General features: G+C 39.9%; 12 protein-coding genes and 1 non-coding gene across 19 annotated transcripts; 7 read left to right on the top strand and 6 right to left on the bottom strand.

Moving 5' to 3' along the window:
• Window positions 1-9898: 9898 nt before the first annotated feature.
• Window positions 9899-13004, top strand: rpl19 (ribosomal protein L19). Its single transcript, XM_063470809.1, has 6 exons — window positions 9899-9989; window positions 10376-10482; window positions 11334-11456; window positions 11581-11701; window positions 11940-12050; window positions 12812-13004. Exons 1-6 carry the CDS (start codon window positions 9985-9987, stop codon window positions 12933-12935), a joined length of 591 nt encoding a protein of 196 aa, XP_063326879.1. The 5' UTR covers window positions 9899-9984; the 3' UTR covers window positions 12936-13004.
• Window positions 13005-22854: 9850 nt separating this feature from the next.
• LOC134625562 (alpha-2,8-sialyltransferase 8F-like) lies at window positions 22855-32596 on the top strand. Its single transcript, XM_063470808.1, has 7 exons — window positions 22855-23578; window positions 27513-27587; window positions 27717-27791; window positions 29525-29669; window positions 30617-30729; window positions 30813-30905; window positions 30989-32596. Exons 1-7 carry the CDS (start codon window positions 23478-23480, stop codon window positions 31464-31466), a joined length of 1080 nt encoding a protein of 359 aa, XP_063326878.1. The 5' UTR covers window positions 22855-23477; the 3' UTR covers window positions 31467-32596.
• A 7477-nt stretch (window positions 32597-40073) lies between these two features.
• LOC134625561 (alpha-2,8-sialyltransferase 8F-like) lies at window positions 40074-49337 on the top strand. Its single transcript, XM_063470806.1, has 7 exons — window positions 40074-40174; window positions 42313-42387; window positions 42525-42599; window positions 43566-43710; window positions 46433-46545; window positions 46629-46721; window positions 48860-49337. Exons 1-7 carry the CDS (start codon window positions 40074-40076, stop codon window positions 49335-49337), a joined length of 1080 nt encoding a protein of 359 aa, XP_063326876.1.
• Window positions 49338-65996: 16659 nt separating this feature from the next.
• Window positions 65997-78271, top strand: LOC134626778 (alpha-2,8-sialyltransferase 8E-like). Its single transcript, XM_063472703.2, has 6 exons — window positions 65997-66112; window positions 70829-70903; window positions 71769-71910; window positions 77423-77535; window positions 77624-77716; window positions 77794-78271. The coding sequence occupies exons 1-6, from the start codon at window positions 65997-65999 to the stop codon at window positions 78269-78271; spliced, it is 1017 nt and encodes a 338-aa protein (XP_063328773.2).
• Window positions 78272-84026: 5755 nt separating this feature from the next.
• gjc1 (gap junction protein gamma 1) lies at window positions 84027-131402 on the bottom strand. 3 transcript variants are annotated; one of them, XM_063472289.1, is made up of 3 exons: window positions 130657-131402; window positions 103850-103947; window positions 84027-88508 (listed from the first exon to the last, which is right to left on the bottom strand). In XM_063472289.1, exon 3 carries the CDS (start codon window positions 88452-88454, stop codon window positions 86997-86999), a length of 1458 nt encoding a protein of 485 aa, XP_063328359.1. In that variant the 5' UTR covers window positions 88455-88508; window positions 103850-103947; window positions 130657-131402; the 3' UTR covers window positions 84027-86996. The 3 variants fall into 3 exon arrangements, with proteins under 3 accessions (XP_063328359.1, XP_063328360.1, XP_063328358.1); XM_063472290.1 differs by lacking the exons at window positions 103850-103947; window positions 130657-131402 and adding an exon at window positions 94931-95041; XM_063472288.1 differs by lacking the exon at window positions 103850-103947 and having other exon boundaries at window positions 84028-88508.
• On the top strand, window positions 100641-100712 carry trnac-gca (transfer RNA cysteine (anticodon GCA)). The gene has a single exon. It is a non-coding gene; the product is annotated as a tRNA-Cys (tRNA).
• A 5386-nt stretch (window positions 131403-136788) lies between the features above and the next one.
• Window positions 136789-150179, bottom strand: eftud2 (elongation factor Tu GTP binding domain containing 2). Its single transcript, XM_063472287.1, has 28 exons — window positions 150062-150179; window positions 149295-149410; window positions 149035-149197; window positions 148340-148418; window positions 148112-148187; window positions 147829-147894; window positions 147694-147729; window positions 147444-147534; window positions 147234-147316; window positions 146947-147113; window positions 146485-146609; window positions 145791-145854; window positions 145599-145689; window positions 145320-145455; window positions 144936-145063; window positions 144497-144690; window positions 144302-144413; window positions 144059-144199; window positions 143757-143858; window positions 143318-143400; window positions 142945-143031; window positions 141318-141444; window positions 140386-140473; window positions 140080-140198; window positions 139674-139768; window positions 139406-139559; window positions 137268-137375; window positions 136789-137162 (listed from the first exon to the last, which is right to left on the bottom strand). Exons 2-28 carry the CDS (start codon window positions 149397-149399, stop codon window positions 137067-137069), a joined length of 2916 nt encoding a protein of 971 aa, XP_063328357.1. The 5' UTR covers window positions 149400-149410; window positions 150062-150179; the 3' UTR covers window positions 136789-137066.
• Window positions 150180-151052: 873 nt separating this feature from the next.
• Window positions 151053-153672, bottom strand: phospho1 (phosphoethanolamine/phosphocholine phosphatase 1). 4 transcript variants are annotated; one of them, XM_063472283.1, is made up of 3 exons: window positions 153516-153672; window positions 153080-153153; window positions 151053-152791 (listed from the first exon to the last, which is right to left on the bottom strand). In XM_063472283.1, exon 3 carries the CDS (start codon window positions 152676-152678, stop codon window positions 151824-151826), a length of 855 nt encoding a protein of 284 aa, XP_063328353.1. In that variant the 5' UTR covers window positions 152679-152791; window positions 153080-153153; window positions 153516-153672; the 3' UTR covers window positions 151053-151823. The 4 variants fall into 4 exon arrangements, with proteins under 4 accessions (XP_063328353.1, XP_063328355.1, XP_063328352.1 ...); XM_063472285.1 differs by having other exon boundaries at window positions 151053-152629; XM_063472282.1 differs by having other exon boundaries at window positions 153527-153672.
• A 514-nt stretch (window positions 153673-154186) lies between these two features.
• Window positions 154187-173198, bottom strand: znf652 (zinc finger protein 652). Its single transcript, XM_063472281.1, has 6 exons — window positions 172895-173198; window positions 167288-168793; window positions 164093-164240; window positions 163678-163793; window positions 161144-161288; window positions 154187-159243 (listed from the first exon to the last, which is right to left on the bottom strand). The coding sequence occupies exons 2-6, from the start codon at window positions 168314-168316 to the stop codon at window positions 158621-158623; spliced, it is 2061 nt and encodes a 686-aa protein (XP_063328351.1). The 5' UTR covers window positions 168317-168793; window positions 172895-173198; the 3' UTR covers window positions 154187-158620.
• Window positions 173199-174178: 980 nt separating this feature from the next.
• On the bottom strand, window positions 174179-178738 carry phb (prohibitin). The gene is made up of 7 exons (XM_063470805.1): window positions 178659-178738; window positions 178020-178113; window positions 177384-177545; window positions 175324-175466; window positions 175118-175234; window positions 174928-175023; window positions 174179-174838 (listed from the first exon to the last, which is right to left on the bottom strand). The coding sequence occupies exons 2-7, from the start codon at window positions 178102-178104 to the stop codon at window positions 174626-174628; spliced, it is 816 nt and encodes a 271-aa protein (XP_063326875.1). The 5' UTR covers window positions 178105-178113; window positions 178659-178738; the 3' UTR covers window positions 174179-174625.
• Window positions 178739-180824: 2086 nt separating this feature from the next.
• si:busm1-163l24.3 (uncharacterized) lies at window positions 180825-192383 on the top strand. 2 transcript variants are annotated; one of them, XM_063472279.1, is made up of 6 exons: window positions 180825-180902; window positions 181843-182029; window positions 182378-182481; window positions 182579-185311; window positions 185864-186072; window positions 186173-192383. In XM_063472279.1, the coding sequence occupies exons 2-6, from the start codon at window positions 181846-181848 to the stop codon at window positions 186264-186266; spliced, it is 3324 nt and encodes a 1107-aa protein (XP_063328349.1). In that variant the 5' UTR covers window positions 180825-180902; window positions 181843-181845; the 3' UTR covers window positions 186267-192383. The 2 variants fall into 2 exon arrangements, with proteins under 2 accessions (XP_063328349.1, XP_063328348.1); XM_063472278.1 differs by having other exon boundaries at window positions 180831-180902; window positions 181846-182029.
• Window positions 192384-192588: 205 nt separating this feature from the next.
• vat1 (vesicle amine transport 1) lies at window positions 192589-219885 on the bottom strand. The gene is made up of 6 exons (XM_063472280.1): window positions 219202-219885; window positions 212671-212878; window positions 201256-201426; window positions 200044-200133; window positions 198031-198272; window positions 192589-192960 (listed from the first exon to the last, which is right to left on the bottom strand). Exons 1-6 carry the CDS (start codon window positions 219625-219627, stop codon window positions 192688-192690), a joined length of 1410 nt encoding a protein of 469 aa, XP_063328350.1. The 5' UTR covers window positions 219628-219885; the 3' UTR covers window positions 192589-192687.
• A 7206-nt stretch (window positions 219886-227091) lies between these two features.
• rnd2 (Rho family GTPase 2) lies at window positions 227092-258465 on the top strand. Its single transcript, XM_063472277.1, has 5 exons — window positions 227092-227422; window positions 227904-227991; window positions 251656-251765; window positions 254994-255128; window positions 257306-258465. Exons 1-5 carry the CDS (start codon window positions 227321-227323, stop codon window positions 257573-257575), a joined length of 705 nt encoding a protein of 234 aa, XP_063328347.1. The 5' UTR covers window positions 227092-227320; the 3' UTR covers window positions 257576-258465.
• Window positions 258466-260136: the final 1671 nt, after the last annotated feature.

The following is a 260136-nucleotide window of genomic DNA, read 5'->3' as shown; positions in this document are numbered from 1 at the left end:
TATAATAAGGTAAAGGTTGTAGAATATTAGAGAGAAATAAATTTGGCAGTGGTGGGGAGACAGAACTCCCTTTTCACAGTAAGAGACCTCTGGCAGAACCAGCTTTTGCAAACAGCCCACCAACAGCCTGAACACACAGCAGAGCAACTAAGGGATGCTTTGGGGACATCTGATCCAGCACGACCTATGAACTTTGACCCCTGTGGTCCTTATGCGCTTTCAGGGTTAGCAATAGGCCCAAACATACAACCAGTCATAAGCCGTGTTCGGCGTAGTGTGTTACTTGGGCTTTTTCTTTTTAAAAGTATGTAATTAACATGTAATATGTCACATTTTTGGAGTAATAACCCCAATGCTGGCCATAAGGAATTACACTCAGCTGAAAAAAAAAAAAGAACGATGAGTCCTGAAACAGATGAAGAACTGTTCCCTGAGACTTGAAACAACCTACCTATCAACATCAAGGTTATGTACAATATGTTTTTTTCACTGTTTGGACTGTGTAAACAATGCAAAACACTGGGTTTCACTAGTAGAGTGTTAGGCTAAAACTAATACATGGTGGCAGTTTTGTTAAATTTATATTTGTGAAAGATGTAACAGTAGAAACTAATGGCTACAAAATCAGTCGACCTAGCGCAGGCAGGCTTTTATTTTGAAGGCAGTATCTTCTAACTACTCTCGGGTTTCTGTGTTTCTCTTTCTGTCTTGACGTCGATTCTTTTCCTTGTGTGCGCTCAACTCAACAGACTCCAGCTGGAAGCCGAGATCCACGCCCCACTGAACAGACCCCACCCTCATTTATCGATTGATGGAGAGAAGCGAGCCGCAGCGATGGATGCTGTGGGTGTGGATAGGCTGTCAAGCTGAGCCACCGGTCCCCGCACCGAGATCCAGGAATCAAAGGTCCTGCGGGGCTGTAATGGGGGTGAGAATAGTTCAATTTGACAGCTAGTTTGTTGAAGCAGCAGGGAGGCTCAATGCCTGACGTCTCTATGATTTGAAGAAGAGGAGAATGATGTTGATGTGGCCTTAGGTAAAAAAAATAAATAAATAAAATAAAATAAATAAACTTTGAGCTATAATGCTGACCCAGGAGCAGGTAAGACTGTCTGATTTGCTAGGAAAGAGCCCAAATTTAGCATTACCTAGCTAAATACAGAAATATTTTTTAAAAAACGAATCACTATCATCTCACAGTTTTAATGTATCTAGTAAAAAAGTTATAAATGATTAACTTAAAGCTTTCAAAATCATCAAACTAAACATAATTTTGGTCCCTTGGAGTTGGAACAACAACAGAAAAGACATAAATGAGTGGACAGCTAAATGCAAATTATCACTTGTGGGCAGATGCATAGGCAAACCATCCCATGAGTACACATCCAGTAAACAATACCTTTTATCTTTGCTGTCCTCTAACTTAAAAACATCCATGCCTTAACCAGCTCTTCAGCTAGCTATTTCCCGATTTGTCATTTGATGCTGAGCAAGTAGCTTGCACCTGGTTTATTAAGGCGCATTGTTTTAGACCGAAAGTGAAAGCAAAGTTTTTGCCACCTATCAATTGCTCAGATTTGACTTTTTGATGGCTTTATTTAAGGCTAAAATAAAGCCAAATAAAGATATTAAATGTATCTGTTTGACAGACATTAGATGGAAGCCAGTAACAGAAGCATGACACATGAGTTGAGGGGAAACTTTTGCAGTCTCATGATTTGATTTGATTTAACTGGATTTACTGTAATAAGTGCATGCTCCACAGTAGGAACTCAGTGTAACAGTACAACTTTAATTACTTAAATCTTTTATTTTTTCATTAATTTGCATCCTGTTCTGCCTTTGCTTTTGATGACAGATTAAATTGTCTTTGACATGCAGGACAGTACAGATCTATGAAGAACTGTTGCTGTTCTGCTGTTCAAACAATTTTTTAAACCCTCTTTGCTGAAGGGTTCGGTTGGTTTGTCTTTCTCTTTAAAATGCTGCAAAAGTGTTCTGCTGAACTCGACTCAGGCAGCAGGTCACAGTTCTTAGTTTCTTCTTTTTTAGAAATTCTTTTTTTGGCAATGTGCTTTGGATGCTGGAATATTCCTCCTCTGCTACTCTCTTGTCCGCTAGTATTTTGATATATTAAAAAAACAAAAACAACGTTACTGTATAGTACTCCCACCTCAGTAATAAAGAATTATTAGCATGCATTTACTGATGAAATCATGGACACGATCACACCAAATATGCCACCAAACAAGGACTACAAAGAAAACCACAGACACCTCTATACATCAATACAGAGACCATGAAAAGAGCCCTCCGCTTCTGGTTTCTGGGGGGTTCACATCACTGAGCATCTTTTCTGGGATGATGACACCTTTATTTATTAAAAAAGTCAAAGAGAGCCAACTCCCCCTCCCCCCACAATTGCTTGCCAAATTTTACAGACTGCGCTCACAAGCTGCATGACAGCCTGGTAGGGTAGCAGCACCAAAGCTGACAAAAAGCCACTCCAGTGTGTTTTGAAAACAGCACAAAACATTGCATGTTGCCAGCCATCTCTGGAACATCTCTGCATCATTCACTGCTTGAAGAGTGCTGAGCAACTTCACAAAGACACGACACATGCTGGACACCATTTGTTCAAGTTCCTTGCAGCAGGCAGGTGCCTTAGTGCTATAAAAGCATCCACAAACAGATTGAAACTCAAATTCTTCACAACAGCTGCGACACCACTGAACTGTACTTCATGTACAGTCCCGATGTGCAATATTCTTATGTTCAATTTTACTGGTGTGTGACAAAAACTGTGCACCAGAAGCTACTTAGCCATGGACACCCATGCCATGAAGCACCTGGTGCACAGTTTTTCTGCTGATGTTAAAGACAGAGGACATTTGGAACTCTGTCAGCAGATGGTTGGCCACTTTTGCACACTATGCACCACAGCAGTTAGGGACCCACTAACTTGATTTGATCTCCCACTTTGTGTCTGAGTTGCTGTGGTTCCTAAAAATATCCACTTTGCTTTGCTTTAATTGAAAGATTAAGTGGTGTAGTCCAACACTTCTGTTCCTATACATTATGTGACGTTGCTTCCACACTGACAATAAAGGTCTCGTATACTGAATCTGACCAAAAAATATATTTATACTATTCAAGACCTTTAGAAAAGTTTAATCTCAAAATGTTTTTTTCATGCTGTCTTATAGTCTCTGTGCCAAATCTAAAGAAATAAAGCATCTGTTTTTCAGGACTTGTTGTTCAAGCAGTGCATTGTTGGGGACATCATTTTAAGAGGACAGTCAGTGTGGCTATAAAGGCACTATGGCTGATTTTATAGCTCCTGAGTGGACCATTTTTAAAAACTTAGCTACTGATCTTCCTTTAGAATTTTTACATCTTCATGAAGTCTTACAATAAGAATTTTCACTTCTTCTGCCAAATTTTCGATGGAGCCACGATGAAGATATGTTAAGTTAGCTGGAAATCAAATATCTGAAATCCTGAAAGATGCCTTTCTTTTTAATCTATTTGTTCACCTTGTGCTACTACTCTAAAACTCTTTAGTGGCTTTTGTGAATCAGCTTAGAATAAAAAAAGAGAAGAACTGTGAACCTTTTTTTCACCTATCCCCACCAAGAGTGCATGTGCTTGTTTTCTGCTGAACCTTTGACTGACGTCAAAACTCACCAGAAAGTCTTACTGCTCTGGTTTTTTAGCTGTTCGCTGAAGTTCATCATGCAGTTTTAACTCACATCTATTGATGCAAACTTCCACATTTCTGTGATACTTCATGGAGATTGTAAAGTCAAAGAGTATCCCCTAAAAAAGGAACTGAAACACCTTAAAAGGCTGTAAAAAGTCAAGTGCAAGTGCAAGTTTCTGAGGGTCCATTTGGTATTTGATTCCTGCATATTATTCAGTGTGGCATGTTCAGATGTTTACACAGCTAACTGTTATAGTGAATTATTCCCACCTCAAGTGCATGGCTGAAATCGAAATGAGCAGCCGGTTCCCAAAATTATCGTTAGGTTTGGGTGTTGATGAGTTTTAGATGACGACAGTCACGGAAATGCAATAAACACTGAGTTCACAGAGCATTGATGATATCCGTGTAAATCTGAATAAACAAAGGGATGATTCATCCACCTCCTCCTCTCGTATCAACCAGTCATAAAGGAAAATGAACCCCACACCTGCAGCAGTCTTTGATAAAGCCCTTCTGGGGGGAAATCAGTGTGACGTCCTGATTTGAGTTGATGCCATCGGACTGAACACCCACAAGATCGTCCTCTGCGGCTGCAGCTCATACTTCCGCTGAGCTCAGTTTTGCATGGGAGGAAGAAGCAAAAAAAGGATCACATTTTACTTTTGAAATTATGGTAGTCATGTCTCTGAACAGTCCCTTTAACTCTCCTGCAGGAACTGGCTGACATCCTCCTCCAAGAAGAACATAATGTGCAGCAGGAGAGCAGGACTTTCAAGCTAGCTTCTCGTGTTTTTTATTTTTTTTTTTTATCTCTCTACTGCTGCCCAAGGTAGCTCAAGGTAGTCAGCTCTAGTATCCATTTACTTTTCCACAAGGATCAACACTATAATAAATGTGCAGCCATGACATTTTAATTCAGTACATGGTGATTTTCTTGGCTCTTTGGTTTCTGCCTGCTGTGTTTTTGTGTCCTTTTATGTGAGTGATGATTTCATGAACAATATGAATGAAATCTCACATATAAGAGTTCAAACTCACTATGATCGACATCCTGATGATTTCAACATTAAAAATATCACTCACTGTAGCATCCTGGTGCTCATAGGAGGATTCAGTAGATTCCCTACTGGCTCAGTACAGTAACAGTGAAGAGAGACTTTCAGTGATGTTGATACTACAGAAGACAAATCAATACTTTTTGACCCATTAAATCAGCGGTCACCAACCTTTTTTGCGCCACGGACCGGTTTGTGCCCGACAATATTTTCACGGACCGGCCTTTAAGGAGTCGCGGATAAATACAACAAAATAAAACTAGTACCGGTACCGAAAAAAGAAGATTTATTCATAACACACGTGAAAAGACCCAGGAAAACTGAGTTAACGAAAAAAACGATAACAAAATAACGCTAAAAACCGATAAAAACCCTGAAAACCATACATTTCAGAGTCTCAACTCTCGCGGCCTGGTACCAAATCTGTCCAGTCTGTCTTCCTATACTCCTGCCAGTCTGGTGTTTCTGCTGGCTGGGAGCCGGGAGGGGAGAGAGTTCAGCAGTCTCACAGCCTGGTGGATGAAGCTGTTGGTGAGCCTGGTAGTGCGGGAGCGGAGACTTCTGTATCTTTTTCCAGAGGGCAGGAGGCTGAACAGACAGTGCGCGGGGTGGGTTGCATCGTTGACAATTGTGATGGCTTTGTGGGTAAGGCGGGTGGTGTAGATGTCTTGCAGGGAGGGTAGTGGTACACCAACTATCCTCTCAGCTGTTCTCACAATGCGTTGTAGAGCTTTCCTGTTATAGTCAGTGCAGCTACCGCCCCACACAGTGATGCAGCTGGAAAGGATGCTTTCAATGGTTCCTCTGTAGAATGTGGTCAGGATGGGTGGTGGAGCACTTGCCCGCTTGAGTTTGCGTAGGAAGTAGAGGCGCTGTTGTGCTTTCTTGGCCAGTGATGCTGTGTTGGTGGTCCAGGAGAGGTCCTCACTGATGTGCACCCCCAGGAACTTGGTGCTGCTCACCCTCTCCACCGCAGCGCCGTCGATGGTCAATGGGGGGTGACAGGTGGGGTCTCTCTGGAAGTTGACAATAACCTCCTTGGTCTTGCTAACATTTAGCAGGAGGTTGTTGTCTCTGCACCACGTGGTCAGGAGCTCAACCTCTTTCCTGTAGTGGGTCTCATCGCCCTTGGTGATGAGCCCCACCAGCGTTGTGTCGTCCGCAAACTTCACAATGTGGTTGGAGCTGTAGGTTGGTGTGCAGTCATGTGTCAGCAGGGTGAAGAGCAGAGGACTGAGCACACAGCCTTGTGGAGCCCCCGTGCTCAGGGTGATGCTGTTTGAGACCTTGTTTCCCACACGCACCGCTTGAGGCCTCTGGCTGAGGAAATCCAGCAGCCAGTTGCAGAGGGAGGTGCTGAGGCCCAGTCTGTCCAGTTTACAGATGAGTTTTTGTGGTATTATGGTGTTGAACGCTGAGCTGAAGTCTATGAACAGCATTCTCACATATGAGTCTTTCTTGTCCAGGTGAGTTAGGGCTGGGTGGAGGGCAGAGCAGATTGCATCTTCTGTGGATCGTTTCGCTCTGTATGCGAACTGGTATGGGTCCAGGGTGGGAGGCAGGGTGGATTTGATGTGTGACATGACTAGTCGTTCAAAGCACTTCATAATAATGGGTGTCAGTGCCACGGGGCGGTAGTCGTTGAAACAGGCTGGGGATGGTTTCTTTGGCACAGGTATGATGGTGGCAGTCTTGAAGCATGATGGGACAGTGGCTTGCCTCAGGGAGATGTTAAAGATGTCTGTGAAGACATCCTTCAGCTCCTCTGCGCAGTCTTTCAGCACACTACCAGGGATGTTATCTGGACCCGCTGCTTTCCGGGCGTTGATGGTGATGAGTGTCCTCTTCACGCTGGCAGCAGACAGGCACAGAGGCTGGTCGTGTGGAGGTGGTGGTGTTTTCTGTGGGCGTGTGTTGTTCTGTGCTTCAAATCGTGCAAAGAAGCTGTTCAGGTTGTTGAGCAGAGTGGTGTCGCTCTCACAGCTACGCGCTGCAGGTTTGTAGTCTGTAATAGCCTGGATGCCTTGCCATAGGCTTCGTGCGTCCTTGCTATCATTGAAGTGGGAGGTTATCTTGTGTGTGTAGTCCTGTTTCGCTTTCTTGATAGAATCAAGATTGGCATTATTATAATTTGTTTGAAGCATTAGGTTCCAATAATGCTAATTAGATACAAGATTGCATTGCAAATGAGCAGCCTTTTGTTCGATATTTGTTAAGGGAAGGCATTTTTGTTTCCCCTGCAAAGCAAAAACGTAACCCAAACTGGGGTGTTATTTGCACCAGAGGACATTAGAGACTAGGCACCGAGGCCTCCAAAAGCCATGGCAGTTCAGAGAAGCTATATTGCCTCTCTTCCTGGGCAGACAGTGGCCCAACACAAAGTTCATGGAGTTTATAGATTGTTTTCTCTCTTGCTGGATGACACATTCCTCTGCAGTGAGGAGGAGAGTTGATGATCTAGTACTTTGTGTTGAACTTCCCCCTCAGATGGTGATTTTCACTCATATTACCTGAGGTGAAGAAGTCACACAAGTGGTCCTCATTCACCCACACAACAAGTTTGCAGTGTTGCCATAGTGATGGGCTGCTGCTCCTGGTGTGGATGAAAAGCAGAGGATACTATAACAGCATTCTTACTAAGTGGCCGGTCAAATGGTAATGTATCAGATGGCTATTTTTTGTAAGTCTATTCACAAGAATCCCACTCACTAACCAACTTTATTTTTAAAGATATATAAGTTGATATATAAGTGTTAAAAGATCAGCAAGGTAATATTAATCCGTTAAGGGGTTTAAAAACATACAATAAATTCTTAAAGACACAAAGGAAGCCAGTGAAGGGAGGCCAGAACAGGGGAGATATGCTTCAGCTTATGGGTTCTGGTAAGAAGGCGAGCAGCTGCATTTTGGACTTAGTGAAGGCGAGAAAGGGAGTCCTGATTTCTACCATTAGAGTAAACAACATGAAAGCATGAATCAATTCTGATGCATATCAAAGGTTCAGGTTGCTGGCGGTGATGTGATGGTATGGGGGATACTTTGTGGCACATTTTGTGCCCATTAGACATTATTTAAATACCACCCTACTTGAGTATTGTTGCTGACCATGTTCATCCCTTTATGAGCACAGTGTACCCATCTTCCAAAGACTGCTTCTAGTAGAATAACAAAGCTCAAACTATATGTTTTCGAGTAGCTGAAAATGATCTTTATTTGTCATTCTTGACACTCCTGATTCTCAATCACACTTTCGCTATTTTTCTCAGCAGGTTAATTATTTACTCAGCAGCTTTTACACCTTTACATGGTGAATTTCACACTACATCACTCACAGTTCAGACAGTGTGAAGATAATTATATTTTGTGCAATATTATGGGAAACGTTTCTCCTTGCAATTTCTTTTTGTTGGAAATAGCAATTATTTTTCTACACTGGTTATGGAACGAAAGGAGACCACATTGTTTGATGTAAGTGAAAATGATCAACCTACAGAGGGCTAAATTCAAAGATAACCAAAAAAAAAAAAAAAATCAAAGTGAACAGTGATACCTCAGGCTAGTCTGTTTTGTCAAAATTTTATTGCAGCAACTCAAAATGGTACTCAGTAGTTTGTATGGTTCCTACGTGTTTGTGTGCATGCCTGACAATGTTGTGAGAAAAGCTAAACTAATAAATGAAGGATGCATTCTGGTTGGATATTCTCCCATATCTGAACCAAGCCATCACTGAGATCTTGGACTGTCTCAGTGCAACTTGGTGGTTTTAGATGGACAGAAAGATAATGACCCAGATGTGTTCAACTGGATTTAAGTCAGGTGAGAGTGCATACTGTTTCCACATGGTTGGGCTTTGTTATGCACCAAGAGGAACCCAGGACCTACTGCACCAGCACTGTGTGTTCTTCTATGGATATGCCTCTCCACAACATCACTGACCACCACCAAATCAGTCATGCAGAATGATGTAACAGGCAGCATAACGTTCTCCACAGCTTCTCCAGACACTTCCAGATCTATCACGTGTGCTCAGTGTGAATCTACTCTGATATGTGAGAGGCACAGGGCTCATCAGAGGATGCCATTGCCAGAAGGTTTGCAGTCTCTCCCAACATAGTCTCAAGAGCATGGAGGAGATTCCAGGAGACAGGCAGTTGCTCTCTGAAGAGCTAGACAGAACTGAAGAAGGTCCTTAAACCATCTGAATGACCAGTGACCTCTTTTGTTAAAGGAATAGAATGAGCACTGCGAGAGCCCTAAAAAATGACCTTCAGCACGCCACTGGTGTTAATGCCTCTGCCTAAGCAATCACAAATACTCCTCATGATGGTGGCCTGAGGACTTGACGTCAAAACCTGGACCATACCTGTGCAACTTCGGTATGGTCCAGGTTTTGCCTTTGTCTTACCACTTGTGACACTGACCCTAGTCAAATGCGAGATTACTGAAAAAAAGAGTCAAACGATAAGATGAGGAGTGAAAAAATGTCAATGACCTGTAACACCATTCCTGTTCAGGGGTTATGTCTCATTGCTCCTCGTCTAGTGCACCTGTTGGTTTGATTATCACCAAAGCAGCTGAAACTGATTAACAACTGCTAATATGACCAGATCATAATTCCAGACGTTTCATGACTTGATGATATACTACTATATGCCATATTAATTTTTTAATATAAAAAGAAAATTGTCATTGTCATTTTAGTTACGTTGTGCTTTCATTGACTCGAACGCAACGCCACATGCAGGATGATAAAAGGGGGCTGTCCTGTAATTTTTTAAAGGAAAAGCAAACCTTTAGGATTCAAAGTGAAACTAAGAATAGAAAAATTTATTTAAATATTTTTTTAACGTTCATGGTTTGTTCGAGATTTTGTGTCTCAACATCGCCATCATGTGGTGTAACGTCAGAAAACACCCAATTACCTCTCCACCCATAATGCAGTGCGGCAATCCTGGGCAGTGCCATTATTTGGCAAAAGGGGATGTCACCGATATAAACTTTTAAAATGCGATAAAGACTTCCTTTCTCTCTGTCACTTTCCTATGTATTTATTGCTCCAATATGGATATATAGTAACATTATGTAAAAATTAAAGTGATAATAATGTCCATTATTGTATGGGTCGGCATCGAGCTGTTTCACAGATCAGAGATGGACTCTCCTCAGAAATGGTAGCTTCCGGTCCGTCTCTGAAGCCTTCCTTTTCCTACTGAAGTAGCAGCCATGAGGTAGGAGCTGAGGCGATTCCATAGTAAAAGTCAAACTTTAAGCGTTAAAATGCGCAGCTTTCAGTTTCGTACCATTTTATTAAGACACACAAAGTCCCTTTTTATCAATATATAAAGTTTCTAGATCGGTCCAAAGTTAGCATCCTGTGTTTTTACGATGCTTTGTGTAACACGATGTAGCAGACGGAGAGGCCATGTTGTCAGCCCGGCTGATAGTTAGCCGTACAGCTAGCCTTTAACTAATCCTCTCGTAATTCTTTGGCGTGTTAACAAACAACACTTTTACAGCCGTAAAAAGACATTGCACTTTTAAGACTACAGAGACAGATTTTGGGGGTGTAATCGCAGCTGTAATTCTGACCGGTGGTTGTTTGTGCCTCCCGCAGCATGCTCAGGCTCCAGAAGAGGCTGGCCTCCAGCGTACTACGCTGCGGCAAGAAGAAGGTCTGGCTGGACCCCAATGAGACCAACGAGATCGCCAACGCTAACTCCCGTAAGCAGAACAAAAAGTCGTTTTGTAGTTTGTCCTTTAAGCCTTGTTAGCGGCTCAGTTTAAAAGTTCACCGGCTCATGCAAAGTTATCTACACGTGTGTGACCAAAACTGAGCCAGAGGGTCAGCTCAGCTAAATAAAGTGGCCTGCACACTCGACAGTGAATTTATTACATCAGTCTTACAGGTGAACTCCAGTGTTAATGTGTATTAACACTGAAAACTAAGACAGCAGGCCTCCTCAGTTTGATTTGGCAGAGTTTTTACGTCAGACGTCTATCCGAAGGGATTTATGTGAAGCTGCTAAATATTTGTATATACACTTCACTAATTGTGTATATATTATTTAAAAAAAATTAGTGTTTGAACTTTGCCAGTGTCTTCAGGTCTTGCTGCTGTCACATGTTATGCAGAAATTAAGACAGTGTGTACTCTTAATACTGATGCTGAGAGAACCGTGGGATTTTAGTCTTAGTTTCATTTTTTAAAATTTCAATAATTTAGTAGTTAAGTAATTAATTACAGTGTTGACCAAAATAATTGTGATAAATTTTTTGCTTTACTGGATCAGCTTTAATTTATATTAAACCAGTATGAGTCAGTGACATGAGTATGAAGTGATGTACATAATCTAGTATTTAACTGCAGCATAAGCGCTCTGGAGCAGTTCTACTTTCTAGTTTGGTTTTTTTGGGGTGGAAATTTTTAATATTAGTTAACACTCTTCTGTACTTGGTGAATGAATTGTGGATATCCGAGGATCATACTCAGCACTGCTTTGACAGTTTTGATAAACCACACAGGTAGTATTCATTGCATCCCATCGTCTCACTTTATTTCCTTCCATTTTCAGGCCAGCAGATCCGTAAACTGGTAAAGGATGGTCTTATCATCCGCAAACCTGTTACGGTCCACTCCAGGGCCCGCTGCCGCAAGAACACACTGGCGCGTCGCAAGGGAAGACACACAGGCTATGGTAGGTTAAAACTTGCAAAGCAGAAAGTGATTACATTTTTAAGATGATATTGAACGACAAAGCTAATTTAAATTTTGTTTGCGTTATCATTGGTACTTGATGTGTCTTTTTATTGCGTGTCCAGGTAAGAGAAAGGGTACTGCCAACGCCCGTATGCCCGAGAAGCTCACCTGGATGCGCCGCATGAGGATCTTGCGTCGTCTGCTGCGTCGCTACAGGGAGTCCAAGAAGATTGACAGGCACATGTAGGTTCTGCAGTGGTTTATTAAAGACTCTCTGGACACTCTGAAATCTAGTTGGTTTTTAGTTAATAAAGTCAGCTCAGTGAAACTTGCTGATATTTATAGAATTATTCTTGGGCTAAAGAATTTGCTTTTAAATCCTTTGCCCTCACTTTGTGTGGGTGGGCGTTGTTCTTGTTTTTTGTTTTGTTTTTATTTAATTGTGATGCCCTTCATTTATTTTCCACATGATCCATTTCAGGTACCACAGCCTCTACTTGAGGGCTAAGGGTAATGTGTTCAAGAACAAGCGCATCCTTATGGAGCACATTCACAAGCTGAAGGCAGACAAGGCCCGCAAGAAGCTCCTGGCGTAAGTATTTTTACATCTTTATTTGGCACAGTGACACCTATTTGTGGCATCTGGATTGTTTTGAAAGCCCAGGTTAAAACATGTGCCCTGACCACGAAAAGTCTACAAAGACAAAACAAAACATTTCAGTAAAGTGAAAAGAAAAGCTAAAATGGAAATGAATAAGCTCAGCAAATTAAAATCTAAATCAACTGTTGGGCAAGACCTGAAGTAAAATGGCTCGATAAATACAGAAGCACAAGTAGCTGTGGAGGGTTGAAATAAAGCTCTTCAGACAAGAGCAGAGATTTATCTGCTACACAGATGTGCTCTGTGGAGAGTTACTGCTTGAGATCTGAAAGATTTCCGGTGTCTGTTCTTGTGACAAACAAACTGAATCAGTCTGTTAGAGAAAGTGCTCTGCCGCCTGTGCAGTTTAAGTGCAGAGGGTTGGTTACGATAGATTGGTTTGTTAGAAAAACTCCATAGCGACTGTGAAGGAGTTTTGTTTGTTGGGTGTTAGCAACACTAATGATCTGTGGATTGTGTTGATTATACCTGCATCTTTATATAATTTAGCAGTTGTGAGGGAAGAACTAAAAGATCAGTGTTTTTGTTCCGCCCTCACATAACGGATGTTTTCAGTCTTTAGTCTGTCAGTTTTAACGATTTAGTCAACTAAAAAGAAAACACACTGATGTTAAACATCTGTGGTAAAATAGCTGTGGTGGCTGTGATTATGCACTGTATGAACACGCGTGTCTCTCCTGTTTGTCCTGCAGCGATCAGGCCGAGGCTCGTCGTTCCAAGACAAGAGAGGCCCGCAAGCGCCGAGAGGAGCGTCTCCAGGCCAAGAAGGAGGAGATCATCAAGAACTTGTCCAAGGAGGAGGAAACAAAGAAGTAATCTGGCTTTTTATGTCCTGCCTGACTGCCACCTGTCAAGTGCTGATAATAAAAGTGTACATAAACACAACAGTAGTCTTGTGTGTTTACTTCCATCATGATGACACTAATGCATTAGCAATATCTTTTAACTGAGAAAACCTGAAGGCTTAACACACGGTGACATGTTTTATTACATGCGACCAAATATCCATCTGTCTGTGCACGTGCACTCAATAAATGGGCAATAAAAACCAAACGCATATACTTGATAACAGGCATTATTAGGTATGTGTGCCATGTCTAAAAAGCAACTGCCCCAGTTGCAAGTAATGCAAATAATTCTATGAGCATTAAAAACACTTCATAGATGTGAGATGTATTCCCTTCTGTTCTACAAAGTAACATTTTTAGTGTGTGGTTACAATCTTTTGCTGAAAGTTCATGTTTAGCATTTCTCCACTTAATTTAGAGCTGGTTCAATGTATATAAAAATACATTGGATCTGGTGATTTAAAAACAAAAAAAACAACCCAGCAGGGTGGCACAACATTGCTGGTCCCAAAGTTAACCACTGCTATCAGTAGTTACCAGAGGGGCAATGAGAGAAATTCTTGTATGATTTACAGATTAAAGTTACTCTAGCTTACACAAAGTGATAATGGACTCCCAAAGCTGTAACAATATGGCCTTATTCCTAATTTACTCTGCAACAGAGTTACACCAGTGATAAAACAGTATAGGTGGAGTTTACATTAGAAGCAAAACGAACTGCATGCCGATAAAAGGTTTACCATATAAACATATTTAAGTGATTAATCCTCACATGTAATTCTGTTTTGGCAAGTTCACCAGAGGACACTGGAAAGAGGGAGTGGGGGGCCTCTGTTACACCACAGAAAGTTGATGGATGGCCTTGTTTTCCTAAATCTCTTGAGTCACTCTTTGAGTTGCATGACTAAATAACTTAGTACTCTATGTAATAAAAATACATTTTTTAAAGTTTATACATTTCCTAAAACCCGCAATGCCTAATTATCACAGAAAAGCTTGAACAAACCATTTCTTTTGTTTAACCACCATTTGGTTATTGGACCCCCTGACCCACACTTTTTTTTCTAATAAATTTATGTGGTTATAAAGATGAACTCTGCAGTGACAAAGTACTGCTTTTTAAACTCTTGGCCTGGTTCACAAAGTAAAAATAGTAACAAAACTGTTGATTTACTGGCTGATCTACAGTCCTACACATGAATTGTGGATAAAACATGAAAAAATAAGAAAGCATCTGTATTCTCTTGTCTCCGGGGGACATTTTTAAAAACAAGGGAGTATAAAGTGTCGAATGAAATCAGAAATTAATTTCAGAAACACAGAGCTAAAAATTTGCTTAGAGGTAGTAGGCACTCAGTAGACTGCTGTGAGACGTGAGTGGGAAGGATACAGTGTTATAAAAATAAACAACATAGTGGTGAACATGTTTAAGCAGCATGTTTGCTTGTTGCTTGTAATGCAAATTAAATTGTTTAACATTATCAATTTGTATACACAGCCATACACTGTGAAAGACAGCTCTGCATTTTTTACCAGAAATAGAAATATTACTGAAAGGACAACACAATTTTGGGAGGGTACACTTGGCGGGCAAAGAAAGGCCCCTGCGTGTTAGTCAACCTTTGAGTTTGTCCATATTGCAATTTGTTGGTGGAGGACGATGCAGCTCGGGACCTGGATGGATAAAGTTAACTGTGAGGTGGTCTTTGCAGTTTATATAAGGCTTGTGTGTTTGTAATAATTGTATAGGGAATTTAATAACAATATTTTATACCCAGTTATTTTACAAAAGTAGTATATTAAGTAGTGAAATAAGAATCTACTACTGCTCTTTTTCTTTCTATCAGCCAGTGCTTACTGTTTTTGTATTATTCTAGATTGTACTTGAAAGTTGCACCGTGCTATACATTGGAAGTTATATATGACTGTGCTGACTACAAAATGTAGAGGGGAGTCCACAGAAGAGCAAGAAGTTCTCTCAACGACTGTCGCACACTTATTATCCACTGAATTTTCACCTCCTTTATCATCCTGGGTAACTTTGGTAGAACAGAATTAAATCAAAATCAGCTAATCATTTTAATGATTAAAAGAAAATGCTATTAAGATTAAAAAAAGTATGTCCTTAAATTGATTGTTTTGTCAAACTGATGTTTCCAAAGTAAACATGCATTTATTTTCATGGCCAGTGGGGGGAGGCAGTGCATTCTGTCTAATGATTGAAAGCAATATTCATCTTACTTGTAGCTGTCCTGTCAGTCGCTCATGTACACACACAAGTACGTTCATACATATACACTGATATGCATACACAGGGCAAATATCTATCTTGTGAGCAAGGACATGACTCGGATAGACTCTTATGCGACAGCCAATCAGAACACCCCCTGATGCCCCGAGGAGAGCGCTGGTGGTTGGTGTAAAATGGGAGTGGGAAAGGTCATCGTGGCAGGGCTGTAGTGTTCTTTATTACCCAGAGTTCCTTGTCATGGGTGTCGTCATGCCTTTTGTCAAGAATGAGCAGAAAACCAGTGATTCAATTCTTGCTGTTAATTTCTTCACTGCTTATATTGTGTTTGTGTAGTTTGTGCCAACTTTCCAACGTGGTCGCTATCGTTTGTAATTGCGTCATCACACGGTTCATTACTTCGTAAAAACTGACATTTGGACAAGTTCTTATGACTTACATGTTTTTTTTTTGCACTCTGTAGATTTATAGCAGGCCAGGGCTATATTTTAGAGACGTATGGTACTGAGTCCTCATTGTTTCTTTAGATTATTTGTTTATTTTAAGTATTGATTTTGTGGCATTATGTTTAAGAAATTAGCAATTGAAGTTAATGTCCAAATATATGTTACATTGTATGTTTATACAGCAGATGACCATCTTTTTTATTATGATATTTGTTATTTGTTCTAATTACAGAACCTCACCACTCTACATAGAAACAAGACCAGAAGTAGTTATTTTAATTACATTTTAAATGATTTCCTCTGGTGGCCACATTTTTCAGTGAACCAGCAAATTACCCCTTAAATTCAATTCAACATATCTATCCATCTATCTATCTGAACTAACTCTGAAGAGAAGTTTTATTTATTCGGTATAGAAAATGCATTCTACAAAGATATATGTTTTTTTCAATTTTTACAGTTGTTTGTGGTAGAAAAATTAAAATGAGAAAAATCACAAAGGTAAATAAAATTTGTAATACTTCTAAGTCATAAGAAGCAGAAAATTGTCACTGACTGAATGTGTATAAATGTGCTTGTTTTTTGTGGATCCATGTTTGGATCATGGGTCTCACATCCTTTGTAACTTGCTTAGTCATGTTTCTCTCTAAATTAGTTTTCCATGTGGCTATACAATTTAACTTCATCCCCTACGACTTGTCCCCCGTGACTAATCCTGTTGTGATTAATTTTATTTCCTGCTTTCTGAAGAACAGTAATCCTTCAGTGAACTCTCTTGGGCCACTGTTATGACTTCTACTGACCCACAACCCAAACCAGCTCATAGATCTTCAAACTGATGAAAATCCCATGTGTTTTCAATGAACCTGTTAAATGTGTACATAATTTTGATCCATAAATGGGCAAATAAACTTAATTTATTTAAGTTAATTTTCAAGGTTTGTTGCCATCTAGTGGTTGCAGCATGGGATTTCTCAAAAGTTTGATTTGAACCACCTGTCAGAGATGTTTCACTTTTGCAACTTTTAACCACAGTTAAATGAACAGCATCTGCAGGTGCACTGCGCTGCACAGTGAACTACTGTTTCTCGGAATCTGTGTTTGTAGATTGATTTCAATATTTTGATTTGCCATTATATGTTCTTATGCTTAAGGTTTTTGTTTAACACACATAAACATATATCTGTTATCTACTTTATTTAATAAATTAATGATGAACTCCTAATACTCTGGAACAGAGACTCATGTCTCTCATGTTGGGGGAAGTGTAAATTATGCACTTCCATTTCCTGTCGCTTATAGGTTCCTCCTCAAGATGTGCTTGCCTGTTGATATCATTTGACTATTTTGTGTTTTGGTTGTGATTTTTCTGAGCTGTACAGGGAGGCAATAGATCACTGAGGCATAAAAGTACCAGCCACTAAACAGCCTTGGAATGCACAAAGATCAGCTGTTCCAAACCACACGACCCCAATATTCCCTCCCTAAGGCCCATTTCTTCCGCAACACTCCCATGTGGAGACATTCGATAGTCACAGCCGTGGAAGTTGACAATTTAAAATTAAAGGATTGCAGCTTGAGAAAATTCACCAAATATTCCATAAAGCGACCAAGAAGTCCCAAAGGTCATAATGACATCCAAGAGAAAGATTTGAGCCAAGCCTCGGCAGATGGAACCAATTAGGGAGAAAAAAAAAAGCATAATCAAAACAATAAATAAGGTTTAGTTGTTCCAAACCTAAATTAATTATGAATGTTGTGGTTCTGGGTATTGGACAGAGGGTTTTTCAAGAGGGCTTGAATTCTTTTTTATTATTTAACATTCCTTTTGGCTTTTAGTTTGATAATTATTATTTATTCTAAGTATCCAGAGTCTTTTTTGTCAGTTTTCTGCCTCAGATTTATTTTGTACAGTCTCTTATTGTTTTCTTAGCTTTCCCCTTTCTGCACTTCTGTGCCAAGTTTGCATGTTAGTGTCTGTTGTCTCTGTGTCCCCTTATCCTTTGTTGAGTCATCCCTCTCTTTTGCGTGTTTCCTCATGCTTGCTGTTTGTTTCCAGCTTTGTGTTTCCAATGTCTGGTTTTCTAGTCTTGCCTGGGTGTTTACATTCATTCTGTCTTCCTGAGTCAGTATTCCTAGAGTTTCCTGGATTCCTGCTGGACTTTGTATCATTAGCATTAAAAGCTTGCCTTAGGTTAATTGTGTTATCAACATCCTGCGTTTATGTCTTCAATAAATAGAATTTAATAAACAGAAAAAGTAACAACAAGCATGAATGGCCTGAAGTTGTAAACAACAACCCATGTAAATACTGCTTATAACAAAGATGGAAAAATCTTTACATACAAGAAGCTGGAACCAGAACATCTAATAACTAATTTGGCTACTACTACTACTACTGCACGCTTATCACCAACACCAGAATCACTGGAACTTCCATGTGTTGATAAGATAAGTAATATTTCATGTATGTCGTGTAATTGTTGATAAGTAAGATGCTTTGATTGGACATAAAGATTATTTCTTTGTTTTGTTTATTTTGGTGTTTTGGTTGTGTTTCTGAAACTCTGAAAATATATTGTGTCCCCATTTGATGTATACAGTAGTGTGAAAAAGTGTTTGCCCCCTTTCTGATTTCCTAGAGTTTTGGATATTTGTCACATTTACATGTTTCAGATCATTAAACAAATTGTAAATATTAGACAATGATAGCCTGAGTAAATACAAAGTGAACCAGGCCAAAAGAGTTTAAAAAGCAACACATCACACCACGATCTAAAGAAACACCAGAGAAACAAAGTCACTGACATTTATCAGCCTGGAAAGAGTTACAAAGTTAATTCTAAGGCTCCAGTGAACCACAGTGAGAGACATTATCCACAAATGGAGAAAACTTGGAACAGTGGTGAACCTTCCCAGGAGTGATCAGCCTACTAAAGTTACTTCAAGAACACATCGACAACTCATCCAGGAGGACATAAAAGAACCCAGAACAACATTAAAGAACCGCAGGCTTCACATATCTCAGTTAAGGTCAGAGTTCGTGATTCAACAATAAGAAACAGACTGAGCAAAAACGGCATCCATGGGAGATTTCAAGGAGAAAACCACTGCTGACCAAAAAGAACAAAGGCTCATCTCACATTTGAAACTCGAAACTTTTGGGAAAATATTTTGTGAACTGATGAGAAAATAGCTGAACTCTATGGAAAGTTTGAGTCCTGTTACATCTGGTGTAAAAGTAACACAGCATTTCAGAAAAGGAACATCATAGCAACAGTAAAATATGGTGGTGGACATGTGATGGTCTGGGGCTGTGTAGATGCCTTGGGACCTGACAGACTTGCTGTGTTAAATGGAGCCATGAGTTCTGCTGTCTACTAAAGCATCGTGAAGGAGAATGGAAGACTTTACTGTTGCATTGAAAGAATAACGAGCAAGCTGACAGGAAACATGCAGATTGGTGATGTTTGCAGCATGCCGCCTCTTGACCTTAAAAGCCTGAAAGGAAGCTCACTGCACTTTCAGCAAAAGTCCCACCTTGTATAGACATAGAGGAACAGGCTTACATTTGGTCTTTTATTACACCATTAATGACACAGTTTTACAGCGGAATCAGATAACCAGCAAGATATTTGTTATTAAAAGGTGACTTGTTGCACAACAAAGAATCTTTCATTTAGATATTCGTCTCTCTGTCTTGTTACATTTGCATATAGCATGACTTTATGGAGGAAGCACCCCTTCCACCCTTTGCTTCCTCCAACCCATCACTCATCCACTGTCACCCTCCCTGCTGCAATAAACTGTAATAGATTTACTTTTGTCCTCTCACATGCACATTTTAACTGTGTTTAACATTTTTTAAGAGCATACAGACCTTCACAGCTGATCCTGTGTAAGCCAATTTAGACATGCGAAAAAATTTGCACAGAACTTTAAATTTATTTATTTATTTTTGCCAATTTTTCCTTCTACTCCTGCCAGGTGTATAATTAAAAGTTAATAACACGATCTTATATAAGATGTCATTAGAGAGCCTGAGGGCTTCACACAGGCACAGGGTTACACGATGGTGAGGAACTCTGTTGTTTTACAAGATTATGAATGTTATTATGAAAAGTTACTTCTTTGCCTTTAATGTGGTTAAATAGCTAATGGAGTCTTTGGATGGAAATGGCATTGTCTGTAACAAGCTAATGACTGCTGTGGGAGGCAGCAGGGCAGCCTGTAATGATGGAAAACCAGACGTCTGGGTTATTGAATAATCAGACAGCCACTGAAGCAACGTGTTTGTCTGACTGCCCTATGATACACTAGTGACACTGGTTTCCCCTTTTCTAGTCGTGGCCTAGTCCTTATTGTGGTTATTCCATGCAAATGGAAAACAACAACATTTTACTAATGTTTCTGCTAGTGTCTCATGATGTATGCCAAGTGTAAATGCACATTATCTTCCCAGGACTTCAGCTATCTGCAAAACACTTGACACTTGGAAGTTTTACATACTGCAACAAACACATTACAGCTGCTTACTGGAGTCTGGAGTCACATGATCTGTCCATCAGTGAAGAAATCACTGTATATTTGATGTACAAATTGTGTTGCTTTTACTTCCCTATCATGGGTTTGGAGTGTGTGCAGGAAGAACCAAATGCAGGACAAAAAAGAGAACTAAACTAAATAAAAATCAAGTCTCATTCACCCAGTGACACATGCCTTATCACTTTTACACACACTCACATAGACGTATAGATGAAAGCAAATCAGGGTTTACTCAAGGACACTTTGTCATGATAAAGGGATCCAGGAACGATCCATTGGCCTTCCAATTGGTAGAGGACCTGCTCTACCCCCTGAACCCCAGCTGCCCCTAAGTATAAGCATAGGAAGACAAGACAGACTAAAGAAAGTAAACACAAATAAACTCTAAGTAAGAGCTGAAAAACAGCAATGCTGAACTAAAAGTTAAACAGAAACCTATTTATCAGGCATCTCAAATGCCATAAAACCTGACAGGAAACAAAACTGGAGTGCTGGGGTCATCTTACTACGATAACTGTGAAAACATGACTGGGAAACAACATTTTAGTCGCAAGAAATCAAACTCATTCTTAGAATAAAGAAATCAAACAAATCATGAAGCTCATAAAGCTGAATGACTTGAAGAGTTCTTTAGTTTTATTAAGCCCTGTTGTGTAAATAAAAAACAAAAATTCAAACAATCATTAAAAAGATAAGATGATACACTCATGTTATTAGGTACTGTTCTTTAAAGCAAACAAAACAGCACCACGAACCATGCATGAACTATGCTTTGGCCTCAGGCAGTGGAATTCAAAGAAATATAACAGGAATAGCTGTATTAGTTCATAAAGAACTCAGTGGTTTGCTCTCAGAGTGCATCTCTGACTGTTTAGTGTTTATAACCGTTAGACCCTCAGGTCATCAGGTGCAAAACTCTTCTCAGAATTAGATTTGATGGTGCTGAGGGTGCTTTCAGTTACTGTTTCTTAAAAACAATCTGCCCACTGACTTAGAACTTTATCTACATTAAAAAAAAAACATATTCAAATGCTTTTTTATTCTCACACGTTGGGGCTACTGTCAAAAATTATGTGTATCTGCGCGTGTATGTGAACATTAAATTGTATTTTATCTGTGTAAAGTTTTATTTTGTTGTTATTTTATTGCCTTAAGCCATTGTAGACCTGATTTTCATGCTTTTATCTTTATGTCTGCATACAATGAAATGTGCTATAGAAATACAATTGAGGTTAACGCTGACATCGCCATTGACTACTCAGACTTGGAGCCTCCAGCTGTTTGCATCAGTGTCTGCAGCTGAGTATAATCATGGCCAAAGAATGTAAAACTGCAGCTACTATTCACACAGGAACAGTAAAATTGGACAAGAAGATTGGAAAAATCTTGATCTCTACTGTGACATTAAGATGGTAGAGTCAGAATTTGTGTAAACAACATGAAAAATATGGATTCATCCTGTCTTGTATCAACGGTATAACAGTTCAGACTGCTGCTGTTGGCGGTGTAATAATGTGAGGGATATTTTCTTGGCACACTTTGGCTCCTTTAGAGCAAAGTCTCAAATCCCCACTCTGTTGTTGCTAACCATGTTCATACCTTTATCCCAGTATACATTATCTGCTGATATGTTCAGTAGGATAACATGCCATTTCACAAATAGTTTCTCGAACATGACAATGAGCTCACTGTACTCAAATGGCCTCCAGAATTATCAGATTTTAATCCAACAGAGCAGCTTTGGGAACATATAGACATTCACAGCTACAACCCTGTTCATTACTACTCATGACAGGTGTACAATAAAAATTTAACAACACAATCCTCCATCATTAGAAAGACTCGAGGCTTCTTACACGCACAGGACTGCATAACGCTGAGGAAAACTCCTCTGTTACAACATTATGAATGTTTAATGTGCTTAAATAGCTAATGGGGTGTTTGAGTGGAAATGACATCATCTCCAATGAGCTGCAGCTGAAACCAAACAGAAAACGCCTTATAATAAACATGGATGCAAAACTCCAAAGAACTTAAAAAACTTAAAGTGAGGTTGCTGTGACACAACTGGTATCCCATAGCAAGTAGGAATTATGCCTTTATTGCAAAGAGAAAAAAAAGAAGAAATTTACCACTGACAACTGGAATTAGTGTGGGAGTAACCATCTGTTTATGGTTATTCATTGTGAAAAAAAAATCCCATAAATGCAACTAGTTTAACATAATCCTCATTATGAATTACTCAAAGAATTTAATTCCACTTCCACCACACAATTGGCAACATAGAAAAAGTTAGAAATTATGGCTTCCTCTTTCTCTCATTTTTTCCAGCTGTTAGTTACAAAGAGAAACACCAGCTGTAAGCTTGCAAAGTTTGACACGCGAATCAAAGAAGCTTTTGTGTGCGTTAGTAAGAGTTTGGTAGGTTTTAAGAGTCCCTCTGATTGGAGGGGAGGTCATAGGCTCCTGACTCTCATTGATTTTGAACGTGTTTCTTATCACACACACACGAAGCAGTCGAGTCAAGAGACAAACTGTGAGCTAATTCAGTACAGGGCACTCATGTTACTACGTGCTTTTAGTGCGGAGGGGAGAGGGGTTTAGCCAATGTGGGCAGAGGGAGGGGAAAGTAGACACAGAAGCCCGAGAGCACCCGAGAGAATGGGGCTAAAACAGAGCTGTAGTTGCGAAGAAATGGCGGACTTTCCTCGTGTGAGCAAATGACAAAAAATGTGCGAGACAACATAAAGTAGACGGACGAGCAAAGCAGAAGTGGCGAGAATCAAAGAAGGATGTGGAGGAACGTTCTATCGGTTTTATCTCGGCTGACGGCCACCAAAGTGTAACGAGAGGAAACAAAGTGACAGAAGTGCGCACAGGGCCTCAAACTTGTCTCAACCAGTCAGGCGGAAAAGAAATCATATTGGACAGACAGGAATGACTGAATTTCTGGTGCTTAATTTATCGAGGAGGGATTTGAACCACAGAGGCAAATGAGACAGGAAGAGAGTAAGCGAGGGAGGCGGGAGCGATGAGTGCGTAAAACAGCAGACAGACATGAGGAAAAAGATTAACAGCCTTCACTGAGCCGGCGTGTGTGCTTGTGAAGTACTTCGTGGCAGTGTGAACCGAGTTTGGAAATATGAGAACATGGGCAGCGGGACAGGGTAGATAAAACAAGCGCGTGTTGTGCAAGGTAAAAGCAGGACAAGGAGGAAGAGAGACAAAAGGTGGGCCGTCTAAAGGGAAAGACTAACAGGAGGGGAGAGGTATGAGGGGACAGCTCTCGAAGTCTTTCTTGTCTCTCATGATCACTCTCCTCTGTCTGGGGAGCCTGATGACCACTCTCATCTGGTACAAGTCGGACGGCAAGTGAGTGCATAACTACATTTGTGACTAGAGAGCAAAAACTAAAGAGGCTGTGGAAGAATGATTGTGCTCATTTTGTAAAAGTAGCAACAACAATGTGAAACTAGAAAGCGAAAATTTCTGAAGAAATTTTAATTGTGCCTATGCTAAACCATCCTACTTTGGCAAAACGTCCTACCGTAAGTAGTTTATGCATATTTCTGCTGTCACAGAGTAATTCCAGCATAAATTTAAGTAGGGTATGACGGTTTGCCACTTAACTTTGCCCATCAGAGTATGCTTGTAGCTCATATTCATAAAGCCAGGACGGTTTGCCACTTCATTTTGCTGTTAAAGTATGCTTGTAGGTCACATTCACAAAGGTAGCATGGTTTGGAACTTAATTTTAACTGTCAGAATGTGTTTCTAGCTCTTATTAACAAAGGTAGGACGGTTTGCCACTGAATTTCGTGTTGTGCGCATGCGTAGAAACAACGTGTAGGATGGTTTGTCAGGTAGAATGGATTCCCAAAACTGGTCAGTTGTCAGAAGACATCAGGATGTATGTGGTTGGAGCAAAAAACTGTTGAGTTTTAAACAGTCATCAGTTCACAGCTGTTAAGGCCGGTTGCTATAGTAACTCCTGTGAGTGGCAGGAGGGGCTGGGACACACACACTGCATTTGGGGTCAAACAGAGAACGGCAAACAGGAATTAAGCTCTGAAATAAATGGTTCCCAAGAGAAAACTGTAAGTCCGATCGCAAAGATTCTTTCACCGTGAGTGGTAGGAACTTCCAGACTACAACATATTAAATTTCCATGCCTGTAGAGTGTCAGTATACGTCAGTACGTCAGTATAATACACTCTGTATTATACTGACGTGGTGACAGTGTAAAGACACCTTCTGATGTTAAATTTGAACCAAAAATTGAGAGCAGGTTTAGAATGGTCGTCTATGGTGGACAGAGAGGGAGGAGGCTGCGCTTTGATGGCATTTGTGAGGAAACCATAAATCGGATCTCAATGAGAAAAACACTGGATGAAAGTAGACAACAATAGCTACGTTTTGATGTATAAATTATACATGTAGGGCAAACGGTTTGGGTGGAAAAGGAAGAGAAAGACCTTTTTTTTCTTCAAATTATTCTCCAAACTCACAACATGGATTTGGTCAATAAAAGTCCAAAGTCTTGTGACCTGTATAAAGTTTAAATGATGTTTCTACGACAAAGTATGGCCGAGCGGTGGACCTTCAAAGTGGCCTGGGTTGGGACCTTTTTTCAGGCCCTTTCCCATTGAAATGAATGGGGAAAAATGGGGTGGTTTTTGGGGAATTTTGGGAAAACCGTGTGATGAATCCCTACCAAAAGGCATAGCACACCATTCCTGATCGAGCTGCACGAAATTGTGTAACAAACATGGGGGTTGTCTCAAAGCTGTGGGGCGTGATCAAAATTTTAGGCGGAATAATAATAATAATAATAAGAAGAAGAAGAAGAAGAATAAATCTGCCGAATAGTAATAAGTGTGCCATTACACAGGCACACTTAAGTACATTTCCTTAAAGCGAAGCTAAAGTGTCAAAAGTAAAGGGCTTTTTCAATATTTCTGTTATGATGTTTTCTGATAAATAATGCGACTGCCAGCATCTTGGGGTCAAGGTTTGGGGACATATGGACCTGTAGCCTAGATATTTAAATAATATAATCAGTCTTTTGAAACTGTTTAAATCAATAATTTTCATTGGAGCTGAAGAAATATACCTCAAACTTCCATCCATCCATCCATTCGCTTCCGCTTATCCTTTTCAGGGTCTCGGGGGGCACTGGAGCCTATCCCAGCTATCATAGGGCGAGAGGCAGGGTACGCCCTGGACAGGTCGCCAGTCTGTCGCAGGGCTAACATACAGGGACAGACAACCATTCGCACTCACATTCACTCGCACATTTACACCTAGTGGCAATTTGGGTTATCCAATTAACCTATCCCCACAAGCTGCATGTCTTTGGACAGTGGGAGGAAGCCGGAGTACCCGGAGAGAACCCACGCAAACACGGGGAGAACATGCAAACTCCACACAGAAAGACCCCGGCCTGATGTTGGAATTGAACTCAGGACCTTCTTGCTGTGCGGCAACAGTGCTAACCACCGTGCCATATACCTCAAACTTGAAATATGAAAATGTAATAACCTTTTGTGTTAAGTGTTGAAAAAGACATGATAAAATTCTTGTATTTTAGCTACATTTAGATATTAGGCTGTTGAGTGAGTCAGCGTAAGGGTTAAGGGCCTCGGGAGTCCAGGCTCGCCCAGGAAAGTTACCCTTTAGCTGAATTCTGCTGATACACTTTAACTGTAAGTTACACTAATTCATACAGTTTTGTATTCATTGCTCAGTTTAATTCATTTCACTGTAGTTCAGTGCTCCTGCACCAGTTGTAACCCCCGGACTGAGACGTACACTGAGCTTAAGCAGGACAGATTTTGAGAAACACACCCCAAAAGATATTCATTCATCAGCTTGCAAAACAAATACAAGTATGTTGAGGATATTCTGCGCTCACCTGTCTGTGGTGAGTTCATTGAGCCACAAATATATCTGTTCTGTTTGGCTCCTGCTTTTATTGTGCAATCTAAGACAGATAATTCTATAGTTTTATAACTGTGGCTAAATTTCTCAAGGAGTGTATTGTGCGTATATGGTTGTAAATATGCATTGTTTTATTTATTTATTAATTGAATAGCAAACCTTATTTAGACCACCGCCCCCCTGTCAAAGATTGACAGCTTATATGGTGTGCTGTATATGATGGCTGTTGCATTATTGTATATAATGCATTTTACCACTTAGGTAGGACTGAATTAGTTTGGAATCATTAAACTAAATATTTTAAACCCTATCGAAGGAGTTTGCAAAGAAAAGCGTCTGGACTTCTTTAAGTTGCTTGAAGACGTTTCACCTCTCATCCGAGAAGCTTCTTCAGTTCTAAGGTCAAATGGCCGAGAGTCCCAGATTTAAACCAAGTGGGAGTGTCCCCCCAAAGAGGGACAAAGGACCCCCTGGTGATCCTCTAATCACATGAGCCCGGCTCATCTCTTCTTCAAGCAACTTAAAGAAGTCCAGACGCTTTTCTTTGCAAACTCCTTTGACTACGATGACCTGGATGACTGAGAACCTTCACAGACATTTAAACCCTATCCAAACATAAGTCTTGACATATTATCAAATAGCTACTATTAATAACAATAAAATGTTTATTTTTATTATTATTTAACAACAACAACAACAATAAAAACTAGAAAAAGGTGCATTTCCATCAAAAATGCAGTGTGAATGCCGTTTAGCGGAAATTATCTGCCAAAAAAAGCAGAAGAAGTAGAACTATCTTCTGAAAAGAGGTGTAGAAGCTGAAGTGTTTGCTAAAGACGGCTTTATTTTTTAACGGTACCCTGAAGAATGTCAAGAAAGCAGAATGAGCGTGAGTGGGGAAGATGTGCGGCAACAGCCACGGGTAGGATTCAAACCTGTGCCGCCCAGCTTCTTATTAGTGCAGTCAGCCAGTTGCATTGCATCAATTCACCAAATGCAGGTATGTGGACTTTGTTAAATAATGACTTATTATTGCCAAGATATCCAGAAAAGCATATTGGAAATTACAACATGTTGAACCTTGAAGCAGGTGGGCTACAGCAGCAGGTGACCACACACTGTCACTGCTGCCAGCTAGGAACAGGAAACTGAGGCTATCATTTTCATGAAGAACCTCACGTTATGAACACCAATTGCATAAAGGATTATTTAATCTTTATGCAGGTTGGAAGGACCCAGGATAGCGTTCTCATTCAGTCCAACTGTCCTTTGTAAATTATTAAATTTTTTCTGAATTTTCCATTTTCCTGATCTATATTACTTAATCTTACCATTTTTTTCTTTGTTTGTTTGTGTTTTTTTGCAGAAATTTGGAACCTCACCGACCAGCTTCTCAAAAGAAACATGCCCCAAAGCCCTCAGAAATTTGCAAAGGCTGCAAGTGAGAGAAAACATGACAGTCTCAGAATTTCCCAGAGAAACCTCTTCGTTTATGCCATCATCAAAAATGAAGTCATGTCAGCTGTGCAGATATGATTCTGTTCACTGACTGTTTTTGTGTGTGTCACAGGGAAATCATTAGCAAGGTACAAGAGCGTTACAATCAAACCTGGAAGAAGCAGGAGGAGAATTACTTAAAATTCAGGTAAGAACCAATTCGCAAACACTTTCAATTTTTTTCTATAGAAATTACAAAATCAAAGTAAAAACTTTTTACTAAATAGGAGTGTGTGTGTGTCACGGTCTGTGTGGCAGACCGTGGGGTTGAGGGGAAGGAAGCCCAAATGCTGGACTCTTCGATGCTACAGTGCGTTTATTTACAGTGCAGGAAAATAACAATAAATCCCCAGTGCGTTCCCGACTCCCGTGACATGCCCTCTTCCCAGTGTTAGTATTCTTTGTCTCCGCTCCTCAGTGTCTGAGCACCCCGCGCTCGCTGCCCCCTTGTCTCCACACTCCTCCTGGGGAATAACAAAGAGGCAGCCGTCAGAAACACCACAATGCAGCAGACTAACCTTAACTAACTTGCCAAGAGACTAACATGAAGTCACGCAATGATCCCGCATCAGAGAGAGCTCCACCACGCTCTTAAGTAGCTCCTCCGACGAGGCTTGATCAGCTGCAGGTGTGTGATTGTCTTCAGGTGTGGCCAACCACCTGGCAGGGCCACACCCACACAAACACACACACCTGCCTATACACACACACACAAGCGCGTGGACAACAGGGACAGCATCGCATAGCAGCAAAAACTCATATAATATAATACAAGTCCATAACTCCTGGGTTGCGCAGACCCAGGGTCCCTGACAGTGTGTCTGCTCGAGTAAATTTCAAATTAAAAATAAAATACAATTAAAGTGACTGATGAGCTCTGCAAGCATAATATGATCCCCACTGTAATATATCCAAATAGTGTATCAATAACAGGATTTTTTTATGCAAAGATTTTATGGAGGCATCAGACTATCAGGTATCAGTCATCATCAGCCTCTATCATGTGGGAGTCAGTGAGCCACTAGCTTAAACCAAAGGAGCCCTGCAATGAGGGACGATGACTTTGACATAATGTCTCTGTAGGCACAACAAAGAATACTTAAGATATTTGCCATGTGGGTGAATATTTCTTTAACACTAACTAAAAATAACTGAGACTTTCTAATAGCTTGAGCTACATAAAACATTAACAGGAGTTGTTGTATTTGTTACCTACAGCTGAAAGAAAGATTTCTTTTGTACCGATTACTGAAGCTAACTGTGTTGTAATACATTGCTCTTTTATTTTATTTTTAACCTTTTCTTGTTTAACTTTATATTGATCAATGTTTGTTCCTTCCCTCACTCACCTGTTGTTTGCTCTCCTGCCCTGTGGGTGTACTGATGTCTCATCTCTCTCTGTCTGTTTACTCACACTGAACTGTTTCACTGAGCACATCAATGAACATGAAGAGAATCAAAAGCACTAAAGAAATGGTATTCCTTGGCATGACGTTAAGGGACTGATGGCAGTGGTTTCCTTTAGATTGCCAATGACTGTTAGTATAAATTAAACAAGCATCAACAGCAAATATTGACAGTTTTCTTAGATGTCACACAGGCTTTCAGACACATGGCCAATATGCATTTCTAATAATGGCATTTAAAATGATTAACAATTAAAACATTTTATTCAGGATCCCACCATTGTCATGTTTTTAATGGACTAATGTTATTTCATAAAAAAAGTCTTCTAATTTACTGCATAATATGAAATTATATGCCAATCGTGATAGCTTGTATTTTGAAAAAAGCAATAATTCTGTTCCCAGTTAACAGCTGTGAACCAGTTTGTCTGGTAAATAGCTAGCCTGTGTCAACAAAGTGTTTTATGTTCCCCAGAACTGATCTGAGTGTTAAATGCAACGGCTTTGACAAAGCCATCATTACCAAGAATAACACTCCAGTGGGGTCGAAGCTTGTTTATGATGGGGAGAAGAAGAGGACTCTACAGGTGAACAAAGAGTTGTTCAGCATTTTTACAAAGGTAGGGTTTTTTTGTTTTTGTTTGTGTGTGTGTGTGTGTGTGTGGCGGGAGGGGCTGGGGGTTGCTTATGTAAATACATACACAGCCATATGTAAGTAATGCACCATCACTTTTAAAAATATGTTTTTAGAAGTATTACAAACAGGAACTTAAATGCTACACCCCCTCAAACCGGATACAAACTAAGTATAAAGTATACACCAGTATAAAAGGAGAAGCAGAAAGCTGCATAGTAATGACAGACATGCAGTCATTTCATCCATTTCAAATTCTTTTATTTGTTTTTAAGTGTCTTAATGGTTTTGCCCCTTCTTATTTGTCTGAGCTGCTTCACCTTTACATGCCGTCACGTGCTCTTACATCAGATAACCAGATGCTTTTGATTGTCCCGTAGACATTTTATAAATCCAGAGGAGGCACAGCCTTTGCAGTTTTGCCTCCTAAAATGTGGAATGAGCTGCCAGGCAGGCTCCATCTCTTGCTGTTTTTGAAAATCATTTAAGAACACAGCTTTTCTCCTTGGCTTTTAACCCAGTGTGAGTTGTCATCTGTGTTTAACTTCTTGCTCTTTGTTTGTACCTGTACTGATTTATTCTTCTATTCTTGTTATCTTATTTTTTTTTTTAATTTTTAATTACTCTGTTTGTACTGCAATTCGGTCAGCTGTTGTTTTGAAGTGTTTCAGAAATAAAGTCAAAGCCAGAATGAAAGATATAAAAATATGTAAGCTACCAAACCACAAAAGCTAAGGAGATATAGTAGCAACTCAATCAGCAAAGCAATAAATGCTGATTTTGTTCAGTATCAGTTTAAATTGCCAGAAAACACGTGTGAATTGAAGAGGAAACATCAAAGCAATGAAATAAATCTTTTTTGCTTCAACATTTAACATCAGCAACAATGTAAATGTTTTTTTATAATGCCTTATTTGTCACTGTCTATTCCAGGAGAATCCTTTCTCAAATAAAAAATGGGACACTTGTTCAGTAGTTGGGAATGGTGGGATCCTGTCTGAGAGCAGCTGTGGAAAAATGATTGATTCAGCTGACTTTGTTATCAGGTGAGAAAAGTGTCCAATGTAGACCAAATTCAGAGTGGAAATTCCACATAACCATTCCTGTGTCTCATTTTTTGTTTGTTCAGGTGCAACTTACCTCCTTTGGAAAATGGATATGAGAAAGATGTTGGCATCAAAACTAGCCTTGTGACAGCAAACCCAAGCATCTTCACACAGAGGTAAGCAAGAAAATAAATCGCTGTCACCTCACATTACTTACTGTATGTGTTGTTGCTCAAAGTCAGCTGTTTCTTTTGCACAGGTATGGCTCCCTGGTGGGACGTCGCCTTCCATTCGTGGAGAGTCTTCGCAAGTACGGCAACTCTCTGCTGCTCCTTCCTGCCTTCTCCTTTGGTATAAATACTGCTGTGTGTCAGCGAGTTGCTTATACAATAGAGGACTTTAAAAGCCCTATTCGACCTGTTTTCTTCAACCCTCAGTACCTTGACAGTCTGGCTCAATTCTGGCGCTCTGAAGGCCTGAAAGAAAGGCGGCTCAGCACTGGATTAATTATGGCTAGCATGGCTCTGGAACTGTGTGAAAATGTGCATCTGTATGGATTCTGGCCCTTTAGTAATCACCCATATGGCCTCTATACCCTGACTAACCACTACTATGATGACAAACCAGCTAAAGCGAGTTTTCACGCAATGCCAGCTGAATTTAACCGCTTGTTGCAGCTGCACACTGAAGGGGTACTCAGGCTTCACCTGGGAGACTGTAAATCAGATGAAAAATAGTTCCCAGGGATAGACAACAGCACAGAAGCAAAGTGCAGAATCAAGTGCCTTCTTTATAGCCTCAGGATGAAGTTAGACACTTTATTCATTTCATATGTGTTTGAGAAAGTTTACACATTATTTTTGGTTAGTGGAAAGATGGAAAATGGCCACATAAGACACCTTCCTTACCTTCCAGCAACCAAGACATTTGCACTGATGAGTGCCTCTTTAACCCTATTTATTAAACAAATGTTCCATTTGGAGTCTGAAATGATTTTAATGTAGTTTGATGCCTCTCTAAGGCAGTTGCTCTCAGTCTAGTGCCTTATGAAAGATTGATCTCACCTTATATTGTGAAATACCTCCCTTACATGAAGACGTTCGTGCTGAAAAGCTTTTTAGAAAGAAAACGAATACACTGAATGTAAGGACTATTTTGACATTTTTTAAACTATTAACCACTTTGTATTTTAGTACCAGCTGGTAATGAATGTGTAGTGCCTGATAAAATCACACAAATGTGTGTTATGCTTTGTCACCGCAGTGACCAGACAGTGATAAAAAAACTTACTGCCACAAAGTGGCAACATACATTTATTGGTAAAATGTTAGTTGTGTAAGTGCTTTTTATCTCAGTGTTGATTGTAAATGTAAAAATGTAATTGTAAAATTTGCACTTAGAGTGAAAACTTCTGCTCAGAACAATTTCTTATGCAATATTTGTAACAGTATTTAGGTGGACCTGATGTAGCTGGGAATGTTGCCTTAGGCTGGTATTTTTAAAGTATTAGCATTGATTTTTGTCATGCAGAAATGCCCCTAATCAGCCACAATGTTAAAATGACATGCCTCCTACCATTTAGGTCCCTCTTTTGCTTCCACAAGAGACATTGGACCTTTGTGGGTATCCTCTGGTGTAACTACACATTGGCCCTGATGTGTAGTTACATATTTTGTGAGGTGCATGCCAAGTTACGTGGAATATTATGCAAGGTTTCTCAGCATAACACTGCATTGTAAAGCTGTGAATTATCACACCTGACATCTCTTGTTGTAGCAACGGTAACATATTGTGAACATTTGTATATTTTGTTTTTAACAGTATGTTATAAAAAGGAAAATGAAATTCAAATGAAAAAATAAATATCAAAAAGTGTGGTGCCATTCACTTCTCTAACCAGGTGGGGAAAGATTTCTCTGGACGTCTCAGTTGGAAGATTTAGTATCTCAAGTGCTTAAAAACTTGCTGTCTTTTGGGTATTTTTGTGGTTAGTGTATATATACATATATTTATATGCATTGTTTCCCTTTTATTATTTTTATAATCCTGTTTGTTTTTTATAAAGACAGTTTTCAATAAGAAGCACAGCTAATATTAGAAAGTCCTATGACCAGTGATTGTAATTACTGTAGCAACGATGAGCATTTCATTTCTTGATAGATTTCTTGGCCTCTTCTTGGTAGATTTGAAATATACCAAAAGAAGACAACAGTTTTGCAATGTCCAGATAAAAAAAAAAGCTCTCAAGTGGCATATAAAATAGTGTAAACATATACATGACAGATTTATTCTTTATATAAATGGTAAATAATAGAGCTCTTACAATATATCTCTGTGGAACTCCTATCAATATACTGACCACTAGGGCACTAAGACACTTGACTTAAAACCATTGGAGATAATTCCTAATAGATAGAAGATTTCATGATAGATGGCTATACATTCAGCCTTTAGGTTGCCAATGAAACATACGCAGAAATGAAAATGGTCTAATTTGCCTAGGGACACCCTACCAGAGAAAAGTAACATACAACCTTCTCTTCTAACCATAAGGTTAGGGGAGCTTAGTCACTTAAACCTTGGTGCAGAGAGCTGGAGACACCATGGCTGAGTAGCTGTTCCTGTCATACTTATCTGAAGTTTGCCATTTGGGGTGAATGTGCAATTAGTGACAAAAAACTGGCAGGCCCATGATGCCATGCACACACCCTCATAGCTACCGTCTGTTCCTGAAGTTAAGTCACTGACTCAAGTAGGGTCCAGCAGACCTGCGGAAGTGGAATTTATAACCAAGGCCTTAGTTATTGTATTTACTAAATGGTTGTTAAACATGTTTCACACTAAATGAAAGCATGGGTTCACAACTATTTAATTTTCTTATGTGTTGATTTCAAATAAAATCATAAGGGAAGAATTTCAGAAAGTTTTCCAGCAATTCCAGAGCAAGCAAGGATAAACAGAAATAAGACTGGGTTTTATATAAGTCTGAGGCAGTCATTTCATTGGTGCTTAAAGCTGTTAGTGATGCAGACAGATAATCGATGGTTTTATGCTTTTAAAGTTTAGTGCACTTTATTTACATCGTTTTCACCAGAATGTGCTATAAATAACAGTGCAGGTGGAAAAATGGGGCTCCAGGGGTCCAAGGCGAAACAGGCATCCAAAAACATCCAATTGTCTCTCCAGTACAACACTCTCTCAAAATAGGCACTCTCACCACACTCCAGGAAGGGGAATCCAGGGAAGGTCTGTGCAGAGGGAGAAGACAATGTCGGATCCTTTGAGGCAAACACACACGAGCAAAATACAAGCTAGGAGCCAGTGCTTAACTAACAAGGTAGTTCAACAATCCAGTAATGAATGACTACCTTAAGTAATGGCTGATGATGAGATCAGAGGCCAGAGGGGGTTGATTATCTTCAGGTGTGTAGACTCAAGGGCAGGAACACGAATGAGTACTGCCTCAGAGCACAGACAACAACAAACAATAACAGACAGAAGAGAGGAGAGAGAAACGGAAGCCTAGAGAGAGACAAAACAAACCCTGATATGTCAGCCAGGTAGGACTGAGGGACCATGACAATGTATGATTCTCTCAGAGAGGTGCATTTTTGATTACCTTAAAGAACTGCATGTCTAATAAATTGAGCTGATAGTAGATTTCTTAAATAATATTGGTCAAATATTTTAGAAAATACAACTTCCCACCTCATGCATGAAATCACAATCATTATTCAACCCCATCACGGACACTTTGAAACCTGTGGGATCTTATTTTGAAAATTTTATTGCATTCTATTGTACAGTATCGTACTTCCACCCTTATGAGATACTGGTGTTCAGGTTGGCGTAGTCTGTAATGGAGCTACTGTCTGAGGCGCTGTCAGAGTGTACTGAGTGCTTTGGCATGCCAAGTTGTAGCCTGTAATGAGGGGAAACCACACACTAGGCCTGGATATTTAATTAGACAGACTGCTAGGAAAGCAAATTATTTGTTGCTCTAAATCTCACATGGCACACTCCACTTTTTTGTTCAGAAACAATAATATTAACAAGACATATTTTCCCTGTTATTGCACTTGTGTTTTTTTTAAATAAAGTGTACAAATTATTAATGGAAAAAAAATGTTTTCTTGTACTTCTTTTCTAGCTCACTAACTTTGTCTTTGAGAAAATCCTAACTGAAGGTACAGATGATGTAATAAATTCCAGAAGTTTCTTGGCAAGCTTGCTTAGAGAAGGGAATGTTGGCTCATTTTTGCAAGACAAAAACCTGAAGTAGAACAGTCATCTTTAACTCTGGGAATGTGACCTTTTTATTTATTTATATTTTTCTTTTTTAGATTTCCACCTGAATATGTATGTTACGCTAAAATCATCTTGACAATTCTGGAAAACAAAACCAGCGTGGGTTAGCTGCCAGTAAAATTATGCCATGATGTCAATTTTTGTAAAATGATAAAACTGATGTGCATGATATTGTTATGAAGGAAGTCTGTTTAACATTAAATTAATTAGCTTAATAAAGATCAGGTTATTAAAATGCTCGTCTCCTGTTGATGTGTCATGTTGTGGTGTCCTGCATGGTGTCTATAGGAAGATCTGCAGAATCTGCTGATGTGCAATTGAATTACCTGCTATTGAAGGTGGAAAACAAATCATCCTACACTGTGACTTTGTTTGGTCTTATGTGAAACCTACAAATATTTAATCAAATCCAACATGTGACATCCTGTCACAGAGTTATTCTGATAGATCAGGGGTGGGGGAACTCCAGGCCTCGAGGGCCGGTGTCCTGCAGGTTCGAGATATCACCCTGGGTCAGCACACCTGAATTAAATGAGTAGTTCATTACAAGGCCTCTGGAAAACTTCAAGACATGTTCAGGGGGTCATTTATCTATTTAAATCAGCTGTGTTGGATCAAAGACACATCTAAAACCTGCAGGACACCGGCCCTTGAGGCCTGGTTTTCCCCACCCCTGTGATAGATGAATTCAACATCTGCATTTTGCCCACTATAGTCTAATAAGTTTGGAATAATGCTGTCTTTTTTTCCCTTAAAACAAGGGTTTATATTGTCTAGCAATTCCTTTAGGTCAAGATTTTCCTCCTTGTTTTCTGTTTCAGACTCTTTTCTTGTTTCAGGCTCTTTGGGAAGAGTAAGAGTTCTTTCTCTTGCTAAGCTTCTATTTATTTTTATTATTTTTGAAGATAAGCCTTTCAACATGCCTTTAAAGTATATTATCTTTCTGCTCTTCCAAAAGTCTCTTAATGGCATCTCTAAAGTAATTCAAGAATCTTTGTTGTTTGTAATACAGTTAATTTATTCAATCAACATTTTAATAATAGTTAGCTACCAAAATATGGAATAAAACCCTGCAACTATCTTGTTATGTGCTTTAAACTCCTCTGGGACTCCTCTTGGAACCCCCATGGTGTCTACATATGTATACAGGTGCCATTCAAATGTGGGTAGGTCTCTTTTAGAGAATTTGTGAGAAAGTTTACTTTGTGATGCCAAAGTGTTTGCCTTTAGGCCTAAAACCACAGTAAAAGATATAACCACATAAACTAGGGCACAGGTACAGGTTCCATTGCGTAGATAGTTTTAATGTGCATTTGAAAGTGTTGGTTTACCTCAGCTTTATTTGTTGTCTTTGTGGTTGACGTTTTCACTGCTCTTAATGACTTTAAGGAACACCCAGTCTCTTGGCTTCACCCTGGTTCCTGCTGTGGAACAGAATTTGAGGAATTCACAGTGTTGTTATTCAACATTTTTTTTCATGTGTTTCATTCCCTTAAATCAGCGGTCCCCAACCCCTGGGCCTCGGACCGGTACCGGTCCGTGAGTCGTTTGGTACCGGGCCGCGAGAGTTGAGGCTCAGGTCTGAAATGTATGGTTTTCAGGGTTTTTATCGGTTTTCAGCGTTATTTTGTTATTGTTTTTATCGTTAACTCGGTTTTCCTGGGTCTTTTCGCGTGTGTTATGAATAAATCTTCTTTTTTTCGGTACCGGTACTAGTCTTATTTTGTTGTATTTATCCGCGACACCTAAAGGCCGGTCCGTGAAAATATTGTCGGGCATAAACCGGTCCGTGGCGCAAAAATGGTTGGGGACCGCTGCCTTAAATGACATATCTTGATGCATGCTCAATCATCCAGGTGAGTAAATCCCAAAAGATTGATTCTGTTCGTCTGGATGTAACGTTTTCAACCCATCCAAGTGACTTCTTCAGTCTCAGCTGACTGCAGGTGACTGTGAGGTCAGTTCCTTGATCATTAATATGCAAATCTCAGGACATACCACAATTTACAGATCACATTAACTCGGTGGACCAACAGATCAAATTCACCAGGGAGGATATGAAAAGTGGCAGGTTAGCCTTCTTAGACTGTGAGATTTCCATCAGTAAAGGGGGACATTTAAAAGCTGATGTGTACCATAAACCTACGCATACAGATAAATATTTAAGGTTTGACTCTCATCATCCACTGGAGCACAAACTGGGTGTCATCAGGACACTACAACACAGAGCGAACACCATCCCCACAGCCACAGCAGCCAGGGAAGCAGAAGAACATCACATCAAGAAGCCCCCTAGTAAATGTGGTTATCCCAGCTGGACATTTGTCAAAACTGGGAAGGCACCTAAAGAAAGCTCCAGCTGATCCAGGAGAGAAGGACAACCGCTGCCTAAGTGAAAACCCTTAGTGATCCCGTACGTGTCAGGAGTACCGGAACAGCTGAGATGCATTTTTTCTAAACACCAGGTCTCTGTGGCTTTTAAACCCCAAAACACGCTGCACCAAAAACTGGTCCACCCCAAGGATCGGGTCACCTGATACAAACAGAGTAATATGATGTACACTGTTTAGTGCCAGGAGGATTGCCAAGATTTATAGATCGGGGAAACCAAACAACCTTGGGTGAAGCAGATGGCACAACACAGAAGAGCTAACTCATCAGGCTAGGAGTCCGCAGTGTATTTACATCTACAGGCCAGTGGACACTCTTTCAACGATGAGGATGTACACACCCTGGACAGGGAGGAACGCTGGTTTGAGTGCAGAGTCAAGGAGGCTATTTATGTGAAAAGGGAAAGACCATCTCTGAATCGAGGAGGGGGCCTAAGGGTACATCTTTCGCCATCTTACAATGCTGTGATTGCAGCCATTCCCCAACTCTCTGTGAATGGTACTCATGGCCATTGATCAGTGGTGTTTGATCAGTGGGCTTTGATCACACCCTTTTAAATGACTAGTCTCTCTTAGAAAAGTCTAGAAAAGTCAGAGTCCCGGATTCTAGTAGCAGGCCTATCTTATTTTCCATGTGAGGTTTCCTTTTCGCGGTCCCAGGCCACTTGCTCCCAATTCTAGTTGCTCCTCTGGTTTATGATTCTCGTCACTCTTTCAGTTGCCTCTAGCTCCCACCCTCTACATTCTGAAACAGCACTTCTAACAATACTCGGGTGGAGCCCCAGACTCCCCTATGCACGGTCTCGGTCATGTTCCCGAGGTGAGTGGGGGAAATGTTGAGATCCAGCTTGAAAGACCAAGCTGTCAGAATAAAAATGAACAAAAATAAACAACAGTCAAGAACTGGGGCGTTAGTTCTTGGTAGGGAGCAAAAGCATAATACACAAGGTTTCATGCTTCATGCAAGTGCTTGAAGGGGGAAGTCCCCAGTGAGTTTTTTTAAAAAAAATTACATTTGGACAATCCCACCTTTGTCTTAAAACTGTCTCACAATAACACAGTTGAAATCTTGGCCTATCCCAGCATGGTGTGCAGAGACACCTTAAAAATTTTAAGGAAAAAACAAGAAAGGACAAAAGAAGAAGTGGCAGGCCTAAAATATTATCTACAGCAGATACACTAACACAGGACCTGAGAAATTTATCTGGTCTTTCAGTTGATCCATCCACTGTTTACTGAAGCATTAACAGAAATGGTCTCAGTGGAATGGTTGCTATCGAGATGCCATTCTTAAGGAAAGCAGAGAGAAAAGGCTAAGGTAAGCCAGAATACACAAACACCTGGATGGACTGAATATCTGTGGCAATTTGAGCAAGTAGTTGATGAAAAATATTTGTTTTGGGAGGAATCTGTTTCAAGAGTTTATGTCCAAGATCCAGATTACAAAGAGCAGTGACAATGTGCAGGTATAATACATACAGTGGCTTGCAAAAGTTTTCGGCCCCCTTGAACTTTCCCACATTTTGTCACATTACAGCCACAAACATGAATCAATTTTATTGGAATTCCACGTGAAAGACCAATACAAAGTGGTGTACACGTGAGAAGTGGAATGAAAATCATACATGATTCCAAACATTTTTTACAAATAAATAACTGCAAAGTGGGGTGTGCGTAATTATTCAGCCCCCTGAGTCAATACTTTGTAGAACCACCTTTTGCTGCAATTACAGCTGCCAGTCTTTTAGGGTATGTCTCTACCAGCTTTGCACATCTAGAGACTGAAATTCTTGCCGAATACTTTTGCATTCACTGTATGCAACAGTGACAACATAGTGATGAAGAAATGCTGCCACAAAGTGGACACATGCATGTACTAATATGTGATATGCTTGTATAATTTAGTTTTAAGTAAAATATAAGATTAAATATAAGTTTAAAATATTAATACATAATCAGATGCGTTTTTAAAGGCATGCTTTTTTTTTAAGTTAATTTTGAAAAAAGTGTTTTGCCAGTATTAATCTAATCACTGCAAGAATTTAATTCTGCTAACATTACTCATTTGGCAACAGAGAGCAAGTAAATCATCAGTTCCCAGCAAGTAAATCATCAGTTCTAATTTTTCCAGCTGTTCGTTACTTAGTTAGAGAAGCACCAGCTGAAAGCTTTTATGTGTTCATAAGCGTTTGGTTGGTATTAAGAGTTCCTCTGATTGAAAGCATGACCTTACCCTCTTGACTTTCCTCTGCACACAATAGGTCTTGAAAGTATATCCTAGCACACCCTCACACAGATTCATGCTTTGTAGCGATCGTCAATGAGGAAAAAAGAAAACACAAAGTGAAACCAAACAGAAAGAGAATGAACGAGGGAGGAGGGAGTGACGAGTGCTTAAAACAGCAGGTGGACATGAGGCAAAGGATTCATAGTCTTCATTGAGCTGGCATGTAATACGTGTATGAGTTTATGAGTGTGTGTGTCTGAAGTACTGTGAGGTAGAGCAATCTGAGTAGGAGTGGGAAAAAACTGAAAACCTAAGCAACTGGGATAGGGCAGATAAAAAAGTGAGTTTTGTGAAAGGTAAAAGCGGGAGAGAGACAATTTGGACAGACTGAAGTGTAAGACTAACAGGAGGGGAGAGATATGAGAGGACATCGTATGAAGTCTTTCTTGTTTTTCATGATCACTCTCCTCAGTTTGGGGATCCTGATAACCACTCTTATCTGGTACAAGTTGGACAGCAAGTAAGTACATAACTACCTTTGTCCCCAGAGAGCAAAAACTAAAGAGGCTGTTGAAGAAGTATTATAATAAACATAGTATCAATAAATTAATTAAAGTTCCTGAAAGTGAAACTAAAGTGTCAAAAGTAAAGCGCTTCTTCAGTGTTTCTGTTGTGATGTTTCTGGATAAAATCAAACTTTTTACAAGCCTGGAAAATCTACCCCAAGAAATAATAAATTTATCAGCATAGTATTTGTTGTTAAAGTGTATACACCTTCAGAAGAATTTATCACTCATATTCCTCAAATATAGTCTACAAATTCAATCTCATTACATCCAAATTTGGAGGTACATTGTTTTCATTCTATAACAAGACCAGGTTACTCATACCTGAAGCTATCAAAAATGCAGGATTCTGTGCTAGGAAATAACCCAAATACTATCGGATTAATATTGAATTAATTCAGATTAATTAAACTAAATATATTAAACTTTCTCAGAAAAAATACGAACTCTAAATACCAATCAATATATATATTATTGCAGTTGGCCAACATGACAAATATGAATTAAGTGTGTATTTAGTGACAGCTTCTGCATACATGGCTAGACAAATAACATGTTGGTGGGGAGGTGTCTTATTTGTGTACTCAGTGTTTCGTGTGGTCAGTGTTATGTGATCACACCATCTTGCCAATGTTAAAAGCTATTGCCCAGTGGGTTTTGCATATCCCATCTCTCTTTCTCTTTGAGTTTGACTGATGTTATATATGGTTTTTTTTTTCAGACAAAAAAATTATATATTAGCACATCTATATGTTTTCACAGTCACTTCAAGCATTCATAATATATTAAACACAATGAGAATCAAAATAAATAAGATAAACACTACTTTATGGTTCTTTTTTTGTATTGAAGGACATTTTTCCATTTCTTCATTTTCTCACTCTTGCCATTAAATAGCAGTAAACCAGCTTGTCATCTTTATTAACTGCTTCTTTAAATTTAATGTGCAGATGAAATATCTGCAGCAACTGTGCGATGCAATCATGAAAATATGGATCAAACGTTGTGAGGAAGGCTTTGCAGACCTTGTTGAATCTGAGACATAAAGAATTAAGGTAGTTTTGAAGGCAAGGTGTACCTAATTAAATATTCTAGGTAAAAACAGGATACAGTTAACAAGGTGATGATTATGGAAGCATTCCCAATGCCAATGTATATCCTTGGCAAAAGATGTATTATTCAAGATTCAAAGTGTTTATTGTCACGTGTACGGAAGAAATAGCATTTCTCTGTTCAATGAAATTCTTCCTTTGCTGTCCATACACAAATGCCAAGTTAGGTAGGGTTGAAGGAACAAGATAAATAAGGATAAAATAAGACAAGATATTAAGATAAATAAGGTAAAATAAGGATAAAAAATAGTAAAAGATAAATAAATAAGTAAAAAAATAAGTAAATGAAGACAAGTGAGGCATGCAGTTGTCAGTGTAAATGGATGTACAAAGGAGCTTAATATGCAAAATGAACTTAGTGTGCAAATTGTCCTGATGTGCAAATTGCAGCTGAATTATGTATTATGTACTGCTCGCAGTTTTTTGTTGTTGTAAACTTTAGGTCCAGAAAGTTTGTCTTTGAAAGAGATTTCCAGACTAGAGTTTTTATCTTTCATCTACTGAAGACTTGCAAGCCGGGATTTGAGAATTAAGAATCAAATTGTGAATTCAAACTGCATATCAGGTTGGATGGTCCCAGAATGACACGTTTCTTCCACAGCCGAACTCTCTTTTCTAAATTATCCTAAAGTTTTCAGACCAGTTTAGCTGGGAAAAGGTAGAATATTTCCCTCTCTGAAAAGTGTAATATAATTATGAAGACATGCAAAACAAAAAATGAAAAAATGAAGAAAAGCACAACAATGTTGAATTTCAAACAGCACTTTGACATCATGCTCAACCGACAACAATAAAGAAATGCTGTTGTAATATGTAATCTTACCTGTTGTGCCTGTTGTGAATTGGTGTTGCTGAAGTGGTCTTCAATCTTCCTCTTATGTGCTGCCTTGGCCACTCTAATACCTCTTTTCAGATCAGATCTAGCTGCACTATCTGCATTTTTCAACTGTCTGATCTGTCAAAAATATTTTCTTTTGCAGTCATGTGGAACCTTACCGACCACCTCCTCAAAAGAAACATGCCCCAAAGCTGTCAGAAATTTGCAAAGGCTGCAAGTGAGAGAAAACATAATTTGTCACACCGTTTCCCTGAGAAACCTCTTTGTTTATGCCATCATCAAAAATGAAGTCATGTCAGCTGTACAGGTATGATTAGCTGACTGTGTTTGGACGTGTGTGTGTGTGTGTCACAGGGAAATCATTGACAAAGTACATCAGCGTTACAATCAAACCTGGAAGAAGAACGAGAAAAATTACTTAAAATTCAGGTAAGGATCACGTTTCAAATGCTTAATATTTCTCCTATGAAGAATACAAAATAGAAGTAAAAAGATTACCAAATATAGCAAACAGAAGCCTCATCATGCATATGAGATATATAGCTATGATGGGAAATGATAATAATGGGCTGGTATATATATATATAATTTTTTATTTTTTATTTTTTATTTTTTTCACAATAGATGAAACTGACATGTAGAAAAATAACTGCTGTGAAATTGCTGTGTGATTTGTTTGCTTTTATATGAACTGAATCAACTACAGACAAAAAAGAAAGAGTAAAGACGCAAAAGGAGTTTAGGACAGAGAAACTGTAAGAAAACTGATGGCACAACAAAGAGCAGAGAGATATTTGCCATATGGACAAATGATGCTATAAGCATATAGTGGAGAGGTTTTGAGCTGGATAAAACATTATCAGGAGTTGCGTTTGTCTTTATTGCTTACAGCTTTTGGAGTCAACACTCGCAGTGGTGGTAGGAACTAACCTAAACCCTAAAAAATAAAATGAGAAAAAATTCCAGTAACATATGGGGTTCACTTTTTTATGTTATTATTTTTTCTGGAGCTAACTGTTTTGTTGATTGCTCCTTTTTTCACCTTCCCTTGTTTAACTGTGGATCTTAACTATCTTAACAAGATAGTGTTGGATAGTTAAGATCAAACAACAGGTGAGCAAATAACCTTTTGTTTGATTACCCTTCCCTTTAGGTGTCCTTACATGTTATCTCTCTGTGTCGAGTGTTAGTCACATTCAAATCTTTCCATTGAACATGATAAACAGAAAAAAATATTGTTCCTTGCCATGACACTCAGAAACAAATTACTGACATTTCCTTTTGTTGGCAATAACTACTAACATAAGTTAAACATGCAGCAACATCAGAAATGTATGAACCTACTCATCTGGTAAATAGTCAGTCAATGTTAACTGAGTGTTTGTTGTTTTTCAGAGATAATCTGAGAGTTACATGCAATGGCTTCGACAATGCCATTATTACACAGAACAATACTCCTCTAGGATTGAATATTGTTTACAGTGGGGAAAAGAAGAGGACTCTTCAGGTGAACAAGGACTTTTTCACCTTGTTTTCGAAGGTAGGTTCATTTTCATTCATGGAAACTCTGTATGGGCTGCTTCTTTGATATCTTCATTGGTTCTCTTATGTTTTATATTGATTGACACAGTGATTATTTTGCAACTTTTCTATTTTTTTTGTATCTTCAACTGAACTCTATCTTTTGCTTTTGAAATGAGCTTTTGGAGATAATTTTGTTTGTGCTGTTCTAACCTGAAAAAGTGTGAACAGTATTTTTGTCTCATTTGATTTTCTTGGGTTCTACATGTGTATATGGTATATAGTATTCATAACTAAATACATAGCACAGAATCTGTGTTATTAAGGGTTTTTAATGACATCCTACTGGCATTTGATTCTGGTAACCACAATGTTCTGGTCTTGCTTGACCTAACTGCTGCCTTTGACACAGTAGACCACAATATTCTAATTTCTCGATTAAATGATGTAGTGGGTATTGGTGGCACTGCACTTAATTGGTTTCAGTCTTATTTGGCAAAGAGAGCTTTCTCTGTCAGCCTTCTCGGTTCTGAATCATCTTCTGCTCCGGCGTCCCACAGGGCTCAATTTTAGGGCCACTGCTGTTTTCATTATATTTATTGCCTCTGGGTTCCATCCTTAGAAGGCATGGAATTGCTTTTCATTGTTATGCCGATGACTGACAAATTTATTTGCCACTAAAGCAGAAGGATGGCATCGCAATAAAACCTCTCTTAACTTGCCTAGATGACATTAAAGCTTGGTTGGCTTTAAACTTTTTATATTTTAATTAAATGAAAACAGAAATGTTGGTGTTTGGACCCAGTGGTCCCTGTGAGTCCTCCTCTGTTGATTTGGGACCCTTGGAAGTTTATTTTAAACCTGTTATTACTGACCTTGGATTTAAGTTGGACAGGTCAGGTTTCAGAGCCCATCACAGTACAAAAACTGCTTTAGTGAAGGTAGCAAAAGATCCTCTTATGGCCTCTGACAGTGGACTCACCTCTGTTCTTGTCCTGCTAGACCTCAGTGCACCGTGCGACCAGAGTTGACCACAATAATTTATTAGAGCATTAATATAGCAGGAATTAAAGGTACTATGATTTAGTGCTATATAGATAACACTGAATTGAAAATTGATTAGTATATAATTACATCTTCCAACAAATTGACCCATTCTTGTAAATGTATTCAAATTTGTTGGGGGAAGGTGGTGGGTTCCATAAACCAGCACCTACTTCTATGTAATTTTAGTAGATTAATCATAGAGTTCCCAGAAGGACATCTCCCTTCCAACTATTTGCTTTTCCATTATGTGACTAGAGACTGCTCACATATGTAGTGCAAAAACAGATGGTGAAGGGAAACTGTAGGTGTTTGCGTGTCATAGAGAGGCATTTAAATTTGTCTTTGTTGTTGTTGCTGTCATTCACTGACATCTGCAGAAGCAAGCTTCATTGACTCATTTTCTTGTCTTGAACTCCTTTTGCAAATTTTATAGCCTCTTCCAAAGTAAATGCTCCTTCGACATTGATGGTTAAGGTAAACAGTGATCTGATAAACTACATAATAGGGAAAAACTCAGGAGCACATCTGGTCCAGAGTCATTTTGCTATCTGAGTATACTCACTACAGATGAACAGTGGCTAGAAATTTTTAGAAGACTGGGGGGCAAAAACATAAAGTGCTGCAAAATATTTACTTGACTTCATATGTTTTGTATTTTCCTGATTTATTAAGTGTTTATATATTATTCAAATAGGTTAAAATATACATAGATTTTTACACAAACAGCAGAAGAAATATGCCACCTGAACATTATGGGGTGCAGGCTGATTTTAATGTTTGTGATATCACTTGGCTGACTAAAACATGTTTGTTGTATAGCAGCCGTTATAGCAAGGATTATGCATTCGAACTAGGAGGGATAAGAAAACAGAATTGAAGTGACTGCAATCTGCAATTTACTGACATCTAGCATTGAATTTTTTTCAACCTCAAAAATAAAATGGTTATGAAAATGAAAAGCAACATTGTACAGGCTCAATGACAACATACATTTTTATGATGAACCATTTTCTGTATCAATTTATAGCTGCGCAGAAAGAAAGTCAAGTATAATTAATCATTTGTGATTATACACATATAAATATACACATTTTGTAGTCTGGTCTGCCTCAAGCCTCAAACTTGACCGGTCTGCAGAGCCATACAAGAGAGAAACTGACTGAAAATCTGTACCGTTAACATATTTAAGCAAAATTGTTATTAAGAGCCTGGAGCGTTTTGCATCTCTGCTAAAAAGGCCAAACAGCTTAAATATGATCTTATTTGGATATGCCTAATATCGGAGCATATCCCAATTGATACACTGTCCATTAGAGGAGCTATTGCATTTATAAGACGCTGTATTTATATAGTCTGTCTCAGCTCTGTTTACTTTTGTGTGCAATTCATTTTCCAAAAGAGAAAAAAAAACCACACAATAAACAAAGTTATTTGTCATTTTTTAAAATCATTTCTAATAATTATGACTATATTTATATACACTTTTGTGATCATTGTTCTTTTGGATATAATATTCCCATGGTTGTAATCTATAATAACGACAGACCTATCATTAGCAATAACAAGAATAAAAAGCATCAGAGTATAAAACTAGAATAAAATGTCTTTTTAAAATCCTTTTTCCTTCAACATGTGACATCAGCAACAATGTAAATGTGTTTTCATAATGCCTTATTTTTCGCTGTCTATTCCAGGAGAATCCTTTCTCAAATAAAAAATTGGACACTTGTTCGGTAGTTGGGAATGGTGGGATCCTGTTTGATAGTGGCTGTGGAAAAATGATTGATTCAGCTGACTTTGTCATCAGGTGAGAAAAGTGTCCAATGTAGACCAAATCCAGAGTGGAAATTCCATGTAACCATTTCTGTGTCTATGTTTTTGTTTGTTCAGGTGCAACTTACCTCCTTTGGAAAATGGATATGTGAAAGATGTTGGCATCAAAACTAGCCTTGTGACAGCAAACCCAACCATCTTTTTCAATAAGTGAGCAAAAAGAAAAAATAAATCCTTGTCATTAGGGAAGGGAACTGATAAGAATTTAACGATTCTGATTCTATTATCAGAATCACTTTCCAATTTGATTCCTTATCAACTCTCTTATTGAGGCTCATTGGGTTCTCATTGTTTTCGCATTGGGTCACCATCACCGCTAAGCAGCATATCAAAGACATTACATTCTGCAACTTAATTGCATGCTGTTGTTAAAATTTTTGTATATGTTTGAGGTATTTCCCAATAAAATAAAATAAAATAAAATAAAAAATAATTAAATGTCTAAATCCACACTGTAGGCCACACCGCTATTTTTTCTCCTCTGGCACATGAACTTAAAACAGCTGATAGCACAAGTACAACAAACGTGACTGATAGGCAAGCACTGGGAACTACAGTGGCTTGCAAAAGTATTCGGCCCCCTTGAACTTTCCCACATTTTGTCACATTACAGCCACAAACATGAATCAATTTTATTGGAATTCCACGTGAAAGACCAATACAAAGTGGTGTACACGTGAGAAGTGGAACGAAAATCATACATGATTCCAAACATTTTTTACAAATAAATAACTGAAAAGTGTGGTGTGCGTAATGATTCAGCCCCCTGAGCCAATACTTTGTAGAACCACCTTTTGCTGCAATTACAGCTGCCAGTCTTTTAGGGTATGTCTCTACCAGCTTTGCACATCTAGAGACTGAAATCCTTGCCCATTCTGCTTTGCAAAACAGCTCCACAACTGCCCTGTGACGGCCTCAGAGGTTGTCTAAGAGAATATTGGGAGCAACAACACCATGAAGTCCAAAGAACACACCAGACAGGTCAGGGATAAAGTTATTGAGAAATTTAAAGCAGGCTTAGGCTACAAAAAGATTTCCCAAGCCTTGAACATCCCATGGAGCACTGTTCAAGCGATCATTCAGAAATGGAAGGAGTATGGCACAACTGTAAACCTACCAAGACAAGGTCGTCCACCTAAACTCACAGGCCGAACAAGGAGAGCGCTGATCAGAAATACAGCCAAGAGGCCCATGGTGACTCTGGACGAGCTGCAGAGATCTACAGCTCAGGTGGGGGAATCTGTCCATAGGACAACTATTAGTCGTGCACTGCACAAAGTTGGCCTTTATGGAAGAGTGGCAAGAAGAAAGCCATTGTTAACAGAAAACCATAAGAAGTCCCGTTTGCAGTTTGCCACAAGCCATGTAGGGGACACAGAAAACATGTGGAAGAAGGTGCTCTGGTCAGATGAGACCAAAATGGAACTTTTTGGCCAAAATGCAAAACGCTATGTGTGGCGGAAAACTAACACTGCACATCACTCTGAACACACCATCCCCACTGTCAAATATGGTGGTGGCAGCATCATGCTCTGGGGGTGCTTCTCTTCAGCAGGGACAGGGAAGCTGGTCAGAGTTGATGGGAAGATGGATGGAGCCAAATACAGGGCAATCTTGGGAGAAAACCTCTTGGAGTCTGCAAAAGACCTGAGACTGGGGCAGAGGTTCACCTTCCAGCAGGACAACGACCCTAAACATAAAGCCAGGGCAACAATGGAATGGTTTAAAACAAAACATATCCATGTGTTAGAATGGCCCAGTCAAAGTCCAGATCTAAATCCAATCAAGAATCTGTGGCAAGATCTGAAAACTGCTGTTCACAAACGCTGTCCATCTAATCTGACTGAGCTGGAGCTGTTTTGCAAAGAAGAATGGGCAAGAATTTCAGTCTCTAGATGTGCAAAGCTGGTAGAGACATACCCTAAAAGACTGGCAGCTGTAATTGCAGCAAAAGGTGGTTCTACAAAGTATTGACTCAGGGGGCTGAATAATTACGCACACCCCACTTTTCAGTTATTTATTTGTAAAAAATGTTTGGAATCATGTATGATTTTCATTCCACTTCTCACGTGTACACCACTTTGTATTGGTCTTAATGTGGAATTCCAATAAAAGTGATTCATGTTTGTGGCTGTAATGTGACAAAATGTGGAAAAGTTCAAGGGGGCCGAATACTTTTGCAAGCCACTGTAGTTCTTTTAGAGAACCAGCTCTCGATTCCCATCCCTACTTGTCACCTCACATTATGTATGTGTTCTTGCTCAAAGTCAGCTGTTTCTTTTGCACAGGTATGGTGCGCTGACTGGACGTCGCCTTCTATTTGTGGAGAGTCTTCGCAAGTACGGCAACTCTCTGCTGCTCCTTCCTGCCTTCTCCTTTGGCATGAATACTGCTGTGTGTCAGCGGGCTGCATATACAATAGAGGACTTTAAAAGCCCTATTCGACCTGTTTTCTTCAACCCTCAGTACCTTGACAGTCTGGCTCAATTCTGGCGCTCTGAAGGCCTGAAAGAAGTGCGGCTCAGCACTGGATTAATTATGGTTAGCATGGCCCTGGAACTGTGTGAAAATGTGCATCTGTATGGATTCTGGCCCTTTAGTAATCACCCATATGGCCTCTATACCCTGACTAACCACTACTATGATGACGTACTGCCTAAAACGTTTTTCCACTCAATGCCGGCTGAGTTTGAACACTTGCTGCAGCTGCACACTGAAGGGGTACTCAGGCTTCACCTGGGAGACTGTAAATCAGATGAAAAATAGTTCCCAGGGATAGACAACAGCACAGAAGCAAAGTACAGAATGAAGTGCCTCCTCCATACCCTCAGGATGAATCCAGTAACTTTTTTGCCTTTATAAGGCCATTGCTCTGTACATTTTAGTGCTTTATTACAAATATCTCTCACCCTGTATTCTGAAATACCTCAATCACATTCTCTTGATTTTTAGAAAAAAAACTCTAATATAAGGACTATTTTGACAATATCTTAAAAAATGTAACCATGAAAAGTACTTTGGTACCAGCAGAAGATAAATGTATAGTGCCTGATAAAAGTGCAAAAATCATATCACAGAACTACCACATTTGTCTGATTTTAAGTGAGATTCATGCTTCTGTGTTAAATCTGCACCACAGGTAATGCACAGCATAACTTCAAACCTCCCTGAAACCCACTGCCATAATTCAGTAACTGGGCCTGCACTTCCATTGAAATTAAATTAAACACTGAGTGGATGCAGTCTACAATGACTGTGATTGGCCCCATCAGTACTGTCATTTCCTAGGCATTTCCAGCTACTTCTTTTACTGCTGCCATTTTCTAAATTGACTGCAAGGGAATGGATGAACTTGAATAGAGAACTTTGCTGGCCGCTTTTATAAGCTACACCATAGTCTCTGTATAGATTCAGTGCACAAGTACAAATTACACATTGTTTCCACTAACATTTCTACATGTGATGCAGGCAAGAGGCAATGGTTTGTGTCCATTTATCTTTTTCTTGGTCCTTTGCAAAACAATTTTTAAAATCCCAGTGCCGCTGAATTTGTGACCACTACTGCTCGCTCCCGTTTCAGTCACTTTTGCCCAGTCCCACAGTATTTCTGTCCAACCCCACTCTAAGTTTATTCAAATTCAGCAAAAATCTCAAAGTTTTGGCATTGATTTGTCTGTTGCAATGTTGATCCTAGACCAACATTTTTCTGTTGATCCAGGAACAACACGGGAATGTGGATATCAGATACACGTGTTGGCAGGGCACTGCGGGTTAGGTGTATTCTGGTCATACTGGAACTGTTCATGGCTGTTGTTGTTTCATAAACAGTATGAAATGAGAGGGAAAATTAAGTGAACGTGAATAAATACTTATCAAAAGTTTTTGGAATAGTGGATGTGTTGACATTCACTTGTGGGTAGTTATTTCAGAGTCCAAGGTATTTAGAGCAATCAACCATTTAAATGTTATGGTGTAGTCAATACCAAGTATTCAGTTTGTCTAAACACATGTCTAAAGGTGAGAGAATTCACATATTTTAAAAGAAGTACCTGCGATGTTCAGATCAAAAGAAAAGCCATCATGCCATCACATCATAAAATTTCAGGGTATTCAGATTAATAAACAAAATGTTACATAGAACCAACTAACATTTTATTTATTAATCTGAATACCCTGAAATTTTATGATTTAGTTGAATATTAAATGGCACAGATAATGTATAAAGCACAAAATAACTTGCTTTGCCGCAGTACTCAGAAGCTGTTTAAAGTCAGAGAGAGTCAATATGACTAAAAAAAACAAGATAAGGACAAAAATAAAGCAGAGATGTGTTTCTGTTAGAGGAGTTAACTTGTGGAATAATTATGACAGTGATTTCAAAAGGTGTAGTTCATTTTCCTTGTTTAAAAACATGTGTAAAACTAGAGTATTAGAAAAATATATAAATCAAAACTGAAAAGAGCAATAATAATAATAATAATAATAATACTGAAACTCTTGGTTGTTTTGCTTTGATGTAGTTACATATCTAAGGTGGAAAGGTTTTTTTGTTTTGTTTTTTGTTTGTTTGTTTGTTTTTTGCTTTGCTTTGTTTTATTCTTTGCTTCGAGCCCTGTGTACAGGAGCTGCATGCTAAAAGATCTTTTGTTAAAAGGGTTGGCGTAATAAGCATATGCTTCAGCCAATACCTTTTGATTAGCCTTGTCTTGTGCTTTCTTGCTTTGTGGTAATCTTTATTCTGTATTCACTGAGATATTTGAATGTTAATCAATAAATCAATTTTTTTTAAAAAGCCATCACGTTGTTTATAAAATGCTGCCATCTGTGTAAAAACATATATTACTTCTTTATTTTTTATATATTTGCAAGTCTGAGATGGTTTGGGCATGTGCAGAGGTAGAATAGTGCATACATTACACAAAGCATGTTGAATATGGAGCTGCCAGGTAGCGAAAAAAAGTAAGACCACAGAGAAGGTTCATGTATGAAGGAGGACATGTAGAGGGTTGATATGGGCACTAGAGATAGAGTGAGATGGAGGCAGATGATCCAGTGTGACAACCCCTAAAGCAAGCAGCCAAGGGAAGAAGATGTTGGCAAATCTATATATGTTGTTTATTAATGTTACAACCCCCCCCCCCCCCAACACTGCGAACTACTCTACTCATGGAAAAAATTACTCTGTTAATTGTAAATCATCAATCATACTGACTGTACCTGATACAAATTGTACTATGTACCTTTTTAATACAAGCAAAATCTCTCCTAAGAGCACCAACATACTTTCTGGAGCTGACAATTGTGGAGTCAGCATATGTCCCAGCAGTGACCATCAGCAGCCTTTTGATTGCTATCACTCAGAAAACGCACTTTGTTAAACTGTGATAAATATGACATTGTCTCCTTATACTGACTGACTACTATCTCCTTACAGTAGGCGTGGATATTTGTCTTGACATACTGGCAGAGAATTAGTATGTTTGTTGATCTGACTATCTTATTGTAGTCAAACCATTATTCCAGTAATCAAGATTAGTGAGTTTATGAACCCTCATTTCCTCATTAATATTTATCACTCCATGACTATGTGGACTGTAAAGCAGCTGTCACACTGTCTGCCAGCTTCCCTGTACTGGAAACACTTACTGTAAGTTACTGCAGTAATCACAATAAAAAAAAAACCCAAAACAAAACATCTGTGTAGAGTTTGATGATTACTGATCACTTATTTGTTGTGTTTTAACTGTTCACACTAATGGAAAGATGTCTCTGATGGTTGGGGTTTGGAGATAATGTGAATATTTGAGTGAAGGTAAGGTTGAAATTATTTTAAAACTCTAACCTAAATCAGTCTCAGTGGGTCTACTCAGAACTGGATCCACCTGAAGGTATCACAGGATTGATAATGGACCATCAAATTATGTATGGGCCGACTTGCACTGCAAGATGTTTCCAAAACAGATAAGTGTTAAGTCTAATTGTTGAATGTTGCCATTGTGTTTCTTAAATTTGTACAGTCTTGGTTCAAGCAGTAGGATCAAAGCCATTCCTTTGATCCTGACCACCTCTCCAACCACTCTGTGCTGGGGAAGGTTTTATTGTAGATACATCCTATCTGAAAGATCTGTTTCTTGTGTTGCAAGCTTCCTGCTTTTATGACCTTTTTGGTCAGCAGGAGGTCACACAAACGCACCCCCATGACACACACACACACACACACACACACACACACACACACACACACACACACACACACACACACACACACACACACACACACACACACACACCGACGAGGCCTCCCTTGCAAGTAAACGATCGAACGCTGTTGCCTGGTTTTTCTTTCACGGGAATAAGTCCTGGATGCAGCGGGGGTCTGAGTTTAGACTGTTTAGTTTAGATTGTTACATCCCATCAGTCCATTAAATTTTTACTGAATAATTACTGAAAAAAATTGATCGTTCAAATGGCATCGTATCTGTTTCTCCATATTTTTATGTTCATTTTCTGTCAGCTGCATTTTGTACATTTAGCCATGTTACAGGTGAATAGTTACATTTGATTTTCAAATGTATCACAAACCTTTATGGTGTCTATGATGAGCTAAATCAAAATTAAATCTCCCCTCCTAGGTTTTAAGATGAACATCAGGGTCCACACATGTTCATATTCTTGGTCAACTAGATTAAAATGGAGGCTTCGCTCCATGATGAATTCTGTTATTGGAGCTCCATTGATGATGCCTTTCTTTGTCCACTCATGTAAGGCAGGTTATAGGTGATTCCAACAATACCAAACTGGAAAACCTCCGCCTCTTGCACCTAGAAATTCTGTCCATAACAGTTATGTACATAATCAGTGACAAAGACAGAACTACAACTGAGACAACACGTTCTCACTCCCTAAGCGTAAAATATTACGCTATGTGACAAATCGTCAACATTTTACGCTTTCGGATACCCAACACGTTCCTAAATGACGAGATCGGAAAAATGAGAAAACATGAGAACCATTTGGACTCAATCTACACATGTTCGTTCATTTTCTTCAAATCGCTTTGGAAAACACTATTTCATGTCATTTCTGTGCTGGTTAAGGTTAGGAATAGGGTTATGGTTAAGGTTAGGGATAAGGTTAAGTTTAGGGCTGGAATACATGGCTGGAACGTATATTACCACGGGACCGTCATTCCACTGGAATTCAGCCATAACCCGGCGCGTACCATCAGAACGCAGAAGGTCACCTTTCGCGTTCCTCACGAACGCCACGGGACGTGACAAAACGTCGGTATGCTACGCCCCGGGAGTGAGAACGCTCTGACTGAGAACAGGTCTGACTTACTTATTTCAATGCACACCAACATCTTACTGCAGTATTGCAATGACCAAATTGCTCATGACACAGATACATCCTGATGTAAAAGAAAAATATTCCCTCCATTCACCCTCCGTACCACTCCCCGCTGGACGCTGGGGTGGCCAATCTATTGTGGGGTAGGCTGCCCGTCGCTTCTGGTCCTCTGGGACTCCTACCCCTTGGCCATGGGCGCCCCATCTAGGGGCTCCCTCCTTCTCCTGCTTGGATGGGTGCGCAGACATTGCCGAGATGTGTGGCCTCAGGTCTTTATTATCCTTGGGGCTCCAGATGGCCCGATTCTCACCAATGCGGCGGTTGGCAATATATTGCTTTCTTGTTGTACTCTGTCCTTTTATTACAGCTTTCCTTATCTCCTGTCTAGCTCACAAAAGACAGGACTATTACAAGTGGCCCCACCTTTTCTGATATATAATCATAACATAAATAAAAAAAACATAATATAATGAACACATAGCAGATTTTGTAGGAAACAAAACAATCACACTTTTTTAGGAAACAAAAAACATACAAACATAAAAGAACAATATCAAGGTCCCCCTACATGCTTTTGAAGCATTCTGCAACAGTTCCAACGATAGGCACCTTAGCATGAAAAACAATTTGATTTTTTTAGTCCAGTTTGGTGCCACTCCAGCATTGAACATTAAACGTTGATTGCAGACGCATAAGATCAACCACATTTACATATGGCTGTTTCAGTTTGTGAGGATGGCTGATGTTATCTTGATGTGGGTTCATCTGCATTCACCGCACAGCTATGCACATATCACATGATATTCGAGGCAGATTGTGTGGATTCTTTTTATGTGAGGACCCAAATGCAGACCACAAAAAATGAAAACGGGAATTACCTGGAAGCATGCTGTTTATTAAGGCAGATATACCCAATGGGGAGAAACATAAATAACAAACTAAACAGAGGAATGCCTGAACTGGGGGAAAATAAGAAACAAGGCAAAACCCGGAACATTAGAGAAACCTTGGAAACACAGGAGAGACACAGGAGAGCCAGGGGAGGAAAGCAGATGAGATGACAAAGGTCAAGGAAAAACTCACACAATATATACAGACAGGAGGTGATCAGGGGACGTGAAACACATGGGGAATGCAGCTGATCCAAACGAACATGATGCCACAGGAGAAGCAAAACTAAACACACTGAACATAGACCACAAGACTGTCAAAATAAAATAGGAAAAAGGCAGACAAAGACACTCAGTTTTAACAAGGAAACAGGGAAATTACAATGGGAGACGAGATGCAGACATAACTATGAAAAACATACAGAGAACAAGACAGGCTGGGGAGAACAGACATGAGAGACAGGGGAGGTATGGAATAAACGCGGGGAGGGGAACATGGGAACTAAATGGGGAAAACCTAGACATGATGATCACACACACGCACATAAATAGAGACACACAGAGAGGGGCACAGAGTAGTGATGTGTGATATCACCGATTTCCTTTCCGATCCAATACCAAGTAAAATTCAGGGTGGTATCGATGATCCTGATCCGATACCGATACTTTGTACAAAAACTTATTTTATTTATTGCGTCTTTTATTGTATCTCAAATTATAGTTTCATAATGATAACAGGATATTAGACTACTTGTTCTTATTGCTTGACAATGCAGAATTATCATATAGAAATAAATAAAACTGAAGTTGTGCGCTATTTGAACATGTTGCCTGCTTGCAGCACCAAAGGACTCCGTGAGAGACGTCTGTCTCACCCTAGCAGCACCTGTCCCTCTCCTCCTCTTCAGTTCGCCTCAACATACGCTCGTCATGTTCTGTGATATCATTTACTGTGAGGTATTTGACGAGGTTAGTGGTGTTGCCACAACACCTCACTGTCTTGCCACATGTACCGCAAACCGTGTCTTGGCTGTTTGTGGAGGTAAAATACGTCCGCACATGACTCCATTTACACTCAACCACTGTTGTAAGTGCGCATGCCAAGGGGCTGGACACATTTATACAGCCGTATTTTGCACATGACTATAAAAGGCTGAAGAGGAAGTAGTTCCTTCCGATGTAGACAATCCGAATGATACAGTTTCTTTCCACTGTGCTCCTGTTAATGATAAACTACAAATCTACCCTAAATTACTAAAATATCGATATTTTAATATGAGAATCGATTCTAGAACATAAATGACTGGTATCGGAGGAATTGATATTTCCGTATCGATCCGCACATCACTAGCACAGAGGACAAAGACACAAGGGAACCTAGTAAACAAGTAACTAAACTGATAAGTAAACTCAGGGATGTAATAAGAATGAACTCAGGACTAACAACTGGAAAAAAGAAGAAAAAACACAAGAAAACTGTCCTGGTCCACTGTTTGCTGCTCTGGTGGTTGTGCTCACCTTTTCCACCAGGGCGGCACCTTGGGTTCTGTGCTATCCTGAATTCAACGCCCACGCCTTACTCACCTGCTGTTCATCCCGGCTGATTACTCCTGGCAGTATTTAAGGCCTCGGTGGAGTGTTGGTCCTCGCTGGATCGTTGTACCTACTTCAGTTAGTGTATCCCCGGCTCGGTTCTTTTTTGTTTCTTTCCCATGATCGTGGCTAGTTTCCTAATCATTGTTCTCTGTCTCCCTTGTACAGACCTTCCTGGACCCCCCCGCCTGTTTCCCTGGACCCTGCCTGGATGAGCAAGAGTGTGAGTGAGGCATAACATGGATTTCTTGTCTGAGTGTAGTGATTATCACAGATTTCTTGAAGAGGAGCGTGAATGAGTGTTTTACCCCCCAGCCCTGGACCTTCCCTTGGGACCCCTGGAACCATCAATCCTCAATCACTATATATATATATATATATACATATACATACATACATACATACATACATATCTCACCTGGTGCGGGCAAGAGACGCGAGCAAGACAGAGCGTTGTTGGAATGCTACTACGCAAGTAACCCTGGCGGAAGGGGTTACATGAATAGGATGAGGGACCTATGGATTCTTCGATACCCAACATCCACAATGACGGCGGAACAACTAGTAGCTCAGTGTTCCAACATTCGAAAGAAAGGACTGCTCTCACAGCTAGAGATTGACGAGGTACAACATAAATGCTACGGCAAGGAGGAGTCAGGACGCCAGGTCAGGGGGGAGATATCATCACCCCCACCCGAGATTGGGTACATAGCCCCAAGTGCGATAGGAGAAGGATCGTTGAATGCGAGAGGAACTGACCTGAAAGATAGGATCATGGCCAAGCTTGAAACCTGGATCCCCCGTAGCCGGTTACCAAGATTACGTGAAGTACCCTCAGAAGGTCTGCTAGATGATGTCAATGCAGCACTACGGACAATACCTACGACCACGATTACCGACACTAACAAGCTGATCTACACTATGGCAGCAGTGATCAGTGAGATGCTTGGCTACAAGTTGAACAGCCACAAGGGGCAGTACCCTCCATGGAGAAGGAGGCTAGAGGGCAAGATCAAAGTAGCACGGAGGGAGGTTAGCCAACTAACGGAGTTGCAGAAAGGCGAGACAAAGAAGGTGCATAAGAAATACAGCAAGCTGTCCATACCTGAGGCCTTGGAAACTGCCAAGCAAAGACTCACAGCCTTGGCCAGCCGCTTGAGGAGGTACACCAGAGAGATAGAAGGCAGGAGAATAAACCAGCTGTTCTCCACAGAACCAGCAAAGGTGTATTCTCAGTGGCAAGGGAACAATAACAGAACAGCACCACCAAGGCTGGAGACGGAGCAATACTGGAAGAGCATATGGGAGAAGGACGCAACCCATAACGGCAATGCTCAGTGGCTAGTGGATCTGAGGGCAGACCATAGCGACCTCCCTGAACAGGGTCCAGTAACCATCACAGTGGCAGACATCCAAGAAAGGGTCTCCAGTATGAAGAGTTGGACAGCACCAGGGCCCGACACGGTTCACGCCTACTGGCTGAAGAAGCTGACTGCACTCCACAAGCGTCTGGCAGCACAAATGAACCAGCTGCTAGTTAACGAGAGACACCCGGAATTGCTAACCGAAGGTCGGACGGTCCTGATCCCCAAGGACCCCAAGAAGGGACCGGTCCCATCCAACTACCGACCAATAACCTGCCTCAGTACTACATGGAAGCTCCTGTCAGGCATCATATCGGCTAAGATGAACAGGCACATGGGTCAATACATGAGCGGGGCACAGAAAGGGATTGGCAAGAATACAAGAGGCGCAAAACACCAGCTACTGGTAGACAGAACAGCCAGCCGAGACTGCAAGACCAGACTGACCAACCTATGCACAGCCTGGATTGATTACAAGAAGGCCTATGACTCAATGCCCCACAGCTGGATACTGGAATGCCTAGAATTGTACAAGATCAACAGGACCCTAAGAGTCTTCATCAGGAACTCAATGGGGATGTGGCATACAACACTAGAGGCCAACTCCAAGCCCATAGCACAAGTCACCATCAAGTGCGGGATCTACCAAGGAGATGCTCTGTCCCCACTGCTGTTCTGCATAGGCCTGAACCCCCTCAGTGAGATCATTAACAAGACTGGCTACGGATACCGACTACGAAACGGAGCGGTTGTCAGCCACCTCCTGTACATGGATGACATCAAGCTGTATGCCAAGAGTGAACGAGACATCGATTCACTGATACACACTACAAGGCTATACAGCAATGACATTGGAATGTCGTTCGGGCTGGAGAAGTGTAGTCGGATGGTAACAAAGAGAGGGAAGGTAGTCAGAACTGAGGGGATTGAACTACCAGAAGGCAACATTGCAGACACAGAGGACAGTTACAAGTACCTGGGGATCCCGCAGGCAAATGGGAACCATGAAGAGGCCGCTAGGAAAGCTGCAACCACCAAGTACCTGCAGAGGGTCAGGCAAGTCCTGAGGAGTCAGCTGAACGGTAAGAACAAGATCAGGGCTATCAACACCTACGCCCTGCCCGTGATCAGGTACCCTGCTGGGGTAATAGGCTGGCCAAAGGAGGAGATAGAAGCCACTGACATAAAGACAAGAAAGCTCCTGACCATGCATGGAGGGTTTCACCCCAAGTCCAGCACCCTGAGGCTGTACGCTAAGCGGAAGGAAGGGGGCCGGGGACTGGTGAGTGTCAGCACCACAGTCCAGGATGAGACAAGAAACATCCACGAATACATCACGAAGATGGCCCCAACTGACAATGTGCTCAGTGAATACCTCAGGCAGCAGAAACCCAAGAAAGAGGAGGAAGGCGAGGAACCATCATGGAAGGACAGGCCCCTGCACGGTATGTACCACCGGCAGATAGAGGAGGTGGCTGATATCCAGAAATCCTACCAGTGCCTGGACAAAGCTGGACTGAAAGACAGCACAGAGGCACTAATCATGGGAGCACAAGAACAAGCTCTGAGTACAAGATCCATAGAGGCTGGGGTCTATCACACCAGGCAAGACCCCAGGTGCAGGCTGTGTAAAGATGCCCCAGAAACAATCCAGCACATAACAGCAGGGTGCAAGATGCTAGCAGGCAAGGCATACATGGAACGCCATAACCAAGTGGGCAAGAATAGTGTACAGGAACATCTGTGCCGAATATAACCTGGAAGTCCCGAGGTCAAAATGGGAGATGCCCCCAAGGGTGATGGAGAATGACCGAGCTAAGATCCTGTGGGACTTCCAGATACAGACGGACAAAATGGTGGTGGCTAACCAACCAGACATAGTGGTGGTAGACAAACAGGAGAAGACGGCCGTAGTGATCGATGTAGCGGTTCCGAATGACAGCAACATCAGAAAGAAGGAACACGAGAAGCTGGAGAAATACCAAGGGCTCAGAGAAGATGTGGAGGGTGAAGGTAACGGTCCCCGTGGTAATCGGAGCACTAGGTGCGGTGACTCCCAAGCTAGGCGAGTGGCTCCAGCAGATCCCGGGAACAACATCGGAGATCTCTGTCCAGAAGAGCGCAGTCCTGGGAACAGCTAAGATACTGCGCAGGACCCTCAAGCTCCCAGGCCTCTGGTAGAGGACCCGAGCTTGAAGGATAAACTGCCCGCAGGGGCGAGATGGGTGTATATATATACATATCTCACCTGGTGCTGTAAATGAACCCTGTTCTGCTTGCACAGCTCTCAGTCCTGCCTTCTCAAGATCAAGGCAACACAGAGTGAAGTTAGCCAACTATCAAATTGCAGAAAGGTGTAATGAAGAATGTGGTGCCAAAGAAGTACAGCAAACTTCTCACACTTTAGCAACTGTCAAGCAAAGACTCACAGCCTTGGCTAGCCGTGTGAAGAGGTATACTTAAGAGACAGAAGGCAGGAAAATAAACCAGCTGTTCTCCACTAAACCATCCAAGGTGTACTCTTATTGGTAGGGAAACAATATGAGAACAGCCCCATCAAGACAGGAGATAGCGCAATAGCAAACGGGAGAATCACATAACAACAATGCTCAGTGGCTAGTGAACCCAAGGACTGGTGCTGTCCAAATCTTGGACAGCACCAGTCCTTGGGTTCACTTGTTGATTAATTAATGTAGTCATCAGAGGTGTAGCAAGCCATATTGACATGCTTGGAGAAACTGCTGTTATTCAGAAGTGCCTTTGTGGCAATATTGTCACGGTGGGAATGGCCGGTGTGTTTGAGGAGCGTGGACCCAAATGCAGACACACAAGGGACAGGACTAAAGTTTAACAAAAAGTGAGCCATTTATTTTGGCTGATGACTACCACAAAAACAAAAGCACAGGCAAACAAAGCGAAAAACTAAATGATAACCTAAACTGCTAAGAAACTAACACAGTTCATGGCTCTAAACTGAACATAGAGAGACGGAGGACTTAAATAGGTGACTGTTTGCTGCAGCAATGTGCCACTACATTTTAACCTCATTCAAGTAATCTGTAATTTGCAGTCAACATGGTGGCACGGTGGTTAGCACTGTTGCTTCACAGCAATAAGGTTATGAATTTGACCTGTGGCCTTTCTGTGTAGACTTTGCATGGGTTGTCTCCAGGTACCCTATCTTTCTCCCAGAGTTCAAAAAATGTGTAATTAGTGGAGTATGGTTGGGTTGTGATTCTAAATTGCCCATATGTGTGAATTATTGTCTGTCTCTCTGTGTTAGCCCTGTGTCACACTGGGGCCCTGTCCAGGCTGTGAATCACCTCTTATGTAGCTGTGATAAGCTCCAGCCCCCCTGCAGCCCTGATAAGCATAAATGGAAGAGAATGGATGGATGAACTTTAACAATCACGCTTATGTACTGGGAGAACCAGTACAGATTGATTGATTGATTGATAATACTTTATTCATCCCGAGGGAAATTGGGTTAAGGCTGCCAGCCATGCCAGTGCTTTTGCGAAGCAAGAGTAGTTCACACATTACATTACACATTAACTATTATATATAATAAACTATCACCAACATGAAGACAGAATCAGTTTGTATATAAGACCAGACTTCATAAGAGTTGACATAGAGTCACAGTGTACGTTTCAGTTAAGTAATTGTCCTAGCCATTTACTTGTGTTCTCATCCGTCTCTGATTATTAAAATGTAGGAACTAAGGTACAACTCTGATTTACTTAAGTGGTCATTCATTTATGGATATATATATATATATATATATATATATATATATATATATATATATATATATATATATATATATATATATATATTAGTTGAAATCTTGGCCTATCATTTAATGGTGTACAGAGTCACCTTAAAAAAATTGAGTAAAAAAGAAGAATGGACCAAAGAAGTTGCAGGCCTAAAATATTATCTACAGCAGATACACTAACACAGGACCTGGGTGATTTATCTGGTCTTTCAGTTGATCCATCCACTGTTTACTGAAGCATTAACAGAAATGGTCTCAGTGGAATGGTTGCTATCAAGATGCCATTCTTAAGGAAAGCAGAGAGAAAATGCTAAGGTAAGCCAGAATACACAAAGACCTGGATGGACTGAATATCCGTGGCAATTTGAGCAAGTAGTTGATCAATAATATTTGTTTTGGGCGGAATCTGTTTCAAAAGTCCAAGATCCAGATTACAAAGAGCAGTAACAATGTGCAGGTATAATATAGATGCAACAGTGACAACATAGTGATGAAGAAATGCTGCCACAAAGTGGACACTTGCATGTACTGATATGTGACATGCTTGTATAATTTAATTTTAAGTAAAATTGAAGATGTAAGTTAAGTTTAAAATATTAATACATTATCAGATATGTTTTTAAAGGCATGCTTTTTTTTAAGTTAATCTTGAAGCAAGTGTTTTGCCAGTATTAATCTAATCACTGCAAGAATTTTATTCTGCTAACACTACTCATTTGGCAACAGAGAACAAGTAAATCATCAGTTCCCACTTCTCTCATTTTTCCAGCTGTTAGTTACTTAGTTAGAGAAGCACCAGCTGAAAGCTTTTGTGTGTTCATAAGCATTTGGTTGGTTTAAGAGTTCCTCTGATTGGAAGCATGGCCTTACCCTCTTGACTTTCCTCTGCACGCAATAGGTCTTGAAAGCATTTCCTAGCATACCCTCACACAGATTCTGTTACGGTCCTGGGCCTGTTTTGATTTTGTATTATTGTTTATTAGTCTGTTTTCTTCTTGGTTCATGGTTACTAGTGTTTTGGTTTTCTTTTCTGTATTTCTTAGCTTGTGGATTCCTTTGTCCCTCTGTGTTCCCTCTGTTCTCTGTCGGTGTCGTGTCTCTGAGTTTAGTCTGTGGACTTCCTGTTTTAATTTGAAGGTCTGTGTCTCATGTTCGTGTATTCTGTTTTGCTTCCTTGTCTAGTCTTGCCCAATTAGTTCCAGCTGTGTTGCCACCTGTTCCTCAGAAGGGAGAGAGAAAAAAGGTGGACAGACTAAAGCCAGCCAATTGAACTGGCGACCCAGAAGCATCCTCCGAGCGGCCCTGCCTGTGGTCCCAGCAGAAGCGCAGAGTAAATTTTAAAAAAAGAACGAAAAATTGAAATTGATATTCCTACATTATAATGTAGACAGTGAATGCTGCACACCTAGTAGCTTAGCAATATTCAACTCACAATGCACCGTGATGTTGTAAACATATGTTGTGTTGTAGTAATCCATGATGCGACAACAAAATGTCTTTCTCAACCCAAAACCGGAAAACTGACAATGAAAACCGTCGGTTGCCTGGACTGATAAGTACTTATTCATTTCACTTATTCCAAATCCAAAGGCCAAACCTATGTGTTTAATTTGCAATGAGTGCGTTGCGGTGCTTAAAGATTGCAATTTACGAATGTTACAAACTTTCCCGAGGGATCTCAGGAGAGGGCTGCAAAGAGTTTAATTGCATCTTACAACCGAGGCTGTTGAAGAAGCATTGTAATCAACATAGCATCATTAAATTAAGTACATTTCCTGAAAGTGAAGCTAAAGTGTCAAAAGTAAAGCACTTCTTCAGTGTTTCTGTTTTGATGTTTCTGGATAAGTATTGGTGGAAAAAATCAATCTTTTTACAAGCCTAGAAAAACATCCAGAAAGAAATAATACATTTATCAACATATTATTATTTGTTATTAAAGTATATACACCTGCAAAGGCTGCAAGTGAGAGAAAACATAACCTGTCATACTGTTTCCCTGAGAAACCTCTTTGTTTATGCCATCATCAAAAATGAAGTCATGACAGCCGTACAGGTATAATTCTGCTGACTGTGTTTGGATGTGTGTGTGTATGTGTGTGTGTGAAATCATTGACAAAGAACATCAGTGTTACAATCAAACCTGGAAGAAGAACGAGAAAAATTACTTAAAATTCAGGTAAGGATCACATTTCAAATGCTTAATATTTTCCATGAAAAATACAAACTAGAAGTAAAAAGATTACAAAATATAGCAAACAGGAGCCTAATCATGCATATGAGATATGATGTTATGATATCCAGTATATCAAACTGAGGAGAAATGTTCATAATGGGCTGGTTTATATTTTTCACAGTAGATGAAATTGAAAAATAACCTGAAATTATTGTGTGATTTGTTTGCTTTTATATGAACAGAATCAAAAACAACTACAGACTATAAAGGAAAAGTAAAAACACACAAGGAGTTTAGGACAGAGGAACTGTAAGAAAACTGATGGCACAACAAAGAATAGAGAGACATTTGCCACATGGACAAATGATGCTATAAGCATATAATGGAGACTAATACTGTTTTGTTGATTGATTGCTTTTTTCCCCCACCTTTCCTTGTTTAACCTCCTTGAACCTGGCGTCCACATATATGGAGATATTTGAGATTGTCTAGACCAAAATACCAAATTTTGCTCAGCAAGGGCTTGATATCCACTTACGAGGACAGTATACTGCCACTGTTCTATCGAAATTTATAACGAATGTCCTCATATGTGGATCTAATTTTTCTCAGAAACAAAAATCAGGTATAAAAAAAAAATCAGGTAATTCTTTGTTTTTACATTCATCAGGTCCCAATCAGTCCAAATGGCAAAGAGAAAGTAAAAATAGCATGCCATGAAAGAGTTTGGGTCTTAGGAGGTTAACTGTGGATCTTAACTTCCTTAACAAGATCGTGTTGGATAGTTAAGATCAAACAACAGGTGAGCAAATAACTCACCTTTTGTTTGCTCACCCTTCCCTGAAGGTGTAATTACACGTTATCTCTGTCCATCGACTATTAGTCACACTCAAATCTTTCCATTATCCAACATGATAAGCAGAAAAAAATATTGTTCCTTCTTTGCTTGACGCTCAGAAAGAGATTCTGAATGTCAACTGACCTTTTCCATCTGTTGGCAATAACTACTAACATAAATTAAACATGCAGCAACATCAGAAATTGAACCTTTTTTTAGATATCACACAGGCTTTCATGCAAATGGTGAATACACCAGCTTTTTTCATAGTGTCATTTTTTTCAAGTTATGAACCAGCTCATCTGGTAAATAATCAGTTAACTAAGTGTTTGTTAAGTCTCAGAGCTCATCTGAGTGTGCAAGTGCAATGGCTTTGACACCACCATCATTACACAGAACGAATATTGTTTACGATGGGGAAAAGAAGTGCACTCTGCAGGTGAACCAGGGCTTTTTCAACTTGTTTCAAATGTTGTAGATGTATGTGCTGCTTCTTTTATATCTTCATTGGTTCTCATATGTTTTATTTGATTGACACAGTGATTATTTTGCGACTTTTCAATTTTTTTTGTATCTTCAACTGAACTCTATCTTTTGCTTCTGAAATGAGCTTTTGGAGGTAATTTTGTTTGTGCTGTTCTAACCTGAAAAAGTGTGAACATCATTTTGTCTCATTTGATTTTGCTTGGATTCTACACGAGTATATTGTGTATAGTATTCATAACGAAACTCTTTAAAAGTAATTAAGGACGTGCCAGATTTGAGTCTATTGTATACATGCAGTTTGTCACACTTTTCATTTATCACATGACATTACAACAACGTGATTGGTCTGTTGCAATGTTGATCCTAGACCAACATTTTTATGATGATCCAGGAACAACACGAGGATGTGATTATCAAATACATGTGCTGGCTGGGGCACTGTGGATTAAGTGTATTCTGGTTCCACTGCAAAATTAAGTGAATGTGAATAAATACTTATCAAAAATCTTTGGAATAGTGGGTGTGGGGACATTCACTTGTGGGTGGCAAAAGAGTTCTCCAAACATCTAAACTGGCAATATTGATGATCATTAATTGTCCAAAAGCATGCCAAGATTTATCATGACACTACAATATATTTACACTTGCACTCAGTGCATATGTATGCATGACATTGCAATTGGCTGGTAGAATAGAAACATTAATTATTTCTGTTCAAAAGCACATTTTTTATCTTGAACTTTCTGTGTAGATGTTCAACATCGATCTTGAAAGTGAGTCTAGTAATCTGTCAAAGTCCTAAGTAGTTGGATTAATCAACCATTTAAATGCTATGGCCTAGTCAATACCATATCAATACTAACATATATAACTTATTTATTTTTTTACATTTGCAAGTCTGAAATGCTTTGGGCATGTGCAGAGGTGGAATAGTGCATACTATGCAGACCATGTTGAATATAGAGCTGCCAGGTAGCAGGAAAAAAGAGAAGAGAAGGAGAAGGTTCGTGTATGTAGTGAAGGAGGACATGCAGAGGGTTCATATGAGGAGGGCACTAGAGATAGGGTGAGATGGAGGCAGATGATTGCTGTGGCAACCCCTAAAGGAAGCAGCCAAAAGAAGATGTTGACAAATCTATATATGTTGTTTATTAGTGTTACAAACTACTTTACTCGTGGAAAAAATTACTCTGTTAATTGTAAATCATCAATCATACTGACTGTACCTGATACAAACTGTACTATGTACACAAGCAAAATCTGTCCTAAGAGCACCAGCATACTTTCTGGAGCTGACAATTGTGGAGTCAGCATATGTCCCAGCAGTGACCATCAGCAAACTTTTGATTGCTATCACTCAGAGAATGGACTTTGTTAAACTGTGATAAATATGACATTGTCTCCTTATACTGACTGACTACTATCTCCTTACAGTAGGCGTGGATATTTGTCTTGACATACTGGCAGAGAATTAGTATGTTTGTTGATCTGACTATCTTATTGTAATCAAACCATTATTCCAGTAATCAAGATTAGTGAGTTTGTGAACCCTCATTTCCTCATTAATATTTATCACTCCATGACTATGTGGACTGTAAAGCAGCTGTCACACTGTCTGCCAGCTTCGCTGCACTGGAAACGCTTACTGTAAGTTACTGTAGTAATCACAATTAAAAAATAAAACAAACATCGTGTAACGTTTGATGATCACTGATCACTCATTTGTTGTGTTGTAACTTGTCACACTAACGGAAAGATGTCTCTGATCGTTGGGGTTTGGAGATAATGTGAAGTTAAGTGAAATGATTTTAAAACTGACTTAAATTAAATTTAAACTTACTTTTTTAATGCAGCCTGCACAGAGCGTTCTGAACATTTCATGTTGAAATTAGTTCACAGATTGAGATTCAGTTTTAAATTATGTCAAACAACATTTTAAGAGGTACAGTTTCTGAAATTCTGATTTTGAACCTCAACATATTTTCCACTGAAAACCAGTCTCAGTGGCTCTACTCAGAATGTGTGATAGCTGAAGGTATCACAGGTATGATAATGACCCATCAAATAATGTATGGGCCGACTTGCACTGCAAGATGTATCCAGAACGGATAAGGATCATGGATCCAGATTTAGATTGTTACATCCCATCAGTCCATTAAATTTTTACAGAATAATTACTGAAAAAAAATTAATTGTTCAAACTGCATTGTATCTGTTTTCCCATATTTATATCTTGATTTTCTGTCACCTTCATTTTGTACAGTTTGTCATGTTACAGCTGAATAATTCGATTTGAAAATCAAATGTATCACAAATCTTTATGCTGTCTATGATGATGATGTATATGATGAGGTAATTAAAATAATTCTTCCCTCCTAGTTTTTAAGATAAGCATCAGGGTCCACACATATTCATATTCTTGGTCAACTAGATTAAAATGGAGGCTTTGCTCCATTATGAATCCTGGTATTGGAGCTCCATTGACCACTCATATAAGGCATAAGGAAAACTTAGCATTAATTGTCAATATTGATTCAACTTTAGCTAACACATAGAGTACAAACTTTTTAAAAAAGACTTACTGCTATGTACTCTGTGCAGTAAGTAACCTTGCATGTGGGACTTGTACATGTTTTCTGCACTCACTAAAATGGCAGTTAATTCTTATCCATTATCATGCTTTGCCTCTCTCTTGTATGAACTTGACATGCATGCAGAAGTTCATGCATGTCAGGTTGGTGCTTTGACCCCTGGCTCCTCCAGTCTGCATGTCAAGTATCCTTGGGCAAGATACTAACCCCAAGTTGCTCTCCGATGCATCCATTGGAGTATGAATGTGTGTGAATGAAGTTAGAAAAGCACTCAGTATAGAGAAAGTGCTTGTGAGAATGGGTGTGATTGGGTGAATGTGGCATGTTGTATAGAGTGCTTTGAGTACTCCGGGAAAGTAGAAAAGCGCTATATAAGAATCAGTCCATTTACCATATTTAAAGGCAAGAAGTCGCTTGTAACCATAGCCAGAAATGATTAAGCTAATATGTATAAGTGTTAATAATGTCTCTTTAAAAGCTTTCCCATGATTTCATGTTGGCTTGAAATAAAATATCTACCTCTACTGGTACTGCAGATTACTGAAAGCATCAAATGGGCATGATAGACTGTCTGCCATACTCCATGTATGATCACTGTTTTATCTACTTCACAGTTTCAAAAACCAGCAGGAGCCTGTCTCTATAAGAACTTGGATGAATATGGTAGGAACATATAAAATTCTCATAGCAATGTCAAGATCACCTTTAAACTCTGTCACCACTATCCCATAAAACACACACAGAGATATGAGAAGGGGAGGTATGAGTGAGATAAAGCCTTGGAAAGGCAAGAGGCAAAGGATGAACAGTCTTGAAACACAGAGGGTAGTAGGAATTGCTGCTTTAAAGGAGAGCAACTTGAGGAGTAGTGGGGAAATCTGAGCATACAGGCCGGAAGACAGAGCAGGCTGAACCGAGAGAGGGGGTGTTTTGGAAGTTAAAGCAGGACACGGAAAGAAACAATCCTAAACTGGTTAACAGGAGAAATTAACATGAGAGTACAGTTCCTCTCTTTGTTGAACGTACTCCTCTTTATTGGGAGTCTTTTTGCCATTCTAACCTGGTACAAATTTGATGACAGGTGAGTGTGTAACTACTTTTATGGCTGTGGATAAAAGAGGCCTTTATTGAAAAACATGTTACTATAATTACTCGATTAAAACTAGCAGTAACTGTCAAAGTATTCCATTATCATCCAATTTAATTTTTGCATCAAATTATAAATTGACTTACTTAAACTTGGCAACTTAATTTTACAAACAACACATTTAAATTATTTTATATATTATTATGCATAATTACTTGTCATTGTACTTCATGGTTAACTTCATGGTTAATTTGTAAAAATGTAAATGATAATTACTTTGTTACTTGTATATTACATATACAAGTAACTCTTTATGAACTTTGAGAAATAAAATTATCAGACAAATTTAAGGCAGGAAAATGTTGATTTATAAAGTTCTTCAATATGGAAAAACCAAAACATGAAAATGTTGACAATTCTTGAATAAATCTACTTGCGTACATTCTGTCACTGAAACTAATCATGCTTCAATTTTAAAACAAGCATTGTGGTAGATGCATTTAAAGGTTATATAGGTGAGAAAATTAACCAATGTGAGATTAATTATTTATTAATTTTATTTTATTCCAGACAAAATTAGTCCATTAACCCTTTCATGCATGAATTATGACAACCTCAATCCGGATTTTTTTCTTAAGTATTTTTATTCATCTTTAGGCATGAAAAAAAGATTTTTGAACTTCATTTTTTTAAACATGTAATTTTCAAAGAGTTTTTCATACTACAGTGGACAGCTATTCAAAGCTATTCAATATGTTGTCCACCTAAGTGGACGTGTGCACTATTTGTGAAAGGGCTAAAGTCAGAAAAACAACAAAGACAAAACTGACAAAGTATACAGACTCTTATTCCAATGTTTATAAAAACCTGACGTATACCTTGTGTAACCATCTGTTGTAACTGCCAAAGATCTTACTATTGAATTTCTTGACTCATTCATAAATTTGTACATATAGATCCTCAGTAAGGCATGAAAGGTTGGGATGTTACTCATGACAAATATTTGACTTGCTGATGTCCATCTTGGAAGTTTAAGGAAAATTCTAAAAGCAATTTAAAAAGCTAACTGTAACTTTTTCATTATGGCCTTACTATAATTACACCACAAATGAGCCATATTGAAAGAGGTACAACATATTAGCTTGCATGTACAACTTACAGCAGTTGTTTCCACATCATTAACATCACAAAGATCACTTCCTAAGATATGACCTAAATATTTGAATTTGCTCCCTACATCCAATAATTGGTCTGCGTAATAAAAATAACTGCTTTGTTACATTACATTCTGTCACGGCTACCGGGGCAAGCCGTGTGGTGTTTGTGGAGAAAAGGACCCAAAATGCAGGCAAAGGCCGTGATGCAAGTGATCGTTTATTTACAAAGTACCTTAAACAGAAAATGAGGAGTGAAAAGCTACCAAAACCTGAAAAAAATGAGACACATAGGCTGACACACAAGATCAGACGCAACGAGAAGAGCAGACCACCAACTCACGCAGAAAACACCAGTAACACAAACAAACCACAGACCAACACCCACTATGTATACACACACAAGGTAATTAGGAAACGACACACAGGAGGGAAGCACAGCTGATCCTAATTCACTTGATGACAGAGAAACGTAAGCTGAACACAGTGAAGTCACACATGGATCTACAAAGTAAAACAGGAGGTTCCCAGACAGTTTAACAGAATACAAAATCAGAATAAAACTAAAATGTGAGAAAATACTACTACTACTACTACTACTAATAATAATAATAATAATGATAATCACACAACGCTGGGTCACCATGACACATTCTTTTTTTTCCACTTCTTTTCCACTTTCCACTAATTCATCTACTCTGAAAAATGTGCAGTTTTATGTGTATTCTTCATATCTTTTATATTTTTCACTACAGCAATATGGAACCTTACCGACCACCTCGTCAAAAAAAAAGTACTCCAAAACCCTCGGATATTTGCCATAGCTGCAAGTAAGACTGTTGTCTTAACTACTTGTTAAGATCCCCATGTTCATGGTGTCACCAAATTCAGTCATGCAAGCAGTTCAGATTTTATTCTCCTGACACTATCATGAAATTTGTATGTTACAGGGAATACATTAACAAAGTAGCAAAGCATTATTCTAAACCCTGGAAGAAGCAGGAGAAGAATTACCAAAGAATGAGGTAAGGATTTTGATGCTGTTTTTTATGTTTTGTTTTGTTGTTGTTGTTTTTTTTAATAAAAATATATCACCTAAAGACAAAGAAATCATATTTGTGTCTGGTTGTCAGAATTTTTTTTATGTTGAAATTTCAGAAATTCAAAGCCAGTATTAAAAGTTCAGTAAGGAACAGGTTAAAGAAACCCAAGGGCACAAAAAACTACAGTAAAAAACAAGACACAGGAACTAGAGGGAAACTTACTCTATGAAAATATGGAAAACAACTACAACAACTAAGACCAATATTTATTGTTTAGGGAAGTGGAGACAGATGGTAAATGAGGCACAGCTAAAAGTAATCAAGACAGTGACTGAGAGAAGGTGAAACTCAAAAGAAGATACAAGAGAACTATCAAATTAAAATGGGAAAATAACAAAGAACCTAAATACGCAGGAAAACTGAGGATGCTAGAATATAACTCAAGACATAAACCCAGATGTAAAACACAAACATTTAAAGACTTTATGAGAACACTAAAGAACGCAGAAACAAGACTCAAGACCTAAAACAACAGAATGTTGGAAAAAGTTCAACAGAAACCTAAATTCAGAACTTTCTTTTATTGTAGGGAACTCAAGTTTAAGAAAAACAGTTGTGTTTTTGAAACTAAACAACTGTAGTTTTTCACTACATTCTGATGGAATTGTGTAAAATAGGTAGAACACTTAATTATTTGTGTATGTAGAGATGAATTCCCCCCACTTACTTTTGTTTGCCAAAACATGATTTTCCATCAGATCAGTTTCGCAGCTACAGCTCAACTAATCAAAAATTACCTTAGGTAACTATCCAGGCAGTGTGAACAAATTATGTTGTTGTTTTCTAGATTACAGCTGAAAATCAATTGCAATGGGTCCAGAAATGGTATTCTTACCCAGGAGAACACTCCAGTGGGAACAAAGCTTATTCATCAAATTAAGAAGAAGACCATGCAGGTGACTCCAGAGATTTTCAAGACTTTTATAAAGGTATGCACTTCGTTATTTTTTTAATAAACTAATCTGAATAAATGATTGCTTGACATCTGGATTCTCTATCATATGTCATTGTTTACAATGTAATGTAAACAATAATCTTACAGTAATGACAATAACTTTAAATATTGCACTCTATATAATGCTCTATTGATACTTCTTACACTATTACACCAATATCAGTTTTCAGTTTTATTTGTCATATGCAAGTTAGCACAGGGTCAACATTGCAATGAAATGTGTTTGACGAGCAGCAGTCACTCAGCAGCATGGTACAGTAGAAGAAAATATAATAAAATAAGATAAAATAATAAAAAAATAAATAGAAAAATAGTAAAGAGCAAAATATTAGAGAGATGTGGTAAAAGAGAAAAGATGACTAAATATATATGTATCTATAAATATAAATATATGTACACTAGTGATGAAATAAGAAAATCTTGAAAAGAAATATGACCGGGGGGGGGGGGCAGATGGGATATTGCACAGGAATGAGCAGCAGAAAATTACAGTATTGCACTTTTAAATATAAATATCAATAACAATAAAGTGGAGTGACCAGTGCAGATTAAACAGGGTACTTGTGAAGCTGCAGGGTAGCTTCTGAGTGCGTCCTGTGGACTGTGTTGTGTGTGTTTAAGTGTTGTGATAAATGTCCTGAATGGCAGGAAGCCTCATGCCAGTGATGTGCTCTGCTGCCTTCACCACCCTCTGTAGTGATTTACGGCTGCTGGCAGAGCAGCTTCCGTACCAAACTGTAATGCAGCTCGTCAGCAAGCTCTCGATTGCACACCTGTAGAAATTTGAGGTGATGTTGGCGTTCATGCCAAACTTCCTCAGCCTCCTCAGGAAGTAAAGCCGCTGGCGAGCTTTCCTGATAGCAGTGTCTGTGTGAAGGGTCCAGGAGAAGTCCTCGGTGATGTTGACTCCAAGGAATTTGAAGCTGCTGACCCTTTCGACCTTGACACCGTTGATGTGGATGGGCTGGTGTTCCCTGACTGGTCGTTTCCGGTAGTCCACTATCATTTCTCTGGTTTTGCTGATGTTGAGAGTCAGGTTATTTTCCAGACACCACTCGTACAGTGCCATCGCCTCCTCTCTATAGGCTGTCTCGTCGTTGTCTGTGATGAGGCCTATGATGGTTGTGTCATCCGCAAACTTGATGATGATGTTGGACTCATGTTTAGCAACACAGTCATGTGTGAACAGGGAATATAGGAGGGGGCTAAGCACACAACCCTGTGGCGTACCTGTGTTTAGGATGAGTGATGAGGAGGTGTGCTTACCAACTCTCACCACCTGGGGCCTGTTTGTGAGGAAGTTTAGAATCCATCTGCAGATTGGTGTTCCCAGCCCAAGGTCGACGAGCTTCGTGGCAAGTTTTGAGGGGATGATGGTGTTAAATGCCGCGCTGTAGTCGATGAAGAGCATCCTTGCATATGTATTCCCTTTTTCCAGGTGAGTGAGGGTGGTGTGCATTGCCAGGGCGATGGCATCCAATATCAATTATCAAATTATAGCTTGTTTAAGTAAAATTATAAGTGATCAAGTATTTAATAAGTAAATTAGTCTCTAGCTTAACAGGGTAGCAAAATACAAAAACCACCAATGACTGTCAATCCTGCCTCTAAATATGAATGTGTAAAGACAATGCAGCCCTAAAAATAATATGTTTTTTTTAAGTCTTCCCTTTTTGAAAGAGATAATGTCTGATGGCAAAGCTAAAAAGGGATAGATCAGGTCCTACATCACATTGTAATGTCACATGAAAAGTGGGCTACTGGAACAAGAAGGCATAAGTGGACAACGGATGAGAATAAGGGCCTGTTGGAATGCTAACATCCATGTTTTCCCAACAGAAGGGGTTACATGAGGAGTATGTGGGACCTATGGATTCCGTGACACCCAACATCTAGACTAACATCGAAACAACTAGTAGCTCACTGTTCCAACATCCAAAAGAGGGAACTGCTATCAAAACTAGAGATTGACAAGGTACAACACAAATGCTAGGATTCCCAGCCTCTGAGACTGGGTACCAGATCCCAAGCAGAACTTGTGTATTGAAGAGCTTGAATGCAAGAGCAGATAACCGGAAAAAGATGCAAGGCTACACTGGAAACCTGGACCATCCATTGCCGATTACCAAGACTACGTGTAGTACCGTCTGAAAGTCTACTGGAGATGGTATTGCAGCATTCCCACATAGCAAAATTGGCATGGCCCGGATCTGGTCCACACAATGTGCTTACACATGGCCCACATACCTCAAAGAATGACGGCCCTTTGGTGGCCCACACATGAGCCAGCACAAGGCCAGTTGCAGACACACTGATGGCCCTGTGCTGGCCCAGAACAGTTTCAGCTCTGGCCCCAGATGTCAGCCTAATGTGTACCTTAATCAAGCCATGTAAAAACAACATGTGCCGGAACATAATAGTGCAAAAGTAACATGACGAAACTCCCCATATGGAAAAGATATATATAAATCTTATAAAGTTTGTATCTGTCTTGCGTGAAACTTGTATGAAAAGCATACAAGAGTGAAAACAGACATAAGATCCCTTGAAAAATTATATAAATGAAACTTGTATGTTTTGGATACTTACTAAAACAATATATGAAAGTAATGAGAAAGTGGCCACTTTCATGAGTAAATCATATAAGTTTTTACTATTTCTTTTCCATATGGGTCTGTTCAGACAGTGAATGGACTGATTCTTATATAGCGCTTTTCTGCTCTCCCAGATCACTCAAAGTGCTCTATACAACATGCCACAACAACATTCACCCAATCACTCACACACTTTCTCTAAACTGAGTGTTTCCTAACTACATTCATACACATTCACACTCTTGACATGCAGACTGGAGGAGTCAGGGATCAAACCACAACCCTTCCGATCAGTAAGTGACCTGCGCTACCTCCTGAGCTACAGCCACCCGGTGGTAAACAAGAGTAAACCCTAACTATGTTTTGGATAAAGTGTACACTCACAAACCTGTCGAACCTGCATTTGAAACGTTGGCTACCATAGTAGTATAGTATTGCAGCATGGTATTTGGGTTTTCTGACTAAAATAGGAAAATTCAAACATAAATAGTGCCATCATTGCCAAACCTGGCATACACCATACCATGACACCAGTCAGTCAGAACAGCCAGCTTGATGCTGGATCCAGGCCAGACCTGTTTGATGAGCCTGGGCCACATAAACCAAACCACAATAGGGCCAGATGTGGCATGCCATCACATAAATAGTGCCATCTACTCCAGACCTGGCCCATATCTGGATGACATACCACTTACCATGCCAGACGTCAGCCAGCAGTGCCGGCTTGACACCAGATCCAGGCCTGACCTGTCTGGTATGTGGGTTAGAGACTGCAACTATCACCAAAACCAACCAGCTGCTGGATACCATGACCACACTTATCAATAAGATGTTTGTTACAAAATAAACAGCCACAAGGAGCAGTACCCTCCATGGAGAAGGAAACTGGAGGCCAAGATCAAGGCAAAACAAGGTGAAGTTAGCCAACTATCAAACTGCAGGAAAGTGTGATGAAGAAAGCGGTGTACTAAGAAGTACAGCAAACTGCCCATACCTTCGAAACTGTCAAGCAAAGACTCACAGCCTTGGCTAGCCGTGTGAAGAGGTACACAGAAGGCAGGAAAATAAACCAGCTGTTTTCCACTAAACCATCCAAGGTGTACTCTTATTGGTAGGGAAACAATATGAGAATAGTCCCATCAAGACGAATACAATACTTGAATAGTAAATGGGAGAAGGATCAAATACATAACAACAATGCTCACTGGCTAGTGAATAGAATAAACTTTTATTGTCATTGTAGCAGCTATTCTTATAGCTTCATCTTTTTGTTTAATTCTTGTAAAAGTTTTATACATCAAACAAAAGTATTTTTAGAGCTATTTGCTTTGCTTCATGAGCTGAACAATGATAACATTTACTTACCTCTGTAATAAAGCTGGCTAAACACGTCTTACATTATTACAAGTATAAAGAACAAGCTTTTATCTCACCTAAGCAATACTTTGATGCCGCAGGTAAATGACCTTTGCAGCACAGCACTGCTGCCCAAACTTGTCCCTAATTAGATACAAAAAAGTTACATAGTTTCATTTTAATTACTGTAGACTAATTAAAAATATCTAGACTCTATGAACATTTCATTAATAACACCTTGTTAAAAACCAGTCTGGACCCTTGTTTGCTTTCAGAGCCACATTCATGGCATAAATTCAACAAACTGATGGAAACAACATTTTGGTCCATATTCATGTGATAGCTAGGCGTAGCAGGTCTGGAGGCTGACCGCGTGGAATGCGACAGTGGTGCAGGCAAAGCTCCACAGTTAATGGCCTGGAAAATGGCCGGTGATGATGTGGTGTGGTAGATGAGTATAGACATGCAGGCCGAGCAGAACGTGGACAGGAAAACAGCGGAGACGGAGCTGGGCCAGACAGTGCAACAACCTCTGGGGGAAAAACGAACTAACCTAAACAAAGGATATTACTAATCAAAAAACACAAACACGGAGTCTCTGGACCATGACAGCTGAAAGTAGCCATCAGGAGACAGGTACTCTGTAGTCATAAAAGAATGATCAGAACAGGCTATGTCTTTCAGTTCTTCTTTTATGTATGTATTCTCCTATGACCTTTTACATCAGAATGACATTTTTGGCTCGAGGAACTGCTGCTCATTTCTCTTTTTGAGAGCATTCTCTGTAATCCTAAGAGACTGTCACTTTCAAAGTCTCTTAAGTCACCTTCCTTCCCCATTCTGATGCTTGGTTTGAACTTAAGCTTGCAAATCTGTTTTATCAAGCAACAGAACAGGTGCACCTATTTTTTTTTTTTAACATAGCCCACTGTTACTTATGACAATGCAATACACAGAAGTTATAACCAACCAATCAAGGCAAACATGTTGCATATGCATTCAAATGAAAGGTCTCATTTGAATGCAAATGTTTGACGGTAACCAGAGATGAAATGAACCTTAATCTTGTACATTAGCAAAACAAATAATAGTAATAAAAAATAAATAAATAAAATATTTGCAGATGATTTTTTTCTTTAGGCCTGTGTCCAAATATACAGTTTTCCTTCTGCACTCTTAGCATCTATTTCCTATTCAAGTTTTGTGAAACATTTTCACTGACAACACTCTCAGGTGAAAATAATTCAACTTTCACAATCATGTTTGCTAAAGTCATTTCACTTCGCTCTTTCAAAGACCAATCAAATGAAAAGGGGATAAGAACTACATTATTTTAAAAAATGGCATGTATTTGTATAGCGCTTTACTATTATTAATAGCAGAGGAGAATATTTTGATAAAGATGGGTTTTGTAACATAGTTGCTCTCAAAATTGGGTCATGCTCTTTTTTTTAGTGCAAATAATGTTGACTTTAGACAATCATTTCCAGACAAGCTTTCTTTCTAATGCTCCTGATCTCCTGTTATTAATTCCAGGAGCATCCTTTCTCAGATAAAATGTGGGACACCTGTTCAGTTGTTGGGAATGGTGGGATCCTGGGGAACAGTGGCTGTGGGAAAATGATCGATTCAGCAGACTTTGTTATCAGGTGAGAAAGGTTTTCAGAGGACTGAAAACCTGATAATAATCTTAATCAACAAAATCATGTGGAATATTCACATAATGTTCTTTTTCAGGTGTAACCTAGCTCCTTTAGAAAAGGAATTTGAGAAGGACGTTGGCTCGAAGACTGACCTTGTGACAGCAAACCCGAGTATTCTCTATGAGAAGTAAGCAACAAAATAATGTTTTCTGAAATTAAAAATCTATTTTATCTTGTTGCTTCACATCAGCAGTTTATTTGCAGGTACCGTTCTTTGATGGGTCTTCGCCGTCCATTTGTGGACAGACTACGAAAGTACGGCAATGCTCTGCTCCTCCTTCCTGCCTTCCCCGCTGGTAGACAAACTACTGTGTGTCTGCGGGTGGTGCACACCATAGAGGACTTTAAAAGCCCTATTCAACCTGTTTTCTTCAACCCTCAGTATCTTGACAGTGTGGCCCAATTCTGGCGCTCTGAAGGCCTGAAAGAAGTGCGGCTCAGCACTGGATTAACTATGGTTACTTTGGCGCTAGAATTGTGTAAAAATGTGCATCTGTATGGATTCTGGCCCTTTGGTAATCACCCATATGGCCTCTATACTCTGACTAACCACTATTATGATGACAGACCAGTTAATAAGTATGTCCATAAAATGCCAGCTGAATTTGACCAGTTGTTGCGGATGCACAGTCAAGGCGTGCTCAGGCTTCACTTGGGTGACTGTAAAACAGGTGACAACTAGTTCTCGGGGACAGATGAGAGAACAGAAGCAATACCATTTCTGTGGCCTTGGGAGGAACAAATTCAAATGTCCAAATGTTTCCACCTGAGACTTGGCACAGTGCGGTCAGACAAGTACTGTTTTCCTGGAATGGGCAGTGGCCTGGATTTAATTATTTACATGGGTGAGGAAATACTTTTGGTAATATAATGTAAAAATTACAAAACTTGGTCATTCTTGGTGTGTTAATTTAAAAACAAATTGAATGTTTTTGAATGTGAGTGTGAATATAATTTTTTTAATGAAAAGCACAATATGGGAGGGAAAATTACATTCAGGTTAATAAATATCACGAAAAGCATGTAAGAAGGCTGTGGTGGGATTCTCTTGTCTAAACTGGCAGAAAAAGTATTATGATTTGATGATTTAGAGTCGTGAAGCCATTAACAGACTGAAAACTTGCTGAGATTTGAGATTAGATTATGATTTAATGTAATTTCCTAAAATGTCTGTCATTGAACTGTGGGTGGAAGTCAGAGTCCCTGGGCGAGAACCCACAGGGGCAGAGCAAGAACATGCAAACTTCACATGAAAAGGCCCCAATTACCAGTGAACTCAAAAACAGAACCTTCTTGTTGTGAGGTGACTGTTTGCTGCAACAATGTGCCACTACATTTTAACCTCATACAAGTAATCTGTTATTTGCAGTCAACGTGGTGGCACGGTGGTTAGCACTGTTGCCTCACAGCAAGAAGGTTGCAGTGGCTTTCTGTGTGGAGTTTGCATGTTATCCACATGTTTGCATGGGTTGTCTCCAGGTACTCTGGCTTCCTCCCGGAGTTAAAAAAAAATTTAATTAGTGGAGTATGGTTGGGCTGTGATTCCAAATTGCCCATATGTGTGAATTGTTGTCTTTCTGTGTTAGCCCTGTGTCACTCTGGCGACCTGTCCAGGGTTTGCCCCCCCTAATATGTAGCTGTGATAAGCTCCTGGCCCCCTGCAGCTCTGATAAGGATAAGTGGAAGATAATGGATGGATGAACTTTAAAAAAAAAAAAGCTCTACTGGGAGAACCAGTACAGATTATCAGATATGAAGGAATTTCTGATGCATTGATAAGATAAAAGGACCAATTTGCTGCAAGTCTCACGTCAGCTATGGGATGTAAAGAAAAACACGTATTACAACAGAAACTTACTGAATATAGGCACAAAGGCATAAATCTGATTCTATTATTTTCAGATGAAACACAAGGAGAAGTCAATAGAACTTTCCAAAGAAGATGAGTGATGGGAGCTATCAGCATGTGAAAAATCATGAATCATGAAAAACAACACCTAGTTGTATGCAAATCTGAAATAAACTGATGTACCTATTGCCACAAACACTTTCCTCCTATTAATGTCAGAAAGCCTTCCAAGAAGACAGAGTAAAGGTAAATTGTTTATGTCTTAGCCATGGGTGCATCATAAAGAACAGTCAGAGGATAACTTGCACATTTAACTATATCTTGTAATGAAACATTCCATGGAGGAGACAACAACATGGAGGCTTTTCCTTCTGCATGATTACCTTGACATTCAGAAGAGAAGAATCTTTAAATTGCCCATCACCAAGTCAAGCCGGACAAACAAATAGCAGCTAAAATCCATTGCAAAATATTCAGATTTCACTCAGAGGTTACACCTCAGCATATATCACGTCCTGCTTTTACGTCCTGAAACAGCATTTTTAAAACCACTGGGGTGGAGGTCTTTTATTTTAAGGAGCCCCAGACTCCCCCATGCACTGTTTCAGTCATGTTCCCGAGGCGAGTGGGGGAGATGTTGAGATCCAGCTTGAAGGACCAAGCTGTCAGAATAAAAATGAACAAAAATGAGCAACAGTCAAGAACTGTGGTGTTAATTCTTGGTAGGGAGCAAAAGCCAAAAACACAAGTATGTTGTACAGACCCTTTGTTACTATCAACCTGTTCATTAGCCATACCTATGAAAAAGGCCAAGATAGATCGATCTATCTATCTATCTATCTATCTATCTATCTATCTATCTATCTATCTATCTATCTATCTATCTATCTATCTATCTATCTATCTATCTATCTATCTTCTTTTCGTGCCCCGTTTCTGTGGAACAACCTCCCTCAAGATATTCGGCAGGCATGCTCTGTGGAGGTTTTTAAAACTAAGCTGAAGACACATTTGTTCACCCTATCTTACATGTCTTAATTCTATCGCTTTTAGTTTTTAAATTTTTACTGTTTTTAACTTGTATTGTGTCTTTTACCTGTATTGTTATGTATCGCTATTATTTTACTTATCTTTTTAGTTTTAAATAGTTGTACAGCACTTTGTTTGAAAGCGCTTTATAAATAAAGTTATTATTATTATTATTATTATTATCTATCTATCTATCTATCTATCTATCTATCTATCTATCTATCTATCTATCTATCTATCTATCTATCTATCTATCAAGCAACACTGTGTGCCTCAGGTTCTTTTCTGTTGCAGTTCTTTTTTAAACATACTTTAAAAGGTTTGTAGTTCAGTGAACACAATGCATTTTGTACTGAGCTTGAAGAAAAAAAAAAGGCAGATGTAAAATTTAAAAGTGAGCTCAAAGGCCAAATGTGACATAATGTTTGGATGCAAACTATAATGTGATAAATAGAATCACTATACACTGGTATCATTTTCTAAATTCTGCCAATACAAACAAAGGCAATAGAATTTTAAGCAAAAGAAAAGACATTTAAATGCAGTTGGTTCAGTTTGTCAGGATGGCCGATGGTATCTTGATGTGGGTTTATTTGCACTGACGCACAGCTGAAAAAGATGCATCGATGGGGGTGGTGCGGTCCATAACCACTGTAAACCAGAAATACCACATTGCACTTCCAAGCAAGCTAGATGTATTTTCAAAAGTTAGAAATGGACCATAAATTAACTTTTTTCATTTAAAAAAGAATTAAAAGACTTTCAAGAATATATAAAGTTATTTAACCATTTTATTTAACGTTTACTGTCTGGTAAAAGAAGCATACATTAAATCAAGTGGTGAAATTATTATTTAAGTTATTGTTGTTTACAATTTTCCAAATTTTAACTTGAAATTATTTTTACATACTTCATTATAAAAACATACACCTGCTCAAAAACACTGCACTTTGACCATGGGATTGGCAGGGCTGTTTGAGCATACAGTTACTCTGTCAGCTTAAAGATGACCTGAATGTTATATTGATCCTTTGCTTCAGAAACTTAAAGTAAAAAAACCAAAAACTTTTAAATAACATCAAATATTAAACCGTTAATTTTTCACTCATATTTAAGTGAGTGCACAGTTATTTCCTTCATCTCCAAACCGCTTGCTACATCCTATTGTTCCTGACATACAGATCATGCCTATTCCCATAGCACCCAAAACTGGACAGCAAATTTAGCAAATTCTCCACTGTATATATAATGTACAGTATTTCACTTTTAAATCTCTCATATACTGTAATGACCCACCTGCTTTGGTCACTTCTGACGTATGACTTGAGGTGCTGTGCAGCTTTCCAGATTTTAAGTTTGATTAGTGATGAGTAATTAAAATCATATAGACAGTACAGCCCCTTTGTTCACTTCAGAAGTACCTTTCAACGAAGTGCTGGAAACATTCCTCAGAGATTTTGTTCAATATTGATGTGATGGAGATTCATCAACTGCACATCCATGATGTAAATGTTTTATTCCACCATATCCAAAAGGTTATCTGATTGAGATCTGGTGACTGTGGAGGCCATTGCGTACAGTGAGCTCAAGTTGTGGCATGTTGAGATTATTTGAGCTTTTTGTACATGTTTTCTTATTCTGCTGGGAGAAGATGGATACATTGTGTTCTTAATTAATTATTAGAATTAATATTTGATCATATTTTTGTCCAGTTGTGATATTGATGGCCTATATTTTACTGCACATTCTTCTTCCCTTCTTGTAAACGAAGCACACATTCAAACATGTGGTTGTGAATTCATAGACTTTGTAAAACAAATTCCAAAAGTAGGCTACTAGGGCGGCCCCATGCCCGCTTAGAGAAACTGTGTAAATTGTCTTTAAAATGACATACAAGTAGGGTCAGTGCATCTAGCCAATTAGGGGCACTAATGTTTGTTTCTTTATAGAGAAAATAGCCCGCTGCCACAAGTTCCTATCCCAGACATTGCTCGTGGGATTCCAGTCATAGTAGCAGTGACCTTGTTTGAACACCCAGCTGCAGCACTCCACTTGTTCCCCCAGGCTAATCTCTCCAGGGACCCTTTTTATGTCAGCAAATAACAAAAATGCACTGTCTACTTTCCATTTTTTGTTGTGTATTCTCTAGACTCTGAAATTGATGAAAAAAGAGAGTGAGGATATATTCATTTTCATATAAAAGCTTTTTGAGTCAGGGGCTATTTGGAGGAAACACTAGGCCTCAAAGACTCACATGTTCTCTCCTCACAAACTCACCAAGTGAACTGCCAAAGCGACAAACAAAATGTCATGGGTGACACAAACTGAAATGACATCTCTTCAATCTCGTCGGTTGTTCCTGCCGGTGATATCAGCTTGTGTGACTGTAATTCTCCTGATAGGATGGTGGGGGCCTCCTGCTTTTCACCAATCAAAATCAAACACAAATCTTATGTTGACAACAGGAAGAGGACAACACTCAGTGTGTCAGGACAGGGAAACCATTTTATTTACTGTGAACCCAAAACAAAAGATGCAGAGACTTTATGTAATGTATCTTTTGATTTATTTTTTATAGTAAAATAGGCCCTTTCACATGCAAATCAAATGCATTTGCTGAAGAATATGAAAAAAGGGATACAAGAATGGCACTCAAAGAAATATACATTTTACAAAAAGGCATAGAAAAACACTCAAATACCTATGAGAATCTGAGTTTTTAAGCACATTTTCTTTAATTTGTCACAACCTACACAATTAACTAGAGGAAACATCTAAGGGAACAACACAGCTGTTTTTGTGAACAATCACAAAACATTTAATCTGAAACAGCCATTTAAAAAACTTTTTTTTGTTGTTTTTAAATGTGTGAACATTGCTCCTCCCCCAGATGCTGACAAGACCAGTTATGGTTTTCCAGAAAAGTTCCCACAAACCTCTTTCTTCTTCTTTGATAATTCAACTGAGACCGAAATCTTCCAACTGTGACGATAGTCTTTCAGCCTTAAAGTTTCTTGAAAATCACAAGGTGTGTTTATGTTTCCTGGAATTTCTATTGTCTTTAACTGCAAAATCTTTCTCTCACTACATTATGTCATAAAATGTTTGAATATGAATACCCGCAACTCATCGGTTTTGCCAGTACTGCCAATCCAGCCACTGTCATTCAAGTTAATTTAGTTTGCTGAAACTTTTTAACCCTCAAGTGAAAAACTGGGATTATTTATGATCCCAGCTTTATACTGATATATATCGCTGATCATTTTAATTGTTAAAATGCTTCATACTGCTACTATTTTTCATTAACATGAATTGGCACAGTGGTGTGACAAGGATAATATAAAGTGGAGGTTGAAATATATATTAAAAAAAAGTAGAAAGTAAAGTAGCAAGATTTACTGCAGCAGAATAATGACTAAAAGTGACCAAAGTCATGATAAAAGTCAGAGATTTTTATCATGACTATCAAGATTGATTTTTATCAATCTTCAGTGAAATAAAAAATAATGGAAGACCATAATTATTTAATTTAACATATAATAGAATATCTATCACAGATATAGAAACAGTATGGGGAATATAATGTAGTTATTTAAGCGGCTTGGTAGCTCAGGGGTTAAAAAGTCAAATACAATTAAGCTTGTTGACCTCACTATGCTCATAAATAGTTGTGCAAAAATTGTGATAAGTAGCTTTTGAAGTACTTGCACAAACATCATCTTTTATGTAAGAAATCTACACAGACATGCACCGAGAGCTGGAGGATTAAACACTTTTGAATTGAGAATTTTTTCTATTGTCTTGTAAATCCACTGCCACAAAGCTAAAAACACATATTCACACTATTGTGTATCAGACAGGGCATCTTAGTTTACCTTAATTTTTTTTCTTGTATTTTTCTAAGAAAAAAACCCTTGTTATAAGATTTTGGAGATGTTTGGTTAATAGTAGATGTTACTGTAGATAACAAGGACAGAATACAGAGGGGCATAAACTCCATTTGTGAACACTTTCTGTTTTAGTATTCTATTTTTTTCTTCAGTCACTCAGCACAGAATAGAAAACAGGTCATGCCAAACACACAAATGTGCCACAGGGTAGTTCTTTTGACCTGGATAGCTGGCCAAATTTCTCAGTTTCTCAACAATACAACTTGGAGATGTTTTGAATATATAAAGACAAGCTGGCAGCCATCAAGATTTAAGCAGATGGGGTCGCTGAGTACCCTTGTGGCACTCTAACAGAATGGCCTTTACTCGCTCTCACTCACTCCTGAAGATCTCATTTATTTAACAGGATGTCGCCCTCTTGTGGTCCCTGCTGGATGTTATTCCCTTCTCTCAAAAAACAGCAGCAGTCGAGAAACTTTGCTTACTGGAGAAGAATTTAATGAGGGTTGATATGCCTTGTAGGGAAAAGACTGACAGGGACTGGCAAATTCTCAGTAAATCACCTATGGCTTATTGGGATTAGGGTCGCTTCAGACAAGCCAATCACTGCTTTGGGTAAGGCTGGTTGGATTGCTTCGGGTGACTTATGTCTGTCTAATGATGGCTGGGCTTGATGAATAGACATGTGGAGCCCAGTGGTGAACAATCCAAAAAGGTTTTTCAAGCACTCTGCTGCACTGTATTCCATATTTAGAAAGCTATGTGTTCACTGCTTCACGAGTGATGTTTTGTTTAACTCATTTAATGTTCACTGAGAGAATTGTAGACTTTTAACATGAAATGTATTAAATAAGCTTTATTTACTTTCTTTTTTAATGGTTTTTCCTCCTGCCTTCATACAGCTTGTTAGGGAAGCTACTGTGGAGCTCGAATTATTTGAATTACTTGGCACTTTAAAATATTTTGACAAGGGATTCAATGACCCACAACGGTGTTCAGCAGATCTCAGACCAGTGTTGAAAAAGGAGTGACACTGTTTATTAAAATACAGCCCAGAGGTTTTTTACATACATTAAATACTGATACGGCAACATACAAGGAAAAGACTTTTTTTTCTTTACTTCTTTAAGTCACTGTAGTTAACATATTATAAAAATATACTATGTCCTATTTAACATTTATTTTTACAATTAGAAGGCAATTTAAATCACAATAAACATAAATATTCATACAGCTAATTCGTTTTCAAAAGATCTTGTTTTTTGTTTATTTATTTTACAAAACAAAACAAAACTTTATTGAAAAACAGAGTGTTTTCATATAAAACACTGTCTGGAACATAAAATTCGACTCCATTTTGAAGTTTTATCATTTTAAATCCCATATGAAAAAATGTAAGACATACTGTTGTACAAAAAAAAGAAGGAAAAAAAAAGAAAAATGACTTTTACAAAAGGGTTGGTCTCACATAGGCATATTTCCACAAGTGGAGTAGCATGGCCACAGTATTCCAAAGCTACAAACAACCAGGCTTCGTGGCAGCCTAGCATAAAATCTTGGCACTGACAACTTGCATCACACAAACAGTGTTTGGTCTCACTGTGTTATAGTAATGGCTTTAAACCTTTTCCATTACAATGTTGTAATATTGCAGCCTTGTGCATCTAACACTGGACTTGTAGCACTGGGAAGACATAAGTGACACAAGTATTGTCAATAGAAAAGGAACATTACAGCTGGTTAAGGTGTTGCTGGATGCAGGTAGCATTGGCAACTGGTATCTTCTCCTCAGTATCAAGCCCCGTTGAAGACACCACCAGGGGGCAGCCAAACACAAGGCAGATAGAGGAACGATGGTACTGAGCCATGAAAAGCCATAAGGAGAAAATGAGATATTTAAGAATAAACTATAAAATCTGGATTGCTTCTGCACCTTATTATTTATTTTTTCACAGATAATTTCAGATGTAGACTGGATAAAAATCCACCAGCTGTACTCATAGGTTTCTGTAGCAGCTGGTGTACTACTGTTATCAAAAAATACACAACAAACATTTACAAACACACGGTCAAATGCAAAGTCACAGCAATATAACACTATTAATGAAGCAGACATGGAACATGAGTGACAGGACACAGCCTTCAGGAAGGTGATCTTCTCACTGCACTATAAAGCCAATCCTTTGGGCGGCACCATGGAATCATGCATCATTTTATTGCATTCACATTGTGATCATCGAAATTTGGAATCAGTCTAATTTTGCAAGAGAACACATTATGATCCTGGGATTCTCCTGAAAGGATGAACGGGAAGAAAACAGAGGTCAATAATCTGCTTTGGGACTTGAGAAGAACGACACATGTAAACGACAGACTGTAGCCTAACATAGTTTGTGTTGGTGTGATGTTTCAAGTTAAACAGTGATTACCCAGACAAAACAATTTGTCAGCTGCAATATCACATGTTTTTTTCTCTCTTTTTTTCCCTTTACACACCATTATACGCAAACACGCATCTTCTCCAGCTTGCAGGATTCTGTAAGGCATAATGGTGTTTAAATATCCAAGAAACATTGCAACAGCTCATCATCCAGTCTCTAATATTTACATGTTTTCAATATGGGTCACTGTTTCTGGGGTTAAATCCATACAGAGGGCTTGCCCTCTCCTGATTTGCTGCTGCTACTGTTGCTGCTGCTTCCACCTCCACTGCTCCCGCCTTTCCCATGCTTAAATCTATGCTTGCGCTCTTTCTGAGGCTGGGGTTGTGGCTGAGGTTGGGCCTGGATAATGTTACTTTGGGGCTTGTCATCCTGGTTGTCCCCAAGCTGCTCCTCTGCCCGGTGCTGCTGACTGTAGGCCTGGATAGCTGCCTCCAGTTGCTCATGAGCTTGCTGGATCATGTCTTTGTTCAGGGCTACACGGGCCTCTCCTCCGGTGGGGAAATTGTCCTCATTGCTGCCAAACTGCTGCTGCTCCTCCTGGGCAATGTTAGCCCTGTTCTGTTTGCATGCCATCTTAGCGTTACTAAGATCTGTGTAGGGCATCTGTTCTGGCTTCACAACAATGTTGTAACCAGGTGGAGCTGACGGGGTGTTCCATGAGAAGGGGTAGCCAACATAATCAGCAGCACCATCTCCTCCTACGCCTCCCTCAGAACCTGCCTCAGGACCTGCTGCCCCTACTGCGCCCTCTACACCCCCGCTGGTACCCAACAGGCCCAGCTGGTACTCATCCTCCTGAGGTGGGCAGCGGCGACGGCGAAGAATGTCACAAATGGAACCAATGCCCAAATGGAGCATTTCCCAAACATTGAGTGTGAGGCAAAGGACAGTGACACCATACATGATGCGCAGGAAAATGGTCTTCTCTGTAGGCCTCGACACAAAGCAGTCAACACTGTGTGGACAAGGTTTCCCTGAGCACACAAATATGGGCGTCACACGGAAACCATACAGCAAATACTGGCCTGTAAGGAAACCAGCCTCCAACACCGTACGAGTCACCAGCTGCAAAACATAGACCCGCATTAGCCCTTCATCTCGGATTCGCTTACGCCCATCATGTCGGATTTTGGGTCTGGGTGTGGGCTGCAGTGGGTCCCGTGGCCTTTTTGGGGGCTCGATCTCTGGCACCTCATAGATCATGGGATCATCCTCCTGGTCTTCCTCGGTCTCCTCAATGCCTCGGTGCTGTCTTGCTCCAAAGCACATTTTCCTAGGTTTTCTGTGCGTGTAGCCCCCTCCTCCTGTCCTAACAGCAGCAGATCCAGCTCCTCCTTTGGCTTCATCTAATCGTGCAATTCTGTTGACAGCATAGCCCATGTACATGAGAGAAGGCATTGCCACCAAGATAATCTGGAAGACCCAAAAGCGGACGTGAGACAGAGGGGCGAAGGCATCATAGCAGACATTCTCACAGCCTGGCTGGCCTGAGTTGCAGACAAACTTGCTCTGTTCGTCGTAGTAGATGGACTCTCCCCCAACGGCAGTAAGAACAATGCGGAAGACGATGAGCACGGTGAGCCACAGCTTCCCCACGAAGGTGGAGTGGTTGTGGATCTCCTCCAGCAGCCGCGTGAGGAAGCTCCAGCTCATGGTGTCGCTGGACAGTGGGGCAGACAGTGTCCCTCTCTCACCTGTTCACAGACTCTGGAGAAAGTAAAGAAAGAGAAAAAGTGTCAAGACAAGAGTGAAACAAGGAAGGTACAGTGAGCTGACAGTAAATGCCTCCACACGAGTATCACCAACATTTCAAAACACGATCAAAGCATTTAGTCACTTTTGTCCAAATATTAATAAGACTTTAATTCATGCAGAAATAGCATTAGCCCTGCAAGTTTAGTGGCAAGATGGTTAAGGGTGTGACATAATAATTGCCTTAATTAAAATGAATGTTCCCCTCTGATCTCACGGAGTCACTAAGTCCTTAATTTGATCTGTTGCTCTATACATTTCAAATGCAAGCCCACTGATTTCAGCTCAGTGCCACAGTGAGGTTGCTGTCAACTTTGGGCTTTTTAGAGAATTAGCAGACCAAACAGGGTGGAAAGAGGATCTCAGTATTAAAAAAATACCATCAAGCAGCACTGAGAAGGAGCTGAAATAATCCAAATAGGGAATTTGCTATCACCAAATACACACACACTTTATTTAACAGCCTATCTCTTTTAGAAGAAATAAATCCTCTTAGTGAGCCTTCTTCTGTATGAGGTGCAGTTTTCAGGATTGTAATAACTTCACTGGTTTGTTCTGGTTGGGAGGTAAATGGAATTGAACTCTACTCTGCTGCATGTGTGCATGTGCAGTTCAGGGATAGAGACATGTTGCCTATGTAGGTTAGGTCTGGGCTCCAGGCTGTCCATCCTCACCAGCAGAACCAGCAGGTGGCCAGGCACAAGCCACTGGAGCGGGATTTCAGACAGCAGACCCACATTATCTCAGGCAGTGGAGCTGAACCCAAACACTGCTGTCCCTGAGGGTGGCTTTGGGGGATGAGTGTGGCACCTCCACAGAACTTTCCCCCTTATGAAGCCACAGTAGCGCATGGCTTATTGTCAGCTTGACTGAGAGGAAAATCCAGGCATGAATACAAGCTTAGTTTGGGCTTTAAAGAGCTTCCAGGGACGATATCCTTACCAAGCAGGTTGAGAGCTTAGTTCAAATGAGCTACATTAAGAGAGAAAATGTAGCTATAGCAGAGACGCATGAGCTCCCAGCCCTCTGCTTTGTGTCTCCAGTAGGAGTCAAGAGGGCGGGAATGTTTTGAAGAAGGCTTGTGATAAAACATGTCGTAAGTATTGATCATTCTGACCATATAAGGGCATGCCTGAGACACAGGAGGTAGATGTCAGGAATCCTCTGTGTGAGTACGCTCCGGTGTGTGTATTACCAACATGTGAGTGCACAGCAGCTCCTTCTGAGACTGTTTTTGCAGTTAGAGTAAGCATTGAAGTCCTTGAAAGAGCGCCAACTCTAAGAGTCTGTGAGCAACAAATATGACTAAGCAGCACATGGCCGGAGCGGAGCAAGAGGTTGCCATAAGCACAAAGAGTCATAACAGTGTCCTTTCATCGTGGAGCTCTGTCTGACTGTTCCTGCATTACATCACAGCATTTCTTTACATAATTCTTCTGCACAGTTGTCCTTTAGCTAATAATATCCAGTTCCACATACAAAAAAGCAACCACAGAGATGAAAGTTTGATTAAATAAGGCTATTCTATCTATCTTACTCTATCTTTTCTCTCTGTCTACTTTCTGTACTTTTCTACTTCTTATTTTATGGTACTGGTATTTTCACATTGGACCTTTTGCTATATTTTTTACCTTTTCTCCCGTGACCTCTTCACCTAACAGGTACTGTTGATTTGGTGTGTTATTCACACAGTATTTTTTGATATGCGGTCACTTTACAGCTCCTGGGAGTAATATGCATTATGGTCCATCACTACTTTGACTTGTTCAGTCACAGAGCTGATTTATTTTGAATTTTACAGATCCCAGGCACTTGAACTGCAAGCTTGCTTTATTTATTATTTAATTTACTGGCTTGTATTTGCAAATCTTTTTTTCCCTGATATCTGATATGAGCTCTATTTGGTCTATTCTAATCATGTGGTTAAAGAAATTTAGCCAATGAAGCCCAAAACTGCACTTCCTCAATTGGCTCTAAAACAGAGTTAACTCCTATTGACTCAGGTGGTGAAATACCCAAATTCCAGAGCAGAGGTGAGTACATCTATATCAGAGCACAGACTGATATATAAAACAATTTTGGTTTCTGCAGGTGTTTTTCAACTTTGCTATTTTATTCATCTGTTAAAAATTGTGTTATGGGTTAAGAATTATAGCTGATAAAGCAACACTGCACCCTTTTATCCAAACATACTGATAATACAGTTAACCCACCATAGTTTTCAATTATAGATACAAAAAAAAAGATTAAAAAATGTTCTGTAGATTTGTAAAACATGCATGACAACCCTTTTATGCATTTAGCTTGAGGCTTAGGTTAAAACAATCATTGAAAATCCACAAGTAATAGAGGAACTTCACTATGTCCTTTGACGGGCCCTTGTTCACCCGTGTTGAGTCCTTAGGTAATTTTTGCACCAGGAATTGAAAAGCTTCACCCTGACCAGGAGAGATGCTCTGATCCAGGCACACAGCTGCCTGTGTTTAATCCTCCTGCTACCTTAGTTGCATATAACCTGGCATTTTGCTTTCTCATCCAATTTACGTCTTCAGGAGCTAGTGGGGCAGTTAGGGGTAAGAAGCTGACTCTGTGCATTAAGTTACCAAGGTGAGTCAGCCTCCCGAATAGCACCGTGCAGACACAACAGGCAGACTTTCTGTCAAAAATTTTGATATGAAGAATGAACAGCAAATTGGTGGAAATCATGTCAAACAAAAAAACGTCAAAAAGCACAGCAGACTCTAGTTCAAAAGTTAAAAATGGTAAGAGTCACAAGGAAATCCCCTCCAGTGTAAACACAGCAATTTTCAACTAATGAGCTTTGAAAGAGAATCACAGTCAGGATCAATGGCTCCACAGCCATCTGCGAAAAGGTCACGACTGTGTGATCACAGGTCAACAAACACAGATATATCAGTCTCTCTTTGATATATCGGAGCCACGCTGAAGTACAAGGTCAGAAGTTAACACGATCACTTCTCGGGGGTTGAAAACTCCACATCACAGCCCTTACATACTGAATCAAACAGACAGTTACTATTACAGTGAGCGTCACCGCAGGGATCCCCTCAGTCACTAACTCTTCTCCTGCAGGATCCACAGAGACTCATATCCAGATATAGTATGTAGACCGACAGACAAGCAGACACACTTACAAGTTCAAAAGCCCCCTCGGTTTCCTGCCTGTGACTTGGCACACACTAACTTGGAGTATTTTTGGAGCAAGTTGTGCATTTAAATATTGAACACTGTACTTAAATTACATATATATCATGTTTTGCATAGGTTTGTTTTATACTTTATTACTACCCTGAGAAGAAGGACTGAATGTCTAATGTTTTTTTGCTACGTTTCATTGACGTGCCATGATCATGAATTGGATATAGACTCTGGCTCTGCATTAAAAAAAAAAAGTTTATCTAAAAACAAAAACTAAACTAAATTGACGTGTAAAGTGGACAGAGGTCACCATGATAATGTACTGAAACAAATTAATCTAAACAGCATGAACATATTTGTACTGAGCTCTCAGGCTCAGGGCAGTTTGAATAATAAATGTACTGTAAAACAGAGAAAAGAAAAACCTCTAATGAGCACATGTAAAGCTAATAGATTTATTAGCGTTTGATTGAACTTTAATCAAGTGAAGCATACTAATGCGTATATTTATACATTTGTTTCTGTTTGTATAACTCTTACTGCATGACTCTATTACTGGTCACCATATTTAGAAATGCATATTGCGATTGCATTGATTTTTTGGGGAACATTTTCCATAATTAACATATTGCACTTTACTCCGACTCTACTCATTCACAGACCAGCAAACCTGTACAATTACAGTAGTGGTCATTAATCAGTCAGCCCGCAGCCATTAAAGTACAGATTGTTTTCCCACAGGGAATTAATTTTCTTAGTCTGCTAATCATCAATTACATCTCTCTTAGTGTTTTTAAAGTGATTGTAAAGAAAAAAAAAAATCACTGTCAGCGTTTTATTCAGTCGACTCTGATTTGGCTCCTGATCCTGCTGATCTGCTGTTGGACTGCTGCCTTTAAAACACTCCTCATTTGAACTTTTACGTTATCATGACTGCCTTCTGGGACCTATCTGTAGATGTTAGTGGCAGACAAAGTTTCTCTTTCTTTTCAGTATCTAACCAGAAACGTTATCACATTGATAATCACAGCATGTAACTATTATTACAGCTGGTATGTTTTTATTAAATTTCCAGTAGATTTGTCAATGTAAAAGGTTAAATAATTTCAGCCTGTATTATATTTTGTTTTTGCAGCAGTTTGAGCAACATGTTGTGAAAACAAAGCTACCTAAACTTTATATGTCTGCTTCCCTTTTTGTCCTATGTATTTTATTTATATTCAAGGTTTTGAATATCCAAGGTTTTGTTGGATTTAGTACTTACTAAATCCAACAAGACAAGTACAATACTAGTACTTAGTACTTATAGAGTTGAGCTGATGGGTTATCTTCTTTCACCAAATAAAAATCACATCTACAAAGTCATATAGTGAAAAGAAACATTGAGCAATTATTGCTAAAGCAGAATATCATGGCTGACAGGCAGGCAAACCAGCTACAGAAAAAGAACTATTCCACTGGGAGAAGAGTTAATTGCGCTGCTTGCTTGTCATAAAGCCACATTTTCAATTTTTATATTAACAGGAATTTAATCAGTGGCGTTCCAGTGCTTGAGTTCCAAGCTGCCCGTGCTCTAAATGCTGTAGTGTGTTCAGAAATTTAATATGCTGTCCTTGGAAAGTTTAATCACAAAAAAGACATATTTCTTTCCAAAGAATGAACACTGCAGCTAATAATTAATTTGCATTGCAATGGAAATTCAGGCACAGTGAAGTCAGTTGTGTCTGTGTTGTAGCCTGTCATTACTCTTTTCTGCTATTGCATTTTATATCATACCAAGAGAGTGACATGTCTTATTCCACAATTCACCAGAAACACTAAAAAGGAAGCCTCAGAGTTATCAGAGGAAAGACCAAGACTTCTGAGCATGTTCTAGACTAGAGTCAGAACTCCTCTGCCTGTCGTTGTTTGAGGGTCAGCACCGTAGTGCCCTCTCCCTCTGTTCTGCCAGTGGCATCCTCAGGCTTCACTGTTGCCCTTCACAGTCCCACCTTGTCCTACGCAGACGGCACAGATCAAACTAATCTGCTCACGCAGTAGCTGGCCAGACATCTGTCCATGATAACCCCCTGGATCGTCATATTTGGGTTTAATCATGGCTGTTTTGTAGCAATAAGACCCGAACATAAAACCACCAAATTTAAGTCACAACAAGGTCATTAGCTTCTGCTTCTGCTTTGTGAATTTGCAGTTTGACTAAAAGATAACAACTATATCATGATATAATAATTACACTAAATCTCAACGTCTACAGCGTCAGTAGAGGACTGACAGCTGGCAAATGTGTGGATTAAGTAGAAAAGGGATTTTCTGTAGTGTGTTTCAAATCATCCAAAAATCCAGCATAGCTAAAAAGGAAATTCTTACCAACATTTTCTGACTATCTTCTGTTTTTCCTGAGCAGTAACTCTGTTTAAAAAATTCTCTCAAGTGATTAAAATTATGCATGTCAAGAGTGACTTAGCATTAGGTTCAATGACAAATGGTTTTGAACACTATAATTAACATCTATTTTCAGATTCTATGGTTCATGTTTCTACACAGACACACACATACAAACAGACATCAAACTTACTTGCAGAGTGATCAATGTGTGCGGCCATGAAACACAAATAAACTATGAATTCCAAAGAGTTAAGTGGGCACTGCACCCCAATGTGGGCCTCTGGTTCATAAAACGTGCAGCAGAAAAGATAAAGGAATTCAAATCAATCTCAGTAGTGAGAGATAAAAACAGAAACTGCTGACAGTTTTTTTTTTCCAAAGTGGTCATGGACCCCAGCCTATAAGGAGATCTCAAAATGAGGAGCTCGTTGCTTAAATTAAGTCTTTTTCATTTTACATAAGAGAGGCGGGTTTTCAAGAAGCATGCCTCTCTCCATTTGTGGTAAAAAAAAAAAAAAAAATCCCTCATTAATACTTTCCGAAGGGAAAGAACACAACGGAAAACTAGTTCCATATGTTACAGGAAGAATCTCTGAGGCAGGAGCAGCCTCTCCATGTGCATCTGTGCCTTACGCTGTTAGAAATAGTAATGTAAGTTCTCCAGAAGATTACAAACAAGTTCAGGAAGTCATTCATCTGCTGTCTCATTTTGGAAATGCTGGATCTTTGGTCAGGCAACCTGACATCATTTCAGATAATAAAAAAAAAATACCTGGAAATTTTATAAAAAACAACACAAGGAGCAAAGTAAAGTGATGAAGCAGCATACTCACTCTACTCCTTCTCTCCCGGATGCCAGGTACTGTGTCCTTTGTCTCTCAACATGAGGCCCGCTCATCTCTATCTCCTCGTCTCACTTATAGTCTCCTTTACAGGCTCTTAACCTCGCCTGACATCAAACAAACCTAACCTAAAATCAAAAGCGGCATTTCAACAACAAAAACCTCACAACAAAGCACTCGGCTTTCTGGACGTTCTCTTATGAAGAGTCTCAGTGTGTGTGCTTAACCAAGTGTGAGTCCTTCCTGAAAGGGAGAGGAATGAGAGAGGCAGAGCATCTTGCCTCTCTCCCTGTGGTACTCACACAATGGTCCTCACTTACCCCCTCATCCCCTCCAAACTGGGTCATGGTTGGGGGTGGGGGTATGTTTGTATGTGTGGTGATGATGAGGAAGAGGTGGTGGGGGGTGGGTTAATACCCCTTGGAGGGGTAAAGGAGGGGGGGGGGACGTCTAGGACTGACAGACAGTCAAAGCATAGGAGGGTTTTTGGAGGTAAATAATTTTCAACTCACTGATTTTGTGAGACCTCTAGTAACTGAGAAAAGCTGAATGTTGAAATGACTAATGTGTTTGTATATCTACAGGATATTTAATCTCTATATTGAAGGTTACAATACGTGAAACCTCACTGCTACATGTGAGTTGATTGTAGGTTGCAGCCAACTGAATTCTTTTTTCTTAACCCTCCCAATTCAAGTGCACAATCCTAGCTACAGCGGATGTCAATCCACTTTTTAATTCAGCTGTCAATATGAATCCATGTCTATTTAATCAGGAAGAGGCTGTAAAACTTTGTAAAAGGACACTAATACAAGTGGAAGAGTTAGTGAAGCTTACTTCTATGTGATGACAGCGATACTGAGATGAGCTGTTGAAGATATCCTGAACTTGTCTGTCAATAAGTGCTACTGCTTTTGCCGCTGCTGTTAGCTGCTGGAGTTAGCTGCTGTTAGTTGTTGTTATTCAAACTTTCTTTGAAGTGGGTCTAACATTGTTGCACTCGGACACATGGTAAATAAACTCTCACACGTTGTGAGGATGTAATTAAACTCTTATGAGGGGGAAATTATTATTTTGGTTAGTACAATAATGCTTAACATTAGCTTAACCAGCTGTTGTTGTTTAGCCAGTTCACTGTCAGCTGTTCATGACATGGGAGGTTTGGATGTCCAATCTCATATAATTAGTAACTGTGACAGTACTGACTATACCCTTAAGCCATAAGTACTACTTGCTGCTACAGCTACTAAAACAGGACAAAAGCTTTACATGTTTATTCTATGTGACCTTTCAGAACCAAAGGCAAAGGAGAGGCAAAAGAGGTAAGCATGTCTCACACTTACATTAATTCCCTCTTCTACAGACTTCTAACATGCTTCATTTGCTCCATATATAGAAGAAGAAGGAGAAGACGAAAAAGAAGAAAACAGAAGTAACGCTCTGTTTATATAGCACCATAAAAACTGAATATTAAATGCTGCAGATTTCACCAGGACAGAAGAAAGAGAAGAAAACATAACACTTACTAAACTATGAATATAATCAATAATAAAAAATAAAAAAAATAAAGGCAACAATCAAAACAGTAATTTTACATGAACTTGTTTTTTTGTTTCTTTGTGGGTTTTTTGTTTGTTCGATTTTTTTCCCCCCCCAGCATAAACTAATCCATTGACATTGACAACTGATCGTATTGTAGACGCACACTAAACTATTCATTATATTTACTATATGTTGCTAGCACCAGTTAGGACCCCCTTTTGTCTTCAAAACTGGCCTAATATTGAAATAACAACATGATGCAGATCCTTCCGATATGTCGGCTGCACATCCACGATGCAAATCTCTTATTTGCAAACCTCTCCCAAAATGCTGGATGGAGATCTTGTGACTGTGTGGGTCATTTGATCACAACGAACTCATTATGTTCACAGGATGGGCATGATCAGCAATAACATTCAGGTAGGCTGTGCTATTTAAACAATACTCAATTATGTATGTATACTATACAATACTCAAGCAATACTTTGCTTGTCAGAAGTGTTTATTTGAGTTACTGTTGCCTTCCTAGTAAGACACTTAAATCACCTCTCCTCCTAATTCTGATGCTTGGTTTGAACTTCAGCAGGTTTTGACTATGTCTACAACATATGATCAGCTGATTGGATATTTGCACTAACAAGAAGTTAAAGAGTATCTAATGAAGTGGGTACACTTAATGAAGTTCCCAGTGAGTGTATTAATATTAGTATACACACCTACACACACACACACACATGCTTTTCACTTCACTTGTGTTCACTTTTCAGACCCAAAGGTTTAGTCAGTTATTGCCAGTGGATAACTACACACACACACACACACACACACCATCCCTTCCCAACATCATATGGGAAACAATGAAAGAACACAGTGTACTCTCGATTGAAGGTTGGAAAACATAAAACATGAACATTTATTGCCAACGTTTATGGGCTTTAGTTGGTGCTTTCAGAAGCATGAAAACTCAATCATAATCCTCCATCTCTTCCAGCGTCCACATGCCCCCTTCCCCCTCCCCTCGCTTCCTCTCATGAGTCATAATCATGCACGCTACGAACAATAAAAGATGTTCGTCTGATATTGTCCAAATCCAGTCACCAGTGGTGGTTGCTCAAATTAGGACTGCACGCTATCGCAGCCTCTTTTCTTATCGCTCTCCTTTGAGCGGACCAATTCCTATCACCGAATTTCACAGATCATACGCTGAGAAAGCACAGAGTATAATTCTTCTTTAAATTCATATCATGTCGCTCAAAGTCCACAGCTTTGGTTAAAAATGGTTTTTTTGCCAAGTTTCCTTCCTATATGTGAGTCTTTTTTTAATGTGTCATCTTGGCAGTAGCCTTGGCAACATTCTTTCCTTTGATGTCAATTCATTTGAGTTGTTTTTAATGATGGTGCTGATGCTGAAGTTCAGAGTAATGATGAGAATGAACACCCAAATCCTTAACTGGAGCTAAGTCAAATTTGTGATAGCTTTTTAAGCATGCATTTTGTGATTTACAGCTACTTTTAATCAGACTATGTGACAAACTTTACCGTTCAAGTAATACACAGTAAATCATTCTGTGAAAGACCATCTGTGTTTGTGTGATTACACAGACATTGAGGGGGAGAGATGGTTTTATTCTTTTCTCTGCTGACATGAAATGGACATACTCCATGTTACTGTCAGAGCTAGTTTGCCACACAGAGGGGTTTAGCTGTGGGTTACAGCATATGACTGCTGCTCAACATGTCCCCAGTTCAACTCTGGTTGCCCCCTGTGAAGGCCACAAACTTTGACTGTCTTTAACTGCTTCCCTTGTCCACAGTTTTTAGTTTTAATTTCAGTATTTACTTAAATAGCACCACATTGACAACAACGTCTCTCAGCATGACACATTATACTGTAAGGTGAGTACACAAATCAAATCAAGAGATCCTTAATGCAATTCCATTTGCACCCTATGTGAAACACACTATACAATTACTCAAATAAGAGTAAACTAGAAACCAGAATTTGTTAACACCAATAGCATGTGCAAAAACCATACATAATAACATGCCTTTTTTTAAGTCCTTGCGATAACATCAGTCCTTTAACCACACAAATTAATATTAAGGTAATATGAACCGAAAGCATCTGTGTCACACATGCATATGCTTGCATATATATGCAGTAGTCATGCATGCTGCTAGATAACATGAAGACCTTGTCATACTGCAAAGGAAAAGCCTTTCATTTTCTATACAGCACCAAAGCAAACAATCAACAGTTTCACTGCTTAACATTTGAGGCAAGTCATCAACACTGGGTTCTTCTAAGTCTTCTGTGTGCATTTTATATTCTGAGCGCATATGAGCAGCCTTCAGAAAATGTGTATATATGAGCACGTCATAACACAGGCTGCTCATAGATGGATTGAGGAGATTGGGACCGCTTAGCACCCATAATCCTTCACTCGGCATGCATAAGCCAAACTAATTTGGCTCATTTTACTGTGTATCGTCCATGTAAACAGTGAAGCACTTAAAGAAGAGGCTTAAGTGACAAAGTTGTCATTTGGCTTCTTGTCGGTATTTTCACAACATACTTCCACCCAGGCCATTAAAGAAATCTCTTTCAGAGCCGTAGAATGATGAGTAGCTATTAATATGCATGAAGCCCAAGACAGCCGACTCATCTTAAAATATGGGTTTCATCAAAAAGTTTAGCTTTATGAAAAAATTGTACAAGATGTGTGGAGTGTTTTGGACCCATTTGCATGTGCAGTCTGGAATTTCCAAGTTTAAACAAGAAAGTTAAATTTGATCGATGACTTCCTGATGGTAAACTTTCTCAAGACTGTCTTAATTTTACCAAATTAAAGTACCACAATTTTTCAAACGCCAGCCATCAAGTTAAGCTCTTCAATGGTGGGTTGAACACCTCACAGAGTGGAGGCGAAGCTGTTGCTGTAAACATATGAATCAACAAACATAAATTTGAGATGATACACTGACACACAGATGTTTAAACAAGAGGGAAACATGTTTAAGGAGATCATCCTTAAAGAAATTTTGAAAGTTGGACGTTTCATTTAATTAACAAAGTTTTTTTTTTCCACGTTAATGCCGTTTCCACATCAATTAATAGTGGAAATGTCTTCATTTATGTAAAAAACAAACAAACAAAAAGTACCAAAAAAGGAATACATTTTAATTTTTTTTCTGATGTTCTAATAAAAAGAGGAGAGGCTGGTCTGACTGCTTGTGTGTGCTTCAGTGATCGAGTTTCTATGAGTTTCTAATTCATGTTTAGATTTTTAGAATAAAATGCAAACGGCGAACCTTAAAATTCCCTAAATTCTAATCTTATGCATTGTCAATAAATGTGGCGGGATCTTATTTTCTCTGTTTTACTACATTAGTCTCACATGTAGGTAAGGAAAATTGTGAAAAGATAGGGATACTTAAAGATATTTAATCTTTGATATCTTATATATATTTAATTTTACTTTTAAAGGCCATGTATCTAATGGGGCCAGCATGTAGAAAGAAACTCAGAAGCAAGTATCATTTTTAATGTTTGGGTTGGCTGAGCAGTTTGTATCAGAAAGCATGTTTGCATGTCTTGTGCAGAAGGTGGTATAAAACAAAATATTTCCCTTTAGATTTAATGGTTTGCTGTTCGAATCTCAGCATCTCCAGTGAGTCTACACTTCACTTCAGCTGCAATCTATTTCTACAATAAATACCAAACCAGCCCCTCTTCTTATAGGGTTAATTGCTGCCTTCTGTGTCCATTCTAGTGCTATTACAGAGTTTCTTCACCTGATTAACATTAATCAGGGAGCAAGAAACATTCTTGTGGTCTGAGTAGTTTATACTGCAGTGTTTGGATATCATTTAACTTAGTGACCACATATTTGATACCAGTTTAGGAGGTCTCCAGTTTAACTTTAGCTACCACTTTCGTCTCCCTTCACAGGGATTAATAGGTTTTATATTCACAACCAAAGTTTAAGTGGATGCAACCATCCCACTGAACCAATCAGAAAGTACAGCAGGTCAGTGGGTTCATTACATGGATGTAAACAACTTTTATTTGTTTACAAATGAAGAACATGTAAAAGCCCGTCATTTGTTTGATCTGCAGTTGCCTTTATATACAGGTCATTTCCTGGAATAACACCAAGGGGGTATACCTCAGTGGTAGAGCATTTAACTGCAGATCAAGAGGTCCCCAGTTCAAATCTGGGTGCCCCCTTTTTGCACTACAGTGGTAGTATGAAAAAATGGTAACAATATCACACGATCCGAAAGCTGCAAAGTAAATGATGACGTAGCATATGTTACTGTAATGAAGTTTGGCAGTGCACATACTGTATGGCACATCTCCAGTTATGACTAGCAGAACAGATCATTTGTATTTAAAAAATCCTATATTAATTATAATCATGGGTGCTTATAGAGGCTGCATTGTTCCTTTAAGAATCCTTTATCACTAGTCGATCAATGCTGCCTTTGTAGTGAAAAATCATTTCATGCCTTTCTGAAATCACCCTTATCATAGGAAGTACTTTTTTTTTTAGATTTGTAGGAAATGAGCTGGATACATAGGCAGCCACCACTATAGAAACATTAAATACATCAGAGAGCAAAAGGAAATTTAATTTTTTACATTATTCATGGATTGAACTATAAGTGAACCCTAAATTAGAAGAACAAGGGGGAACAGCACAAAGATAAAGCGTCAGACTATGGATCAAAATGCCCTTTTCTAACTATGACATTATCACACATAATGTGACATTATCACGCATGAATGTTTAAACACAAGTTTAAAAAGGGGGGGTCACTCAGCTGGGCTTCATCAGTTTTGTCTGAAAATGCTTGATCATTATAGTCATCTGTTTAATTTGATCATCTGCAAAATCTATTTCCTCTGTGAAAAACCCTTCCAGTGAATAAATGAAATTAGAACAGAAAACCGCAGATTTTAAGAAGTTGATAGGATCCAGTTTGGCACCTGTGGCTGAGTTGTTATACAATCTCCTGTATAGCAATGCCAGTAGTTCTCGCTCTGCGACAATAATTTCCTCTGCTTGTTTCATTCAGGGCATTCCAGCCTCTCTGCAGGAGGTAATATTAAATGAACCGCAGTCTACCGTAAGCAGCGCTCATGGACTTATGGGCATATAAAATAAACACAGGGGGCACCCAGATTTGTCTTTGTATGTATTTTTTCCAGGCAACTACTGGAGCCTAAGAAAGCATGCCATAAATGAATGCACACTCTAAATAGCATTAAACACTAATGAACCGACCAACCGGATATATAATCCAGAGTACAGAATGCCCATGTGCAAAAAAAGAAATAAATTAATTATTGTTCATACTGTATCTCTCAAGCCAAAAAAAAAAATAATACAAGTGTCAGGTATTCTTTTAAAGATCATTATATAAATTACATTAATATTCAGGTGACTTCTGATCCTTTTATTGGCTTCTTAGAAAAATATTACAGAGCATGTTGTATATGAGTTCCCTGTAAGGTTCATGTATCTTCATCTCATGTGTGGAAATGTTTAAAAGCCTTTTTCCCTCCATGATAAAAAGCAAAAATCCCGGGAAATAATAAACTGTTGTTGATTTTTATCTGTGCCATGGAGCAAATTAATTAATAGAGGGAGGATGGATGCTACAAGCGCAGGTTCATTATCATACACAAACACGCAGAGACTCACGAGTGAACAAACACATTTGGGCTGTTAAATATTTGCAGTTCAGAGAGAGGCTGCCTCCTTGACTCGGGCTTTGTGGATACAATTCATTATCAAACAGAGCTGAATTCACAGATAAAGCATGTACAAATCATGAGGGAGTACAGCTCAGTGGTGGAACATTTATCTGTAGATCAACAGGTTCCCATTTTGCCTCTTCAGTTGCTGTATGTAAACAGGAATCTTTGCACATGTGATATAGCTCTGCTGCATGTCAGAGGCAACACGGTGGCAGACAATAGAAAAGCCTTCCACTCTGTGGAAAGGCTTTAGGGGAGACAGGCTAATACCACATATTCTCTGAATGTGCTCCTTAGATCTGCATTTTGTTGCTGCTCGTTTCTTTCCATATATCTTCTTTTAGTGGAATTCAACCATAAAAACCCTGCATTTAAACATCTTAAAATAAACGTATTTTATCTTATACTGCTATCATCACACAGTTATAGCTGTGTGGATAATAAGGCTTTAGATGGGCATGCATTTATCTACTCTAAATGCATTAGTTATAAAGCAAGCTAATGCCAGTGACAATGAACAAGATTTTGCAAACCAGTGACAGCATTTTTTTTAAATTTTAGAAGAGATAATCTATGCTGCAAATGGCGTAGAAAAGAGACAAAAAGTGCAGAAATTCATATTTGCTGTTTGACTCTCATATAGCTGCAGCCATTAGTTGGAGTAAAACAGACAACTGCTTTTTTTGAGATAGTAAATTCTTAAAAGGTTTAGGGTGTGTGTTCCTATCACACGTACATCACTGAGCCACATTTCATCTCATGCCTCGCCATAAAAAGCCTCATTTAACTCACCGGCCGCAGATTAGATTAACATCTGTAATTAGTGTTGAGGAGACGAGTTAACCTGAGGTGAATGGATACTTCAGCATGTGTATGTTATCATACATAATCATGCAGACCAAGTCCCCAAAACACCCACGCACACGAATACACACTACTATCATCTCCTCAGGCTCACCTGCAAATATAGAGACATGTCAGAGAAGGACTGAGGAAGAGGAGCAGGGCAGATGGAGCTGAGGAAGAATCTGTGGGTCTGTAATATTGAATCAAAGGTGTGTAAAATATCCACTTAATGAGAATAAAATGTGTGGTTAATTTGAAATAATGTCTCCAGTAACAACAAAATGCGTTCCTATGGAAAAAGCAGATTGGCTATTGGCTGTGTCTGTGTATATACTGTATGTGTGTGTCTGTATGCATATGTGAGGCTGACTCACAATTATTATTTCTTGTTGTGTCTTCAGGCATGGATGTATTCAGTGTGCGTGCTTGCCTGTGTGTGCGCATGCGGAGCACCTTACCCACTGGTGACAGGTTCTAAGGGCAGAAAAAGTGTGTGTGTGCGTGTGTGCGTGTGTGTGTGTATTTTCCTGCAAAGTACTGTATGTCATTTATTCCTATTCACATTATTCACATTCTCCAGGGAAGTGGCTAGTCTTTCATTACAGTGCACTCACTTGTTTGACGTTTCTGCTCCTGAGGCGATTGCTGCTGCTAAATATCACACACCTGGATGCACAGTGTGTGCTTTTCCCTCTCATCCCAAAAAAACTGCTATCATGCTTTTAGTGTCTAAAAAAATCATACAAGAGTTTCACCTTGATGAGCCTTCTTTAGAGGGGCCATACAGCACATGTAGGATTACAGATGACTTCTTTTACAGCAGCGTATCTTTAATACCGCAGGAGCTGAAAAGCTGGGCAGAGGGAAGATAGATAAAGGAAGAGAACATTTCTTTAAATATGATACCACATAGAAGTGCATTATAAATACCACACCACTGGTTCCCAAACTATTGCTGCAAAATAGGAATTTAATTAGCGGGACGGCAAAAACATGCTGCACATTAATGCAAATGGTAATATGTGTGTATGTATTTTTATGGCTTTATGTGACACAAAAGAGTCACAGCTTCCAAGTGGAGTAGGACTACCTCTAATAAATGCTAACAAGAGATTTGTACTTCTGCATTAAATACGCAATATAGGTATATTGTGACCGTAAAGCTTTCTGAAAGCCAGAACCTACACAGTAATCTGACACTTCAGATACACTGAGGAAAGCCACGGGCAGTTTTTTTCTTTGTGCCATGGTATATTAAATACATTATATATACTTAATTGTTAGTGCTGAAATTCCGATTAACAGGCAATTTAATGCTTCAGTTCCCATTAGACTGGTGAATTGTCTGGAGTCAAGTATGCCGGGCTTTTTGTTTAATATATTACGCATCAGGCTACTTTAAAAAAGAAAAAGGTCCTGCCTGGAACATATCTTAGTAGTAAATGTACAGATACAGTGGGGGAACATTAAGATAAGATAAAAAATAAACTTTATTGTACCATGGGGAAACTGGTCTTTGACAAGGAGTTCTAAACATAGTTGTGTTCACATAATAAGCATAATATATTACGGCAATATAAATAGACTAATATGCAAAATCTCAAAGATAACCATGCAGAATTTTTGTTGACTTTCCTTCCTGGTTTTAATAGGTTAAACTTTATGAATATGGTCCCTCTTTTTCAGGCCCACTGGTGAAAATTCTTAAAACTCGTGTGTTTAACTTCTTCATACTTTCCCCGTAGTATGCAGTACTGTAGAAAAGCCTTGAACCAGCCATCCTTTCCTTATTATATCTTTATTTTGCATCCAAGAAGCCAGACTTTTTTTTAAGTGGTGTGAGCAATAGTTCTCCAATCTTTCTGAAGGTCTTTCAAAGTTGTTCTCTGGACATTGGCTGATTGATGACTTGTTTACAGTCCACTCCTTGTACGTAGCCAATTTTGTACCTACCCCATACAGTATATAATAATAATAATAATAATGTGTATGTGTTAGTCCCCGTAGGGAAATTACTCCTCTGCATTTAACCCATTCACCCAGTGAAGCAGTGGGCAGCCACCAATGCAGCGCCCGGGGAGCAGTGTGTAGGGACAGTACCTTGCTCAAGGGTACCTCAGGGTAGCCGTTCAGTGGAGTCGAACCCCCGACCTTCCGACCATGAGGCAACCACTCTACCTACTGAGCTATCCCTGCCCTTATATACGTATACATATACACATATACACAGAACGGCATGCAGTGTGGGTCTAAAAGATAGGAAGAAACTGTACAGTGGATGACAAAAGAAGAAGTGGCAAGCCTAAAAATAATAATAAACTGCGGAAAAACAATGTATGAGAGTGATGCCCTTAAGAAAGGAAAAAATTCAGTTATGACCAGACAAAAAGAAAAAAGAAAGAAAGAAAAAAGCCAGTTTAGCTCACTGGGTGAGCAGGCGACCATATTCCATAAGGCAAATGTTCAAGTCTGACCAGCGGCACTTCACTGCATGTCTCCCGTTCCTTCTTGTTTATTCATCACTGCTGCACTACCCAATAACAGAGAAAAATGTCCCCCAAAATGGTCTCAGTGGGAAAGTGGCTGTCAAATAGCTATTATTAACAAAGGGAAACAGGGAGAAAAGGCTGATGTTGACTGAGACTTACGGAGTGATGAATCCAAATTTCAAATATCTGGTTTAAACCATCATCAATATCTACAGAGGCTTAACAAAAAAAAAAAAAAAAAACAACAACAAAAAACACAAAACAAAAAAAACAACAAAAAAACAAACACATGAGCTAAACCAGACCTCAAGACTCATGTTTAAAACATTCAAAGGTGCTCAGAAACTTGGCATCAAATGGATCAGCAGTGAGTGTCTACAGCCACCTGTAAAACACAATGGCTCTGGCATGGTTTGCTGCTGGATTTTAGCCAGTGGTGTTGGGGATCCTGTCAAAATTGATGAAATGATGAATACAAAAATGTTCCAACGTACCATCAGCTTTTGATTCATGATGCCAGATCCAGAAATCAATTGATTGGCAACGGCTTATTTTTTCAAAGTGACAGTCATCCCAAACATACTGCCAGTGTGGTAAAAGCATACCTGGACAGACCCAGACATCAACATTATGGAAGCAGTGTGGGATCATCTTAACAGAGAATGGAAAAAAAGACACCCAACAAAGAAGAGCTTCGAATGTCATTCAAGAAGCCCTGAGAACTGTCCCTGAAGACTACTTAACGAAATGACAAGAATGACTTACTAAGAGAATTCAGGCTGAGCTGAAAAATAAAAGCGGTCGTACCAAATGCTGACTTTGTTAGAATTGTTAGAATCTCATTTTTTAAAACAAAATGTAAAGAAGTGAAGGGTGGCTCAAGACTTTTCCACAGTACTATAGTTTCTTTGTAAAGTCACCACCACTTTTTTCACCACTTTTTTAAGTGTACTGATTGCTAGATTTGGAATCTCATGGTAGATTTATCAAGGTGATAATAACCTGCTTATGATCCTTAACCTAACTGCTGCTGTCAGGGTAAGTGAAACCAGACGGTGGAAAGGTATCCTGGGTGTGTTGGAGTTGCTCTGTATTACCAGGCCGGAGAGGCATACTATGAAGCTAACAGCCAGAACAACAAACATGGCTGTCTTTTTACGGTGTTACCATGGTAACACATGCTGAACACATAACATGTAGACTGTTTCTCAACAAGATTAATTTGAGAAGAATCTGACAACAAACTTAAGTGATTTCAACCTTCTGTTTATTAGTATATGACACAGTGAGAATTAATGTACAGCTGTCATGTCAGAATTAAGTGAGAACACACTGAGCAATAAAATAAATATTGCATATTATCTTGAGTTAACATATACATTTTTTCTAACTGCTCTGCATGCTTCTGGTGATCAAATCACCAAATGATTTTCTGCAGCATTACTCTCTTGTCCTATCTGCAATGGCAATCTTTCATTTTACTGCTATATTTTTTTTTCTTTTAGAGAGCTCTGTCACACATTCCTCCAATAATGCATCTGCCTTGGAGTTGGGGGGAGGGGATTCAACTGGTCAACATTGTGCAGAAGAAGAGTCAAATAATACATCAAACGCCCCTTCTATGTGAGCGCAAGCAGAGCCTGAAGAAGAAAGGCTGGGCTAGTGAAAACAAAGAAAACTGATTACCAATGTGGAGATGTTCATTATCTCTGAGGTTTTAGGATTAGTGAAGACAACTAAGAAACTAAGAAATTTGTCTATGTTAAACTTGCCTTATATCTTATCCCTTTTTTGAGCTTTGCTTCTTCATTTTTGTGTTATCTTGTGTTTTGGTTCATGTCTGTTACTATCAGTAGCAGCAGTTGCCCGAGTTTTTCTGTTTCTGTCTGCCTTCTTTTCTTTTTGTTCCTGTGTTCGTCCCTTTGTGTTCCCATATTAAGTGTTAATATTCAAGTCTATGGTACTCTCTTTTGTTTTGTTCGGGATTTTTTTTTTCCAGATTTTAACTGCTTAAAGGTCGGTTTTCTTCTATGTCCTGAGTTAAAGTTGCTTTTTGACAGCCTGCCTGGATGACTCTGCATCTCATTCCCCTCCTGTGTCTAATCCCTAATCAGTGATCTCTCTATATATAGTCCAGTCCAACTTTTTGTCTCAATGTGTTTCCCAAGGCCTTGTTCCAGAAAGCAGGTTTAGTGAAAACTCTGAGTTTGTTGACACATGAGAGGAATTTCTGGCTTTTTTGTTCTAGAAAGAGACTTTAAACTTAAACTGTGTCAGGTGCCAGGGTCAACAAAGTTTCTCTTTGACTCCTTCACTCCTGCTTTTTCATTTGTGTAACTGATGTCCAAGCACCTTAATTTGCACAAGTCACAAGCACTGAAACCCTGGTTAGATATTGGTTGTGTTAATAATTAGCATTTTTTTATAATTGGTCATCTATGCAAGGGCACAAATGGTGATCGCTGAATAAAATATAGCAAAATAAAATATGAAGTCTGTATCTCCATGACTCGGGTCAGTAAGGCAGTTGTCAGGTTGTCTGCTAGTTTCTCTACATTAAAACATTTAGCATGGATTAGTGTATTCATCAGCATTTTAATAATAATAAGAAGAAGAAGAAGAAGAAGTATCAGTCACAATGGTGAATAAATACCTGTCATTGTTTATCAGTTGGAGATTTTGTGAATATTTTAGTTGAAAGTTGTAATGTGAGACTAAATGTAGTTTAAAGTGAGGTTTTTGAATACAGGCAGTCTGTGTCACTGGATTTTATGCTGAAATATTTTCATATATTCAAATATAGTCATCAAATTATGTTGTGCAAAGTCTGAACCATTGTTTTTATTGAAAATAAACTAAATGAGTTTTAATGAATCTAAATAATATCGCATGTCAAAGTAGTCTATTTTTTTTATCTCATTATTTCATATTTTTCCTTTAGGACCTGCATTTTGTCCTTGTTAGGGTGAAGCTGGATAGTTTTAACTTAAAGATCAAATGTAAAATTTGGTCGGGTTTCACCTTGACCTGTAAAGGTAAATTTGGATGACTGCATAGATGACAATTACATTTTTCTCCCCTCGTGTTTATGATGAATGTCATCATTCACATTCATAAAAATGAAGGCTCTGTTCTTCATTTACTCATTGTCATGGTGAATCCTGCTAGACGTCCAGTGATGATGGCTTCATTTTCCAGCTTTTCTGCAACTGAAAACTAAGAGTTTTCCACCAAGGATTAGACTCAGAGTTTGTTGAACCTGTCTTCTGGAGCTGGGCCCAAGTTTGCATTCCATGTATTCCTTGGCTCCTCATGTTTAGACTTTGATTTTGGGGGCTTTTTCTCCCCTGTAGTCTGTATTTGGGTCCTCAAATCCAAAGTTGTGTGACAATGATAAGAACATTTTAAAATTTTAACAAAATCAGCGAAGATGCTCAAACATTTTAAGTGTCAGTGTTTTTCTCTTTTTTATTTAAGTGTTGAAATCATTTCTATTAAAAGTAACTATTTTAAATACTACTTGTCACCTTGAACAACTGTCAAAATGTTTGTTTTTTATCTTCAGTTTTGTTTGTCTGGTTGAAAAACAAACAGCAAGAAAAAAAAACCCCTGCTAATTTCACACACTAATGATTCTTTATTCAGGATGTGGTAGACGTGATGTATTTAAAATTATGTAATATAATTCTGGGGGCAAGAAAGGTATTTTTAAATATATATTTTAGTCATATGCAAAAAAAAATAAAGTCTCTGCATAGCTGTACTTTTTTTTTTTAAACTAATATTAGGGCTAATTAGGTTGAGTTGGCTGTATAGAGCCACTGCATGTACTGTCCTCTATCAGTGAAGGACTCTGGCAACCCACTAATGCAGCTGGATTTGCATTGAGTGAAATGAAGCGAAAGTTTTAAATGGCATCAGTCTTGCTATTAAAGCAAAGCAAAACATCAGACAAACAGGGAGGAGCAGCTCTCTCCTCCTTCCGTGTGTGTGTGTGTGCGTGTGCGTGTGCGTGTGTGTGTGTGTGTGTGTGTGTGTGTAGTAACTGGGGGAGTGCTGTCCCTCGCCTCTGCTCAGTGTGTGCAGCAGCTGCAGCTTTCAGCCTCGGTCTATACTGTAGGGGCCATTCTGCTGTCTGAAAGACTGATAGGAACAAAGAGCAGAATGGTGATGGAGATGAACCAGAGGAGAGCTCTGATGGTGTGTTTCAAACACACTTGTTCCCTCTCTGCTGCTTGTAATTTGACATCAGTGTGAAAGGAAAAACAAAAACCACTCTTCCGGATCAAGAACTAAAGTAGGCTTTTTGGACAAGGGGATCACAAGGGTCAATTTCACAACTCTTGACCAGAGGGCGGCAAAATCTTGACAGAAATTGAAACGAGTACACCAGCCCCTCCCGCCTTCCCTGATTCGTTGCTATCATCTGTCTGCCATCTTAAAAAATAATGGTTGCTGACATATGTCCAGTTTACAAAAATGTTAAATTGGAAAACACTTCCAGCAATGTAAATTCTCTTACTCTATAGAAACAACATACAAATGCATAAAGGCAGCTCAGCACATATGGCACCCACAGTCTAAGATACTTTAGGTTCCACCTGTGTTCACAAGGGGCCGCCACAGTGGGTAACTCTGCATGTTGGATTTGCCAGATTTGCGAGATGATGCAACTCAAAGGGATTTATGTCTCCTACTAGATCCAAACTGAGACTCTTTCACTCGTTGTAAGCTACTACACTATAGAGCCACTATGGTAACCACAGGCTAATGAGACAAAATCAGAGCGCATGAATGGAGTCCCCTGTTTCAGCTCATGGCACTGAGAGCTGAGCAGAGACAACGCTCTCATGCAACATCCCAGTCCAGTGCCAATGCACAGACAGCAAAAAATGAAGCTTACTCAAAGGCTGGCTCACAGTATAGAGGTATTATAATAAATGAAATGCAAGGACTTGGCTGACTAGTGTTTCCTTCCCCCACAATCCCCCCTATCTCACTGCCCACCCCCACAAATCCCAATACAGTCACTCTTCCTGCTGTTTGCCATCTCCATCCCCCCCCTCTTCCACTTCCTTCTCTTCATCATCCATCAAGAACCATAAGGACTGACTCTCGCTTCCTACAAATCAGATACACTGCTTGATTTGCATAATGGCTTATTCCATTAGTCTGAGGCCACGTGAAGCCAACAGCCCCTTATATAGACAATTTAATTATACCACAAGTTTAGAAAAAAGCTGCATTCATACTAGAGTCCAAATTTGACTTTAAATGTGATGTGCCTCTTCAACTATGAATTATTTAAATTAATTCCTTTAAAAAAAACATATATTTTTCCTTAAATCATATATTATTAGAAAATAAAATGTCAGTGTTTCCTAAAGCCCAAATAATATCCAGTTTGCTTGTTTCACTATGTCTGAAGAATGTTTGCAAAAGACATTAAGTGTAGTGTGTAATCCCATAAGATAAAAACAAATCAATTTGGTGAATCAGCTTTAATATTAGAGCACAAGAATCCAGGTGCAATTCTAAATGATTTGGACTTCTTCAACATTTATTGGGTATCTGTGCTCCACTTGCATTTGCTCTGCGCAACTTAACAACAGCAATCACAAATCTAAGTTCACCTCCTGTCACCTCCTGTTTTCCTTTAGGGGATTCCAACTCCAAAGTTGGGAATTAGCCACCAAGTCTTCTCTTTTCAAGTCCACTCTATGCTAGTAATAAGGTTTCCTTCTGTTTTTTTTTATTGGTTTCACAAGCTGATAGCTGGCTAAGAAGACAAAATACATCATGCTAGAGATTTTTATTAATCTGACAGCCAAACGTGTTACAGATATAGAAAGTATTAAATCAGGTTATTACAACTTAAATTTTGGAACAACACCACATGTCATATTAATTCTCCTTCACTTACCTGCTTGGTAATTCTCAAAGCCCTTCCTCTAAACACTGTTTCTCCTTCTCTTTCAGCTAGCACAGAGGGACGGTGTGGCTGAAGCTCACTGAGACACTTTCCCTCTGGACCCATTATGGATCCTCATTTATTCCAATATTCACCCCACCTCCTAATCCTTATAAACCATTCACTCAATCAAATGTGATTGAAGTTTAGAAAAGAGTATAGAGTTGTTGTTTTTTCCAGATGATAACTATGTAGGGGACTCCTTAAATGCCACCTGCTTCACAAGGGCAATATTTACTTTTTCTCTGCTGCGTTGGTAAATTAAGATTTCAAATAAAAGTGGAGAGTGGTATGGAACAGTGTGTTCATTTGTTTCTATCTCTCTAATGTGCACTCACTGGAAACTTTGCTAACTACATTTTGCTAGCAGTGGGCTGGACCCTCTTTTACCTTTAGAACTGCCTTGATTCTCAGTGGCATAGATTCAACAAGGTGCGAGAAATATGCTGACCACTTCTGGTGAGTCTTTGTGAATTGTAACCTCAGTTTGCTGTTCTTAGCTGACAGAAGTGGCACTAGGTGTGGTCTTCTGCTGCCATAGTGCATTTACTTCAAGGTCTGATGCAGAATGCATTCAGAAATGTTTTCTGCATTCTTTCGTTGTAAGACGTGTTTATTTGAGTTACTATTGTTTTCCTATTAGCTCGAAGCAGACTGTCCATTCTCCTCTGATCTCTGGCCTCAACAAGGTGTTTTCACCCACTCGGCCCATTCGCTGTAATTCTCTGGTTGTGTGGGAAAATCCTATTAGATCAGCAGTTTCTAAAATACTCTTACAAGCCCATCAGGCACCAAAACCCATGCCTTCTCCATTTTCTTCCAAAGTAAGTGACTCTGAAAGTGGTATTCTGAAGCTCAGTTGAACTTCAGCTGGTCTTGTTAGCCATGTCTACTTGGCTGATTAGATATTTGCATTAACAAGCCACTGAACAGCATACCTAATAAAGTGGCTGGTGAGTACACATTTGTCATTGTATATTAGCGGGGAATTTAAAGTTGTCAAAATCAAATGTTGTTTTCATGAGGGGATTCTTCCATCTCTCTTTTCTGTGCTGTACCATCACAGAGGACTGTGATTCAAGGTAACATTTTAATGGTAATGGCTTGGCTATGGTATTTTTTTTAAAGCAGACACTGCAGTAGGAAAATGGAGGCACACTAGCTTTTTCTGGTTTTGTAAAATGTTTCATTTTGATGTCAGCCACAAGTTGCATCACTGAGGGGTAACAAAGCCTTTAGCTATGCACACAAAAAGCATAAAAGAAGCAGCAATTAACTTAACTTTTTTTGCTGGAGACAAATTGCCTTGAGGTTTTTCAGGAACAAATGAGGCTGAAATTATGCTGTTTTAATGTCAATTAGCTACGGCTTTTTCTTTCTTTTTTTTCTTAACTTCTTTTGTTTGTGTCGATGGAACCCAGAGCAAACACACTATCGCGCTCTTATCCACACGGGGCTTTGTGTGCTTTCAGTGTGACATGGAACCGATGTGAAACAAACCACTAACAAGCCCAGGGAGACAGGAATAATCCACCACAGTGCAAAAAGATATGCCGACTGCAACACAAGGGTCAATTACCACACACACACACACACACATGCACACAAAGAAAGCACAAATTCTCCATTTATTGATGAAACTGATTTCTTGCACTCAGGGGTGCTTCCCTGTCAGATGATTAAAGAGCTGACTTATGACTGACCATGAATAATGGGTCCCTGAGCTCAGCTGGACTGACCTTAGAGGAAAGATAGTGGGAATGCATGGGGAAAAGACATATGGGTTAAGCAAGGTAAAGCGGGAAAGAGGGAATGAGATGAAGGGCGTCTTAAGAGCATTAGGCTGCTCCTGTGCAGAAGCCCAGATTCACCATGAAGCTCATTGTCTCGAGCCAAAGCAGACCTGATACCTGCCAACAGCGCTCATCCACCCCCCTGCTGTCAGAGCTAACTCTGTCAGCGCTCTCCATAAAGATGACAGACTCGCTGTTAATGGAACATAAAGCACAAACAGGTCCCAGAGGATTATTACAATGCAACAACACTAATGAGTGACTGATTAACAGCGGCCCTATGAAGCTACCCTTTTCTTAATACCCAAAATTTGACTTTACAAACATTAAGACCCTAACTTCCACCCCTACAGCTGGCGTGAAATTGACACTCAAAGCATCACATGTGGTGGACCGTTAATGCTTCATCTATTTAGGGTGTGACAATGAGTCAATCAGTTTGAAACACGCATGACTTCCTGCAAAAATTAATTAGCATTGTTTAATGAAATGTGACTTTCAGCCTGCGGCGCCGCACTGTTTAGATCAGACACGTTAGAGGAGAAACCGTCGACTTCAGGATCCTCTGTTGCTCCAGTTGCAGCAGCTCCACTCACACATGCTGCCAGGAAGGAGAGCACACAGAGGCCAAATGCCACTGCCAGCCACGGTTGAATTTGTTTACTGCAGATAAGTAGAGACATCCTTGCCATCACAGTGACTGAACGCCGAGATGATGATTTTGGCTGAGTTTGTGTGGAGAAAGGAGGAGGGATCCCGCTGTATTCAGGGTTCACGGTGGCATAAATGTGAGTGCATTCACAAACATGCATGGGAGCATGTGCACACACGATGCATAGAGGAGCTCCCAGTGCTCTCATTAAGATTTTATTTGGGTTAAGTTAATGACACGAACCCTTGATAATCTGCAACTGAACCTTCTGTTGGAATAAATTATTTAGTTAACACCGATAATCTTGCCCACCTGTGGTGTGCAGCCAGAAGACTGAATGACTACCAACATCTTCAGTGTTTTAAAATAGCTTTTGAACAGAAATCCTTAATTTATCTTAATTTTCTACTTATTAAATTTGATAATAAATCTTAGAATTACTTTCGTAACCCCTGAATACTGATCTCTTGCTTTCCCCCTGCATCTTCTCTCTTCATGACTTGTTTGCTTCGAGGCAATACTTCACCCTGTGCTAGGAGCTGTTAGAGGTCAAGTGTCTTGCTCAAGGATGCACCAGCCAGCCAAAACATTTGAACACAAAACTCTGACCCTGTTCCTGTTTCATCTGACAAAATCCAGAAGACATCAGTCATAAATATAACGGGCCAGCACTGGGAAACTGACTGGCAGAGGACAAGGATTTTTCAAGTTATTATACTTTAATATCTAGATAACAAGTCTCTGTCAGTGTCACAGCATTCATCAGCCTTCATTCACTTTCATCTGACTGCACCATGGACGCGATCACTCCACTGTCACTGTATTTTCCTTGAGGAGTAAAGGAAGGGCCAAGGTTTATCAAACGACAACACTCAGAGACAGAGTTGAAATAGAGTTCAAACTGAAAAATCCTTCACAAATTGCCACCACACAGTGACACTCGGGTCACAGTAAATACCAAATTAACAGGTGAGACCCAAAAGTTAAATGTGTAACGGTGGGTGGCATTGACCTTAATTGTTCCCAAGATACTAGTGCAGATGTAGCTATGGCAATGTTGGCCTCTTGGTCGGTTTTTAATAAGCCACTATGATCCAATCTGAAGCATCTCAATCTCTACAGGATCGAGAACTCTAAATTTGTCAGACATTCCTTCACATTCAAGACTTAATGATGGCGTTACATTAAGTAACACTCCATTTTATTTATACAGTCACAGTTCACAATAGTCATTTCAAAGCACTTTATATTATAAGCCAAAGAACCTACAGAGAAAACAGTCAGGTGTGAGTGAGCACTTTATGACTGTGGGGAAGGAAAATCTCTTTTAAAACAAAGAGACCGTGAGCAGTTGAAACCTTGGGTTGAGGATAAAGGGGAAAAGAAGCTGGAAAGAGGAGAGCAATTTATAGGAAGGAGTGGATAAAATTAATGACATGCAATAGCAGCATCCATATACAACAGATTACAATTTCACTCAGTACATTGAATTTTAGCTACATGGCTCTAACCAAAGGTTTATAACAGGGCACAACTTTGTGATTAGTTTGTTTAGCATTAGCACATTTGGTAATCTAAGATAGTGGGCATATAGCACACAGAAGCCATTAAACAGGCACATATTAATATTGTGTAAGGATATTAGCATGCTGATGTGGCACTTAAGCATACCAAAGTATTTACTGAAGGGCTGTACTTCTGGTAATTGCTTTCTATACTTTCCTTGAGTTAACTTTAGTTACATTTTTGATTCTACTTTCCACTTCTACTCAACTGCATCTTATAGTAGTTGTACTACAAGAACAAATGAGATCAAGAGTTAAACATAGTAACAGAGTAGCACAAATTGTATCCTCTATCCTCTACAGATGATATAAATGTTAAGCATAAATATCTCTTTAAGACATAAAGTTAAGTATGGATTTGTTGTCAAAAAAAAAAAAATCTGTAGTTTTAATGTGCTATATGAATATCAATGAGTTCTTTGAATCACTCGCTGGAAAAATATTGACTGCACCACTTCAAAAGCAGGCAGTTTCATACTTCATGTGTGATCTGCTAGCATATACTCCCAGTAAAAAACTTTAATCTCTACAGTTCAACCACTTGTGGTTCAAGTGTTCTTTCTGTGAGCTGTCTTTTATTGAGAGTTACGGATTGGACAGTTCTTTTTGCTCACTACTAATAGGTCAAAGCATGCCAGACAGTGGGAAAAGATGAAATGGAGGAAAAATAAGGAGGCAAGTCAGTGCGAAGCTGCCAATATTAAGAAATGATTCACAGTTGCAGCCAATTTCAGCAGATGGTGGGTGAATGTAAACGGAACTTGGCAATCAAATTTCCTACAAAACACTTTATGGATGCAGAAGTGGGGAGAAGAGAAAAGACTGAAAAGGCATAAGAGGATTGGAGAGCTGAGAAGGAAACATACTGAAAGGAAAGGGGAACAAAACGAGCCCTATTCCAGCAATATGTTCTTGCCTGCAGTTACACTTGTTCCAATACAAGTTTAATGATGCAACCGGGCTTGCCATGTTAACTGACAGGTCTGGTTGTGCAAAAAAATTGATCTTGCTCTCACTGATATTGGATCTAAAACCCAGGAGTAAAAGAAGACAAGCCTGCATTCACAGCAACAGTGTGGATACTATCGAACGACAATTACCCAACAAGAGGAAGGGGGAAAAGGACAGAGAAAATAATAGAGTAACAGTTTTTTATACCCTCAGAAATTGGTCTTTTGAGGTTATATGTGTATGTAAACCTATAAAAAGAAGTGTCTTATTAAGGACTGGCTCAAGAAAAATATATTTTTTAAGCCAAAAATATTAACTCCATAAATACATTATTGCCTAAGGCAAATCCTTCAGGGTACCTCACAGCCTAGGCACCCTGCTTATACAACCACCAAAGGCCTAATGAAATCTCCTTCATCACTCTGAAGACCACACAGCCCAATGTTTGTATCTACATCAAGAATAAAGTAAACAGAATCAAGTCTCTTCTTGTTAGTGCTATGAACGGCTCCTGGTATAATAAGCGATAAAGTAAAGATGAGTGCAAAACGTAAGAAGGGTTACAGACGAAAGTTCTTTTGATTTCTACTCATACATAGACAATACTCTCTAGATAAGTTTTTATAACTGTTTATTATGGGCGGTAACAACACAGTGTATTTACTGATATTTCTCTTTATATGAGTGTGTGTGATTGTGTGCATTCAGATGTCCACCTGCTAATTATGATTGTTAATGCTAATGCAACATCTGGCTCATGCTGCTTCTCATTAAAGGATCCATAGGAAAACACTATCATGCCAACTCACCAATGTCACTTAGAGGGGACCTATCATTGCCTGTTTTTATATAAGCTGTTATAGTCATGGAAACTTACTTTAAACACCATCAAACCTTTGTATAGCAATGTCAGCATTTGCACAAGTAGCTTAGGGTAATCTCTGTTTTGAATGGTGTTATATTATCACTAAAATCATATAGTCCTGATCCAATCGTCTCAATAACACAGTAACAGGCTGTGAACACAGAAGAGCCAGATACAAATAGTTTGTTTGCAAGAAGCATCCAATCAAAATAAGGCAGGCTTAAAGGAAGTGAGAGGAAACTAAAATGCATCATTTCTGATAGAGGAACTGAGGGGCTGTGCTAAGGCCTTGAATAATATAAAGATGGATTATTTTGATGTGTGCTTCTTGTAAGGCTACTCTAGTAGAGTCTAAGAATTAAAATAGGTTGCCAAGGCCAGACCGAATTAAAGGAAAATAAAACTACTCCATGAAAACTGTCAGAGAGTGAAAAATGATCTGACAAAAATGACTCATTAAAACTCAAATCTTCCCCGACTTCTAAAAATTCTCATCTGTATTTCCATCACAATTGATCCAACATAATTAAAGCATAACAAAGCTGTATCTACTTGAATCATATTAGTACTATTCAGCCTCTTAACTGAACGTGCCACACTCTGCACCCCTCTAGAAATGCCATTTGTAGAAGGTCACAATGTGTATCTTTAATAACAGATACAAACTGGCTTCAGTGCAGGGACCCCTTCAGGGTGGAAATGGCTTATTTTGTCTGCACCAGTCCTAAACTATGCTGTCTGCTGCTATCGTGGTAATGCAAAATGTCCCAAATCTGAAACTGTGGGGATTACAAGTCTAAAGACAACACAAATAAGAATGTGTACATACATAAAGGATGATGTTTTTTCAAACTTTAAGGGAAACTACTTCTGGAGGTTTAAGCAGACAGTTGGTTCTAGACTGCTCATCTTTTCCCACACCAAACTGGAGACAGGAGCTGTGATAAAATCCAGAAAGTACTGCACTGTTCCAGTCGAGGAAACTGATGTTGTTGCTCTCCCCTGCCGTCTGCGCATGCAATTACTAAATCATTATCATTTCGAACAAGCATGATCTTCATCTGAGTTACCCTTTATTTAAACAGGCTGTCCTAAGGCTTCATAAGAGTTAAAGACAGTCCTACGTCCAACAGAAGGACAAAAAAAAAAAAAAAACAGAAGAAGAGGAAACAGAAATTGCAATGAGCTATTTAAAGTTAGGCCTTAAGCACTTCTGTCAAGTGAATCAGCTTTTTCCTTTTTTTTCTTTCGTTTTAGATGTGGAGTCTCAAAATGTTAGCCCATAAGGCTATTATCAAGGCAACACTAGTAGCACGAGAGCATCTGTGCTCGCCTTTGGGCTTTTTCCTAAACCCATCGCACCATGGTGGTCTACGGCTCAAAAAATCCTGGGGCCTCGTAGTCATAGAAACCCACTCATGTATGAATGTTACTTTGTTTAAACATGACTCCAGGAGAAGACACAGAGAGGAAAGGACGGGACAGGAATGTCCTGGAAGACACGTCACGTGTGGGTGATGTAACAAGAAAGTGGAGGAAAAAAATGATGCAGAAAAGAAGAAGCTGAGAGGTTGTGTGTGGGGCTTTCCTCACACAACTGTAAAGTACCTGAATGTAAGTAGAAGTTCTGTGGTGCGATCACAGTCTAGCAATAAAACATACTCCAAAAATTTAGAAGAGTTTCTCATGATTTAACTGGTTAACGAAATGGGACAGAAGATAGGACAGAAAGTTTCTATCATTACTTACCCGATCCACATGGTCTGTAGAAGATTAACAGAAAACACCAGTCATTATGAATATAGATTCACAGGTATTAGAGGAAGCCAGGAGTCAGGTTGCAGCATATTTTCAAAACCTACTTTTCTCTGTCTGAGTTTTAACCAATAATCCAGTTAGTCTTAGGTATGACATCTCCATTGGAGGCTGTATAAACACTGAACATGACCCCAGAGCATCTTTGTGTCAGGAGGAACATGTTGTATATGGAACAGCGGCTAAAAATAACCCAGTGTTAGCTTGTCTCTTTCTATCTTTTTATTAGTGTAACCCCCTGCAGTTGTTGAATTGAACAAAATTCCTTTAAAAGTAAATCAAAGGGACACTATTCTGGTTTATGTTTCAAACACGTTAAAGAAAAAGACTGAGCTGGAGGTTTTTATAATGTAAGAATGCATCAATAAAGGCATTTCATGAATGATGATTGGTGACACCTCAGTGAGTCTATCAGCAGCTAATGATTATGAGCTCTGTGACCCAGTAATGGAGGTGGTGACCTTCAAGGGTATTGTGAAAAGAAGGAGTGGGATGAAATTGAAGTAATATGTTCACAGGGTTATTGTGGATAAATCATTAAGACAACGCATGCAGGCAACATAAAAAATAAAAAATAAAAAAAACGTCTTACATATCGCACTTCATGCAGTCTGCCCTGCATCTAGCTTTCATCTCATTTTAGCCTGTTTCTGTGTGTGTGTGTGTGTGTGTGCCTCTCAGAGTGTGGCAGAGTCTGCCAGGCAAGGCGGTGACAGGGTTTCGGCCGCGATCTGTGAACCTGGCTGCTCTGTTTAGCTCCGCCTGTGACAGAGAGCGAGGGGGACATCACCCAGCCGTGGCTGCCCCAGCTGAGCCAATCAGGCGTGAGCGCTTACGGTCACATCAGCGCATGCCTTCTGCCATGTGCAGCTCTGTGGCACAGATCCCCTAATATGCTCTCCACAGTTGTAGTGGCATTCTGCTGATGACTTGCATGTGTTTGCTGAGACAATAAAGGTAACTCTGTGTGTTTCATTAAAAATATGTGTGCCCTCCTTCACTGCACCTGTGCTGATAATGTTTAACAGCATTATGTGATCACATGAAAAACAGGCTTCTAGTGTAACCGTATGTGCATTTGCTCTGAAAACTTTGATTTTGATTGTTATGGCCCTCCGAAATCTGATACCAGTCACTATACTTGGGTCAAAAATGAGTTGGCTTTTTTAGAATTTCCCAAATTATCCAAAATAACAAAGGGTGCCTCACCTATTTTTCAGCTGTAGTGAAACAATTTCAATGTAAATTCACTGTTAAATGTAAACTGGAGACAGAGAATGTTTGCCTTTAAAGGAAAAGCTGTCTCTTTTGAATCATGCTGCTTTCAGAGGTAAGACACAACTTTTATTTTGAAGGTCAACATTCTCGGTTTCTTTTTTGCATTGCACTTCTTTAAGTTTCACAAACACATGTCGAGCAGTTTGCGACTGTTTACACATAAGTCAGAACCTTCTACAAAACTATGGGAGTTTGCGGGAGTATGCTGGCAACCAAAGCAATCATAAGCACATTTTGGATGCAGCAAGATATATTTCTCTTTATATGAATTTCATACTGGTGACTGCCAGCAATAAACAGTACAGCAGCCACTTGCCGACTGTTCGTGGAATAAGCACTTTTTCCTTGTGACCAGGGAATCGCTTACCTGTGTGAACGGAGCTTTAGCAATCAATTTTTACAGTTACTGCAAGCAACCAATCGCAACTGTTTGAAATGCATCGTTTTTGTCAACCGGTCTCTAGGCCTGTGTGACAGTCCAGGGCTTGTTTGTTTTTTTTTCTTTTGACCTGAAACATATCCAGATTTAGTCAGATCCAGCTGTAAAATTGTGAGTCCGCAATTCCATCACCAGGTCAGAGTGACATCTGAAAACTAGAATAAATTTGAACTTATTCAAATCTGTAGATTAGAGCTGATGTATTAGAGTTGATAACGATGACATCATTGAACCCATTCTGTGAAACCTCAAATGCAGCTCTGCCAAATTTAATTAAAAAAACTTGATTTTAATCATTGTGGTATTTTGTATTTTTTCATTGAATGGGAAACTGTCTATTGTACACAAAATAATTTTGTATTATTTATAATATAAAGGACATTAAATGCATTGGTGTGATTTTTAGATTTTAGTTTAACAAAGCACATGAAGAAGATGAGTTATACACTGAAATAGTACATAGCTATTTTTAGATATAGCAAAAACTCATTCACTGAGGTAGCATTTAGGGTTCATCTGAGTGCAATGATAGTTTATCATATCAATGACTGTTTTTCATGTTGGTCTTGGGAAAAAATTAGATCACTTCATGCAGAGGAAACAGTATAAACGCCATGCAATCTATCATATAAAGAATCAAATTTTGTACTTAGAAATTCACAGTAATAAAACTCCAACATGTTAAAGACTTGTACAACTTGGCTCAGAACACATGTGAAGAGCTTCGAGATCAAATGCTCATGGTTACATGATGAGTGCATAAAGAAAGTTCTGACTTCGCACAATCCTGCTTGGTTAAATTAATTAAAGAATAGAAAATGATCCCAATAGTCTGAGAACATAGATTTATATTTCTCTTCTCATCATCCAAAAAAAAAGAATTTTACTGAAGAAAAGTCACATCAACAGTCATTAAATTTAGCCTTTACATTACCTGCTATTATCTACATTCATTTTAATCCTATCCTTATACATTTACATAAGAGATGCTTTTTCTTGTAGAAAGCATGCCTTGAATGTTTCCCTGTAGTTTATTATTTTCTCCTCTGGACAAAATTTATGTTGTTTGGAATTTCATGAGATCTGCATATTTAAATGCCTCAAGCTGTAAAAAAAAAAAAAAAAAAAAAATCAATCTGTATAATCCCAACAAACCTCATTGTAAATAATCCAAACTGTGCATTTTTAAGAAGAAGAAGAAAAAGTAGATGTAATGTCCTTTTATTATTACAGTGCTTCTTTAATCTTCAAAATTGACATATTTAATGTGTGCTTTTCAACTAAGTCTCTCATCTGTCATTACCCACAGAAATTTGTTTTCATTTACTCTTTCAAATCGATCCCACTTACTTTAATTAATGGATTAAAGTGTATTTAATACATTTTTCAAAATAAAATTATTTTAACGTTATTTGAATTTAATGTTCATTTCTTCTTATCATGGATGACATCTATCCTTAAAAATATTACACCCAAGCAATGTTCCCTCTAATTTTTCATGTGTCTGAGCAAACACACAAACTCCCTGAGCGGTCCCTTAGACCAGCGGTCCCCAACCCCCGGGCCTCGGACCGGTACTGGTCCGTGAGTCGTTTGGTACCGGGCCGCGAGAGTTGAGGCTCAGGTGTGAAATGTATTGTTTTCAGGGTTTTTATCGGTTTTCAGCGTGTGTGAGTCTGTGTTCTGCGACAGAGTCCTGTAACTCTCTGTCTGCAAATTACAGTATATAATGACCAATGTTGGGCAATTAATTATATAGTTACTTCTTCAAAAAAGTAACTGAGTTATGCAAACAACAACGTTTTTTGCAGCCGTTTACCTAAAAGTGCAGCCAAGGCGGTTTTTTAAATAAACATTTCAAAATATTTACAGAACAATCAGCTGTTCTGCATCAAATCTGATGCCACACAAATTATTTATGACACTCCAAAACATAATTTCTGTCCACTATGAGATAAAGGAGAACAACAGCCTGATGAACCTGCAGGCCTGACAACAGGAGATGTATCACTCCTGTAACACCTGTAACATTCAGCAGTCACCTCATTGTTCTGACACACACAACAAAACTATTGACTACACTACACACTAACTACACAAGATTTGCGCTAAACGTCGCAAATCTCTCACATCTCAAAACACCGCCGTCACTCCTAAAACTTCCCTCTTCCTAAACAACTAAATGCCATGTTGCCATATCATTGTTTGATTGGTCCACATGGTACTTTTTTCGACGAATAGGAAAGGGTGGGGGTTTTTGGTTTTGTTTTTGCTCACAGGAGAGTGTTTTCGAGCGTTTTCCTTATAAAATGCCGTTTTTACCGTTTCTTTCCGCAGTAAATATAAACAACGATAGTATTCAGGAAAAAACAAACAAACATTGCATATATTTTTATCATAACTCTGGTTTTACGTGGCCTATCAACACAATTTAAAAACTGGTATAAAGTCCACACTTTTTCCGTCAACTGTCCTGCTCACATCTCCAATGGTTGTACACGTTGTCATTAACGTGGCTTCACTCCACATCAGCCACGCTGCTTTGCTAGCTAAAACACTGGTCTCGGTACATAAGGACGCTGTCATAGCCTGTCGACGTTGATTAGCTGCGTATATACGAATGTGAATCGCATCATTGGCTTGACTATGGGATAAGGTGGCATCGTTCTAATCCCATATGGGAGCAGCCAGTCACTTACTGACTAACACTGCAAAACAGAATTGTTAAAGTTTTAATTTTAATTTCAATTCAGGTTAGATTTTTTTTTTTTTTTTTTTGTGCGCAACGCAGATTTTCTGTGCGCAGACACCGTGCCAGCAGTGCGCAATTGCGTACGCGCGCAGCTTAGAGGGAACATTGCACCCAAGACAATGATATTTCAAATGGGGAGTAAAAAGGTTAAAAAGAAGAGACAGGAGAGTAATGTGAGGGATGTCAGAGGTCCCCCAGGCCACAATATTTCCTGTACTCTTTACTGACTACTCTTAGGGGGAACCATGGCGATTTTTGAAACAAAATTAAGATAAAACATTACAAGCTTTTCATTCTCATAAAGAAATTTTCCTTAAAATTGACCTGCATTCTATCAAACTAAAACATGTTTAAAACACACTCAATACAACATTTTTCTATGGTAATTGCAAAAAAACGTATTTCAGTCTTTTTTTCAAAGAAGAAGAAGAATGTCAAGCTTTTCAATATTTAAAAGTATATTTAAACATATGATGATTAATTTAAATTCTTTGTTTTGGGTACATTCCCTCAGCCTTTAAAATATTATAATGGGTATTTTCCAAAATTTTGAAAGAAAAATAAAATGAATCAACTAAGAATATACACAGGCACAGTAATTGTTAGATTTTGGTCAGAGAGTTTGGTCAGATATATTAAAGATGCCTTCACATGTATATAATTTGAGATACTAAAGAACTTCTGATGACTGGTGCATAATTGTCAAACTGACACTTTACATTAATATAAGTTTACCAACAAGAGGAGATTAAGATGAGCAACCACAGACAAAACCAAAACAACAGGTATGAGTCACATGAGCACACAGTGCAGAAGCTCAAACGTTACCTCATCACTGCTGAACCCGGGAATGTGAGTAAACCACAGGAAAGGTTGTGTCATTGGTGAGTGACAGTGAATGAAAGACATCTCTCTGCCCCCATCCCTGTCACGTTGTGACTCCGCCCCTCCGATGACCCGAGGGAAGTGGCATAAGACCTGTCACCCCGAATCACAGCCTGGGCTATGACAGCTATGCTCATATGTAAATGTGTCAGCATACACAGATTCGTGAGCATGACATATCGGTTTGAATATGCATGTGCAACACTGACTGAAGCGTAAACATCTCTGTACATGCAGGGCTCGGTACATCTGCATGTATGTTTCCAGGCTCATGGTATGTATGTCTGAGTGACAGTATGTCATAGTGACATTCCCAGTGGGAAGGTCCCTCACGACTGTTTTCATTTGCTGGACTGCCCGTATGTCTTCATGAGCGCTGGCTAGGTGAAAGTGACATCCAATTTCATCCACACTCACAGGGGTTCTCTCTGTCTGTCTATATCTTCTTCTCTTACTATAAATGTCCCTTATTGTGCCTTCTGCAAGGAGGCATTTACTAGTTTTCTCTGTTTCACATCATTATAAATGATTTTACCTATGGTCTGTTTGGAATATGTCATACCAGAATGAGACATTGCTTTGGGTGATAGTAATTAAGGATGTAACTGTGCCATTTATTTCAATTAAAGCTGAATAAATTTACTTCCTTCTAGCAGTTTTACATCACATTGAATGGCAGAAAAATTCACTTTCAAAAACTATAAAATCCAACAAGCTAAAGCTGCTGACATACCTAGTTAGTGCTGTGACTAATTATTAGTTATTCCATTAGTTATTCCACTCCAAAAATGGAAGTTATATTTTAATGGGAAAAAGTCAAAAGTCCTCACAATGGAGATCCCGGAACTGGCTTTTTGCTTCATAAAATTCTACTCATAACTTTTAAAGCATTAATTTGAAAAGAATCATTAAATATTGAATGGCCTTGCTCCTGAATATATCATAGACCTACTAACCTCTTATCCACCTGGGCATTTATCTTAATCTTTAAAAGTATTCTGCTGGTTTTCAATCTGCCAATTAAGAGCAGAATGGCAACTTTATTTCCCTGAAAGATTCTACTTTAAAAATTCTTTTATTAAGAGGGCTTTATAGATGTTTGATTTATGGCATATATATTTTAATATTATTTTTTGCTCTTGTTTGTTGTTTTTTTAAGCGTTTATTTTCTTTCTGTGAAGCACTTTGCAGCTTTATTGGGAAATTGCATTATAAATTAAGTTTGTTATTCTAGAGTTAAAATTAATGCCCACTTATGAAAATTGTTGCTACTTAATTTCCTGTTTACTAATCAACATATTAATCAAACTCTACAGGGAAAGAGTGTGTCATAGAATTATATCTGTGAAACGCAACACTGCAGTTTTAAATCAAAGTACACAGCACTACTGCATTGCAGGGACTTTGCGATCTGGACACGTGTATTGCACGACTACGACATGCTGCAGCAATACAACTAGGATGACACAAAAATCCAGGTGTTCAGGATTCCCTTTGTTAGACAAAATCAGACACTACCCATCGCCTGTTTTTAGCTAAAGATTCGGAAGTCTGCTGTGGCATCACGGCAACACGTGCACCGACACAACTGCGAGGGGTCAGGGCCGACTCCAGGGCTCGTTTTCCAGAGGAGTCATCCTGAGTCACAGAGAGCATGCACAACCCTCCCCTACTCTTTGTTGCCCAATATTTAAGGTCTCCCCTTAAATATCAGGCACGCAGGACACAGAGCATGGTCAACTGCACTCACATGCACACATCAAACTACAATAATCTCACCACTGAACTTACTTAATCTGGGAAGCACGTGAAGGTCAAAATCTGTTTAGTTTAATTTAACGAAAAGTATTTGTAAAAAATCTTCAAAGTTATCTTAAGAGACCAGATGCAGTTAGTTACCAGTTATTTTTATATCAGTGTTGTGAAACAAATTTCCATATTTTCACTAAATCTTCTAAATGAAACTATTCTCCCAGAATCATTTGCTCATTGCAAAAACATTTCCACCACATCATGCAAATCCGTAAATTAGATCCCAACTGTACTACCAAAGACAGCCAAATTATAAACAACGTACAAATGTGCATTTATAGAGCAAATATGGAAGTAATGCAGCACAACGCACATTCTGCTCTATCTATCATTTGCATTTGGTGACTTCTTACAATTCTAAACGCTCGGTAATTACAAAGAGAGCAAGCCACCTTCCTTCTGCTCTTACTTTAAAGTCATTTACAGGAACTGGCAACCAGAAATTGCAGAGCAGAGTACACAGTGTCAAGCAGAGGGAATCCAGACTAGTTGGCAGGCATAAAGACACTTTTCCCTCAGTGTGCTGCACTCTGAGGATTAAGCCTGCCTGTGTGCTCACGTCTGCTAAACAAGATATAGACATAATACCTTGATGTTTTATGTTGGGCAAAGCCAAGGAGACGCTGCAGTGGCGAAGAATCTCCCAACATCTCTGCATATTTCCCACTTTATCTACAACACTGCACTCCCTCGTCACTCAAAGATTCTTTCTTTGAGGTTCCAGTAACATTGCATGTTTTGATGACTGACGGTTTTGTGCTGCACAACACCTGCTTCTAATATGCAAGTAGGGATAGGTTTTTTTGAAGTAGTGGCTGAAAGCATAAAATTTAGCTCTTACTGTACTGGCTCCACATCACACATTCTGAAGGAAAGAACTGGGAAAAGCAGGAAGTGAATTACTTCATTTATTCAAGATAGCTGCCCATAAAGCATGTAATTGACTTAAACACATCCCGCAGATATTTCAGCTGACAATTATGGTAATTGCAGACGGCTGATTTAGTTGCAAGTGATTATCGTAAAATAACGTTCGAATAACAGCACAAAGGTAGATAATTTGATACACATAATATATTCTAGAGATTAAGGCCATTTTCAATGGTGGAAACTAAAAGAGGAATTTCATGGTTTTAAAACTACTTTGTATGAATGATTCTTTACTGCTATTATTTACATTTGAAGAGTTGCAGGGCTTCATTGCTGCTGTTATCTTGGGTGCCTAACAAAATACACTGTAATACTGTAGTATGTAATACTGTGGTGTCAAACCTAAAATGGGCAGGAGCATCAAACTAATGCAAAATAACTTAATACATGAAAACATGTTTTGCTAATTTTTAACCTGTTTCATAGAATAAAAATACATTGTGAAAATTTACAAAACAGATAATGAATCATACAATTACAATTAATTGATGGCACTGAACATAAGATCATTGTATGTAGACTTTCGGAAGCAAACATATTTCATTTCTTCATGATTCAAACAACCAATTGACATCTATAAACTTTTCTTACATTTCCACTCTTGTGTAGTAATATTGGCATCAAAGATTTTATTTTGAATCCGAAAAAACTGGAATTATTGACTTCTCCGCCATTGAGCTGTGCTTATACTTTGATCCTCGAACTACGCAAAATATTGTTTTCTTCAAAAGTTGTACAAAGGCTCAAGAAACTTGAATGCATCTTCATTTTAATTAAGGAGCATCATACTAAATTTTAACTGTAAATTGAAAGAAGACAATGCTAATGCATTCTACATTATACTGCAGTACTGACCATTCATAGTAAGCCATAATGAAATCTATACATGAACATTTAATACAGTGTATCCTATGGCTTGGTCCTGAGCCAAGCAACAGGAATAGACTCATTCAACTGAAACAACCTGACTAATAACATGTATTAACTTTTTCATTTTTTACACATGGAGCTTTTAAAATGTGCAGCTTTAAAGTATTTAGGAATATAGCCCCACGTCCACCAGCTACAAAGGTAAAATGCTGCTTACACATTGATTACATTACTCTTTTTATCTCTTAAGTACATATTCGTACAGATACATTCAAATATATATATTTTAATGCATATATAATCAAAGCTTAAGCTTAACACGTCCTCAACAACTAGTGCATTTCTTTCATTTCAGGCACGTGACATTCTGCAGTGTACACTCTAAATTTCAAGCTTTGATCTTGCGATTTGGAAATCATCACATGCATTTTCAGCAGAGTGGATAGCCTGCTTGGTCTTTTTCTTTTCTTTTGTTTGTCTCTTCTGGACTTGACTTACTGTTACATTTTTGGGGGGATTACTGTAAAGGCTCAGCACATTTCTTCTTTCTTACTTCATTTTTTTCCGTTTTTTTTTTTCTTTTTTCTTTTTTTTTTGTTGCTTTGCTCGATTGGATAAATCAACTTACCAGACACCTAAGAGGCTATGGTAACATTTCTCCAACTTTTCTGGGACATCTTCTGGTCATTTAGTAAACATCCATGCACAATTTATCACTTATATCTGCCAGGTCATGAGTTTCTTTAGTGTCCCCAGGGGTGAAATAATGCAAAAAAGCATTGTATTTAATATAAAAAGAGGACAGTAACACATTCATCATGATACTAACTGATGGGGCATTTTCTTGCTGCCGAAGAGAATGTGCTCCTCATCTTTCTCGCAGTGCTGGAGTGCACAGGGGTGGACTTCCCTTCCCTTCCTCCCATACTGGCATAGGTTCCACCCCCAATGCACAGTGAGAGTTAAATAATGGTCTCCAGTGGGGTACAAGGGTAAAAAGGTGGGAGGAGAATCCGACAGCACAGATGGACTGCCTCGCAGAGTAGTTTCACATGCAGAAAATGTTAATTAAATCTATAGTATGCAAGGCTGTGAAATGCCAAAACTGCATTTACTTGATGGAAATATAGAACAAAGAATGGAGGGCAAATGGAGGTTGATAGGTTGCTCTTGGAATCCTACCAAGGAATAAATTCAAAATAAATACATAGCATCCATATGTTATGTGCAAAGTAAGCATCACTCACTAGCCCTAAGCTCTTTCACTGGCAATATCCCAAATCCATCACAATAGCTGCACATATAGCAAGGATTTTCTGAAGCACAGGGGGAGAAACTCATTATGGAGGCTCATATGTGAGCCACTGCTCGTATGGCATTGACAAATGCTCGACAGAGAAACCAATGTGGCATAATTCAAAGACGTCCAGCACAATGAAAGGGTTTCTCATCATGGTGAATAATGCTGGGTGCTGGCTGCTTCTAAGCTTTAAGTGGTGGGAATGTTTCTTTTGATATATTGACTTCTGGAATTATGAAATAATCCCTGAATCAGCGAATATATGTAGGTATGGAGCACCACGGATAAAGACACTCACAAAAACCTGGGGAGTGCTTTTATTTATTTATTTATTTTTTAATTTGCTGTCTTTATATTCAGATTTGAATTGATTTTTTTATATTAAAATATATATATATTTTTTTTAATACACAGTTATTTACATCTGGAATGGTATGAACAACCTTATTGTTATATTCTTTTAGTTTAAGCACATTTCATAAGAAATAAACCTGAATTATAATGAGCTTTACTGATGCAGATAACATTTTTGGTCTAATTTAAATAATTCAAATGTTGCCAAAATTCTATTCATAAATTTAAATCAATGCAAACCTCCTAAAAGCTATACTTGTGAAATCAATTCATTAATTATACAAAACAAAGATTTTACCAATAAAGCCATTATAGAATCTGCATGCGATTCAATAAATCTCAAAAGCTCCTGCGGGATTTAACGAAACCCTGAGGAGAATCCCTGCACCGCCCTCTACATCATCTACATGCTGATATGATTTGAGAATAAATGGATTTGGTTTTGTTTCTCAAAGCATACACAGCGTGGATTTTTAACCTATATTTGTTTTCTGTTGTGCGGATATGTGGCTCTGAATTGACAGTTTATATTAATTAGACGTGTCCTTTGCAGCTCCTTCCCCAAAGCACACTTGTACAAAGAAGTTGATTTCTTGTTGCTCACAGCTTGGCCTTGACCACTCTGTTACACATGCCAAACAACAGAGGAGATTCGGTGCAAATTTCAACAGAAATGAAACGCAAAGCTGAAACCGTCTTCTGTGCGTTATGGTGCCAAATGGTGCGTCTATGACCCCCCCAAGCAACCGTAGCAGGGCGCCCGCTGGGTTAAATTAGCCCCATTAGGAACAAAGGAGGGACACTGTAACACTATTACAGCAATTAACAGGCGTATTCTTACCGCTATGCGAGTCTGTGAGGATGCTTTAAGATATAAGATGATCCGTTTTTTGGGAGGGAAAGGTCGTTTTGGACTTGGTGAGGTCCAAACTTGAATCCCGCCGTTGATTATCAGCTCCGCTTCTCGGGAGGAACCAGCAGGATGTTTCACTATTGTGTTTCAATTTTGTCTCAGAGCATCTCTACGAGATGTGTAAGCAGTCTTTGTCCATGCCAGCCACGCTATTCTGTCTTCGGTCGAGCTACGTCGATTCAACTATGTGGTCTGTTGCGTAAAACCGGTGCCAAAATTCCTGCGGGCCCATTCCATTACAGCGATGCTAAACAATAGTCTGGTCATCTTGACAAGAACCGAACCCACACCAGCTCTGATAACAGCTGTATCGGCTTTTTAAAACCAAATCTTCAGCGCTAGTTTGTCCATATCACTATGACCGGCTCGAGAATTTGCTAATAAATACGTCAGCGGCTCACATGTGCCATTTGGCTCCAGCGTTGTCTTTCGGGTCCCTCGTCTTGTCCTCACAGGGGGAGTGAACAGTGGAGTTGCTGATCTGTTGATCACTGGAGGTCCACCTCCATCCAGCGGTGTCCTTGTCTCGTATTTATCGGGAACGGAGCCTTCGCCGTTTTCCACATGCAGTCTGACATTAGCTGAACGCGGATATCGATGAGTGACAGCTGGAGTCTCTGACTGTAAGCTTGGAGACCCATCTTTGCAGGAGGGGAGCAGCGATGTTGCGCGTACGTGTCTTTGGTAGTGCGCGTACCCGACAGGTCACACATCTCGGGTCCATAAACATCTGCCTAAGGAAAGGGCAGTTTGTACTTGTAGTCTTTGTTTGTGGTGCAGCCGTTCAGATATCAGAGTTAGAGGCTCGGCGTATTTCTGCTGTTTTATAATGGAATAATCAATAGGATAATTATCTGCTATGGTATCATTTGAATACAACATTTAATATACTTTTATAAAAAAGCAATGGGAATGTTGGAGGTAATGCTTATTTATTTATTCAAATTAGTATTGCTATGAGTTTATGTTCTTAATCTGCTTATCCACAATTAACAGAAGACGCTGGTGGTGTCTCAGATATATTGGGGGCGGGGACGGGGGGTGGAATGTGCTATTGTACTGCAAGTGTATTTCCTTAGTATGGCAATGAGGCATTATTAATAAAATGTGTGTCACTCTGGAACACTTATATGGGCAATATTAGATAAACCCAGTTTGTTGGCACATTGGGGTGGAAGATTTACAGATTCGGTTTTGGAAATATCTTTTTATTACCTATTAAATTTAATAGAAGGGTAAAAAAAAAAAGAAAGTATTTTGACCGTGATTTGGGAAAATATGGCATTTGGTGAAAATTCTATCCATTTTTCACAAACAACAAATAGTCCTCACAGTTAATTTTGCTCCATTAATGACTTATAGTAATTATACTTCTTTTTATTTTGCAAGCCTGTCATAGTGCAATAAAAATAACACGTTTTCTGCACATCAATGCAAATCTAATCTATCAGCCAATCACATGGAAGCAATCAGGCATGGTCAACAAGGCCTGCTGAAGTTCAAACTGAGCATCAGAATGGGGAGACAATGTCATATGTTACTTTGAACATGGCGTGGTTGTTGGTGTCAGTCTGGCTGGTCTGAGTATTTCAGAAACTGCTGATCTGCTGGGATTTTCCCAAACAACCATCTCGAGGATTTACAGAGAATGCAGAGCATCTCTGAATGTACAACACACTGAACCCTGAAGCCAGTGGACTACAGCAGCCGAGCTCACAAGACCTGGACAACAGAAACCTCAAAATGTTGCCTGGTCTAAATTTGAGTTTCTGCTGCAACATTTAAATAGGATCAGAATTTATACTAAACAGCATGAAAACATGGATCCGCCATGACCACTCCTTTATAGATTCACTGAGGTGCTGAATCTATAAAGGAGTGGTCATGGCGGATCCATGGCTGGATGGATCCACAGTCTTTATTTAGCAAGATTAGTCTTGGTCTAGTCTGGTGTAGTTTCGTTTGTGGTCCAAGTCCATAAAGCATAAATAAAGTGTCAATTTGACGTACTTGGCTTTTTATATGGGAAAAAAATAGGTTAATTAATTTAACCATTGACAAAAAACTATTAATAATTATTGGGCTGCAAATGATAGCCAAGGAAGTGACTGAAAGGATCAGGGTTCTTTGATTCCTTACAGTGAAAAGGGGCTTACAGATGAGTAATTCGTGAAATGATTTGGATCACTTCAAGGTGTTCTACATGTCATGTCACAAAGCTGAAATCATCTTAGTCTGGTTTCTTGAACATGAAAATTAGATCACTGTACTCAAATGGCCTCCACAGTCACCAGATATCAATTCAAATAAGCTACTTTAGGGATGTGACAGGAAGGAGGATTCCCATCATGGATGTGCAATCAACAAACCTAAAGCAGAACTGTGATGCTATGATGTGAAAACGAACCAGAATCTCTAGATGTTTCCAGCACCTCGGTGAATCTATACCACAAAGAATAAGGGCGGTTCTGAAGGCAAAGGAGGGTCCAACAGAGCAAGTAGTAGCAAGGCGTTACTAATGAAGAGGCCGGTGAGTGTAGATGTGAATCTTAGACATTTTCTTTCAGCTAGTCTGAAAGAATACATTTTATGAAATAAATCTAAAAATAAAATCTAAAAAATTCAAAACATGCTCAGAATGTTTGTAATGTTTTGCTAAAAAAATGTTTTGTTTACATTATAAAAATATTTACAGCGGTCAAGAGGTTAATTCAGAGCAAATGGGGGAGACTTCTCTTCCCATAAAAGCAAACTGGAGAAAAATTAAAAAAAAAAACCTAAAAAATAAATAAAGAAATGCAAAGTTAAAACAGTCTTTATTTAGCAAGATTAGTCTTGGTCTAGTCTGGTGTAGTTTCGTTTGTGGTCCAAGTCCATAAAGCATAAATAAAGTGTCAATTTGACGTACTTGGCTTTTTATTTGGGAAAAAAATAGGTTAATTATTGGGCTGCAAATGATATCCAAGGAAGTGACTGAAGGGATCAGGGTTCTTTGATTCCTTACAGTGAAAAGGGGCTTACAGATGAGTAATTCGTGAAATGATTTGGATCACTTCAAGGTGTTCTACCATTCATTACCAGCTCAATCGCACCGCTGTGTGAGGGCCCACGCCTGGTCTCAATCTGCTTGTTTAGAAGGCCTCAAGCATGGGAACACATATGGTTCATTTGGCAAATTGAGACAGCTAGCAGCTTTGAGGTTGCAGCTTCATTGTTCTAAAGGCGGGGTGGCTCACGAGTCCATCCACCCTCTCTGATTCTGCAGGCACCCATGCATGTGCAGCCTCAATGAGTATGTGAGCTAAACTCTGGCATGAACTAACCTCTGGATCCCCTGATAGGAAATGAATCAGTACTGTTGGTTCTTTGGGTGCCTGCGGGTGCAGGAGTCACACAGTCATGTGTTTCTTTGTGTGCCAGATCAAATCCCCTACCTCAGATTTTCATGGATCTGCTGGAAGGTAGATGTGAAAGGAGGAGCAATAGGATATATTCCGGGAAGGTTTGGAAACATCGTCCAGATCGACGGCCTTTTTTGCTTATGAGAAAGCAGGCCCCTGGTGCAGACACGTATGAAAGGCGTCAACAAAGGAGCGAGACATCCAGTCTGAAAGTACAAGACTGCTACCCACTGTGGCTGTTTTGTTCTATGTCCTAGCTGCACTTGTTGTTTGTTTTGCTTCACTTTGTATAGTTTTTATATTTCTTTTTTGGCTTCTTTGTAGTTGCTGTAGCATGACATTGTTTGGAGGCTGACTCAACCTTCATCATCTTCCTTCAGCGAGTAGATAATTGTGGCTACATCTTCGCTATAAACAGATTCTTATTATGAAACTGTCTGCCTGGACTCTCAGTGCCTATAGCTGTCCACGTTGTGCCGGATAATCCAGAGGGAGAGATTCGCTCATGATGTTAGCAGGAAGAGACAAGTGTGATTGAGTCATAGACACATGGCAGAGCCTGAGAGGTGTGTAGTTGCAGTGAGAAAGGACAGCACAAATAAAAAAGTAAGAGTAGAGGACGGACAAACTGTGGGAAAGGGTGACTGATGAGATGTTGAAATCAGATGAAGATGCAAAGGAAAAGGCCTGACTGAGGAGGAGGAGAGTGCCCCTAGTTGGCCCTATAACACGGTAGAACCTTGCTCCTGTCTATATTTAGCACAGGGACCACAGATTGTAATGACTGCTCCGGGGCCTTGTGTTCAGACCAGCAAGAACTGCTGCCATCCGTCTCTGCGCCCGGGGCCAGACACGATCTCACGCCAGCACATAAGGGAGGAGTGATGGGACCGTGTCTGAGTGCATGCTTACTTAACAAATGCACAGAGTTGATCATATTCTTATAGAACAGATGCCGTCAGAGGTAACTGGATGTAAACCTCTGATAGAACCTGCATCTAAATACATCGATGAGGAAGTAGGTTCTTGTTCACAAATATCCAGTTCCTTTCAATTCTCCTTCCCTGAAGCATTTGTAAAGGGCAGAGAAACCCCCACCCCTACCCCTGCTATCTACCCACATCTGCCAAAAATAAATAAATACACAAAAATCACTTGTCACCCTGAACAGGATTGACATTCAGTCCAAATGTCAAAAGTAGCTTGCCATTTTCAACTCTTCCTATTTCAGGGCTAACCTTCCCAATCTCCATCACCTCCGGGACTGTTTGAGGGATTGTCAGTGGTGAGTGATGAAGGACCGAGCTGTTCAGACACTGCTGTGCTCCGAAGGTGTGACAAGATACGCAAACCAATGTGTCCTGAAGTGAAGTTAAAAGCTGCTCTTTAGAGTGATAATGTACTCAGTATAGAGGTTTTATGTTCAAATGCTTACACCCTACAGGCTTGAAAGTTTCATCTTTCACCAAGAGCAGTGGCTGTGGTCAGTTTGAAATCAAGTTTCACAGCAGATGGTGCCTCTCAAACTGCTCCTGCAGCATTATCCACTTCTCTGCTGCTGATTTGGCTGGAGGATCACTCATTGTGTAACTTTAAACTGCTCAAAAACACAGTCTTTTAAATGCTGCGTTGCAAACAGTTCTTCATGCTTTTATCGGATTTTTCAGGAGTTATTTGGGATACTGCACCACCAACCTTTTGGAACTCTGAAAACAATTCCCATACAAAAACCTAAAAAAATATCAAAGCTGCATTTAAGTAATGCTATACTCTGTAAGTTACATACACTGACTCCTGGTGATTCCATCAGTTGAGAAGGCAGTTTGTATTGTTCGCCAAGTTTGATCCTGCCTATAGATGAGCTCTTAATATACTTGGGCAATTGAAAACTCATAACCAATGTCTTTAGGAACTATTATATATGGATTTATGATTTATGAAGCATCCTTAAAAACCCAATCACATCATTAAAGTGGATTTTATATAACAGCATTATATAAGTTATTGATAGCCTAAAAAAAAAAAATCCTGGCATTGTTCATTTTACATTCGTAGCTCCTTCCTGTTAAATTTGAATTCACACAACTTCCCAGCTACAGAAAAGTTACACAGCCAGCCAGTTTTATTTTACTGTAAATGTACTGCTGATTAGCCTGACACCAATTTGGATAACCCTACCCCTTTGTCTAATTACCTGAGCCACTCCACATTCTCTACACACCATTGAAACTATAGCCATAGGAAGAGGTCATTTGTTGGGTTGTGTCACTTCCAGGCCTTTTAGGTTTACAGCACACACTCAAGATGAAGGAAGACCAAACATTTAATCCAATGACATCTGTCTCCTTTGATATGCTCCATCATTCCTTTGTTCCCCCTTTTATTTGGTCATGTGACCCTAACCTTTGCTTCCTGCCTGGCTGCCTCAAATCATCCCACAACCTATCAGTCACTGCCCACACTGTGTTCCAGACAGACACGCACCGCTCACTCAAGCCGTCAGCAAAAAGTCCAACTAAGCAACATTTTCACCCACAGACACAAACACTGAAGATTCCCATCCAGGTGTTTCAAATCCAATACACCCATACGTCGACTTTGAAATGTAAAATTATGTTAAAAGATTGCAGCACTAGAAAGAACCAGACATCTCAACCTCTGAATTACAAACTTTTATTCGGGCATACGCCAGATCGAACACCAAATGTCTCTTTTTCCTCTACAAAAACAACGACAGTTTGTACATATAAAAAATAAAAATACAATAGATTGATGAAGCAACAAACTTCTGCGATGTTTGACAACTACAGCCGCTCTGCAATGGGTAAGGTGTAGCAACATTATACCCCATAACTTCTAAAATAAGCAGGATTTGCTGTTCATTGAGCAGCAGAGGTCTTGGTGGTGTTTCTGGAGTTTGCAGTGAATGCTGCGATCTCACATGGGATAGTTGAGCACCACGTCTTGTTTGGCCAGCTCCAACAACATAGGGTCGTCGAAGAACTTGCTGATGCTCACATCCTCGCTCAGGCCCTTCGGAGAACCAAAAAAATAATAATTAGATATCATAAAGAAAATAAGACAATTTACAAGCACATTTTATAGAAGTAGCGATAAACAAGTGGTCAAAAGGCTCACTTTGCGTCTTCGGGTCTTGATCATGAACTCTCTGGCTAGATGGGGGGCAGGCTGAGGCTCGAGAGGCCTGATCACAATGCTCTTATCTAGAGGGTCACCGGGCACAATCTGAAAGACAAACATGATCGTCATGGTGAAAAATAAAGAGAGAAAGAGCAAATGGCAGCTGTGACTGGTCAACATGGGAATTCTTCCCCTTTTTACTCAACCGTGCACAATCTGTGAAATAATCTGACAACACGAAGCACATCAGAGCATTAACAAGCTGAGTGGGCATTTCATTAAATATCTGATTCAGTTGCAAGTCTGTCCCTTTGTTACTGAGTCAGGGGTGCGTCCATCAACATGATGGAAAGCGCAACGTGAAAGTGCTGTCACTCTTTTCGTCTGTGACCGACACGGCATCAGCGTCTTGTTAACAAGTTGAGTCAGAAGAAATTAGTTTGAAGGTTTTTAAACAATTTACTAAATCCACTAACTCATTGGATAACCTTTGAAAGTTTTTAGTGAGATGTGATACAGTTCCTAAATCCAGGAGGAAGAGGAAAGCTTGAATCTGAAGTAAGTAGTGTGAGGCAAGTAACTAAGACTTTCTCAGCCTCGAGGAGAGATTAAAAGTAGAGGAAAAGGGGAAAAATATCATCAATAGCATGGCTGAAGCCTAATCAACAGATGGATGGGAGCCTCGAACAAGAATAAGTCAGCAGCGCACTGATAGCATGCCAATACTGGCACTACATGATCAAACTAATGAGGGAGGCACAATATAGCCTCTTGAGTTAAATGTGGCAAACAGCATAGCTCACTGTGCTATATTCTTATTATCTGGGACAGCTGAATCTATATGTGCTGGCAGGACTAGTCAGCGGTGAACATTCATAGTGTTGATTGTATCGGTTACAGAAAGAGAGGCTGCCTTTTGAAGAGTAATTTAAGGATAGGTGGTCATGGGGATTGGTACTTCATCTTGGAAGTCTGCTGGGGGGAAAAAAATCCTTGTTTTTTGAGGGAGGGTTTCTCCAAACAATCTACAACTGAGCTAGGTGGAAATAATTCATCACATTGGTTCACATAATTGCAAAATATCAAAATATTTCTGCTGCAGTTTTAAAAATGAAAAGAAAATCATGAATCTTCCCAGGGGAAATCTGAGTTGGTAACTGCTCTAAAACATGAAGGGTAATTTATATTCTCAGGGAAAAAACTACACACAATACTTTGGAACCTAACAAGTTGACTGAAATAAGTTATGAGGGAGGAAAAAAAACCCTGTGTGCATTTGTCATCAGTGGGTTTCATTTATTTTTCATGTCCCAAAGGATCAGTGTACCTATAATACATCTTTTTACAGTATTTCAACAAGCTTATGAATAAATAATTCATGCCTAGCTTCTCGTCACACTTTCATTTTCACCTCAAGAGAATAAAACAAAACTTAGGAGTATAAAAAATACTTAATATTTCCATCCAGGATAATCCTTTTTTCTTTCAGATTAATTTCAGAGCAGCAAAGTATTAATCTACACTAAGTAGAGTTAATTTTCCCTGACACAGCTCTGCAGAGTGCAGACACAAACACATGTCAGACATGTGCAGAAAGATACCCGGACAGCCACGTTATACTTAAAACGTAATGACTCAACACTCCACTCTACTCCACATCAAAAGCGTTTTAACCAGAGTGGCAGACATGTGCACGACGTGGGTCACTCTGCTGCACAAGCTGCCATAATTTTATGTGGTGTCAGAGTTTGTGCGTGCAAGTGCATGAGTTTCAGCAGACGAACCAAAAATCATGCTGTCGTTTAGTGAATATTCACTATGAAATTCACAAATTAACCGTATGTTTTGGGTGGTTTTTTTGTGTGTTTTGATAAAATCTTATTCCACTCCTCAGATGCAAGCAGGTGAGGGTTGGCCATAATTTCATTCTCAATGAATCTAAGCTTTTTCTTTACTTGTATTAAAGTACAGCGTATACCAAACTCCATGTGCAAGTCTGACACCTCTAGACGTCTCCAAAGCTCCTTGAATGTCTGCGTTTTCTTAGCATTTCCACCTGGATTTTCACTGATGCTGTTACTGACTTTACTGAACAAACATCAGCTGGAAAGCAAGTTAATGTCTTTAAATCTTACCTGCCAGTGGTGGAACACAGACAGAGCAAAGGCCTGACCCTGTGTGTGTGTGCGAAGGTCTGTCTCAAAGCCGAACGAGTCGATGGCTGGGATGAAAGCCTTAATTGTGTAGAGAGGAGAGCCTGGAATTGGTGCATCCTGGGTGACGTGACCCCTGATCAATGACAAACACGACACCAATAATTAAAAAGCAGAAGGAATTTGTGTTTTCTAATATTTGCACTGCTTTGCACTAAACCCTACATCGATATAAAGAAAACAGACAAACCTCCTTCGAGCCAGCACTGTGTAAACTGCAGACACACAATCAGCCGGAGCCTGAACCTCTACAAAGTAATATGGCTCCATCAACCTCGGCGTGGCCTGAGACATAAGGGACAGTATACATTAAAGCAAGGACAAAAGCCTGGAGAAAAAAAAAATATGGCAATGGCATGTACAGCTGACTGACAGATTTATGAAAACAGCAGCATACAAGCCAAAGAAGATGAGGAAAGAAGCCAACATCATGAAAGAGGAATGTTATCACACTGCAATTAAAAAGACTGCACATCAGCAAAGATCCATACTCTAATCAAGGTAATGGAACATTAAAGAAAGTGCGGGTGAAAGGAAAAACTGGAGAAGCTAATGGCAGATGAGAAGAATGGGGATCGGGGGAAGAATGAGCTCACCATGAGGAAAGCAGAGTACACCACTCTCCTTGCTGTTGGGATGACCTGACCTCCTCCTCTGTGGAGAGGCTCCTGAGCTATGACCGCGTCCAGGATCTTGAACTTGACATTTCTGATGGCTGAAGGCAGCAAAACACACGGTTATGGTTAAATAACACTGATGAGGAAAGGCACATTTTGACAGTGTACGATTCCTACAAGGTTAGGAGGAAATTCCAGCACCAGATGCAATCCAAACAAAACAACGATTTTTTTTCCATAGAAGCAGCGTGTTTCAGTGGTGCGGGGATCAAAGAGAGAACTTACGTTCATCACACAGAGGTCCTTCCCTGGTGCCCCACTGGAAGCCCTGCACAATGCTGTCTTTGACTGAACCAAGCAGTGCTTTGTCCACCTGTAGGTGAAACACAATTTGATGGAGGATTGGTTAAAACCTTGACAGTTCAATATCCTTGTATGATTTGAATATTAAGTGACGGGTAGAAACTAAGCACAGCTAGCCAAGAGTGGATGTTCTAAACTTTTGTTTCTTTGAAATGTATTTGTTTGATCTTATATAATAAAAATTAAAATGAATCATTGATAACTAAACTACTGTCACAAATTTCATATAACGACATAGTTTAAGGCAGGGATCTCAAACTCCAGTCCTCGAGGGCCGGTGTCCTGAAAGTTTTCCATGTGTCCCTGTTGCAACACACCTGAATAAAATAAGTAGGTCATTACCTACTAATTTTATTCAGAGAGAACAAAACTTGACTGCATGCTGAAGTGGCAACCCCAAACCTTACTCAAGTAAATTTAAGTAAATGTAAGTGTTTGGAAAAATGTACTTCCAAAAGTTATTTTATTGCACTGTGTTCATTCACTCATGAGCTGCTGTAACATGAATCAAATGGCTGATTTTGAGATTTGGTGCAAGTATGCTCCTCTGGGTTTCTATTGTTAATGCATGAATTTCGGCAAGACTGAAAAAAAGTCAAACTGCCAAATACTCACAGGGCTTCAGCTTTTCAAATGACAAATTCTTTTGCATAAAAACAATTTGAATTTTGTGCTTTTAAAAGCCCCATTTTCTGTTATGTTTTTGGATGCTTTTTTAAACTGTCAAAGAGTTTTATTTTGTTTTGAAGAGTCTGTGCTCAAGTAGGAAAAAGCGTCTAGCATTAAATCTTTGCATAGACAAACAGGCGCACACACTGTTGTGACTGAGCTGCATGGCTGAATTAAAACCTCACCTCAGAAGGCAGTGTGTCGTCTACAAGAATGTTTGGTCCTGTAGTGTCTGGTCCGAAGGCCCAAATAGATCTGGCAGCCAGCAAATCCCAGTCGTACTTGGTCTGGAAAAACTCTCCCAGCTTCTTCCTGTCATGAGAAAAGAACAGAGCCTAGTTGAAACGAGGGCTGCACACTGTGCCACTGTGTAACATTAAAGATATTGGCTCGCTGGGGGGGTAAAGGGGTTAATGGAAGAGGAAGAGTATCCCATGCTGCCTCTGCTGGGTACCAATGAGCTCAGACATGTACTGATTGGAAGCCTCTCTCGAGCACCATACACACTCATGCATGTAATCATGTCAGAGAGAGGAGGAAATTCATCCATGCTTTTAGTGAATGATTCAATTACTGTAAGTGACTTGATCAATATAGCATGGAAGATTTTTTTTTTTTTAAATGAAGAAATACATTCATAATGCACAGAAGTTTGTTCTTCATATTGCCTTAATATTGAAATACAGAAAGTTGTTTATATACACTTTAAATAGATATATTGGTGACAGTAGCTGCTTTTGTATTTTACATTTCCTACACCCAATAGTCTTGAATACCAGTAATAAATTTTAAAGAAAAAGAAACATAAGAGGCAATTAAGATGTGACTAAAATATAGACTTTCATTGACTGTTGAGCTTTTTTTTTTTACAATGTTTGTCCAAATTATAAATGCATGGATTATTTTTAATACCTTAATGTAAAATACCAGCATTGATTGTATAAAGTCTGGCACAAAAAAAGCGGAGTTCTCTCTCTTGAGATGCTTTTCTTGGCCTTGTGCTTTTAGTTTTGGCTTCAGTAATCTAAATAAATAGATAAACAAATGAAAAATCATACTCAGCCGTATTAAGGTGACTGAGTTAGCCATCTAAGAACACGTGCATGTCTTTTGCCTTAAAAAGCTGCTCCAATGTGTTTTTCTGCATCCTTTCTCGTACTGTGAAATGCTGTTCAATCAGTTTTGCAGCATTTAACTGAATGTGAGCAGAAACTATAGTTCTATAACTTAAAAACACATCTTGCTACTTCTTGCTGCAGTCATAAAATCAGTACCTATCAGTGACCCAGTTCCTCTGGATGCCATGCATTCCGCTAACATAACACTGCCTTCACTGCGTTTGATAGATAATGTGGTATTGTTTGGATCATGAACCCTTTCTTTCTTTCCTTCCTTTTTCATTCTATGTGCCCACCATTCTGGCATGAGTTCATTTTACTTTCATTTATAAATAAACAAAAAACCAAACCATTAATCAACTGGGCATTTCTTTCCTTTTTAGGTCTTTTCTGGAAAATCTAAATTTGATCTGTTTCTGTTTCTTGAGTGTTGCCAGCAGTTTCCATGTTGTAAACTATTTAGATTTGTGAAGCGCCGCTTGACTGTAGACTTTTACAATAGGATAAATGAAAATAAAATATTGGTCAGGATGGCGCTGAAATATTGAGTATTTTATAACCCTGGTATCATATTAGAACGAAAAGGAAGAAATCAACACGTCTAAAATAAAAAGGTAAATTATATTGTTTTAGTTCATTGAAAGTTCATTCTATCTTCTATACGTGTGAGGATAAGAGTAATGTCTTCACCTACCTGTTCCAAGATATCTGCACTACTTCATTCTCGATGTCCTCGGCCAGCCCCTTCTCCAAGGGCTCAGCAATCATGGTGATCTTATTCCTGTCAATCATATCATACATCTATCAATCACTAATTCTGGGTTGGAGAGACACTCAGCTCAAGGGAAAGACTGACTGAAACACTCTGAACAGTGCACATATTTAACTTCTCAACATCAAACACTACAAACTGCAAAACAGCATGCATTAGATTTGAAACTTTAAAACTAAAAAAGAAAATTATTTTAGAGCCGGGTGCTCTAAATTATATTAATAATCTATCCCAGACTGCCCTCATGCTGTTGTTTGTTTGGATAAGATCTAAAAATATTACCCTCGACACGTACTTTTTATTAGGCGTCTCAGCAAAGCACTTCAGGGACGATGTCTCCACAACCGTTTCACAGAAAGTCACAACAGGGTCGGCAACCTGAGGGGGGACGAGGAGCGAAATTACAAATAGAAAGCAATGATTTTACTCGTGTGTACTGTCTTTATGTAATATTTCATTTTTCTACCAAAAAAGTAAATAAAAACCACAAAAAAAAAAACTTCTTCAAAAACATCAAAGCACATCTGGGTTGGCAGCGGAGAGGATAACACACCGTTTCTTCCCCTTTAACAGACTTTAACATTCCAGCTACAGCCTAATAACTTCCAGGCAAATTGCAGCAAAAACTAAATCTCATCATTTAAATTTTCTTACTAATTCTCACGGTCCCTAATGTTGTCACTATGAGACGTGAAATAAATGCCACAAGTTGTACATAATTAGTAAAGGGTTACTTTAATGTCGATTTCAGAGTACATCTTCCTCAAGTCGTGCATGACGCAGTCCAAGTAAAGCTCTCCTGTCCCCAAGATGACATGCTCTCCAGACTCCTCCACCTGAAAGACAAACACACCAGTCAATTAATTTAACTGTTGTTTAGATTACAGTCTGGAGCAGTGACACTTCCAATGTTTGTCCTTTCAAAGGTAAAACTACACTGAAATAATTTAAAACATACTGACTTTTAAATAACAGGCTCTGTTATTTAAAACAAATAAACAAACAAAAAATTATTGAAATATGTGTGATGTCGTACCTTTGTGGTGAGAGAAGGATAGCTCTTGTTGACCTTCCTCAGTCCGTCGAGCATTTTGGGCAGCTCTGATGGATTCACTGGCTCCACTGCGATCTTGATGACTGATGCTGTGTTGAACTTCAACGGCCTAAAAATCTGAGCCTAAAAGGCAGAGTTAAAAAAAACAACAACATGAGAATCTGGATTTGACTCTTTTTTTAATTTTTTTAAGACGTTGGACATATTTTTCTGCCGATCTCCCACCTCTTCATTCCCTCTGGGCTCTGTGATTGTGGCGGTCTTGACGATCGGCTGGTCACAGCCCTCAATGAGAACCCAGTTGCCGGCGGGCACTCGATTCACTTCAATCTGATATCTAAAATAGTGGAATCAACTGAAATTTTAATAACCAATCCCTGATTTGTGACAAAACAAAGAATTCAAGCTTTAAAAGTATACCTGGCCACAGAAATCCAGAGACGCCCCACAGTGCAGACCTGAGAGTCCTCCTCATCTTCAAGCGTGTAGTTCTCTCCCAAGACCTTGACGGGCTGACCTGCCTGAATGGTCCCGCTCAGCACCCGACCGAAAGCATGGAACTGAACACCATCCTCTGTGCTGTACATCTTAGTGGTGTGGCACATCAGAGGACCCTGTGGACGACAGACATGAGAACATAAGAGGAATAATGAAGAAGTGGAAAGTTTTAACCACTGGAACGCAACTTTTAGTAAAAGGTATCAATTAACAATTTGTGTTTTTCGAGCAATTCAAGGAGCCCTTTGACTTTATTTGCATCAGACCTGAAAGAATTCCACTGGAAGGAGATTGCCACCTTTAGTAGTTAACTGCTGCATCTTCTCAGCACACAACAAACCTGAACTTCCATTAAACTTACATCAGGATCACACTCTGCCATGACTTCCCCCAAGTCTGAGTCAAGACCTCCGGTGTAGGTGTGCTCGATCTTGTTCCTAGCACCCTCTTGTGGTGAAGGAATGTGTTGCACGCACATGTCTACAAAGCCTGCAAGAAAAGCACCAAGATTTCAATATTTAATGTACTGAAGATATGAGACTCAGATTTTCTAAAGAATAACCATTAATCTACAGATTACAGTTACAAAATACAGACAAGCTAATAGTCTATAGTATTATTACTACTTTATTGATCACGCAGCGAAGCATACAAGGCTGTATAGTATTTTAAGTTTCAGAAAAAGAAATAAATAAAAAATAATATATATAAATAAAACAAAATAAATAAATAAATCGGGCAATACCAGTGAACTCTCCAAAGAAGCGATTACAGACGAGCCTCAGCAAGGGTCTAATGTTCAGCTTCAGCTCCTCCTTAGTCAGGTGGATACCAAGCTCATCCAAAACTCGAGGGAGAGACGTGTCCACATCCCCAACCACCTAGGCACAAAGAGGATTTAGGTAAGGATTACACACAGAGCTTTGCGAGCTCATCCCACCCTTCCTGCAGCCAGAATGTACTGGGCTACCTGGTTGTGCCTATGTTAAAAAAATAAACAAATAAGACGTTAAATGCATCGAACCTGTGAGAGGATCTTGTAGAGAGGCTCCAGAACAAATTCCACAAAGCTGCGCTGGGAGTTACTACTGGGAGCTTTTTTCGTGAACTTGCGACTGAATTAGGAAGGGGAGAAAACTGTTGTAGTAGTAATAATAGTAATGATGTATTAAGAGCATAGTTGCGTATCTCGTGACAATCCACATTAGCTACTCACGTTTTGGGGTTGAAATAAATATCTCCCCAGAGCCTCTTGGCAAACTCATTATAGTTGATGTCACCTACAAACAGAGAGAGAAAGGGTAAGAGGATACTGTGCGGTGTATGAAATAAAGTCATGGCTTTTTGTAGGGCTGGTCACATGAAAGTCAAAGCTTTGAAGCCCCCCCGGACTGAACTAAGATTCTTCAGTTCTGACATTTGTTTTTCAGACTTCCTGAACCATTTTAAAAATCAAAATCATGTGTGTTAAGATTATTTTTCAAGACAGAAAAATATCAAAACGATATATTATACATCAGCTTTCAGTAAAAGCCATAAACACTTGTTAGATTTACAACCTGAAAGCCCCCTAACTTCAGAGTATTTTGTAATCTCATGGTTTTAGCTTATCGAATCTACTTTAGAAACCAGTAATTATTTAATTCATCAACCATGCTTTGTAAACAAAAAAAGTTTCATTTAACAAAAAAAAAAAACAACACATAACAAACTGAAATAGATAAACTGTATAAGGATGCCATGTTTCTTATACATTTACATGTTTTTAATGAATTAAATTGGGTCAAAATAGCAGAAATACACAAGGTTCATTATTCAGACAAAGCTTTATGGTTAAAAACAGCAATATATTAATACTGCTGTAGTGAAGCACTGATTTCACTACTTTATAAGCCCAAAAGTCATCTCACCATAGGTATCTGAGTAGATCTTTGCAAAGGACCCCAGGGTGAAACAGATGCTGTACTGAGAGCTGGCAAAGCAGACATTTCCAAGGAGAGGAGACACCACCAAGTTCTCATCTGTGGAATATGTGCTGAGAGGGAAGAGAAATAGCCAATCAGCAACCAGTGTCACTGGGTGGTCAGTTACAGATTAATGCGGCTTTCCTTTAAAAGAAATTCTTGCTGCGACCATGTTCACCGCCTGACAAAATAAAGAATCCTGCTGGCAAGCTTCACACTACCTCATACCACCAAGATATCATGTTAGAAAATATTTAAACGTAGTGACTTAACATACACCAAGACAATAATATTTATTATTAACAAATATTTTTATGGTAATTTCCTTTGGGGGAAAAAAAGGGGGAAATATCACATAAAACACTTCACACGCTTCAGACACTGTTAGCGAGGGGTTCCCAGTATTACCTCAGCAAACCATTGACCTCATCTACAATGTGGCGAAGTTTATAATAAGCATCTGTGGGTGGCAGTTTGAGCTCCAGAATGAGACGATCAACCTTGTTGATGCAGATGGTGATCGCCATTCGCTCCTGAACTGCATGCTTGATGAGACGCTCTGTGTTCAGCATCACCTGGGCAGAGATACACAAATATCTGTGAGATCTATGGGCAGCTGAAGAACACACGTAAAATGACATAAAAAGATATAGATAGTGTTGGTTTGGGAGAACCGCAAATAGGAGTTGACTCACTCCTTCTGCTGCATCTATGAAGAGGACAACGCCATCTGAGAGGCGGATGCTAGATGTGACCTCGTCAGAGAAATTCACGTGACCTATGGGAGGACAAGCACAAAAGCAGACTTGTTAGTTTTTATGTTTTTTGTCAGCAACTTTTAGATCATTCTATAAAACCTCAAAATGTGCATCTAACAACTAAAGGATCCAATGTGAATACAATACCTGGTGTATCCATTATATTGAAAAGGTAGGATTTTCCTCTGGAGTCAGGCAGGACCATTGTGACAGGGGTACTTTTGATGCCAACTCCTCTCTATAAAAACATGGATCAGGCAAAAGCAAGGGAAACATCAATAAAGTCTTCTAAAGAAGATATTCAGGCTAAATAGACTCTGGATACTTATAAATATTGATAGTATTACTTAGTAATGAATGCTATGTAGCATTACAGCAGTTAAACCAAGCCACTCACCTCTTGTTCGGTAAACAGGATGTCTGTGTACCGGAGCTGAAAAAGTAAAACAGATCATGTTGGTCTCAGCTGTCATATACAGAATTTATGTATAACATACTGCAAACATTTTGAATTATTGTACACAACACTCACATCCACATCATCTCTCTTCCTGATTTCTGGGTGTGTCTGCTCAATCAGGCAATCCACAAAACAGGTCTGAATGGAATAAACACATTAATTAGATTCCCGTGAGCCACAGATGGCTCTAAAGTGCAGCCATGTTATTAGCATATGCTCCAAAATGTTCCAAATCTGTTCAATTTTTCATCTTAGGAACACATGTTCGCTTGGCTACATGCTGGAGGAGGACCACGACTGGAAGAGCATATTTAAAGAAGCCTGAGCCCGGAGCAGGAATAAGGCAGACTCTAACCTTGCCGTGGTGAAGGTGACCGCAGAGGGTGACGTTACGAATCAGCTCTGGCCCATCCATCAGATCTGCGAGAAATCTGGCGAGGGAGAAGAGGGTTAATGCTGCTTGCTAAAGACACACTGTAAATGCATGTAGATGGACGAATGTGTAAAGAATATCACACGAGATCAGTCTGTGAAACACTGAACTGCATTTTCAGATGCAACAAAACACTTGAAAAATTCTTACTCCATATCGTAAACTGTGGCAGGCAACTCCTGTTCCATCAGGGTGAACTGCTTGTTCTTCACAGGCTTGATGATCGGCTCTGGAAGGAGTAAAAAGACAATATTGTGTACAGGATTATGAAAAGAAGCATTTTTAAGACTGCACTCCTTGACTATGTTTACAGTACAGCAAAATTCAGTCTACTGTTAAAATGTATCTGAAAATACAGAGAGTGAATCTGAGGGTTTTCAAAACATTTACATTTTTCTTTAATTTTGCCCAGTATTGTAACAGGTGTACTATTGCGCCTCTTTTCATCCATCTATGTTCTTCCACTTATGCTGCTTCCTAACAAACCCAAATTCACTGTTAAGTTCAGCTCGACCAAGATGACAAGACCTTCGGGGTTTCTCGTTAGTGACTACACATGTAAGCATGATTGGTCCTCATAAAGTTAAAGCCATGAGCATCTGTTACTTGACAGAAGTCTAAGCATTTTCCTATCATTTTTTGTAGCTTATTTTTTTATTCTTGACTAAATTAAAACCCATTTTTAAAATAATGGTGACTTTGCATTTATAATAATGTTAATCATGGTGCTGGTAATTTTCTGTTGAGAGAAGGCAAAAACCAATTTTCTGTATGTAGAAACCTTGGATTTTGGTCAACAAGGTTTGTTTTTTTTTTCATCTTTAGATCAATTTAAGCAGTCCTACCTGTAAGTGGTTGTGTATCTTCCTCCTGTACAATAGTTTCCACTTCAGGCCCATAGACCTCCTCTGCTGTAGGATAGTACTTCTTGTCCTCATGCAGGACCACCTCCATGCCAGGGACATCATCATCAGCATCCGCTGGCTCATCCTCGTCATCTTCATCACCCTGCAAATTGTAAATACCACAAACTTATGTACACACTGCAAACACGAACTTCGGTACTACCTGGTAATTACTGCTGGTTCTTGAGTTTTAAGCATACCTCGTCGACGTCTCTGTCCTCTGCATCCAGGTCATCATCATCGTCGTCAGAGTCCAGCTCTGGACCGATGTAGTTCCCAAACTCGTCATACAAATCAGCCTCCATATCGCAGAGAACTAAATGAGGGGTTGATATATCAATGAGCAAGTGAATTTGGTGGCAAAGTTCATTTAATAAATACGATCCACTGTAGCATACAAAACGCATAACGTTTCAGCAGAAAAATACATAGGAGAGGAAAAAAAGACGAGATATTTAAAATGTATAACGTATCTTATTGCTGTTTAAGTTAGCCAAAACGTAACGTGTTACTGAGTCATCAATAACACATCAGTAACTTCCTCACTTTAATGCTTCACTGGAAAATGAAATTTACTTTTAATATAAGTTAGCTTTAGCTTGTTGTTTGTCTGCCAGTGGCGGTTAACATTCATGAGAAAGTATATACCACTGTAAGTCACCGCTAAAGCGAATGCTAACGCTAACCGCTACATAGCATGCAGGGACGCAGTTAAGTTACTTTTATAAAGTTCACTCGAGTTTTCTGTCCACAGATAATCAGCACAGAAAATGCATCTGGACTAAGACGTTTCCGTTTGACATAAGCAGCTCTTCTATTACTGCACTAGCGATCCTAAGACGACCATGTTAGCCGGCTAACAAGCACAGAAATGAATGGCTTGAAAGCGACGTTTGAGTTACGTTGTTGTTGTTCAGAGATTTTAGTTAGAGATAATTCAGTGCTGCATGCTGTTAAATACACGTACCTGTATCCTGCAGGAATCACTTAATTACCGATTTCGGGTTTACTGAAAGTTGTATTTATAAGCAGAGGAGAAAATATTATTCAAAAAGCGCCATGCGCACCAGACGCTTCCGGTTTTCTTCTTCAGCTGTTTAATATGAAGGCGGTTAACAATCGATGTTAAAGCTCACTACTGCCCCCATTTGGGCTACAAAGCCACTACTGCACACGTTTGCAAAACGAAGGGTTCATTGCCACATCGCTTCACCATCCACAAATGACGCTTGCTGCAAAATAAAACGTGTGTCCTCACAGAGCATTTATGTAATGATTTGTTTTTATTTTTTATATCTTCACTGACGTCCGTGTGCAATTGTTGCCCTCGGGTGATTTTCATATGTAACTACAACTTCCTCCATTTTAGAGTTATTTTGATAACTACTTTTAGAATATGTTAGCCGAAAATGTAAACCTTACCGTGTTGTAGACATAAATCTTAATCGGTGACCTGAATGAAGACCTTAACAACATCGCGTATGTAGTTATACCCTTTAGCCACAAGAGGGCACTAGACACGTATGAATATGCTCGTGAGGGGACAAATGAGATGAAAGTAAAGACATATATTGTAATATTTTTAAACACTAAAGGTCAGGCATGCCTTCTAATGAAAATATACTTTCATATTTGTTAGAAAAGTAAGACGTCATTCTGGAAAATTTTTTATTGGTTTATTGGGTTTTAATGTGGCTTTCAGGTGTCATTTCAAGCCCGTTTTTAATTGCAGTCTCTTTCAAATGACTTTGTTATTGTTATGGCATGCAAATTGTGTGTGCGTGTGTGTTTGTGATGGGAGTTAAAGCCGTCTAAAATTTCAGACGAGTGATATCCTAGCAGTTGTCAGCGTTGCAACAGAAAATGTGACACTATGGCCCGCCTTTATGAACGATATCGAGGGGAGTTCATTGCTGCTCGTGGATTGTGGCAATGTGATAAAACGTACACAGACACAGTTTCAGTCGATGGCTTTATTCCTGCTGGTGTTGATAGTTTCAGTAGGCGAAGCCTACACAATAAAGACAGACCGATAAACATGAACACACACTCTTGATACACGGTCATTCATACAGTTCTCAATTAGACAGAAGTTAGTGTCTGGGGAGCGTAAAAAATACTGTTTGGTCAGTTTCAATGCCCTTTGCCATCACATGGCAGTGCAAGTCTGAATTTTATTTAATGAATTTAATGTTGCATATTCAAAAATGTGCAGGTTGTAATAAAACAGTTATAACTGCTATTCAGGAGCACTCAAGTCAGTTGGTTGATATACTTGTCATGTTATTTATAAGATTTTTATTGACTGCTGCACTGATTCCTCACCCCACTGACCCACTTTAACATTTACGATCACTCCATGGTCCACACTGAAGAATATTTATTAATCGGATGCTCTCAAACTTTATAGTTATACTGAAATATGCTTTAATATGCTTATATCATTACATTTGATTCCCCACTTTGGGTAACAGCTGAGGTCTTGATGTCTAATGATTAAACTGGGTTTCTATTTCAGGACTGACCTCGGGAACAAAAACGTGAGATTCTGGACTGAGGCACGTGTTGGTTGCCAGATAGACACAATGACCCTCGCAGATGGTACAAATTATCTTATTGCCTTGCATAACAATTTCTGTGAATATTTTACCTGAGAATATGACTTAAAGTGTCAGCTGGCCCCTTGATTACCCCCCTCTGTGTTACACTCTCTCTAAGTGTGTGACCCTTTAATCTGCCACCAGTTTCCGGAGCCGCTGCACCACATCCTCCGCGCTCACCCAAGGCACCGTGACAGCCTTGAACTCCCCTGGCTGGGCTTCGTGGGTCTCGGTGATCAGCCGGTGCATGGGGAAGTCCCTCCGCGGGAAGGCCACGTCGCGGGGACCGAGGGAGAGCGCGGGGCAGAAGTCATTAGCTCCGTCCCCGACGTAGAAGATCCTCTGGTACGGGCGCCCCCGCTCCTGCGTCCTGCGGGCCACGTAGTCCCTGACGATCACCTGCTTGCACATGTTGTCTGGGCACCGGGGGCAGTCGTGAGAGTGGAAGGGCCGCAGCACCAGCCGCCCGTCCTTGTTGAAGGTCGCGGGGTTGGAAAAGATCCGGTGGAACAGCTGGCGGGCCCCGACGCGCCGGAGCCAGCACTCTATGAAGTAGGTGTTGGCGTCGGACACCAGTATCACCTCAAAGTCCTTCGCGGGCCGGTTGCGGAGGAACTGGAAGAGGGTGAGCATGCCGGGTGTGGCCGGTATCTTCTCCATGACGCTGCGTATGTCGCTCTCGGTGATCCCCTGCTCCGCCAGGTAGGCCAGCACCCGCTGCATGTATTCGTTGTAGCGGCCAGGCTGATAAGTGTCCGTCAGCCACCCGGGGAGGTGCTGACCCGGGGCAGCCTGCACTACCATGTCATCGCTGGTTTCATCCACGATGGTCTCGTCGAAGTCAAAGAAGATCAGGAAGCGCTTGTCAGGGGAGATGTGAGCTGGGTGGGAGGCCATGATCTCTGAGCGCCTGGGTCTCTGGGGTTCCTCCTCGCCTGGGGGATGGGGTGGGACATAACAGCAGTTGAAGATTGAATCCCCCATGCTTTACTACGCCACAACTTTTAATATTGCCAAGTGGCATCAAATCTCCACCCCCGCTCTTCTGCTCTCCAGCATCCCACGCAATGGGCCGCGGTGAGGTGGAGGGTGACCTTCTGGGAAACATCAATGCAATAAAGGAGGGTGTGGGGGTTTGGGTGGAGGCAAAGAAGTCAAATATAGATTTCATAGCAATAATATAATTTCAATGAAAAGGCACGAAAAAAAAAATCTATAAATATAATATAAAGCAGCCAACCAGCAACTGTGTCAGACAAGAGCGAAAAACAAGGTAAGACTCACTCATGCAGTTCCAGCAAGCAAGCAAAACGGTAAGCTACAGATTATATATCCGGGCAGGTCAGCCCAGCCCTATTCAAGTTTTTCACAGGACGTGTGCTTACCTTGGATTTTCCCTGATGTCTACAGTGGATGTCCAGATCCAACCAGTTGCCTTCAAACTGTAGCTGGTTTGTTCCTTTATGGGAAAAAAAAATACAATGAATGCTGAATCAGTGGAAACGCAGTACGGGACAAACTTAAAAGGCAGACAAATGCCGAAAAAAGGTCAGAGAGCTCATAAAGAAAATTTTGATATATAAAGACCCAGCACACATAAAATAAACAAAACTATTAATAGGGATTTTAAACTTTTTCTTTTTTTTTTTTAAAGCTTACTGCTTACTAAGAAAAGTCGAAGCTACTTATCAAGCTGTTAATCTAGAAGGGTTTTGTTTTACATAACAGCAGCACAAACATCATGCAGTGAAGGCGATGAGCGCTGGATTGAGTTTTAAAAATAATGCTACTACTACTACTACTACTAATAATAATAATTACAGATGAGTCACCGGCTCTGGTTCCGATCCCCGGTGTCAGTCAGCTCCGATCCGGTCTCATAGAGGAGAGGTAGAGTTCCGCCGGTCGGCCGGTGGCTCGCGCACTTTTATGTGCCACTCAAACCCACCGGAGCCGCTCTGAACGTGACCGCGCCTCCGAGTCCGCCCATTTAATAGCAGCCTATTGCGCGCGTTCACGATATAAAATGTGGAGGAGCGAGGGGATTGTGGGAGTAGGGGGAGGAAGGAAGAAGAAAAACCCATCGAGAGTAAATAGTCCGTTTCTTGAATATAACGTAGAAGAAATGTGCGCCAGTCTCGTAAATGTAGCCTATTAGTATTTATACATGGCTCCAAACGTGGCATAGCCACATCCACACAATGGAGCGTTTACCGAAAAAAAAGAAAAGGTGTGTGGAGAATAAGCACTTCTGGTAGCAGTGGGAGGTCAATGGGACAAGGTCAAGCTCTCAAGTTTTCCCATTTATACATCTTTGTGTAATTCCAATTTGGAGTGGAGAGTCAGGGATAACATCTGAATAACCCCATCTCATCTGAATTTGCTAAAGTAACTCAGCCGCATTCACTTAAAACAGAGAACAGTTTTAATGCTCTCTCATGTTCTTACAAAGAGAACAAGCACCTTCCCTCATCCAGGATGATCTGGATTTCCGGCCAATAAGTACTCTGTTGCAAAGGCGGCACAGGGAACGGGGGCAAAGTACCACATGCGAGACATTTGTGAGGATGACTGGAACGAAATCATTTCACATCTGAGAGCAGTGTTGTGTTTTCGTTTATTAACTACAGGGAAACATTAGCATCGCAGCAAGGGAGTTTGTGTTGCCTGCTTGTTTCTCCACGAGACAGCGGTCTAGATAAAACCCTGCAAGTATACTGATTAATGAACCGCACAGCAAGTTTCAGAGCGGTGCACACTTGCCTACAAAAACATGGCATGAAGCCCTCCTCTCTTTATCTGCCTGCTGACAGACGGAGGGGGGGGCCCTCCTCCCTCCTCGACACCGCAAGGCGTAATGACTAACAGCTGGGGAGGCCGACTATTTTCAAGCCCAAATGGGAATGGAGATGTACAGACGGTGTGTTATTATCTCCCCTGCTCATGGAGTGAGCCTTGGTACCTGACCACCCACTCACCAACAGTGAGTCACTCACACTTTTCTCTACCCATCAGCCCGCTCTGCTACCTTATAGGATTATGTGACTCATTGGTGCACCACTTAAAACCTCCTATGGTGATGGAGGATACACAGCATTTTAGGAGGTATTCTAGCAACAATAAATGCCTTAATGTGACCTCAGTGGAGGTACACGCTGTTAATGCATGAATAAACCTGGCTGAGATGCAACAAGAGATATCCAAGAAGTCAATTTTAAACACACTCTTGTAATCTATGTAAGTAGTTATATGGCCTCAAGGTACATTTGCATATCTAAGAGGTACAATGTGGGTACTTGACTGTCAAGATCACTGCCCTCAAATACAATAAAGCCTGCTGTGACTTTAAAGTGAACAGGAAGTGTTCACAAAGAAGAGGATCTAAAACTTCTCTTTTCAAATAAATGTTCAGCAAAGCAAAGCTGTTGTTGAACCCTGAGGGTCATGTGTAGCCCGCAGCCATTGTTAGGTAACATGTTGTGCCAAGAACCCAGTGAACCTAAAAATAGTAGAGTAAGAGCCCTCAAGCAAAATCTGTGCAGTGGCAGCAAGCTACACTTTTCAGGAAAGCAAGGTATGAAAGTTAAACAGATCTGCTGCATTTCATAACCGTCCGCATCCGGCAAAGCAAAACACAAACAGAAACTCAGATGTAATAATCATGGCTACTTGTTTTTACTTTTAAAGTTAGCAGTCAGTTAAATGTACATTATCAAAAAAGGCCCAACTTTTTTTCCCCAACTTCTCCTCAATCCCCAGATAACATACAAAAAAAAAAAAAGAAAAAAAAGAAGAAGGACAAACCAGGACATTATAAAGCTGCACATTTTGTACCAGATACAATAATAAAATACGCAATGCTACATTAAGTGGTTAAAAATACAAAGGGGAAAAGTATATTGATTTTTTTAAAACATCTTTAAAGAATATACAATGTTATTTTTCCTTAACTACCCAAGAAATTTAGTAGAAAGTGCATTCTATATAACAAAGAAAGGAGGAGGAGAATCATTCTGCAAACAGAGAGAAAACAAGACATGACACAGAGAAGGGGGAAAACTCCATGAACAGATAAAAACAAAGAAGTGCGTGGAGGGGCTAGTGTAAAGTCGCCAAAGCATTAGGAACATCCCTTTCACTTTAAAGGGAGCCCATACTGGAGAAAACAAAAAGTGTATTTCAATGAATCTGATTTGAGCACACACTGAAAGAAAATGTCCTTTATTTTGCCATGGTCCAATTCACACTACCCACCTCCACTTGGGATTCTCCTCCTTTCCTTGCCTAAAAAACATCCACTCAAAGTAATCACCTCCATCTCCGCCCTTTCCCATGCAGCCACAACTGCTCTCTGTTCCACAATGCATTGTCAGTCCCACCCCTCCCTCCCTTCCCTGCGCCTCACCCACGCAGCAGTAAAGTGCAGAGAATACACACAAGTGAAAAGGCTTTTAAAAAAAAAAAAAGAAAAAAAAAAAAAGACAAAAATCCATACTGCAAAACGCTGAATCACAGCAGTGAACTAGAGGGGACAGGATGATAATGCAGCAGTATTAAGACCCACAGAAATGGCAGGATAATTGCAGGTCTCAAATCCAAAAAGAGACTAAACAATGGAGCTTAACCACTTCAGACTGAACACCATTAGAATGATACAAAGAGGGTCGTGGTAGATTTACTGCTATTGTTCAGGTCAGGTATCCCAAAATAGGCGTACATTGGGGCACACTGTGTAAAAGCAGCTTTTGGTACAAGAGCACTGGGGACAATCAGACAGACACAGACTGCATGCACTCATACACACTTGCACACTGACACACTCTAAACACACGATCAGCCTGGATGAAGGGGAAAACCAAGCAATCCCAAATTCATTCCAACGCAAGCCAACCTTTTTCTTCTTTTACACAAGTAACATTCACACTGTTGGCTATTACATTAATAAATGTAATTTCTTTAGCTGATTTGATCAAACATATGCTTATCTATACAAGAATTCCAAGTATTAGAAGTTGTATGACCACTGCTTCTTATCCTGTCATTTCCTATCATGTGCTAATAACAGTATATCTACATGACAGAAGCATTCATTAGCTTAAAACTGAGCAGAAGACATTAAATTAAATTAAAAAATACAAACAAAACAAATAAACAAAAATAAAAAACAAAACAAACAAACAAAAAAAAAACATACATATGAGTTATCGGCCATCATTCTGCGTAGGCAACATTCAGCAACTTTAGACATGCATTTGCCTGTGTGGATCAAACTATGTCAGTACGATCAAAGTACAAAAGAAAATAAAAAAAGTAACGCCACCCCACACCAAACCGTGGAATATAGGCTGAGAGGAATATGCATAATTTCCCATTAAGAACTTTGATGAGTAAAGGTCCCAGTTGTGTATACTGTGTGTATATGTGTGTGTCAAATGACCTTTAACATGATAACCCGTATCATCGACAGCAGCGAAGGGAGGTGGGATATATCCTGATGGGGCCACGTGGTTGGCCCCTCACAGTGGCAGTACTCGACAGTCATCCGTTATCTAAAAGCTTCTGTTGGCCAACAGTACTGAAAGCTGAGGCAGCACTGATTAAAGTAAATAAATCAGTGACCATGTGGTCTTTTGTCTTTTGTGTGTACGCGTGTGCTTGAAAAAGTGTGAGGAGTGAGTGTGTGCGCGCGCCTAGGCAATGTCCTGCATAACTAGAGTTGTCTTGATCGCAAAATATCTAGTCAAACCTTAGATGCGCAGTAGAAAAGCTCAACTGGCAAGACATGTTCTGTATGACACAATACAATGCTATTATGTAGTTCATACTTCTGAAAATTAAGAAAAAAAAAAAGCAAAAACAAAAGAAATATTTCATGTACTGGAATGGAAAGCACCATTTTATCATGTAATGAATCTCAGACTAAGTCCAGATTCAATTAACCACTTACAAAATCTTTTGACCAAATGTCCTTTTACAAAGTTCCTCCCCCCTTCCTTACTGTAACCTATGGCACTGCATCTTGCACAACTGCTGTTGCCCCTCTGACAGAAAGGCCAGGACTTGACCTTAAGACAGAGAAAGGCTCAGGTAGAACCAGTTACAACATTCATTAAACGTTTCTGTGGGGCCCCGAGGCTCTGCAGTACAACTAGGAGGACAGGTGCAGTATTGCTATGGGGAGGACCTGCACAGAAAGCTCAAGCCCTGACCAATGTGCAACCTTATGGTCAAGTTGACATAAGGAGAAATCAGTGACACTGATCTTTTGATCAGTGAAGCCCAGGTAATACATGAGACGACTTCCATCAGCAGCTTTTGATGAAAATAATGTACAGACTGAGAACTTACACTAAAATTGTTTTCTGTAGAAGAAATTGTTGAAGAAAAGTTTGTAAAATATTTGTCAGTTGAGCAGGATTTTAAAGTAGAGGTGTTACATGATGTGTACACTGAGGGTGCATAAGTCTGTATCTTCAGAACACACAGGGGTGTGTAAAGTTTAGCTTGAGTTACATAAATCTGTTCGACAGGAGCACCTTTGCTTTATGTCCACACAGAAAGAGCTTCAACCACATTTTTCAGTGATCCATCTCATCCTTTTCTAATAGGAAAAAGATAAGTACTCATAACAGTTAGCACGACTGTGTAATGCATTGTGTTTTACTTGCACTATATGCACAAATGTTTTATACAGAAGCACGTAATTACAGTGCTGTTTATTGGGCTCTGAGCACTTATAAAACACATTTGATTTCAGTGCCTGAAGTCTCCTGTGTAGACACATACTGAGTAATGGTGCTGGTCACGCTACGCCTTCTCTGTAGACATGGCTTTGGGGGCCTTGAAACTAAAAAACTGAGGCAGGACTATGAGAAGACGTGGAACAAGGCGCAGTTTGGTGCTGGCCTGCAGACCAGCAGCACAGTTCAGTGGTGCTGCGGGGCTCCGGGGCCCTTATCGGGAGGGGCCATGTGGTGCAGGTAGCTGCTGTCTTCGTGCCCACAGTGGTTTAGGGGCTCACTCTTAAAAAGAGCTGGAGGTGGGGGGAGGTGGGAGACAGGGGGCACTGCTAGGTGGTGGTGGGGGTGAGGTTGGGCATGTTGGGGTGTGCTTGAGAGGTGCTGCTGGGTTGATGAGGGGTGGGGATGATGGTGAGAGGGCGCTGAGTGGAGTGGCACATGGGAGAACGTGTGCCCCACAGTGCCTTGAGGAGGAATGGACCCTCCTGTTGGGTTGAGGCCCATGGTTGCTGAGGTGGTGGCCAGGGTGGCAGTTGAGGGCCCAGGGCCAGAGGTTGAGGAAGATGAGGAGAAGGTGTTGGAAAAGATCCGGACAGGCACAGGTGGGCCGCTAGTCTGCAGAACAACGGGGCTGGTGACCCGGAAACACTTCTCTTTGTGTGCTTTGAGCATGTTGGAGAAGCGGAAGCGTTGGCCGCACACCTCGCAGGGATAAGGCTTCTCGCCTGTGTGGGTGCGGCGGTGGCGTTTCATGTTGGGTCGGCTGGTGAAGCTCTTCCCACAGATCTCACAAATGAAAGGCTTCTCCCCTGCATAGATTCATAAAAAACAACAACAACACCGAGTGAGAAAAAAAAAGAACAGTTTCTACCAATTAACAAGAAGAATGGAGCACAGGGAAAAAAAATAAAATGCATTAGAATAAAATCATTCGGTGTCAAAAGTGAGGGTTAAAAGTGTTAAATATTCAACAAAGTTAACTCCTCCCTCCCCCCCCCTTTAACCATTTCCCTCTGCAGAGAGCAACAGTTCTCTTTTAAATATGTAAATAAGTTGCCATCTTAAATTGAGGGTTTTTGCTGTCAACCCACCCACTCCGCAGGAAGCTATTACAATTCACACTTTGAGCAGAGGAGATGTGAAAGTGAACAACAGCAGCTCCGTTGGATTGTCACTCTCATTAACCTCCCTCCATGGAGCCACTGAATGTGCCTGCTACCACCCACACAGCCATCTATTAACAGGCTGCTGAAGGGCTCTCTAAATGCCTTATTCTTGCATGTTATGTGTGAAGCTCCTCCACACTAAATGAATATCAAAAGGTGACAGTTAATGTGCTAGTCTTCTGTAACTGTTACCTTACATTCACTCACGAGAATTCACATGGAAAAAAAAAAATCTGTATGCACTGAACCAAACTTTGGGTGTTTAAAGTGTATGCTTCCTATTACAGAGCATGACTGGGTGTGTCTCCTCCTGGATGAGGCTAAATTGGTTGGTAGCAGCAGGGAGAGGAGAGGGTAGCATAATTACACATCACAAATAGAACTGTGAGAGCCTATGAGTGCAGTGTGTCCACCCACGACAGGCACGGCTGGTGAAAAACAGTGAAGGACATACAAGCATCACTGCTTAGCAGTGGTCTTAGAAATAGCAATGCAGCAGAGACAGAAAATCAAAGGGGTGTAATACAGCATGTGTTTGGGTAGTCATTATAAGCCACAGTATATGCAAGGCTCCTCTTTGATGTAGAACATCCCTCTCATTAAAAATTCTGGGCAAAGTCTCCTGCTCTTACCACTATAATGTTCCTGTTGGCAACTCCCCATCTGATTCTTTTTTTAGGATGAGTATGGTGACTGGGTGGCTGGTAAAGCAGGCCAATGAAGGATGGTAAATGTTTGATAAACTTTAGATTTATAAAGTAAAATAAATCTATAGTCATTTGAGACTTTTGTACTCTTATTGAAATATAACAAAGTGCTGTAACCATCAAGCAAAGGACAAAAAAGATTTAAGAAACAACTGGTCTGTATGAAATGTAATTTTCCCCTCAACAGCTGGGCCAACTTGGTCTTTGTAATTTGCTTCTGCACGACTGCATTTAAATAGAAGCTGGGAGGAAACTATGCAAACATGGAAAACAGAAGGGCAAGACATTTGTCGACTAAAGTAGCAAGTATCTGCTGAGTAGTTATTTCTTTGTTTTAGTTGACTGCAGAAAAAGAAATGTAAATTTAAAAAAAAAATGGGAGTTTTATTTTTATATAGACAATGATCAATGCCAAAAAAATACTGTTTACATATATCAGACTTGAGGGTTGTGTGTAACCAGTTAGTGACATTATTTACTGAAGAATCCACAGTGGAGACATGACATTATTTGAAACTGGAATCTCCTGCTGTGGAGAAACTACAACTAGGGTACTATATTTGAGTGCAGCCTCGTTCAGTTTCTACAAACAAAGTGATGAGTTTTCTATAAAGCTTCCTGATTTCATAGAAATGCCTCACCACTTAAAAAGAGCTCTGAAACTAGAATTGGTTTCCTGCCTTTAAAAAGCAGGTTAATACTGTCACTCGTGTTTTTGCAGAAAGTCCATAGGTTTCAGAGCCATATGGATTATCCCAAAGGAGACTGGCCTGATTGGCATGTGTGATTTTCCCAGAACACTTATGGAATTTAAAAGACCCACACTTGTTTCTCACCTGTGTGTGTCTTCATGTGCTCATCAAAGTACTGTTTCATGTTGAAGTCTTTGCCACACCACTGGCACATGAACTGCTTGTGTCCGATGTGAATGCTCATGTGGGAGCGCAGCTGGTACTTGTACTGGAACCGTTCGTCACAGTTCTACAGCAGAAACAACAGATGCGTTCAGATAACATGTCCACACACACACACACACAGTCAGTACAACATGCACACACACACACACACACACACACACACACACACACACACACACACACAGAGTCAGTACAACAGCATGCACACAAAAAAAAAGCACACTTGCTGACACACAGAAATTGACAATCTGATTTAGATAAAACATTTATCATGCGCTACTCTTTCTGCATTTTCTAATGTGAAAATAGTTTAGAAGTGAAATGTTTATTTTGACAACCGTAACCCAAGTAAATCAGTAAGGGTTTAAGACAGAACCGTAACATTGTTCAATCATAAAGCAGCTTTTGATGTGACAAAAGCTGCTTCAGATCTGACAATAAATCACTTACTGCTTTTGGCTGCTTCCTTGTTTTGTCCCAAATGATAATTTTGTGAAAATGTCAATGTTATTATTTAACATTTTCATAACTGTTGTTGTTGTTAAATATAACTGTTGTGTGGCATTATTTAGAGTTATATGTACACTACTGTGTAGGGACTGCTTTATGATGCATCATGCTTAAGAAACACAGTTAGTTCCACAATCCAGCACCACTGCTCAAGTTATTTTGGTGCATGCAGCAACACTGTATTTGCAATCTGAAGTTTGTCTGGTCAGGGTTTTCTTGAAGTGAAGTATTCATAATCTTAATGTGGCACCACCTGACCAAATAAATGTCAGTAAGGGAAGAAAAGAAAGAAAAAGAAAAGCTGTTTCTATAAACAGCCTATATACTTATTAAGGATATAGTTGAATATTTGATGACGACCTCAAACATCTGATTAGAGTAACTCCACCTCCATACATAGTTCTGGTTTGACCACCAATTAAATAGTTGGGGAATGTAAAGGTATTCGGCTGAAGTAAAACACTGTATCAACTGTACCCAACCCAGCTGAACAGGAAAAACAAAGAAAAAACAAAACAAAACAACCATCATGTCACACAACATAACAAAACACTTCTCTCACAGATGTCACATGCATACATTGAACATTTAATCCTTCAGCTATTTAACGCTTAGGTTAATTGGTGAACTGTGTTCCTGTGTGGTTTTCTAATATTTGACATGGTCTGGCTTTAGCTCCTCTGTAGAACGTTGTCCACTGAATGCAAAACACACAGTGCACAGTCAACATCTGGAAGACACTGACTATTTTAGGTTATTCACAAACCACAGGACACAGATGTCTCCCAGCTGAAACTTACTGGTGTAAGTCTGCTTTTACAGCACACAACAAAAAAATTCTGTCACTCCATTCAAGTGAGCCAACTAGTTTAAAACATATAATTGAATTAAAATAAATAAAATCAACAGTAAAATTCACACCAAAATAAATAAGAAGGGGGGTGGTGAAATTTAAATGTTTGTTTATATAAACATTTCTAAAGCCACTGCACTTTCAGCATTATATAATTTTATTTGTTCAAGGGTATTTGAAGACAGTATGTAAATTAAACCATGCCTGCTGAAAAGGAAGCGAGTAACCGATTACAACTGAAGTTTAGGCCACTATTATATGACCTCCATGTTATGTAAATGATCTTTAACGCAAATATTTCAACTGCAGCAATACCCTATGAAATTGTGATTTAAAAACAAAATAATTTTTTTTTTTTAAACAATCTCTTTCTTGCTGGTACAGGTATTTTCTTTCTTTTTTTTTTATTCATAACAAGTATGAACTCAAAGAAGGCCAGCCAAAGAAATCTGTGCCTAATGTACAGAAATCCTCTAGATACATGGATTAGCAGTAATCTATTTCCTCTTAAGTTTTACCACAGTTTTAAACTTTAGTTGTGGTGGGGACTGGGACACAAAAGCACTGGATTAAGTGAATAAATAAGTCAATGAGCAAATAATACCCTTTAAGTTTTATGTGCTACAAATAAATAACTTAGAAATGCTGCATCTAAGGCTCTTATTGTGCAGATGAACTGCTGGTCTACCATCGGCAGCCATACTCCTCTGAGGCCTCCATGAGTTTGGTATAGTGGCACATGAACCAGTTCACCACCCTAAACAGGTTCTGGTTGCAACAGCCCTTCAGCTCACAGGATCTCCAGAGTGGGAGGAGGACAACAGTCACAAGCTGTAGTCCACAACAGGAGACTGGAGGAAAACAGGAGACGGAAAAGCCCAGACTAGGTGCTTAGCACACCCTGAAGTTTATATATATAGGTCAAAGGATTGTCCACAAGTAAACGGACTGTGGATGCATTGTTCTCTCAAACAAACAAAAAATAATAACACCCAAATATACTTGGATGGTTTATGTAGGGGAAATACTGATTCGGTCACTGTTTGAAGTCTATTGTTAGACTAACAGAATCATACTGTGTTCATCTTACCTCACAACGAAAGGGCTTCTCTCCAGAGTGCTGGAGTGAGTGAACTTTCAAAGACATACTGCGCTTAAATGACTTCCCACACGTTTCACAGGTGAATGGCATGTCCTTCGTATGAGCTGGATTTAAGAGAAAAAAAATGCAAGTAGATGGCTAAATCATAACAAACTAATCAAATTAAAGTTTTAACTAAATTGGTATTGCTTGAATAAATGCTATTGTGAGACATGATCATACAAAAGAATTTACATTTCACAATATTTAAAAAAAAAATGCAGCATGTTGTCACTAAAGACACTATGCTGAGTATCTATAAGAAAAAAAACGGATCTTGTACAGGGGAATATTATTTAATTGAAAGCCATGTGGTGTCTCACACTTCTAGATATCACAGTAACAGACAGCAGCCGCAACTTACCAACCATGTGCTTTCGGACATGAGCCATAGTGTAGAATTTTTTCTCACAGATTTCACATGAGAACTTCTTTTCTGCATAGCCATGCACAATTTTGATGTGCTCATGCAATGACCAGAGCTTCTTAAAAGACTTGCTGCAGGAAACACACTGAAGAACAACAACAAAAAAGTATAAAAAGAAGACAAAAAAAAAAAATTAATATTAAGCATTTTGTTTTGATCAGCCAGAATTCTTTTATTATACTCCAGCGCCCTCTGCTGGGCAAAAAAAAAAGTCAGCAAGGGTTTATCTTGCTGAAATCCCTCTAAATCCTACCATCAAAGTAAAAACGGAAGCGGCTAAATCATCATAACTAAATCATTACTCTTGATTTTAAAAAAAAAACCAAAACAAAAAACTTCAATAGTAATACTTCCTTGTTAAATCATACTGAACATAATGCAACCCGATCAAAAGATCTAAACCATTTTAATTTCAAAATATAAATCAGTGGTACTTGGACAGTTGCAGACATGTCCAAGTACTATACATTGATGTTTGGCCATGACCAAACATCAAACTGGGCGTTGCAGTCATTTCTGTCTAGCATGAGTTTTATGGTTAGGCTGTTGTCTCCCGAAAATAAAATATCTTGCAGTGTGACAAGATAACAACCAGATGAACTGTGAAAAAGTATCCACACAAACTGCAAAACGTAACACCAAAGTGGCCAAAAAAACAAATACAGTTTCTTCCAGCTGCCTTTTAGCATGTGATTGCCAAGATATCATGTGAATTTTTTCCAACAGTGTTCCTTTTTTCCATGTTAATAAAATAAATAAATAAAATGAAACACTGTGGAACCAGTTGTGTGCATATACTCTTACATCTCACCCTGGAGCTCTTTCACAGCTGCCACCGGTACTGCTGGTAGCATCACAAGTGTGTTTATATACAGATGTTCATGTTTTAAAATCAGCCTACTCAAAAAAGATCCACATTTTGCCATAGTACAAATGGTTGTATAGACATGTTTAAAAGATTCCTAATTTCCCTTTGTTTTATATTGTAATACAACTACTGTTCTCTTTGGTTATCAGAAAAGCTGACAGAAAACATGAAAGTGGAAAAACTGAACTTCATAATTCAGAGCCTTTTAAATTAGATTGTTAGTACACATGCACAGAAATTACTTATTTTGAGAGTTGCTTCAAGGACAAAAAATAAGGGGGGAAAACAAACAAAAAAGAAAAAGAAAAAAAGAAACAGTTGCACAATTACACATATTATATCTCCATGACATGAGAACAGGTTTCTTTATACCCTGTAATTGTTTCAAACTGTTTCGGGTGGCTCAGAGGAAGCTGCTCAAATAACATTTTCTTTAAACTGCAGATGCAAATCAAGCTGAACAAACCAAGGGCTAAATAAAGCTGCTAAAAACAGCTGTATGACCCTTGGGGATTCAGATGCTGAGTCGCCTTTTTCAATTTTAGAGAAGTAAAACCACAATGCACCTTCTTTCACTGAAATATTTTTGATAATAGATGGCTGATCTAAATAATGTCAGTTTCAGATGTCCTGTATCTAAAATATTGCATTACCAGTAAAGCACACATGACTTTTCAAACAAAATACAATCAGTATTTTTAAGTTGCATATTTGACAACAGAAATTTTCTGTGCTATTTTACCCCAAACCATGACAATGTTGTTATCAATAGCTTATGAAGTAAATTCAACACAAACTCCTACATCTTTATTGTTGTGGCGGCTGAAAACAATATGGCCCTCAAAACATGGAGCTAGCACACAATCTAAACATAAATTACACAGGAAATGCATAGACCGAGTGCAGATTGTGTTTCCCGTCATTTCTTCAAAGCACACCGCAGCTTAAGTTATGTTTCAGGAGATAAAATGTTATGGCATTTTTTTTGTGTGCTTTTACTTTTCATGGTAATAATTTCTAATTACCATTGTCTAGGCAGAATTTTTATACAACAGTCCATGATAACTTTAGATGTTTTTCAAAACTTGATGAATATCAAAAGGAGAAAGAAAGCTACAGAAATACTGCAGAATTTTAAGGTTAATATCATGGCTAATGTGACCGGTCGAACACTTCTGGAATTCAGGAATATCTAATTCAGCTAAATGAAATTTCTTGCTATATGTGCTTTTTACTGACCTTTCTGCATATTTCATAACTGATATCTGTTTTAATTAGTGAGTGATGAATGTTGTATAATGGCTGCATAAAATCACTAGCATGAAGCTCCTTCAAAGCTGCATCCCCCGTGAAATGACTGTTGGCCACCTTAGTTAAAAAGCCACACTCTTCTCCTGTGAGCTAACAGCTGAAAACCCACTTTCAGTTCTCAGCTGCCGCTACGTTCAAACTGCCAGATAAATGAGCTGAGAGAGCTCCGAGTCTGCTGCTGCTAGCAAGTTTCTGAAACTTTTAGCAATCACTGTTTTCTCTTTGAAAATTGAACTTTTTAAAGTGTCAAATGTTGCCTTTAGATTTTCTAACAAAATAAATGCCAACATCAACCAAGAGGGTATCATAGTCATCAGGTCACAAGTTTGGTCACATTAAAAAGTTTTAAACAAAGTGTTTGCTTTCACATACCACAATAACATACTTTAAAGCCAAGTCATTTTTTTGGTCATTACGTCCACTAAATGATTTAGAGTTAATTCTGTAAAAAAAAAAAATAACTACATATCATTTACCTTTTTTTTTTTTTTCTTTCTTGAACAAGCAGCCACCTTTAGTGGCAGAAAACTGCATCCTGACTTAATACTACAGTTACATTGGATGGGTGGATGGATGGATATATATTTTTTTCCCCTATTTTTTTTTTAAATACATGACTACAAATTTTAATCAGTTAAATATGACTGATTTCAGTTCAAATGTAATTTAGAAATAAACTGAAACCTGCCAGAAATATACTTAAATATATGCTGAAAAATACAATATTATAATTACTAATACATAAGAGTTTGTGTCCGCAGGTGTCAAAGAGGAGCCTGGGGTTAGAGCAGCAGATAAGGCTGTAGTACAGGTGCAAAAGTCTCATGGCTTAGAGGAAAGTCTTGTTCTAATTTATCTAAACATCTTTATACATAAGAATATATTAAACCTCGTTCTTCAGAATAACATTTACAAGAGTAACTACACAAATATCAGATAAAGGTTTGGATTACCTGAATGTTCTTCTCACAATCAGTCTGCTGGTGCAAGGCTAGCTCACTCTCCAAGACAAACTTCTTGCCGCACTTGTCACAGATCTGCATTCGTCTGTGTGTAACATTCATGTGCTTCTCCAGGTACCAGCGTGTGTTGAATACTCGAGGACATTTTTCACATGCCAGCATCTCCTTCTCCTCCACCTCTGCTTTCCCTCCTGATGGTACAGTAGGAGAAGAGGAGGGAGCTGACCTAGCTGACCTGCCTTTGCTCTTTGGAGGCTCTGTGCGTTTCCGTCGCCCTCTGGTGGTCATTCCAGCAGGGGTAGCGCCCAGAGCTGTTCGCAGACTTTTCCTCCGTGGCTGGCTGGAAGCTGCTGCACTACTAGACCCTCGACGGGTTCTCTTTGACCGCATTCTTTGACTTTCAACTTCGTCTTCCTCCTCGTCTTCCTCCTCATCTTCCTCAGGGCTCTCATCTTCCTCCTCCTCATCCTCCTCCTCCTCTTCATCGTCGTCGTCATCACTTCCAGCTCTTTCAGAGTCATCTGCTGTGGTTCCAGTTTTGTTGTCCCCTTTGGATACGTGAAGTGTCTGGTTGTTCAGGTTGACCTCCACAATGATTTGCTCACGCTTGAAACCCTCCTCACCATCCTCACCCTCTTCTTCCTCCTCATCTTCATCATCATCTTCAGTATCATCAGAGGATCCATCATTGCCTGCCTGGGACCCCTGTGTTCCCACCTCCTGCCCAGCGCCCCCCTCTCTGAAATACTGCTGATGTTGGTGTTGAGTCATGTGCTGAGTGGGTACCTGACCAATGTTCTGATCTCCCATGGATGTCTTGGCTGCCATTTTATTGTCCACTAACACAGAATAAGGCTTGCCACCAACCTCCCTCTTATAAATCTTTCCCGTCAAGTCCAGGTCTGGGCTAGGAGAGTGAAAGTAGGACTGGGACACCGGTGCCCTGCGTCCTTCCTCCTGTGACATCCCGCCAAGACTAGGGATGGAAACCTCTTCCTTGAGGCTTTGACAGGATTTCATGAAGAGGGAGAAGGTATGGAGGGGTACAGTTAGTAGGAGCACAGGGCAATGGAAAAGAGTAACAGCGGTGGTAACTAGGTAGACTAGCCTACCCTACAAGGAGAGGCAGGGGACACCACACTAATCCCCCACCCTCCTTCTACTGAAAAGACAGGAAGGAGGGGATGAGGTGAGAGACAGTCAACCTGATTCAAAGAGAGCATCCATTCCGTCCAAGCAAAGAACTGCAGCTGTATAGACATACAATCAGTTCCAACTTTTCTACCATGTGCTTAAGAATCAGAAAGCAAAACCAAAGTCTTAACGTTGATTCTCAACATTTAAAACTATCCCCTCCAGTTGTTGAGCTGCAGGCTGCTGCCCTGAAGAGTGCCAGTCTTCAAACAGCAGAGCAGGTAAAGATGAGCTGAATACCAAAAACGGAAATGCTGTAAGGACCTCTGCGTCTTGCTTGAACAGCCATTTGTTGTGCATTACCTATGAGATAAGACAAAGAAACAGAAGAATATAGATGAGAGTGTTCCGTGTGACCTGAAACTACAGCCATATTGTCAAGTTCTGAACAGTGAGTGCCACACTTGGCCACAAATGTTTCAGTGTTGTGTGTAGGAGTGGAAACCACAGCTTTCACACATGAATGCAAGTGAATTCAATTTCAACAAATGAGCAGTCTAAATATTTCTAAACCACAACTGAAACACCTCATTATAAAGCAGAGACAGTTTGCTTTATAGAGTGACACATCAACATTCATGCTTGCAATAAGGACATATTTAGATCAACTAAAGTGCAACAAGTCACAACTTCTTCTCAGTACTGAAAATATGTAACATATCTTCTTAAAAACGATCTGATCGATGTCAATGCTAGAGCAGAAAACAGCCTGTTTGTTAAACACCATCGGTTGTCTATGCACAAACACAGATGCAATCACTGTAAACTACCTACAATCTGAAACTTAATAAATAAATTGGTACTCACTCAGTCCTAACTGTGTTCCAGTGGTGGTTAGAGACCATTTACAGAAATACTTCTCAGAAAGCAAAAGCCAGATTCAAGTCCTAAAGCACACTGATTAAACAACACAAGATTTTCTTTTGTCTTCAACATCACACATGCACAAACCTCCCATTGACTGTTGGAGAGTATAGTGTAACCACAGCTTAGGAGCTTGTATTGCAAATACAACCACAGGAAACTGTATGTCAACCTTTCAGTGAAGCCGAAGTAGTGCACTTTTTGTAACCAACAGTATTATCACTGTGCTCATGCAAGTAACAGCTCAAAAAACATTGAATCAAAGAGTAATGTATTACTTATGTATGATGTTGGCTTTGGTGTACATGTAATCCTGGAACTGACCCTGGATGACAGGTTGCTGACCTTGAACAACCCTACACCCTACAAACCATTTTGAGTGTGCACCAGGGCGGTTTGCTCGCTAGAAAACCTCCCCCCATGCAATAAACAAAAATTACATTTCCTTTCCAGGAGACAGCAAACATCCTCTCCTCAGAATCTTCACAAACATCTTATGCTTAAATTTCAAGAACTGACACACCACCGTCTACAAAGAAATCACAAACAGGCTAACAGGTACTTTCACATTCACACACACCCCCACTCCACCCATGAACTCTACTTTGTTCTGATGTTTAATTTAAAGTCACCATTAGAAAAGAGTTTCTGTAAATGCCAGAAAAAGGAACATTACTGTGCAAATAATGGGAAATGCAGCTGAGACGATGGGTGCACACTTTGTAATTAAGGCATAAGCCTAATTATTTTACCGTGATCAAATATTAATCATAATGAGTTCTCTGAGGTTTAACCAGATCATTATTTGTCAGTTAAACTGTTGGTGTAATTTGTGGTGTCTTACATTTACTACCACTGATTTAATCCTACCTGGCAACAGAAGCTGCACCTGCTGAAAATAATCTTGAATAAAACCAGATTAATTAAAAATAGGCTATGAAACTTTGGTGATCCAAACTTAATGTGAGCTAAAGCCATCTTATTTAACATTTTCTTTCTAATTCACTGGTCGTTTTCCCAAAGATTGTCTTTTCACCTCAAGACTTGGTGCGTATATCTGATGAATTTGATCCTCTGTAGATAAGCATGTTGCAGTGAAGGCAGAGATAAGCTGAACTAAAGCAATTTTTTAAGCCAGAGATTAATCAGTTGGTTCTACCTCATTTTGCATGCAAAAAAGTAAGCCATTTATGTAGACTTTGGGTATGCACATATAAGGCACACCTGCCTTCCTGTGTAGGCTGACTCTGATCCTTTCTGAGAATTGGACAGGAGCTCTGAGAGCATTAAGACCACAAGGGGAGGGCAAGCTCGGCACTGACAGAGCAACTCAACTCACATGGTTGTCCTAGACACAAAGCCTAATAGATTATCCTGTGTCTAGATGACAGAGCAATATAAACTGCAAGAGAACCCCCACACCTAAACATGCAATTATGCTGGTTTACATTCTCGTTTGAAAAAAAGGCATGCTTGCACAACAACACAGCCAATTTATTACTATACCAATATAAAACTGATCAAAAAGACATATTATTGCTGATCATTTTTAAAATAAAAATAAAAAAAAGCACATAAACAGTGTGGTTATACAACCTTGTTGAGTATAACCCTTCTACTGCTTATCATTATCAACGATGAGTCATTTTGGGGTTTCACTCTCTGTGAAATAATGCAGTCCTTTGATGTGGGAATCAAGCAGAGCACAGACTTCTCAATATCACGAGTAATTAGTTTACACATTCACCTTGTAGGATAGAGAGGTCAAACTTTTAGAAATGTAGATCGTTTTGCGACTGGCTATTGAAGTTTTAACAGCTTTCAAAGATGAACTTTGTACCCTGATGCAAAAAAGAAAAAGAGCATCAATGAATGTCTGGATTACTGAAATGACCTGTCAGCCAGAGAATTACTAATGCTCAGCAAAAGTTGCAGAGAAATCAAAGTTTTTTCAGCAATGGCCAATTCATAGCTGTCCTCAATCACGTTTCAGAGAAGCCAGAACTCATTTCATATGTAAGCCACAAAGCCAGTCATATACCGGATAGATGCTACTGTGGCTTAAGATATTTGTATGACACAGGATGGGAGTGTAACTGCAACGGCAGCATACAACACTTAAAACCCATCAGCATTAAATAGTACACATGCTGACAAGTACTTGGCTAAACTTTGACAGTTAAGAGGAGGAGACCTTTGAAGTCAAAATGTGTCATGTTTGCTTCGTACTATGCAGCAGTGCTACTCAAATCCATGCACCCTCTTGAGTCTAGACTTTAATGAGCTTTCCCTTTTGCAGCTTGTAGAGGACCTTGTGAAGGTTCACATTCCTGACTCTGTCCAAACTCATAAGACCTTAACCAGCTCACTGTGTGGTGCACTGCAGGGGTGCTCCATGCCTCGGTAGGTATTTGGCCCTCAAACCCATAATCGAGGTCATAGAGCAGTACCTAGGGTTTTTGATATAGCACATATCATTTGAGGCACTACACGAAGTGGGCAAGGAATATGTCAGCTCCCATCTCTTCCACACCAGATTTTTAGGAGACACTGCTGGTCTGTTTACTTCTGGGATATCTCTATTATGGATAAGGAAAGAAAACATGGTAGCCTCTAGCACTTACTTTGAAACTCTGACTTGGATTGTGAAAACACACCGAAACGTGACTATCATAAAAAAGGGGGCTTCATATGCATACTATTTCTATCAAACGAAGTAAATCACATGCGCATATGAATTTGTTTTCGTCGGGTTGGATGCAGCGTATTCAGCTACAAGACTTGAAGTTAACGCTGCAGTGTGTTTGAAGCAAAGAAAGGGTTAAAACAAAAAGGCAACATTGTACAACGAACAACAGTAACGTTGTGCAGGCCAGGCCAACTTAGGCTACTTAGCTAGCTAGCAGTAGTCCATAGGTACTAACCTGCACACACATGACAAGCTAACTTGGCTACATTAGCTCAAGGTGCAGCCATTAGATGTTTTAGTGCAGTTAAGGTCACTTCATTTGGAGAACAGTCATACTAATACACAAGCACTACAATCTAAAGGCTGGTGTTTGCAGACAGGCAGTAGCTTCCAACAAAAGAGTAGTTTCACTTTTTTTAAAATCATAAACCGCCCAGGTTGGTGCTAGTTAGCTCAAAGCTAGCGTTAACGTCAATATTTAGCATTAACGTTACATTTAATTTCGATGCTGCACTCCGAAGGGAAAGTGTGACAGTTATCGGACCCTCGTGAAGCTAAACGAAAAGCTGATGTCATGCTTTGTCATCAGTGTTTCTCTGTTGCTGTGGTGCAGTATGAAAAATGCCGCTTTCTCAACAAAACCCAGACTGCTCTACTGGTAAACCCACTCAACTCGACACTGTCACAAAGTCAGCGCTAGCCGGGCTCGCAGACTGCTCTCACCGTAGCTTCGGCCCCGCACTACCGGCGAACCACGGCTGCTGTTTCCGACAGCTGTCATGCGTGCCACACATGTAAGTGCTTAAAATCAACTAAAACGGCGATATTTTGTTGTCAGTTTGCTGGCTTACCTCCGTCAGGGCGACCTTCTTCTTGCGTTCGTGCAATCAGAGTTGCACAGATTCAGGGTTGCACACGCATTTCTCCCTCCCTCTCTCTCTCTCTCTCTTTTCATTCACGGATATGCATTTAGACGGGCCACTACCAATGGTCTTTGTGTGCAAAATGTGGGCGCTTATTTGTTTATGTCCGCTATAGACTGCGGAGGTATCTACGCACCGGCGTCCTCAACCCCGCTACGTGGCCCGGCCAAGCTCTCGCGCGTACTACCGTCGTCCCGCGCTCATCCCAGGCATCCAGGCCGCTGTCTGGATGGGCGCGCGGCAGCTTGTCTGGATTCTTTTCGTCTCCCCTCCAAAGCAGACAGGGCACGGCGCGCGCGCGCACGTGCTGAGCTTAAATCCTTGATTGATGAAATCATAATGAGAAGACCCCGAGGGCCGTTTAATCCTCCCAGAGGAAAAATTCTAAAACTACAATAAATGCAATCAGTTTTTATCATAGACTCTTAAACTTTAATATCGTTACTATTTTAATTCGGGGTTTTTTTTGGTAACAGCTATTTTAACGGACTCAAGCGCTCAAGTTTATTTCCATGAAGACTCTCGGGAAAATGACCTAACTGCATATTTCTGCGATATTAAAACATTAAAAAAAATAAAAATGCATGGATGTATATAAAGAACACAGGAGAAAAAAAGTGTCGAAACTGTCTCATTCTAAACAATCAAATTATCTTTAGTTTACTTTTATTGTCGATACAAAATAAATCTTCCCTTAAAAAAAAACCAAACTACTATTCCTTCCAGTTTGAAACACTTCTTTAGTGTTTAGTTTTTTAATGGTGTTCACCAATTAAGTACCTTCTATTTTCTTAAAGCAAGACCAAATAAATGCTGCCCCCCCCCCAGTGACAGTTATGCCTGTGTAAAACATCTCTGTGTCTTCGCCAAAAAGACTGACAACTGAGAGGCAGAAAGGCGATTTAATAAGTCATTCTTTTCTGCAACACGGGGCTTAGATTTTTTTTCCATACAAACTGAAGATAGCAAAGAAAAGAATGAAGTACCATCCTGTACCACTTGCTAAGCATATTCCAATTGATTCGGAGTAACATTAGTGTGACAAAGGTATCTGAAAGAAGGCAGACATTTAAAAAATAAAAATAAAATCCTTTAGTAAGCCTGAATGACTGAAGCCAAATGAATAAACAATGTCAAGACACATACCTTGCAGTCAATCAGAAAGATTGACAATTCATTTAGATTTCAAAACAGATACACAATTCGATGAAATTTCCAAGCACAACAGAAGAATGGCATTTACCATTCACATTTATTGTTTAAAGAAATCGCACACGTTTTCTTTGATGTACAAGTGACTGTTGCTTTCCACTCATCAAGTGCTTTCACTTTGACATAACTTGAATCTTGACGGAATTTACTGCACTGACAATTCTCAAAACAGAGTACTATATATATTTTAGGTTATCACAGAGCAATAAACCCCTTCACTTCCTTACGTAAAAGGACTTCATAAATTTAACCATCACAGATCTCTCACTTTGTCTCCCACCATACTGCTATCAGCAGAGCCCAGTCCTGATTTGGTTAGAGAAATAGTGGGAGGAATGTGTGTGATGTTGGGAGAATCCTTTATTGAATCCTCCAACCACCACGTCCATGGCCTATGTAATGGCTGGAGACAGTGAGGGGAGGTGGTAGACATGGGGTGTGATGCTATCACTGGGGCAACTGAAGCAATGTGCCCTGTCCTGAGGGCAGGTAAGTGACATTGCGGGAGCGTGACAGCTGGAAGGCGATGTCTTCAGCGGCTTCCAGCTTACGGAGCTCTACCAGACCATCACCAGCCTCCATCAGAGAGTTGGCAATGAGTAAAGCAGCCTGAGAATCTCCCTCGGCTGAAATGATGGCTGCCTGCTTCTGTTGCTCTGCCTAAAATGATAAAATGGAAACGATAAAGCTGTATACACAGTTTTAGAATGCGCTCATAGTGCAGGGATTACATGCAATGTTAGAAGTACCTTTTCTACAACGAAACGGGCTCTCTCTGCCTCTTGCTGGGCCACTTGCTTCATCTCAACAGCCTCTGTGAATTCCTTGCCAAAGGTCAAGTGTGTCTGAAAGAACACAATACAGCAGGTTACTGCAGTTAAACACACAACCCAAGGATAGTATAGAACAATGCTGCATAATTTTCCATCGACTTCATACCAGTGAAACATCATCCAAGATTAGGCCGAAGGTGGAGGCTCTTTCTGTGAGGTCCTCACTGACCTGCCTGGACACAAGCTCTCTCTGAGTGATGAGCTCACTAGCATCAAACCTAGCCTGAGAGAGAGAGAAACATTAAGTGCTTTTTGACTCTGTTGATTATACATTCAGCCAATTTGTTTGGCCTTTAATGGACTGTTACTCACCACTACAGCCTTTAAGACCTCTGTGGTGATAGATGGCAGCACCCTCTCATCATAATCCTCACCAATACTGGTGAAGATGCGCGGCAGCTGGTTTGTCACCGGCCGGAAGAGGATACGCAACGTGATGTTAACGTTCTGCAGATCTGTAGGGTGAATGGTTCGGACCTTAATCACACTGTATATACTGGCCTACACGTTAAGACAAGTGTTTGTGTTCATGGACTAAAATTTTCCGTGTAAAAAAAACCAAAAAACAAGTTCCTCCTTTGGGAATGTTTACACAGTTGTCAGATAAAATGCGAGTTGTGGGTTCAAACATTCCTATTTTTACACATTTTTAAATCAAACCCGTGACAGTTTAAATGGCACAAAAGCAGCATTGGAATGAATCATGTTACAGTAACCTCTGACACATTATATATAAGGGCAATAATATAGCTATCAGATCGGCAACTGATTCAAATAAATAAAACGTAGAACATGGCAGGAAGCTTAGCAGTCTCCAGATTTAAATTCCCTCAGCTGTTTTGGGATGCACTGAGGCCAAAACTACAAAGGACATTCAACACAATTGAATGTTTTCTTTGTATTAGCTAGTTCAACAAAACCTACAATTCCAGGAAAAACCAATAATGCAGTGGCTGTGAACTTTTATCATGGCGGACTTTCTTCATCAGGCTGTGTGTGCGCGCAACACTAGAAGGGGGGAGTGCATCATTTCACTTTTCTTCTGTATGAAAAGTACCTACTTCAGTCAAGAGGCATATGTGATATAGAGCTATAAGTGCTTTTTTAATGCTACAGCTAAGAACTAGAATGATTGTAGTCATGAATTCACCAAATAAATAAATAAATAAATAAACAAACTTAACATTGTCGTTTAATTCTGTACATTCAGAAAGTCCATTTAGGCCATTTAAGCATATCAAGGCTAAGTAGAAAACATTTAAGTTCTTGACCAAATCAAATGAAAGAGACTTTGCTGTAAATCAGGACAAAGTATAAAAAAACATTTATAAAGCCCTATAACCACATACGTTATATTACTTGGTTTAGAAAACACAGTCACCAACTTAACCAAACAAGTGTGCAACAAACAACTGCTGCTAGATTTAAAAAGTAGGTCAACCCCAAGTGTGACGTCGAATAATAGATCTCAAAACCATCATGATCTCAAAACTTAAATAACCATGGTTTGTGAGAATGCAAACAATACTGACAGGTGGTCAAAGTATTCATTTGTTGTTTGCCCTTTAGAGACTTTTGAATTCTTAATGGAAAGCCCCCACGGCCATTCTTATTTTACCATATGAATATTTTTTTTCTTTCTTTCTGTTGGTTCTTCTTCTTTCTTTCTTTTTAAACTGCATTTACATTAGAATGGCAACAACACACACAGCTGTAACAATGGGTTTTCTTTGTTCACATTACTAAGACACAGCTCAAGAGGTTTGTGTATGAACATATTTGCTCAGTTAAGACTCTTTATTGCTCTTACAAAATATAACTTGAGCTAGAACAAACTCTGATGATAATGTCTTTTAGAACATTTTAGATCTCAGTGCAGAGTTGCCATGGCATTCTAGCCAGTTAAAAATTGAGCCATCAGCCAGAACTTGCTAACCCATTAATTCCACTTCATAGCATTCTGGGTGGAAAGCAAAACAACTTGTAAGAGCAAAGCACGCAGTTCTAGGGAGAAATTTGGCTACACTGCCACTGTAGAAGGAATGGCAAGATTCATCTGAAGAGTGTCTCAAATTTAGAATTGGGTACTCCATGATTTTTTAATTTATTATTATTTTTTATTTCTAATTTTTTTTTGTTACTGTTGTACACTTTATTTCAGCATACACTGAGTTATATAAATTTCAGTAACAACTGGAAAATTTAAGTGTTCAAAAACATCTGACATACCCTCTACATGTCTTTTAATGTTACAAAAACTAAACATTTAAGAGTGGCTAATTCAAGTATTCACCACACCACAAAGCTAAGCCTTCTTAGTTTGACAGACACTGAATTTGCAGAAACTAAAGTTCCTTAGAGTGCTTGCATACCTTTGCTGCCTGTGATGACAGGCACATTGCGTGGACGGGAGCGGCAATCAAAGATGACAGGTTTCTGAACCCAGGGGATGAGGAAGTGGGTTCCCTCACCAACAACAACATCTTGAACACCTCGAAACCTGTCAAAGATCACAGCCCGGTGACCTGCATCAACTGCAACAAGAAGGACAGAGAACCACATATAGAAAATTTTGTTTAACATGAAAAATTTATTTTTAATTTTATTTTTATTAAATACAAGGTCACTGTTTTCCTCTTTTATGATCTAGAATGCTAATGAATTCATCAGCTTAACCAAACAAAGGCAACTAATATAGGTGCTATGCAGAGTAGACCAAAGGCATCCTAAATTAGCAAAAGAGGTTAAGTGTAATGCCAAAATCTCACTTCAGAATAACACATGTTCTTAAAACTAAAACAACTGTGGTTTTCTCATCTGCATGCAGCACTATCAGGTAGCTATTCATTAGCTTTTGCTGCCTTCCAAAACCTCTTGAATTCTTTCGGAAATGTGGTTTTTACAAAATATATATTTTTACCAAATTAATCATTTTTATGCTTGATGACTGAGCATGTGTTCCAATACATGGAAAATGCCATTAGACCATGTATCTGTCTAGGACTCACCGTTGAAAAGGGCTGAGTTCACGACACCTCCACCGATGGCGAGGGCAAGCCCCAACTTCCCAATGGACTCAAATAACTTGGCCATGACAGCAACCTGGTGACAATGAAAACACTTTGAATGTCTTTCTACACATCTCCACCTTTACACCTACGCAATGCACCATAATCCTGTGACGGACCTTGGAAATCCAGGCTAAATCCCCTCTTTCCAATAACAGTTGGCTTTGGCCTTGAGCTGGACTGACACCAAGGCTGTGGTTGTTAGCTAATTTGGCTAACTAGCTAGCATTAGCTTATCGACTAACTAAACAGACATCTTCCAAGCACATATAACTAAACAGAGCACCGCAGCTTAGATTTAAGGCCGGTGCAATACTACAGATAAGACAATAAGATACGTAAAACGATTAAAAAGCGTGCGACAGGTAAGTCCAAGTTGCACGCCGGGTGACTGTACGCATGTTATCTCACGCTGATGCAAAGTGGTTGCTCGTGTTCGTCTAATCTTGTAACACTACGTGTCTTATAAATAGCACATAAAACGTCTCTCCTTTTCACTTCCAATGGCTAATACAATGACATTTTGATAAACAGTTAAGTAATTTTACTGTCACACACATAACGTATGTCATAACTTACCTCACTTTGCTCGGATGTCTGTGACCTCCACCGGACACGACGTACAGCACATGAAATATCTGCTACACAGCGCCTGCGCACTGGATGAAGCAACAAAGCATCTGATTGGACGTAACAAAACAGTCTTCTTCTTCTATGACTTAGTCAGTATTCAAACTAATTACTGCCACCTACTGACTGCAGCTCGCCTAAATATAATTAAAACACATTATTTTAGCTGACCGCTTTTGGCTTATACTGATTAAAATCTAGAAATCAGAACACATATTGCTACATAGCATTAGTATACTGGTTACTAAGACTCAGACTCAAGACTGTATTTTACATTCCTCAGACAAGAACGTTTTGGCTCTTGTTGTAACTAGAGGATGTCAGGGAGGTCAGACTATTATTATTATTATTATTATTATTGTTAGTAGTAGTAGTAGTAGTACTAGTAGTAGTAGTAGCAATACTAGTATAAGAGTAGGGTGTAACTGGAAAAGAGAGGTAAGAGGTATGCTCCAGAGCGTCAAATGTGTCAAATGTGAGGCCCGGTGGCCTTACATCAGTCCAGGGGGGACATAAATTTTGGACTTTTACCTGCATTTTCACAAATCTTACAGTTTTTTCTACTGATAAAGACCATGTCATTTTCATACTACATTAATGTAACTAAGTAATAGATTTGCAAATAAATGACAGAAAAGTTCTTGTTTTTTTTACAATGAGTCAACAGCAAAATAAAAAATTATAATAATATTATAAATTATAATTATATAATAGCAAGAACTTTCAGTTTTATAATTACTTGAAAATCTGGACAGTGGGCAACCAGAACCTTTCCTGTACATGAAATTTCCCCTTGTGGGACTAATAAAGGTATATCAATCAATCAATCAATCAATTTTTATACATTAATTATTATTATTATTATTATTATTATTATTATTATTATTATTATTATTATTATTTTTTACAAATTAAGCCCAAAAAGTCGTGCTGACAGTCAGTATATTTCCTGACTGTCAGCAATAAAAGAACAAACACAGGACTACGTAAAGTGCAATCTGCAAAAATTGAAAAAAATTGAACCCCCCCCCCCCCCCCCCCCAAAAAAAAACAACAACAAAAAAACAAAAAAACAAGGCAAGACAGTACAACAATAGACAGAAAAGAGTGATACAGACACAAGACAGTGCAATGGAAATGTGCAAAATACTGAATATTGTGCAAAAAGTAAATTGGTGTCTGAAGGTGTGTGTGTGTGCGTGAGAGAGAGAGAGTACTGCAGATAAGTGCTTGGGAGTGACATGTATGAAGGTGTGCGTGTGTGTGTGTGTGTCATTCCAGTTACTGAGTGTTCAGGAGACTGACGGCTTGGGGAAAGAAACTGTTCCGCAGTCTGGCAGTGAGGGCCCGGATTCTCCAGTACCTCTTTCCAGAAGGCGGCAGGGTGAAGATTGTGTGTGAGGGGTATGTGGGGTCCTCTACAATTCTGGTGGCTTTGCAGATGGAGCGGGTTCTAAAAGTGTCCGTGATGGAGGGAAGAGAGGCTCCAATGATCTTCTCAGCTGCTCTCACTATCCATTGTTTAAAAAATGAAAATTGAGTTTGACATCCCTGCTCTAAAGAGAAGAGGAGTGAAAGTCAATAGAAGCAAGAATATACATGTGTGCATAAGTTTTAGATAGGTGACACAGTGAAGTTGCAAGGTGTAGAGGCAGTGAAGGTAGATGAGTTTAAGCATCTGGTGTGACATCAACTATCCAAAGTGGACAGTGCACAGGTCAGACTGAGATGGTTCAATTATATGGAGGGGAAGGATAGTGGATATACTGGATAAAGGATCAGAGAAAAAGAACACAGAGAAGATTAATGGGTGTAAAGGAGGACGAGCGGAGGGCTGGTGTGACAAAGGATGATGCAAGGCACAGGTTGAGATGGAGGCAGATGAACCACCGTAGCCACCCCAAAAAAGGCAGCTGAAATAAGAAACAAACAAACAAACAAATACTACCACTACTACTACTACTAATAATAATAATAAAAATAATAATAACCACGTATAAAGGAACAGTTTGGGAATTTGTATGATACAGATTATAGACCAACATCTGCACGCACCGACTCACATGACACTTTGTCGCCCCCTAGCGCGGGGAGGAAAAATCTCACAACCGGTAGTTTCACTTTTCTTCCATTGCTCGTAAAGAGTGACGATCTTTGAAAGAAAGCAAGAAACGGTCGTGAAAGCGTTTTAAGGTCAGTGATGATTGCAAAACTGAAAGATATCCAAAGAATGCGACACACCGTAACTGCCTCGGGCGCAAATAGATCTGTCGATATGCGCTAAGAAGATTGGCAGTCGAGATGTTTTTGATTTTCTCTACTTCCTTGACAGTCCTCTGGCTGCAGTGTGGCTTTTCTTAACGCTCGCAGATGTGTTTTCACATCGTGTAGACATGAACACGCAAAAGCGCCTCTTTTTTGCAAGTTGGCTGAATTTATTTTTTATTAATTTGATCAGATTTATTTTAAAATTAGCACAGATGTTGGCAACTTTGCATCCAGTAACATCTGCCGTGTATTACAAGCAACATCTGGTTTAAAAAGGCATTTTAGAGCAGCTTATTATTTGTCAGTTAGTTACAGACTAGTCGTGGGAAGCAGGAAGAAGGGGAGTAAGGGGCGTTAACCTCACTGGTACAATTTTACACACGAATTTTACACTCCTGTTGATATTGGACAAACATGTACGCAATACACGAAGTCGACGCGTTTTCTAGTCCTTCGTTTCCACATAGCAGTCTGGATAGCTCAGTAGTTTTGATATTACAATGATCATTTTTTTTGGTCTTAGCCTGCTGTTGCTTCAAATAACCAGCTGCAAAGTGTCTAGACATTTTTCCCTACAATTTAATGAAAAATATTCTCTGGTGATGGAAACTGGGGATAGTTTTCTGTGTTGATGTACTTTCCTGGTAACCCCCAACAGAGGGAGTTGGACTATCAAATATGTTTCGATTCCTATTCACAGTTGTGGGGTCTTTCACTGAGAGATGTCATGTTCTGACTTTTTGCCATCATCATTTTGATTTTCATGCTCACCATTAATGCAAAATGAAAACATTTTAGTGTTTAGCCTCGCATTCAGCTTCAAGAGTTTTCCTTCTCACAGCAACAGTGATTGTGTTTCTTCCAGCAGATGGCAGAACCAGGCAGGACTGTGAAGGTGTGTGGACTGCCCACAGACATCGAGGATAACACACTGAAAGACAAGCTATTGATTTACTTCCTTAGAAAAAGAAATGGAGGAGGGGAAGTAGACTCTGTCACCTTCCTCAAGGCAACGCCTCTGGCTGCTCTCATCACCTTCGAGGACAGCGGAGGTCAGTAGGTTCAGTGTATGTTCACGTCTCCTCATCTGCTGTGTAGATCAGAGGGATTACTGTCTGAATAACTAAATGTTCTGTGTCAGCGGTCTTTTATTGCAAAAATACTGTTCGTTAGTTCCATATTATACTGACTGTATTAACACTAAACAACTGTAAACCAACCAAAGATGGCATTCATTTACAAAGTAATAGAAAGGTACTACACTGTCTGCTGCCACCAGTGATTTACACTAAACTGGAATGTTGGCATTGAAGTCAATGGAGTGGCCAGTTGTAGAAACACTTAGTCAGGATGCTTCACAGACTGTGATTGATTTCTCTCTGATGACCCCTCTCGCACAGTGGCACAGAGAGTTATTCACCACAGGCTACACGTTCTGGATGTGGATGGGAAGAAGTATAAGCTCACGGTAACTGAGCATTGTGAAGATTTCGACCCAGATCAGGTAGATTTAGCTGCTACTCTGCACAATTTCAACAGATACAGTGTAAAATTATTAGTAATTAATTTGTTTTTCTCTTTTCTTTTTCTCATCATCATAGGTCGTCTTAAGCTTATCAGCAACAATTGACTACAGCAAGCTTCCAGGGGGAATCATGGCATTGACAAGCCTTCTTCAGAGCCACCACGATGTCCAGATCAACTATACTGCTACTGAGAAATGCTCTACAATATTTGGCTCTTACTCCACAGTGCAGGCAGCTTTGGCACAACTACTGGGCCATCCTGGAGGCTCAAAGTCAGCAGAAAACTCAAAAGACTTGAGTCAGCCTACTTCCAGTGGTTTCCGGTCTGTTCAAAAAGCACAGAAGCATTATACACAGGAGTCAGAAGATCAGAGCAGAAAAGCCAACAAGCAAAGAGACAACAAAGAAAAAAATCACATTGACAGGCCAACTGACAACTACAGTTTAAGTTCAGAAAGAGACCTGACACCTGGTGGTTACACCTGGGAGGACACTGGTCAGGCAGATGGAGCTGCTTTGCAGCATTCTACAACCTCGGCGGATGATTTCTCACTAATTATGGATGCAGACATGTTTCAGTACCTGCAGAAACACTGCCGGAAGGAATACCAGCATATCCTGAAGCAGTATGGAGTTGAAGTGGTGGATGTAACAAGTCAGGGTTTGACCACTCTGTTTCTGCATGTTACAGCAGCAGTTGGGGAGGATGGTCGAGAGCAGGAGTGCTTGAAGATAGCCAGAAAGGCTATAAGTCAGCTTCATGAGGACATTGAGGCCAAAATCCGTCGATCCCAGCTGCCCAAAGCTATCCTGCACCCCAGTGGAGGCCTCCAAAGGGCAATTGAGAACTTAAGTGTCAGACTTCCCAAACTTCTTCTGAATGAAGATGAAAAAAATATTTATATTATTGGAAGCAGTAGTGATGTGTCAGAGGCCAAGCAGTTTCTTCTCCTGGACAATGTTAACCAGCGAGATAAAAAGGAAGATGTAGCTAGTCTCCTGAGATTTCCCTCATATGGTTCAAGTTTATACCCTCAGACTGACGAGGAGAGATTCACTCTCCCCACACCCTCCACTGTAGCATCAGTGGATGATAAGCTAGATGAGATGCTGAAGTCAGAGGAAGATGAACGAAGAGCTGAAGGAGCCAGAAGGTATAAACTAGCTGCTCGGTTTAAGGATTCTGGGCTAGCTGCGTTAAGCAGTCGACCAGCTGACTTCACTTTACGAACAAACTCATCTCCCAGCAGACAAACACGCCAAGGGCCAATGTTAGGGTATGATGTACTCTCAGAAACAGCAGGGACTTCTGGTGAGGCAGTTTCAGGAGCAGTACCCCAAAACACAGGAGGAGACATTTTGTTCAAGACTGGATCTAGTTTGGCATCTTCCTCGCTTCAAAATAGAACCTCTTTGAATCCAGATTTAACAGATGCTCGACCTAAGAATTCATCATCCCCTTTTAGTGGTACACAGTCCAGTTTATCAGGAAGTCCTGCACCTCAGTCTGCTGGATCTGGATCCACCTTGAAGCGTGCCAGTAGTTTCTCAGGAACACCTCAGCAGAAGGCTGAAGTTATGAGTCAGAAGAGTCAAGAAGATAGCAGCAAGTCCACAGTCAGAGCCAGGGGCAGGTCTTCTAGCTTCAGTACCCAAACAAGAAGGGACAAGCAGGAAGTCTATACTGGAGATCTTACAGTATCCAAGATAATGTGGAAACATATAAAAGAAGCATACAGCTACCGAGTGGAAGACCTAGCTTCTGATGTCCAGTTAAAAGAGAGCAGCTTAGGTAGTCATGAGCTGACTGTTACCATAAGAGGAGCAAACTCATCCAAAGTGACTTCATGTCATCTAGGTTTGCAGAAGCTGATTGACTCAGTTAGTTCAGACTTCTCTGTGCAGGAGGTGTCCTTGTCTGAACTGGGTGTCACTGACAAAGCAGATGAAACCTTACAAGCTTGTTGTTCTGAAGTGCGGAGCCGCTTTAAGAAGGTTACTATCCAGATATTAGCCAAGAGCTTATATCTTCTTGGTCCACGGCAGTTGTGTTCCCAGGTAGGTGCTACCCTGCGGGAAGTATTTTCTGGAGACTCGGCTCAAATACCTGACAAATACCAATATTCCCCAACTTCTTTTCAAATGAATGAAGATAAAAGCACTAGTTTGCACTTTAACAGTAACTCTCAGGTGATTCCAGAGAGCCAGCCAGGCAATGCTGATGGTACAAGTAGGAGTCGGGAATGGAGGACAACCTACAGAAGTGACTTTGGTGGGAGGGAGATTGTGAATGGATCTATTGGTCTGGCAAGGCAAGATCATGTCATTAAGGAGAAAGTCAAGCCTATAGATCGAATTGAGATGGATGGACAGAAGGCTAAGTCATTTGTCAGTCAGTCTACACCAGGAAATGATAGTGTGAGGGGTCTGAATGGTGTCGGATCAACATTAATCCGCACTGAGAAAGGGACCACCTTACCTGCTACGCAGATAGGCAGTGTAGGTCAAGAAGAAGCAGAGATCCAGAACACCCCAGAGGAATCCAAACCAGGCCAGGAGAGGCTGGGGAACATCTGTGTTTGTGGAGAGACTGGGATATCGGTGCAGAGAACAAAATGTGGAGCCACTTTTTGCTCAAAGTGCTTGGACACGGTACATGTCCGCTGCAGAGTTTGTCATGAGACGGAACAGAAACCTCAGGGCATCCGGGGCAAAATTGTAAAATCTAAACTAAACATCACTTTGCCAGGTTACAACAGGTTCTGTGCTATCAAGATCACTTACAGCATTCCTGATGGTATCCAAGCGGTGAGTGGCTTAAAAACATTTCTTGCTGATATTTTGTTGTGCTTTATCTGAATGAGAAATTACATTGGCGCACCTTCTAAGCTTTCATTTCAGAGACTACAAATGAGACAGAATAAGAAAGGCTGCTCAGTTAGGACCTTTTCTTAAATCAGTTTAAATAGTTAAATTCCGTACAGAGCCCTTGTTACACATCAGGTGTGTGCAGACATATTAAAGCTCTGAGTTATGATTTCTCTAATTTTAAGTATTAGTTTGTTGTTTACCTGTGTTTTAGTTGACTCCTACAGGGTGTCAAGAAAGAATTAGCTAAACTTCAGAGGCATATTCTGATTCACATTGTTGCTATGAGTTCATATATGTGTTTCCTGATTGGCTGAGATCTGCAGATATCAGCCAGTATTCATTATTTTGTTGTTAAAATAAAATAGGCTGCGGTTACAATTCTGACCTTCTCCTGCAAAATAGCATGCAGCTATAGGCTGCCTTTCAGCTTATACACTGCAATACCGAGACCTTGTTCATGACTGCGCTCTTTGTGTTGCTTTTTATCAGGATGGTCATCCATCTCCTGGAAAACCATTTAAGGGAGGGCTATTTGAAGCCTACTTTCCAGACTGTCAGCCGACAAAGAAGCTGCTGCCCAGGCTGGAGAAAGCCTTCAGGCAGGGACTCACCTTCACAGTGACAGGCAAAGGGACAGATGCAAGGGTGACCTGGGACTGCATCCCACACAAGACCAGCTTACAGGGAGGCAAATCAGGGTGAGTGAGGCCAGCGAGGATGTCTGAGAGAGCTGCAGAATTAAAGGTCACAGTCAGTCCATGGACCTGACCTGAACAATGTTCTCTTTGTCTCTCTCAGGAATGGGTACCCAGATTCCACTTACTTGACACGCTTGTCTGAGGTCTTGACCTCCCTTGGAATTGAGGAATCAACAGAAAAGCCCCATGATTAAAACATGTAAAAAATGTATTTTTTCCTTGATTTATATATAAAAATAGCAGTATATTGGCGATCTTTGTGTTTACAGCACTGTTTTGCGGTTTTGATTAGTTTACAATCATACTGCTTTGTTATAGTGAGATGTTGATATCTGATCATCCTTTAATTGTAGTCTCTTTTAAATAATGGAGTTATAGGTGTCATTGAAGACTGAATTTTAATTTTGTAACATCCTTTACCAATTTTCTTTTAACAAGTTGTTCAAAAGTGAAGGGTCTATATTATTTCACATGACAATTTTAAAAAAAAAATACCGTTTCAGGTTATTTTGCAGAACAAATGAATATTAAAGTCTTCAATATGCACAGTACTGTATAGACCAAAAACAATTTGCACCGCACTGTGTGATTGTAGTCATCATTTAGTTTAGGAACAACAGACAGTAATTTGTAAAATATTCTGAATTTAATAAATTAATTGTCAAAAATCTGTCTTTGCTTCTGGGCACAGAAATAAAAAAGCACATTTCCTGTCTTTTTTTATTATGCTTTTTTTTATTAGTCCTGGAAAACATGTAAGGCATATGGTAACATTACACACTGAAGCGTTACAAGCTCTAAAGGCCATGTGGAGAACATGGCACCACGCAGTAAACCCAGAGTCAAGCACAGAAGCAGCATCAATTCAAAGGGTTTAAAAAACAAAGTTGAGACGAGAAAGTGTGTTTGCAACCATTTAAAAACAAAGAAGGGGGAAAAAAAAAGAAAGGACAGAGTCTCTGTCCTTTCTTGTCCAAAACAAGACAAGAAAGAACAGAGTATAGGAAATCTAGAAATCAACCTGTTGGGTATGCCTTGTAGAAAGTTACCAGCGGTCACTGACAGGTGTGTAGCAGGATGGATGTGAAGTGGGTTTCTGAAGCATTCCCAGAGATAGGTTAAGATGTTTTGTAAATGTACCAGCTTGCCATGGAGGTTCCCATGCTGAAGGGTCTCAGGTGACGCAGGGGGGCAGCAGGCTGGCATTCTCCTCTCTCACACACCACACCACTACATGACTACTAAACTAATGTGAAAGACACAGAACGGTACATACACACATGCCTTATTTTGTTGTTGTTGTTGACTAAACATGCATTCTAGTACTGTACATGACACGCCCAGCCAGGTTGTACTTCCTTAGCATCTCTGCAATGCAGCTGCATTGCAATATCTCAAAAATGACTGCTAAGGATAATAGCTGCAGGCAGATGTGGTCGTTTGGGTTCGTAGTGTAGCGAACACAGTGGCTCTGAATGTGGAACTAAGCCACTTTCATCCTCCCTTTTTTGACTTAGAACACTAAAGCTTACATAAAATGTGAGTACTGTGAAGGAAAATCGGTGTGACAGTTTGTGCAGTTAACTCAGTGAAACAATGATGTGTGTGTTAGTAAATTCAGATTTACGTGGGTTCCTACATAGGGAAAACTGCTGTTTGGAATGACCTGAGAAACCATATAGAAGAAATAATTCACCACAAAGCTGAACGGTGGGTTGCTGTGAGGGACTACAGCTTCAAGCCAAGACGGATAGAAAAGTAGCTGCTGGAAGTACAACACTCACTGTACTCACTTTCTTTATATCTAAAACTATGAGTGACAGTATAATCAAATCTAAAATGTTAAAAAAAAAACCCAAAAAAACAAAACACTTAAATTTTTTTGGAAAACTTTGAAATACTTTTTTTTGTTCCTCCCGTGCATCTCTGAGTTGTTAAGTACTCTTGCATAAGTGTCTGGAATGACTGGGAAACCATTTCAAGATGAGATTACAATTCAGCTTCACCACGGTGGAAAAGCTCTCAGGCTGCAGGCCACAGTAGGAAGGGGTGGGTTTTATTTTAACCGACGGATCCACTTGAACCCGAATTCAAGATGCGAAACACCCACCCCGCTGATTGAGTTCATGTCAAAGGCATCTCAGTTCAAAAGTACCCCGGGGAAAATGTTGAAAGAAAAAAAAAAAAAGAAAAGGGATTTTAATCTGTTTTCCACATGCAGATGAATGCATGCAATTTCAAATTCCAGATGTCAAAGTAATGTTCTATTTTCTTTGAATGTGTATGCAGAAGGAAGAGGCTGATATGGAGAGGAGTTTTTGGCTGGCTGCTGGACTGCAACTGTTGCACCGGCCAAGAGGTTCTGCAGATGCAGCACAGGAAAAGAGGAATGACTCTTAATAATCCTTGAGTGAACTGAGATCAACTGCAAAGCGGAAATGTTGTGTCTGGGGCAGGCCAGAACTGAGCTATGATTGGCCAATAAGCAGAGGCTGTGCTCAGCTGTGTTACAGTACTGGCTTCCCTGCACAGCTGTGTAAAAAACATCTGGTCCCTCACTTGTTATACAAACCATTTTGGAAACAAACTGAAAGAAAAGAAATCCATAGAGAGGAATAGCACAGAGCTTTGGAGCTGGGGGAAATTTGCAGATTTACGACCGTCTTTTGGTGTGGTGGAGTTTTGAGTCTTAAATCCACCATGTTTTGTTCCTCTTCACTGTAATACTGATGTTATAGCTGTAAACCAACAGAGGGAATCATCCTATTGGGGCTGATATGATGTGAGACCTGGTAAAACACAGCGAAAAGCATTTACTAAATACATCTCAGATTGAGGTAAGGAGAGAGGCACAATGCAGGCCTATGCTTCAGCAAGACTACAACCAATCACCAAATACAGATTGTGTTAAACCTTTTATAAACTGCAGCAAAATTCTGTCAGCACCTGTGAGCATTTTGGGATATAAATCTGACACAATGTGACAACTTGTGTGAATTTTTCTTTTTTTTCTTCTCTTCTTCAAGGTTGACGGAAATGCATCCAACAACAGAATTTTCTTCATATTTTTTATGCACTGTTAATATTCAAAGCATGGACAGAGGAATATACATACAATTTGGCACACATGGTTTGGACCAACAGAAAGACTTCATCACATTTAAAGAGGAGTGCAGGTTGGCAAGTCCCCACATAAGAGTATGAGCTTTGAACTTTAAACCCTTGGATAACAAAAAACAAACAAACGAACAAAAATATAAAGGTAAATCAAAATAACATAGTAAGTAAAACATCTTTTTTTAATTTTTTTTTTATTTCAGAACTGAAGCGTTTGTTTCTCACATGGCACTCGGAACAGAAGCACCGTCCACAGGTTCACAAAGGGAGCCCAGCAGATTAGAACAGAACACTAACCAGAGGCTGACAGGACACAATCACTCCCCACACCAGCGTGCCGGTCGCACTCCAGCCCACGTCGCTCGGATCTGCTCCACGTTTTACTTCCCACAGTCAAGGATGGATGAATGCTTTGATTTTAGCTGCCACCCAGGAGAAGTTGGCAAGCTGAAAATGAGGGGACTTTTACACGAGTTTGTGTGTTTCTGTGTGTGTGTGTGTGTGCCACCTGTGCTTTCAGTGAGCTTTAGCAGATACAGTGGGAACGCATGATGGGAAATGGGCTGCAAACCTGGAGCAAAATCAAAGCCTGTGCTGGACTGGAGTGAGACCGCCATGCTTGCAAGTGCATTAAGATCAGCGAGCAGAGTGCAAAATACTAATACCAACTGTCCTCATAATACAGGCCTCTTATCAGACAGGAGGGAGAGATAGAGTAAGATGTGTTGGTTGGTTTCAGAGCTACATCGTACTGTAGCAGAGTAGTGTAAGGAGGGAACGTCTGGTAGGAGTTGAGGGGGGGTGCTTTTAAAACCTGACAAATGACCTGAGGACACACGCACATCTTCACACATAATGGCACACCACACACAGCACATGAGGGAGGCCACTCATGCTAACACAACAACTTTTTTTTCTCCTTTTTTTTGAAACATTTTGTTTTTTTTGTTTTTTTTTTACAAAGTCACTAGTCACCATCTGAGTCTCGACACAGAGGCCAGACTCACAGACAGGCAGTGAGGCGGGCAGGTAGATAGATAGTCAAGGTTTAAAGTTGATTGACTAAGACGTGACGGATTTGGTGCAATGAAATAGAAAGGACTGGCCTTGAAGGGATAGTTCACTCTCCAAAAAAAAAAGAAAAAAAAGAAACAAATGTCTTTTCTCTGGCCCGTAGTGCCACTTTTCTATTTAGATGGTTTTAGTGCCCAGTTTTCAAGAGACTGGCTGTAAAGGTGTCTAACTTCTCTTGAACACAGTTAAACTATATGGCACTTGCCTCAGGTGCTCAAATGAAATGCATCTGAACAGCTCAGCAGCAGTATCTTTTTCCAGGAATCATGGCCCAGTTATGCAAACAAATCCACAAAACTTGAGAACAGCTTCATTGAGGAACTTTTTCTCCTTTTACCCAACTACGCCTACCGACTAAAAGAAGAGTGCAGCTGGCTGTGCAAAGTAGGAAGCTATTAATCTAACCACTAGGTTGTGAGCATGAGCTTCTTGTCATGGGCAGATTCACTCTTCCTTTTGCACAGTGTCATGTGTAGTTTGAGGAAAATAGTGCTTCACAAAACTGCTCCCAACAAGGCTTGAGGACTTTTTGAGTAACTGGGTCCTGATTTTTGGAAAGTGACAACACTGCTTGGTATTCAAATGTCTCTTCGTGATACTTTGACCACCTTAAAGCAAGTGCTGTCCAATTTCATCATATTCAAGAGGAGGCAGACATCGCTCTATCTCTATATAGAGTCTTAAAGGCCTAAGCCTTTAAGACTGCTTCAGCTCCTCATTCTCAATACATTTTACACCTGTTGAAGTACGTGTCGACAGCACCAACTGTTGGCAAATGTAGACTAAGAAAGCAGAAAGGAGAGACTCTGGGAGAGGGGGAGAAACAAACCACAGTGCCATCTCTGACGAGCCTGACGCCTGTTGCTATGCCGACCATAGAGAGGGAAGTGGAAGGAGGAGGGAGAGAGAGTGGAGAGAGCGAGAGAGAGAGCAAGAGAGAGGAGAGAGAGAGAGAGTGAGAGAGGGGAGGAGAGGCAAAGTATGGACGCCAGCTTGAAGTGAATTCTCCTCTCTCAGGTCAGGATGATCGACAGGCGAGTGGTCGCTGTGAAAGGAGCCATGGAATTCCTCAAGGAGGAGTGAGGAGGAAGAAAGCCTTATCCAGAGGGAAGTAAAAACTAAACTGGTATTCACCTTCTTAACTTGCTCATTTCAGACGATTCACTATCTCAACATGACAGTGCTTCATTCATCACACTCCGAGAGTGTATGTTTGTGTGTGTATTTGTTTAAACAGAAACAAATTCTCCCTTAATTGGCACTGTGCACTTCTTGCCAACAGTTGGTCAGCTAGAAAAATCTGTAACTAAGGAGAAGGAAGCTGAGCAATGATTTCTGCCTCTCTATTCAACGCTGGACTGAAAGGCTCATTATGAGGCAAATTCATATTCAGGCTAGTGCAAAACTGCAGATTCTATATTATCTTCACTTAATTTGGTGGGAACGAATGCATTGTTGAGAGGTTTCGCCTTGCTTTATATGAACACCGATACAAGCTTCAAGCCAAGTCCACATAAATGATAACCAGGGTTAGGTCTTGCAGTATGAACACTATTGTCTGAGCCATAAAACATCATTATAAAAGCCATGATGCAAATATCTCCAGAGGAGGTGCACCAGCCAATCACAGGCATCTCTGACTCATCCTTGGTGACATAACTAAGCGTTGGACACTGAGAGCAACGTGTGGGTGGGTGTGGTTCTCTCATTTTACTGCCCGTCTTTGTGCCTGTCTGTGGGTCCGGCCTGAGGGTGGGTGGGCAGGGGCGGTGGTGTGGGAGGTGTGTGTGTGGGGTGGGGGCAGGGTGGGGACTCAGCACAGTGAGGTGATGGGGAAGCAGAGGTGGCAGGTGGAAGTCAGAGCAGAACAATTTAGCACAGTGGGAGTTGAGGTGCAGAGGGGCAAGGGGGTCGAGGGTGGGGCCGGCGTGAGAGCGGGGATCATTGTTGTCAGGGAAACAGTAATTTGCCCCAGGCCTGGACCGTACCCACAATCCTCCATGGTCCTTCTGTCTCTGCCATTATCATTAGGGTTTTTTTTGTTTCGTTTTTTTTTTTTTTTTTTTAGGCCATTTCCACTCAATGTCAGAGAGGAAGATAGGTTCGGACCTTCGATGTGATCAGAATATTTAAGACATAAATGCAAGAAAAGGAAGGGAGGGGGAGGTGGGTGGAGCCAGGTCTGAGTAATCGCTGTCATTGTGGACCCAAAAGGTGATGGAGAGGGGATGTGAAAGACTGACAATGCTGTGATCATTTTCTAATCCATCCTTCTAACCCATTCCCATTCTTACTTACCCCCCCCCCACCCCCACCCCATCCATCTAAATTGCCAAATCCATCCCCACAATCCCACACCACACCCGAGATCCCAAGACACAAACTCCCTGCTGGTCTGCTTGACTATCCATCCATTCAACCCTCTCACTTCTCCTCCTTCTTGGGTTCTTCCTTCTTCTCCTCTTCCTTCTTCTCCTCCTTCTTGGGCTCCTCCTTCTTCTTGTCATCCTTCTTCTCCTCCTTCTTGGCATCGTCCTTCTTCTTGTCGTCCTTCTTCTTATCCTCTTTCTTTTTATCCTCTTTCTTATCCTCCTTCTTGGTCTCCTCCTTCTTCTCTTCTTCGGGCATCGGCTCTGTAGTGAGGATCACTTTGCCAATGTTGTTCCTTTCCTGCATCTTTCTCATGGCATCACTCACCTGGAGGAAAGAGGGAGAAGCTGATTATTTAAGGCAAGATGAAAGAGCAAATGGCGAAAGGAGCAAAGGGAAGCTTTTAAACAGTTCTCTTTGAGACAGAAGAAGCTAGTATCATCCCTCCGAAAACATTTCCACAGCAATATGTGTTTCTTTACATTATCTGCCTCCAATTTCCCTTCTTGACACCACAGCCTGGAAACAAATATTGCAAGCTTGCTCTTCAAATATGACTTTAATATGCAGCATATGAGAAATTATATTTGTTTAGATGAGACTTTAATAATCTTTGGGGGGAAATTAGATTGTTGTAGCAGTACACAGCAAATAAGAAGTGGTAACAGGATAACGGAGCAAATGGAGGGAATAATGAACACTTCAAACATACATTATTTAATATTAGTGTGTCTTAAGTATAAAAATAGTGAAATGTTTTAATGATAAGCCAACTAAAATCAAAATCACTTTTTGCTTCATTTTTTCAAATTCATGTGGATATGCAGAATCTGTATGCATGGGTAACTTGAGCCATTCTGGTTTCCATTTTTTGTCTGAAGTTGAGGCAATATGGACCTTTTGAGTAGGCTTTGATTACATGGAAGTAAGTAGTCTGTGTTTAAGCAAAAGAGGGAATACTTTGCTGAAATGCAAACTTGAAGCCACTGGCTTTCGACTGATGACAACTTAGGTATTGCTTTTTAAAACTGAATCTACATTTATAAACATTCATTAGCTTCATAATAGCTGATGGCTTTACTACAGCTCAGCTTGGAAATATTGTGCAAGGAAACTTTCCACTAAAAATACATTTTGCAGTAAAACTTTCAAAGTATTGTGTAATTCAGATTGCTGAAGCGTTAAGCCTAAACTTAAGAACTGATTTTCTTTCCTAAGACCAAGGATTGAGGATTTTATGCTCCATCACTTCAAGTAAAATTGCTTTTAAGAAGAGATTTCTTTGCTGGCTAGAATGAACAGGATTATAGTGACCAAAAAAATGTGGTACTGTAGAATTTGGCATGTCATTCTTATTGAAAGGTTGGCCTGGAAAAATGTTACACCATCCTATTGAGGTGCTTACTGGGTTAAAATGATTAGAAAAAGAAGAAGTATGAAGTGGCAAATCTGATATTTATGAGATTTTCTTTCCAAAAACTAAATATTTCACATTGGGGACAGACAAGATTACAACCCCCAGGCTCCCCTCCTCATATTGATGGATGGGCGATGTTGGTCCTAGTGCTCCTTCATCATAATGATGAGTGGAGAATCCCAGCCAGACTGGCCCCACCCTCCTCTTGACCACTGGGCTCTGTCCACTGTCTGTTCCCGTCTCCATCACATCTCCCTCCCTCCTTCCTCCAATCCCGCTATTTGCGCGAGGCAGGCAGACCACCTAACGACCAATGCCACGGCAACAGGGCCATCTCCTAGCAACGTAAAGCCTGGCTGAAACGTGGCCCTGACAACTTAGACACATGGGAAAGGGAGAGGAGGAGGCGGAGGGAGCAACTGGTATCCCACAAATGAAGAACAGGCAATGAAAGAAAGGGAGGGGTGAGTCCAGGAATTATAAGAATCATCTTCGATGTGAATGAAAGTCACAGACTGCCTCCTTTTAACGACTCCACCGACTTCTACGCTTCACTCTCTAAGATCTGCCTACCTCTCTCACTCCCGGGCATCTTGATAAGGGTGTGCTATTTGTGGCTACTTACATGACCATTATCTTCTTGGAAATCGGTGCAGATGCAGATAATGAATCCTGAGGAACTACAGGAAGGGAAGGAACAGTCTAATTTACAAAAAACATGGTCCTAGCATGTTCATTGATTACTGGAGGAAAAACAAAGAATGACAGTGGGGGGATGGGATGTGATGAATGGGGTCAAGATGTGGCATTTCAACCGAGGTCATAAAAATCGATCAACTATCTGTCATGGTCTGCTGTGTCATTAGTTTTTCCATGTCTCTTTTTTCAGTTAACTCCTCTTATTTGTAAGTTTCTGTTGTGTATGTGTCCATTTTATTTTGTGCCTTTACTATTTTTTCTAATATTTTTATGGTCTGTTTTGCCTTTTTCCCCCTCACCTGTTGATTGCCATCCTGCTCTACTTTATGTACTTTTAGACCTGTTTTACTTAGTCTTTGTGACTTTTCCCTCCCCATTTCTGTCGGCGACTCCCCTTTTTTTCTTCTCCTGTTTGGAAATTTTTATTCAATAAGATAAAAGTTTTCTCAGTTTAGTTATTTATTTTTTGCTGCAAAATGAGACTGTGAAGCAAACCAACAGTGTCACTAAAACCTGTCATAAATGTTGCCATGCGGTCAAGTTGTTAATTAACAGTGATAAATTAACATAAAAATCCCCTAATTTTTCTTCTCCAGAAATAAATTGACATTTGAACTCAGCAACCTGTTCTATAAGAGTTTAACCTGGTTACAACCTGGCAGCCATTTGAGTCGAGTTCCCTCAAGTTGTGCTCAGTGACAAAGAGTCATCTGTTCGCATTTATAAATTATTTAAGCAAATATCTGAAACCTTTGACAATCACAGAGTGATTGCAGTCAGTCCAAGTCTGACAGCAACTGTTTGCAGAAAGGTTGCCTCCTATCAAGTGACCTATGTAATCACGATCACTGGCCGTAACACCTCCAAGCTCTGGACAATTTTAACTTGTATGACTGAGCCATTAGTTTGCTGAGCCAATTGAATGTAAGTTTGCTCGGGTTTCATGATCACAGGATGGTGGCGCATGAGATGAGCCCTCTTGTTCACTGTTTTCCCAGAGTATTTTTATTTATCTAATAAAATAAATGGACTCCCTGTATCTCCACGTAATTGCCACATAAAATATCAGGATACTAAGCTGTATCGATTTCTTTGCCCCAAACCTTAACTTTAATGGTCTTCTCCCTCCATCTGTAAATTAATTAACTTAATTATATACTCTGCAATGCATCTTCTGCCTTGGTGCCTGCGTTTGAAAAGTACACTAAAACATAACCCTATTAACCCACAGCTTTTACTTCTACTAGCAGAAGTGTGACTGGCTATGGTTACATCTTCTGACTGAAGATTTCGGGTCAGCTGTTTACATGGAATGTGATTTAATATGGTCTGAGTTTTACATGCACGAATGCACATACACTAAACTGGGACAGTGTAACATGCATACGAGTAATAAACAGAGTCATTTTCACTCAAACTGCAGCTCTGAATTTTTACAGGCATTACCCAGGACAGTTGGATTGGGCATTAATCGGAATTTGACCTGCCAGCTCCCTGGTCCTGTGATATTCCACTGTGCCATTGTAGGATGGCATAGCCAAAAGTAGAGTGAATGTACAGCAAATGAGTGGTTGTCAAGTTTCCTACAGGCATATTACCAGAAGCGAGAAGGCATCCAAAGCAGACCATAACCTGCTTCATGCCAAGTATGAGTAATGATCCAACTGGTTTCTCCTAGCATTAAGTTCTTGTGAAAGTTCTTATCCCTTTGATGGGTGTTGGAGCAGCTCTCTGATCTGAAGCAGTTTCCATTGTTATCTTCTTTAAAATCAAACTCCACGTTGGGCCAATTCAGCTCAAACCACCATTTTTACAAAAGTGTAAAAAGTGTTTACCACCTTTGTTTAGAAAAAAAAAAAAAAAAAGGAATCGTTTATGTGGTATAATTTTTAAAAAAAATTCTGATCAGGTTATGAAAAGGTCCCACCCTATGCAACCATTTTAAATTTCAGTCAGTTTCAGCCCTTTCATATTTCTTTGCATGGAGCTTTTAAACCTTTCAGAATCATTAGGCTTCATGTAAATCTAACCCATGTTTGCAGACATTGTTTAAAAACTTGCTCCAAGCCAGACAGAGATTATACCTTCTCTTCTGTGTATTTCCACTCTCCTTCCATGTCTCTTTCTCATACATCAGGGCCCCTCCCTAAGACAGAGGCACACGCTGACTAAAGGATGTCACCATAGCAACAAGAGAGAAAGAGCAAAAAAGATACACTGTGAGGAGGGAGAAGGAGAGAATACAGCGAGACAGAGAGAGACAGAGAGGGAGTCAATAACCTAAAGACAGAGAAAAAGAATCTGATAGAAAGAGCAGACAGATGGAGAGGCAGAGAAAGAGCGTCAGATGGCGGAGAAAGGCAGCGGGTGTTTCTCTCCGGTCCCAGTCACACAGCCAAAATACTGACCAGCTCTGACTTTGACAACAGAAGATGTCAGCCTCTGACTCTCTCTCTCTCCGTCTATCTGTGTTTTTCACACCATCTCTATTCATATCTGTTAGCAGCATTAATTTTGTCAGCAACAATCTGAGTCTGTCTGTCTGACTGAGACAGAGCACTTCTTCTGCACAAACTTTGGCTGTTGAATGGGAGGCTTATTGAATCACGGCCACACCCAGCTTCTGCAGATCCTACCGCCAAATGCATAAACAGACGCAGGCCCACCTGGCATTCACATCCATTTTAAGAAAGAGGGGGGGTTGTAAATGTGAGTCAATAAGCATGTAATAGAGGTGTAAATGCACCCGTGTTGTGATAAATCATCTGGTCTTACAGAAAAAAAGATATAAAGGACATGAAATGGAAACGGTTTAGTGTCAAATTTAGCTAAAAAGGAAAACTACTGCATATGTCTTGTAAAATACAGATTTTCTATGCATAATGTAAGTTTGGTTGGTAGTGATGCACTGTATATTGTGACTGTACAAATGAGCACAAATTCATCTAAAATATAATTTAGATTAACAAATGAACTAAATAAATACAAGCCATTACATTTATACTAAATTAATGTAATGTCAAAAATTCTAAGGCTACACTGTAATAGTCCCTGCAATGACCTAATCTACTCAACTACACTGACCACTTTAAGCAAAATTTCAAAAAGCAAAAAATAAAAATAAAAATAACAATGATATAATCTCATAGTATTTAACCCATCATAGCCTCTACCTACAAATTTATTTTAAGTGAGAATAAAGAATGTAATCCACCCAGACATAATCCACATGAGACTAATAGTAATTACTGGCATAAATAGGCAAGCACAAAGACACAAACCTGCTCAAGATGCCAAGTAGAGTCAATGCGGGGTTTGATTTTGCCGTCCTTGTAGAAATCCAGAATGGTATTCATTGCCTCGGTGATGAGCTCTGTCTCCCCATCTAGGTAGCCAAGGTGGAAGCCACACACCGACTTGTTTCCCTGAATCAAGCTGAGTGTGTGGATGGAGAACTGGTGGTACCAGTTCTTTGCCACAGCAAGCAGGTTCTTCTTTTGTCCTGCCAGCATGTTAGCCGCTCCTGGCAGAAAAAGTGAGAGCTTAAATCGCTTATCACTGGAATAAAAAGCTTAAGAAAGACTTTCAACTAGAAACTAACTTAGAGTGGGCCAGCTACACACCTGCAGTCAAAGGTTTTGTGACTACCTTGAATTCATGAAACACAGACTACTCAGAACTCTTTGTGTTGGCTCCTACCATTGAACTGTTATTGAGGCTGGCAAATTTATATGTCTATAGATATTAAGATATATAATATGGGGAGTTATAAATAGATGGGGAAGGAACTGGGACCCTTTATTCTGCACTCTTTTGTTAGACCACACCCATTTTCAAACTACACCTCAATTTTGATCTCAACTTCTCATCCTCAGTGGTGAGGATTAATATTTATTTTTCCACAGACAGAAACATGCATGCACGCCTGCCAAAATATTCTAAATCTTCTTTGTGGTAGTAATAATACAGTAAGTTTCTACAGGACAAAATTTTGCCATGAGATTCAATTATGAAATTACCAAATCCCCCACCAAGTTTCTCAGTTTTTCTCATTTGCAACAGCTTTACCCACCTGATAACCTATTTTCCTTTCCTGATTACCTATTTATTCTCACCTGATAACCTATTTTCATCTTAGTGGTGAAAGACCCACTCTATTAATGTATTAAAAAATGAGCAGAAATTTGGACGACAGATAATTTTTTTTCAAGTAATTTACACAAAAAGATGACAAATGTTTCTTTTTAACTGGTCCTTTCGTGTGGAGATTTGCCGCTTTGGCTGTTTTACGTTACTGTAAATTGAATATCTCTGTCAAGCGTCAAGTGCTGCACCTTGTTATATTGAGTTTGTTGTTTCCCTTCTGTCTCCCCTCAGTCCTCAAACTCTCACCTACACCTTCCACCCTAAAAAAACCTCTTTAGCACTTCAGCTGTCACTGTCAACACATCCCTATTCCCCTTCATCCTGCGTTCATGTAGCCTATGGCCTCACTGTGTGTGCTTCTCTCAAGGGAAACAGGGGACACAAAGCATGCTCTGACAGAAAGAGGGACCCAGTCTGCTACATTCAGACACATTCCAGGTTTCTTGCGCATAAAACACTCATTGTTCGGCTATGCATACTTCTGATAAGCTGGAAAAGAAGCTGAGGGAGAGGATGGTGGGGTGGAGCTGGAGGGTTTTGTGGGGGTGACATGGATGAATGGGCGAGGGTGGAGGGCACCATGCTGGGTAGTAGGTTTCTGAGCAACACGCAAAGGGAGCACCCTGTTCTCCATGGATGCCGACCCCACCCACTGCATGTATACTGGTTCGAGTTTGGCATCTCAACACAGCTAGTGTAAAGGGCTTCCCACGAATGACACACAGCATGCTGATGACATGGGCCTCTATTCTGCCCACAACTCTACTAGTCTGCTACAAATTAAAGGTTTGACATCATCGGTCTTATATTGGGTATATTGTACTTTTGTCGATGTGCTTTATTTCAAGCTGTAGAGTTGCAGTTAAAAAAATGAAGTCGTAATTTGAAGCCTTAGCACTTCCTACTAATGCTACATGACGCTATAATAAGGTCACCAACAATTATAATGGCCAACATTTTGGTTGAGACCTTAAGTTTTAGAAAAAAAAAAAAAAAAAAAAAAAAAAAAAAAAAGGTGGCCACTTAATCGTATAGTTAAAAATTACAGGCCAAATTATTGGCCTGTTCTTCCAAAGCAATGTTGTGGATGGCTGTCTCATGAAAATTACCAACTGACTCTCAAGGATTGGCCTTGTTTTTCTACTTACCATAGGTAATAAGTTTGCCCATAGGCTTCAGCAGGTTGTAGGCCTTATGGGTATCTGATCCTCCAAGAGGGTCCAGTATTATGTCCATCCCTGGAGCAGAATAGAGAAGAAAGGGACAGTCATCACTGGTGTGAATTCAGAGAGAACAGCCTGCCAAGTCTCCTCAGCAGCCACCTCTGCATGGCAGAGTTCACTGGGAGTAGCAAGTGTGGCCAAGTTGCACCATGTTTACACAGAGACGAGCCCATATATTCCAAGAGATGTAAGAAGAAGAGTCGAGTAAGGGCCTGCTTGTTTGATGTTCTTTCATTCTTGTCACTGATCAGACCAGAGGGATAAAATGACTTTCTGTTGCTGTCCATTCCTTGGAGGATAGAATAATAACCTACCCTCTGAACAGATGGTAAAGGATGGCAATCTAACTACGAAGGTTTCTTTGTGGCTTATTAATGGTGAACTGTATAAGCTCAGGCCTAATGATGCTCCTTTCCGCCAGAGGGGACTCCTCAAATTGGGCTACCCCTCCTTGCTCTATTAAACCCCGCTTTTATTGATTGTGGGAGGCTCACAGCAGGACTCCGCCTTGACCACAGCACACATAAATTGACAGGCAGCCAAAGACACAGAGGGAAAGGTAGAGAGCAGGACTGCACATTGATCCAGGCTTCTAATTAGATACATTGTGTCCAAAGTGTCAGTTCTCGCTATCTGTCTCTGTAATGCCTGTCTGTCTTACTCTATGTTACAAAGAACAGAGACGGCCTGAAGAGGGGACTATGAAATGAGCCACCAGCATAATAACAGTCTCCATCCTGCTAGGATCACAGCAGTAGTTGGAAGGAGAAACAGGAACTGAACATTGTTTCATTTTACTGAAAAGCTGAATTCTTTTGTGCTCATCTTGGCGAGTCCATCTACATAAAACTGTGTGGATACATTGTTGGTGGCAGTGAGAATCCAAACAGTCACTGTTTAGTGAAATGAGTTTGCTGGGTAGGGAAAATGACTCCCTACATGCTATCCGTCTAGTGCACATTGCAGCCAGCTCTGTCGAGAAAGACAATGTGGTTGAAAATGTATCATCTCAGTGTTTGCAGTCACACAGTATTGGTTCTTGCCAGGGGAAAATATCAATCTGAACTATTTGAAATATGAAATAGTCTCAATATGAATTTAGGCAGTTCTAACAGTGCAGATGGCTAATTTTCTTACCTTTTGGACTGATCTTGCGGACTTCCTCCACATAGTCCTTGGTGCGATAGTCAATGGCATGCGTGACTCCACCCTGGGTGATGGTCTCATGTTTACTGGCTGAAGCAGTGCCAAACACAGTCACATCCTTCACTGTCTTGCACAGCTGAGTAGCTGCAATCCCCACACCACCTGAAGGAAGACAAGTGTTAATTTGATATGTGAAATCATGAACTGCAAAAAACACGATTTGTAATGAATTCTAGTGCAAACTCTATTTGGCATGGATTTATGCCTAACTTAATCTTTCAAGGCGACACCCTGAACAAAACATACCTCAACACAAGCATCTAGGAATTTCCATTCTACACATACTTATGGCAGGTAAATGTGATTTTAATTATTAATTCTCCCAAACAAGCAAGTCAATATCAGTGTGAATGTGTTTTGCTCAGGGGTATGTAAGGAGCGCATTAAACACAATCACATTAACCCAGCTGGCCTGGGTTGAATAGACACCCACACACATCCAAGTCTGGAGAAAGTACCCATTGTAGCTCAAATGACCTCGAATTTCTGGTTCTCTTATTTGAAACAACCTGTCAAAAATTCCAAAGTCAAAAAGACAAAAAAAAAAAAAAAAAAAAAAAAAAAAAAGTAGCTCAAGTCTTTTTTCCCCCCATTTGGAAAATGACAGTTGGATTACACTGAATTACAAATGACATAGTTCCTTATGATCATGTCAGCTGAAAACAAAAAGGGCTCCACTGTCCAAGACTTTAAAGACAGATTGGATGTTTTGGATATCTGTGTTTTTTGTCTGCTGTATTCCAAAGTGTGTACATAGTTGTGGCAAAAGCCTCTGCCAGTGTTTGCAAAGGCAGCCAGCACAAGAAGTAATAGGTTACTGATAAGCAGTGGCTTGTTTGAAATAGGGCCTGACTTGAGGACTTGAACTGAAAGGCATCTATAAAGGTCATTCATGCCTGACCAAGTAAAGAGTACATCTTATCTGAATCAGAGAGTAAAGCAAAACATTTATTTAAATAACATAAACTTTTAATTGCATAGTTGGGCTGCCTGTCTGCTAGAAAGGTTTGGAGTAGATGAATAATTTGCATGCTTACATAGACATCTACACTTAAATATTTAGTAGACTATGCAAGATCAAGAGCAAGATCTTAAAGACAGGAAGACAGAGACATGCATGAGAAGCATGCATTTAATCGCCCTTGTGCAAAAGATTAGACTTGTGGAATTGATTGTTGTCAATAAGTTATTATCTATACATACAGTGATAAAACGCACAGTAGCAAAGTGTTTTGAACATGCTGTGAGATGTGTTGTTTTCAGTGCTTTCGATAATGTTGGAATCTTTTGTGATGCACAGAGTGAATGTTGTGCATCAGATGACACTGATGCACCTCTGGTCCCTTCATATAAACGTAAAAATTATTCTGAGCCAGTGAACCAGTCTTTTCAGAGCAACGTCTCAGCAGTTCCTCTCTGCGGATGCACTATTGCATAAAAACAGCAAAAAATAAATGAATAAATAAAGTGAACCAAGATCTAATGATAGGATTAGGCCCCATTCTCTTACCAGCATGAAAAATAAAATGGTTTGCTTTTACTCCCGTGTTAAAAATAAGTGAAAGTTTTGAAAAAAAAAAAAAAAAAAAAAAAAGGTTTATAGAGGAGAAAGAACCAGGAAATAAAAGCCTAATTTTTTTAAAATCAACTGCTTCACAAGCCTTATTTTCAATGTGACGACAAGAAATTCTTCTTATTTTGTGATTTTAATTTGACAGCCTTAGACCAGGAGAGGTGAATCAATCACTCTGCATTGCTGTTATCAACCCTACTGACACCAGCATTATTTTGCTGCTGGACATGAAACAAAAATGAAAGTGAACAATAAACTGGCTTTTTGATATACAGTCATCAAAATCATTCATGGACTGTCTTTTAAGAAAAAAAAAGGTAGTTACAGCGAACGGCATATTTAAATTCACAATAATTCCTTTAGTCAGTTCAAAAGACAAAACAAACACTGCATGGTTCACAGCAATGACTCTGATCTCATTTTCTGTTAGATTTGAATCTTTCACAGGGTTCAAAAAGGGTCACAAAACTTGTAAAGACAAATCCAAATCATTTTAATTTGACTCCTTCACAAACCTTCATTTCAGTGTAAAGAAAGAAATGTATTCTGTGTTGTTTTGTTGATGTAAGAGCCCGAGTCCAGGAGAGATGAATCAACCGCTCTTCGTTACTATAATCACGCCTGCTGACACCGAGGGTACAACTGATGAGAAAACAAAATCAAGGCTGTTGCTGTTGGATGTGAGTGCCGTCACGGCTGCGTTATAACAGCACCGTCTCTCCTTGTCCTCAGTGAGAAACCAAGTTTGCGTTGCCAAGGAAACCTCGGCCAAATTGCCGACAATGACTGAGCAGAGGGAGCCATTTTGTTTCAATGACTGCTCTTGCTTTGGGCAAGTTTGTCATTAGTTCATACCGGATCATACCTTATGTTATAATTAATATGTGATAACAAACAGTTCATCGCAAAGCTGCATGCATGTTTTCACACATTCGAACACAGCGCAAACATGCCTGCTTGACTTGAGGTTTTGCACTAGTGCACACGCGACAGTTTGTGTGAGGTAGAGGGGAAGGCAGACAAAGTGAGAAATTGTTGAATATGCATTGTCTGTCATGTGGGAGGTTTAAGAGCTGTTTTTAGTCAATGGCTTTGTCACATAGTAGCAACCCACAGGTGTTAAAAAGTGTCCAACATGATGATGCATCCATTTTCCCTGCATACTTGCAGCCATGCACTCACATTAATGTTTAACCAATGCTAGTGTCGTAAACATAGTAATTTCCTCTTCTGTTGCAGCAATACATAGTGAGGGGAAAAAGTAGCAATAAGTGTCTGTTTTAATCATATTATATACCCATATTTTGATAATGAGAGAAGACAAAATTAGTTCATACTGGCTGGTTAGAAATGTTTCCAGTCAAAGAAACATTGTGGCCAATGAGGAGAACGGTACCTGTTTCTGAATCCCATGAGAACAAACTCCTGATCCTCCATCACAAGACTCCTGAGCCGTGCCAAGAACCCCTTACTGCACCCCATCTCGATTCGCAAATACACACACACAGACACACACATTGATACATGGACAGATCACAAAGGAGAGAGGAGCGGGGCCATAGCTTTGAACGGCTCTTAATGGCTGCTGGTATCTGCTAATCTTCACAAATATGCCAAGATTAAAATATTAACCTCTTATTAACCTAGTGCTTTTGCTTGTGTTCCTGAATTATAAGTCTTCCCTTTATATCTATTTCTTTTAACTAAAATAATGTTTCTTGGCAGGAGCAGAGTGTGAATTCATGTTAATTTAGAACCAGCCACAAACACTTATCCATGTGCTCAGGGAAGCAAAAAGCAGCTTAAGTACATTTTTGTTGCTAATTACATTTCTTCTCCTGAAGATTCAATTGAATTGTTTACACTCGGCGATTAGGAAATGTCAAAAAGCATCCACCTATCTGTTGTGTTCTTCCCTCTCCCTCTCCGGAGAAGCTGGATAAACAGTGGGGTTTTTGTCTTTCCCTGAATCCGTACATTCTAACATTCTGGCACAAATTGCACTTGGCTTCCACAATACGAGTTAGGAGTGAAGAGGAATTTTCCCCAAAACACAGTGGAATCCAAACTGACACTGAGGCCACTATTATTGCTCCACACCCAGAGTTCACCAGCAGGGGAGGGTGGGGACATGAGAAATATTTTTCAGATTTATAAAAATAAATAAAATATCAGCGTCGAGTGTCAATCAACTTTAAAGCCATATCCTTGTCAGCGTTTTGTGTTACTTGCCCAAATGAAGATCATCTTACATGTCACGGTGTTACTCAATTGTATGAGTCAGTCTGTGATTTCAGGTGTTAGTATGGGGATGGATGGAGGCCGTACGGTTACTGTCAACACCAGAAGATGACTAGTCCCTGGTCCTTGTTTCTTTTTCTGGGATTTCTTCACAGAAGAACTCATGTCCTCCTTAACCTATCATTAGTGGCTAACAAAGAATGAAATACAGGCATCTCTTGTTACCCAGACTCACCATGGCAGGATTACAATCTCAACAAGTTGAACCAAATAAACTTGTTGAGATTCTTGCTGTTCTTTTCAGCTTTATAATTGACTTCAGATACGACTCCTGTAATGACAAAAGGAGCTGTGGCTGGCTGTTGTTAATGTGTACTTTTGAGGTATTATACTACATTATGCAACCTCTGTGTTTTCTGGAATGACTGTTCTAGTGTGTGTACATGCACTGTGGGCTTGAAGAGCAGTTTAATGTGCTCTCTCTAATGTTGAAATTCTGTGTTTCATACAGGAAATCCACTTTTAGTTACTGTGAGTGAATAAAAAACCCCCCAAAAAAACATCCCTTGCACATATGTGATGGTGGCCCCTGTAATTTCCTGAGTAATGATTCTCACATAGCACTAACATAAAAACTGTCACAGCACAGACCAAATAATAATATGCATGTAAAGGTATAGACATAACCTTCTTTTCTTGTCGCAAAATGAAACACAAGCTGGCGTGCACTTATTCTGTTTTGCCACACAGATACAGATACAATCACACAAACAGGTGTCCTGAAAAAGGTTTCACATACACCTGTGACTGTATGTGGTGGTTGGGATGAGGGTAGATGGGGTCATTTGTCAACGGCTACAGCAATGAGAGCGCGAGCAAGCAACGTGATTGGTGGGTTAGGTTGGAGGTTGCCCTGGTTTCTCTTTCCTATCTGTGCAGCTGATCTGCCTGCCGGCAATGCCAGGCCCAGGGAACGCAGAGACGGTTCAACCACGCAGCCCAGATTCCCGCTTAGTGGTCAGAGTGAATTAGCATTTGCTAAACTAGGGTACGACCTCCTGTGCACACAGACTGGAAAGAAGAGGAAGGGAAATCGTTTATAAAGACACAGACTTTTATAATCACTCCAAGGAGCAACAAATCTATGAGAGCCAGAGATGTAAGTACGCATGAGCTAATGCTTAAACAGCAAGGGACTTTGTTAGCTGGTAAATAATTAATGAGAACCGTAATCTGTGAGGGAGTCCTGGGAGGAAAAAAATTACACTGAAATAAGAATCTTTCTTGGAATCATACAACCTCCCCCCAAAAAAAACAAAACACATTTTGCCAGTCCCATCTGCAGTCAACTGTGCACTGGTGGCTTACACATATGCCTTAGGCATTGCCTGAAGGTTTGACAGCAGTCATGAAGATCTATACCAGGATATGGTTCTCATTTACCAAACCCGAGAGATCCTGCCACCTGTTTCACTCACTAAGCATTCAGAGATCACTGACAGTACACTTGCAATACTGAGGTGCATATAGAACCCCACCCCCCCACAAAAAAGGAAAAGTTGTAATTATTTCAGATACCCAAGTTCCCCAAGTCCTTTCAATGTGCTATGTAGAGAACTGTCCGACAGCTGCTTCTAAAGCAGGACAAGTATGAAAGCAATTAAGAATAACATACCTTCACATTAGTTGTTTGCAGAGGCATGAGGGATTCAAAGGTAAAAAAAAGGTCTAAGAAACTTTCAGTTGTTTCATTATTGCTTTCACAATTCACACGGAGCAATGGAGATTAAAAGAATGCTTTCAAGCTGAAATTTACATGAGTAGAAATTACTTCCAGGACCATCAGCTCTACAGATTACCATTAACAAGGATTTAACTCCTCAGCTGTGACTGCTGTCCCCCATCACAGTCAAGACTGTATTTCACCAACACACAGCAGCTGGAAGCCTCTCACTTCAACTCTTGCCAGCTAATCCTCAGTGTAACCCTGGCGTAAGGCTATCTTATACACTCCAGGAAGATGCAGCTGCAGCAGCCACCATAATTGGTCGCTGAGAAAAATAAAAACCAAAACACGAACCTTAAACTTTATGAGACGAGATAATTGATAACATATGATGGAGACCAAAGCACCTTACAGTGCTATTAGTGTGCAGAGTATTTTTTTTTTAAGCAGTGAAAGATTGAGCTGGAAATCCAGGCATTCATGGGGGACATGGCTGAAGCACAGAAGCAAAATCCTCCCCTACAGCACCACCTAATTCTTATTATGCATTCCACATCTCCAACACAATGCGTGACACCTAATCCTGGACCGCAGTCAGTCATAAATAAAGCAGAGGTAGACGTCATGTTTGGAAGCAGCGGAGCCCCATATGTATGCAGGAATGTGTAGTGTGGGTGTGGTGGGGGGCGACGACTGGCCAGGGTTCATAAACATTAGGGCCAGTTCAGGGAGAGGTCAGAGGAAAGGCAGTTGGCTGGGTACAGTGAAAAAACCCACGAGATACATCCTAATGCCGCTAAACTTTGTCCCCACCCAAGCCCTCTGGGGAAAACAAAAGGGGAAACGTGCGTACGTTCCCCGATGACGAGGACTAGAGCACGGATATGGAGAGGTCAAGCAGAGGGAGCAGAGGTTACGGAGTGCCGGAGGGGGAGGAGGACAACGGAGGATGCAGATGTGAAACGCAGTGGAGTAGAGAGGCACGATGGGAGGAAATACAAAAAGCCATTGTTTGGAGAGAAAGGACAGGAGCGGACCCACGAGAGAAGCAGCTGAGGACTATTCACCAGAGTTTACTTACATGCACATAAAGGCCTGACTGACAGACAGAGTCTAAACACCAGGCAGGCATTCCTATCTGGTCACCTGATCCTGATGGGTTAAGGTCACCATACATTTGATGAAATGTTGCTCTCCATGCTGATGTGACATTACCAGAAAACATGGAGACACAAAAGCATCCATCCCTGAAGACACTCACAGAGTTCAGCAGGTTATTCCCATGAACATCTGTCACTGCTTTCCATCAGCAAGAGCATTAAAATTTATCACCACCATTAATGCAACTTTTCACAAAATGAGGTTGAAAATGACCTGGGAAAAATTTGGAGTAAAACTAATGAATAAATTATTTTTATAGGGAAAATAGAGGCCAAAATATAAAAAAAAAATAAGTGCTGGCCTTCATTCCACTGAAATACTTGTTGAATCCTTTTTTATTTCTACAGAATGATAAAAAATTTTTGGCATGTATGGTGTGAACTTTTTTCCAGCTTTTGAAGTGAGACCTGGCAAAATTTATTTTAGAAGCCACTGATTTAAAGCAACCAGCTGCGAAGGGTTATGTTATTATTTCTGACATTAACCTTTACTTCAGTTTCATACGATCTTTAAATCTTGAAATTTGGCAGCATGGTGCCACGGTGGTTGCTGCACAGCAAGAAGGTACTGAGTTCAGTTCCACCATCAGGCCGGGGTCTTTCTGTGTGGAGTTTGCATGTTCTCCCCATGTTCACGTGGGTTCTCTCTGGTTACTCCAGCTTCCTCCCACAGTCCAAAGACAAGCAATTAGTGGGGATAAGTTAATTGGAAACTCTAAATTGCCCATAGATGTGAATGTGAGTGCAAATGGTTGTCTGTGTGTTAGACTGGCGACCTGTCCAGGGTGTGCCCTGCCTCTCGTCCCAAGATAGCTGGGATAGGCTCCAGCCCCCCCACCACCCTGAAAAGGATAAGCAGCTGAGAATGGATGGATTCTGTGAAATTTCACATGCACAGTTTAACGATTAGAATGACCCTCATGTCATTATAATAAACATATAGTGAGTTAGAATAGCATAAAAAAATTCCTCCATCCAAAAGTATACAAACTTACCTACCAGTATTTCTTCAGCTCATTCATCAGGTCTTAAAATAAAGTGGAACAATTACAAGTTAACCATTTAAGAGCCAGATTATTTCTTGAAAGGGACCAATACTTTTTTTTAATGACATAATTTTCTCGATATTGTAAATCCATTCTAGAAGAGGAGATCCCTCTTCTGTTGGTCTTCCAGGATTCTGCTACTTGTCCCCTGACTTAAAGATTTTTTTTTGCATTTTATTCTTCTTATCCAAACTATGATATACATCAATGTTAGTAACCTTTATATAAGAAACACTCCAAAATCGGTCAAAAATGATATGATTAGATGTTCATTATTAGGAATTATTGTTCAACTAAAAGTTTTAGGACCTTCAGGGACGCTTTAAATATAATGTAATTCATCATTTTTCAAAGCGATTAAATTAGTGGATTAGATTCTTATAAGAAAAAAAAAGAAGAAAACCAGTCAGTCAGAGGATGAAACCTCAAGGATTTACTAGAAAGACATGAAGGTGAGGAATGAAGAAAATTACTCAAACAGAGATCTATGTGGTAAAAAGCTGCCGATCTTGGCCTTCAATAAAAAGAAAAAATAACCAGTTTATATCGTAGTTACAACTGTACTTTGTCACTGAGGTTGAAAAACCAATCACTGCCTGTGCTACTCCTGGGTTATGTGGCCCAGTTAATCTCACTATATTATCTTTGCTCAACATAAACAAATGTTGCAAGAATGTGGTGTTGTGCAGACATGTCTTACACACAAGATCACTGTTGTTTGTTTGGGTGCACTTCCACATGCGCCCAGCAATTGCAAAATTTTGAGACAGTCTAATGAGCCTAATGTAAATCCCTTTGCCTATTTATGCTAGTCAAATGGGTGAAGCTGTGAGAAAGGTTTAGCTGTAACTCACTATTGTGTCATGTGGAATTGCATATCGAGTAATTCTACCTGTGGAAACAGATGATAACAAACACCAGCACTAACAAATGATGTTAAAAAAAAGATAAATCTTCTCTAAGTTACTACAAATAATAAGAGTGCCTTGCTGAGTATGAACAATATGGAAAGTCCAACTAAGAGTCATAACCCCTGCCCCCTCCATGTCAAAATGAAACCAGGGATATTTGAGTTGTGATGTGCTCAGAACTCAATCATGTGATGTGCTTAATCATGGACTGCAAAAAGGGGTCACAGGTAAACATTGCTTCAGTGTCAGCCAAAAAGGGGAACCATCGCCTTAGCTCACTTTACTATAAAGCTAGAAGCAATGCCTGTGTTAGCAGTTAAGTTGTTTATTATCTAAAAATAAAGTGGTAATTGTTTTGTCTATAAACATGTTAGAAAGTACTGAAAGTTTCCCATGATCATCAAATCACTTTCTTTTTCTGTCAGAAATTATAGAAATTTCATTTACAATAACATTAATGACATAAAAGCAACAAGTCTTTACGTGCAACTTAGACTAATATGTACTGGCACTGGTTTATGAAGTATTTTTTGGTTGGTTTCATTTTTTTAAATTTTACTTTTGATACCACTTTTTATTTTTTATATATGTATAAAAATAGTGCGTATTCATAAAGCTTGTCTCTCTTACTCTGGGCCAGAAATTTCAGCTTCCGCACACTTACATACAGCAAATTGTTCAGTTTCATTACTGTCTGAGTGGAAGAGCACAGTGGTGCAGTGGTTTGCACGGTTACCTCACAGCAAGAAGGTCCTGTGTTTGAATCCATAAGCCTGCTGGCTTGTGGCTTTTTGCATGGAGTTTGCGTGTTCTCCCTGTGTCTGCGAGAGTTCTCTTGGTTACTCCGGTTTCCATTGACGGTTGAAAGACAAGCATGTTAGGTCTTAATTTGAAATAACCAGTTGCACTGGAATGGTGGAATACATTTTTTAAGGAACATAAGCACCCCTGGCTTCAATCTCCTTCATGTTATTGGAAAACAGACTTGAAAGAACAGTGCAGATAGGTCTGTAGACAGTCACAGTCTTACCCCACCCCCATCTCTCTTTGACCCTGTCACAGCAGACACCTTTGATCACACTAATCAGAGAACATCAGGAACAATTTTGACAGACTCAGGGTGGGACACACACACACACACACACACACACACACACACACACACACACACACACACACACACACACACACACACACACACACACACACACACACACACACACACACACACACACACAGCCGATGATGACGGGTGATGATGTTAAGAGAAGGATGCACGCAGCGCTCACGCTCTAACACCTTATTCAGAAAAGGCACTACTAATATACACACTGCAAGCTTTTAGAGCGGTGCAGTAGGATGTACACTATTTGCAATGATTATTTACACATGCAAGGAATGACAGAGCGCTGGCAAGACTGTTCAGCAAATGTTTTTGTCATAGCCTCAGTAATGTGCTTTTACAATCCTGATGTCCGGACAGCTGGCGAGCCAAGATTGGCAGCCTGCCCTGAGAAACCAGAGATGCCGCATCAACCAAACCAGCAGGGAAATGTGTCTTACACCACACCACACAGCATTCCTCTCATCGACGACACACTCTGCACAGGAACCCTTGGGCTATACAGTTTTTGTATTCACAGGGATGAATTGCATCAACTAGATGATATAATTAATGCAAACATTTGGGATTCCACTGTAGACCACTAGTTCCACAACTATGAGCATGTTAGCTGTGATTCAGCTCGGGGCATATCACAGTTTAGCTTACAAATTCATTCTTTTTTCAGTGTTAATGTCAAGGGATGCATTCACCTGGCAGTCAGCATCCTAAAAGTCTCAGGTTTCTTAGCAATCCTCACCCACAAACTGCTCCCAAAGCTGAGGGATCCCTTTCTTGCTCCCTCTACACAATTAAAGTGGGAATAAGACAAAAAGTGAGAAATGTGCAGTGAAAAGGGGAAGGGAGAATGAGAGAGCGTCTTATTTTGGCTAGTGTTCTTCAATTCTCTCCAGCTGGCCTGATTGTGTAAACAGAGCAGAATTAAATGCTCTCAAGCTTTGTGGATCACACCCCAAAACAGGTGCTTTTACTCCCTCAATCCCCATCTCTCTCCCTCCCACCCACTCGCTCTGAACGTTGACCGTTTACACTCCAGGTGGCAGGTGCTCTTGTATTAGTGGAGTCCTAGAGAGAGTAAAACACTGAGCCATATCTCATACAGATGAAGTCTGGGACCTTTTCCATTGGCTATAATTCATAAAGAAAAATGCATAAACAGGGCACGCAGAGAAGGAGAAAGTCAAGAAGTGAAAATGCCAAAGGGTGTTTTCTTTAGTCTGTAATACCAGCTTTGTATCTTTGATTTGTGTTCTTCTGATGAACTGTAAAATGGTCTCTTTAACTCTATTAAAGAGGTTGATATAAACACAGTTCAGTACACAATCACAGAGATGGTGCAAACTAAGATGAAACTGACAAATAGCTGTAGGATTACATTTATTTACATATGACCTTTTCGGAATGCAGGCAATTATTCAAAGCTGCAAGCACAGTGGTTGAAGTAACAATCCCTTTTATCAATGTATCTTCAACCTATGCCTGGCAGAAAACAAGGAGTCTGTGTGTTCCACATGTGCATAAAAAATTCTCTATATTTTTGAAAACTGGTTTCTGCTTAGTTTTTACCTGCAGCCGCATGGACGAGGACGCTCTGGTTGGGTCGCAGGTTGCCAAAGTCAAACAGCATCATGTAGGCGGTGATGTAGTTGACAGGCAGGGCTGCTGCCTCCTCAAAACTCATCCCCTCTGGGATTAGGAAGGTGTGGTTTGCTGGCACCACTGCTACCTCCTGCCACAGCCCAAAGCGGTTCAGGACCATAACCTTATCACCAACCTGAAACAAAGAGCACAGCAAGACATGGGTGGAAAGAAATTGTAAATTCAGTTCTTGTAACCCGGGGGCCAGAGCTTGTTAGGGGGTAAATGAATAGTGATTATAGATGGTCTGATTGCATTACATGCACATATTAAGTTAACACGTGAACAATTTATGTTCTTAACGAATCTGCATTAAAAACAATTAGGGATTATGGATGCAGAGAAAACAGGTGAGTGAATTAGCATCATGGACAATACTTTAAACAGCAAACTAAAGGTATAGATGAATGGAATGTAGGCTAAAATGAATGGATAAATCACTGAAATGGTTGCAGGTTTTCCAGTGCAACTTGCAGCTCTACAAATGACTGGAACATGCAGAATTAAAATAAGATCCCATTTAAAATTCATTTAATTGAACACATTTGCATTATTGACGAGTGGTGTCGATGAGGGGATTTTTGAGTTCATCCCACCTGACAAAAAAGATTGACACCAAAGTCCTAAAGCACTGGAAAATCAGTAAGATATCGGTTTCCCACTAAAACATATCAGAATCCCGTGGACCACCTTACAATGATGTAAGCCAGGGAAAAACCTCTCCTTTCTGTCTCTGGGTCAACATTGTATCCACTGCAGAATGACACATTACAGTAATGTATGTATAACAGATTTTTAAACAATTTTCTTAAATAAGGTCTAAATTCTGCAATACTTTAACCGTCTCAGTTCTTGAGATGAATCCGTTTCACTGCTGGAGGCGCTGGTCCGTTCATCTCCTGCTATCTTTATCTCATAGTCCTTCGTGCAGTGTGAATGATGCAATCCACAGAACAGAAATAGTTAGACTAAGGTTTATTTTTATTTTTATTTTATAGCAACACACACAAACATGCGGCCACCTCGGTCACCAAACTCAAACACTTTGCTTTTAAAGTGTGGAAGCAAAGAAGGAAAGCGATAAACTAGAGCAGAATAAGAATAGTAACCAGAGCTGCGCCGAGTTTATAAAGGAAGAAAAACAGTGATGCAGTTAAAGAAAAAGAAGAAAAAAAGATTTGAAGTGGTTAACTGCTTGCACGAAGATTTTGTTAGCTTTAAAAACCAACATACATCATATTAAAACATGAGAAAGAATCAAAGTATTAAATGCGATCAGGAAATAACACTCAAGAAGGGGAAAAAAAACAAAACAATCACTACATCATAAGTGCCCTCTTGGCTCTTAATATGAGAAAACATGTGAGAAGCATTTAATAATTTTGCCAGTGTACTGGTTTAGAACAACTGGGTCCCAGGTGCAATGTGTGTTTCATATCCCAATCACCATCTTGTACTTTTACTGCTCTCAGACTATCCTTATCAAAGCAGGATCCTCCAATTCGCAAAAGTCTCTTTCCACAAGAATTAGCCATGATATTACCCCCCTCCCCCAGCGGGCTAACTAACCAATCAGGAGAACTCAGTCGAGGGACACAGGAAACAGAGACAACTGTAGCATTATAAATCTTTTCCTGTTTTCTTCCTCCCCCCTATCCACAGCTCCTGACATAGCTCTCCCTCCCACCTCGTTTCCACTCTCCCCACTTTTTCTCTTCCCTTCTTTCTCTTTCACTTCCTGACTCCTTTTCCTCTTATAACTATAGAATGTCTTCCTTCCTCTTCTCCAGTCCCGCGTCTCATCCTGTCTGTGACTTCTTTGACATCCCCTCTTTCATCACCAGTTCTTCATCCTCTGTCGTCTCTTTCTGTCTTAACCATCCTTTTTCTTCTTTCCCTTGTGAGGAGTGTCCCGTATCACCTCTTCCTCATCAGTGAGACAGGACAATGGGGCCCATCTTCTCCCCTGGCTTCTCTCCACCCATCACAGTCCCTGCCAGATTCTTCCCCATGGCTGAGCATAAGACAAGCTCTCGCCTCCTGGGAACAAACCCTCTCCACCCGGGCTTCTCTAATGGTCTGGAGGGAGCCATGCGCCTCGCTGTCTATCCATTCCAATTAGAGAGATCTCCCTCTCTCTCTCTTTTCATACCCTCATCTTTCTGTCTAAAGGCTGAGTCATTTGGTATATTTCAGAGTATACTATCACTTTTTTACCACGGGCTACTTCCCTTGGCTTGCTGACAGCTTTCTCACATTTCCATCTCCTTGTCTTTTCTTACCGCTGGGATCTTCAAATTCATCAACCTCTGTGATTTAATTGGGGGTGCAGTGTGGTACAAATCGATATGCGGGGGAGTTCAGGCGTTTACAGGAAACAAACATGACTCACAAATGCATTTGCAGCCATTCTTCCATGCCCATGTAAAGCATGTGAGTTACTGTCAGTCACACAGAAGCTGCGTAGGAACATTCAAGGCCAAATAAACCAGCCTTGTGACACTTCTGTTACAACATCTTCACAGTGTGACAAGCGCATAGCCTCTTCTTGCACTTCCTTTCTTTGCCTTCATGCTGCATCAGATGTAGTTAGGGTGAGGAGTGCAGGCACCCTGAACAAAGACATTGTATATGAATGGACTTAATCAGATGGTGATTCAATTTTGGGGTATGCAAGCCTCCAAGTCAGCTGCTTTGTGGCTTGGAGCTTTGATGATCTAGGCAAAAAAATGATCAAGTTGAAAAAAAAAGAAAGGTTGAACAAAGTCAGGTTCAGGCGAAAGAAAGGCTAAACATAACACCCACACAGCTCTTGTGACTCCTGTGAATAAAATTAAAGCATACATATTTCTGCTGCATCAGTAAGCGTTAGGTTTAATTTGGAGTTTGTATGGTGTTAAGGCCACACCCAGCTCCCATCCAGCAAACTCCGTGATGGTCTGCAAGCTGTTTTTTTGCTTTTTGCACTCACTTGCTGCATCTCTGGTTATGCAAATAAAGTCAACAAAGCGCTTGTATATTTTATCTATCATCTTTTTGTTCCCCAGATAAATTAATAAAGTCTAGTTGTTCAACTTTAGAAATTTCCAGAAGAGAAAGGAAAGCACACGTTACAAGCTCAAGAAGAAAATAGAGAAAGCTGTTCTTTAGAAAGCCAGCAACTGTTACAAGGCCAGAATAAGTGAAGGCAGCATGACAGAGCAAGTCGCCGATAGCCCAGCGGTCAAAGACAGAATTAAGAGATTATATGAAAGGAAAAAAAAGCTATAGATAAAGGCAGGGGAGGATTGATGGAGGAAATACCAGACTGACAATGTGGGCCAGGGAGGTAATTGAGAACATATGGGCGAGATCCTCACCGAGGGAGAACATTTTTAAAGCTGGCCTGATGTAAGAAAAAAAAACCCAACAAAAAAAAAAAAAAACCAACAAAAAAAAAAAAAACCCCAACAAAAAAAACCCGCTGATGTTTAGTGTCACGGGAGCTTTGGGGTGATTCATGATTTTTCTGATCTTACTCAGTGTTTTACTTTTCCCCACATTTTCCTGCTAGGGTTATTTCAGGTGACTTAACTCCTGTAATACTTCAGTCAACTTATAGTTCTTTGAAGGGAAAGTTACTGATAGACAATGGAGGAGAAAAAAATTTCAATAAAAGGAGGTCAAGATAGAGGAAAAACCAGCGTACGGTACTGTTTGATCCATGTACTGATTTGAGTTTCAAAACAAATATTGTTTAATCTTTGAACATAATCTAAAAATGTTTAATAGCCTTTATCTATACTTCAAGAATTTTAGTAAACTACAATAAAGAGCTGAGAGCTCTAATCTATAACTTTACAGTTTATTACTTTAATGAATAATTACATGTCCTTGCTGCATATCCTTACTAAGTTTCTTATAACAGGACATCAGTGTTCTTGCAATTCCCCTACTTCTTGCACCACATGTGTATGTGAATACCGTCCTATTCAGCATTTTAACAAACTTCCTGAAGATGAATCCTGACCAGATGTCATTAATTGCTATGAGTGTCCTTAGTCAGGGTGGCCCATAGCTAGATAAACCTTAAGTCTCTCCTTGGCCAGACACAACAGAGTCTGAATACAAAACCACCTGTTTAAACACCACAACACTTTAAAGTCATGCTTTGAAGTGAGAAATTTAGAATCCCACGAGTCTTTGCACTTGCCAAAGGGGGGAGAAAGTGTAGAAGCATTAAAAAGACTCAAAAACACTACTGTACACAGTTTTCTGTATTTTAAAGCAGTTCTCATGCATTTCAGAAATTAACCTAAAGCATTACATATCTAATATGCTATATCAATGTTTTGGAAATATGAAATAAAATGGATTGCACTCTACTTAACCACCGTTTATTTTACTTTATTTAATTAAGAAGCAATATATTATTGCCTTTATGTATTAGATATGGGAAGAAAAACACTCAGACACTCCCACTGTTGAATGTCTTTGTGTGCATATGTCTATCTGGGAGAGATACAGGGCAGACAAATAATGCAGTAGTGGGTGATGAGCCTCCCAAAAATTCTGTGCCATCAGGGGTCAGCACATTCCATGTGAGTCAGCTGCCAAAAGATTGCAGTGATCTCTATCCATTAGGAAGATTGTCTCCTAATTCTATAAGCTAAAGGCTGCAAGGGGATGTAGGAGCGTATCGATAGGCTGTGTGTTTCTATGTGTGCTTTGTGACCTTTAAATCAAATCAACATCCCTGACAATGTGGAAAGGAGCAATGAAGTATTCTCGAAACACAGGGGTCTTCGCTTTCTATGATGTCTGGCTGCTGTAAGTTCACCCATCACCAATCATTTAATTAACCCTATTACTGTTATCCTGCAATAGATTAGCCATCCATCTAGGGATCCACACCTTACAGACATATGTGCCACTCCCTGTCAGATGGACTGATTCTGCACTTGCATCACATGGTGTTGTCCACAGATATTAACTGGACGATGTGAGAAAATCTGGTACTAGTACAACAAGCAGCGTGAGTCATCATTGGCTGCTTTGTAACGTTTGGGTTCTTTTTTCTTTTTTTGTTTAACAACCTTTAAAAGGCGTTACCGTGGTGATGCCATGCTGCTAGGAGACAAGACATAGATTCATATGGCTCATCGTGCAATTTAAGACAGACACCAATAATCCTGCTGCCATCACAACGCATCGTTCTTTGTGGATGACAATCAAGGTGGAAGGGGCTTCAATATTCTGACTGTTTAATTTACTTAATTGTCTGAGAGCGCACAGGTTTGAACTTCTGATGTTGAAATACTGGGTTAAAGAGATCCCTGAGCACAGGACATATGATTCGCTATCTGTTGGAACATAGTGCGACTGATTCAGTTTCTCACACCATGCTGTCTGTTGCGTCGCGCCTCGCCCTTTCCATTCGTGTGTGCGCCATCGTCGCTCCCGGTAACAAAAGGCGTCGGTGACTTCGGTCTCCGCCACCGGTGTCAAGTCATAATATTTACTGTGACAGCGTTCCATATTCTCCAAAATAAAATGCCTATTAATTAGCCTAACATTTTGCAAGTAGAGCCACGTTTGTATACCCATTAGCCACTCTTTTAAATTATTTTCCATCAAAAGTGCTCGTTTTCACACAGCTAATTGCTTCCTTCTTTTTCTTAACAAAATATGATAGGCTAATAAACACATGAACGCGTTAGTAGCTTTAATTCTGAAGGCAGAACACACTCATTTCCGGTCTTGTCCACGGTGTCTCCAGCTAACTTGACACAACACGCCGCACCATGGCGCACATCGAAGCGCAGCATATCGTAGGTGCAGCAAGGATGGAAGACATCCCACAGATTACATGTGTTTATATAGATTTAGACTTTCAACATGAATGTTTGGTGTGAACAGAGAATCCTTCTCAATCTCAGCAACTAGTTTGTACTTGAAGTTGCTCAATCTAAGTGCGCGCTGGTAGCGCAATTCGAAAACCGGGGAGACAAGAGGGGCGACGCCTCTGTTGGCCGCATTGTGCACAACTTGCCTCATTAACACACTTTTGGCTTCTTCTACAGAGATGAAAAATCAACATGAGCACACTGACATGCTTTATTGCTTTTCACGTTAAGACAACAAGTGCCGTCTGCTTTCTACGCAGAAGTGAATGAATGAATGTGAAACCACATTAGCCCAATATTAAACCAAAAAGTCGATTTATATTATCACCGTATTTTGTATGAATTGCCCTGCAATCGATTGATGACGTTAAATTAATTTAATCGTGGAAATGGAAACCCGACCGCCACTTTTTTCCAGCGAAGCGAGAAAAGCCTGACACGCCCATGCCCAGATGTAACAGTTCAGCCCCAAACTGAATGAAATACATATCACCAAAACATTAAAACAAACACAGCAAGTTTGTTTATATGACACAGTAAAAGAAAGAAAAGGCAACGGCTCATTTGTGCTTACTTTCCTGTCTGTTACTTCCTCCCCTACAGCCTCCACCACCCCGGAGCACTCCATTCCCGGGGTAACCGGCGGGGACGGCAGCCGGTCGTACAGCCCCTGTCTGGCCATCAAGTCGGCGAAGTTCAGTCCGCATGCCTTGACCCGAACCAGGACCTCACCAGCCTTGAGTGTCGGCTTGCCTTTCTTCACCTGCAGCTTGACTTTATCATACCCCCCGTAGCCGGTGAGCACCAGAGCGCGGTAGGTGAAGGTCTCCTCTTCAGGGACCTTCTCGGTGGTCGCCACCGGGGTGGCCGCTGCCTCTGCGGCGGCGGCGGGTGGGGACTCCGTCTTGGGTGGCTCGGTTTTGGGCTCCTCGGTAGGTTTGGTTTCCTGCTTTTGGTCCACGGCGTTTTGCTGCTGAGCAGGTGCGTCTTCTCCAGACATTGTGCAGACAGTGATGAGCCTAGAAAATCACTTGGAGGCTTTTTTGACTTCTTGTGCTTTTGTTGCCGTGGACGGGCTTGCTGCTTTCAGTCAGATGTTTGACTTGCAAGTAAAAGAAAATGTGAGGGACAGAGCTCCTTTTTCAGCAGTCTAGCATGGAGACGCGACCCGTGCAAAGTGGGCTGATCAGTGGCCAGTGGTTGTCAACGCCGCGCTCTGACAGAGAGTGTGAGTGGGACGAGACATAGGCAGTCTGGAAAACACGGAGTGCTGATGAAGCTTGGGGATTGGCTTGTATGACTGGGTGGATTTGGCTGTCTGTCTTAGACTATAGAATGAGCCTATATTGCATTAAGCAGAGGGATGATTTACAAAAAATGTCAATTAAGACTGAAAGGCAAGTAAAGCAATCCTTGGAAAAACGTTCAAGCCTGCTATTCCTGCAAATCCTCTTAAGAATATTAAGGTGCTGTGGTTAAAGGAAAAAGTAGCTTTAAAAATAGAAAAGCACTTCAAAGAAAGCTGCAGTTAAAGATTAATACAAGATTAACTACCCCGTGTGACACAAAAATACCATCATAGACTCAGTAGGTTTTTCATTTTAGGCACTGAATTATATAAACATGTTTATTTAATATTTCTTTTAGCAGGAATGTGTTGGCTGTTTACTGCAGCCTGTTTAACAGTGAGCTTTGTGGAACACCAGGAGCCACAGGAAACGTCTGTTTATGCTGCCTATTCTGCAGTAGGATTTGCAGGAACTTTGGACCTGCTTACTGCTCATTGTTGCAACTTCCCTGCACAGACAGCTCAGAAAAAATATGAGCTTGTGTTGAGGTCAAGCCAGTGTTTGATGAAACGATATAACCTGCTTTGTATTATCCTTCCTCAGCAAGGAGGATCCAGAGCCACATGGCAGAAAGACTTTTCCAAAAGTGGAACACTGGCACTCATAACATTCCCAGCTTTAGTGTTAATATTATTTGCTTTATAATTTTAGAAATTTTTAGAAGCTTGTTGCGAACAAAAACATACAGCAAATAGCACATGTAGCTGCTTATATTTTGTCCCAAACAGAAACAAGAGGACATTTCCACTCATCAGCTCAATGCCTTTAGAGTTGAGGGCCTAGCCCAGTGTTCAGAGAGCTGTGACCACAAGAGGAGTGGTGAGACACCTTGTGGCTGTAAAGTGCCACTCAGCACAAACTCAGCAATCAATATCCCACAGCAGTTTAATGATGTAGGATGCAGGCATTATTGATCTGTCACTTTGACACAATGTTATAAGGCAGATGTCTGTTCTTTCCCAACAGCACCGAGCCACTCTGTACATCGCTATGTTCAGGTTTCTCACATCTGAGAGGCCTTTCTTCACTTTAACTCTGACAAGTCAGGAAAATGGCTTCATGTACCAGCGATAAAGGGGCTTCGAAAACATGTCCATCACAGAATAGGCTTGCAATTAAAGGAAAGTAGGACCAAAGATGTACTGGACACCTGGTGTAGTGTGGAGACTTTCTCTATTGTCTAAGTAGGTTACTGAATGCATTATGTTGCTCGGTGGTGTAATTCAGCCTGGATAAAGTACTGTGTCACCACACTGCCAGGAAAATAATAGACCGAGTCTGCAGGGAGTCTGGCTAGTCTCTGAGGATGTGTGTGTGTGAACTACAAACACACACATATTTTCATTTCCATTAAAACTGGGCAAATTGTGGGACTAACAACAAATCTATGAGAAAAAAAATCAATGAGAGCTCACTTAAACCCTCCACGTGGCTGTCAGCGTGAATTATTACTGCAAATGTATGAAATGAATACTGTTGTGTGGCTATGGTGACTTATCAGCTTATTGGTGAAAGCATAAAGGTGCATAAATGTTTTACCTTGTTAATACACAGAGGTAGTTTTTTTCCTGTATGGTTTGGTGACATTATCCTTGAGGAGGAATACAAATCATTTTCAGAACTGGCTTCTTGCTTAATCTGCGGTTTCAGCCCTCTTTGCTTATGAACCTTATCATTAAGAAATGTCTTTCAACTATTTTTGACTGTGGATTGTGAAAAGTTAAACCGTTAGTTTGAATTTATCCTACTCTGGCTGTATCATATCAATTCTCTTCAGGGACTTGAAGAGTAAAATTCTTTTCACTATTTAAGATTTTATATTGACCAGTTCAAACCCCAAGAATCAGAATCTCCGTGATAGACCTATGATCTGTGCAATTTCTGTGACGGGAGGAGGTTAAGAAGCTGATTGTGCTAAAGAGTGTATGTGTGTGCCTTAATCCATGAGATCCACCCAACACTTTTTGATCTTAGCATTACAGGTACAACCGCCACAAAGGCTGACCTTGAGGGAGGTTCAAAATGCGAGTGTTTCAAAGTGAAAAGACAATACGGTTCAGTTTTTATGTTGGGTTTGAAATAAAATGCAGACTGTAATAATTTCACTGTAAAGCCTTCAGCCTCAATCAGTTGTACTTGGCACGTTTACAGAAACTGAAAGCTTGGAAATAAGATGATCACCCACTGGGCATTTATAAATTGGTTATAGTTTGGTGTCGAATGATCCACTGCCATATCTGCACTATTAATCCATAGGTGTAATGAATTTGCTGGCTGAGTAGACTGTCAAGCATCTCTTAGCATTTAGCAGTATTCAGCACAGTCATAATGATAAACTGGCAATGGCAGGTAAAGCAGACTGAACAGTCAACATTACGGTGAATGCAAATCTCCCACTTTTTACTGCAAACACTGATGCATTTAGGGAAATAAATGCAATGTGGGTAATGTGAGTGGTTTATGCAGTCTGCAGAGTAAGTAAGGCTGTCTCTGTTTCTTGTGTGAGGTATTGTTTCCCTCGTGTTCAGCTATTTTAACAAACCAGGTCTCCAGTTCCCTTAACATAGGTATGCTGTTTAAGTAAAATTAAACTCCATGAAGGCTTTAGATATAGTTATTAAAATGTACACGAGTTTTCTTAAACTGATAATGATCTTGAAAACATCCTAAATTTCTGAATGCTACAGGTCTTTGGTCCCTGAGTAAAACAAAACAAAAGCCTGCTTTAATAATGAATGAATACTGCCACCTGCTGCTCTAATGACTCCAACATGAAGCGTTTACTTTTTTAAAGATTCATTTCACTCAAATTAATTGAAATAAATATACATAGTACACAAGGCAAAAACAAATTGTACAATTCTAACAAGTTTGAAAGTCAATATTTGGTATGAACATCTTTATTCTTCAGCACAGCCTGAACTCTCTTTCTCATCATTTCTTTTTTCAGGAATAGCTCTCCAGGCCTCTTGAAGGACATTCAAAGCTGTTCTTTGGATGTTGGATGTCTTTTGCTCTGTTCTCTCTCAAGATGAGGTCCAAGCTCTCGGAAAGCCAATCCATTGTTTGTTTTTCTGTTCAGGTATGCTTTTAACAGCACTGCTAAATTATAGCCCCAAACCATGAAAGAGGACCATGTTTTACAGATAATCGTAGACAATCACTGTTTTACCTCTCTCCTGACTTCTTTCATACATATTGATGATAATTTGAATGAAAATGTTCAAATATGGATTGATAAGACCGTAAGGCCTGATGTCACTGATTTTCAATCCAGTTCTTGTGTATGTTGGCATATTTCAACCTTTCTTCCTGTTTCTCTTCCTTAGGAATGGCTTCTTGACAGCCACTCGTCTATTGACACCATTTCTAATGAGGCTTCTGAAAACTGAAGAGCCAGATGCATCTCTCAGGTCCTGTGTTTGGTCTTTGCTGAATTCTTTCCTGTTTCTTTAGGACATGACATTTAGATATGTGTGTGAAAACATTTATTCCATTTATTAAAAGATACTTTTGAAATGCTATAGATAGTTTTTTAGGCCTGCCACTTCTTCTTTTATTCCTTATTCGTCCAGTTTCCTCAGTTTCTTAAGGACGATTTGCACACCATGCAGAGATGTTCTACGTTTTCAGCTAATAGCTCTTGGGGAATTGCCTTGGTGGTGCAAAACTGTCCAATTGTATTATCTTTCTCATTTTTTATAGATTCAACTAAAAGAAAGGCATCAAATTGTAATTTTGCAAAAAAAACCCCAGCTTGTAACAAATTGCCGAAAGAGACAATTTGAAATGGATCCTTTGTTTTTTTGGTTATGTTTAGACAAAACACTGATTCATTCCATGACATCTCAAACAAAGCAAACACACACACACACACACACACACACACACACGCACGCACGCACGCACGCACGCACGCACGCACGCACGCACACACACACACACAAAAACATTCCTATTAAACTGGTCAGGTATAAAGACTACACTAAAAATGAGTGAAAAAGCAGCCAATATCCAAAGAATAATTTGACAAAACCTGGAGAGCTATTGCTCAGGAACACTTTTAAAAATTGACACAAATGTCTGGCTGTAGCAAAATGTAAAGAAATAAGAGGTGGCCCATTGTAACATCTTTGTGGGCATTAATATTCTTTATCGCTTTACTATTACAATGAATGTGAATAGAATTCTGTTCATGTAAGTTTAAGCTCTTGAAATGTTAGACTGGTAAAGTTAGAGCAAACAGTTACAGAAGGCCAGTAACCAAAATAACATATAAACCCTGGCAAAATACTTTCAACATATTGTTGTGGTGTGATACATAGTAATGAAACATGGTAACACAAATGTTAATATTTAGCTCAGGTATGCATAAGCGAGTTGTCCGATGTAGAATGCAGAGGAAGGCAAAATGAACAAAAACGATGGTAAAGCAAGACAGGAAATGAAAATATTGCACAAAAAGCAATATCAACAAAAGATGGATACAAGGTAACCAAACAGATGATCTGACAAAAGCAAAGATACTCTGAATTTACCCAGATTACAATTTTTGAGCTTTTCATATGTTTTAGGGCCTTGTTTTTTCAGCACTTACTTCCACCTTTATAATATATCAGCATTATCTCTATATTACCGTATTCTATATTCTAATCTTCCCCAGATGTATTTATTATTAAGACTTATGTCTGATTTTTAATCTCTTTAACCTCTCAAGCCCCAAGCCTACCTGATCTCCTGCCTTTTGCCCCCGTATCAGGGGGCGTTGGGGCTTAAGAGGTTAATTCATTTATATAATTGCTTATTATTGCAAATCATTGTAATTTTATAAATTTTTTTATGCAGTTTTAATTATTGGCCTATTAGTCATCTGTGAAGCACTGAACTGCACTAAGATTCATCAAATGTGCTATAGAAAATAAGATTTGATTGAGTAATTTGTACTGATGTTTTCTGTCTCAGAACTCACGCAATTCTTCAATGCCCAGAAAAATCATCACTCATCAATTTATCCTGTATTGGTATTTTTGCAAATGATATCGTTGAACACTGAGTGGTAGCTGCAGTCAGACAGTCAAAGCCCTCATAATCAAGACCACAAATAGTTAAATCGTTAATATTTTAAACACGATTGTAAGCATTTCCTTGATTTTTTTCCCACGTTTTACAGGCTGTGACTAGAATAGAATCTATCTAGCTACCACACTAGGTTTACTGATGTAGACCCAGTGTAAAAATACTTTTATGATGCTTTTATCAAAATTATAGATAAACATGTGCCATCTCACAAATTTAGAGAAAAAAGCTGAGACAATCCTTATTTTTTTTTCTGTTCCGTCTCCTCACAGAGAGAGATGCCGCCTGGGCCAGAAAAGCTAAATCTGAGGCACACTGGCTGATTTTTAGACAGCTCGGAAACTGTTAAACCTCTTTAATTAAAAAAGGCCTAATCAGAATTCTACCTCAAAAACCACTGAACACCGTAATGATCCCAACTCCTTTTGGAAAATAATAAAACTTTGTACAGCGATGTAACCACAGACGAGATGTCAGCTCTTAAAGATTCAGGTAATTTAGGTGAAAAATGTGACATTCTAAAGTGCTTCAATGAACTTTTTTTTTAATCTACATCCAGGATTAGAACAACTTATTGAACAGAGGCATCTGTCTGCTCATACTCCTATTCTGATTTATTTCTCTCATTAATACAAACAAACTTTTTGAGTAGTTTAAAGTTGCTTATTGCTGCATGTTTTTGTTTTCTTAATTCTTGATATGTCTAATCTCTTATTGGCTTGTCCTTAATCTGTGAAGCATTTTGAACTGCACTAACCTGCATTAAAGATGCTAAACAAATAAAGTGTGATTGATTGATTAAGTTTCAGGTAACTTGTATTGGCTTATACGCTTATCAGTTATGACTTGGGGTCACTGCTGTTGTATAGCCCACATTCATATGAGCTGACACTTTTTTTTTCGTCCACAAGGAGGCGGTGTCGGTCTTCAAACAACCAGAGCTGAGTCAAGCGCTGTGTCTTGGCACGTGGTACCGCGTCATTTCATTATCTCATTCACAAAAACATTAACTCCCCTGCGGGGCACGCACTTCTAAGGAATATCAACTAATTGAAGGGCTGCAAGAGCCATAAAACAGCCCATTCACCTCTAACTACTTAATTTGATGGACTATTTTATCATGGTATGCTGCATTTATTGTATCACCATTAAAAGGTCATGTTGGCATTAAATCGAGGGGCACAATGTCCTGAGCATTTATGCAGCTTTGCCAACAGTGAAATAAGGTTTTACATTTGGTAATTATCATAAGACAAACAGCTATCCCTCCTAAAAATACCTAAAAAGCATATAACAAATATTACATAACAAACATTTAATAATGTATATTCTCAAAGACACATTAGGGCTAATAAGACCATGCAAATCTTAATGGGAAATTGGAATTTACCCCTTTAACTTTTTCCACATTATAGTTATAGCTCTATATTTAAAATGATGATAAACACATCCATAAGTTTAAGCCTATTTACAGTAATTTATTAGCAAAAAGTATAATTCCTACCCTGTAGCTGGTCAGTAAGTAAACCAAAACCCATCACAAAACGTTACTGAGCAGGCTTTGAATTTTTCTTATTACGTATTTATTAATTTTATATTAAATAGGCCTTTTTTAAAAGGGAAAAGGCAGATTTAAGCAGATGCTCCAATTTTATGTTAAACGCGTTTCATCATGAAATATCACACAGTTAAGTTAATAAAGACATGATACTGAGTCCTTATTAACGTTGAGATAATTAGCTGTAGTCTAGTAGTGTTAGTCATAACCATAGTTATGTCATTTCTGTGGACTTAATTAGGTTTCTGATGCAACAGAATACAATCACTGCAGGGATAAAATAGCACTGATTGGTTTCCATGAACACTGGGTCGCTTTTTCAGTGAAATCATACAAGAGAAAAACAAACCCTGTGAACCATTTGTACAGTTGGACCTTAATTTCTAATAATAATAAGAGCAGCATACAACATGTGAACGATGTGGTTCAGATGTGAAAATGAGGAAGGCGTGGCCAGTAACCAAAGTAGCGGAGTTTCCAGGGTGGGCTGTGTGCGTCCTGCTCGTAGTTACGGGAGCGGACGAGTCAGACGGAGTGTGTCAGTGGGACCGGGGCACTGCGCGTCGGACAGCAGAACCTGGATAAAGCGCACCGGCTCTGCGCATGTATTTGCTAATTTTTCTTCAAAGTGTTGAATTCCGCTGCGCCTCTTATCGGATGCTGGATGCAACACCTTCCCGTGTCAAGAATACACGTCTGACGGACAAACCATGGACAGTCTAGGGAGCCGTTGCAAGATTGTAGTGGTCGGGGATACGCAATGTGGGAAAACTGCGCTCCTGCACGTTTTTGCCAAGGACTGCTACCCAGAGGTAGGTCCAGCTATTTAAAAAAAAGTCTAAACTTCGGTCTTTCTGTAGAGGAGGGAACCGCGGAGTTTATGAATAACTACAGCACCGTCATTTAAATGTAACGCTCTACTCGGCAGCTCAGTTTCAGCACTAATCCGGCAGGTTACATCCACCTGTCTAAACACACTAATGCTCAAAGAAGAGAAGGAGAAAGAACTGTAGAGCAGACATGAAATAAAGGACTGTAAAATGACTAAATGAACTGTAGTGTCTCCAATACAGGCTACAAAACTTTAAGGCTTTGTCTTTGCTGCGTTTCTAAACATAATATCCCCGAAAGCATTTGTGGCAGCCCAGCTGTGAAATGTGTCTGCCTTTATTTTATTTGTCAGCTGCATCGTTTCAAATGTCATACTCTCAGCAGTCTAATCACAGTCACTATAAACAGAGGCTTATTATGCCCCTTTTCATCGGGTAACTAACATAAATCTTTTATTTTCAGAACTATGTGCCCACAGTGTTTGAAAACTACACAGCCAGTTTTGAAATAGAGAAGCACCGGATTGAACTTAATATGTGGGACACGTCAGGTAAGACTATTTCACGTCTCTGTCTGTGCTGTGTCTTAGAGGCTGACATCAAATCAATCGTCTCCTAGCCCTGCCGTGGTGTCTGTCCCTGGGTGCGACAGGGTGGCACTGCCTCCAACTCCCTCTCCAACTTTTTCAGCAGTCATCTCTTTGACAAATTGCTTTGACCTAGCCAACTCGAGATGTCTTTTGTTTTTAGACGTTTTTTTTTTTTTTTTTTTTTTTAACTCAGGACATCTGCTAGTGCTGGAAACTTTGGTGCCAGCCATGTCTCTCTGTGTCTTGTGTTTGCATTCTTTCATGAGTTGTCCACTGTGTGTGGCTGCCTCTTCTCATGATCTGGCTCAGGGTCAGGCAACTGTGGGGAGGAGATAGGGGTTATGGCGTGGATAATTCAGACAGGATGGGCCTGAAGGGACCAGTAACTGCTATAACCATTTAAGAGCTTTCCTCAGATTTAGATGGATGCAGCAGTTGGCTGACATACTGGCTAGTACTGGGCTAATCTTTGTCTGCTCGTTTGATTAAGTTTCCCCATTTTACACATTTTCAGACATCCGGTCAAGATTTATATAAAGTTTTGTTTCCTTTGGATATTTTATTAAGTAATTTGCTGACAAATCATTCATTAATGGACTTCATTCCTCAACCCTGTGAGAAATTAATTAATTACGTTTATTTTCAACTCCATGCACATTCATTACTTTCAGGGGCTTTCTAACTTTAATTTTGCAGTCATTAAAAATGTCTAATTTGAACATGCTGATATGTTCTGAATAACAGCATCAGTGATATCAGTGAATAAGTGTTATTGTTCCATAGAAAGGAATCCACATGTCGGGAGTGTTGTTGAATCACAATGGAACTTTCTCTGAAAACAAATCATCTTTATTTTAGTGGTGTATGACCAGGCTGTAGGACTCCTGCATAGGAAGCCAGGATCTATCCCTGTCTTGTCAGTGTGGTTAGATTTACAGCTATGTGCATCTGAGATGCTGCATGTCACAGTCATCTCATGCCAGAGGCTCCTGCCAGTTATCTGACCGGTGACATGGCTCAGTAGTTATAGCAGTCTGTATGGGATCCTTCCAGAGGGAATTCTTTTATGTTACCATAAACATTCCCAAACCTAAAACTGTCTTGGGAGAGACTATGAGAGCATTTTTATGTTACAAGACCAGTCAGCCAAAGAATGTTGTTTTTTCTTGAACCTCATGTCAGCCCCAGAGAGTAAATCTGCTTGAGCCTGTCAGTCAGGGGTTCCAGGTCCTCTCAGGCCCAGGGCTACAACTTAGAAGAGTTCCTTATCTCTCAGCTGTAAGAGTCTAATGTGGGAATGTTGTGCTTCTGTCCATCTTTAAAAGCCTAAAGCACCTTTGGCAGTTTTAGACGTTAATCTTCAATCAGGAGCCGCCCACCCTACAACAAACATGACGTCACCCAGCCCACAGGGCAAATGTGTGTGTGCATGTGTGGTTGTTTGCCTATGTGCTTCTGTGTGTGTGCACATTCAGAGGTCCTTGTGTGGTCTGCCATTATTCACTGATTCACGGCAAACACAGATGTTCATATTTTCTCTCAACAAGAAAAATAATTGGCTCACACTTAGATGGAAAAGGCTTTCATCTGAAGAGAATAGCATGTCTCCCATCGTTCCTTTATTTGAGTTTGATTTTTTTATTGCTTCACCCTCTCTCCTCCTACGGCTCCCATTCTCATGCTCTGCTTTAATTTTCTTTCATGTACCATAAGCACCGTCGCCAGCAGTTCAGTGCAGAGACTCTTGGAACTCTCTTGGGTCACACAGTCATTTATCATTTATCATTGGTCAAGTATTTCAGACTTTATCAGTTAATTTAAGTAAAATCACAGTGATCAGTGCTATAAAATGTCTTGACATGCCTGGCATACAGTCATCTTTGGTGAACTTTGACCTGTGAATTTACTCTGTGAGGCTCTTGCAAGTGTTCTTGACAAAGCTGACCTTAAAGGGAACAGACAATGAAAGACCAATAGCTGGTAAACACATGCTGTTATCTGTACAGGTGCAACTACAATCCACTGGACATTTTCATTTTGACCTAATGTTTGCATCAATCAATTTTCCCATTGCTCTCCAATTTTTTCCACTCCATTTATACATGCATTATTGTCTCACTTTCAGCCTCTTCTCATAAACTTTTGTCTCCCTTTTAATTGCTGCTGTAGTCTGCCTGCTGTGGCCGGGCTCAGTTCACAAAACATTATTGATTGCCGTTTGAGGCGAGGCTATTTAAACAACTTGCTTCTCGCCTGTTTCACATTTCTCCAGTAAGGTTAAATGGATATAACCATTTAGAAATGCTCCCAGCGTTCACTCTTGCATGGAAGTCAACCACTGATTCACTTGGTCACCATAATTTCAGTTCTTCCACAAGGTCTCATCTTTGCAGGATGGGTGAGAACAAAGGTAAGCTGTTTATCTAATTGAGGTCATCACTCCCTGTAAATCTGTACGTTTGTGCATGTGCAATTTTTATAGAACTCCCTAAACATATGGGTATTTTAAGAAGTATTAAGCAGAAACAGGGAGGTCAGACAGCTTATGGGAAGCAGAGGGCAACCTTCAGCTGTACTTTGTATTCTTCCCTGCGTTCGGCTCTAGACCATCTGGAGAATTAAATCAATTAGACGGTGATTGAATGGAATTCAAAAGAGAAAATAAAAAGAGAAAATAAACACACTATATTTGGATAAATGTGTGTCCATGTTACATGACATGGTGATAGATGGTGTAGTCGGTTTCAGCAGTGCATGTATCTGTTTTTTAATTTACTTTAAAAGCAACATAAGCTGTCAAGTGGTCAAAATGTCAGCGTGGGTCGGTGATAGCTTATCAGAGATCATTAGTGATAACTGTTGATGCTCGTGGGCCTCTTTGGTAGTCAGCGAGTCAGGAGTTTTTACTGAGCCCGAGGCAATGAGGCACTCATCCTCTCTTCCCATTATGGTAAAGATGCCTGAGAAAGATTTCCTGTAGCTTTGGCCTGAGAGTAATACTTCAGTGAGAGGTGTGCATGCTGTTTCTTAAAAGTCCAATTCATGACAAGTCGGGTTTTCCCAAAGTTCCCACAGCAGTACCTTTACGTCTGTTTGTGTTTCTCTTCATAGCTGTCTCTCTAATGCCTGACCTGATTCTCACGTGAAGCCCAACACTTTTAAGTGGCAATCCACAGGCATCTTGTTTTCCTTTCTTCTTTTGCTGACATCTTTAGTACTAATCGCTCATGCTGTGGTGTTATTTTGCAACTTACTTCCTTGAGCTCACTTGTCATTCAGATCCTATCTTCATCACTTTTAACCTGAGGAGTTCAGTAAATGAAATTTCTGAGCTTCTGTTGATTTTTCTGTGTCGGATCAGCAATGTTGTCTATAGTTTCCGATTCCAAGCACATTGTTCTTTCTCTGTTTATTTCCAAACAAAGTTCTGTTGCTGCTGGGAACAATGAAGCACATCACTTGCAGTGCTGTGGAGGATTTTTTTTCCTGCAACAGACCTGCCTGACTCTGGCTGTTCACAACAAAATATATAAAAGCTTTGTTGAACTTGTTTCAGTTTGAAGCAGTGCTCTGCAGAGAAGACAGGAAGCGGGAACTTATCTGTATGAAAATGTCACAGATTGTTAATCTACACCTGGATAACAGACTCTTAAATTAAATTACCACTCTTATGAGCTTCCGAGCCCCTAACCTCTAATGAGTATTCCACAGTTGAAGTTGTGCGCGTTCTCATTAAAAAGCTTCCGTGTGTTTTCACAGTCAGAGGTGTGATTGTTTTTGACTTGAGAGACACTAACAAGTGTGTAACACCACTCCCAGTGCCAGCGCTACCTTAGTCACAGTCTGGCTGTCTCCCTCCTCTCATACCAACTTTCCAACATTCCTGGTGTCTTTATGCTCTTTAAACTTCACATACTCAGTGCAGTGGACTGGTAGGACATCCAGTGGCCTGTGAAAACATTCCGAGTTCAGTGGGTTTTGCATTCCTCAACACTTTCCGCTTGATTAATATTTAATGGACAATGAATGAACTACAATCACAACGCAGAGCAGATATAAAATCAACGGAGTCTCCTCTGCACCCAAACCTACGGCTCACTGGAGGTGGAGGATGCTCAGAATGTTCTATCAGACCTGATATTATCTGAGTAGGGACTATGCTGATCACTAGAGATAACTTTGTCTGCTCTTGGCTTGTATAGACTTTCAGCTCGCCGTCTCTGAATTACCACTGCAGGACTCAACATTAAATATTTAAATACATAAATTCTTAGATTTCTTCACTTTCCTCTGAACAAGTTCCAATTTTAGTTGCTCTATAGGTCATTGGACTTGTTGGAAAGTAGCTGCAGACTGTAAATGCACCTTTTGTTTATTTTTGTCAACACCCTGACGGGAGGATGACGACATCATTTCAAACGCTGTTCACAAGTTGTTCATACTCTTTGCTGAACCAGCCCAGGGCAATAGCTGCCTAAACGAAAACAGGTTTTGATGATGCACAGAAAGCTGGAAGGCACTCACCTGCACTGGGAACCTGTTCCAGCTTGACAGTTTCAGGTAATGAGTAAACAGAAGAAGTGCAAGGCTGGTGAAATACTGTAACCTTAAATAACTGTTTGTGTCTCTAATTAAACAAACAATTGTTGAAGAAGTTTAAAAATTCTGGTTTCACACACAAGTTTTTGCTCACAAACAGCATACAATGCGACAATTATCTTTTATATTATTTCAATTTTTAAAGAAGTTATAGAAATGGTTACAAAATAGTTAATTCCTATGATCAGATATTTCCTTAATATTGTAGAATCTAGAGTAAAAGATCAGATTTTTGTTTTTTTCCCCCATTAATAGCCTGTCTTTATTCCATGTTCTGGTGACCCATCAAGCTTTAAAACTACCATTCACTGTTTTGCTAGTTGTTTTAAATTTATTTGCATTTGTGAAAAACTGATTTAAAAAGAAGCTGTAACCTGGATGTTCACTGGCTACACCGGAAGAGCCCAAGAACTAGCTGTTGCTGGTCCACTGGCCACTTGGCTAGCGGAAAAGACTATTTGCTTTTTCTCAGATATTCAGTTTACTATCATGTGAGACAAGAAAAGTAACAAATTGTTACTTTTTAGGGAGTGATAAGTCATCAGCTGGCATTTTGGTAAGTATTGTACTTTCATCCAGGTGACTAATTTTGGATTACTTCAACGAAGGCACACACCATCCCTGGTGGATGAATCCCTAGGATCCACTGATGATCCCTTGAATTATACTGAATGAAGTTAACATGACTTTCAGTTTCATATCTCAAACTGATGGTTGCAGGGTGTAGTGGTTAACGCAATCAACTTGCATGCAACAGATCCCCACTTTGGCACAAGGAGGAGGCACAAATCCAGCATCAGAGGCCCGCAAGCAAGTGGTTGTGTCAGGAAGGGCATCCAATTTGAATCCTGCATTAGCTCCATGTGCTGTGTTAAACACTTGGGAAATAAGGAATCAGATGTACTTAGTTTAATATCTCAAACTCATGCCCTTAGTTAGAGAGATTAGTCTGAGACTAATACTTTTTTGTCTCAGTTAGCAGGATGATCAAGATAAACAGTGTTTAAGCTTACTACAAAGACATTCATTTGACTTTGTAAGCATTATAGTGTTTAGCAGAGCACCTCAGTGCCTAAGTATGACATCAAAGAGCTACCCGGCAAACATTTAAACTCTGAACAACCATCTGCTGATGTTTTTTTTTTTTTTTGTCATTTTCTATGTTTAAAATGTTCCAAAATTAAAGTTTAACTGATGTTGTGCACCTTACCTCAATGACGGTTCGAGGTAGTCCTTGAACGCACTGAAGCACTGGCATCAATGGGTTTATCATACTGACATCAGGGACAGAGAGGCAATAGTTGTAACAGTCCGACCGTGTAACAGATGAGACAGAACTCAGATGTACATAAATGTAAATGGCTTAAAAATTCTGTTTATTTATAATTATTTATGTATGTTAAAATGGTCTATAAACAATGTCAACATCTGTCTGTCTATGTTTCTGTTTTTTCAGGATGATGATGTTGGCTGCAGACTCTAGATAAAGCATAGCAATCCATCTCCGGTGTAACTCTGGATATTTTGTTTGTAGAAAAGAATCCACATTTAAAGTTTACTGGCTATTTTTATTTTCATGGAAGCACGACTGGCACGGTTTGGGGAAAAATACTAGATTTGTGACTGTTGGAATTTTGCGAAGCTTTTAAATAGATTTTGGTCTTTGTACCTCCAAGTCAATTCTATTTAATTGAGTTTTATTTATAGAATGCCATTTCACAACAACAGCTGCCTCAAGACACTTTCTGGTGTAAGGTAAAGACCCTTGACAGTCTCCATACACAGATACTGAAATGCCTGTGAGGGTATTTTTGGAGGAGGGTCTATCACTCAGTCTTTTAGGGCTCCCTGAGCTTGATAACAGAATGTATCTTCTGGCCCCTTTATGTCAACCACATGATTTTAATTTTGGGATGAGCCTGCAGTCCTTTTGGTAATAAAGTTAGCAGATAAACCTGTAAAACAAACAAAAAACCCCTGTTAATTATAATACTATATCTTAGAAATAGAGAGGTAGGTCTACCTCATGTTGTAAATAACTGAGAGAAATTTAGACTAATCTTTGCTTCCTTTTTCTTCTTCATCTTTTAGAACGAACTCTACCCCTAAACTTTTTGAAAAATGATGGCCTTGTGCATAGTGCTTCACTCCATTGCACCATGACTTTGTGAGTGGGTTTGTAAACAATCGCTTCAAGACAGCTGGCACTCCTGGCTTCTGGGCTGGATGCCTTTATTCTGGAGCAGGCAAGCAGCACTTTGTGAATCATAGTTAGATTGTATCAAGGAATCAATAATCAATGGCTCTCTTTACATTAAAGGAGGTGTGGGAGAAGATTAAGGAAGCTAAAATAGAACAAGTGAAGAGTTGAATTCATGCATCTTTATCTGTGTGCTATCTGTTTATCCCCCCTCTTTCTGTTCAGCTGTCGATGTTCTCCATCTCTGATTGCCCATTAGTCAAGACATCACTGCGTTGGGGTCACTAGCAGTTAGGAACGTGTTAAACAAGAGGTGTGCAGAAATGCTGCATGAAGGCAGCCAGGCACACTGATGGAACAAACAGGCTGTAATTACCACACAAAATGTCTGCTCTCTCAGTGAAACTTTGATACACACACACAGTGCAGGCTGATGTTCTGTACTACATGTGCTTACATATTCCTACCCATTTTTACATGCATACAAAAACACCTCAAGTTGTCCAAATGCCCATCTGCCCAGCACTTCTGGCAGGTCCCAGAGGATGTAGCATCCCAGTCCTTATGACCTTCTTCAGTGAGAGGAACCTGTAAATGTGCCCATGGATACAGCTATAAGCTAAGACTCATCAGCACACGTTCCTTCACTGCATCTCAGCCTCCGTGAACTGTCAGTTTAATGCGGAGCACCAGGCAAAAGTGTATAATCTGCTTAAATAGTATGTCCACTGCTGAACAGTACTGCACACTGCTGATAGGCTGCATATGGCTTTTACTTAGCACATTTTTACAATGACATATTAACTAAGTACAGTGATAAGTTATTAGGCACTGAACATTCACTGGATAGAATTAAAAGAAGTCTTAAAGCTTTTGATGAGTTCATACGGACTCTTAAGTCTTGCCACGCTGTGCTACTGACAGAAAAGGCCTAAGCTATTATAATGACAGATGCACAAAAAAGTGATCAAATTTTGATTGCAGCTGTTTTTACTAAAAATGACACAGAATTAAAGGGAGGTGGAGTGCACATGAGAATATTGTCGATGCATATTATTTTCAGTGGTTGATAGAACTGGTAATGTTAGACAATACTTATAAGTGACAAGACCTATAAATAAGCCTTTTAAAAAAAAGATTATATCGAGTACAAAAAATATCGCATAGCATATTTATAGTAAACAATATTGCCTAAACCATATGACAAGACACAGCACTAATATTACAGGTAAAATTAATATTACAGGTGGTTATTTAAAATGTATATGTACAGGTAGTCCACATAAACATGACTTATAAATAGGCCTGTTCTTTGTAGTTTTTCACAACTAGTGGTAAGATGTTTTATTTCTTATGTCTAATTATTGTCTTATCAGTCTCCTGTGAAGCACTTTAAATTGTAATAACCTGGATAAAAGGTAATATACAAACAGGTGATTGATAATATAAAGAAATGCTTAAATGTGTTAGTTGTCCTTCTTTCCTATTACTTGTGTATGCATAAGAGGACACAAGCAAAACACATTTCTTATTACCGGTTATTGCTATTCTGTCGATTGAAAGTTGAAGGCAGTGAGGGCAGTAAAGAAGACAATGAGCAGGTACCGCTATTTTATTTGAAAAGAAAATGCATTTGACACCTTTGTTAGATGCGGCAAATGAAATGTTTTTGTAAGAAACAATTTAATTTTGTTTCCCAGGTCAGCCTAGATGTGCATCCTGTGACTTTATTTAACTTGAAACCTCAATATCCGATTAACTGAACCACACTTGGGCAGCACAAACAAATCGTGCTGCCTAATGCATCATGATTGCAAACTGCAACAGCAGCAGTCTTTGTTCAGAGTTATCCATTAGCTCTCAATGAAATACAATTCAGTGGTAAAGACCGAGCAAAGATAAAGGGAAATCCACATCAATCAGACGACCCTGTATGAGGAAGCACTTGGCAACAGTGGGAAGGAAAAACTCCCTTTTAACAGGAAGAAACCTCTGGGAGAACCAGGCTGAGGGAGAGACCATGCCTGGTTGAGGATGAGGGGAGGAAGACAGGACAAAACACAGACTGAGGAAGAGAGTCTAGATTAATAATAACTCATGATTAAATGCAGAGTGCTGTATAAACACATGGTGAGTGACAAGAGGTGAAACAAGGTCCATTATGTGAAGCCCCCTGCCTAGCCCCAAGCCTGTTGTAATGTAGTGTGGGAGGGTTCAGGATCACCTGATCCAGCCTTAACGGTAAGCTTATTCAAAAAGAGAGGTATGCTCTTCCTCCCATTCTACTTTTAAATATTATAGGCCTGCAGTCTGAGAGCAAAGTCCTTTAATGGGAAGATATGGTAATACGATGTCTTTAAGATACGATGGGGCCTGATTATTCAAGACTTTGTGTGTTAGGAGAAGGATTTTAAATTCAATTCTGGGCTTAACAGAGAGCCAATGAAGAGAAGCCAATATAGGAGAAATATACTCTCTCTTTCTACTCCCTGTCAATACTCTTGCTGCAGCGTTTTTGATCAACTGAAGGCTTTTTAGGGAGTTTTTAGGACAACCTGATTATAATAATCCAGCCTAGAAGTAAAAAAATGCATGAACTAGTTTTTCAGCATCACTCTGAGACAGGATATTTCAAATTTTTGAGGTACTGTGTAAATGCAAGAAGATAGTCCCACATAATTGTTTAATATACACACTGGAGGAAATATCCTGGTTAGAAATGACTCCAAGATTCCTCACAGTGTTACTGGAGGCCAAGGTAATGCCTTCCAGAAGTAAGTATCTGGTTGAACACAGTAAAAAGATACAATAACCTCTGTTTTATCTGAATTTAGGAAATTAGAGGCCATCCAGGACTTTATGCCTTTGAGACATTTCTGCAGTTTAACTAATTGGTGTGTGACTTCTGGCTTCATGGATAGATAAAGCTGGGTATCATCTGCATAGCAATGAAAACGCTATGCCTTATAATGATACTGCCTAGGGGAAACGTATAATGTAAACAGAACTGGTCTTAGCACAGAACCATGGAAATCCACAGTTAACCTTAGTGTGTGAGACTACTGCCTCTCCATTTACAAGAACGAACTGGAGTCTCTAAAATAGATATGATACAAACCACTGTAGCGAAGTAACTTAAACACCACTTAACATCGCATGCTCGAAACTCTGTAAAAAATATTATGGTGAATGGTACTGAATCCTGCACAGAGATGAGTCAACTGTCACTAAAGCTGTTTCTGTACTGTGATGAGCTCTGAAATCTGATGGAAACTCTTCAAATATGCCATTCCTTTGCAAATGATCAGTTGACTGTTTTACAACTACTCTTTCAAGAATTTTTGAGATTAAAGAAAGGTTGGAGATTGGCCTATAATTAGCTGAGACAGCTGGGTCAAGTGATGGCTTTTTAAGTAATGGTTTAATTACTGCCACCTTAAAGGCCGGTGGTACGTGGCCCAGTTTTTGAGATAGATTGATCATATTTAAGATTGAAGCATTAATTAATGGTAGGACTTCTTTGAGCCGTCTTGCAGGAATGGAATCTGATTGATATGTTGATGGTTTGGAGGAAGTAATTGCCAACCTTAAGTAAAAAAAAAAAATGAATTGGAGAGAGAATCTAAAAAATATCAGTTGTATTGAAAATACCTGTACATAATGATATGTCTGGGATGGTTATGAGCATTCTTTCTCTAATGGTTAAAGTTTTATTTGTGAAGAAATTCCTTAAGTCTTTACTAGTTAAGGTTAAAGGAATGCTTGGCTAAACTGAACTCAGACTTTTTGTCAGCCTGGCTACAGTGCTTAAAGAAACCTAGGGTTGTTGTTGTTTTCAATCAGTGATGAATAGTAAGATGTCCTAGCTTTGTGGAAGGCTTTTTTTTTATAGAGCAACAAATTCTTTTTCCAGGCTAAATGAAAATTTTCTTAATTAGTGAGATGCCATTTCCCTTCCAATTTATGAATTATCTGCTTTAGGCCGCACTGTTTCTGTCTCTATTTTTGATCTGTACCAGCTTCTAAGGGAAATGTCTGTTATTTAGGCTATGTGACTGTGTCTGGAGCTTTGCAGACAGACTGAAACTCTCATAAAGTTCAATGCTGTGTGTGGTGCCTATCATATTGTTCCATTATTTTTATACTGTAATTTGATAGCAGCAATAGCAGATTTAACTAAATTAAGATTAGTTTTCTGATACTCTTTCTGATATTTGTGTTTTTAAAAAGAAAGCACACAATATATAGAAAAAAAGAAATGAGTGATGGACATCGTGTGATCGAGTGACGATGGGAATAACTACAGCGTTGACACTTTAATCTTAATGTTTCTCAGCTGACCAGAGACATAATGGGTGCTGTCGAAGGGCGCACAGGCAGCAGCTGGGGCACAATGAGGCTGAAAAGTGCATCTGCTGCCTCAATCAGTAGTCAAAGAGGTTGGGGGAATGAGGGCTTGAAGTGACTAGAAAGAATAGTGGGCGTGTTTACCATGAGAGCAGGTTGTGAGAGCAAAAGTGTTCACTAGATTGACATCTAGAGAAAGGAAAAAGAAGGAGCAAAAAAGGAGAAGTATACATCTGTGCTTTTCCCATATCCAACCATCAAGCCAGTCACCAGAGCTTTGTGTTTTAAGGCTTGTCTTTGGGACCCTGGGGACCTGTCCCATTCCTTGGTCCTTGAGAAAACAGACACACAAATGCCACCTATTTTCAAACTACTGTAACCTCTCCAAACAGTTGTCTATACATACATATGACAATATGAAAGAGTCATTATGAATTTATTGCAGTACTTGTATCAGCTGATTCTGTTAACTCTGCAATTCTCTCAATTCTGTAACCTTCACTGACCTGAATTAAAAGGATGCAAATGATACAGATATACTGTACCTCTTCCTTTAACCCCATTCCAACAATTGTATCTCTAAAAATCAACTCTCCAAACACACTTTCAAAATGATGCCTATAAAGGCTTTATTGTATTACTTAAACAAGGTAAAATTACACTCACATTATTAGGTGTACGTGTTCAACTGCTTTTTAACACAAATATCTAATCAGCCAATGACATCCCAACAACCAATGGTTCTAGGTATGTAGACAATTTCACAATGACCTGTTGAAGTTCAAACTGAACATCAGAATGAGGAAGAAAGGTGGTTTAAGTGACTTTGATTGTGGCATGGTTGACAGGCTGGTCTAAGGATTTCTGAAATCTACTGGGATTTTCTCACATAGTCTTGAGGATTTACAGAGAATGGTTTGAAAATATCCAGTGAGTGTTCTGAGTGAGAATGCCCTGTTTATGCCAGAGGTCAGAGGAGAATGGCCAGAATACTTCCAACTAATAGGAAATCAACAATAACTCAAATAAACACTCATTATAACCAAAGTATGCAAAAGAGGATCTTTGAACACACAACACATCAAACCTTGAACCAGATGGGCTACAACAGCAGAGGATGACACCTGATGTCATTTCTGTCACCTAAGAACAGGAAACTGAAGGTACAAGTTACATAGGGTCAGCAAAATTGGACAAAAGAAGACTGGAAAAACATTGTCTTTGTTGTTGCTAACCATCTCTACCTTTTATGACACAGTGTACCCATGTTCTCATGACTGCTTCCAGCAGGATAACATGCCATGTCACAAATGATCTCAAACTGGTTTCTTATACATGACAGCGAACTAGCTGTACTAAACAGCTTCCACAGTCACCAGATCTCACTTCGATAGAGTAGCTATTGGATGTGGTGGAATGGGAGAGTGATGTCAAGGATGATAAATTTGCTTTAACTAAGACGATCAGGTCAACACGGACCAAATTCTCTGAGGAATGTTTCTGACAGCTTGCTGAATTTATGCCATAAAGAGGATCCAACGCTGTGTTATAAGTCATGTATAACTAATGAAGTGGCCAGTCAGCGTAAAAAACAGCACCAATAATACGAATATTACTAGTATTACCCAATGATATTACCCAATCCACTTAGTAAAGTAGATTCAGTACTAGAGGTTGGTGCTTAAATATTTATACAATCATAAAACACCTTTATGTCATCATAATGCACTCTACCTACTCCGCTCATCAGCAGCACATACACATTGATATCTTATACTTCGCTGCACCCCCTCAGTCTGTGCACCTCAGTCTTTTTCAGAGGGTGATTGGCTGTGTCGGCATTATCCTTAAAGAGATGGTGAGTGAATACAAAAAGGGAAGTAAAAATGTCTTTTTAATGTCCTCCATCACTCGTTCTAATGTCTGCCCACACAAAAGAATCCAGTGACACACCAAGAAATTATTGATCATAGTATAAGTTACTTGAAGGGCATATTAAGATGACCAGGTGAATTGGAGCTTTCTTAGTTGAAAATGTAAGCTTATGTATTGTAGCTACATTATTATTGATGCCCAAATATGCTTTGGCCATTAAGCTTGGTTAAAAGCATCATTTTGCCCATTATATATTCTCATAGAGGAAATTATGTTCTTCTTAATCATTAATTTAACAAATACAAAACAGATGATAATTCTATTAAAACTTTTTTGGGCTGCTAATTTTGCTTGTTTAATCTTACCCGGTAACAGTAAAAATTAATTATGCTTAATACATATTTATGCAGGTTTTAATTAAATGTCTCACAAGAATGTAATATAAAACAAAGTAGGGGTGCATGTTTTATTTAAAAAATGTAATGACTAAAAAAAAAAAATCACTGTGTAACCTGGAGAAGTAATAGCATTACAGTAATAGCTAATACCCCTCCAGCACTGTTCATGTGGGACACAAACTAATCCACCCTGACACTGAACCAGACGCTTGCTCCTATTCAAGCTGCAGCAGCGGCAGGAGCAGCAATGAATGCCTCCGTCATTCAGTCAGATGGGAAATCCACCCAGAGAACCATGGCTCTGTGTGTTTTCACACAGTCCGCTCCCCTCTGCTGACTGCAACTGTACCCGATTCCATCCCAGCTTTGATCAATTCACTTCAAACAGCCACACTGACTCGTTCTGCTTCTCCTAAAGCTAACTCTCAGTCCCGATGGCCCTCCACCTCCAGAGGAGCAAAACTCTCTCAGCATCCGTCTGGAACCCATCCGAGCGTAAGGGGATACACAGAGAGAGGCCATATTTCACCTCCATCCTTCACCTCCCACCTGCACCTCACTCACGCACACTCGACAGATGCCATCATTTATGAATGACTTTATTTATAAACAAGATCCAGCCCGCTCTTTTTTTCGCTGCTGCAACTTTTGTGGATGTGAAATTGCACTTGAAGTAGTGTCGCGTCTATCTGTTGGCCTCCCGTGGGGGTTGCAGAGCAGGGAGCTGGGGTGGCGGGGGTGCATAGATAGCTGAATGATAGAGATGCGTTTGCATGGCTGTGCAGCGGAGGAAGTGGAGCAGAGGATCCCCCTTTTTCACTCAAGTTTTCCTTTCATATATGTGTGGTTGTAGCTGCTGACTGAATATTCTCACCTCTGCTTTCTTATCAGACTGACAGCTGTGGACAGAGAAGCCGCAGTCAGTGTTATTACAAGTTTTAATGAAAAGCTTCCAGACGGGGTACAAATTCCGAAAGGAGAGTATGAAACTCAAAGGTATAGGGGAGTGGGAATAAAGGATGTGATCACTCCTTTTTTACAGGTGAAAAGGAATATAAAGACATGAATTTGAATACTGTGTATGTGTGTGCGTGTAAGAGAGAGAGAGGTGATATTTGAGCAGGGCTGAGAGCTTTTCAGAGCAGATTTCATTGTGGCATGGCAGTCCCCAGTGCTCAAAGAATTGGGTGTCAGTGGGTGATGCTGGCAGCGTTGGCAGATAACTTGAAACGACTTGGAGAGTTTTCACAGACTGTCAGAATTGGCGCTTTAAAACAAAACAAAAGATGGAGGTGGTGCTAAAGTGGTACAGACTCGGAGAACTGCTGCCACTGGGGTTTGAGCCAACTTTTTTCAAACCATTTTTAACCTTGAGTCAAGTGATGACTGTGTAAAAAAACAAAGATGGACATACCCACCATAATGTCACACACTGGTTTTAGAAGCCTCAGCATTAGCATTTTGGCACCATCATGTTTGCACGGTCAGAAGTGAACGTGTCTGGATGATAGGGTAGACTTGGCTAACAAACATAGATACCTGCTAATTAGTGCTAAGTAATTTACAATCACTCACTACAACTGTACTGGGAACACAATCCTCCACACAACATGCCATAAAGATTACATTAAATATGCTCCAAAAGGCTTTAACACCACAGTCCCAGTAGGCAGGTTGAGTTCTGTGACTGGAATTAAGGAGAAGTGAAGCCTGGTAGACAGCTGCTGCCCCACCAGCCCATGTCAGATTCCACCTGCTGGGTAGATCAGCCCTGGTGTTTGCCACTAAGTTTAAACTAGTGTATAATCTGCAAGGAGTGAATGCCTCTTTTATTTATGTGCAGCATAGGGCTTGGTGTTGAGTTTCATTTCCTGGATGAATGGGTGGATTTGTGGTCGAGCTCTGTGTGTTGACAAACTTGATTAAATAAGCAGGTTATTTATTAAGTATCGTGCTGAGCGACTGTGAAATTATCTTTTAAATTCCCAAATTTTCAGAAGATTTTTAACCATGTAGTTAAAATGTACACAGTATGGCAAAATTAACATTATATTGATTTTTTTTCTCTTTTTGTCAAATATTTTGCTATATTTTGGTCAGAACATCACTGATTTGATTTTATATCTAATGTTTTATTTTGTTTTATCTCATTTTTAAGTCCTTTTTAAAAAAAAAAAAATCAGGGTTTAAAAATCGCAATCCTACAAGTTAATGATTCTTGTGAAAAATCACTCCTCCTCTAAGATTCTAATTTATCTAAATGTTCAAGTTGAGCCTACAAAAGCAAAACAAAAAGATGGATCTATGTTGGAGATATTAAAACCAGCTTTTTGATTGAGCTGCAAAATGACTGTGCATGGAAAAAAAAAAAAGCAAAAACAAAAAACTGTTATGAAGATGGTATTTGTTGTCCTTTAATTCTGGTCTGTTTTTTTTAACTGTGGGATTTGGTGGAATTGGACCCACCGTTCTGCTGCTTCTGTTGATTAGATGAACCTCGATGATTGGGGTAAGCTTGGAGACTATAAAAAAATGAAAACTGGGTGTGTGTGTGCCTCCTGTACATAACCAGAAGTCATTCACGGCTACTTGAGTTCCTCACACAAACAAACGCTTGGGAGTTTTTATATTATAACATCTAAACACACAAAGATCCCCAAAGGTTTAAGAGTAGCCCAATGTAGACTCCCACACCAGTCAGCTATTTCTCAAACAGTTCGCAGGGGAAAACCAAAGTACTGACACATCTGGTGTGTTGTTTTTTTTTTAAAGCTAGACAGGGAATATATCAAAAGATGAAGTGAGACACAAGGAAGCATAGAAAAACACAAGTTGAACCACAGACACAGGAGATGAAATGCATAGCTGTTACTCTGATGGAATGAAAGTGTGTCTGTGTGTGAAGCAAGGAGTAGGGGTGAGGAGAAGCTGAAAGGGGACACAGTATTCTATCTCTATACCCCTGGGGCAACCAGGAGACAGACAGTAATGCTGCTCTGTCTCCAGCCTGCGCTGTCAGTACCTTGGCTGGCCCTTCTTTTCAACCTTCGATTGGATGACAGACACAGGTATTAACTCCTTGGCAGCAGAGCTCAGAGCAGATCTGTGGAAGGTGCTTTATGCTCTTCAAAGGCTGCACTTCCTCCACAGGGAAAGTGTGGGGGCTTTGATCAATATCTTCTGCGTATAGGCTGCAGACATTGAAGGTTAATGGCCATTTAACCCAGTGTCACCTCCACTGTCCTGGCTGTGCACTAATGCTTTTGAAAACTTGACACAGCCATCTCTATTACAAATCGGTAGCTTTACCTGTGTGTGAGAAGTGTGTGTGTGTGTGTGTAATATATGTCAACCTGAAAGAGCAGCAAAAGATGTAAGCATAGATCAGAGTTCAGGCCAGCCGGGGTTTGGTAATTACAGGATTATTATTTTTCTTGTTTTTGGTGGCTGTGGCTCCAAAGATGGAGCAGGTCATCAGCCAAGCAGGAGGTCAGTGATTCGATCCTTAGCTTTTCCGGCTTGCACGACAAACTGTCAATATACTGAATGCCAAAACTCCCTAGGATGTGTGTGTGTGATAAGAAAGAGGTGTATGCAACGAATAAAAAAACGTGAATGTGGTGGAGAGTGGTCAGTAAGACCAGAAAAGTGTTAAAATTCATGTAAGAATAGCTCCAGTTTATTGGCTTACATGCATTCCATCCATCTTTTTCACTTCATTAAATTTCTTTTTCATTTAGGAATTCATTGCCTCAAGCTTCTCATATAAAGTGTACGTCAAGTATGTCTGAGCTGTAAATAGTCTTTTGTATTAAGATATTGCACAAAATCTCACAAAGATTTCATGTCGTGGCGTAATATGAATGTTGCAATTGCAGTATTAGCTTTCAGGTCCAATATTTTTTAGACACTTTCAACATTTTGATGGGATACGCACAAGGTCAAGTCTCTACAATATATAACTTTATTTAAAAGCTAAAATTAAACATAGTTAATTTCTCTTTGACTATTAATGAATTACATATAGGTACTTATGAATTAGTTGTAGGTGATTAGAAATGAATGATTTTTCATGTATGAATGAGTATGAAATCATGGCATGAAACTCTGAACATGCAGATGAATTTACACTAGTCCACGTGAAAAAGAACTCTTAACTAGTTTCACACGAGGTAGTCTATTTTTGAAATTGGAGGCACAGAAGTAAAAGTTATTTCACCTGGTGAAGAAATAGGCTGGCACAATAACACTGTTAAATCACAATGTGATATTTTTTACACATTTTTGCATGGATTCATCAAACTAAAATTAAAACTAAGATTTTTAAGCAAGAACAGTGAGGTGCGAAGCTTTTAAAAATAATGTTATAAATGTGTGTTAAACTTGTAATTAAAACTAAGAAAGTAAACAGATAAATGCAAAATCAAGCCGATAATTGGTGCGATCACATGTTTCCTTAGCAAATTCTGCCTGTTACAGCTGCAGCACTCTTGTTGCAGCAGTTTCTGTTCTTATCACTCAAAGATGGGTCTTGTTTGCTTTGGCTGTAATGTGCTGTGTGTTGTTGCAGATTTAGATTGGTAATAATCTGATGCCTCTCTGATGACGGATAAGATTGCAAATATAATCTCTTTGCTTTTTTTCACAAAATGTTAGCTTTCTCTTTAAACAGCATTATCATGAAATGACAATTTAGCACTGCACGCATCAGCATAACCTTGACAGTGATGAATCAGCTAACATTAGCTTTTCCTAGTATGACATGGGAAACATATCATGTAGAAGAAAAAATTGGAAGTATTTATTGGCAGGTTGATATTATTGGCCAATATCAGTTATTTACTGATTAATTAGTATTATCCTTTATAATTGCTGATAATTGCAGAAAATTAAAGACCAGAGAAATAGCCAGTTGTGTTAGGAGTGTTGACATTGCATAGTTTATTCACAAGAGGGCACTCTGCAGCTTCCCTCTTTGGTGATGTGTTTGGAATGCTACAAACACAATATCCACCTGGGAAAATAAATGATTAAATAAATAATTACACATAAAAATTGTTCAGGAACCAGTTTGCTTTGTGTATCTGAAAGGGAATAAAAATACTGGCTGATATATCAGAATATTGGATTTTTGTATCACCAAATATCGGCATTGATATCAGTCTAAAAATCAGAATTGTAACATAAATTATCCAAACTTGCTGGACAGTACTTCTCAATATGTGTTTATGAAAAACCAGATGAAATTAAAAGTGAAAAAAAATCTCGAATTTGCAATATATGGTAAATGGCCTGTATTTATATAGCGCTTTACTAGTCCCTAAGGACCTCAAAGCGCTTTACATATCCAGTCATTCACCCATTCACACACAGGTGATGGCAAGCTACGCTGTAGCCACAGCCACCCTGGGGCGCACTGACAGAGGCAAGGCTGCCGGACACTGGCGCCACCGGGCCCTCTGACCACCACCAGTAGGCAACGGGTGAAGTGTCTTGCCCAAGGACACAACGACCGAGACTGTCCAAGCCAGGGCTCGAACCGGCAACCTTCCGATTACAAGGCGAGCTCCCAACTCTTGAGCCACGATCGCCCCTATATGTTGTACTTTTATCTACTGGTTCGATTTTTTCGCATGACTCGATGCTCGATATGCACCTATGGCTTCAAGATGTGGACTTCAAAAAGAACGCAGGCTTACATTCACATAACACGCTGTCTTGTACAGTAGTAGGCTACATTAGGTCAGAGTAACTACTTCTTCTCAAAAGGTGTCTTGGCAGCAGTCTGTTTATTTCTGTTTGAACTGAACCTTAATTGAGAAGAAGTCACAACACAGCTTGGAGCTTCAGTGTTTGAAAGTCTTCTCAACCTCTTAAAGGTTGGAGCACCAACTCTCTTTTTAGTCACCTCTAATCAGCAATGCACTGGAGTGCCTTCAGTCTCCTGCTCTCTTCTTTCTTTCTTCCTTTCTAAGGCCTCGCAATGAAGCCATTTGCATCCCCCAGGTTGCTAAGATACTCTGCCACCACGACTTAAAATGTTTTCCCTTCACACTGAAGGTGGATTTCAAGAGGAAAACAGCTGAAGGAGAAGAAAAAAGACCCCGTTTTCGCTAATTTGGTGATTTGGTGACATTTGGGAGGGTGTTCGTCACCCTGCCTTTGGGTGTTTTTCAGGATTTCTATATGGCCTAATGAGGCTCTTAGGTGCTGTTGACTCCCTGCCATATGTGCATGAACACATCAGAGAGCTTAGAGGCAAAGACTACCCCCCCCCCCCCCCCCCCACACACACACACACACACACACTCATAATGGTTGGCCTTTTAGCTGCGCCTGAAATAAGCATGCAACAAAAACAGAAAGAAAGAGATCATTCCTGCTGTGATATTACAGATTAATGTATTGAAAAATATAAGGTTTTTTGAAGTGTTGGATTCCCAAAGAATCTGCCCTGTTACATGTTCTGTTTGTGTGTTATTGTGATTTTATTTTCTTCTCAGCTCTATCAGAAAATGAGTTTTTCACAGAAGAGCTATTGCATGAGCAGACAGAGAGCTGTCATGTCTCAGATAGATTGTCCCTACAGGAGAGTCGATGTGTCAAGGGACAGGAGGCATAAATGAAGTCATACCGCAAACCCTCAGGTCTTATTACTGTACATTAGCGCTCCACTAAGTTCCTGTCCGCCTCAGCATCCTCTGGGACGTTTCTGGCCTTTGATGAAGCTCAAGTGACGGCCGACAAGGACTGCTTTCCTCCTACCTCTGTCATTATGTTTAGGTGCAACCTCTTGTGTGGTTCTGCAGTGTGGCTTTGCACTAATTAGTCCTGTGAATATAAAGGCAGAAATCTACTTTCCACTGTGAGAGATCTCCTGTGCTAAATTAGGCTAATGCTAATGCTCAAGGAGGTTTTGTGAGGGGTGTTTTATGCCTGTCCTTGGCACGGCGTGGCAGGGCCCCGCTCCTTGCCAGGCGTGATGATTTTTAGTGGTTCCTGCCAGGCTACGCTCCCCTCCCACACTCTTCTGGCCCATCCATCTCATGCTGCCTATGTCTGAAATTCAATTGACCTTTTGTTCCACCTCACAGTGAATGGGCACAGGCCAACTTCACCAATAGCCAACCCAGCCAGAGCTCTCATACCTCTTTATTTGATCTGTCCTGCCGAGTCCAGTGCTTTCATTACCTACCCAAACACCCACTCCAACCCTACCCTCAGTGACATCCTCTTTTATCTCTGGTCATGTCTTTTTGTTGGAGAAATGGCAGGAGAAAATGCTTTCTCCCCATTCTTCTTCTATTTTTTTTCCCCGTGCTCTTGATTGTTATGTTGATTGGTTTTTATTTGTGCCTGCTCGGCTTCTTTTAAACACAGCACTTTTCTCTGCTCCCTTTAGAGGACTTTTTTTCCCCCGACTTTGCAAAAGTGCTGAGGTAGCTTTCCTGTCGTTCAGGGCAGAGGAGCTCTGAATTGCTGTGCTGTGACAAGCCCTGCCGTGACCATGACCTGTCAATCATTTTGATCTTTGGGACTGACAAATTGATCCCAATGGCCTCATTTCAGCTTCTAATTACATGTTGAGTCAAACTAGCACTGTTGTCTGAACTTTGCTTCATCTGACATCTTTTTCTCTTCATCTTGATTTTGCTTTAATCCCCTGGTTGCTACTCTCTCTCTCTGTTGCAAAAAACCGCTACACGCCCTAGCTCCGGCATCAAACTCATTAAATCTTTTTTGTCCCTACTCCACCCCCACAGGGGTGTCTCACTTCTTCTTCATCTCTAACCTTAGTACAGGTCTGCTGCACTGCGATACATACTAAAGACTGACTTCAGCAGCTACAGCACCTCATGTGTGACCGCTACCCATCACAGCTTGCTGTCTTACAAAGTGAGCTTTGCTGAGTGTCAGACTTGGCATCCTTTTCTGGGGATGTGGTTGTGTGTGCTTGTGTTAGTCCTGCTCTCTCAGCAATACAGAACTGTAGCAATATTGTGTTAATAAGATGAAGAGGAGACTATGAATTCCTGATAATGCCCTGCAAGGTGTAGGCTAAAATTACTTTTTCTTTCCTGTATATTGCACTGAAATTACAACATAAATATTTTAAAGTTAGCAAAGGAAGGTTGTCAAATGTATTTTGCCCAGCATCCTTAAGGATTTTGCAAAGTTCAATTGTTGTGGAATTGCTGCTTGAGAGCATTCCTAATTTAAATTTAATGTATTATTTGTGTCTTCTGTTCTATGTCCAGGTGCATGAGGATGTGCAAAGCTGATCAAACATGCCATTAGCTCAAAAGTGCAGTGCTGCAGCTAAACTTGGTTTCTATGCATCAAATTTAAAAAACAAAACAAAACACGTGTATTACTGGTTATTTAAGCTGTTGTAGTCTACTTGTGGTTACAATCCACTTGAAAGCTCACTTGCAAGCCACCTCTATTTGTCTGTGCTGGGTTCCTACTGTTCCTCCTCCCACCTCCAACTATTCAGAAGGGCAGGGAGGTCCTAAACAGGGCCATATAAGAACTACAAATTACTGTAAATGGAAACAATAATCTTATTTTGACAAGCATCATTCATGTGTTAAAGAGTCAGCCAGCAGATAAATGGTTGTGTGCATGTGGTGAGCAAGATTTTATAAAAATTAATTGAATGCCATTTTGAAACGCACTATCTAGTCATCACACTGTGAGAATGTGGTAATATGTATTATTGCCAGCTGCAGGGGGTAGTAATTTGTATAAACAATGATATCAAAGTCAGTAGTGTTAAACCGAGAGAAATCTGAAGCCACTGTAAACAAAGCATACTCGTTTTTTCTCTGTTTTAATTGATATTTCAGGTAATTTTTTTTTAAGCGTTTGATGTTAATATGGATTTTTAGTGACAAGTAAATGTAAACAAAACCATTCCAGTTTGTGAGGATGTGACAGGCAGCCTGTGGCATTGTTCTCAAAGAGCAATGAGCAGGTCACTACAGGACAGCAAGCTGAATGATGGGGTTGCGGGCCGCGTGCAGCTATTGTCACATACTCATTCCATCATTAACAAAGAGAACATAGTGATGCGGGGTGTAGTCTGGTGTTCTGCTTTTGTGCAGAACACCAGACTAAAGCATGCAGCTCTAACAGTCTGTTTATTGTGTGGCAGGTCAGGTCTGGTATGAAGCACGGACACACCAAGCAAACATAAACTTTGGTTTTGTATAAATATTAAAAATAATCAGCTTGTATGAACCTAAATCATATGTTTAATCTTCCAAAGCGTTTAATATTTATTTACGGTGTAATGTGATTTGCTAATTTTGGCAGATTTGATGCACAATGTGACAAACCTTTGAGTTATGGAGGCTTGAAATTTATGCAGAACATAAGGTCTACAGCAGCTTCTGAAGGTAGGAGGGAGGGTGCCCGTGGCCGCAGCCACACATCCACGAGAGCCCAGATATTTTTACAAGCCTCCTAATGAGAGCTGCAAGAGAGCAGGAACTGTGGAAGTGAGCAACTTGTGGAAGTACAGAGGCGCCACTCTGCCTTCAAATTTGATCAAGGTACAAAATTGAAAAGCAAGAGTGGTGAGAAGCGTGTGAGCGCATGTGAATCTCATAGAGTCTAAAAGAAAATGGAAGATTTTAAATCAAGGACCATTTGCAAGTGAGACAGAAAGAGGGATGAGATGAGAGAATTAAGGGGTTCAACCTTTAGTTTGGCCTTTGTGCTGGCATTCGCTGTCGTTTCAAGATGATTACGGATCGTATGTACCAGTCCTCCAATTCTCAAGCCACTATAATTCACCTTTGTGTGTATGCGTGTGTATGTGTGTGTGTGCTGCTATGACTAACTCCTCAACATTCCTCCTGAAGTACTGTGACAGAAGAGGCACAGCTGTGTGGAAGCCCAAGAGGAAAAGATGCACAAATATGTGCACATAACTGCTAAGATCAAGGTTCATTTACATCTGGAGAGTGTGTTCGAGCTGCAGCATGTCGATTTGTGTGCCACACTGCCTGCTTTAATGGGCTATTCATGTATTAATGACCTTTGGATCACTTTCCGGGGGTGTGCAGTATGTTTCTAATTGACAGAGTAGGCCATATGGTTGGGATGCAGAGTCTTGCAGGGTTAAATCAGGTTAAAAACAGTTAGGAATTTCCCCAAAGACACCATGACCTTACACCATATGTTATTGTGTGTTCACAGGTTCTTCTTATTATGATAATGTGAGGCCGTTGGCGTATCCTGATTCAGATGCAGTGCTTATCTGTTTTGACATCAGCCGTCCAGAGACTTTGGACAGTGTCATAAAGAAGGTCAGTATTTTTTACTCCCCCTCTCAATACTTTGGATCAGCATTTAATATCGCAGTGAAAGTGGAGAACCAACGAAAAACCAATTCAATTCACTTTTTCCTGATCAGCATCTTGTATCGACTTAGATTTCTGTGCCAGCAGCTTTTCACGGCTTAACAATGGAGCAAATCAGCACTGAGGTTAAAGCCTTGCTTTCCTTTATCTCATCAAAACGTCCATGGATACTTGACCCGTGTCCCTGCAAGCAATAGAAGGTCAATGCGAAGAATGAAATAAGAGGGCTTGCAGCCGGGTGGGTTCAAGAGGAATATCAGATACGCATATTAGACACACCAGACATATCAGAGAAGACATTTCAGAGAATGTTGAGGAGTGTTAGAAACAGACTTTCTGTGAACATTTAAAATGTAAAATCCGAGTTTTATGCTGAATACTTCACTTGTTGGTGTCTGTTAACATTTGCAAGGTGGCTAATGGCTGGGAACAGTGCAGTTGGGATGGGTGTAATAGCCGGGTGGCGTCATCAAATGTGGTTTTGGACGTGTTTTTACAGCCAGTGGCAGATTGTGTGCCCACATAGTATAGTGAAACACCCATGGTGTAATTATACCCAACTTAATGGGTCTGTTTGCATGCATGTGTATCATGGAAAGCAGACCTGTGCCTTTTAGTGGTGTCTCATCTTGAAGCCATGTGTGTGTGAGTTTGCCTTTGAACTGCACCCCTTGTGGGCTGAAGACAGTTCCCATGGCTGGTCTGTTGACGTGTTTAGTGGTCTGAAGGGAGCTGCTAAAATGCCCCTGCAGACTCTTGTAGATCTAACCCGGGACACCATTTCTTTAACCCACCAATATCTCTCCAGCCTCCGTGGAATCTGTCAACAGGGGAAGCAGCACTGCTCCTCAGCTTTAGCTTTTCCCATGCATCACTTGGCAGGGGGCTGCCATGACCCCTGCCCCCTAGTTGTCATCCCAGTAATCCCCGAAACTCAGGCGCACATGGAAAACCTGTTGCACAATCACCATCCTAAATTAGACTCTTGACCTCCAGGAGCTAGGGGGGGTCACCAATGTTTCTAGACGACAGCTGGGGGAGGAGAGAGGGTTAAACAATCAAAGGTTTTGATTGGATGTCATTGACAGAATGGGGATGTGCCTGAAAGGTCAGAGGTTGTTTTCAATACAAGGGATGAATGGACACCCTGACATTCTGCACATGGCATGCGTAATATTTCAGGGCTGTCATGTATTTGTGTTGCCAGGAGGAGACACTGTGTTGGTTCAGCTGAGTTTCAGAAGTGACATTTAATCTCAGGGTGATTTTAGAAGGAAGACTGCTCAACCTTTTCGGAACAGAACCTGAAATAGATTTTGTTGATGGAGACTGAGTAAGGAAAGTATAACACACCACACAGAAGTCCAAACTAAGCTGGCACGAGTGAAAAAGTCACAGTACGTGGCCCTATAGCTGTTGCAGTAAAATAGTGAACATTGCCTTGTATCATAAAAAAACAGGAAGTCTGTTTAATCTGATTAGAGGTAAAATAATTACCTGATTAATCCTGGATGGTTGACAGCACCAGTTAATCTGTGGCTTTTTTGCTGATCACTTCATCTTTGAGCCATTTTTCAAGCAAAACTGCCAAATATTTCTAGTTTTAGCTTCTTACTCATGATAATTTACAGATTTTATGCTAAGATTTTTCCATTCCCGTCCTTTTTGTTTTGTTTTATGAATTTTTTAACAGTCTGACAATTCATTAATTAAACAACTGAAAATGTAAAATGTACCCACAATGAATGTAACTTTAAATAAATCTCTACAGTTATCATCCCTTTCCATCACACTTAAGATTAATTAGTTGTCTGTTTTGTGCTAAAAATACCAATAATGAGCTGCTTTCATAAAATTTCACTAATCTGCCCTTTTAAAAAATAAAACAAAAAATGCAAAAAACCCAAACATACCCAATTTAAATTTGGCACATTGCACCGTTAAGGTCTTCTGTTTGTAGACCTCTGAAACACTTCCAGCACTGCTGCTGTTTTGCCCTTTTATGCATATGAGATTTTACCATGGAGCCCAAACTTGAGAGGAGATCAAACATCAAACTCAACTGACTTTCATGTGGAGGATATCCCCTGTTGATGAGATCTGCATATCTGCAGTGTCCAAGCCAAAAAGCAGTTCATAAAGGCCAGATGTACAAACTAAAAGAATGTGCATTGTTTTATTTTTCCTTTTTTAATTTTGAGATTTTCAGAATTGTGCACTGTAAATTAATTTCCCTGGGTCAGACTCTCAATGTTCTCAGGTGCCTTAAGAAGAGCATATGAAAAGTGGGGTTCGTCACTGTGTCATTGTGCACCAGCACACAGAACAGTGACAAGTTTTTTTTGGCCACACCAACACAATAATCGCTCATCCACACTGCTTGCCAGATTTGGCTTCCCGCAACTTTGTCCTCTACTGCAAAAAGAAATGAAAGCTGAAGAGTTGACATTTTGACACAGTGAGAGGATTCAGCGCACAAAAAGGGACTTAAAAGGAACAATCTGAAAATAGCAGCCATGCTGGATGTGGTGACGACAAATTCAAAGAAAGTAGGATCCTTGATGTTTACTGGCAGAATAGTTGAACTTTTTGATTCCACCTGGTACAATTACCAAGGGGATTGTCTTCAAAAATGTTTGTTTATCTCAAACAAAACTAAAAAAAAAAATCATATTCATCACACAGTGGTATCCAGCAGAAGCTTAACACCACCTCCGGCATTTGTGGTTGACAGATGACTGGAACAAAATATTTATTTTTGCTGACTGATGAATGGCTTTGTTGACAAAAAAATAAAGAGAACAGACATCAGTGGATGAATGGATTATTCAAGTTTAAAAAGTCTTTACTGAGTTACATTGAGTAATTTGCTGAGAACAAAATGACATAAGAAAAGTCACTGGAAACCAAAATCCCCAACCCTTTGAAGGCTGGACTTAAATTCCCACAAAAAAACACACCAAAGTTATGCATTTGTTTTTGCTGTGTTTGCTAAGCTGAACAAATGTCTTTTAGCAAGAGAGCATTAATCTCCCTCAAACTCAGGTATCCAGTGTCTGAGTAGCCAAAAGGTCATCACTGTACTTCAGCAAAGGCAGCTCAGCGCTCAGTGCTCATGTTTGACATAATCAAGAGTGCCTTTCAGTTTTTCTCTGTCGGCTCACGTTCCTGCAGTGGCAAGGAGAGACGCAAGAGTTTTGTCCAAATGCCAAAGTGGTGCTGGTGGGCTGTAAGCTGGACATGAGGACAGACGTCAACACCCTGAGGGAACTCTCCAAACAGCGCCTCATCCCTGTCACCCACGAGCAGGTGAGAGCTAGCAGATGATGGATATCAGAGGAGAATGGAGTGAGATAAATAATAAGATTGAGACTTGCAAGGTGCCCTGGGAAGACAGACAGATTTGAAAACAGATGTGGAAAAGAAATTAGAAAGCAATAAAGCGATAAAATGAGATTTTTCTGTGTTGTATCAGCAGTGGCATTACCTCTCTTTTGAGGTCCCACAGGAAAGGAGTGTGAGAAAAGGCTCACGCAACACAATAAAATACCACATGACTGCTATTAGAACAGCGTTAAACCCCTCGGGGACATGTTGCTGGGGTTGGCGTTTTGGCCAAAATTTGCTGACAGGGAATGTAATGTTGCTTATGGCAAGGGCTGCGGAAGAGGCACAAGTGGTTAGTCTAGTTTATGTCTAGGGAAATATTTTGTTCCCCCTGAAATGAAATATTCATGCAGATTTACAGATTTTCAAAATGCAGGATGAATAGAAAATGGACAGTGATAAATGAGTGAGTCCTTTTATCACATGCTGCCGTGACCTCTAAGCCAAGGGGATGGGGGAGAAGAGGGAGGGGATGATAAACTGCTCTGTAAATCTGTGAATTTTAATCAGCTTTCAGTGTGTTCAATTTGTGTGCTCTCCTGTGTTAGACATACAAAAAGTGGAGGGGCTTTTTTCACCACCATACAAAAGCCCTCAAAACAAAGGAGCCTTTTTCCCGCTACTGTCTAAGAGCTTACTGGAGGCTAAAAGCATGCTGTTTCTAAAAAAACTCAGCAACTGAAAAAAACAGACAGGTCATATAAATAAGTCACATAAACAAAAGAAGAGTGACAAACCACGGAGGTAATGTAAAATAGCTGGGGGCCATTTACTGGCTAGGACCATGGAAAACATTTGTCATGGTCCTTCTCAGTCTCTCTTTTGGTTTGAGACACCTACTGTTTGCCTCTCTAATATGCCCAGAAAATGTGTGTCACATGGCAGATGCCAAAGCTGTGCACAATAAACATTTCGGTGCTCTAATCTAATAGCCTGTGTTGCTATCCTGTTGCTGATCTTTAAATTGAATTCCAACAGAGCTGAGAAGTCGCCTTGCGAATGACCACTGGGTGAACTCCAGACATTTCCACACTAATCTGCCCGAGATTCGATCGAGCATTTCCACTTGTCACTACAATCTACCTCTTTCCCCTCCCACCGCCACCCTGGAATCTAAATCTGCTGTTTCACCTAATGAGGCCTTCATCGCTTCTTATACACGCCTCAGTGCAGCTGTGATGAAAATCAAACCACTTCCACTTGAGATGAAAAGCTTTCTCTGTGCTGGAGAATATGCAGTTGTAGGGGTCATGGGAAATGCAGTTCTGTCTCATCTGTTAGATCCTTGGCATGTGCTGATCCTGTGTGAAAACAGCTTTAAACTCTGATCATTAAACAACAGATGAGGATATGTAGTACTGTAGTGAAGACAGGGGCTTAGGGGTTTTCAAATTAAATTTGTGTCTGATTTGATCACGAGCAAACAATTTACAATTTCAAATAACTCAGTTATTGTAACTTTACTCAGGGGTAAGCTCTGGTACCTAGTGTGAATGTCTTCCCTGTAAATAGCCACATAGACCATATCAAAACTGGCCCAGCGGATTCCCATCCTTTTGTTTTACTGCAGACTGAGGAGTCAGCATCTACATTATTCATGCTTCAGTTGGAGGAAATTCATTTATCTACAGACATGTTCAGATCGCTGGCTTTCAGTCATCAGTTTAGATCAACATCTATATCTCAGAATTGCTGCCTCTTTTTTTGGGGGACATTTAGTTTTCTGCTGTTGAGCTATAGTGTCTGCTTATGCCAAGAAACAATGAAGGATGGAGTGCATATGGGGATATTTAATTGTCTTTTTGAAACACTGAAAAATGACATGAAGGAAACTTATGTCTAACACGACCTCTTAAAGCCTGAGGAAACTAATGAAAAGCCACTGTTGAGAGATATTCAGGATTTCACATACAAAAACAAGAAGAATGCACAAGTACTCGAAATCACTGAAGAGAGGACAACAAATGTTAAGAGGATTTACACCATATGATCTCTGATTGTTAAAACGATGCATGTTTTCCCTGTCTTCTTCTTCTTGTACTTTCACATTTAGCTTTGCTTCCTTTTTCATTTCTTCTTTGCCTGTCTCCATGGTCCAGGGAAGCACGATAGCTCGTCAGATGGGAGCGGTGGCGTACGTAGAGTGCACCTCCAAGGTTTCTGAAAACAGTGTTCGGGATGTGTTCCACATCACCACCTTGGCGTCAGTGCGACGGCCGCACAAGCCGCAGCTAAAACGCAGCAGTTCCCGCAGAGGCCTGAAACGAGTCTCGCAACTGCCCCTTCCACCTCTGCCGGGTCGGACTGAGCAAATAGACCAGGCCCCGGCCATGAGGAAGGACCGGGCCAAGAGCTGTGTGCTCATGTAGAGACCTATCATTACAAATATATATATATATATGTATAAACACAGAAATATATATAAAAGAGAAAGTCTATTTATTATTTGATGCTTTTTTTTCTCGTATTTTCCTTTTTTGCACTGCAGAGGAGTGAGAAAAAAGAAACACTGCACTGTGGAAACAAATGCTTTGGATTTCTTTCCTTTTTGTTGCGTGTGTGCATACTTTATAAGCTGTTTACATATTTGTCTTGTTTTGAAATGATAGCAAATTGGACTAAGCCTCTGGACATGAGGAAGCTGTGATAGTGGAAGTGCTGTCTAGTCCCTGGAATTAAAGTGGAATTAATTTCCTGAAACGGCTCTAATAACAGGATGGCACGGCGGCGTATTGACGGAGAGTGTGCGAGTGCGCGGAACCATGTTGAAGCAGAATGTCTGGAGATGAAACAAAGGCAGTGTTGTCCAGCAGACATGCGGAGCCGTTGTTTAACTTTTCTGCCTGACACTGCTTCCTGTTGCCATGGATGGGAAAAACCTGTACGTACGGTAATGCTGAAAAGGAATTCTAGTGAGTGATGGCAAATTAAGAGCTTGAAATTAGGTTTTTTTTAAGACTGAGTGAAGTACCATGAAGGTGTGTGCGAGCATAACTACCACAAGTGCATTTTAGAAGCAAAGTATCTGATTTTATTTTGCTCATTTAACAGTATTTTCCTCATCAGCTACATTCATGCCAATTGGATTCACTGTAATGAATGCTATTGTTGCTACTTTAAATATGTTTCTTTGTGGAAGATAAGTGGTAAAATGTTAGGGCTATTTTGTTGTACTTTCACTAAACTCTAAAATAAAGCAAGAGCCTGCCTGTATTGGGGAAAATATCATTTTTGGCTGAAGTTTCTTTCCTGATCTTTGTTATTTAAATGCCATCGCAAATGTTAGACTGTATGCTCATCACAATGGAACAAATAAATCATTCAGAGTGCTGAATTTTTGCGTAGCTAAACACTTCCACGTGCTTTCCTCTTCCAGCCTTCAGAAATGACATTTGTAAGCTAACTGCCCATTTCTTGCGTTAATGCCGTCTCTGTGCTCTCATGTTGCCCTGCAAGATAAACAACATTGCAGCCAGGGGAGTGAGTCAGTCCTTCAAGGTGTTGTTCACACTATGCAGACCTCTCAGCTGGCACAAATAAAATTGAACTGCACTGCAGCAGCACCAGAGCACTGATGTGCTGTTGTTTAAATGACTGACTCAATACTGTTTCAGAAGCTTCAGGTGAGATGATGCGTGAGTTCTTCAATCAACAGAGAGCATCCAGCTGATGCTGGGACTCCAAATACTCTAAAGTTATTTTTTTCTATAGTTTTTCCCAATAAAATCTGCTGGTCAGTTCATTTCTGGCAGCAAGACTTGCAGTCTTGAGAAGTCATTGTATTATAACAATTCTTAGGTGGAGGTGAGAGTTGATAAGCCTGTCTATGGTAAGTCAAATCATTCAGGCAGCAAGTAAAAGCTTTGCCTTTATAACAGCTGCTGTATCCCTGTTAGACATTAAACAATTGACGAGATGAGCTCCACAGACGGAATGAATGGCAGAGAAGCTGTATTAGATAATAAGAGAAACCAAAATATTTTGAGTATTCAAAATGGAGCCAAGTTACACTATTAAAAGAATTTCCATAAAAATATTTTGAGTTGCTTGTGTGCTACTCCAGCAGCTTCGATACATATGGTTAGTAAGCTCAGGGCTAACCAAGTGGTAATGTCTTGCCAGGGGTCAGGCTATTAAAAAAATACATTTCAGCTACACACACACACACACACACACACACACACACACACACACACACACACACACACACACACACACACACACACACACACACAATACCTATTTTGAAATGAAACATTCCTCTTTGGTTAAATTGCCCTCAGATCATGATTTTTTTTTTTTCAAAAAAAGTAAAATTGAATGTACCATTACTGCAGTTTAGATGCACCAAATTCTGTAATTCCCGTATGTCAGTCAGTGACAGCTGGGCTCTGCCCCAGACTTTGCTGCTGGCTAAATTCATACCTTTCTACAGATCCTATTGGCAGATCCCATCACTGTTAGTTGCTTTAGATGACCCAGAGCTGCTGCTCCATCTGCAAAACACTTTTCAACCCATTTTAACCCAATATCTGTGCTGTGTCTGATATGGCATGTCTGTTGTTGTTGATGTCTGCTCAACTCTGTGTGGGGGGAGGGGGGTCCCAGAAAACAGCAGTATTACCAAATACTACCAATAACTGTAGATGAAAATGACACTCTTCTTTTGACTAAAGTGGTCCTTACTGAATTACTGCTGTTCTACATACTTTGGAGTTATTAGTATCTCTGTTGAGGCAAATTTGTGTTAAATGCGAAGATTTTAGTAAAGCCACTTTGATGCCCCACAAAGGTGCTTGCTTAGAACCGCCCACATTTCAAGCCCCCAAGAGAGTAAATATCTCATTCTTAAATATTAGAAAAATAGAGCAGAAAAAATAGAAGTGCGGCATTGTTGGATTGATACAAGAGTCACAGAATAGCTGCAGAA

The sequence above is a fragment of the Pelmatolapia mariae genome, linkage group LG4 (genome assembly GCF_036321145.2).
Source record: "Pelmatolapia mariae isolate MD_Pm_ZW linkage group LG4, Pm_UMD_F_2, whole genome shotgun sequence".
In the NCBI taxonomy this organism is placed as follows: domain Eukaryota; kingdom Metazoa; phylum Chordata; class Actinopteri; order Cichliformes; family Cichlidae; genus Pelmatolapia; species Pelmatolapia mariae.
This window is presented reverse-complemented; position numbering and strand designations above follow the sequence as displayed.

Coding starts and splice junctions, on each gene's coding strand:
- rpl19 (XM_063470809.1), top strand. Junction 11,702..11,939: donor AAGAAGATTGACAGGCACAT/GTAGGTTCTGCA, acceptor GATCCATTTCAG/GTACCACAGCCTCTACTTGA. Junction 12,051..12,811: donor GCCCGCAAGAAGCTCCTGGC/GTAAGTATTTTT, acceptor TTTGTCCTGCAG/CGATCAGGCCGAGGCTCGTC.
- LOC134625562 (XM_063470808.1), top strand. CDS start 23,478: ATGAGGGGACAGCTCTCGAAGTCTTTCTTGTCTCTCATGATCACTCTC. Junction 23,579..27,512: donor TGGTACAAGTCGGACGGCAA/GTGAGTGCATAA, acceptor GTTTTTTTGCAG/AAATTTGGAACCTCACCGAC. Junction 27,588..27,716: donor GAAATTTGCAAAGGCTGCAA/GTGAGAGAAAAC, acceptor TGTGTGTCACAG/GGAAATCATTAGCAAGGTAC.
- LOC134625561 (XM_063470806.1), top strand. CDS start 40,074: ATGAGAGGACATCGTATGAAGTCTTTCTTGTTTTTCATGATCACTCTC. Junction 40,175..42,312: donor TGGTACAAGTTGGACAGCAA/GTAAGTACATAA, acceptor TTTCTTTTGCAG/TCATGTGGAACCTTACCGAC. Junction 43,711..46,432: donor TTTTCACCTTGTTTTCGAAG/GTAGGTTCATTT, acceptor TGTCTATTCCAG/GAGAATCCTTTCTCAAATAA.
- LOC134626778 (XM_063472703.2), top strand. CDS start 65,997: ATGTTGAATATAGAGCTGCCAGGTAGCAGGAAAAAAGAGAAGAGAAGG. Junction 77,536..77,623: donor TCAGCAGACTTTGTTATCAG/GTGAGAAAGGTT, acceptor GTTCTTTTTCAG/GTGTAACCTAGCTCCTTTAG. Junction 77,717..77,793: donor CCGAGTATTCTCTATGAGAA/GTAAGCAACAAA, acceptor GTTTATTTGCAG/GTACCGTTCTTTGATGGGTC.
- gjc1 (XM_063472289.1), bottom strand. CDS start 88,454: ATGAGCTGGAGCTTCCTCACGCGGCTGCTGGAGGAGATCCACAACCAC.
- eftud2 (XM_063472287.1), bottom strand. CDS start 149,399: ATGGAGGCTGATTTGTATGACGAGTTTGGGAACTACATCGGTCCAGAG. Junction 145,456..145,598: donor TCTACAAGATCCTCTCACAG/GTTCGATGCATT, acceptor CTTTGTGCCTAG/GTGGTTGGGGATGTGGACAC. Junction 144,691..144,935: donor TGGCAGAGTGTGATCCTGAT/GTAAGTTTAATG, acceptor TGTCGTCCACAG/GGTCCTCTGATGTGCCACAC.
- phospho1 (XM_063472283.1), bottom strand. CDS start 152,678: ATGGGGGATTCAATCTTCAACTGCTGTTATGTCCCACCCCATCCCCCA.
- znf652 (XM_063472281.1), bottom strand. CDS start 168,316: ATGAAATCCTGTCAAAGCCTCAAGGAAGAGGTTTCCATCCCTAGTCTT. Junction 163,794..164,092: donor TGTCCGAAAGCACATGGTTG/GTAAGTTGCGGC, acceptor TCTTAAATCCAG/CTCATACGAAGGACATGCCA. Junction 159,244..161,143: donor GCACATGAAGACACACACAG/GTGAGAAACAAG, acceptor GAATCTATGCAG/GGGAGAAGCCTTTCATTTGT.
- phb (XM_063470805.1), bottom strand. CDS start 178,104: ATGGCCAAGTTATTTGAGTCCATTGGGAAGTTGGGGCTTGCCCTCGCC. Junction 175,024..175,117: donor TCTTGGATGATGTTTCACTG/GTATGAAGTCGA, acceptor GTGTTCTTTCAG/ACACACTTGACCTTTGGCAA. Junction 174,839..174,927: donor CCCGTTTCGTTGTAGAAAAG/GTACTTCTAACA, acceptor TTATCATTTTAG/GCAGAGCAACAGAAGCAGGC.
- si:busm1-163l24.3 (XM_063472279.1), top strand. CDS start 181,846: ATGGCAGAACCAGGCAGGACTGTGAAGGTGTGTGGACTGCCCACAGAC. Junction 182,030..182,377: donor CACCTTCGAGGACAGCGGAG/GTCAGTAGGTTC, acceptor CCTCTCGCACAG/TGGCACAGAGAGTTATTCAC. Junction 185,312..185,863: donor TTCCTGATGGTATCCAAGCG/GTGAGTGGCTTA, acceptor GCTTTTTATCAG/GATGGTCATCCATCTCCTGG.
- vat1 (XM_063472280.1), bottom strand. CDS start 219,627: ATGTCTGGAGAAGACGCACCTGCTCAGCAGCAAAACGCCGTGGACCAA. Junction 212,879..219,201: donor AGGAAGTAACAGACAGGAAA/GTAAGCACAAAT, acceptor TCTTTGTTTCAG/GTTGGTGATAAGGTTATGGT. Junction 192,961..198,030: donor CTACTTGGCATCTTGAGCAG/GTTTGTGTCTTT, acceptor TCTTTCCTCCAG/GTGAGTGATGCCATGAGAAA.
- rnd2 (XM_063472277.1), top strand. CDS start 227,321: ATGGACAGTCTAGGGAGCCGTTGCAAGATTGTAGTGGTCGGGGATACG. Junction 227,992..251,655: donor TAATATGTGGGACACGTCAG/GTAAGACTATTT, acceptor GTGTGTTCACAG/GTTCTTCTTATTATGATAAT. Junction 251,766..254,993: donor TGGACAGTGTCATAAAGAAG/GTCAGTATTTTT, acceptor ACGTTCCTGCAG/TGGCAAGGAGAGACGCAAGA.